Below are 244,744 nucleotides of genomic sequence, written 5' to 3' on the forward strand. Positions count from 1 at the left end.
ATATAGTTCACCCAACAGGGGGACAAAGGGCCTCAGGAGTAAGGAGAAATGAACCCGGCAACATTGGATTGCAGGGTGTAAGTGAGCTCTTTAAGTCTAAAGAGCTCATCAGGGGGAATTGTGGGATTATGATATTATTTTATGCCATGTTAGACCCCTAATTAAAGATTGTGAATTATTATGTAGTTTCAGTTTGCATTATGCTCCTGAACTAGAAGAAGGTGATAATTATTACATTTGGTAAACTGATTTGCATTACATTAGACTGTTGATTTATTGTGAATGAATGATATTGTTTTATGATGCATTATACTGCTGAGTTATAAGAAATATTGTTCACAGAAAGTCATCGCCTTATTTGTCTGATTAGAAGAGAACAGAGCATACTGCCCCACCTCACCAGGAGCAGATAAACAGGGAGCCAAGGTCGTAGCTTAGGCGCTGTGTGAGAAAGAATGTGAATGTTTAGGCTTTTATGATTAGGTGGGGGCCATTAGAGGCTATAAGAGTTTGATCAAGGCTCCACCATTTTGAGATCTGATGCTGTCTGCTGTATGGTGTCCATCTCCCACGCGTGTGTTCATTAAATCATCGTTTGACTTGACCCGGCCGGACCAGTGTGGTTATTTTTGGTTTTCCTCTTGTATCCATTCCCAATATTTGAATCCGTAACACAGGCAACATGCTTGCTTTTCAAAATGATGGCCATTTCACATGTTATAGCAACAAGGGAGCTTAAGTGATTTTTTTTTAAATTTGATCATTTGAATTTATTTATTTAAAAGGGACAGTGCAGTTTAACATAGTTCAAGTGCAAGACATGAAACTGATGTACCGCACATAGGTTTATAGCTACTGCTAATTTTCAACAATTGTCCCTTGTTGGCCTTACAATCTAAATAGATACATTTGTAGATATTATGTTTCTGTTGCTAAAAGTCAATTTTTTTTCATTCAATATTCTTGGCAATTCTTATTTTAAACTTAGTAGGATTTCAGAAATGTACAGTAAACCTATCCCACTAAACCTTAAACAAATGTTTGATTCAGTGTCCTGTGTAGTGGACAGCAAGACTCCCACATTTTCAACCTGTGTCCACACTTCAGCAAGCAGAGGGCTGAGTGATGTAGAGTTTTTTAAATTCTGGATTTCACTCAGTCAGACTTGCATATAGGATGAGATGGAGGAGTGCAGGGAGGTGAGAGTCAGAGGGCACACCAGCTTCTGAGGAGCCTGAGAAGGAAGCCACTGTCACTTATGGACAAGCGTGTAACCAAAGGTGTTTTTTGGCTCTACCCGTTCTTTCTTTATGGATTCAATTTCAACTCTATTAACACTGGGTTGAAAGACTAACAATAAACATTGATCAACTGATGTAATCAGTGATGTAATCAGTGATGTAATCAGATCACTGATGTAATCAGTGATCAGAAAGCCAGGTTCTTGAAAGTGTCAAAGCACACAAACCACAGGGAGATGCTCATCTCTGCAGGCAGCCCAAACATTTATAAGCTGCATATCATACATTAATATCTATGACATGACTTGAATCTGGATATATTCAGTACTATTTATAGCGATTTCAATGCGTATAGACAGATTGTTTAAGACTGTTACTTTCCAGCACTGCCCAGATGACTTCAATGTGTGATCAGACGATAGAAGGCCAGTGCAGATGTTTCCTACAGCACTTACGCAATACCTATTAACCATAATAGGCTTCAGCTGTGGTCTCTTTGCTCCAGCACAGACCACTCAAACACTGGGATGCCCTTCTCTGAACTTCACCTTCCTTTTTTAAATCAAGTATTTATCTTCATCTAACAGTTCAGAGATCCACATGAAAAAAAAAACAAAACAAAATGAGGGACAGAAGAAAATAAACAACATTTTTGAAAAAAGGTTTTGCTGGAACATGTTTCTTTCAACCACATATAGTAGCCACGGTAATCTTTCAGGATTTGTGGAGGGAGAAATCAAGTCAAACAGTTCTGAAGCAAACTGATGTATTCTGAGAGAATTAAAAGACATTATAACAAGTTAAATGTAACATTTTTATTGTTACTATCAGGAGAGTGTTGTGAGATTTGTTGTTTGAAGACAAAAAGTAACCTTTTTGATTGATTAGGTAATGTTACTAGGTTTAAGAATGTAAAGGCTCAGTTTAGGAAAAGCACCCGTGAAGCTTCACTGCAGCACATGTAAAAACCTCCCAACACAAATAACACCAGTTGTGTTCCCAGTCTGAGATTTATTCTTTGATATTAAACTGCTACATGAATAAAATGCAACACCTCAATGCGAGATTCAGATTTAGAAAAATAAAAGATTTAAAATGATGAGAGAAAGATGGAAAATATAAAGGAAACATTTTAAGAAACATAATAAGTAACTCTGAGTTAATCATGCATCCCTAGTTGCACAGTAAGATGTGCTGTATTTCCATGATGACTTCAGGTGCGCTGAGGTTGCAGCACAAGTTTCTTTCTCAGGGTGAATCTCACTTCAGGCATCTGCTTGTCCAACGAGGAGGTCTCGCTATGTGCTACATCATCGTTCACGTAGTGGAGGATGGAGACGATGTCCTCGCCCCTAAGAGCATTTATAGAGATACAAAAACATGTTGATATCACTGTCAGGGTCAGTGTACACATGTGTTTGGTGATTTTAAAACAATTACCTGGGACAGCGCTCCTTCAGCTGCTCACAAAGAGACTGAACGAACCAGCTTCCATTGACTATATGTCTAAATGAAACATGATCTTCAACAGTGGCCATGGCAACCAGAACATCAGCTTCCTCAGGGATGGTCAATGGTGAAGTATCATCATCAGTCTCCATCAACTGCACTCCACGCTGTTTGTTACTTCCTTGGCAGGCCTGGATCAGGAACACTTTGGGCTTACCAGTGAGGACAGACTGGTCACACCCCCTGAACTTTCGGGTAATTTCTTTAATGGGGAAGGGGTCCCTGTCAGTTCCCAAAACAACACCCTTTTTTCTGTGACTCAGAATAGAGCAGATGAAAGCATCACCGTGCTCAAGAACCTGCTGAGGATCAACAAAGCTGCTGCCATCCCACTCTTTAAAGTTGAACTTCTGCAGCTGAGACATGTCTGCCAGGGAAGCAACAAACGTCAGTGCCTGATCCATCTGATCCTTGGTCAGGTCTTTACACATCAGCACTCTGAAGCCCAGCCAGCTGAACACCTCTGCCAAGCTTTCTGCAAAAAATGTAATTAGAGAAAAATATTTAAGCACCAGATACTAACAAGAAAGAATAAAAAATCTGCCCCTGAAACTTACGGGCGTCTTTATCTGATCCTCTTCTTGGTGAACCATCCAAGAAGTTCTTATTGTTTATGATCACGCAGAGGCCGACGGGCCGGCTAATGATTTGATAAACATCCTAAAGAGTGGACACCAAGATTTTATATGTGTTACTACAGGCTGCGTAACCACAGAATTTCATCTACATATCTGTCTCAAGCGATGTCACAAGTGTAGGAGGCTGTTTCTGCATCAGCATCTCACCTTTGACATATTCCCATCTTGTGGCAGAACATCTGAGGGAAGAACAATAAAACTGAGTTAAACAACCAAACACAACAGGAGACACAGCGTTTCTATACAGTGTTACGTGTGTGTTACCGTGCTGACATGAAGACACTTGGACAGGCTTGGATAAAAGGGGGGTGTAAGTCAGTTGTAAACTCGCCAGCTGAGGGAAAGTTTCTTTAATGGCGCCATCGGTTTGCAGGAGGTTCAGGAAGTCTTTGCATTTATCTTCTCCTTTATTCATGATCGTATCCACGAGCTCACTGACGTGTGTCTCCACGTTTGCGTTGTTGATGCTTTTAAGATTGTTGTACTCCCGCTGAGTGATCAGCTTATTCTCATAAACTTTGTTGAGAATTAGCCCGCGGTCTCCGGACAGAATCCCATGAATGGCTTTTTTATTGCTCCTCATTGCATTTTGGGCCGACATGCTGAATCTGCGCAAAGGAAAGAGTCAGAGGTGATCCTAAACACTACTGTCTATGAGAAGGAAGTAGTTTACTACAGCTTACTATCGTAACAATAGCTGCACATTATATTACATAAAACGTAATTCTCTTACGGTCAGTTGGAACTTCTGCTGTCCTTGAAAACGAAACCTCATTCCTTCTCTCAAATAACATCCAGCACGAAACTATCCCGCGTGTCGCTACCCGATCCGTACCGGAAACCCGATCGGTACCGCGCATGCGCGAAAGGTGTCTACTTCCGGTCGTAGCGTTTTACGATAGTTACGGGTCAGAGTATTGGTTAAGATGTTAAGAATAATAAGTATATCTTAAAATGTTTGCAATAATGAAGCATTTCAGTACAATGTAGACAAAAACGAAAAATAAAAAGATAGTTACGGATCGGGACTCCCCGATCCTTACTGCGCATGTGCAAAGTCGGACCGTACAAATCGGGTCTACCCGATCCGTACCGCGCATGTGCAGATGTTTTCTTCTTCTTCTGTTCGTTTAATGGCAGTGTACTCCCCAGTGTACGAGGATACTGCCACCTTCTGACCGAGCGGATGAACCCTATTGTAAACTGAATTGGCGTCATTACAAACGTGTGTTAAATTTGATTCAGTGATAGTCGAGTGTGTTTATGCTTGTCTGTGTGGAGAGGATTGACTGGAATAGTGATGATGATGTCCGCTATCACTGTCAATTGTCAGTAAACACTTCATCTGGCTGATGAATCTTCACGTGACACATTGCTAAGTCTGTATTATTAACTCTGTAATTAGGCGCCATTCTTCTTATTTTACGGCGCTGTTGTTCAATCGGGGACGCTCTCTGTTGAGGAGAAAAGCATGAATTTGTTTGTATACGGATTATCCATTGTTTAAATGTCCCGGGGAGTCGAGAAGGAGGCAGAGCTGTTGAGAAATGCTAGGAGCTAACTGGGCGCTAACTTTTTTTTTTTTTTTTTTTTTTTTTTTTTTTAATAAACTTTATTTATCACATTTTAGACATACAGTCGAGTAAAACAGGGATCACATAAAAGATGACATTGTAGTAGTACAATGAGGAAGAGAGAGAGTGACAAGGACAGTGAGACAAAAGTGAGTACAAAAAAATAAAATAAATTAAGGGGAACATAAATAAACAAAAGTTTGCAAGAGCCAAAATCAAGTTAGCAGTTTCAATCGGTTATAGATGTTAACAGTCTTGAGAGCCTTAGTGTTTTTTGATGAGGAGATTGTCCTTATATATTGTACAAGTTCCATTTTTAATACAAGAAGTTCAGGCTTTCTGCTGAGGACTTTGCTTTTGTGTATATGAAATTTTGCCAAAAATAAAACCAAATTTATAAAGAAGAAAGCATCATTGTCCTTGGCTAACTGGGCGCTAACCGTATCGTTCAAATATATTGAATGTCGCAATGTTGGCAAAGAGAGGAAGTGACGTAAGATTTGCGCATGCGGGGTACCGATCGGGTTTCCGGTACGGATCGGGTAGTGACACCGCGTTCTGAGAACAAACTTGGAAGTGACTCTCAGATCCTCCAATAGGGCTTTGGAGTTGACGTCACGCCGCAATGCATTATGGGAGCGCAGCGCCATTTTCGGGGTCTACGAATTAAAACAAACACACTGTTGGAACGACGACTACAAGAAAGATGCTTAAAAGCAGCTCAAAAGAGAATGGACTGTATAGAGACCGATTGCGTCCAGAGGCGAAGCGGCGGTACTTGCAGAAAATAGCGTGCATTGGAAATGTGGACCCGTATGAAACACGGCTGTGGAGTAGAAACCCTGAAGACCAACCGCTATTGACGTAGCCTGACATATTTTCGTACCTTGTCTGTGGAGTCAGCGCGTACAAGTCGTCATTCAAACAAAGGTAAGTCAGCTCGAGTACTGCGTGTGAAATGCGTTTGATTTCCCTGCAAACATTCAGATTAGTGCAGCATAAATTCATTCATGAGGGGAAATTACAGTGAGAACATGTGGAGGCTGTTAGAGGGATAACATAGTGAGTTCAGTGCACTGATGTGACATTGTCCTGAAGGATTTAGTTATTCTTTATGGTTAAAGAAATTGCACTAATTTATTCATATTTATTATAAATAATTCTAATTATACATCTTGCTTCCATATTTGTATCTTGTGTCACTAAAAATACATTTTATTTTAGTTTTATACATTGATTAATGACCTGCATAATCTCCTTATCATATTAAGGGATTCATAATTGTCACTTTATGCTTTCTCCATCTCTAAAGTGATGACATCCTTGCATTACATACTTTAGGTTCATTTTCTGCAGGCAGGTTTCTGACAGAGAACAGGCAGATTAACACTATAACATGCAGCCTTCTATAGATGGACACATAAAGAAATGAAACATGTATGTGCTAACTTTCTAAAAACTTTGTTACATTTATGATAAAGTAGATTAAACACATTTATGTCAGCCTTGGCTCATAGTTCTTGTCTTTAAATGAACTTTGTGTGTGTTTCAGGTCCTGCACTCTCAAAGACTGAATGAACGAGCATTACAGCCATGGGTCACTGTGAGCATCACAGGGAAGGTTGAAGCCGCCCACTGCACCTGTAAGGCCGGAGTCGTGGAGACCTGCACCCACGTCACTGCTCTTCTGTGTAATGTAGAAGCAACAGTGTTGATCTGTGGCACAGGACTGTTACAGATGAACCTGCATGCTGGGTTTTGCTGGGTAATGTGACCAAGATACAGTCAGAGGTTGGCCGTAAGATAGACTTCTCCTCTTCAGCTGCCCAAAAAAAGGCTCTTGATCAAAACATAAACAGACCATCCGTAGTGACAGGGAAAAGGAGCCGTCCTCAAAAAAGAAAAATCCCACCTGCTACTGTGGAGGAGTTGTCACTGCTGGAGGATACTTGGGATACTTTGCTGGAGCACAGTAAAGCTGTGGGTTGTGGGAATGACCCATAATGTTTTATCTAGGGGTCTAGATTTATGCCTGTAGTGCACTGCCATGTAAATAATTTGCATTTACTGAATATGTACTCACTGAGTACCACTGTTCAAAAATTGAATAAAGAAACAAACTAATTTCTGCCTCTTTTTTTTTATTATTATGAAAACCACTTTATAGAACATCACATCCGTTACAATGTAGAATCCAGTCATTTATAGTTTACAAATGACAAAATGTTTACACAAAATCATGACAGTGTTTACGTGATATCAACCACTACTAACATTACTTTATTTACTGTATCTTTTGGAAAAAATACAGCAATTTTAACAGCACAATACTTAAGAATATTTAACAGGAGCAGGTTTCATATTTTCCTGGTTTTATTATCACACTGTTCACCAAAATGCAGCAAACCTTCACCATCTTATCCAGAAGGGTCACCTCTTCACCCTCACATGGAAGAAGTAATCTGATTGGCAGGGTGGTATGTTTGAAGCAGGTCCCTTGTGTAGCGCTGGAACCCAGTCACGATGTGTTTCATCCATTTCATAGGCTGGTTTGCTGCAATAATGCCAAATAATTAGCAACTCTATAAATAGAAGGTGGTTCTACAAAATCACTCAGTAGGATGTTTGTTCTAATTTGCTATGAGCTCAGAGTGCATCGAAAATAAAACTAATAGGCTATGAAGAGTGATATGAACATATTTAGAACTTACCGGAATAAAACTGTCTGGAGCACCAACAGATATTTGGAGATGGAAGAGAACTGGATATCAGCTCATCTCACAGCTGCTATCCAGGCTACACACCTTCGTTTGCTAACATTGATACATGAGCTGCCTCGTGTTGCTTCCAGGTTGGGAAAGAATGAAAAGATAAACCATTTTCAAGCTTATTCTCTTGCCGGTCGTGCGATCGAACATTGCAGCCGACCACACAGCAAATATGAACCGTGGCTGTTGCGTGTGCCTTCGCTCCCTTTTCACTTGCGCTAGACCCCGAAAATGGCGGATCGAGCCAAAATCCTTTCCACGCCCACCCCGTGACATCACGCTCCAAAGCGACTACACGCTATACAATAGCGCCCTCTACTTCTGGACAGCAGGAATAACAGGTTTACAGCCTTTGGTGTCGCACTGAGAAGAAGCTGTGCTCCAGCACCCCCGGTCGCAGCAGAGAGTATTCCCCACAAATTCACACTGAATTTATCCGTGTGTGTGTGTGTGTGCGTGCGTGTGTGCGTGTGTGTGCACACCCATGTACAATTGTACATTGTAAATCATGATTAAAAGACATAAAAGCTGCATTTTAAGAAAGAAATTTAAGGAGCGCATTGTATTTACCATGATAATTTATTTGGTGAAGGCAGACCTTTTGTATATGTGTAAAATAAACCACATATCTGCCAACCTCCTGTCTCAGGCTCAGGTGTTCCACTCCCATTGCCCCATTCCCACACACTGATATCTGAGGATGGAGGTTAGTTATTTTATGTCACAAAACAAGTGGAATTGTGTAAGGAAAAAAAAAACTTTCCTTTTTGCTAAGGCATATAGGATTCCCATGATGCACTGAGTATTTCTTCCTCAGTTACATTTCTCACTCACTGTGTGTTAATAGACCTCTGCATTGAATCCTACTTGTTATTAACCTCTGTCTCTCTTCCACAGCATGTCTTTTATCCTGTCTTCCTTCCCTCACCCCAACCGGTCGCAGCAGATGGCCGCCCCTCCCTGAGCCTGGTTCTGCCAGAGGTTTCTTCCTGTTAAAAGGGAGTTTTTCGCTTCAAACTGTGGCCAAAGTGCTTGCTCATAGGGGGTCATAGATTGTTGGGTTTTTCTCTGAATGTATCATTGTAGGGTCAACTTTACAATAGAAAGCGCCTTGAGGCGACTAATGTTGTGATTTGGTGCTATATGAATAAAATTGAATTGAATAGAACAAACAGCAGCCCGATTTCAGACAGAGCTGTCATTAAACAGAAGCTATGAACACAACTCTCTTGAGTGGACAATTGAAGAAGTTTGTTTCAAGTTTTAGATTTAGGTTGCTCTTCATTTTGTTTTGATGCCACCAAAGAAGACTGTGTTGAAAAGCTTTCAGTAATGAACCGTTTTTCAGTACAAGCTTAAATGCTTCAAAAAGCTTCATTTAGCCAGCAGAAACACAAAGTCCATTGAGCCAAAATGGAAGGAAACACATGGGCAGACAAAAAGTACAACACAACAGAAAGCTAGGACAAACCCAGACTTTATATACAGACAGACGGAGCATTAATAGAGAATGAGTCACATCTGGGGAAAAATAAGAAACAGGTGAAAATAATCAGATAACTAAACAGGGGAAGCAAAAACGCACAAGAGACAGACTAGAAAAATAAAACATTATGGCGACTAAATAAGATATGGATGAAACACGGGGAACGTAAAATAAACTTAACCAAGGAACAGAATACAATCAAACTAGAATTATGAACAGAACACAGACTACAGGTAAAAAGGCCTGATGATATAGACATAATGAAACCAGCCATACTATAAAAATAAAAATTGCATAATTACAACAGACTAAGGGTCAAAGAAAAATCTAAAAATAACAGAAATTGAGCGCAGGAAAAAACAAAAACAAAACACACACACACACATATACACACACACACACACACACACACACACACACACACACACACACACCAAAAACAAAATCAGTATATATAGTATATAGTATATAGTAACAAAATAAAAATAAAACAAATGCCGTTGTAACTGAACTAACTCCATAAAGGTTTAGTTTCACTAAACTAAAGAAAACAAGAAAACACCTGCAAATATTTTCTAAAATGTAGTGGTTTTTTTTTGTTTTTAATTTAAAATATTGTACAACAAGACGAAGCTGCAAACGTGAGCGCAATTCTTTTTTCTCAACTGAAGCCTTTAATCGAAAAATCAAATAAACAAATTGGCACTCTCTTTTGGCCAGACACGTGACAGCTCTTCTGCTATCATTTTGTTCACATTTAAAATAAAAATGCAGACATAAGTGTACACATTAGTTTTTGAATGCTAGTGAAAAGGGTTTTCTTTTTGTTTGTACTCTCTTGAGAATAATCTTCTCCTCAAAATGCAACATTTGTACTTGCAAAAATTATTTACGTGCGCTTAGAATAGAGGCACAAAAATAACGTCATAGGTTAAAAATGATCTATAAGTCACTTCTAAATGTTAATGTTTGGTTTATTTCGGTGTTTCATTGGTTCCTGACTAAATCGGTTTGGCTTCATAATTGGACCGTTTAATTTAATATTGAAGCCTTACTCTGAGAGCTGTCAATTTTGAATTTCACCCGTCATATCCCCCCGATGTAAAATCTTCTGTTCTTATTTAAACGGCTGACTATGAATTGAATTTAACATTAAAAATATTTTAATACAAGAGGAAACATTTTCACCGGGAGCAAAAATATTATGTTAATAAGTGGACATCCTGAAGATTGTATTTTAAATATTGTTCAGTTCTCTTCCAAACCCCAGCAGCTGTGTGCTGTAAGTTTTGAGTGTCTATTAAAATGAAAATAAAAGTATTCTAACATCTCACCTGTTTGTCTTTATTCAGGCATACATGTGTAGTATGTTTATTAATAGAGAGATTAAGCTTGTGTTTCTGTCATGTAGTGGTTTTGCTTAACCGTATGAAGCTCATTAGACATTATGAAACAGATGATATGTAAAAGCGAATTTTGCCAAAGTGCTTAAGATACTTTTTAATTATTTTTTTCTTAAAAAAAATCTACTACATCATGTGCATTTTTTTTCATTTCATGTGTAATTTCCATTGCAAATATTAATCACAGTTACATTAAGAAGGCAACGCAGTAAAAACTCCGGAACGGAGATGTCATCACGTACACTGCCGTCCTCGGGAGGACTCCCGTGTGAATCGACAAAGTTCGGACTGGCGAGAGAATCGAGAAACTGGCATTATTTGTTGTATTTCGTCACTGGGAGCCTCCAAACATAAAAACTTGAGCCTAAACAGAAACACGTGAAAGGCAGTCCTGCTCGTGTATTCATCACCAGGAGATATTACAGACATGAAAGGCAAAATCGTGTGCCATAGCCAGGGGTTAAAGTGCGCCCGTGTTTTTTATTTATTTATTATTGCAATGGTGGCTGATAATGAAGTCGTCAGCAAAGAACAAGTGACTTTTAACGAACGTAGCACATAAAGATCGTTGAATGTAGTACAGCTTACATGTGTGTTTATCAGTTAGCCATCTTAACTATATTCCTGGACAGCATTATTCTTCGACAGTATTCCACAGTGGTGCAGTTTGGTATGTAGCGCAGTGAGTTTTAGGACTCAGTAATGCAGTGCAACGTTGTTATTGTTAAGTGTGATTCATCAATTAGCTGTCAATCACTTGAGTTGACCTCATTTAAATCGGTAATAAAATATAAATATTATACATATAAGAAACCCCAAAGAATAAATTCGAAACCCAATTGGTTAAGAAAGAACAAGCCCCGCCTTCCCCTGCTTGTTCAGACAGCTAGGATTGTATTTTACACTGACCTAGATCAGTATAAGTATCATACAATGTAAACGAAGCACTGAAACTTGCACATATTTTTATAGATGCATTGAAGCTAATCGGGATATTTACTGTCAATCTGTGGCTGCGATTAATCACTTTACTGGAAACTTTTTTAAGTAGTAACTCATTACTTCATCACAGAGGCTAATATTTCTGTCCTAAAATCGTTTAAATAGTAACAGCCTTATTGTAATATAAGCTAACCTTTACACGTAACGTTAAACTAGCACCATAAAGACAGTAAAACACGTAATAATATCTACAAATGCATCTTAAAGCTGTTATATTAGCACTCGTTGTCAGTGGCGGAGGGGGGGGGGGGGGGGGGTGGCTTACTGGGCTTAAGCCCGGGTTGTTTTTTCTGAAGCCCGGGGTCTTTTGGAGTGTAATTTTTTCATAGTTAGATGCCTTGCTGACAACTGTATAAAACAAAAACTACACACAATACTCGAAGCACATAGTGCACACTGTGGGAATTTACGACTGTGCATAAATCCCCCCTAATATTGGTATGATCCGAGCTCAGGCACTAAGCGGGGCGGGGACAGCTGCTGCCTGTTGGAGAAACGGAGCGAGGCAGACAGAGGAGAACTGAAGTTCGACCAGGTACCAAAGCAAATCATTCGTACTGTACAAATAATTTAAATATGACGGTGTATCACGAAAGATTGATAACAAACTGATCACTTGACCCATATTACGTTACTTGCTCTTCAAGTGAATCAACAAATGGCGAAATGAAAAGCCGAACAACAACAATGCTGTTTCTTTAGAGAGTCTTAGCTTACGTGTGTTTATTTCATATTTTCAGTTGTTTCCCTCCACGGCTAAATAAATCGGTTTCAGTAATGCACTGATATACAAGAATGGACATAAGGGGCTTCTTTCAAAGAAAAAACTCTGGTAGTATTTTATATATTGTGCTTTGTATGTTGTTCAGTATATTTCTATGCAAAACAAGAGGAACTTCAATACACAGCAGTATATTCACAGTTTAAACCAGATATTTATATACACTTTACGGAAAACACAAGAACATTTTTTTACTGTACAACATCAAGTTAGAGTAAACTTGTTTTGTTTTGGATAAATAAATATTGAAATATCTTTTGAATGAGTTAAATGTCAGAATAAAGAGAGACAGAGCTGTCTTTTTTTTATCACTTTCATCAAATTTAGGAGTACATGTACACTAAGTTTATTGTTAATTGCTAAGAAAACTGCAGACGATTCCATTCTGAGCTGAAGAAGCTTCTGATAGGTTAGCAGAGTCCATGTGAGTAAATTGGTGACACACCTGTGGATGCATATAAGGCAAAACACAGAGCCTGTTTCTTTAAAATGGGAAAATCAAGAGATGTCAACCAAAACACCTGGAAAAGAATTGTGGAGCTCCATAAGTGTGGCTCAGTTTTGAATACAATTTGGTGCCATTTGCAATTAAGAAATACAGACAGTTTCTCTCTTTACTCTTAAAGTTAACAAATATGTTTTTTATATTTATCAATCTAAAAAAATTAAACATTTAGTCTGATTTGATGTTACAATTAAAAAAGTGTTTTTATCTGAAGAGTTTGTAAATATCTGGTTTCAACTGTATATTTGATGATTGTCAGCACAAAGAGGGAGAGAGAGGAACAGAGAGGGAGAGAGAGGAGAATGAGGACAGAACAGAGATGGAACAAGAGCAGGTGAGACACACATGTTAGTCAAATGGTTGTTTACCAAAAGTATCACCGTATCATAGGTACTCATGTATCTCCCCATATGGAAAAGAAATAGTAAAAACTTATATGATTTACTCATGAAAGTGGCCACTTTCTCATTACTTTCATATATTGTTTTAGTAAGAATCCAAAACATACAAGTTTCATTATATAATTCTTCAAGGGATCTTATATCTGTTTTCACTCTTGTATGCTTTTCATACAAGTTTCACACAAAACAGATACAAACTTTATAAGATTTATATATATCTTTTCCATATGGGTCGTACCTAGTGTTTCTTTGTTATTTTTCAAATTCTATATTTATTAAGTTCTGCAGGCTTGTTTGCACAACAAGGCTAAATAATTATAGAAACTTTTCTCAATCTAAATAGTGGACTTTGGTAGAATTAAAAAATTAGTGTAGTGCAGGTCTATGATGATTTTTAGTGCTACTGTCATCTAGTTCTGATTCTTGTTCTGTCTTGGTTAAGTCCTCAGTAGTCCTGATTTTGAACTCTTGTAGTCCAGTTTTAATTCCGGATCAGTTCTGGGTCTGGTTGAATTGGGGTTTAGTCCCTGTGTCTTGATACAGCCCTGATTTTGTTCTGCCTCGCTGCTTAATTAAAAAACTAGTTTAAGGTGTCCTGCATATGTGATATATTTTTTTCCTATATGAAGTCATTCCTTTTTGAACAAAACCCAAAACAGAGCCTATTAATCTTTCAGTCATTTCTGCCCCCCCCCCCCCCCCCCCCCCCCCGCCCAAAAAAAAAAAAAAAAAAAAAAACCCACATGCATACTACCCTTTAGGGCTAAGCCCCGGGTGTTTCAAATGTCTGGCTCCGCCTCTGCTCGTTGTATTACTAACATAACCACATTCACTGTAACGGCTGATATGTAAAGCTAGCTCATACTCACGTAATATAACGTTTGTGGTTTTATTTTGGTAACTTCCTGCATGACCGGAAGTGAACGATGTAACGGTAACCAACTTGATGTACAAAAAAGACGGAAGAAAACGGAAACTAATGCTAACGGAGAAAAGGAAGAGAAAAACATGGTTAAATTGTACAAAATTAATGGTTCTAGATACAGTTGACAGGGGAACAAGGTTTGTAATGTATATGACTTAATTTGAGCAATCTGAAATGCATAATATGTATTATATAGTTTAATGGTTAACGGTTAGACCTGCATAATGAGCGGTTAAAATGGTGTTACATAAATAACATGGTAATTGTTTTATTTGTTTGTCTAGCTCTTACGTTGGTTCGTTGTCTGATACACGGCAAGGAATAATAAAGGTCATTCAACAACCATCAGTTCTGGCCTTCTCAGTTCAACTGGATGCTATATTAACATTATTGACACTCGCTGACTTTCCATAGTCGTTGATAAGCGAAGCAGACTCTGACCCTGCGTCGCATATTTGATGAGGAGTGAGAACGTGTTGCAATGTATATATGTAGGTGTGGTTTGGCTCTAGAAGAAATGTGAGGCCCTTTCTCAATTCTCAAGTACGCCGCCGAGAACGCACGGGAGTACGGACTCGCGATTTGTACAATTGGAACACCAGCGTACTTGATGACGTCACAGGTCCGGAGTTTTTACTGCCGTCCCCTCATAATTTAACTGTGAGTAATATGTTATGAAGCTTAACTTTAATCACAGCCAAACCGGTTTACTCAGGAACAAATAAAACACTGAAATAAACCAAACATTAACATTTAGAAGTGATCTAAGTGACTTATATATCATGTTTAACCTCAGTAGTGAAATCTCTATTAATAAAAATAGTGTACATGTACATACGTGTACATACCTTAATAAAAACAAGCAGGTGAGATGTTAGAACGCTTTTATTTTTATTTTAGTGGACACTCAATACAATAGACAGCTACTGGGGTTTGTTTAACCTGAGTAGTCAAAGGAGCTTGCAAAGAAAAGCGTCTGGACTTCTTTAAGTTACTTGAAGACGTTTCACCTCTCATCCGAGAAGCTTCTTCAGTTCTAAGGTCAAATGGTGGAGAGTCCCAGATATAAACCTAGTGGGAGTATCCCCCCACACAGGGACAAAAGGACCCCCTGATGATCCTCTAATCGCCTGAGCCAAGGTGTGGAACTGGGTGTGGGTCCCAATCAGCCAGAGTTTCGGGTGAGTTCATTGTGAAACCTGGCCCCACCTTATCATGCGAATTCCTGAGGTCAGATGGCCCAGGATGTGAGTGGGTGTTAAGGCGTCTGGGAAGGCACTTCCCAAGCGCATGGCACAACACAGAAGAGCCACCTCCACAGGACAAGACTCAGCTGTCCATCTGCATCTTAAGGATAAAGGACACTCTTTTGAGGATGCCAATGTTCACATTTTGGACAGAGAGGACAGATGGTTTGAAAGAGGAGTGAAAGAAGCCATCTATGTCCACTGTGAGCGACCATCTTTGAACAGAGGCGGTGGTTTACGACACCAACTCACTGCCATCTATAATCCAGTTTTGAGATCCCTTCCCTGAAGAAGCTTCTCGGATGAGAGGTGAAACGTCTTCAAGTAACTTAAAGAAGTCCAGACGCTTTTCTTTGCAAGCTCCTTTGACCACGATGACCTGGATGACTGAGAACCTTCACAGACATTTAACCTGAGTAGCGAAAAGACCGCGGGGGGGGTGAAAACGATGTGCCGGGAGTCCGCTGTTCTCGCCGGCTGTAATAATCCTCGGCCTTTGCTGTGTCCCAATTCAGGGTCTTCACGCTTGAAGTACGCATTTCAAGTGCGATTATGTCACCGCCACGCGACGACGGCTGTCCCAATTCAAAGTGTACTATATATATATATATATATATATATATATATATATATATATATATATATATATATATATATATATATATATATATATATATATCATAATAATCTGGAAATAATATAATATTGGCCATATTATATTTACATTACCACAGTGAGATGATTTTAGTCTCATGAACAACATTAGCTAATTGTTATTTACTAACTACTCTTCAAATGACTGTTCAGTACAGAAATGAAGCCCAACAATCATGTTTTACAGTCCCGTGGCCTCAGCCTCAGATACTCAACTAATCAAAGTGATGTCATGACAAAACATTTTTCTCCTTCATTTCTGTCAAACAATGCTGTATGTAACGTTTCTCGCGGTTAGTATCATGGTTGCTAGGCAACCTGAACAGCGCAACGAAGGGCTAGACCGTCCCATTTCACAAGCCTCTCACTTCCGCACTTCTCGTACTCATAGTACGCGCCGTACGTAGTACGCGTAGTGCACGTACTTCAAGCGTCCAGACCCTGAATTGGGACACAGCGCCTGTGTTTCACTTGTGATTACACTTCAGCGGAAGTATCAACAGTGCATGCATTAACCTGGACGTGGACAACAGCAGAGGTGGGCAGTAAAGACAGATATTTTGTTACTGTGCTAAGTACAGTTTTAAATTTACATCTACTTCACTTGAGTAGTTTTTTTCCTTTTCATTTTCAAAACAGGCTCGTTACTTTCGGTTTGACGTTTTTGAATGGAGTCATTACTTCGTCGCTGCGAGAAACACATGAAAGGCAGTCCTGCTCGTGTATTAATCACCAGATGTGATATAAAAAGAGATTAAAGAGGCAAACACATGTGCCATAGTTAGGGGTTTAAATGGGCCTTTTTATTTATTTATCATTAGCAAGGAACAAGTGACTTTTAATGAACGCAGCTCATAAACTTTATGGACAGGATTATACTTCTACTTTTTAATGACACCACCCTCTACTGGTGCAGTTTGATATATAACATTACAGGAGGCAACAATTATTAGTATTACTTGTGGCTGGAACGACTTCGGGTGTCCATAAGTTATGTTTGCGGTACTTCATCATCTAGCTAACCCCACTGACGACCAGCGAGCATAAAGGGAGTGAGGTTTTTTTTTTGGAGTGTCAGGTAATTTCAAATGCAACATTTCTATCAGCTCAACAAACATCAGCAAACACACAAACTGTCTGTGTGCAGTTTCTTTTCAGTGTTGCTAGCTAAAGGCCCAGCTGAGAAGAAGGAGAGACCAGTTTTCAAATGAAACAAGTACCGTTTACTTTCTAGGGTACGTGTTATGGAGGGACTAAGTAGGGGTAGGTTTTGATTATTGATTTTCCAATTAAAATCGATTCTAGATTGAGTAACACGATATCGATTCATTCAAATCCTGAATCCTGATTTTTAAATATAACTTTATTTTGCCCAAAACGCCAGAATTTCAGGTTAAACCTCACAAAATTTCAATAAACACCAAACAGCTAAAACAGTAAATGAAAGCAGGCACACGAATTCTGCACAAAAACGTGAGATCAGTGAGATGTCGGCTTTCTCACTCGACAGCATGTCGGCGACGCCGTCGGGGATGAAGACCGAGAGCTCACAGATTCTGACGCGTAGGCGCGTCCGCGCTTTGTGTTTACGCCCTTTTGGCTCTAGATTTTAAAGAAGCGGGTTTTGTCTCTCTCCAACCAAAACTGACTGAACCAGCAGCAAAAGAAGATCCACATTTTGCTTCACATAAACATCGTCCTCTCTTACTTTTGCTGTTTTGCTACCACCACGATAAAATTACACTTCAAGTACATCTCTCTCTCTCTCTCACTCTCCCTCTGTACTTTAAGAACACTTTCCCATCTAAAAATCTCTGTTTTCTGCATTGTTCGTTTGCTTATTACACACCGTCATGAACAGGCCGTTGTTGATTTTTGTTTTTAATTTAACTGACTTCCAACAAGAAAGTCTCATTTCGGCTGTTCAAGACAGAAGAAATTTAAACTGTTTTAATGTGAAATTGCAAAAAGCTTAGCTGTGTCTCTAAACCTGTGTAACTTTGCTCTGCTTCACTTCAGCAGCGTCAGGTGTTGTTTATATGTTGATTCATGGTTTTCTTTAGTTTTCGTTCTACTGCAGAATATTTTTAAGTTTGTTATCTGCTATAAAATCACAGGCCAGGAAAATCTCTTTCATGTTTTTGTGTTTTATCCTCAGTTACTTTCACACAAAGGCATCTGCTGTGATGCTTAAACCTCTGATGAAGTCTCACAACTGTCAGCTTTCTTTTTATAGATATGAAAATATGGATATGTACTGATAAATGATCAGAATTATAATATTTATGACTTTCTGAGGCAAAATTTCCCCGATTCAAATCGAATCCATCCATCCATCCATCTTCATCCGCTTTATCCGGGGCCGGGTCGCGGGGGCAGCAGCCTAAGCAAAGAGGCCCAGACCTCCCTCTCCCCAGCCACCTCCTCCAGCTCATCCGGGGGAACACCAAGGCGTTCCCAGGCCAGCCGAGAGATATAATCTCTCCAGCGGGTCCTGGGTCTGCCCCGGGGCCTCCTCCCGGTGGGACATGCCTGGAACACCTCACCCAGGAGGCGCCCAGGGGGCATCCTTACCAGATGCCCAAACCACCTCAGCTGGCTCCTTTCGATGTGGAGCAGCAGCGGCTCTACTCTGAGCCCCTCCCGGATGGCCGAACTTCTCACCCTATCTCTAAGGGAGATGCCAGCCACCCTTCGGAGGAAGCTCATTTCCGCCGCTTGTATCCGCGATCTCGTCCTTTCGGTCACTACCCACAGCTCGTGGCCATAGGTGAGGGTAGGGACGTAGATCGACCGGTAAATTGAGAGCTTCGCTTTTACACTCAGCTCCCTCTTCACCACGACGGACCGGTGCAGCATCTGCATTACTGCAGCTGCAGCCCCAATCCGTCTGTCGATCTCCGGCTCCCTTCTCCCATCACTCGCGAACAAGACCCCGAGATACTTGAACTCCTCCACTTGGGGCAGGACCTCATCCCCGACCCGGAGTGGGCACTCCACCCTTTTCCGGCTGAGAACCATGGCCTCAGATTTGGAGGTGCTGATCCTCATTCCCGCTGCGTCACACTCGGCTGCGAACCGCTCCAGTGCGAGCTGGAGGCCCTCACCCGATGAAGCCAACAGAACCACATCATCCGCAAAGATCAGAGATGAGATCCTGAGGCCACCAAAGCGAAAGCCCTCCGCCACTTGGCTGCGCCTAGAAATCCTGTCCATAAAAATTATGAACAGAACCGGTGACAAAGGGCAGCCCTGGCGGAGCCCATCACCCACCGGGAACGAGTCCGACTTATTGCCGGCAATGCGAACCAAGCTCTTGCAACGGTTGTATAGGGATCGAATGGCCCGTAGCAATGGGCCAGACACCCCATACTCCCGCAACACCTCCCACAGGACACCCCGAGGGACACGGTCGAATGCCTTCTCCAAGTCCACAAAACACATGTAGACTGGTTGGGCAAACTCCCATGCACCCTCAAGTATCCTCGAGAGGATGAAGAGCTGGTCCAGTGTTCCGCGACCAGGACGAAAACCGCATTGTTCCTCCTGCATCAGAGGTTCGACTAGCGGACGAACTCTCCTTTCCAGCACCCTGGCATAGACTTTCCCAGGGAGGCTGAGGAGTGTGATCCCCCTGTAGTTGGAACAAAAGATGGGGACCACCACCCCGGTCTGCCAATCCACGGGTACTGCCCCTGATCTCCACGCAACATTGCAGAGGCGTGTCAGCCAGGACAGCCCTACAACGTCCAGAGCCTTCAGGAACTCGGGGCGGACCTCATCAACACCAGGGGCTCTGCCACCAAGGAGTTGTTTAACTGCCTCAGTGACCTCGCCCCCAGAAATTGGCGGGTCATTCCCCTCATCCCCAGACTCTGCTTCCTCCTTGGAAGACGCGTCAGTGGGATTAAGGAGGTCCTCGAAGTATTCCTTCCACCGCCTGACAATTTTCTCAGTCGACGTCAGCAGCGCTCCGCCAGCACTATACACAGTGCAGGTAGAGCACCGCTTTCCCCTCCTGAGACGCCTGACGGTTTGCCAGAACCTCTTCGAGGCAGTCCGAAAGTCTTTTTCCATGGCCTCTCCGAACTCCTCCCACACCCGAGTTTTTGCTTCAGTCACTGCCCGAGCCGCATTCCGCTTGGCCTGTCGATACCTGTCGGCTGCCTCCGGAGTCCCACAGGCTAACCAAGCCCGATAGGACTCCTTCTTCAGCCTGGTGGCTCCCTTCACCTCTGGTGTCCACCATTTGGTTCGGGGATTACCACCACAGCAGGCACCAACCACCTTGCGGCCGCAGCTCAATGCAGCAGCTTCGGCAATGGAGGCGCTGAACATGGTCCATTCGGACTCGATGTCCCCCGCCTCCCTCGGAATGCTGTTGAAGCTCTGCCGGAGGTGTGCGTTGAAGATCTCGCGGACTGGGGCCTCTGCTAGTCGTTCCCAGCACACCCTCACTACGCGTTTAGGTGCACCAGGTCTGTCCAGCGTCCTCCCCCGCCACCTGATCCAACTCACCACCAGGTGGTGATCAGTTGACAGCTCAGCCCCTCTCTTTACCCGAGTGTCCAGAACATATGGTCGCAGGTCTGGTGATACGATTACAAAATCGATCATCGACCTGCGGCCTAGAGCGTCCTGGTGCCACGTGCACTTATGGACACTCTTATGTTCGAACAAGGTGTTCGTTATGGCCAAACTGTGATTAGCACAGAAGTCCAATAACAAAGCACCGCTCGGGTTCAGATCAGGGAGGCCGTTCCTCCCAATCACGCCCCTCCAGGTCTCGCTGTCGTTACCCACGTGAGCATTGAAGTCTCCCAGCAGGACAACAGAGTCTCCAGGTGGAGCACCTTCCAGCACCCCCCCCAGGGACTCTAAGAAGGCTGGGTACTCCGAACCGCCACTCGGCGCATAAGCGCAGATGACAGTCAGGACCCGTTCCCCGACCCTAAGGCGCAGGGAACAAACCCTCTCGTCCACCGGGAAAAACCCCAACGTACCGGCAGCAAGCCGAGGGGATATTAGAATACCCACCCCAGCCCGCCGCCTCTCACCAGGGGCAACTCCAGACTGAGACAGAGTCCAGCCCCTCTCCAGGAGACTGGTTCCAGAGCCCAAGCCGTGCGTAGAGGTGAGCCCGACTATATCTAGCCGGTACCTCTCAACCTCACGCACTAACTCAGGCTCCTTCCCCACCAGAGAGGTGACATTCCATGTCCCTATTGCCAGTCTTGGCAGCCGGGGGTCAGTCCGCCAGGGCCTCCGCTCCTGGCCGCCACCCGACACACAATGCACCCGACCCCTATGGCGCCTCCTGCGGGTGGTGGGCCTGCGGGAGGATGGGCCCATGTCTCCTCTTCGGGCTGTGGACTAAGGCCCGGCCACCAGACGCTCGCCCTCGGGCACCCTCCCCGGGCCTGGCTCAGGGGCGGGGCCCCGGTAACCCTATCCCGGGCAGGGTAAACTGTTCCCTCTGTGTTTTTTTCATAGGGGTCTTCTGAATCGCTCTTTGTCTGGTCCCTCACCCAGGACCAATTTGCCATGGGAGACCCTACCAGGGGGCAAAAGCCCCCAGACAACATAGCCCCTGGGATCCCTGGGACACACAAACCCCTCCACCACGATAAGGTTGCGATTCACGGAGGAGTCAAATCGAATCGATTCTAGAAATCAGTGACGATACCCAGCCCTAGGACTAAGGTGCAAGTACCCCTTATGTGCATTTTGCAGGCAATTACATGGTAGCACCCGCAGCTAAGGCACAAGTAGCCTGTAATTATGTGTAATTTCTGTAATAAGTCAGTTTTTTGCAGGATTCTATAAAATAATTACACTGTTAGATCCCAAGTACCCTGTGATTACGTGTAATTTCATGTATACGTGTTGTGCCAAAAGTGACGTGAGTTATTTAGTTGATGATATTTTCCTCTAACCCAGGGGTCTCAAACTAGCCACCCGTATATTGACGTGAAAAAAAATATGATGGAGTTTGGCCCTTGAAGTTTTTTTTGTTAGAGAGGATTTGTTTGTTGTTGTGTGCAATGTTAAAACAAGTTCTTTAAAAAGCAAAAAATAATTAAATTATTTAATGAGCCGCCATGTGTGTGGCCAGAACATTTAAGTTTGAGACCCCTGCTCTAACCCATTCACAACTGGTCTAGTTATGGGAAATAAAACTGGTTATAAATACCAAGGCTGTAAACACGTTTATTCCTACTATAGTGTTTGACATTTTAACATTCTGTCTGTGAGGACTGAGTTACATTTGCAATTACCAGCCAAAATGGCAAAACAATGTTTTGTTCAAAAACAAAAATAAACAAATATCTTCAATGAAATCCTCTGATCACACTTTTCTGCTGTCACACAGAGTCACCTTCTGCTCATCCACTTGAATAAGTGCCTTTTGTTCCAGCCTGTTAAGATCATTTAGGAAACAAGCCTGTATTAACTGGTGATAGTTACAGCTTGACTCATGCAGGTGCCTGCTAGGGAAATGATCTACTTCGTGGTAGGTCTGGATGTGTGCTTTATAGAATGGGGACAAACGTGCAGATGGGGACATGCAGCCTGAGGAAATATATCCCCTTTTACATTTGGGTAGGATGGAGAAAACCAGGGTGACTTCTGAGAGGTTATTAGTTATTCTCTCAAATATTATCTTTGAAAAAGGAAAAAAAACAACAAAAACAAACAAAAAAATCCTCATAAACTTGATTGTAGGACAGAGTAGTTATACACTACAGGTCCAGCCTGCTTCCTCTTTGATAGGTACTGATGGTGCACAAAACAGCTATATAAGCAAAATATATTTGTTATCAGTAGTATTATTATTTTGTCTGTCACTTAACATTTTAGACAGAGAAGATCTGAATTATTTGGTTAACGGACTGTTATACATTTCATACAGCTACATTTTGAATGGAAATTACAACCATGTCTGAGTTTTCATTATTACGGCATCAACATTTATGTCTAAACAAATTTTTCCCAACAAGTTGTTGTAATACACATTTTAGGCTAAGTAGTCTTCCACAGGGCACACATGAAATTATCATTCAGGCACAATCACGTTTCTTGCAAAATGATCGCTTTGTTTCCAGCCATTATTAATTACTGCAGCAAGTACAGTAGCTTACAGAAGAATGAAAGTATTTGCTTTGAGGAGTTGTATATTCTTTTGCAGAACATAATGCAATGAAGCAGGGCCGCTGAATCATCTGTGCGCACACTCTCAAGGACACCAAAAGAGGTAACATGCAATAACTATTACATTTAAAATGAAGACTTTGTAAGTTAACAAAACCTGTGTGCTGCTGTTAGTTACAGTTGTGATATTTAAACTGTGTAAATGTCTGTAATGCAGACTCAGCATGTCTGCCAAAGACATTGTGAGGAGAAATAAAACAGCCATCCAAACGATTCTGTCTGGAGACTACAGGCTGATCCTCAACAAAGTTTATGAGAAGGAGCTGATCACTGAACAGGAGTACAACAACCTCAAAAGTATCAGCGGAAAAGATGTGGAGGGACATGTTGTTGAGCTCGTGATTAAGATCATGAGTAAAGGAGACGATACCTGCGGAGCTTTTCTGAACCTCCTGCAAACTGATGAAAACATTAAAAGTACTTTCCCTCAACTGAATGACACCCTGTTTGTACCTAAGCCTGACCAAGCTTCTTTACTTCAGCAAGGTAATTACACACACAGAGAAATGTTGTGTCTGAGATCATATTCTAGTTGGATGTGTAACTCTGTTTCTCTCTATGTTCTGTCACAAGACGGCTCCAGTCAAATGGAGGTGAGGTCCTACTTCTGGAAAGGCAGAGCAGCTCAAATAAGTTACAACATTTGTGTCAGAGAGATAATGTGCTGTTTAATCAATTTCCTTCACATAATATTGCAAGCTGTATGACATAGGGTCATCTCAAAGACTGTTGCTACATTCATATAGCCTATGGTACTTAGTGTTTGTATCTATCAGTCCATCCAGGCCTGTGCTGGTGGGAGCAGGTCTGTGATACAAAGCTTGTACTCAACTCTAGAAGACGAGCTGGACTCTACTGAGGTGGCAGCACTTTGCTTCCTGTGTCGTGATGTTGTTAGTAGAAGTCATCTGAAAGGGGTCAGTGCTGCATGTTCTATACTGTTATCCTTCCACTTGTTTTACTGACATGTTTATGGATGCGTCACTTGTAGGACTGACAGTATGATAGATTGCTTAGATATGTTCATATTCACTGATAGACTTTCTAATGACCCCCCCCCCCCCCCCCCCACCCCACAGATCACTAATATCAAAGACCTGTTCTCAAGCTTAGAGGAAAAAGGTCTCCTGCAGAACAATTGTTTGCTTTCTCAGCTTCTCTCAACTATTGATTGAGTAGACCTCGTCAGGTCCCTGGGCATAGATAGCAAACGATCAAAGGACACAGATGGGAGTCCTGTTCTGTCACAGTACAGGTGAACGCAGTCCCACATTGACTTTAATATGACAACATGCATATAGTAATAATTAGTACTTAAATGCTATCAGTTTGAATTACAAAATCTTTTGCCTGTTTGGCTTTCTCTCCACATTTTTATTTTTTCTTCTTTTTTCTCCACTGTTAGGGTGATGCTGTACAAAATATGTGATGCTATGAATAACGACAATATCGCAATCATGAAGTTTCTACTGAGATCAAAGCTGCTGAAAAGCACACTGGATCAATGCAAAGTGAGATAACATTTGCACACCTTTCCAGCTATTTAAAAATCAACTCACCATATCTACATCTACAGGATGTAGACATTAAGAAACAACTGCATCTGGGCTTCAGATTTTAAATCCTGTGGTGATTTTCTTTTTAACAAAACATTTATTTCTCAATAAATGAACATCAGTACATCACAAGAAGAAAAAAAATTGTCACAGAAACACAGGGCTGAAATATAATTGACCATATATAACAAAACACACTCTTTTCTTATAGCACCACTGAGAAGAAAAATCAGTTAAATTATTTGTCAATGGATACAATGGAAATTCAGTTTTAACCTCCTAAGATCCGAAATCTTTCATGGCATGAAATTTTTAATTTCTCTTTGCTATTTGAGCTGATTGGGAACAGATGAATGTAAAAACAAAGAATTTACAGATTTTTATTTTTTTCCTGATTTTTGTTTCTGAGAAAAGTGAGATCCACATATTGGGACATTTTAAATTTAAAAGAACAGTGGCAGTATAATGTCCTCGTGTGGATATCAGGCCCTCGTAGAACTTGTCGACATCTATATTTAACCAGCTAAATGAAAGTTGTATCAACCCTTTTCCCTGCAATATTATTAATCTTAATTTTTCTTCTTTTATATATAGAAAGTTTTGCTTGACCCACCACAAAATTTAACAGCTTCCATCATAACCAGCCTCTTTTTTGTATAGCTGGCGCCAAACAGAAATGCCAATGAAGACAAAGCCTCTCCACATTTTTCAAAGACATGTGTTAACATAATGAACAGTGGTTCATTTCTATGTTTCTCTTGATCATAGACTGGATGTAAAAAAATAAACAAAACATATATAAAGCTAACTTCTGGATCTGAAATGTGAAAGCATTTAAGAAGTGCTTTAAACATATTATTCTAAGTGCATCCATCCCTAAATCTAAACTAAAAACTGAAGGTCACAGAGAATTTCAGTCTATGATCTGTGCACCCAGCTGACTTGTTTTATTACAGAGCTGAAGATTTGTGTCTTTAAACTGGCATTTGAGCAGCATTTTGCTGTGAAGCAGTTGATAGATTTATAGTGTAGCTGCAGAGCCTCTGTGAACTAAAACCATCTTTGCTGTTAATTCCAGACAGTGCTGGAGGTGATTGCTGAGATGGAAAAGAAAGATTTAATATCAGACACAAATGTCAGTGTGTTGCATGAAATACTCCAAGAGATTGATCCTGAGCTGGCAATGATTGTAGAGAACTACGTTCAAGGTATGAGAGACATTTTTCACTTTACCACAGAAAAACATTTAGATGTAAACAGTGTGTTTCTGTGAACATCATCAAATGATTGTACTCGTTACAGGAGTCCCCCAGCAGCAGCAGATGTTACCTCCTCATGTCAGTATTGACAAGTGTATCTGTCTGTGTGTTTCTGAACATTTAATTCTGTGCGTCAGTTTGCTGATCACTGTGATGTTTATTCCCACAAAGGTTTTTTGACACAAATGAATCCCATCTTCCTCTGTCTGTAACTGAAACTCAGTGCAGTTGTAAGTATCTCTGTTCAGAAAAATTTGTAATTATTTTTTAGGAATTCCTACAGTCACTCTGGTTTTTATTATTTTGTCATAATAAAACTGGGCATGTAAATATATTGTTCTTTTGTCTCTAAGGCAGAGGAGAGATTATTTACACTGATGCACGATCACAGCCCACCTCTCTTCCTGATCAGGTAGTTCGTTCAGACTTTTATGCTTTCATTCATTCTTTTGTCGGAACACTAAAATTTATATTAATGTAAAAACATAATAATTCACATTTGCTTTGTTTGTGTCCTGTAGTCAGAATACTACACTTTGACTCATAAGTCTCATGGTTTATGTGTGATCATCAGTAATGAGACCTTCACTACTGAAACATGTCTATGTCATCGAAGGGGAACTCAGAAGGATGCAGGTAGAGTTCTTACCTTCAAACCATATCATGATCCGATTTATGTATGACTGTTTTAACTAGAAGCACTGAGACCTGCACCAGTTACTGCACATACAGATCAGATATTCTTTGGTTTTGTAATCTACTGCTATACCTTCATTTGTTTCTTTTCTATGTGGCACAGATGCTCTGAACACAGTGTTCACAAGCTTAGGCTTTAAAGTGCTGATACACAACAACCTGACTGCAGCACAAATACGAAATGAATTAAGAATGTACAGCAAGAAGAATTTTGTGAATGATAATGCCTTGGTAAGTAGATTCATACATCTTTGGAATTGTATCCTCAACCACCATTCTATATTCTTAATTTATTTTATAAATCCCTGGATTTGCATGTCCCAGTGATCCCAGAAGCTATGTTGCCAAGGACTTTTTGTAACCTGGTAAGGTTTTGCATGGCAAATTGGCCCTGGGTGAGGGACCAGACAGAGCAATTCAAAAACCCCTATAAGCAGAATATCCAGGGCACAGTTTCCCAGCATAGGGTTACCGGGATCTACCCAGGAGCCAGGCCTGGGGAGGGTGCCCAACAGTGAGTGTCTGGTGGGCAGGCCTTAGTCTATGTGGGCTGGCTGGGACAGCCCGAAAAAGGGACATGGGCCCACCCTCCTGTAGGCCCAACACCCACAGGAGGTGCCATAGGGGTCAGGTGTATTGTGTGCTGGTTGGCAGCCAGGGGCGGAAACCCTGGTGGACAGACCCTTGGCTACCGAGACTAGCGAATAGGATATGGAATATATTGCGTGAAGTCGAGATGTACCGGCTAGATCAGGCTCTGGAACCAGTCTCCTGGAGAGTTGCTGGACTCTGTCTCAGTCTGGTGTTGGTGTAAACCGATCACCACCTGGTGGTGATTCTGACCAGGTGGTGGGAGAGGAGGCTGGATAGACCTGGCAAGCCTAAACATATAGTGAGGGTGCACTGGGAACACCTGGCAGAGGCCACGGTCCGGCTGAGCTTCGACCCATCCCAAGGGAGACTGGGGACATTAAGTCCGAATGGACCACCTCCATTGCTGAAGCTGCTGCACTGAGCTGTAGCTTAAAGGTGGTTAGGGCCTTTTGTGGTGGTAACACCTGAACCAGATGTTAAGACACTAGAGGTTAAGAGAACCATCAGTCCAAGACTGATGGTTCTCTTAAAGCTGTAGCGCCCAGATTACTTACAGCTACTTCGGTGCAACTGATATAAGATGCGGTAAGCTGAAGACAGCTTCAACCGTCTGTTTGCTGAAAAATAGTAACGCAACCGCACCGCATTTTTTTGTTAGTAATGGTAACGGCGTTGTAACGATAGAAATAGTAATTAGTCAGATTACTTATTACTGAAAAAAGTAACGCTGTTAGTAACGCAGTTATTCCCATCACTGGTAATATGCATTTTATATATGGTTAGAAAGTTTCACACAGTTTTTTCATTTTAAATAATCACATTTTTACATGTTTAAATTTACACAAAATTTCAGAAATCTGCACTGTCATCAGTGTTGGGAAGGTTACTTTTAAAATGTGTTCCACTACAGATTACAGAATACATGCCCCAAAATCTATTTTGCAATGTATTTTATTACTCAGTGAGAGTAATGTATTCTGAACACTTTGGATTACTTAATATACTGTCATGCTTTTTACAACTTCATGAATGTACTATTGCTGTGTGATTTATTACTATTACTGAAGGTTACTCACCATACCAATACCAACTAGATTTTTTAAATCTTAATATAAAATGAGTAACAGTAGGGTGGACATTAGGTAATGTTGCACCTTTTGCAGTGATCTCATATAGAAAGCTACTCCTGTATCAGTAATACGTTTTCTTTTTGTCTCCTTTCTGAACTGCACATGATTATTTGCAGCTAGCAGGTTGTTAATGCAGCCTTCATTAATAGTAATAAATCACACAGCAGTAGTACATCAAAGATACTGAATTGGATATAACCCAGGTAGCTACCACAACTTAAACAAAGCAGTTGCAGTAGGCTAATGTTAGTTTTGAAAAAAAGATTTACTTCCAGCTGAGAGCAGCTTGTTTGCTGGCAAACAGTTTGCATTGCATGGTCAGATTTTGCTCATCCCTTTGTTCTTTAAATGTGAAGTGGTGTCCGATTTTCCAAGTAAGAAATGCATTCCTGTCCATGCACTGCTGGCTCTGGCTCCACTGTGTAAATGACACCATCAGCATTAACAGGACGCTTACATTAGACCAGAGGTCTCAAACTTAAATGAGCTGTGGGCCACTGCTGGCACTGTCATCTCATTGGAGGGCCACTTCAGTGTTCAAGTAGTAGAAAATACACAAATAAACAAAAAAACACAAAATACTTCTGAAAATGTAGTGTTTTGTTTGTTTGTTTGTTTTTATTTCAAATATTGCATAATAAGACAAAACTGCAAACGTGAACCCAATTTTTTCACAGTCTTAACTGAAGCTTTTTATTGAACTACCAAATAAACAAATTGGTACTCTCTTTTGGCCAAACATGTGGCAGCACTTCTGCTGTCATTTTGCTCGTATTTAACAAAATAAAAATGCAGACACAAGTGTACACATTAGTTTTTGGTTGCTAGTGAAAATTGTTTTATTTATTTATTTTGTACTCTCTTATACCTCGGCCAGGTCCGCGGCTCCGAACCATAGTAAAGGGACCTCTGGCTAATATGTTGGGTTCCGTGTCGGGCTCATAGCTGGGAACTAGCTTTACTGTCTGGGTCAAATTTGCTAGCGAGAGACAGAGAGAGGCATTGAAAGGCTGATCCAATGGAAATGATTGTTTTGGAGGCGGCAAACACAGTGTGCAGTCGAGTCATGACCTCTTACAACTGGACTCGTCAGGCACTCTGCACTGGCTGCAGTGGTTATTATTATATTTACATGCTTACATCTCCCGTTTCTAGTCGATAGCAACTCATACTTTTTGACTTTCCTTTTTCTCTCTTCCTCGTGCTCACAAACACACATAACACCAGGGGCAGTCCCACACATTCTCCCTGCAACACGAACTACACTGCCCATTAGGCTACATTCTTTAGGGCTATGCCTGTAACACTCTGCTCATATTGCCTTCATATTAAATAATTTTTTGCATATTAATCTTTAAAAAATATTTCTTCATGTCATTATGCGGGCCGCAAGATTGAGACCCAGGCATTAGAGCCTCTTATTGCACATTGGATTTCCACCGGCGTGGAATTACCAAAAAATAAAGAGGGGATAGCTTACAATATGAAACAGGAAAAGACCACCGTGTTATCCATCTGTTTTTACAAAGTAACTGTATTCTGATTATTACCTTTTTAAATGGTAACTTTAACGGAAAACAGTTACACTTCTTTTGTATTTTAAATATGTAATGCCGGTACATGTATGCAGTACTCCCCAACACTGACTGTCATGAACAAATTTTTCACCAAAAAATTTAAACCTAATTTTTCATGATTTATTTGGTTAACAGATTACTCAAGTAATCAATGAAATAATCGATAGATTAGTTGATTACAAAAATAATTGATAGCTGCATCCCTAACTCATTGCATACGTCAGGCTAGGGTTGGGTCCAGGGCAACTGTCAGTTGTGAATTAGTTAATTTGGTATCATTTACCAACATTCATACTACCTTTATACTGATCAGAGGTTGATAAGCAGCCCTGATAGTTCATGTAACATCTGCCTATATACTGCACAATGTCCTTCTTCTTCACTTAATCCTTGCTTTTGGCTTCGTTCACTTCCCCTTCTTCATTTCTAAAGTCAACCTTCAGAGTACCATTTAAATCTACCTAGCTACATTCCCCCCCTGACACCACCTTGCAGTATCCTCTCTCTTTACGATTCTGCATAAGATGTAGTTTGATGTAGTTCACCTTTGTGAACCTTTCTCCACTCTTATAATTCACTTCTACCTTCTTCTTAAAGTATGTGGTCACCACAGCTATTTTTATCCTTTTCACAAAATCCACTACCATGTGTCCTTTTGCATTTTTTGTTCTTAACACCACATCTATTCAATATGCCTCTGATTTAAGGTGGTATGCGTGCTTTCGCATGGAGAAAAGGGGTGTGTCTTTGGCACAGACGGGGAAAAGGTGTTTCTGAAAGATCTGATGCTCCCCTTTACAAGTGGAAGAGTCCCTACCTTGTCAGGGAAGCCCAAACTCTTCTTCATTGAAGCAAGTCAGGGTGATGAATACCAGAAAGGATACTATCCCTGCAGCAGAGAGGACGAGAACCAAAACAAAGGAGCACTGCAATCAGACGCCTCAGTCCCTGATAAGGCAGTGCTAGTGCCTGAACTAGCAGACTTTCTGATCGGCATGGCCACATTGCAGGACTTCGGATCATTTCGAAACACAGTCACGGGATCTATCTACATCCAGGAGCTGTGCAAGCAGCTGACAATAGCAGCAAGAAGGTGAGTTGAAGTGATTAGTTTCTTTATGGCAGACCATACTACTCTCATATGGGAAGGTCATAGTGCAGTAGTTTCCAACAAAGTAGAATTTTTTTAATGTAATTTCTGTTACATACAGTTCGGTCCATAGAATTATGGACAAAGACACAAATGTAGTAGTTTTTCCTCTGTAGAGCGCCTCAATACATTTTCACACAATCAGACCTTGTGCTTTCATTCAAGGGGTTTTACAAAAAGCACAGTCTTAACTGTTTTAAAATTACACCCATTTTTTGAGGCTGAAAAGTCATCAGGGAAGACAAATCAAATGCATCAAATCTCTGTACATTTCTGTCTTCCTGCTTTTGGTGCTTTCAAACATGGTGTTGGCATGAGCTGCGTGTTTTGTTAAAATGATCCAAGATGTATCCTTTTTGTTTCACGTGTGTTCCTTCCAGACAGGAGATGGATGATATCCTCACTGTCCTGACACGTGTGAACAGGGAGGTCAGCAAAGGAGAGTATTTATCCCACAAACAAATGCCACAGCCCAACTACACTCTCACCAAGAAGCTCGTCCTCAAATTTGTATGACCCGACTGTGACCAAATACAACACTGCATGTCTACACAATTCCCGGATTCACATTACAGTTTACACTGTGTGTGTTTGGTTTGATAAATGTGATTTTTGTAATTATGAACTGAATAAAAATTATCCACAGTGGCAAATGAAATGGTACATTTTTGTCATTTCTTAAATATAAATAGGAATTTTTTATTTGGTGTTTTCCAAACTCTAGAAAAGTGTTTTTCACCTAAGAATCATAAAATCAAATCTTACACTCTTACACCACTTCTTAATATTTGAGCAACTGCCAAACATAAACATTACAGGTAAAGGAGCTGCCGAGGTGTAATAGGTTATATAAGGTACTGGTTAAAATGCTGCTTCAAACCAGACAGCATTACATCATATAGACCAGTGTTGTACCTCTCTCTTGACCTCTGTATACAGTGACAACCACAGGTGAATGAGACAGGTTGCATAAAGCACTTTGAGCCCTCAAAGAAGAAAAAAACATTATATAAGAATCACACACCAAAAGTTTTACATTTGGATCCGTCACTACATAAGAGCTGGACTGATTTCATTGCAGGTCTTGTGTTATCTGGCATGCCTCAACCCATTCTTCCCGTTTCCTTTTAAGAATGGCTTGTTGACAGCCACCCTTCCACGAAGACCTTGTCTGATGAGACTTAAGTGAGCAGTAGCTGGATAAACTGAAGGGCCAGATCTCTCAGGTGCTAGATTTTCTTCATATTTATTAGGGACATGGATTTCATGTACTGTTCACCTGCTGTAGATAGTTTTCTGTCCACTATCTTTATAGGGACTGACAGTTTGCATCCGATAAATTTGAAGAAATGTGTTTTTAGAAAGTGCCTAAAGATAAAGGAAAAACATCCTCAGATCAGATAAAAGAATTGAACTAAAAATGATTGAAGAAGCAGCCAATGATTATTGTTTAAGACCGCTTTGAAAAAAGAAGAAGCAAATTCTGGATACTGTCCCTTCAGCTTGGGGCCTGAAGAGGATGGGAGGGAGACACAATTCTTCTTGGAAGGAAATGCAGACCCGGGGAGAGAGTTTGAGACAGTGCCTTCAGAAGCAGACTTTCTGATCGGCATGGCCACCGTGGAGGATTTCGTGACGTTTCAAAACAGAGTCACAGGATGTATCTACACCCAGGAGCTGTGCAAGCAGCTGACAAGATCAGCAGAAAGGTGAGAGAAATAGGATACAATGCTACTTTGGAAGAAAACAGTAATATGTAGGTCTGCTTTTGGTGATGTAAGATGTGCTTATGTAAAACATCAGAAAGGTCAATGTTTCAAATATTCCAAAAATTCAAGTTGTCTTTTTTTAGTGTGTTTCTGATGTTTTCCTTGCAGTCAGGAGATGGATGATATCCTCACTGTCCTGACACGTGTGAACAGGGAGGTCAGCAAAAGAGAGTTTTTCATCCACAAATACAAACAAATGCCAGAGCCCAGATTCACTCTCACCAAGAAGCTCGTCCTCAAACCTGTCACCCGCCTGTGACCAAAAATAAGTCCCAGATTCACATAGACTTGATGAGCCTGGTTTACAGTGTGTATGTATGAATGAATTTCTATTTTGATCTCATCTCAAGAATCAAATAAAATATCATAGTATATAAAATGTGGTTATAAAATCTAGCTTCTGAAATTGTTTGTCACAGTCTGGCTGGCAGACCGTGGAGGTGTAGGGAAGGAGGACCCAGGCGCGGTGCTCTGTGTCTAAACAGTGCATTTATTTACAGTGTATGGAACTAAACAACAATAAATCCCCGTGCTTTCCCCAGACTCCCGTGTCGTGTCTTCTCCCAGTGTTTGTGCTCTCCGCTCCAGTGTCTCAGCACTCCCCGTGCTGCTGCTGTCTGGCACTCCACACCTCTCCTGGGAACACAATAGAAGCAGCCGTCAGGACACATACAACCGCGGGCGCGCACACACACACACACACACACACACACACACACACACACACACACACACACACACACACACACACACACACTAACCAAGCTCAACTGGGTGACTAACGTGGAGTCTCACGCAATGATCCCGCGTCGTGGGGGAGCTCCAAGACTCTCCTAAGTAGCTCCCCCGACGAGGCCTGATCAGCAGGTGTGTGGCTTCGGGTGTGGCCAGTCCGCCAGCAGGGCCACACCCACTAGGCCTGAAGGCGCCCGCAAACCGGCGCTCGCCAAAACACATATACACACACACACACACCCGCAAACAGGGAGAAGGACAGCAATACCAAATATACATACAATAATAATATAATTCATAACTGGTCAGGGACCCTGGGTCGTCTTTTTTTCTGCCACATAATTATACGCTACTGAATTATGATTAAGTGGTGGTCATTTGTTTTACAAACCGTTCCTCCACATTTAAAAACTGATTAATAATGCCATTTAATGTGTACATGTCATTGAATTTGGGCACTGAGGTGATTACTAAAATGTATATTATTGTGTTTTTATTGGTGTTTACATATAGGCAGAAGTGCCTGTGTCCTGTATTTAAAGTTGGGGAGACATCATACTTTTGGTGCTGCTGGTCTAATAAAATCAGAGTAGTAGTACTTTTCAGAGTAGTCTACATCACCTGAGCGGGAACCAGACTCCTTCACCTTCTATATGCTCTGGTTTCAGACTTTCAAGCATCCAACCCACAACTTGTTATGACTAATTACAGATATATGTTAAGTACAATTTCAAAAGAAATTACATAAGAGTAGTAGAAATATGGTGACAATTATTATAAGCAAATTACTTTCTTTTGGGACATGAATTCAATAAATAAAAAGGAAAATTTCACTGTCGTATATATTGTTTTCAACCCTTTATTTGTAGAAACGTGTGATATTTTGTTAGGTCCTGTGTATGATATACAACAAATGAACTTGTATACTTAATGACTCAAAACAAAAAGAAATATAATAATAGACAATTATAAAAAATTATATATTTTTTAAAAGGAATGACTGGTGTTGTTTTTCTTTATAGTTTAATTCTAAATTTTGGTTTTGGTGTTTAATTATTCCAAATTCCTCAGCCCTTTTTTATTCAAGTATACAGTGACTGTCTCACAGCTGGCCTTTTAATGGGAAATTAAACTGGCTATAAATCCCTAAAGCTGTAAACATGTTTATTCTTTTAGAATAGAATAGAATAGAATAGAATAGAATAGAATAGAATTCAACTTTATTATCATTGCACATGTCACAAGTACAAGGCAACGAAATGCAGTGTGCATCCATCCAGAAAGTGCTTTAGCAATAATATAGATATATTACAGAATATTGATCTATTATAGGTATTTTACAATGTACACGGTGTGAAGGTATATTATGAATATGATATAACTATAAGTATGTACAGGCTGTAGTGAGTGTACAAGCTATGTACAGGATATGAACAGGATATTAATATTGTTAAAACTATGAAAACTATATATAGTTTGCAGTATAGTGTTTTTGTAGTGTTGGGCATTTTAACATGAGTCTGTGAGGCCTGAAATGAGCTTCACCCTGAGGAAGAAATTTGTGCTGCCACCTGGGTGCAACAGAATCACCACAAATCACCATCTAAATCACCGCAGCACACCTTACTCCATAATTAAGAATAGATGATTAATTCAGGGTTTCATACCATATTTCTTGCAATATTTTCTGTCCGTTTTTATCATTCTAAATCTTTTATTTTTCTAAATTTTAAAGTTACATGGAGTCAATTCTAAGTCAGTCAAAACAGTTTAAGCTGACTTATACTTGCTTTATTCTTATTAAACTACTTTAAAACTAAATGTAAAATTATGTTAATATTCCCACATGAGGAGAATAAGACCCGAAGGTGCATCTTGCTTTGAGTCATTTTAATTTTTGTAACCTTTGGATTCATGTGTGATTGACTTCATTTTCAGGTTTAGTGTCTGATTACTTTAAATGGAACATAAATGTAGCGGGAGTATTTTCGTGTGTTTAGAAGTTCTGTTTTTTTGAATTAATGGCCAAAGGACATTCAGTAATCCTACAAACGTCACTACTGTTTAGTTTTCTGTTTTCATTTATGTCTGAAGTGATAGCAGAGCTTTACATTTTCATTTTTCAGAAATCCCTCAGTCAGAACATGGTATATTATGTTTAAATGGAAACTAATACTGTGCTAACTTAAGCCTGTTAAACGTCATAATTCCTGTTTTCATGGATGCCTTAGTGTTAAACTTAATTGTTACAACTGGTAGAGCAGCTACATCGATCATTTTATGAAAGATGAAACAATTTAGACAGTTTGTAACTCTCAGTGACGCTGCAGGGTTAGTTTGACTTTGAGAACTGAAGAGGAGTTTGGACCCAGAAGCCGCTATGTCACGGCCGGGTGTGCCGTGTGTTTTTGGAACAGGACCCAAAAGCAGATGCTGACAGAGGAGTTGCAGGTTTTAACAAAAAGCAAGCCTTCATTGCGGCCGATAACATTAGCAACATAAAACTATGAATAAACTGTGAAAAAACTATAACCAAACTGTGAAACCTATGACAACTATGGAAGACTATGACTACTGTGGAGAGATTAACAGATGAACTGACAATGGCTGTGTCCAAATTCAGGGGAAGAATGCTCAGAAGGATCGGTAGGATCCTTCGACGGCCGGTGTCCGGGTAGGACGTGTTGGATTATAATATTATTTTATGCCATGTTAGACCCCTAATTAAAGATTGTGAATTATTATGTAGTTTTAGTTTGTATTGTGCTCTTGAATTAGAAGAAGGTGATAATTATTACATTTGGTAAACTGATTTGCATTATATTAGACTGCTGATTTATTGTGAATGAATGATATTGTTTTATGATGCATTATACTGCTGAGTTATAAGAAATACTGTTTGCAGAAAGTCATCGTCTCATTTGTCTGATTAGAAGAGAACAGAGCATACTGCCCCATTTCATCAGGAGCAGATAAACAGGGAGCCAAGGTCGTAGCTTAGGCGCTGTGTGAGAAAGAATGTTTAGGCCCTGATGATTAGGTGGGGGCCACTAGAGGCTATAAGAGTTTGATCAAGGCTCCACCATTTTGAGATCTGATGCTGTCTGTGTATGGTGTCCATCTCCCACGCGTGTGTTCATTAAATCATCGTTTGACTTGACCCGGCCGGACCAGTGTTGTTATTTTGGTTTTCCTCTTGTATCCATTCCCAATATTTGAATCCGTAACAGTTTTGGGGGCTCGTCCTGTGGTATTGGGATGGACGTTTTGGAGGTTTGGACGGTCCGAGGTGGTTGAACGGGCAGGCACGAGCCAGTGGTCTGACGTGAGTGGGCAAGCCGGCACATTTAAAGGTGAGGCACAACCTGTTGAATGTAAATCCAAACTGTGCCAAATTGGTCTGTATAAATTAAAAGTCTACTCACTGAAATTACTGGTGAAGGCCTGTTTTGATTTTGATGAAAAATCTCATGAGTTTTGAAACTTGAAATAAGCTTATAAGTTACAATACTGAGTTAGAGGCTCAAGATAAAGGAAAATAATACTGAGTTAGAGGCTCAGGTAAAGAAAATAATACTGAGTTAGAGGCTCAGGTAGTTTGATAGGGAATTGGTCAGTTTGTGAGTTAGAGGCTCCATTGGTTTAAAAGATTGCATCTGTGTTGGCTATGTTGAGAGTTAGAGGCTCCATTGTCCATAACGTTGCATCTGCCTCAGTCATACTCTTGTTTTTTGGGTGTTGTCTGTTGTTTAAAAGTATTATAAATTTTGTTAGAACGTTGGTTAGAGGCCACTAAGAGGCGCATAGCCCGGAGGTTACGCTCCCTCCTGGCCGCGGACGCGCGACCTTGACCTGTCGGCGAACAGGGTTAGTTCAGTTGGCTTGACTGTGGGGTACAGGGCATCCTGGAACAAGCTAGGAGTTAGAGGCTCCTTATCTGCGCTTTTTTGGACACTTTAAATTGAGTTAGGGACTTTAGAGATGAGGCCAGATACAGTGCTTTTCTTTGGCTCTCGGAGGAGGCGGACGCACTTTTTCTCCTCTCCCTTATCTTCCCTGCTGATGTCCTTGTCTAGTCTCGTGGTTTTTTTGTATTTTCCCTGGAACATTCTCTCACAGTCTGTTCTCTAAAACCTAAAAGAGGAATTATGGATTGAATCAACTGGTCTCTGAATGCAATTGACACCCCTTTCAACGAGAAGTTTGGGCTTGGGTGAGCCTGAGTGCTGAAGATATCTACCTATTTGGAACCATGGTAACAGGGTTCTGGCGGATCGGAGCTGGCTTGGCCCTGACTTATCGAAGAATTAAGAAAGCGGAACTGGCTGTTCAAACCCACACAAGGCTGCCCGCTGGGATTGGAACAATGGGAGAGGTGTGAGTTTCTCAAAATGGGCTCATTGAGTCAGCACGGATAAGATCTTGGAGAGGCTACGGCTGCTGTGAATACTCAGAATAAGATCTCTGACTGCAGACTGGATACATCTCGGAAGGGCTAGCCCGGAATAACATCTCTGGGCGCAAAATTGGATGACATCTCGGGGAGGCACACTGCCGTGAGTTCTCTGAAATCGGCTCCTTGAGCACAAGAAATGACAACATCACAGAACGCAAGTATGGCGAAGCTCGCGGCTCTCCAACGGGAGATTAAGAGACCAGTGTTGGACTGTAGAACTGCTTTGAAATTCATATGAGCTGTTCGCACTAAAGTAAAAAATAACATCACTTCATGTGGATACCCTCTCGGCGCCAGCTACAAGGCCGGAGCTGAACAAAACACCCTGATAACGACTGTGTTTAGTCTGTTCCTTCCCATTCCATGCAAGGCCACCTGGGTTGGCTGGAAGACTGTTTACTTAGCCTGGCAGGGCGAAGGACACTGTCTCAGCTGAACTATGGAAACGCACACACATACATATACTGATACTGATAAGCACTCACCGACGCATCACCCTCCCTACCCCGGATCCAACGCCACCTCCAACGCTTACCTCCCCTCTGATGTGGACATTGGGTCAGTTGGAGGCGCAGTCGAAAGATTGCAGCGGTCCCAGATCAGATGTACACACTGGAACTCTTTCCCATGTTGCTTGTCTGTGTTTATTGTGCTATGGTGTGTTGATATCTGTGCATTCCTGTATTATCCTTCTGTGTTACACATTTCGATGTTTTTTTCCTCGCTACCTAGCCTGACCTGTCTTCCCAATGTGATGTTTGTGTATTGTATGTACGGTCGGCAAGGTCTGTCATCTCGGTTGTGGGCAAAAGACCTGCAACTGACAAATAAAGGCTATCTCATCTCATCTCATCTCATCTCAGTTAGAGGCTGATACTGGTTAATTGATTAGAAAAAGTTGGACTTTCTTCGGTTGGACCCATTATCTTAAATTTGTCAAAATTGTGTAGGCGCTAAAACTTTCAGGCCTGAGAGTGATTGTAAATATAAGACGTCTTTGTAATATAATAGAGAGTTGAGTGTAAAACGAGGCTGTGTGTGACGATAGCGCGCTGCAGCGCTGCGAGCTATTTTGTGTGAACATGCAAATGAGGTGGCTGCTGTGAAGCCCACAGAGGACTTCCTGTTTAGCGTGTTATTGAGTTTTATAATTATGATTTGCAAACAATGAAACATGCCTGTAATTAAGACGCTGATTTTGCTGATTATAATATTACAAATAAAGTTTTGAATGACTACGGTGAATGTTTGATGTTTGGCTGAGTTTTGATATGGGAGAGACGGCTTCGCAGCTGCTGGGGGTAAGTGACCGGAAACTTGCATGCCCATAAAAGGCAACTGCCTGACTGTGTGAACTATGCACCAAGAGAGAGAGTAAAATCTAGGCAGATGAACCAAATGGATGTTTTAAGAAAAATAGTAAATGAATGTTTTAGTCTCTTAATACAGGTGGATTTCTCTCAACTTGGAAACCTGAGTACAGCAGCAAAAGGATAGATTAATAAAATTGGGACGACACACATGCCAAGCTCTGGCTCAAAATTTTACAGCTTGACCTCTCACTTTGTCCCCACCCGAAAAAGAAGCTAAAAGGACATCTTCTCCTCCAGTTATCGGTTACCATCACTGGAAATGTTCAGGCAAGTTTTTCACTGAATTGTTTTTGGCACCATGTGTCCCTGAATCTCACAAGCAAGCTCTAATTCCTGGCTGAAGACATGGAATGCTGTTATTTAAGGTGGGAAATCAAAATTTGGGAAACAAAATTAAAAACATACACAATTAGAGAAATGCCTTGTTGGAGAAAAAGTTAAAATAACCCACAAACGCACATACACGCAATGAAGAAACAGCTTACATTCATGAACATGTGAAGATTTTCCAGCAAGTTTAAAGCAGCGAAACTTAACATACACCTGATGTTAAATGATAAAGTTTATCCACTACTAACAATTAAACTCTCTGGGTTGCAGGACAACAACTTGACTTCAAAAAGACAGACACTGGTAAATCACAAACCAGTGATGAAACAACAAATTTAGTGGTTAAAAGAGTCAAATTGTGACATGTTTTCCTGTGATTGATTAATACAAGTGATTACTGAATGAAATAAAATTCCTTTTTTGAATTATTAAACATGATCTTAAGAATTTTAACGTGTACTTGTGTTGTCCTGTCAACTTGGTGGGTTATGAGTTGATTATATAGTGAGAAAAAACAAAAAAAAGGGGGGGAGAAGGCTGACACAGGGCCTGGCCCCTCTCTGAATAACATAGCCAAAACAACATTATTTTCAAACAACATCATTTTCCTGTTCGTCTGTTTTTGTTTTTGTTTTTGTTTTTTCTCTTTATGCTTAATTACAGGCTGCTTTGTCGGCCCGGAAAGCCGAGGCTGACCTGGACTCCTGCTCTCCCCTCTACCATCTTGGCTCTCCCTTCTACCATCTTTGATGTGACCCTGACTAAATGCTACAGCAGCTGGACTCACAACAACAGCCTGAGAATGTCAACAGTGCTGCAGGAAAGAGATCTCATGCAGCGGAGACGGAGAACGTTAAATCCAAGGCCCGTTTCACTACACGGGGGAGATTTCCAGACAGCTTCAGCTGACAGAGCTGTGACGAGACGCCTATTAAGCCCGGATGAAAAGTGAGGCCGAGCAAAAGAATGCTGACCTTAACAACTCTGCATTAAAACTGTGCAGGACAGTGACGGACCAACACGGATGATCGGGCAGCAAAAAGGGCGTGCCAGAGACACGAGGAGTAACTGAGGTCAGAAGGCACCTCAGATTGGACAAAAGCAGCAGAAGAACATAAGCTGAAGGCACAGGTGTCGGGGCTCGGTCAGGAGCTGACCTCTGAGAAGAGCCGAACAGCAGAGCTGCAGAAGGCCGTGGAGCAAAGCAAGGAAAACATCAATAAACTTCAATCTGACGTGTACGGAAAAGACTCTGAGGTTTCTGCCCTCAGTGAGAGCTCAAGACATCAGAGCAGAAACTGAGCATGCCTCAGGAGGAGCTGGCTGCTAATCGAACCCATCAGTCAGGCTTGGAGTCCCAGATACAGGACTTAAAATCAGGCCGGAGCTTGCTGGAGCAGGAGGTTGTCAAACCTGACGAGAAGCTCCAACAGCAGGAGCAAACCCTGAAGGACCTACAGAAGCAAAAAGGGTCAAGTTAAGGAGGAGCTGGACAAGGAGAAGATGCAGGACACTGGAGAAAAGGACTGCCTCAATTGGGGTCCAGAACCAGTATGGAGAGAACTTTGGGCAGCAGCACCAATGGACCCAAACGGACTGAAAAGGGGGAGGGCAGGACCCCAGAGCGCGCTTCAGGCCGTGGTTTACCCAGAACACCAGAACAGGAAAGTGATGAACACAAACACACACACAAACACACACATTTACATACACTGACTCACACACATATGAACACATATGCACTCGTTGATTGACTGAGAAATGACACACACACACGCACACAAATTGAAATGCTGATTCAATTCACTGAGAAGTGTTCCACACACACACACATACACACATACACATGTTTGTGCAATGAAGACTGATACACACACGCTGCTGCAATGAAGAATGCTTTACTAACAAATGCTATGCTGATACGCAAAATGCTGCACACAAATGTCCAAATACAGAATCTGTTACAATAACAAGAAGCCATTGATTGTTAATTGGTTAAATGCAATTCATGTCACCCAGAGGGCATTTGTGCAGATTTAGGGGACAGGGTCTAGAGCAGTTTGGTTATGAAAACAATGTCTGTGAGTGATGTCTGTTTATGGCTCAAGGCCTCGACTGAATTGTTTACTGTGCTTCGCACAGCCTGATAAGGAGCAGTGGTACAGAGTGAAAATGATGAATTAACGGTGTGAGCCTTATTTCGGAGCGCCACATTTTTGTGATTGAGATTTAATTGAAGGAGGAACACACTGAAAAAAAAAATAAATAAATAAAAGAAAAGAAAAAAAGAAAAGGGGGCCAGCCCTTGGATTTACGTAAGCATCCCACGTGTATTTAACACAATTGCCTCAGACTTTAAAGATCTGTACAAAATTCAACAGGAAATCATAGCTTCCCTGTATTTCCTACATTGTTGGCATGCTGGTGAGTGCTGTTGCTCCACAGTAAGAAGGTTCTGGGGTGCAAGTCCACAGTCTGGCTAGTTTGCAGTGGTTTCTCTCTGGGTATTCTGGTTTCCTGCCACAGTGAAAAGTCATGAAGCTATTAGAGCTAGGTTAATTGATGATTCTAAATTATCCGTGAATGTAAGTGTAAATGGTTGTTTGTTTCTAGGTGATAGACTGGTGACCGGTTCGGGGTGCACCCTGCCTCGTAACCTATCACTTTAGAGGTATTTCCCAGCCCTCGTGCAATTAGGATAAAGATAGGAGGATGGTAGTTGTTGTAGACCCATTCAATTTTTATGGTAATCAGAATTTAGACTTTGTTGAACCGTAGGCAATATGAAGACAACATGTAGTATTTAAGGGACCAAGTAGAATTTGGATAAAAGTTATTGAATAGTGTTGAAATAAAATGACAGAATTGTGAAGGATTAAAATATTCCAGGAGCTTAACTTACTCCATCTGAACATGTCTTAATCGTGTAATATGAACTCAAAATGCATAGGTTAACTGAATATGAAAAGGTTGTGTTGATTTAACTCAGTTGTTTAAGTTTCTACCAAAGCAAAACATTTGTGTGCAACTAGTGTCCACTATTGACTGAAATAAGTCCAACATGTTTTTTGTCAGTGCAAAAGAAGTTACGGTACCTGTATGCTTACACAATATTGTCCTGGGACGGAGGAAAACTTTCTGGTGAAGTTTTGGTTGATTTTGGGTTTTGCTTAACACTAGGTTGATTTTATCAGTGAGGTTTGGATTGTTTTCTTTCTCTAAGAGAGAGAAAGATGGTTTTATGCTTGGACATGTTTCCAACGGGCCCCAGTATTTGTTATTATATGAGTATTTTATTGGTTACGTTTGTCTTTGCTTTTGTTACAGTGCACTGAAATAAGAACATCTGAGAGGAGTGATCCACCGGTGGTGATATTTTGGTATTTTGTGAGTTCCTGATTTAACAAATCAGCTCTTTAATCCAGGCCTGAGAGATTGAACTTTAAAGCGCTATAAACATTCTTACTGAAAACAGTTGCAAAGTATTTTTCTCCATGATTATAATGGGCTCTGGAGAAATTCACTTATATGGGACATTGATCACATGAGAAGTCCTGAACCTAAAAGGATTGCAGCGAGTCAATCCAGTCCAAAAAAAAAAAAACAAGGAACTGTTTTCCTTTAAAATGATGACGTCATCTTGCTGGTGATGGAGGCTTGATTAGGTTGCGCGTGAGACTCCATTATCAGCAATATCTGGTATGAATGTGTGTGAATGTATGCATGTGACTGGACTGTGATGGACTGATGACTAAAAGTTTTAACTGACTTGATACTGAGACAAAAACGGTACCGACTTTAGGATTAGTACATGTCTACAAACAATTCACCCAGCCTGTAAAAGAAGGGTGGATGTTTTGTCTCGCTTTGTTTTGTTTTTGCAGGAGTAGAAGGACAGAGACTAGGGGGGGAGGCTGTAGCTTCACATGAGTGTGAACTGCAGACTTAACCCTTTGGTTGCTAATTTTGAGCTACTGATGTTTCCATCAAGAAAATTGGGTTTTATTAGCTGTGTTTCGATTAATGCAGCACATTATATTGTTGGGAATGTTAAATGCTAAAGTGAAGAGAAGCTTTGATTTCACTCATGACTGAACATGTTATTATTAACCATAGCGGGCCACTGTAAAAAGTCAATCAATTTTGATAGAAAAAGCAAGAAAAAACTCTATTGATACAGGGGAATGATAGACTGTCACTTTCAAAATAGAGATATGTAATGACAAACGTTGGTCAAAGTCATTTAGGTTCTCCATTGAAATAGTCAATAATTTAGAAAAGTAACATAGAACCGACAGGGGCATGTGCTGAGATGTGGTGCTGCACAAGAACAAGAGCAAAATAAAGAAAAATTATTGTGTTTAGCTTTGATAAATTCAAATTAAAACGTACCATTACACTCAGAGGATCAATATGAAATTGAATATATGCTAATTTTGTATGAAGTACATGACTGATAGCTGTTCTGTCCTGAGCTTTTGTTTTTACAGCGCCCACTTGACCACACCAACAGTTTCTCGCCACCAAAACGGGGTACTTGCAAAGAATAGGGAGGAATATCATCAGAAGTGGGAAAGGTAAGCCCCGATGGGGGTGATAATGTAACACACCCAAAGAAAGATTTTAGGTCTGACCAACCGTCTCAGTCGTGGGCAAAACGATGACAGTCAATAAAATTCTAAAAGATAATTTAGTGACAAAAAATATCAAGAGATAAAAGATAAAACAGTCCAGTGTCCCATTCATGAATCAAATAAAAACACACAGTCCCAAGGCCAGAGCCAGCTATGCCACACGGCCAGTTGCACTCCACATGTTGCCTTTAACAGGGGTAGAAGTTGTCCTTGGAGACCCACCACCCTGCAAGCATATAGCCAGTGATCACTCCAACCTGTGCAACTATGCTGCCTTTAGGCTGTGGCATATAATAGGCCCTGGCCTGCACAGAGAGACAAAATGACACCTTCAGTATAAAATTCATAGCGCAAAACCCATCCATCCCAAACATATCAGATTATCACATTACATACATGCACAGAGAGACAAAATGACACAGCAGTGTTTGTAGTGTGGGCTATAAGTAGACCAGTGTATCAGTGCAATCAAGTACACCTGCCTCTAATTAGTCCAACCCCATTCCAGCCATTGGCTCACCAAAAATGTGACACACACACAAAAAACCACTCCCAACCCAGTGCAACTTCACACAATAATATGGAGCTGAATTAACACAGGCACACTGGTCTACCATGTTACAATAACACCATTAATTTCACGTATGGTCAAATTCTTAAGATTTGACCCCAAACATGAAAAATTCTTCAAACATTTAGAGACAGAGTGGAGTTCTAGATAAACATAATGCAACAAATCACATAAGGATGGAGCGCTGGAATCAATAAGATGATGAAAAACACGCAGGAAAAATGTTGATCATGTTGAGTATGTTTATTCCAGTGTGCAGAGATTGGCTAATCTGACCAGGAAATGTTATAAATGGATTGTCGGAACAATCAGCGTTAAAATCACCTTTGACAATCCAGACTAAGATGGCGTTGGACATCTTCAGGGCGGAAAAGGGTTGGTGTGACCAAGGTGTGGTTTGGCTTGTTGTATGTATATTTCATAATGATACAGCTCTGGATGGACCAGTTACCAGGGCATGGAAGGAGGACAGACTTATTAAATGAGGAGAAGGAATTTTCTGGGATTGGAGATCCTGTGGGTGAGTGGTTGACTAAAAGCATGCATAAAATAAAAGCTATTTTTTGTTATTGATTGGTAATAGATTGATAATTGGCCACATTCACAGTTGTATTGACTTGTAGTGGATGTAGTCTACTTCATGTTTAAGCACTCTAATTAACAGATTGAAAATAGTGACATTAAAGGAAGAATATGCAGCACCACCCTGTCAGATGCCAGTGCCGGTGGGGCTCAGTGATGAATCAGGTGAGCTTCATGGCTGAATTAAAACATAGATGCCCCTGCTGTGGTCAGTAAGGGATAAAAAGGGTGTGTTTTACTGTTATTTTAGCATCAGCATTATTGTTACATTAGAATCATATAACAAACATTGCATTGAACATTTATTGAAGCTATTGACATATTAACATTTGTATTACAGTGATTGTTATAACCCCATGTTAATCTTCTATCTACAGGTGTCAAAAGTAGTCAACAAGTTCATGTTGAAGTGAAGTTCATAATAATACAGGTTTTGTTTGTAGACAATTGTGAAGACGCAGGCTCTGGGCGGAGCCAGGAGTTGAACAGATCTAACATGACAATTAAATTGATTTCATTCCCTAACACAGGATAACAAGACTGGAGCAACGACATTGGATAGGAGAAAGTCTGATACTTTCTAAGATATGAGGTCACTAACCTTTTTTTTAAATTTTCTAGCTTAATTGAATGGACACATGTTAGAATTAGAAATGGCTAATTTGTTTTTTATGTCTTTTATTAGAATGAGTGGTTTTAATCATTTTTATATATATCTTGCAAATGTGCTTATAATGAGTTGGCACTCGGTCTTTTGAAGGTCATAAGCTTCGTTCGGCGATAGTCCGGACTGATAAAGTGTAGGAAATGCCTTGAGTGCAGCAGGCTAAATGCAAACACGCTTACACACACATACACTAAATTAGGATAAGTCCTTGGGACATTCTGAATGTTCTAAACAAATTCTGAATCACCAAAAGATCAGTAGACAGCAACATTAGATTGTTAGAGCTAGGAAGAGAGGTGTTTTGGTTTTCTGTCTCTTACAGAGAAAGGAACAGACACCAGACGAGGTCACAGATATACGAGGATCCTTGGCAGCAGAGACAGTTACGGTGACTGCTGAAACATCAACTGGGTTCAAGTGTCATGGCATTTTGGGCTCCAGTTAGTCACCTAAAAAGGATGGATCAAATAAACACAGCGATAACCACGAAGGGGTTGACGGAAATCCAGGAACACCACACCAACGACGTTCGAGAGGCTGTTGGTCATAAGGAGAACACCTTTCTGTTCCTTTTCCTGGGGAACACAGCTGTGATCCCAGAATACACAGATCATTGTTTGAAATCGGGGCAGAATAATCCCCTGATCTGTGCAACGACTGAAGGGTTGTCTAACCCCTGAGGTCGAAGGAAACGAGAGCAGAGGATCACCCGACTGGAAGACACTGGTGCCTACAGCAATAAAATAAAGGTTAAAAGCTCCTCGGACAGAGGTTCTAGTCTGAGTACGTTTGGAGGGTATAAGGTAGCACCGAAATAAAGCTGTGGGAGAACTGGGGAGTGATGGGAGTATCATCTGTACCTACTGTTGTTGTTGTAATAATAGTTTTTCTTGCATCTGAACTGCGTAAACACAGAGGTCGTGTCACATATGGTTCACCCAACAGGGGGACAAAGGGCCTCAGGAGTAAGGAGAAATGAACCCGGCAACATTGGATTGCAGGGTGTAAGTGAGCTCTTTAAGTCTAAAGAGCTCATCAGGGGGAATTGTGGGATTATGATATTATTTTATGCCATGTTAGACCCCTAATTAAAGATTGTGAATTATTATGTAGTTTCAGTTTGCATTATGCTCCTGAACTAGAAGAAGGTGATAATTATTACATTTGGTAAACTGATTTGCATTACATTAGACTGTTGATTTATTGTGAATGAATGATATTGTTTTATGATGCATTATACTGCTGAGTTATAAGAAATATTGTTCACAGAAAGTCATCGCCTTATTTGTCTGATTAGAAGAGAACAGAGCATACTGCCCCACCTCACCAGGAGCAGATAAACAGGGAGCCAAGGTCGTAGCTTAGGCGCTGTGTGAGAAAGAATGTGAATGTTTAGGCTTTTATGATTAGGTGGGGGCCATTAGAGGCTATAAGAGTTTGATCAAGGCTCCACCATTTTGAGATCTGATGCTGTCTGCTGTATGGTGTCCATCTCCCACGCGTGTGTTCATTAAATCATCGTTTGACTTGACCCGGCCGGACCAGTGTGGTTATTTTGGGTTTTCCTCTTGTATCCATTCCCAATATTTGAATCCGTAACACAGGCAACATGCTTGCTTTTCAAAATGATGGCCATTTCACATGTTATAGCAACAAGGGAGCTTAAGTGATTTTTTTTTTAATTTGATCATTTGAATTTATTTATTTAAAAGGGACAGTGCAGTTTAACATAGTTCAAGTGCAAGACATGAAACTGATGTACCGCACATAGGTTTATAGCTACTGCTAATTTTCAACAATTGTCCCTTGTTGGCCTTACAATCTAAATAGATACATTTGTAGATATTATGTTTCTGTTGCTAAAAGTCAATTTTTTTTCATTCAATATTCTTGGCAATTCTTATTTTAAACTTAGTAGGATTTCAGAAATGTACAGTAAACCTATCCCACTAAACCTTAAACAAATGTTTGATTCAGTGTCCTTTGTAGTGGACAGCAAGACTCCCACATTTTCAACCTGTGTCCACACTTCAGGAAGCAGAGGGCTGAGTGATGTAGAGTTTTTTAAATTCTGGATTTCACTCAGTCAGACTTGCATATAGGATGAGATGGAGGAGTGCAGGGAGGTGAGAGTCAGAGGGCACACCAGCTTCTGAGGAGCCTGAGAAGGAAGCCACTGTCACTTATGGACAAGCGTGTAACCAAAGGTGTTTTTTGGCTCTACCCGTTCTTTCTTTATGGATTCAATTTCAACCCTATTAACACTGGGTTGAAAGACTAACAATAAACATTGATCAACTGATGTAATCAGTGATGTAATCAGTGATGTAATCAGATCACTGATGTAATCAGTGATCAGAAAGCCAGGTTCTTGAAAGTGTCAAAGCACACAAACCACAGGGAGATGCTCATCTCTGCAGGCAGCCCAAACATTTATAAGCTGCATATCATACGTTAATATCTATGACATGACTTGAATCTGGATATATTCAGTACTATTTATAGCGATTTCAATGCGTATAGACAGATTGTTTAAGACTGTTACTTTCCAGCACTGCCCAGATGACTTCAATGTGTGATCAGACGATAGAAGGCCAGTGCAGATGTTTCCTACAGCACTTACGCAATACCTATTAACCATAATAGGCTTCAGCTGTGGTCTCTTTGCTCCAGCACAGACCACTCAAACACTGGGATGTCCTTCTCTGAACTTCACCTTCCTTTTTTAAATCAAGTATTTATCTTCATCTAACAGTTCAGAGATCCACATGAAAAAAAAAACAAAACAAAATGAGGGACAGAAGAAAATAAACAACATTTTTGAAAAAAGGTTTTGCTGGAACATGTTTCTTTCAACCACATATAGTAGCCATGGTAATCTTTCAGGATTTGTGGAGGGAGAAATCAAGTCAAACAGTTCTGAAGCAAACTGATGTATTCTGAGAGAATTAAAAGACATTATAACAAGTTAAATGTAACATTTTTATTGTTACTATCAGGAGAGTGTTGTGAGATTTGTTGTTTGAAGAAAAAAAGTAACCTTTTTGATTGATTAGGTAATGTTACTAGGTTTAAGAATGTAAAGGCTCAGTTTAGGAAAAGCACCCGTGAAGCTTCACTGCAGCACATGTAAAAACCTCCCAACACAAATAACACCAGTTGTGTTCCCAGTCTGAGATTTATTCTTTGATATTAAACTGCTACATGAATAAAATGCAACACCTCAATGCGAGATTCAGATTTAGAAAAATAAAAGATTTAAAATGATGAGAGAAAGATGGAAAATATAAAGGAAACATTTTAAGAAACATAATAAGTAACTCTGAGTTAATCATGCATCCCTAGTTGCACAGTAAGATGTGCTGTATTTCCATGATGACTTCAGGTGCGCTGAGGTGGCAGCACAAGTTTCTTTCTCAGGGTGAATCTCACTTCAGGCATCTGCTTGTCCAACGAGGAGGTCTCGCTATGTGCTACATCATCGTTCACGTAGTGGAGGATGGAGACGATGTCCTCGCCCCTAAGAGCATTTATAGAGATACAAAAACATGTTGATATCACTGTCAGGGTCAGTGTACACATGTGTTTGGTGATTTTAAAACAATTACCTGGGACAGCGCTCCTTCAGCTGCTCACAAAGAGACTGAATGAACCAGCTTCCATTGACTATATGTCTAAATGAAACATGATCTTCAACAGTGGCCATGGCAACCAGAACATCAGCTTCCTCAGGGATGGTCAATGGTGAAGTATCATCATCAGTCTCCATCAACTGCACTCCACGCTGTTTGTTACTTCCTTGGCAGGCCTGGATCAGGAACACTTTGGGCTTACCAGTGAGGACAGACTGGTCACACCCCCTGAACTTTCGGGTAATTTCTTTAATGGGGAAGGGGTCCCTGTCAGTTCCCAAAACAACACCCTTTTTTCTGTGACTCAGAATAGAGCAGATGAAAGCATCACCGTGCTCAAGAACCTGCTGAGGATCAACAAAGCTGCTGCCATCCCACTCTTTAAAGTTGAACTTCTGCAGCTGAGACATGTCTGCCAGGGAAGCAACAAACGTCAGTGCCTGATCCATCTGATCCTTGGTCAGGTCTTTACACATCAGCACTCTGAAGCCCAGCCAGCTGAACACCTCTGCCAAGCTTTCTGCAAAAAATGTAATTAGAGAAAAATATTTAAGCACCAGATACTAACAAGAAAGAATAAAAAATCTGCCCCTGAAACTTACGGGCGTCTTTATCTGATCCTCTTCTTGGTGAACCATCCAAGAAGTTCTTATTGTTTATGATCACGCAGAGGCCGACGGGCCGGCTAATGATTTGATAAACATCCTAAAGAGTGGACACCAAGATTTTATATGTGTTACTACAGGCTGCGTAACCACAGAATTTCATCTACATATCTGTCTCAAGCGATGTCACAAGTGTAGGAGGCTGTTTCTGCATCAGCATCTCACCTTTGACATATTCCCATCTTGTGGCAGAACATCTGAGGGAAGAACAATAAAACTGAGTTAAACAACCAAACACAACAGGAGACACAGCGTTTCTATACAGTGTTACGTGTGTGTTACCGTGCTGACATGAAGACACTTGGACAGGCTTGGATAAAAGGGGGGTGTAAGTCAGTTGTAAACTCGCCAGCTGAGGGAAAGTTTCTTTAATGGCGCCATCGGTTTGCAGGAGGTTCAGGAAGTCTTTGCATCTTTCTTCTCCTTTATTCATGATCGTATCCACGAGCTCAATGACGTGTGTCTCCACGTTTGCGTTGTTGATGCTTTTAAGATTGTTGTACTCCCGCTGAGTGATCAGCTTATTCTTATAAACTTTCTTGAGAATTAGCTCGCGGTTTCTGGACAGAATATCTTGAATGTCTGTTTTATTGCTCCTCATTGCATCTTTGGCCGACATGCTGAATCTGCGCAAAGGAAAGAGTCAGAGGTGATCCTAAACACTACTGTCTATGAGAAGGAAGTAGTTTACTACAGCTTACTATCGTAACAATAGCTGCACATTATATTACATAAAACGTAATTCTCTTACGGTCAGTTGGAACTTCTGCTGTCCTTGAAAACGAAACCTCGTTCCTTCTCTCAAATAACATCCAGCACGAAACTATCCCACGTGTCGCTACCCGATCCGTACCGGAAACCCGATCGGTACCCCGCATGCGCGAAAGGTGTCTACTTCCGGTCGTAGCGTTTTACGATAGTTACGGGTCAGAGTATCGGTTAAGATGTTAAGAATAATAAGTATATCTTAAAATGTTTGCAATAATGAAGCATTTCAGTACAATGTAGACAAAAACGAAAAATAAAAAGATAGTTACGGATCGGGACTCCCGGATCCTTACTGCGCATGTGCAAAGTCGGACCGTACAAATCGGGTCTACCCGATCCGTACCGCGCATGTGCAGATGTTTTCTTCTTCTTCTGTTCGTTTAATGGCAGTGTACTCCCCAGTGTACGAGGATACTGCCACCTTCTGACCGAGCGGATGAACCCTATTGTAAACTGAATTGGCGTCATTACAAACGTGCGTTAAATTTGATTCAGTGATAGTCGAGTGTGTTTATGCTTGTCTGTGTGGAGAGGATTGACTGGAATAGTGATGATGATGTCCGCTATCACTGTCAATTGTCAGTAAACACTTCATCTGGCTGATGAATCTTCACGTGACACATTGCTAAGTCTGTATTATTAACTCTGTAATTAGGCGCCATTCTTCTTATTTTACGGCGCTGTTGTTCAATCGGGGACGCTCTCTGTTGAGGAGAAAAGCATGAATTTGTTTGTATACGGATTATCCATTGTTTAAATGTCCCGGGGAGTCGAAAAGGAGGCAGAGCTGTTGAGAAATGCTAGGAGCTAACTGGGCGCTAACCGTATCGTTCAAATATATTGAATGTCGCAATGTTGGCAAAGAGAGGAAGTGACGTAAGATTTGCGCATGCGGGGTACCGATCGGGTTTCCGGTACGGATCGGGTAGCGACAGGTGTCACTACCCGATCCGTACCGGAAACCCGATCGGTACCCCGCATGCGCGAATGGTGTCTACTTCCGGTCGTAGCGTTTTACGATAGTTATGGGTCAGAGTATCTGTTAAAATGTTAAGAATATTAAATATATCTTAAAATGTTTGCAATAATGAAGCATTTCAGTACAATGTAGACAAAAACAAAAACTAAAAAGACAGTTACGGATCGGAACTCCCCGATCCTTACTGCGCATGTGCAAAGTCGGACCGTACAACTCGGGTCTACCCGATCCGTACCGCGCATGTGCAGGGGTTTTCTTCTTCTTCTGTTCTTTTAATGGCAGTTTACTCCCCAGTGGACGAGGATACTGCCACCTGCTGACTGAGCAAATGAACCCTATTGTAAACTGAATTGGCGTCATTACAAACGTGTGTTAAATTTGATTTAGTGATCATCAAGTGTGTTTATGCTTGTCTGTGTGGAGAGGATTGACTGGAATAGTGATGATGATGTCCGCTATCACTGTCAATTGTCAGTAAACACTTAATCTGGCTGCTGAATCTTCACGTGACACATTGCTAAGTCAATATTATTAAGTCTGTAATTAGGCGCCATTCTTCTTATTTTACGGCGCTGTTGTTCAATCGGGGAACGCTCTCTGTTGAGGAGAAAAGCATGAATTTGTTTGTATACGGATTCTCCATTGTTTAAATGTCCCGGGCAGTCGAAAAGGAGGCAGAGCTGTTGAGAAATGCTAGGAGCTAACTGGGCGCTAACCGTATCATTCAAATATATTGAATGTCGCAAAGAGAGGAAGTGACGTAAGATTTGCGCATGCGGGGTACCGATCGGGTTTCCGGTACGGATCGGGTAGTGACAACACGGTTAGCGCCCAGTTAGCTCCTAGCATTTCTCAACAGCTCTGCCTCCTTTTCGACTCCCCGGGACATTTAAACAATGGATAATCCGTATACAAACAAATTCATGCTTTTCTCCTCAACAGAGAGCGTCCCCGATTGAACAACAGCGCCGTAAAATAAGAAGAATGGCGCCTAATTACAGAGTTAATAATACAGACTTAGCAATGTGTCACGTGAAGATTCATCAGCCAGATGAAGTGTTTACTGACAATTGACAGTGATAGCGGACATCATCATCACTATTCCAGTCAATCCTCTCCACACAGACAAGCATAAACACACTCGACTATCACTGAATCAAATTTAACACACGTTTGTAATGACGCCAATTCAGTTTACAATAGGGTTCATCCGCTCGGTCAGAAGGTGGCAGTATCCTCGTACACTGGGGAGTACACTGCCATTAAACGAACAGAAGAAGAAGAAAACATCTGCACATGCGCGGTACGGATCGGGTAGACCCGATTTGTACGGTCCGACTTTGCACATGCGCAGTAAGGATCGGGGAGTCCCGATCCGTAACTATCTTTTTATTTTTCGTTTTTGTCTACATTGTACTGAAATGCTTCATTATTGCAAACATTTTAAGATATACTTATTATTCTTAACATCTTAACCGATACTCTGACCCGTAACTATCGTAAAACGCTACGACCGGAAGTAGACACCTTTCGCGCATGCGCGGTACCGATCGGGTTTCCGGTACGGATCGGGTAGCGACACGCGGGATAGTTTCGTGCTGGATGTTATTTGAGAGAAGGAACGAGGTTTCGTTTTCAAGGACAGCAGAAGTTCCAACTGACCGTAAGAGAATTACGTTTTATGTAATATAATGTGCAGCTATTGTTACGATAGTAAGCTGTAGTAAACTACTTCCTTCTCATAGACAGTAGTGTTTAGGATCACCTCTGACTCTTTCCTTTGCGCAGATTCAGCATGTCGGCCCAAAATGCAATGAGGAGCAATAAAAAAGCCATTCATGGGATTCTGTCCGGAGACCGCGGGCTAATTCTCAACAAAGTTTATGAGAATAAGCTGATCACTCAGCGGGAGTACAACAATCTTAAAAGCATCAACAACGCAAACGTGGAGACACACGTCAGTGAGCTCGTGGATACGATCATGAATAAAGGAGAAGATAAATGCAAAGACTTCCTGAACCTCCTGCAAACCGATGGCGCCATTAAAGAAACTTTCCCTCAGCTGGCGAGTTTACAACTGACTTACACCCCCCTTTTATCCAAGCCTGTCCAAGTGTCTTCATGTCAGCACGGTAACACACACGTAACACTGTATAGAAACGCTGTGTCTCCTGTTGTGTTTGGTTGTTTAACTCAGTTTTATTGTTCTTCCCTCAGATGTTCTGCCACAAGATGGAAATATGTCAAAGGTGAGATGCTGATGCAGAAACAGCCTCCTACACTTGTGACATCGCTTGAGACAGATATGTAGATGAAATTCTGTGGTTACGCAGCCTGTAGTAACACATATAAAATCTTGGTGTCCACTCTTTAGGATGTTTATCAAATCATTAGCCGGCCCGTCGGCCTCTGCGTGATCATAAACAATAAGAACTTCTTGGATGGTTCACCAAGAAGAGGATCAGATAAAGACGCCCGTAAGTTTCAGGGGCAGATTTTTTATTCTTTCTTGTTAGTATCTGGTGCTTAAATATTTTTCTCTAATTACATTTTTTGCAGAAAGCTTGGCAGAGGTGTTCAGCTGGCTGGGCTTCAGAGTGCTGATGTGTAAAGACCTGACCAAGGATCAGATGGATCAGGCACTGACGTTTGTTGCTTCCCTGGCAGACATGTCTCAGCTGCAGAAGTTCAACTTTAAAGAGTGGGATGGCAGCAGCTTTGTTGATCCTCAGCAGGTTCTTGAGCACGGTGATGCTTTCATCTGCTCTATTCTGAGTCACAGAAAAAAGGGTGTTGTTTTGGGAACTGACAGGGACCCCTTCCCCATTAAAGAAATTACCCGAAAGTTCAGGGGGTGTGACCAGTCTGTCCTCACTGGTAAGCCCAAAGTGTTCCTGATCCAGGCCTGCCAAGGAAGTAACAAACAGCGTGGAGTGCAGTTGATGGAGACTGATGATGATACTTCACCATTGACCATCCCTGAGGAAGCTGATGTTCTGGTTGCCATGGCCACTGTTGAAGATCATGTTTCATTTAGACATATAGTCAATGGAAGCTGGTTCATTCAGTCTCTTTGTGAGCAGCTGAAGGAGCGCTGTCCCAGGTAATTGTTTTAAAATCACCAAACACATGTGTACACTGACCCTGACAGTGATATCAACATGTTTTTGTATCTCTATAAATGCTCTTAGGGGCGAGGACATCGTCTCCATCCTCCACTACGTGAACGATGATGTAGCACATAGCGAGACCTCCTCGTTGGACAAGCAGATGCCTGAAGTGAGATTCACCCTGAGAAAGAAACTTGTGCTGCCACCTCAGCGCACCTGAAGTCATCATGGAAATACAGCACATCTTACTGTGCAACTAGGGATGCATGATTAACTCAGAGTTACTTATTATGTTTCTTAAAATGTTTCCTTTATATTTTCCATCTTTCTCTCATCATTTTAAATCTTTTATTTTTCTAAATCTGAATCTCGCATTGAGGTGTTGCATTTTATTCATGTAGCAGTTTAATATCAAAGAATAAATCTCAGACTGGGAACACAACTGGTGTTATTTGTGTTGGGAGGTTTTTACATGTGCTGCAGTGAAGCTTCACGGGTGCTTTTCCTAAACTGAGCCTTTACATTCTTAAACCTAGTAACATTACCTAATCAATCAAAAAGGTTACTTTTTTTCTTCAAACAACAAATCTCACAACACTCTCCTGATAGTAACAATAAAAATGTTACATTTAACTTGTTATAATGTCTTTTAATTCTCTCAGAATACATCAGTTTGCTTCAGAACTGTTTGACTTGATTTCTCTCTCCACAAATCCTGAAAGATTACCATGGCTACTATATGTGGTTGAAAGAAACATGTTCCAGCAAAACCTTTTTTCAAAAATGTTGTTTATTTTCTTCTGTCCCTCATTTTGTTTTGTTTTTTTTTTCATGTGGATCTCTGAACTGTTAGATGAAGATAAATACTTGATTTAAAAAAGGAAGGTGAAGTTCAGAGAAGGACATCCCAGTGTTTGAGTGGTCTGTGCTGGAGCAAAGAGACCACAGCTGAAGCCTATTATGGTTAATAGGTATTGCGTAAGTGCTGTAGGAAACATCTGCACTGGCCTTCTATCGTCTGATCACACATTGAAGTCATCTGGGCAGTGCTGGAAAGTAACAGTCTTAAACAATCTGTCTATACGCATTGAAATCGCTATAAATAGTACTGAATATATCCAGATTCAAGTCATGTCATAGATATTAACGTATGATATGCAGCTTATAAATGTTTGGGCTGCCTGCAGAGATGAGCATCTCCCTGTGGTTTGTGTGCTTTGACACTTTCAAGAACCTGGCTTTCTGATCACTGATTACATCAGTGATCTGATTACATCACTGATTACATCACTGATTACATCAGTTGATCAATGTTTATTGTTAGTCTTTCAACCCAGTGTTAATAGGGTTGAAATTGAATCCATAAAGAAAGAACGGGTAGAGCCAAAAAACACCTTTGGTTACACGCTTGTCCATAAGTGACAGTGGCTTCCTTCTCAGGCTCCTCAGAAGCTGGTGTGCCCTCTGACTCTCACCTCCCTGCACTCCTCCATCTCATCCTATATGCAAGTCTGACTGAGTGAAATCCAGAATTTAAAAAACTCTACATCACTCAGCCCTCTGCTTCCTGAAGTGTGGACACAGGTTGAAAATGTGGGAGTCTTGCTGTCCACTACAAAGGACACTGAATCAAACATTTGTTTAAGGTTTAGTGGGATAGGTTTACTGTACATTTCTGAAATCCTACTAAGTTTAAAATAAGAATTGCCAAGAATATTGAATGAAAAAAAATTGACTTTTAGCAACAGAAACATAATATCTACAAATGTATCTATTTAGATTGTAAGGCCAACAAGGGACAATTGTTGAAAATTAGCAGTAGCTATAAACCTATGTGCGGTACATCAGTTTCATGTCTTGCACTTGAACTATGTTAAACTGCACTGTCCCTTTTAAATAAATAAATTCAAATGATCAAATTAAAAAAAAAATCACTTAAGCTCCCTTGTTGCTATAACATGTGAAATGGCCATCATTTTGAAAAGCAAGCATGTTGCCTGTGTTACGGATTCAAATATTGGGAATGGATACAAGAGGAAAACCAAAAATAACCACACTGGTCCGGCCGGGTCAAGTCAAACGATGATTTAATGAACACACGCGTGGGAGATGGACACCATACAGCAGACAGCATCAGATCTCAAAATGGTGGAGCCTTGATCAAACTCTTATAGCCTCTAATGGCCCCCACCTAATCATAAAAGCCTAAACATTCACATTCTTTCTCACACAGCGCCTAAGCTACGACCTCGGCTCCCTGTTTATCTGCTCCTGGTGAGGTGGGGCAGTATGCTCTGTTCTCTTCTAATCAGACAAATAAGGCGATGACTTTCTGTGAACAGTATTTCTTATAACTCAGCAGTATAATGCATCATAAAACAATATCATTCATTCACAATAAATCAACAGTCTAATGTAATGCAAATCAGTTTACCAAATGTAATAGTTATCACCTTCTTCTAGTTCAGGAGCATAATGCAAACTGAAACTACATAATAATTCACAATCTTTAATTAGGGGTCTAACATGGCATAAAATAATATCATAATCCCACAATTCCCCCTGATGAGCTCTTTAGACTTAAAGAGCTCACTTACACCCTGCAATCCAATGTTGCCGGGTTCATTTCTCCTTACTCCTGAGGCCCTTTGTCCCCCTGTTGGGTGAACCATATGTGACATGACCTCTGTGTTTACGCAGTTCAGATGCAAGAAAAACTTTTATTACAACAACAACAGTAGGTACAGATGATACTCCCATCACTCCCCAGTTCTCCCACAGCTTTATTTCGGTGCTACCTTATACCCTCCAAACGTACTCAGACTAGAACCTCTGTCCGAGGAGCTTTTAACCTTTATTTTATTGCTGTAGGCACCAGTGTCTTCCAGTCGGGTGATCCTCTGCTCTTGTTTCCTTCAACCTCAGGGGTTAGACAACCCTTCAGTCGTTGCACAGATCAGGGGATTATTCTGCCCCGATTTCAAACAATGATCTGTGTATTCTGGGATCACAGCTGTGTTCCCCAGGAAAAGGAACAGAAAGGTGTTCTCCTTATGACCAACAGCCTCTCGAACGTCGTTGGTGTGGTGTTCCTGGATTTCCGTCAACCCCTTCGTGGTTATCGCTGTGTTTATTTGATCCATCCTTTTTAGGTGACTAACTGGAGCCCAAAATGCCATGACACTTGAACCCAGTTGATGTTTCAGCAGTCACCGTGTCTGTCTCTGCTGCCAAGGATCCTCGTATATCTGTGACCTCATCTGGTGTCTGTTCCTTTCTCTGTAAGAGACAGAAAACCAAAACACCTCTCTTCCTAGCTCTAACAATCTAATGTTGCTGTCTACTGATCTTTTGGTGATTCAGAATTTGTTTAAAATATTCAGAATGTCCCAAGGACTTATCCTAATTTAGTGTATGTGTGTGTAAGCGTGTTTGCATTTAGCCTGCTGCACTCAAGGCATTTCCTACACTTTATCAGTCCGGACTATCGCCGAACGAAGCTTATGACCTTCAAAAGACCGAGTGCCAACTCATTATAAGCACATTTGCAAGATATATATAAAAATGATTAAAACCACTCATTCTAATAAAAGACATAAAAAACAAATTAGCCATTTCTAATTCTAACATGTGTCCATTCAATTAAGCTAGAAAATTAAAAAAAAAGGTTAGTGACCTCATATCTTAGAAAGTATCAGACTTTCTCCTATCCAATGTCGTTGCTCCAGTCTTGTTATCCTGTGTTAGGGAATGAAATCAATTTAATTGTCATGTTAGATCTGTTCAACTCCTGGCTCCGCCCAGAGCCTGCGTCTTCACAATTGTCTACAAACAAAACCTGTATTATTATGAACTTCACTTCAACATGAACTTGTTGACCACTTTTGACACCTGTAGATAGAAGATTAACATGGGGTTATAACAATCACTGTAATACAAATGTTAATATGTCAATAGCTTTAATAAATGTTCAATGCAATGTTTGTTATATGATTCTAATGTAACAATAATGCTGATGCTAAAATAACAGTAAAACACACCCTTTTTATCCCTTACTGACCACAGCAGGGGCCTCTATGTTTTAATTCAGCCATGAAGCTCACCTGATTCATCACTGAGCCCCACCGGCACTGGCATCTGACAGGGTGGTGCTGCATATTCTTCCTTTAATGTCACTATTTTCAATCTGTTAATTAGAGTGCTTAAACATGAAGTAGACTACATCCACTACAAGTCAATACAACTGTGAATGTGGCCAATTATCAATCTATTACCAATCAATAACAAAAAATAGCTTTTATTTTATGCATGCTTTTAGTCAACCACTCACCCACAGGATCTCCAATCCCAGAAAATTCCTTCTCCTCATTTAATAAGTCTGTCCTCCTTCCATGCCCTGGTAACTGGTCCATCCAGAGCTGTATCATTATGAAATATACATACAACAAGCCAAACCACACCTTGGTCACACCAACCCTTTTCCGCCCTGAAGATGTCCAACGCCATCTTAGTCTGGACTGTCAAAGGTGATTTTAACGCTGATTGTTCCGACAATCCATTTATAACATTTCCTGGTCAGATTAGCCAATCTCTGCACACTGGAATAAACATACTCAACATGATCAACATTTTTCCTGCGTGTTTTTCATCATCTTATTGATTCCAGCGCTCCATCCTTATGTGATTTGCTACATTATGTTTATCTAGAACTCCACTCTGTCTCTAAATGTGTGTAGAATTTTTCATGTTTGGGGTCAAATCTTAAGAATTTGACCATACGTGAAATTAATGGTGTTATTGTAACATGGTAGACCAGTGTGCCTGTGTTAATTCAGCTCCATATTATTGTGTGAAGTTGCACTGGGTTGGGAGTGTTTTTTTGTGTGTGTGTCACATTTTTGGTGAGCCAATGGCTGGAATGGGGTTGGACTAATTAGAGGCAGGTGTACTTGATTGCACTGATACACTGGTCTACTTATAGCCCACACTACAAACACTGCTGTGTCATTTTGTCTCTCTGTGCATGTATGTAATGTGATAATCTGATATGTTTGGGATGGATGGGTTTTGCGCTATGAATTTTATACTGAAGGTGTCATTTTGTCTCTCTGTGCAGGCCAGGGCCTATTATATGCCACAGCCTAAAGGCAGCATAGTTGCACAGGTTGGAGTGATCACTGGCTATATGCTTGCAGGGTAGTGGGTCTCCAAGGATAACTTCTACCCCTGTTAAAGGCAACATGTGGAGTGCAACTGGCCGTGTGGCATAGCTGGCTCTGGCCTTGGGACTGTGTGTTTTTATTTGATTCATGAATGGGACACTGGACTGTTTTATCTTTTATCTCTTGATATTTTTTGTCACTAAATTATCTTTTAGAATTTTATTGACTGTCATCGTTTTGCCCACGACTGAGATGGTTGGTCAGACCTAAAATCTTTCTTTGGGTGTGTTACATTATCACCCCCATCGGGGCTTACCTTTCCCACTTCTGATGATATTCCTCCCTATTCTTTGCAAGTACCCCGTTTTGGTGGCGAGAAACTGTTGGTGTGGTCAAGTGGGCGCTGTAAAAACAAAAGCTCAGGACAGAACAGCTATCAGTCATGTACTTCATACAAAATTAGCATATATTCAATTTCATATTGATCCTCTGAGTGTAATGGTACATTTTAATTTGAATTTATCAAAGCTAAACACAATAATTTTTCTTTATTTTGCTCTTGTTCTTGTGCAGCACCACATCTCAGCACATGCCCCTGTCGGTTCTATGTTACTTTTCTAAATTATTGACTATTTCAATGGAGAACCTAAATGACTTTGACCAACATTTGTCATTACATATCTCTATTTTGAAAGTGACAGTCTATCATTCCCCTGTATCAATAGAGTTTTTTCTTGCTTTTTCTATCAAAATTGATTGACTTTTTACAGTGGCCCGCTATGGTTAATAATAACATGTTCAGTCATGAGTGAAATCAAAGCTTCTCTTCACTTTAGCATTTAACATTCCCAACAATATAATGTGCTGCATTAATCGAAACACAGCTAATAAAACCCAATTTTCTTGATGGAAACATCAGTAGCTCAAAATTAGCAACCAAAGGGTTAAGTCTGCAGTTCACACTCATGTGAAGCTACAGCCTCCCCCCCTAGTCTCTGTCCTCCTACTCCTGCAAAAACAAAACAAAGCGAGACAAAACATCCACCCTTCTTTTACAGGCTGGGTGAATTGTTTGTAGACATGTACTAATCCTAAAGTCGGTACCGTTTTTGTCTCAGTATCAAGTCAGTTAAAACTTTTAGTCGTCAGTCCATCACAGTCCAGTCACATGCATACATTCACACACATTCATACCAGATATTGCTGATAATGGAGTCTCACGCGCAACCTAATCAAGCCTCCATCACCAGCAAGATGACGTCATCATTTTAAAGGAAAACAGTTCCTTGTTTTTTTTTTTTGGACTGGATTGACTCGCTGCAATCCTTTTAGGTTCAGGACTTCTCATGTGATCAATGTCCCATATAAGTGAATTTCTCCAGAGCCCATTATAATCATGGAGAAAAATACTTTGCAACTGTTTTCAGTAAGAATGTTTTATAGCGCTTTAAAGTTCAATCTCTCAGGCCTGGATTAAAGAGCTGATTTGTTAAATCAGGAACTCCCAAAATACCAAAATATCACCACCGGTGGATCACTCCTCTCAGATGTTCTTATTTCAGTGCACTGTAACAAAAGCAAAGACAAACGTAACCAATAAAATACTCATATAATAACTAGGGATGGGTACCGGTATCCGGTGCCATCATGGCACCGGTTCTGACATAAACGGTAGTAACCAGACCGAAAAGCAGCGCGCATTTCGGTGCTTTATTTCGGTGCTTTTTTTTCCTGAGCTGTGATACACTTTCTTCTTCCTTACATTTCTATTGGCGGTTGGCAAACAACTGAAAGGTGCATTACCGCCACCAACTGGTATGGAATGATACACTTTAGATTCTAGCCAATGGACTATGTGCACGTTAGCATATGCTACTTCCGGTGCGGAAACTCCTGTGGGGAGCTTTCTTTCCGGTGTCCTATTCGCGCCTTGTTTAAGCTCCAAAACAAGTTAACCAAATGAATGAATTAAGCGGCGATTTACATTTCTCTAGATGTCTTGGTCATTTACCTAATATAACTGTAAATGATGTTCATCGACTTGTCGATATTTTTTCCCCTGCGCCTCAGAACAAAAGAGAAAAGGGATTAAAATTTTATATTTGTCAGTATCTGTATAATTTTGAAGGTAAGTCACAACATATCCTTCAGAAATACTAATATGTAGAGACCCTTAACAGCAATCATTCATTTATTTATTTTTATATAGGGCTTTTTTACGGTTTGTTGACATGCTGTGTATGTGTGTATTTAACTGTGCTTGCTAATATCGACATAATGGGGGAAACATCTGGCTTTCACTATTGTTCACCCGTAGTTTGCATGCTGAACATTTGCCTGTTTAAATCATAAGAACTGTCACTATACAGAGATGTGCTTCCGAGTGTGGACGATGTGTCTTCTCATTTTGTAATGCAGTTATGCTTGCATTGAGTGATGTAAACAACCAATCGATCTACACTCATCAAACATAAAAACTTATCATTAGATTTTTTTTATGAGAATGTCTGCTTCAAGGGTCTATATATGTTTCTATGCTTATACTTACCAACTAACACGTTATTCTATTACTAACTTTACTGAAATTGTTGTTTTTCTACAGTGTCTGACAAAGAGCAGGGCTCAGGAGAGGTGGTGGTCAGGGCAGAGTGCTTCAGGTCTATGAGGAAAACAGAGAAATCTCACAAACTCAGCGTATGATCATGAAAAAGAGGCAGTGTGAAATTGTGTTTAGTGTATATAGTGCATAATGTATCATAGGATCATGTCAGGCTGTCATATCAGGGAGGTGTTCAGAAATAAATGCATCGGGCAAACATGGATAATACTTTCTAAGGATATTAATTGATGACATTAAATACATTGAAATATTGTACTTTGTAGGTGGTCCTAAAAGATTTGCTGCCTGTGCAACTGCTGCACTTCTCCTGCACGTGCAAGGCTGGAAAAGCTCTGTGCAACCATTGTGTTGCTCTTCTGTTTCAATCTGCACACTATTCGCAGTTGAAAGTCCAAGTCGTTCCCCCAATATTGAGCTGCACTGAAGGTGAACAACAGTGGCATAAGCCCAGAGTTATGGTGAGTGCAATCATCGCAATATTTTTAATGTAACTTTATATTTTATAATTATTTTTTTCCATATTGTAATAGGGGATAAAGCCTGGCCCTGTTGAGAAGATGGCTGTGCTCTCAGCCAAACCCAAAACAAGAAAGACCACAGAGGGAGTGCGGTAAGTGCTTGCTACTGATGAGGTTTCAGATATCATCACAACATTCGTTAGGGAAATACTATTTAATACAGAATGGGGGGCAACTAATTATTGTTAAAAAGCAGATTCTAGTGTTAATATGGTGAGTTTTAGGGCCTAGCAACTAATAAAAATGACTTGTTTCAGCATTTATAAATTTAAAGTTTTGATCTGCCATGGCAAATGTAATGAATAAGAAAGTTGACTTCTTGTCCCCCAGTAGCACTATGACATCATGGTATTCTGTCTGAAGTCTAATCTGAAAACTGAAAATCTGTTTAAAATTATTATGCTTTTTTGTTACATATCATTCAGGAGGTGTTTTTCGAATTTCACACCTCTAATCATTAGTCATAATGTTCATTTGTAAAATGTGTGTGTGTGTATGTACATATATATATATGTGTGTATATATATATATATATATATATATATATATATATATATATATATATATATATATATATATATATATATATATATAGCTATTATTGTACCTGTAATTGTAGTAGATTTCCCTTAAATTTAAAATGTTTGTGTGTGTGTGTGTGTGTTTTCTGTAACATCCAGGAGCAAACTGTACAAAGGCCTTTACGGGGACCTTCCTGACCTCTCGGTTCTGCGGGTATCTGAAGTGTACCAAACCTTCTCTGATGCTGACCGGCCTATGATTTGTACCATGGGAATAAGTGACGATATCCCACTTGTGGAGTCACGTTTTGGCAAGGTGCAACAAGGAAGTCCACTTTCTTATCAGCAACCATCCAAAGAGAAAGCGCAGACTCTTCATAATGCTCCACCTCCACCATCATTGCCACTGCAGGACTACAGACTGAAACCATCAGAGTGCATGTTTGTCTGTTCCAGGAAGCAACAGCTGCACATGAAAAGTCTGGAGGTGACGCTGGAAATGTCCCAGAGCATAGAATGTGCTACGCGAGAGCAGAGTGAGTGTGACGATTGGTATAATGTACGGAGACCACGAGTGACTGCATCTCGTTTTAGAGAGATCTGTCATGTGAGCAAATCCTCTGAAGAGCTGCTGGCTGAACGCATCTTAAAAGGTACTCACCAGACAGGCCCTATGAAGAGGGGTTTAGAGTTAGAGGCAGATGCGATCTGGGAATACTGTCAGATAAAACGAGTGAACCACTACAAATGTGGATTTGTGGTGCACCCAGATGCGTCATGGATTGGTGCATCACCCGATGGTATCATTTTCGACCCCTTGGAGCAACCTCCGTTTGGCCTAGTAGAAATGAAATGTCCAAACATTAAAAGTTATGTAGATGCACCTTACCTCAAGGTCAGCAGAGGGACATTGCAGCTTAAACCAACACATGCCTATTATTGGCAAGTTCAGGGCCAGCTGCTAACTACAGGTATGAGTTGGTGCGATTTTGTAGTCTCCACTCAAGAAGATGTCTTCATACAAAGAATACAGAGGGATGAGGGTTTGATGGAGACAATGAAGCCTAAGATAGATATGTTCTATTTTCACGTGTACATGGACAAATACCTTGCAGTGTCATAAATGGGCAGCTTGTCATTCCTGACTTTAATGTCATAAACTTACATGGTGGGCAAGGGCCATTGTATTATTTGCTTGTTTTGTTTTGATCAAAATAGAAATCTGTTAATAAAAGTAGGTTTGGTGAAGAGTTCACACAGACGAGTTTTGTGTTATTAATATCAGCAGTGTTTGTGTTCAAAACACGGGTTTTTTTTGGTAGAAAAGAATTTGATATCCTTACTGTTGTAAAACTCAAAGTATGTTAAATAAAGTTGATAATTTGAAATCTGTGTTTTTTATTTTCAGAATTCCAGAGAAACAGTATTTAGTATCTTTATAAAATCTATTGCAATCAATAAGAAGCACACAGAACAGTGCAATAGACAATGCGGTTAAAGTAAGGCAGTTTTATTTGCAGAGTAACAGTAAAACATCAAGTGATTTATTATTTAACTTTATCCAGGAAAGGGGGTGTGTTAGCTGTTGATCAATTTTACTTAAGTAACAAAATTTGCTACTTAAATTCTTGGAAAGTAACTAAATACATGAATTTAAAATAATAACAATATTCTAAAGATATTCAAAGTATTCAGAATACAGTATTCTGACTAGACAATGTAATGGAATGTGCTTTTAATCAACCACCCATTTTTTGACCAGTGGTCCGTATTGATAATTTGTGAGGAGACATGCAACAGTAAAAATTTGGTTTATACTCCCAGAAATGGAGAGAGGGATGACAGTGTCAAAAAGTTTGTTTTCTTTAACCCTCCTGATGAGCCTCTCCACGTGGACCCTCAGACGTGCAATGGACTGGGTTCTAAGGACATCCAACTCTGACATTTGAGCTTGCTTGGACAAAAAGGCTGGGCGATGGACTTTCCCAGGCACCAGCTCATCTACCAGAAACCCTTTGTCCACCATTATATCCATCTCAGGTGTCAGGAGGGAGGTGATGCCAGAGTGACGGAAAATCTCCTTGTCACTGATGGAGCCTTCAAAAAGTGCTGAGACAAATGTCAATGCTCCATTGGGGGACATGCCAATAAGCGCTTTGAAAGTGGAGTGCGACTTGTAAGTTGAAAATACCTCGCTCTGGAGCAGAAGGGAGGAGGGTGTTTGGCATCTCATTTCAGTACAGTCCAGAATGACATGGGTATTTTTATAAGTCCCACTAAAATCCGTGGAGCAGTTTGCTCTCACTCTGCCAGGTGCCATCCAGATGGAGACAGATCCAAGCAAAGTGTACAAAAAGTTGGACCATGACACAAGTATTCTACTCACTGTAGCTCTGTGGATGTTAAACTTGTGACAAAGCTCCCTTTGTGTACAGCCGGTTGCCAGATAATTAAGGAACAAGAAGAGCTCATCAATTGGCAACAATTTCTGGAAGAGAAAAAAAATTGCTGCAGTCACAAAAATGTGCAACACACACAGATCAAGCAGGTAGTAATTGTGTAGAACTTACAGTTGGTCTGTTTACAGGGATCTCTGTGGATGTGCTGGTGGAAAGGCTCTTCTGACCACTGGTGACCCTCACCATCCTGCTTGTTGCCTCTTGGATTAGATTCCAAAAGGCCATCAAATGCTCATATGACGGAAATCTGCATTTAAATGGTGGATGTTAACATAGTTTTTTTATCTGCAGCTATTGCTAAATTTCAGATGACATTACAACTTTCTATTGGTAAATTTAATACAGATCAGAGGTAAGTTACATTAATATTTTTAAAGTGATGAGGCTAGAAACGAAAACCAACTCCAGCCTTGTGTTAAAATGCACTTTTGTGTGGTAATATTATTAAGGTCATGGGTCACTAGTTGAAAACTTCAGGATTTCTTACCTTGTATAGTACCGAATGTCCTCAGGTGATGTGGCAAATCGCTGCAGTCCAAATCCCTGCGTCAAATGATACGACTCAAGCTGCCGTCTAAGCTCCTCAATCTCCCGTGACATAGTTTCATATTTAATGCGGTCTACCACAATCAAAGGACTTGCTGCATAGTCGTGGTCGTCAATCAGGGGAATGGAGGCAGGAGCAGACTCAGTACAACCAGTAATGGGCATATCAGACACATCGTTTTCATCCTCTGTGTTGTAATCTACGGTTGCCATAGCCACGGTATCAGCATGTCGAGGTCGGCGCTCCCAAACTCCGGGTCGCTCCGTCTTTTTTGAAAAATTATTCCAGTGGAATAAGGAGGGAACAGCTTTCGGCTGAAGACAACGCTTACCAGAGGAAGACACGAAAATCTCTCCTGTCTCAAAATGCCGACTACACACTCTAGACCTGGTTGTAACTGTGAAGCCGTCCCTTCTGATTTTTATCAGCCATTGTGCTCGCAATTCAGAATCTGTGGGAAAGGAGTGGAAACTTAACATCTTGTTAAACCTCCCTCCAGCAGTACACAGCGGGACACAGCAATGGTGACCGGTCCCACCTTCTGCTCTTTGTAATTTGAAGCGATCTTTCCGTTTCTGTTTGTTAGACATCATTTTGAAGTCCATCTCCGCAGTAGCGATTGACGGCGAAATAAAGCTACCGGAAATATACAACCCCACATCCGGTCTCAAACCAGGAAGTTAGCATTTTCTCGTGCACAGAGTCCATCAATTTACGTTTCGAGGATAGTAGGCGGGTCCAGGTACGTACGTTCTTTTAGAGCAGAGCTACAGATTAAAAATGCCCAAGGCAAAGCGGTCAAAAGTCTGGCTGTACTTCACAGCAAAAGATGCAAACTCAGCAGCTGCAACAAGTGCTTTAAGCTGATACTGTGATGCTGTCAAAGGAGGTCACACTTTACGATGAACCTAGCCCTGCCAGTGTAGCAGAAATGATGATGATGATGATGATGCAGCAGCAGCCGTTCTTCTCTGCGTGAGTAGCTTAATGTTGTTCGTGTGTAATTTACGTTGAGTAAGCTAACCGCGTTATTAAATTAATGCATGTAAGGTGAACTAGCAAACACCATCATAGCTACATGCGGCTGTCTTCTTGTTTGATGGCAGATACTCCCTTCACCCTGGCCAAAAAGGCTAAAATGACCGAAGAAAAAGTGGAAAACAGCTAAACATGAGAGGTTTTTGGACAAAGTTTGTGTTTTTTCCATTGTTTAAGCTGCTTCCAGCCCAGAGTGATACCATATATGCCCTATACCTGCAGAAAAGACTAACATTGTTATCTTTTTACAAAAAAAAACAGCTGAACATGAGAGGTTTTCGGACCAATTTTGTGTTTTCCATTCTTTAAGCACCGGTTTGAGCACCGTATAAGCACCGGCACCGTTTCAAAAGTACCGGTTTGGCACCGGTATCAGATAAAACCTAAACGATACCCATCCCTAATAATAACAAATACTGGGGCCCGTTGGAAACATGTCCAAGCATAAAACCATCTTTCTCTCTCTTAGAGAAAGAAAACAATCCAAACCTCACTGATAAAATCAACCTAGTGTTAAGCAAAACCCAAAATCAACCAAAACTTCACCAGAAAGTTTTCCTCCGTCCCAGGACAATATTGTGTTTGCATACAGGTACCGTAACTTCTTTTGCACTGACAAAAAACATGTTGGACTTATTTGATTCAATAGTGGACACTAGTTGCACACAAATGTTTTGCTTTGGTAGAAACTTAAACAACTGAGTTAAATCAACACAACCTTTTCATATTCAGTTAACCTGTGCATTTTGAGTTCATATTACACGATTAAGACATGTTCAGATGGAGTAAGTTAAGCTCCTGGAATATTTTAATCCTTCACAATTCTGTCATTTTATTTCAACACTATTCAATAACTTTTATCCAAATTCTACTTGGTCCCTTAAATACTACATGTTGTCTTCATATTGCCTACGGTTCAACAAAGTCTAAATTCTGATTACCATAAAAATTGAATGGGTCTACAACAACTACCATCCTCCTATCTTTATCCTAATTGCACGAGGGCTGGGAAATACCTCTAAAGTGATAGGTTACGAGGCAGGGTGCACCCCGAACAGGTCACCAGTCTATCACCTAGAAACAAACAACCATTTACACTTACATTCACGGATAATTTAGAATCATCAATTAACCTAGCTCTAATAGCTTCATGACTTTTCACTGTGGCAGGAAACCAGAATACCCATACAGAAACCACTGCAAACTAGCCAGACTGTGGACTTGCACCCCAGAACCTTCTTACTGTGGAGCAACAGCACTCACCAGCATGCCAACAATGTAGGAAATACAGGGAAGCTATGATTTCCTGTTGAATTTTGTACAGATCTTTAAAGTCTGAGGCAATTGTGTTAAATACACGTGGGATGCTTACGTAAATCCAAGGGCTGGCCCCCTTTTCTTCTTTTTTTTTTTTTTTTTCAGTGTGTTCCTCCTTCAATTAAATCTCAATCACAAAAATGTGGCGCTCCGAAATAAGGCTCACACCGTTAATTCATAATTTTCACTCTGTACCACTGCTCCTTATCAGGCTGTGCGAAGCACAGTAAACAATTCAGTCGAGGCCTTGAGCCATAAACAGACATCACTCACAGACATTGTTTTCATAACCAAACTGCTCTAGACCCTGTCCCCTAAATCTACACAAATGCCCTCTGGGTGACATGAAATGCATTTAACCAATTAACAATCAATGGCTTCTTGTTGTTGTAACAGATTCTGTATTTGGACATTTGTGTGCAGCATTTTGCGTATCAGCATAGCATTTGTTAGTAAAGCATTCTTCATTGCAGCAGCGTGTGTGTATCACTCTTCATTGCACAAACATGTGTATGTGTGTATGTGTGTGTGTGTGGAACACTTCTCAGTGAATTGAATCAGCATTTCAATTTGTGTGCGTGTGTGTGTGTCATTTCTCAGTCAATCAACGAGTGCATATGTGTTCATATGTGTGTGAGTCAGTGTATGTAAATGTGTGTGTTTGTGTGTGTGTTTGTGTTCATCACTTTCCTGTTCTGGTGTTCTGGGTAAACCACGGCCTGAAGCGCGCTCTGGGGTCCTGCCCTCCCCCTTTTCAGTCCGTTTGGGTCCATTGGTGCTGCTGCCCAAAGTTCTCTCCATACTGGTTCTGGCCCCAATTGAGGCAGTCCTTTTCTCCAGTGTCCTGCATCTTCTCCTTGTCCAGCTCCTCCTTAACTTGACCCTTTTTGCTTCTGTAGGTCCTTCAGGGTTTGCTCCTGCTGTTGGAGCTTCTCGTCAGGTTTGACAACCTCCTGCTCCAGCAAGCTCCGGCCTGATTTAAAGTCCTGTATCTGGGACTCCAAGCCTGACTGATGGGTTCGATTAGCAGCCAGCTCCTCCTGAGCCATGCTCAGTTTCTGCTCTGATGTCTTGAGCTCTCACTGAGGGCAGAAACCTCAGAGTCTTTTCCGTACACGTCAGATTGAAGTTTATTGATGTTTTCCTTGCTTTGCTCCACGGCCTTCTGCAGCTCTGCTGTTCGGCTCTTCTCAGAGGTCAGCTCCTGACCGAGCCCTGACACCTGTGCCTTCAGCTTATGTTCTTCTGCTGCTTTTGTCCAATCTGAGGTGCCTTCTGACCTCAGTTACTCCTCGTGTCTCTGGCACGCCCTTTTTGCTGCCCGATCCTCCGTGTTGGTCCGTCACTGTCCTGCACAGTTTTAATGCAGAGTTGTTAAGGTCAGCATTCTTTTGCTCGGCCTCACTTTTCATCCGGGCTTAATAGGCGTCTCGTCACAGCTCTGTCAGCTGAAGCTGTCTGGAAATCTCCCCCGTGTAGTGAAACGGGCCTTGGATTTAACGTTCTCCGTCTCCGCTGCATGAGATCTCTTTCCTGCAGCACTGTTGACATTCTCAGGCTGTTGTTGTGAGTCCAGCTGCTGTAGCATTTGGTCAGGGTCACATCAAAGATGGTAGAAGGGAGAGCCAAGATGGTAGAGGGGAGAGCAGGAGTCCAGGTCAGCCTCGGCTTTCCGGGCCGACAAAGCAGCCTGTAATTAAGCATAAAGAGAAAAAACAAAAACAAAAACAAAAACAGACGAACAGGAAAATGATGTTGTTTGAAAATAATGTTGTTTTGGCTATGTTATTCAGAGAGGGGCCAGGCCCTGTGTCAGCCTTCTCCCCCCCTTTTTTTTGTTTTTTCTCACTATATAATCAACTCATAACCCACCAAGTTGACAGGACAACACAAGTACACGTTAAAATTCTTAAGATCATGTTTAATAATTCAAAAAAGGAATTTTATTTCATTCAGTAATCACTTGTATTAATCAATCACAGGAAAACATGTCACAATTTGACTCTTTTAACCACTAAATTTGTTGTTTCATCACTGGTTTGTGATTTACCAGTGTCTGTCTTTTTGAAGTCAAGTTGTTGTCCTGCAACCCAGAGAGTTTAATTGTTAGTAGTGGATAGACTTTATCATTTAACATCAGGTGTATGTTAAGTTTCGCTGCTTTAAACTTGCTGGAAAATCTTCACATGTTCATGAATGTAAGCTGTTTCTTCATTGCGTGTGTGTGCGTTTGTGGGTTATTTTAACTTTTTCTCCAACAAGGCATTTCTCTAGCACTTGCCTTTCTCATACATTTCTCTGGTTGTGTGTGTATTTAATTTTGTTTCCCAAATTTTGATTTCCCACCTTAAATAACAGCATTCCATGTCTTCAGCCAGGAATTAGAGCTTGCTTGTGAGATTCAGGGACACATGGTGCCAAAAACAATTCAGTGAAAAACTTGCCTGAACATTTCCAGTGATGGTAACCGATAACTGGAGGAGAAGATGTCCTTTTAGCTTCTTTTTCGGGTGGGGACAAAGTGAGAGGTCAAGCTGTAAAATTTTGAGCCAGAGCTTGGCATGTGTGTCGTCCCAATTTTATTAATCTATCCTTTTGCTGCTGTACTCAGGTTTCCAGGTTGAGAGAAATCCACCTGTATTAAGAGACTAAAACATTCATTTACTATTTTTCTTAAAACATCCATTTGGTTCATCCACCTAGATTTTACTCTCTCTCTTGGTGCATAGTTCACACAGTCAGGCAGTTGCCTTTTATGGGCATGCAAGTTTCCGGTCACTTACCCCCAGCAGCTGCGAAGCCGTCTCTCCCATATCAAAACTCAGCCAAACATCAAACATTCACCGTAGTCATTCAAAACTTTATTTGTAATATTATAATCAGCAAAATCAGCGTTTTAATTACAGGCATGTTTCATTGTTTGCAAATCATAATTATAAAACTCAATAACACGCTAAACAGGAAGTCCTCTGTGGGCTTCACAGCAGCCACCTCATTTGCATGTTCACACAAAATAGCTCGCAGCGCTGCAGCGCGCTATCGTCACACACAGCCTCGTTTCACACTCAACTCTCTATGTTATTTTACAAAGACGTCTTATATTTACAATCATTCTCAGGCCTGAAAGTTTTAGCGCCTACACAATTTTGACAAATTTAAGATAACGGGTCCAACCGAAGAAAGTCCAACTTTTTTGTAATCAATTAACCAGTATCAGCCTCTAACTGTATCTGGCCTCATCTCTAAAGTCCCTAACTCAATTTAAAGTGTCCAAAAAAGCGCAGATAAGGAGCCTCTAACTCCTAGCTTGTTCCAGGATGCCCTGTACCCCACAGTCAAGCCAACTGAACTAACCCTGTTCGCCGACAGGTCAAGGTCGCGCGTCCGCGGCCAGGAGGGAGCGTAACCTCCGGGCTATGCGCCTCTTAGTGGCCTCTAACCACCGTTCTAACAAAATTTATAATACTTTTAAACAACAGACAACACCCAAAAAACAAGAGTATGACTGAGGCAGATGCAACGTTATGGACAATGGAGCCTCTAACTCTCAACATGGCCAACACAGATGCAATCTTTTAAACCAATGGAGCCTCTAACTCACAAACTGACCAATTCCCTATGAAACTACCTGAGCCTCTAACTCAGTATTATTTTCTTTACCTGAGCCTCTAACTCAGTATTATTTTACTTTATCTTGAGCCTCTAACTCAGTATTATTTTCCTTTACCTTGAGCCTCTAACTCAGTATTATTTTACTTTATCTTGAGCCTCTAACTCAGTATTATTTTACTTTATCTTGAGCCTCTAACTCAGTATTATTTTCCTTTATCTTGAGCCTCTAACTCAGTATTATTTTCCTTTACCTGAGCCTCTAACTCAGTATTATTTTACTTTATCTTGAGCCTCTAACTCAGTATTATTTTCCTTTACCTTGAGCCTCTAACTCAGTATTATTTTCCTTTATCTTGAGCCTCTAACTCAGTATTATTTTACTTTATCTTGAGCCTCTAACTCAGTATTATTTTACTTTATCTTGAGCCTCTAACTCAGTATTATTTTCCTTTATCTTGAGCCTCTAACTCAGTATTATTTTCCTTTACCTGAGCCTCTAACTCAGTATTATTTTACTTTATCTTGAGCCTCTAACTCAGTATTATTTCCCTTTATCTTGAGCCTCTAACTCAGTATTGTAACTTATAAGCTTATTTCAAGTTTCAAAACTCATGAGATTTTTCATCAAAATCAAAACAGGCCTTCACCAGTAATTTCAGTGAGTAGACTTTTAATTTATACAGACCAATTTGGCACAGTTTGGATTTACATTCAACAGGTTGTGCCTCACCTTTAAATGTGCCGGCTTGCCCACTCACGTCAGACCACTGGCTCGTGCCTGCCCGTTCAACCACCTCGGACCGTCCAAACCTCCAAAACTTCCATCCCAATACCACAGGACGAGCCCCCAAAACTGTTACGGATTCAAATATTGGGAATGGATACAAGAGGAAAACCAAAATAACAACACTGGTCCGGCCGGGTCAAGTCAAACGATGATTTAATGAACACACGCGTGGGAGATGGACACCATACACAGACAGCATCAGATCTCAAAATGGTGGAGCCTTGATCAAACTCTTATAGCCTCTAGTGGCCCCCACCTAATCATCAGGGCCTAAACATTCTTTCTCACACAGCGCCTAAGCTACGACCTTGGCTCCCTGTTTATCTGCTCCTGATGAAATGGGGCAGTATGCTCTGTTCTCTTCTAATCAGACAAATGAGACGATGACTTTCTGTGAACAGTATTTCTTATAACTCAGCAGTATAATGCATCATAAAACAATATCATTCATTCACAATAAATCAGCAGTCTAATATAATGCAAATCAGTTTACCAAATGTAATAATTATCACCTTCTTCTAATTCAAGAGCACAATACAAACTAAAACTACATAATAATTCACAATCTTTAATTAGGGGTCTAACATGGCATAAAATAATATTATAATCCAACACGTCCTACCCGGACACCGGCCGTCGAAGGATCCTACCGATCCTTCTGAGCATTCTTCCCCTGAATTTGGACACAGCCATTGTCAGGTCATCTGTTAATCTCTCCACAGTAGTCATAGTCTTCCATAGTTGTCATAGGTTTCACAGTTTGGTTATAGTTTTTTCACAGTTTATTCATAGTTTTATGTTGCTAATGTTATCGGCCGCAATGAAGGCTTGCTTTTTGTTAAAACCTGCAACTCCTCTGTCAGCATCTGCTTTTGGGTCCTGTTCCAGAAACACACGGCACACCCGGCCGTGACATAGCGGCTTCTGGGTCCAAACTCCTCTTCAGTTCTCAAAGTCAAACTAACCCTGCAGCGTCACTGAGAGTTACAAACTGTCTAAATTGTTTCATCTTTCATAAAATGATCGATGTAGCTGCTCTACCAGGTGTAACAATTAAGTTTAACACTAAGGCATCCATGAAAACAGGAATTATGACGTTTAACAGGCTTAAGTTAGCACAGTATTAGTTTCCATTTAAACATAATATACCATGTTCTGACTGAGGGATTTCTGAAAAATGAAAATGTAAAGCTCCGCTATCACTTCAGACATAAATGAAAACAGAAAACTAAACAGTAGTGACGTTTGTAGGATTACTGAATGTCCTTTGGCCATTAATTTTTTAAAAAACAGAACTTCTAAACACACGAAAATATTCCCGCTACATTTATGTTCCATTTAAAGTAATCAGACACTAAACCTGAAAATGAAGTCAATCACACATGAATCCAAAGGTTACAAAAATTAAAATGTCTCAAAGCAAGATGCACCTTCGGGTCTTATTCTCCTCATGTGGGAATATTAACATAATTTTACATTTAGTTTTAAAGTAGTTTAATAAGAATAAAGCAAGTATAAGTCAGCTTAAACTGTTTTGACTGACTTAGAATTGACTCCATGTAACTTTAAAATTTAGAAAAATAAAAGATTTAGAATGATAAAAACGGACAGAAAATATTGCAAGAAATATGGTATGAAACCCTGAATTAATCATCTATTCTTAATTATGGAGTAAGGTGTGCTGCGGTGATTTAGATGGTGATTTGTGGTGATTCTGTTGCACCCAGGTGGCAGCACAAATTTCTTCCTCAGGGTAAAGCTCATTTCAGGCCTCACAGACTCATGTTAAAATGCCCAACACTACAAAAACACTATACTGCAAACTATATATAGTTTTCATAGTTTTAACCATATTTATATCCTGTTCATAGCCTGTACATAGCTTGTACACTCACTACAGCCTGTACATACTTATAGTTATATCATATTCATAATATACCTTCACACCGTGTACATTGTAAAATACCTATAATAGATCAATATTCTGTAATATATCTATATTATTGCTAAAGCACTTTCTGGATGGATGCACACTGCATTTCGTTGCCTTGTACTTGTGACATGTGCAATGATAATAAAGTTGAATTCTATTCTATTCTATTCTAAAAGAATAAACATGTTTACAGCTTTAGGGATTTATAGCCAGTTTAATTTCCCATTAAAAGGCCAGCTGTGAGACAGTCACTGTATACTTGAATAAAAAAGGGCTGAGGAATTTGGAATAATTAAACACCAAAACCAAAATTTAGAATTAAACTATAAAGAAAAACAACACCAGTCATTCCTTTTAAAAAATATATAATTTTTTATAATTGTCTATTATCATATTTCTTTTTGTTTTGAGTCATTAAGTATACAAGTTCATTTGTTGTATATCATACACAGGACCTAACAAAATATCACACGTTTCTACAAATAAAGGGTTGAAAACAATATATACGACAGTGAAATTTTCCTTTTTATTTATTGAATTCATGTCCCAAAAGAAAGTAATTTGCTTATAATAATTGTCACCATATTTCTACTACTCTTATGTAATTTCTTTTGAAATTGTACTTAACATATATCTGTAATTAGTCATAACAAGTTGTGGGTTGGATGCTTGAAAGTCTGAAACCAGAGCATATAGAAGGTGAAGGAATCTGGTTCCCGCTCAGGTGATGTAGACTACTCTGAAAAGTACTACTACTCTGATTTTATTAGACCAGCAGCACCAAAAGTATGATGTCTCCCCAACTTTAAATATAGGACACAGGCACTTCTGCCTATATGTAAACACCAATGAAAACACAATAATATACATTTTAGTAATCACCTCAGTGCCCAAATTCAATGACATGTACACATTAAATGGCATTATTAATCAGTTTTTAAATGTGGAGGAACGGTTTGTAAAACAAATGACCACCACTTAATCACAATTCAGTAGCGTATAATTATGTGGCAGAAAAAAAGACGACCCAGGGTCCCTGACCAGTTATGAATTATATTATTATTGTATGTATATTTGGTATTGCTGTCCTTCTCCCTGTTTGCGGGTGTGTGTGTGTGTGTGTATATGTGTTTTGGCGAGCGCCGGTTTGCGGGCGCCTTCAGGCCTAGTGGGTGTGGCCCTGCTGGCGGACTGGCCACACCCGAAGCCACACACCTGCTGATCAGGCCTCGTCGGGGGAGCTACTTAGGAGAGTCTTGGAGCTCCCCCACGACGCGGGATCATTGCGTGAGACTCCACGTTAGTCAGCCAGTTGAGCTTGGTTAGTGTGTGTGTGTGTGTGTGTGTGTGTGTGTGTGTGTGTGTGTGTGTGTGTGTGTGTGTGTGTGCGCGCCCGCGGTTGTATGTGTCCTGACGGCTGCTTCTATTGTGTTCCCAGGAGAGGTGTGGAGTGCCAGACAGCAGCAGCACGGGGAGTGCTGAGACACTGGAGCGGAGAGCACAAACACTGGGAGAAGACACGACACGGGAGTCTGGGGAAAGCACGGGGATTTATTGTTGTTTAGTTCCATACACTGTAAATAAATGCACTGTTTAGACACAGAGCACCGCGCCTGGGTCCTCCTTCCCTACACCTCCACGGTCTGCCAGCCAGACTGTGACAAACAATTTCAGAAGCTAGATTTTATAACCACATTTTATATACTATGATATTTTATTTGATTCTTGAGATGAGATCAAAATAGAAATTCATTCATACATACACACTGTAAACCAGGCTCATCAAGTCTATGTGAATCTGGGACTTATTTTTGGTCACAGGCGGGTGACAGGTTTGAGGACGAGCTTCTTGGTGAGAGTGAATCTGGGCTCTGGCATTTGTTTGTATTTGTGGATGAAAAACTCTCTTTTGCTGACCTCCCTGTTCACACGTGTCAGGACAGTGAGGATATCATCCATCTCCTGACTGCAAGGAAAACATCAGAAACACACTAAAAAAAGACAACTTGAATTTTTGGAATATTTGAAACATTGACCTTTCTGATGTTTTACATAAGCACATCTTACATCACCAAAAGCAGACCTACATATTACTGTTTTCTTCCAAAGTAGCATTGTATCCTATTTCTCTCACCTTTCTGCTGATCTTGTCAGCTGCTTGCACAGCTCCTGGGTGTAGATACATCCTGTGACTCTGTTTTGAAACGTCACGAAATCCTCCACGGTGGCCATGCCTATCAGAAAGTCTGATTCTGAAGGCACTGTCTCAAACTCTCTCCCCGGGTCTGCATTTCCTTCCAAGAAGAATTGTGTCTCCCTCCCATCCTCTTCAGGCCCCAAGCTGAAGGGACAGTATCCAGAATTTGCTTCTTCTTTTTTCAAAGCGGTCTTAAACAATAATCATTGGCTGCTTCTTCAATCATTTTTAGTTCAATTCTTTTATCTGATCTGAGGATGTTTTTCCTTTATCTTTAGGCACTTTCTAAAAACACATTTCTTCAAATTTATCGGATGTAAACTGTCAGTCCCTATAAAGATAGTGGACAGAAAACTATCTACAGCAGGTGAACAGTACATGAAATCCATGTCCCTAATAAATATGAAGAAAATCTAGCACCTGAGAGATCTGGCCCTTCAGTTTATCCAGCTACTGCTCACTTAAGTCTCATCAGACAAGGTCTTCGTGGAAGGGTGGCTGTCAACAAGCCATTCTTAAAAGGAAACGGGAAGAATGGGTTGAGGCATGCCAGATAACACAAGACCTGCAATGAAATCAGTCCAGGTCTTATGCAGTGACGGATCCAAATGTAAAACTTTTGGTGTGTGATTCTTATATAATGTTTTTTTCTTCTTTGAGGGCTCAAAGTGCTTTATGCAACCTGTCTCATTCACCTGTGGTTGTCACTGTATACAGAGGTCAAGAGAGAGGTACAACACTGGTCTATATGATGTATCGCTGTCTGGTTTGAAGCAGCATTTTAACCAGTACCTTATATAACCTATTACACCTCGGCAGCTCCTTTACCTGTAATGTTTATTTTTGGCAGTTGCTCAAATATTAAGAAGTGGTGTAAGAGTGTAAGATTTGATTTTATGATTCTTAGGTGAAAAACACTTTTCTAGAGTTTGGAAAACACCAAATAAAAAATTCCTATTTATATTTAAGAAATGACAAAAATGTACCATTTCATTTGCCACTGTGGATAATTTTTATTCAGTTCATAATTACAAAAATCACATTTATCAAACCAAACACACACAGTGTAAACTGTAATGTGAATCCGGGAATTGTGTAGACATGCAGTGTTGTATTTGGTCACAGTCGGGTCATACAAATTTGAGGACGAGCTTCTTGGTGAGAGTGTAGTTGGGCTGTGGCATTTGTTTGTGGGATAAATACTCTCCTTTGCTGACCTCCCTGTTCACACGTGTCAGGACAGTGAGGATATCATCCATCTCCTGTCTGGAAGGAACACACGTGAAACAAAAAGGATACATCTTGGATAATTTTAACAAAACACGCAGCTCATGCCAACACCATGTTTGAAAGCACCAAAAGCAGGAAGACAGAAATGTACAGAGATTTGATGCATTTGATTTGTCTTCCCTGATGACTTTTGAGCCTCAGAAAATGGGTGTAATTTTAAAACAGTTAAGACTGTGCTTTTTGTAAAACCCCTTGAATGAAAGCACAAGGTCTGATTGTGTGAAAATGTATTGAGGCGCTCTACAGAGGAAAAACTACTACATTTGTGTCTTTGTCCAAAGTTCTATGGACCGAACTGTATGTAACAGAAATTACATTTAAAAAATCTACTTTGTTGGAAACTACTGCACTATGACCTTCCCATATGAGAGTAGTATGGTCTGCCATAAAGAAACTAATCACTTCAACTCACCTTCTTGCTGCTATTGTCAGCTGCTTGCACAGCTCCTGGATGTAGATAGATCCCGTGACTGTGTTTCGAAATGATCCGAAGTCCTGCAATGTGGCCATGCCGATCAGAAAGTCTGCTAGTTCAGGCACTCGCACTGCCTTATCAGGGATTGAGGCGTCTGATTGCAGTGCTCCTTTGTTTTGGTTCTCGTCCTCTCTGCTGCTGGGATAGTATCCTTTCTGGTATTCATCACCCTGACTTGCTTCAATGAAGAAGAGTTTGGGCTTCCCTGCCAAGGTAGGGACTCTTCCACTTGTAAAGGGGAGCATCAGATCTTTCAGGAACACCTTTTCCCCGTCTGTGCCAAAGACACACCCCTTTTCTCCATGCGAAAGCACGCATACCACCTTAAATCAGAGGCATATTGAATAGATGTGGTGTTAAGAACAAAAAATGCAGAAGGACACATGGTAGTGGATTTTGTGAAAAGGATAAAAATAGCTGTGGTGACCACATACTTTAAGAAGAAGGTAGAAGTGAATTATAAGAGTGGAGAAAGGTTCACAAAGGTGAACTACATCAAACTACATCTTATACAGAATCGTAAAGAGAGAGGATACTGCAAGGTGGTGTCAGGGGGGGAATGTAGCTAGGTAGATTTAAATGGTACTCTGAAGGTTGACTTTAGAAATGAAGAAGGGGAAGTGAACGAAGCCAAAAGCAAGGATTAAGTGAAGAAGAAGGACATTGTGCAGTATATAGGCAGATGTTACATGAACTATCTGGGCTGCTTATCAACCTCTGATCAGTATAAAGGTAGTATGAATGTTGGTAAATGATACCAAATTAACTAATTCACAACTGACAGTTGCCCTGGACCCAACCCTAGCCTGACGTATGCAATGAGTTAGGGATGCAGCTATCAATTATTTTTGTAATCAACTAATCTATCGATTATTTCATTGATTACTCGAGTAATCTGTTAACCAAATAAATCATGAAAAATTAGGTTTAAATTTTTGGTGAAAAATTTGTTCATGACAGTCAGTGTTGGGGAGTACTGCATACATGTACCGGCATTACATATTTAAAATACAAAAGAAGTGTAACTGTTTTCCGTTAAAGTTACCATTTAAAAAGGTAATAATCAGAATACAGTTACTTTGTAAAAACAGATGGATAACACGGTGGTCTTTTCCTGTTTCATATTGTAAGCTATCCCCTCTTTATTTTTTGGTAATTCCATGCCGGTGGAAACCCAACGTGCAATAAGAGGCTCTAATGCCTGGGTCTCAATCTTGCGGCCCGCATAATGACATGAAGAAATATTTTTTAAAGATTAATATGCAAAAAATTATTTAATATGAAGGCAATATGAGCAGAGTGTTACAGGCATAGCCCTAAAGAATGTAGCCTAATGGGCAGTGTAGTTCGTGTTGCAGGGAGAATGTGTGGGACTGCCCCTGGTGTTATGTGTGTTTGTGAGCACGAGGAAGAGAGAAAAAGGAAAGTCAAAAAGTATGAGTTGCTATCGACTAGAAACGGGAGATGTAAGCATGTAAATATAATAATAACCACTGCAGCCAGTGCAGAGTGCCTGACGAGTCCAGTTGTAAGAGGTCATGACTCGACTGCACACTGTGTTTGCCGCCTCCAAAACAATCATTTCCATTGGAGCAACATTTCAATGCCTCTCTCTGTCTCTCGCTAGCAAATTTGACCCAGACATTAAAACTAGTTCCCAGCTATGACCCGACACGGAACCCAACATATTAGCCAGAGGTCCCTTTACTATGGTTCGGAGCCGCGGACCTGGCCGAGGTATAAGAGAGTACAAAATAAATAAATAAAACAATTTTCACTAGCAACCAAAAACTAATGTGTACACTTGTGTCTGCATTTTTATTTTGTTAAATACGAGTAAAATGACAGCAGAAGTGCTGCCACAAGTTTGGCCAAAAGAGAGTACCAATTTGTTTATTTGGTAGTTCAATAAAAAGCTTCAGTTAAGACTGTGAAAAAATTGGGTTCACGTTTGCAGTTTTGTCTTATTATGCAATATTTGAAATAAAAACAAACAAACAAACAAAACACTACATTTTCAGAAGTATTTTGGTTTTTTTTGTTTATTTGTGTATTTTCTACTACTTGAACACTGAAGTGGCCCTCCAATGAGATGACAGTGCCAGCAGTGGCCCACAGCTCATTTAAGTTTGAGACCTCTGGTCTAATGTAAGCGTCCTGTTAATGTTGATGGTGTCATTTACACAGTGGAGCCAGAGCCAGCAGTGCATGGACAGGAATGCATTTCTTACTTGGAAATTCGGACACCACTTCACATTTAAAGAACAAAGGGATGAGCAAAATCTGACCATGCAATGCAAACTGTTTGCCAGCAAACAAGCTGCTCTCAGCTGGAAGTAAATCTTTTTTTCAAAACTAACATTAGCCTACTGCAACTGCTTTGTTTAAGTTGTGGTAGCTACCTGGGTTATATCCAATTCAGTATCTTTGATGTACTACTGCTGTGTGATTTATTACTATTAATGAAGGCTGCATTAACAACCTGCTAGCTGCAAATAATCATGTGCAGTTCAGAAAGGAGACAAAAAGAAAATGTATTACTGATACAGGAGTAGCTTTCTATATGAGATCACTGCAAAAGGTGCAACATTACCTAATGTCCACCCTACTGTTACTCATTTTATATTAAGATTTAAAAAATCTAGTTGGTATTGGTATGGTGAGTAACCTTCAGTAATAGTAATAAATCACACAGCAATAGTACATTCATGAAGTTGTAAAAAGCATGACAGTATATTAAGTAATCCAAAGTGTTCAGAATACATTACTCTCACTGAGTATTAAAATACATTGCAAAATAGATTTTGGGGCATGTATTCTGTAATCTGTAGTGGAACACATTTTAAAAGTAACCTTCCCAACACTGATGACAGTGCAGATTTCTGAAATTTTGTGTAAATTTAAACATGTAAAAATGTGATTATTTAAAATGAAAAAACTGTGTGAAACTTTCTAACCATATATAAAATGCATATTACCAGTGATGGGAATAACTGCGTTACTAACAGCGTTACTTTTTTCAGTAATAAGTAATCTGACTAATTACTATTTCTATCGTTACAACGCCGTTACCATTACTAACAAAAAAATGCGGTGCGGTTGCGTTACTATTTTTCAGCAAACAGACGGTTGAAGCTGTCTTCAGCTTACCGCATCTTATATCAGTTGCACCGAAGTAGCTGTAAGTAATCTGGGCGCTACAGCTTTAAGAGAACCATCAGTCTTGGACTGATGGTTCTCTTAACCTCTAGTGTCTTAACTAGGGATGGGTATCGTTTAGGTTTTATCCGATACCGGTGCCAAACCGGTACTTTTGAAACGGTGCCGGTGCTTAAACGGTGCTCAAACCGGTGCTTAAAGAATGGAGAACACAAAATTGGTCCAAAAACCTCTCATGTTTAGCTGTTTTTTTGTAAAAAGAAAACAATGTTAGCCTTTTCTGCAGCTATGGGGCATATATGGTATCACTCTTGGCTGGAAGCAGCTTAAACAATGGAAAAAACACAAACTTTGTCCAAAAACCTCTCATGTTTAGCTGTTTTCCACTTTTTCTTTGGTCATTTTAACCTTTTTGGCCAGGGTGAAGGGAGTATCTGCCATCAAACAAGAAGACAGCCGCATGTAACTACAACGGTGTTTGCTAGTTCACCTTACATACATTAATGTAATAACGTGGTTAGCCTACTCAACGTAAATTACAAACGCACAACATTAAGCTACTCACGCAGAGAAGAACGGCTGCTGCTGCCATCATCCGTCATCATTTCTGCTACACTGGCAGGGCTACGGGTCCGATAACAGGCACCACACGCGTAGTAGATGTGCTCGGTGTGAGGTCTCGCAGCAAGCTATCAAATACGGCGCATTTCTCGGCTTTTAAAAAAACCGCTATGCGTCGCCAGGTGTTTCATCGGATTTGAGGTGTTACCTCCTTTGACAGTGTCACAGTATCAGCTTAAAGCACTTGTTGCAGCTGCTGAGTTTGCATATTTTGCTGTGAAGTACAGCCAGACTTTTGACCGCTTCGCTTCGGGCATTTTTAATCTGTAGCTCTGCTCTAAAAGAACGTATGCACCTGGCCCCGCCTACTATCCTCGGAAATGTAAAATGATTGGCTAGAATGTAAAGTGTATCACAGCTCAGGAAAAAAAAAAGCACCGAAATAAAGCACCGAAATGTGCGCTGCTTTTCGGTCTGGTTACTACCGTTTATGTCAGAACCGGTGCCATCATGGCACCGGACACCGGTACCCATCCCTAGTCTTAACATCTGGTTCAGGCCCTAACTACCTTTAAGCTACAGCTCAGTGCAGCAGCTTCAGCAATGGAGGTGGTCCATTCGGACTTAATGTCCCCAGTCTCCCTTGGGATGGGTCGAAGCTCAGCCGGACCGTGGCCTCTGCCAGGTGTTCCCAGTGCACCCTCACTATATGTTTAGGCTTGCCAGGTCTATCCAGCCTCCTCTCCCACCACCTGGTCAGAATCACCACCAGGTGGTGATTGGTTTACACCAACACCAGACTGAGACAGAGTGCAGCAACTCTCCAGGAGACTGGTTCCAGAGCCCGATCTAGCCGGTACATCTCGACTTCACGCAATATATTCCATATCCTATTCGCTAGTCTCGGTAGCCAAGGGTCTGTCCACCAGGGTTTCCGCCCCTGGCTGCCAACCAGCACACAATGCACCTGACCCCTATGGCACCTCCTGTGGGTGTTGGGCCTACAGGAGGGTGGGCCCATGTCCCTTTTTCGGGCTGTCCCAGGCAGCCCACATAGACTAAGGCCTGCCCACCAGACACTCACTGTTGGGCACCCTCCCCAGGCCTGGCTCCTGGGTAGATCCCAGTAACCCTATGCTGGGAAACTGTGCCCTGGATATTCTGCTTATAGGGGTTTTTGAATTGCTCTGTCTGGTCCCTCACCCAGGGCCAATTTGCCATGCAAAACCTTACCAGGTTACAAAAAGTCCTTGGCAACATAGCCTCTGGGATCACTGGGACATGCAAATCCAGGGATTTATAAAATAAATTAAGAATATAGAATGGTGGTTGAGGATACAATTCCAAAGATGTATGAATCTACTTACCAAGGCATTATCATTCACAAAATTCTTCTTGCTGTACATTCTTAATTCATTTCGTATTTGTGCTGCAGTCAGGTTGTTGTGTATCAGCACTTTAAAGCCTAAGCTTGTGAACACTGTGTTCAGAGCATCTGTGCCACATAGAAAACAAACAAATGAAGGTATAGCAGTAGATTACAAAACCAAAGAATATCTGATCTGTATGTGTAGTAATTGGTGCAGGTCTCAGTGCTTCTAGTTAAAACAGTCATACATAAATCGGATCATGATATGGTTTGAAGGTAAGAACTCTACCTGCATCCTTCTGAGTTCCCCTTCGATGACATAGACATGTTTCAGTAGTGAAGATCTCATTATTGATGATCACACATAAACCATGAGACTTATGAGTCAAAGTGTAGTATTCTGACTACAGGACACAAACAAAGCAAATGTGAATTATTATGTTTTTACATTAATATAAATTTTAGTGTTCCGACAAAAGAATGAATGAAAGCATAAAAGTCTGAACGAACTACCTGATCAGGAAGAGAGGTGGGCTGTGATCGTGCATCAGTGTAAATAATCTCTCCTCTGCCTTAGAGACAAAAGAACAATATATTTACATGCCCAGTATTATTATGACAAAATAATAAAAACCAGAGTGACTGTAGGAATTCCTAAAAAATAATTACAAATTTTTCTGAACAGAGATACTTACAACTGCACTGAGTTTCAGTTACAGACAGAGGAAGATGGGATTCATTTGTGTCAAAAAACCTCTGTGGGAATAAACATCACAGTGATCAGCAAACTGACGCACAGAATTAAATGTTCAGAAACACACAGACAGATACACTTGTCAATACTGACATGAGGAGGTAACATCTGCTGCTGCTGGGGGACTCCTGTAACGAGTACAATCATTTGATGATGTTCACAGAAACACACTGTTTACATCTAAATGTTTTTCTGTGGTAACATGAAAAATGTCTCTCATACCTTGAACGTAGTTCTCTACAACCATTGCCAGCTCAGGATCAATCTCTTGGAGTATTTCATGCAACACACTGACATTTGTGTCTGATATTAAATCTTTCTTTTCCATCTCAGCAATCACCTCCAGCACTGTCTGGAATTAACAGCAAAGATGGTTTTAGTTCACAGAGGCTCTGCAGCTACACTATAAATCTATCAACTGCTTCACAGCAAAATGCTGCTCAAATGCCAGTTTAAAGACACAAATCTTCAGCTTCAGCTCAGAAATTAAAAATTCATGCCATGAAAGAGTTCGGGTCTTAGGAGGTTAAAACTGAATTTCCATTGTATCCATTGACAAATAATTTAACTGATTTTTCTTCTCAGTGGTGCTTTAAGAAAAGAGTGTGTTTTGTTATATATGGTCAATTATATTTCAGCCCTGTGTTTCTGTGACAATTTTTTTTCTTCTTGTGATGTACTGATGTTCATTTATTGAGAAATAAATGTTTTGTTAAAAAGAAAATCACCACAGGATTTAGTTTCATTAGAAAGTCTATCAGTGAATATGAACATATCTAAGCAATCTATCATACTGTCAGTCCTACAAGTGACGCATCCATAAACATGTCAGTAAAACAAGTGGAAGGATAACAGTATAGAACATGCAGCACTGACCCCTTTCAGATGACTTCTACTAACAACATCACGACACAGGAAGCAAAGTGCTGCCACCTCAGTAGAATCCAGCTCGTCTTCTAGAGTTGAGTACAAGCTTTGTATCACAGACCTGCTCCCACCAGCACAGGCCTGGATGGACTGATAGATACAAACACTAAGTACCATAGGCTATATGAATGTAGCAACAGTCTTTGAGATGACCCTATGTCATACATCTTGCAATATTATGTGAAGGAAATTGATTAAACAGCACATTATCTCTCTGACACAAATGTTGTAACTTATTTGAGCTGCTCTGCCTTTCCAGAAGTAGGACCTCACCTCCATTTGACTGGAGCCGTCTTGTGACAGAACATAGAGAGAAACAGAGTTACACATCCAACTAGAATATGATCTCAGACACAACATTTCTCTGTGTGTGTAATTACCTTGCTGAAGTAAAGAAGCTTGGTCAGGCTTAGGTACAAACAGGGTGTCATTCAGTTGAGGGAAAGTACTTTTAATGTTTTCATCAGTTTGCAGGAGGTTCAGAAAAGCTCCGCAGGTATCGTCTCCTTTACTCATGATCTTAATCACGAGCTCAACAACATGTCCCTCCACATCTTTTCCGCTGATACTTTTGAGGTTGTTGTACTCCTGTTCAGTGATCAGCTCCTTCTCATAAACTTTGTTGAGGATCAGCCTGTAGTCTCCAGACAGAATCGTTTGGATGGCTGTTTTATTTCTCCTCACAATGTCTTTGGCAGACATGCTGAGTCTGCATTACAGACATTTACACAGTTTAAATATCACAACTGTAACTAACAGCAGCACACAGGTTTTGTTAACTTACAAAGTCTTCATTTTAAATGTAATAGTTATTGCATGTTACCTCTTTTGGTGTCCTTGAGAGTGTGCGCACAGATGATTCAGCGGCCCTGCTTCATTGCATTATGTTCTGCAAAAGAATATGCAACTCCTCAAAGCAAATACTTTCATTCTTCTGTAAGCTACTGTACTTGCTGCAGTAATTAATAATGGCTGGAAACAAAGCGATCATTTTGCAAGAAACGTGATTGTGCCTGAATGATAATTTCATGTGTGCCCTGTGGAAGACTACTTAGCCTAAAATGTGTATTACAACAACTTGTTGGGAAAAATTTGTTTAGACATAAATGTTGATGCCATAATAATGAAAACTCAGACATGGTTGTAATTTCCATTCAAAATGTAGCTGTATGAAATGTATAACAGTCCGTTAACCAAATAATTCAGATCTTCTCTGTCTAAAATGTTAAGTGACAGACAAAATAATAATACTACTGATAACAAATATATTTTGCTTATATAGCTGTTTTGTGCACCATCAGTACCTATCAAAGAGGAAGCAGGCTGGACCTGTAGTGTATAACTACTCTGTCCTACAATCAAGTTTATGAGGATTTTTTTGTTTGTTTTTGTTGTTTTTTTCCTTTTTCAAAGATAATATTTGAGAGAATAACTAATAACCTCTCAGAAGTCACCCTGGTTTTCTCCGTCCTACACAAATGTAAAAGGGGATATATTTCCTCAGGCTGCATGTCCCCATCTGCCATGTTTGTCCCCATTCTATCAGAGTGATCAGAGGATTTCATTGAAGATATTTGTTTATTTTTGTTTTTGAACAAAACATTGTTTTACCATTTTGGCTGGTAATTGCTGTCCTCACAGACAGAATGTTAAAATGTCAAACACTATAGTAGGAATAAATGTTGTTTACAGCCTTGGTATTTATAACCAGTTTCATTTCCCATAACTAGGCCAGTTGTGAATGGGTTAGAGCAGGGGTCTCAAACTTAAATGAGCTGGCCACACACATGGCGGCTCATTAAATAATTTAATTATTTTTTGCTTTTTAAAGAACTTGTTTTAACATTGCACTCAACAACAATCAAATCCTCTCTAACAAAAAAAAGTGACTTCAAGGGCCAAACTCCATCATATGTTTTTTCACGTCAATATACGGGTGGCTAGTTTGAGACCCCTGGGTTAGAGGAAAATATCATCAACTAAATAACTCAAGAAACCTTTGGCACAACACGTATACATGAAGTTACACGTAATCACAGGGTACTTGGGATCTAACAGTGTAATTATTTTATAGAATCCTGCAAAAAACTGACTTATTACGGAAATTACACATAATTACAGGCTACTTGTGCCTTAGCTGCGGGTGCTACCGTGTAATTGCCTGCAAAATGCATGTAAGGGGTACTTGCACCTTAGTCCTAGGGCTGGGTATCGTCACTGATTTCTAGAATCGATTCGATTTGAATCGGGGAAATTTTGCCTCAGAAAGTCATAAATATTATAATTCTGATCATTTATCAGTACATATCCATATTTTCATATCTATAAAAAGAAAGCTGACAGTTGTGAGACTTCATCAGAGGTTTAAGCATCACAGCAGATGCCTTTGTGTGAAAGTAACTGAGGATAAAACACAGAAAAACATGAAGGAGATTTTCCTGGCCTGTGATTTTATAGCAGATAACAAACAAATATTCTGCAGTAGAACGAAAACTAAAGAAAACCATGAATTAACATATAAACAACAGCTACATGAAGTGTAATTTAATCGTGGTGGAAGCAAAACAGCAAAAGTAAGAGGGGACGATGTTTATGTGAAGCAAAATGTGGATCTTCTTTTGCTGCTGGTTCGGTCAGTTTTGGTTGGAGAGAGACAAAACCCGCTTCTTTAAAATCTAGAGCCAAAAGGGCGTAAACACAACGCGCGGAAGCGCCGACGCGTCAGAAACGGCGTGTCCGTGCTGTCGAGTGAGAAAGCCGACATCTCACTGATCTCACGTCTTTGTGCAGAATCCGTGTACCTGCTCTCATTTACTGTTTTAGCTGTTTGGTGGTTATCGAAATTTTGTGAATGAATCGATATTGTGTTATTCAATCTAGACTCGATTTTATTTGGAAAATCAATAATCAAAACCTACCCCTACTTAGTCCCTTCATAACACGACCCGTGCCCTGTAGAAAGTAAACGGTATTTGTTTCATTGTTTCATTTGAAAACTGTTCTCTCTCTGTAAAATACAGCAGCTGGGCCTTTAGCTAGCAACACTGAAAAGAAACTGCACACAGACAGTTTGTGTGTTCGCTGATGTTTGTTGAGCTGATAGAAATGTTGCATTTGAAATTACCTGACACTCCAAAAAAAAAACCTCACTCCCTTTATGCTCGCTGGTCGTCAGTGGGGTTAGCTAGATGCTGAAGTACCGCAAACATAACTTATGGACACCCGAAGTCATTCCAGCCACAAGTAATACTAATAATTGTTGTGTCCTGTAATGTTATATATCAAACTGCACCAGTAGAGGGTGGTGTCATTAAAAAGTAGAAGTATGATCCTGTCCATAAAGTTTATGAGCTGCGTTCATTAAAAGTCACTTGTTCCTTGCTGATGATAAATAAATAAAAAGGCCCACTTAAGGTTGTATGATACACTGATCTAGGGTCAGTGTAAAATACAATCCTTGCTGTCTGTACAAAGTCTGCCTCATTTAATCCCACATGACAAACCTCAGGATGAAAATTTATTGAGCCTCTTTCCTGCTGGCACACCTGAGAGTCAGCTGGAAACTTACAGTAACGTGGATATCATGCAAAGACTGACAGACTCTGTAATACTGTAAATCATAGGTGTCAAACTCTGGCCCGCAGCCTAAATTTGGCCCGCAGCCTAATTACATTTGGCCCTTGAAGCCATACCAAATTACTATTAGAGCTGGCCTACTGGTATTATACAGCTAATATATATATTGTTTAGTATTAAGCTTTGCTTGTTCCATATTCAGTTTTCCAGCAAAACTTATTTGAGTCCATAAGAAAAGATTCATCCTTATGTCTGGAGGAAGATTTTTTTTTTCAATAAATATTAATGTTAGCCCGCGACTTTGTTCCAGTTTTGAATTTTGGCCCACTGTGTATTTGAGTTTGACACCCCTGCTGTAAATGATCAGTGACTCAGGTTAACACTAAACTTTAAACAGTACCTCTCTCTGTGTGTGTCTGTGTGTGTGTTTGTGTATGTGTGTGTGTGTGTGTATGTGTGTGCTGAACATCAAGAATCAGTCAGGATGGAGTCAGGCTGCATCGGAGCACGTAAATAGCAGGGGAAGGCGGGGCTTGTTCTTTCTTAACCAATTGTGTTTCGAATTTATTCTTTGGGGATTCTTATATGTATAATATTTATATTTTATTATCGATTTAAATGAGGTCAATTCAAGTGATTGACAGCTAATTGATGAATCACACTTAACAATAACAACGTTGCACTGCATTACTGAGTCCTAAAACTCACTGCGCTACATACCAAACTGCACCACTGTGGAATACTGTCGAAGAATAATGCTGTCCAGGAATATAGTTAAGATGGCTAACTGATGAACACACATGTAAGCTGTACTACATTCAACGATCTTTATGTGCTACGTTCGTTAAAAGTCACTTGTTCTTTGCTGACGACTTCATTATCAGCCACCATTGCAATAATAAATAAATAAAAACACGGGCGCACTTTAACCCCTGGCTATGGCACACGATTTTGCCTTTCATGTCTTTAATATCTCCTGGTGATAAATACACGAGCAGGACTGCCTTTCACGTGTTTCTGTTTAGGCTCAAGTTTTTATGTTTGGAGGCTCCCAGTGACGAAATACAACAAATAATGCCAGTTTCTCGATTCTCTCGCCAGACACGGGAGTCCTGACTTCCCGAGGACCGCAGTGTACGTGATGACATCACGAGTTTTAACTGCGTTGCCTTCTTAATGTAACTGTGATTAATATTTGCAATGGAAATTACACATGAAATGAAAAAAATGCACATGATGTAGTAGATTTTTTTTAAGAAAAAAATAATTAAAAAGTATCTTAAGCACTTTGGCAAAATTCGCTTTTACATATCATCTGTTTCATAATGTCTAATAAGCTTCATACGGTTAAGCAAAACCACTACATGACAGAAACACAAGCTTAATCTCTCTATTAATAAACATAGTACACATGTATGCCTGAATAAAGACAAACAGGTGAGATGTTAGAATGCTTTTATTTTCATTTTAATAGACACTCAAAACTTACAGCACACAGCTGCTGGGGTTTGGAAGAGAACTGAACAATATTTAAAATACAATCTTCAGGATGTCCACTTATTAACATAATATTTTTGCTCCCGGTGAAAATGTTTCCTCTTGTATTAAAATATTTTTAATGTTAAATTCAATTCATAGTCAGCCGTTTAAATAAGAACAGAAGATTTTACATCGGGGGGATATGACGGGTGAAATTCAAAATGTACTGACAGCTCTCAGAGTAAGGCTTCAATATTAAATTAAACGGTCCAATTATGAAGCCAAACCGATTTAGTCAGGAACCAATGAAACACCGAAATAAACCAAACATTAACATTTAGAAGTGACTTATAGATCATGTTTAACCTATGGCGTTATTTTTGTGCCTCTATTCTAAGCGCACGTAAATAATTTTTGCAAGTACAAATGTTGCATTTTGAGGAGAAGATTATTCTCAAGAGAGTACAAACAAAAAGAAAACCCTTTTCACTAGCATTCAAAAACTAATGTGTACACTTATGTCTGCATTTTTATTTTAAATGTGAACAAAATGATAGCAGAAGAGCTGTCACGTGTCTGGCCAAAAGAGAGTGCCAATTTGTTTATTTGATTGTTCGATTAAAGGCTTCAGTTGAGAAAAAAGAATTGCGTTCACGTTTGCAGCTTCGTCTTGTTGTACAATATTTTAAATTAAAAAAAAAAAAAACCCCACTACATTTTAGAAAATATTTGCAGGTGTTTTCTTGTTTTCTTTAGTTTAGTGAAACTAAACCTTTATGGAGTTAGTTCAGTTACAACGGCATTTGTTTTATTTTTATTTTGTTACTATATACTATATATACTGATTTTGTTTTTGGTGTGTGTGTGTGTGTGTGTGTGTGTGTGTGTTTTGTTTTTGTTTTTTCCTGCGCTCAATTTCTGTTATTTTTAGGTTTTTCTTTGACCCTTAGTCTGTTGTAATTATGCAATTTTTATTTTTATAGTATGGCTGGTTTCATTATGTCTATATCATCAGGCCTTTTTACCTGTAGTCTGTGTTCTGTTCATAATTCTAGTTTGATTGTATTCTGTTCCTTGGTTAAGTTTATTTTACGTTCCCGTGTTTCATCCATATCTTATTTAGTCGCCATTTCCTGTTTTATTTTTCTAGTCTGTCTCTTGTGCGTTTTTGCTTCCCCTGTTTAGTTATCTGATTATTTTCACCTGTTTCTTATTTTTCCCCAGATGTGACTCATTCTCTATTAATGCTCCGTCTGTCTGTATATAAAGTCTCCTTTGTCCTAGCTTTCTGTTGTGTTGTACTTTTTGTCTGCCCGTGTGTTTCCTTCCATTTTGGCTCAATGGACTTTGTGTTTCTGCTGGCTAAATGAAGCTTTCTGAAGCATTTAAGCTTGTACTGAAAAACGGTTCATTACTGAAAGCTTTTCAACACAGTTTTCTTTGGTGGCATCAAAACAAAATGAAGAGCAACCTAAATCTAAAACTTGAAACAAACTTCTTCAATTGTCCACTCAAGAGAGCTGTGTTCATAGCTTCTGTTTAATGACAGCTCTGTCTGAAATCGGGCTGCTGTTTGTTCTATTCAATTCAATTTTATTCATATAGCACCAAATCACAACATCAGTCGCCTCAAGGCGCTTCATATTGTAAGGTTGACCCTACAATGATTCAGAGAAAAACCCAACAATCATATGACTAGGGGTGGGTTTTGATAATCGATTTATCAATTAAAATCGATTCTGGCTTGGATAACGTAAAATCGATTAATTAAAATCCTGAATCGATTTTTTAATATAAATTAATTTTTCCCGAAATGCCAGAATCTCTGGTTAATCCTCACAAAAGCTAAAACAGTAAATGAGAGCAGGTACACGGATTCTGCACAAAGACGTGAACACAAAGCGCAGACTGCCGACGGATCGGAATCAGTGAGATGTCGCTTTTCTCACCCGACAGCACGGACACGGTCAGGGCTGAAAGCCGACAGCTCGCTGATTCTGATGTTTTGGCAGGTCCGCGCTTTATCTTTACGCCCTTTTTGCGCTGATTCTAAAGCTGTTAGTTTTATCTCTCTCCAAACAATATTGACCGAACAAGCAGCAAAAGAAGATCCAAACTAAGCTTCACATAAACATCGTCATGAATTCCCTCTGACTTTTGCTGTTTTGCTTCCACCACGATAAAATCACACTTCATGCACAGCTCTCTCTCTCGCTCTCTCTGTATAGAACAGTTTCCCATCTAAAAATCTGTTTTCTGCATTATTCGCTTGCTTGTTACGCACAAGTCCACCGTTGTTTACAGCGCTGTTTTTCTCCTTTTACTTACTTCCTAAAAGAAAACCTCATTTCTGCCGTTCAATAGGCTACTGAACAAATGTGTCACGGTTGTTAAAGAGTGGACTCAGGCGCGGAGCTCAGAAATAATGACAGTGCATTTATTTACAGTGATGCAAGGTGACAACAGTTCAAATGTGCAACGATGGTGATAGTGCGTCCCTCCGTCCGTGTAAGCCCGTGCGTGGTAGTGAGTGCCCGTCTCTCCTCCAAGTGCTTCCTTTGTGTCCGTAAATCCTCCGTCAATCCCTGGGTGAACACACACACACAACAGCAAAATGAGTACGAGGATCAGACAGTACTTCAATAACGTTAGCGACTCGAAAACACTACCAGGCTTAGTGCAATACTCCAGCGCTGTCTGTCGCTCAGCCACACCATTAAGTAGCCCTGCTGAAGATGGTAGTTGATGGGCAGCAGCTGGTGGATTGACTGCAGGTGCGGCAGCTCCGGGTGACAGCACTTCCAGCACACTTGTGTATGTGTGTCTCTCCTATCGCCCTGTCTTCCCCTCAGGCTCCGCTGTGTGTTAGGAGGTAACCTAGCAACAGGCTACCTCCGGGGGTCGGAGGTAGCCTGTTGCTACCTCCGGGGGTCGGAGGTAGCCTGTTGCTAGGTTACCTCCTAACACACAGCGGAGCCTGAGGGGAAGACAGGGCGATAGGAGAGACACACATACACACACACACACACACACAAATATACACACACACACTGGCAGGTCGACCGGTCAGGGCGCCGTCAGATCCTGACAAAATGTAAACTTTTTAAAATTATGCAAAATGCAAAACGCTTAGCCATGTCTCTAATAAAACCTCTGTAACTTCAGAGGTAATGTTTATATGTTGATTAATGGTTTTCTTTCGTTTTTGATGTACTGCAGAATATTTTTATATATTATATGCATTATACTCAATGCATCATGGGAATATGCCTTAGCAAAAATGAAAGATTTTTTTTCCTTACAATTCCACTTGTTTTGTGACATAAAATAACTAACCTCCATCCTCAGATATCAGTGTGTGGGAATGGGGCAATGAGAGTGGAACACCTTAGCCTGAGACAGGAGGTTGGCAGATATGTGGTTTATTTTACACATATACAAAGGGTCTGCCTTCACAAAATAAACTATTATGGTAAATACAATGCGCTCCATAAATTTCGGCGTGCACACACACGCACGCACGCACACACACACGGATAAATTCAGTGTGAAATTCACTGTGAGATCTTTACAAAATATGTTATGTTTGTGTAATAATACTGTGCGTTTTTGCAGCAGGGTGGGGGATTTGTGGGGAATACTCTCTGCTGCGACAGGGGGTGCTGGAGCACAGCTTCTTCTCAGTGCGACACCAAAGGCTGTAAACCTGTTATTCCTGCTGTCCAGAAGTAGAGGGCGCTATTGTATAGCGTGTAGTCGTTATTGGAGGATCTGAGAGTCACTTCCGAGTTTGTTCTCAGAACGCGGGATAGTTTCGTGCTGGATGTTATTTGAAAGAAGGAACGAAGTTTCGTTTTCAAGGACAGCAGAAGTTCCAACTGGCCGTAAGAGAATTACGTTTTATGTAATATAATGTGCAGCTATTATTACGATAGTAAGCTGTAGTAAACCACTTCCTTCTCATAGACAGTAGTGTTTAGGATCACCTCTGACTCTTTCCTTTGCGCAGATTAAGCATGTCGGCCCAAAATGCAATGAGGAGCAATAAAACAGCCATTCATGAGATTCTGTCCGGAGACCGCGGGCTAATTCTCAACAAAGTTTATGAGAATAAGCTGATCACTCGGCGGGAGTACAACAATCTTAAAAGCATCAACAACGCAAACGTGGAGACACACGTCAGTGAGCTCGTGGATACGATCATGAATAAAGGAGAAGAAAGATGCAAAGACTTCCTGAACCTCCTGCAAACCGATGGCGCCATTAAAGAAACTTTCCCTCAGCTGGCGAGTTTACAACTGAGTTACACCCCCCTTTTATCCAAGCCTGTCCAAGTGTCTTCATGTCAGCACGGTAACACACACGTAACACTGTATAGAAACGCTGTGTCTCCTGTTGTGTTTGGTTGTTTAACTCAGTTTTATTGTTCTTCCCTCAGATGTTCTGCCACAAGATGGGAATATGTCAAAGGTGAGATGCTGATGCAGAAACAGCCTCCTGCACTTGTGACATCGCTTGAGACAGATATGTAGATGAAATTCTGTGGTTACGCAGCCTGTAGTAACACATGTAAAATCTTGGTGTCCACTCTTTAGGATGTTTATCAAATCAGTAGCCGGCCCGTCGGCCTCTGCGTGATCATAAACAATGAGAACTTCTTGGATGGTTCACAGAGAAGAGGGACAGATAAAGACGCCCGTAAGTTTCAGGGGTGTTTTTTTGTTTGTTTGGTTTGTTTTTTGTGTGTGTGTGTGTGTGGGGGGGGGGGGGGGGGGGGTTGTTTTTTGTTAGTATCTTTTTGCTTAAATATTTTTCTCTGAATTTTTTGCAGAAAGTTTGGCAGAGGTGTTCAGCTGGCTGGGCTTCAGAGTGCTGATGTGTAAAGACCTGACCAAGGATCAGATGGATCAGGCACTGACGTTTGTTGCTTCCCTGGCAGACATGTCTCAGCTGCAGAAGTTCAACTTTAAAGAGTGGGATGGCAGCAGCTTTGTTGATCCTCAGCAGGTTCTTGAGCACGGTGATGCTTTCATCTGCTCTATTCTGAGTCACGGAAAAAAGGGTAACGTTTTGGGAACTGACAGGGACCCCTTCCTCATTAAAGAAATTACCAGAAAGTTCAGGGGGTGTGACCAGTCTGTCCTCACTGGTAAGCCCAAAGTGTTCCTGATCCAGGCCTGCCAAGGAAGTAACATGCAGCGTGGAGTGCAGATGAACAATATGGAGATTGATGATGATACTTCACCATTGACCATCCCTGAGGAAGCTGATGTTCTGGTTGCCATGGCCACTGTTGAAGATCATGTTTCATTTAGACATATAGTCAATGGAAGCTGGTTCATTCAGTCTCTTTGTGAGCAGCTGAAGGAGCGCTGTCCCAGGTAATCGTTTTAAAATCACCAAACACATGTGTACACTGACCCTGACAGTGATATCAACATGTTTTTGTATCTCTATAAATGCTCTTAGGGGCGAGGACATCGTCTCCATCCTCCACTACGTGAACGATGATGTAGCACATAGCGAGACCTCCTCGTTGGACAAGCAGATGCCTGAAGTGAGATTCACCCTGAGAAAGAAACTTGTGCTGCAACCTCAGCGCACCTGAAGTCATCATGGAAATACAGCACATCTTACTGTGCAACTAGGGATGCATGATTAACTCAGAGTTACTTATTATGTTTCTTAAAATGTTTCCTTTATATTTTCCATCTTTCTCTCATCATTTTAAATCTTTTATTTTTCTAAATCTGAATCTCGCATTGAGGTGTTGCATTTTATTCATGTAGCAGTTTAATATCAAAGAATAAATCTCAGACTGGGAACACAACTGGTGTTATTTGTGTTGGGAGGTTTTTACGTGTGCTGCAGTAAAGCTTCACGGGTGCTTTTCCTAAACTGAGCTTTTACATTCTTAAACCTAGTAACATTACCTAATCAATCAAAAAGGTTACTTTTTTTCTTCAAACAACAAATCTCACAACACTCTCCTGATAGTAACAATAAAAATGTTACATTTAACTTGTTATAATGTCTTTTAATTCTCTCAGAATACATCAGTTTGCTTCAGAACTGTTTGACTTGATTTCTCCCTCCACAAATCCTGAAAGATTACCATGGCTACTATATGTGGTTGAAAGAAACATGTTCCAGCAAAACCTTTTTTCAAAAATGTTGTTTATTTTCTTCTGTCCCTCATTTTGTTTTGTTTTTTTCATGTGGATCTCTGAACTGTTAGATGAAGATAAATACTTGATTTAAAAAAGGAAGGTGAAGTTTAGAGAAGGACATCTCAGTGTTTGAGTGGTCTGTGCTGGAGCAAAGAGACCACAGCTGAAGCCTATTATGGTTAATAGGTATTGCGTAAGTGCTGTAGGAAACATCTGCACTGGCCTTCTATCGTCTGATCACACATTGAAGTCATCTGGGCAGTGCTGGAAAGTAACAGTCTTAAACAATCTGTCTATACGCATTGAAATCGCTATAAATAGTACTGAATATATCCAGATTCAAGTCATGTCATAGATATTAACGTATGATATGCAGCTTATAAATGTTTGGGCTGCCTGCAGAGATGAGCATCTCCCTGTGGTTTGTGTGCTTTGACACTTTCAAGAACCTGGCTGTCTGATCACTGATGTAATCAGTGATCCTCCAGTCATGGTGGTTATAGACAGAATTGCCCTGTTTTAATGTTTATTGTTAGTCTTTCAACCCAGTGTTAATAGGGTTGAAATTGAATCCATAAAGAAAGAACGGGTAGAGCCAAAAAACACCTTTGGTTACACGCTTGTCCATAAGTGACAGTGGCTTCCTTCTCAGGCTCCTCAGAAGCTGGTATGCCCTCTGACTCTCACCTCCCTGCACTCCTCCATCTCATCCTATATGCTAGTCTGACTGAGTGAAATCCAGAATTTAAAAAACTCTACATCACTCAGCCCTCTGCTTCCTGAAGTGTGGACACAGGTTGAAAATGTGGGAGTCTTGCTGTCCACTACAAAGGACACTGAATCAAACATTTGTTTAAGGTTTAGTGGGATAGGTTTACTGTACATTTCTGAAATCCTACTAAGTTCAAAATAAGAATTGCCAAGAATATTGAATGAAAAAAAATTGACTTTTAGCAACAGAAACATAATATCTACAAATGTATCTATTTAGATTGTAAGGCCAACAAGGGACAATTGTTGAAAATTAGCAGTAGCTATAAACCTATGTGCGGTACATCAGTTTCATGTCTTGCACTTGAACTATGTTAAACTGCACTGTCCCTTTTAAATAAATAAATTCAAATGATCAAATTAAAAAAAAAATCACTTAAGCTCCCTTGTTGCTATAACATGTGAAATGGCCATCATTTTGAAAAGCAAGCATGTTGCCTGCTAGACTGACCCCCACAAATGTGTCCCAGGATGTCCTCCTGACAGTACAGTAGGACTTTTGTTTTTAAGATCGTTCTGTCTAGCAGCTTTTGCAATCAGAATTATGATCTGAATTCACTGTTATATATTGTATTGCATAATTTTTTGCTTGATGTAAAGATCTCAGACTTAGGTAAATTAATTCACAAAAATGAATTGCTGGTTTTTTAGGAGGAATAGTAATCAGTGTTCTTTGTTTTGTTTTTTATTAGCTTATGTACATATATATTATAATAGCGCCTCTATTTTTGTATAATTCCTTCCTCTAGATTTGGTGGTGAATAGTCAGCCTACAATGCCCACATATAATGGTCTTTACGGTACTGCAGCGTCGTTGCCATGCCAACAGAGATTTGGTCGTCAGCTTCCCTTCCGTAGCAGAAAAATGCTAAGCAGGAAAAGTGTGGGATAAGTCTGCTTTGCATAAAATTTCACAGACAGACTGTCTGTCGAGGCAGGCGAGTGTCCTGTGAAGTTGCTCCCACACACTTTTCAGGCTGTTTTAAAGATGGAAGCCACGCTGGGTGAACAGACTGCTGTGGGTTTTTCAGCGGGGACTGAAGGACCTGAAGACCGTCAGGAGCTGGAAGCCTCTGACGAAGCTGTCACGTTCATGTCCGGCATCGGTGAGTTCGCATCCAATTTAGGCTGATATGGTCGGTAGGAAACAGCTGAGTCCAAAACTACCTGAAAAGCAAAAAACCGTAAAATCATTACAGATATTTGAATCTGTCCACTTTGGCTTTACCTTCTGTGTCCCTTCGCTTCTCAGAGCCTGCCGAGCTGCAGAAGTGTGTGTTTGCAGACTCGCTGGTGACTGTATCAGAGGGGGGGAGAGAGCTGGGGGAGTTCAGTGTGACGGTGGAGTTTGCCCAGAGAGAGCAGCCATGCATGATGCTTCATGCTCAGAGCCACGGAGCCATTGACGACTGCCCCTGTGGGACAGCAGTGACAGGTGAGAGCAGGCAGAGGATGCTAGGACAAACTGATCTTTGCTGTTTCCTGTTGTTAGTATTTCTCTTCATACCCTTTACTCTGTTTAAGCCTACCTAACAACTGACCTGGAGGTGCTAGAGGAAGATCACCATGAATATGTCAAGGTGAGTCGCTGAATCCTTTCCGGGCTGTTTCTTTTTACATTCACTCAGCTCAGCAGATGCATTAAGTGGAAATATTGCACCTTTGATGTGCTTCTATACTTCTCTCCTCAGCTCGAGGGCCATAGTGTGGACAAGAGGTGTCACATGGTGCAGCGTGATGGGCTGATGGTGATCCATAAGGTTACGACTGTGGGAGAGGTCAGATAACCACTGCTTTATGGGTCAACTCACTAATATATTAATGAAACAGTACCACAGTCATTCAAAGCAACGTCCACGCTCTCTTTGCAAGAGTTAGTCCAGTATTTACAAAATCCTTACTTACTGTTGTGCATTTACTGCATGTTGTCATTTGTGTGTGTGTGTGTGTGTGTGTGTGTGTGTGTGTACAGGAGGTGACAGAAGGGAGCATGTCCTACCCCATGTCTGTCCTGAGAGGGCTGGTAACTGAGGGCTCCAGCTTGCTGCTGATGCGCCTGATCGCTCTGAGGAGGAAAATCCCAGAAAACATGACATTTGTTTCCTTAGACCCAGGATTACACATAATTAACACCTCTTTTGTAAGTCTTTATGCCTGTGTAAGACATCCTGGTCCATCAGTAACTTGCTTGAGTACTGAGCTCTGATTGTGGTCTCTTTTGTGCTCAGAGAGAGCTGAGTCAGAGGCAGCTAGAGGTCGGGGCTGAGCTCCTGGATGTATTTGGGGTAGAGAGGATTATTCAGTCCACGGAGGGCAACTCCAGTACCTGGCAGTGCTACTTCCTGGATGATGGGTAAGCTCAATATATGTACCTCTCCATCATCCCACACTTGTTGGACTGTGTTACTGCCTCCCTCTGTGCACCAGACAGACTGCAGCTGCCCACTGTTTCATGTTTATATTACCTACTGCTGATAGGAGGTCACTAATGTAGACTAAACAACAAAGCATTTTAATCACACAATAGCACTACTTATTGAATGCTTCCCTTAATCACAAGGGATCCATTAGTTAGGAGGTTAAAAGGAGAGGACCGTTATCAGCATGGGCAACCAGTATGAATGAACCATCAGTGATTCCCCAGTGGTTGGGTTTATTTAACTTGTAGAAAAAGGTAGTTTAAATTACACAAAAGATTGCCACACATGGACTAGCGATCTCTTAAAAAGACCAAACAAGGTTAGATTTCAAGTCACTGACTTAAAGCTAAATAAGTAGATTAAGCTAACTCACCTTAGCTGCTCCCAGTCCAGAAGCAAACAGAGTGAGGTGGAAGGGAGTGCAGTCATTATATACTCTGTGCCAGGTAAGTTCAGGTATGGAACAAAGGAGCCCACTAGTGATAAGAAAACTCCAACAGTAAGTGAGGTTGGAGAGGTGTGGATGAAACAGGGAAAGGGGTAAATAAAAGAAGAATTTCTACTATTTCCCACATGTTTGATTTGGCATCCTCCTGGCACAACTCTGCTTGTGATTTATGTCACCTCCTGGTCTTAAACTAGAGATCTTTCACATGTTAGCCAAAAATATTAACCACTGCTAATGGAGCCATTGATGCTTCTTTGTGGGTCCAAACTATAACATTAGCTATAGTAGAATAGTTAATTGCTTTGTGTCCTTGACATCTTAGGAACTATTCAGTTTCTAAAAATGATCATTTTGAAGGGAAAGGTTCCCATAAAGTGTAGATATACCTACGGAATAGGACACATCTGATTTTTGTATGCGAAAGAATATTGGTGATACATGAGGACTTTCTGGTTTAACTCAAGCGGTTTCTGAATAACAAGTAAGTGCTATTATTGCTGTTATGTGTTACACTAGTGCTTTCAATTTGACTCGTTATATTCTCTGATCAGGCATCTGGTGACCAGAGTTCAGGTGGGGTCACCAGTCACCATGAGACTTCTAGAGTTGCCATCAAAGGCAGAAAAAGGTTACACACATCCCCCACACACATATTCACACATTAGAGGTATGATTCCAATGAAAGATTCAGTGATATTTGTGTATTTGTAATTTTACAGTAGATTTCAAGAAGATCCCCCTTGTGTGGGAGGAAGACATGCAGATGCGTTCTAAGTTCCTGGACAGAAAGGTAGCCGGTCATGTGCAACAGGAGATTAATACTAGACTTCCATTACTCTACTGACCATCTGAGCAGAAAATGAATGTGTGTTTATGTCTTGTTTTGGCAGGAAGAGCTAAAGGCCGACCACTTCTCATACTTGAGACAGCATCCAGAGATTCGAGCACTAATATCTGACTTCCTGCAGTTGCTGTTATTGAGGAAACCAGATGACGTCTTTCTGTTTGCCAGAGAGTACTTCACCCCTTTTGCCTCCAATCATCCTGCAGACGCAGACCAGGAAGCCCAGTCCCTCTAGTCACATCATCACATGCTCACAAACTGTCTCTTTATAAGCTTCATATATGTTTGTTCATGAGAATAATCTTCACTGACATTTTGAAAGTTATTTTGTTTTTTATTCCGAGTGACTGACTATTAGTTGTATCTGTGGACATTTGGTGGAGAGGAACACAAACGATCAAAACTAACTTTGTGATCTTTCCAGTAAGAGAGATAAATAAAGTTTGGGTGTTTTTCAGTTTCAGTAGTTTGGGTTTCTTGTACACGTTTGGGCAAAGCCCTCTGCCGATAAATATGTACGTGTTTAAGAAAAAAAAACAAAAACATGTGAGTTTTCAAAATAAAGGTTTACAATGCTAAACAAACGGATTTTATTATGAAAGACGTGCCAGTATGTACTGTAGTTGAGCTTAGTAAACTCATGTAGGCAAGTGTGAAGCGAAAAATATATTGGTCGGCTCACTAACGCCATAGTTTGTGTGTGAATGTGGCCTATGTGGCCTTTTATTTTTTTAAATTTTCTACCCAGCACTCGACACTCAACTTCAACTTCCTATACCGTGACGTCACACCCAGTTACGCGAGGCGCTTGCTCTGAAAACGAAAGAATTTGCGGCTCTAACAGAAAGTGGAAATAAAAGCAACTGAAACATATTTCAGCATATTTTTCGCTCCCAAAAAGTAATTTTTTATTTGTTTTAAAGGGTTATTTTCCTCGCATTTAACAAGAGGCGCCGTTTTCGCTAAGGAGCTGGAAACTAACAGCGAGAGACAGCGGCGGTAAGTTTCAGCGTCGTAATTTAGTTCACCTGACGTAAACTCTGGGCCACGTTATGTAACATTGACTTAAAACTTTTTAATGTTCGTTTTTGTCAAGAGAAACAAAACTGGCGGCGGGGTGGGTAGTGTTAGTGACGTCACCCTGTCGTATCACGTAGATGTCTTTTCATGGGACTACACGGGATTACTAGAAACGCATTGAGAGGCCAAAGTAACATGAAATAAAGTAAACAGTGAAGGACTGAAAGACACCGCGTCACGTATAAGCTGCCATACAAATACACAATTTAAAAACAGGCTTTCATAGGAAGTTGTAAATAACATTTAAATGTTGCAGGTGTCAGAGATGATGTGGCCTAACATCCAAAGCTCTGTGCCATTTAATAATGATCAATATAACAGTTCGCTGTTGAAAGGTCAGCGATGGAAGACAAAGTTCTCTATGTAGTCGTCTTACTGTGTTTCCCTTAGCGGTGCATCTACGTAGGGCAGTAATGGCATCTTATCGTGTATGGTGTGGTATTATTATTATTGTTGTCGTTATTTTAACATTCTAGTCATGATCTTTAGTCATTAAATTGCTTGTTTGCAACGCATGAAGTTTTTGAATACTTCAGTTTTTGCTCCATCAAAACATGCACACTTGTTTTCTGTTAGCAATAAAAGCTGCAGATCGTTGTGAGCTGAGGACCAGGCTGTGATGGACAGGCTGACTTTGTCCCACATAGACGAGGGCCTGGGCTCTTCTGAAGTGGCAGAACTTTGCTTCTTATGCCGTGATGTAGTCACCAGGAGACGCCTGGAGAACGTGAGCACTGCATATTTTGTAATGTGTTTACACTTGTTTTGTTAGCATGTTTGTGGAAAATTGTTTTAAATAACACGTTGACAGTATGACGCCCTAGGATATTCATGTTCAAGAGCGGGTTTTTTCCCCCTACAGATTAAGGATGCAAAAGACCTGTTCTTGAGATTAGAGGAAAAAGGTCTGCTGCAAAACGATGCCTTCCTCAGGCAGCTACTCGACACCATCCATCGAGCAGATCTCCTCAGGGTCCTGGAGACAGACAGCAGACCGCCAGAGGAAACAGATGCTAGTCCTGTCCTGTCAGACTACAGGTAAAAGCTTTTGGTTTTTATCTTAATAGTACAGCATGCAGCATAGGAATAGTAATATATCAAAAGTTTTTCTCTGACCATTAGGAAGACCCTGTATTCTATATACAATAACTTCACTACAGAGAACTTTGAAAAACTGAAGTTTCTACTGACTAACAAGCTGGGCAGGAGACAAATGGAATTGTCCAAGGTGAGAACACACCAATCCACCTTTTCATTTCTGCTTTTGAGTGAGAAGCTTTTTACTGAACATCAAAGTCTAGCTGTACAGTTGACATTTAGATTGTTTTCACTGTGATCAGCATGTAACGACTTTTCCTTTCAATCTGTATGCACAGTAAAGAACACACTTCCACTACTAAGAGTAGTTAACTGGTAATTTTACTTTGAAATGTTCTGTCAAATAGACTACCAGCCTCTGAATGCAGTTTATTATTTTGTGCTTTTTACATCATCAGTGCAAAGTTGAGATCAGTGATATCATAAAAGCATGCAGTTTACTGAAAGTCTGTTGGTTGGCTTAAACTAATCGATTCTCAAGAGTTTTCTTCTAAAGAGGAAAAAAAAGTAAAAGCAGGAAAACTGGATTTGTTTATTTTTGCATGCAGCTAGAGTGCAACCAATGCGGATTTCTTTCCAGACACATGAAACATAAACAGATTTCCATACTATTTATTAAATGTAGTTATTTACAGTCCTTGCTAAAATCAGATTAATTTTTTTATTGTCATAAGAGGTCATGGATTACTTGTTTAGACTCTGCCCAACTTTGTTTGGATCAGCTGGTTGTTGTGTTTGCAGCTTTCACAACATGTGTGTAACTAACATATAACTAGAGTACCTTCTGCAGAATGAACTATACAACATCAGCAACCGTTATATGGTGAAGGGTGTTTCTTCTGTTTATTTTTTTATATAAATGCATAAATGCTGAAATGAATATATCAGCAAACACATGATATCCCTCTAACTATTATGATGTTGTACAGGGGTGTCAAACATAAAGCCTGAGGTCCAGAATCAGTCTGAGAAAAGACTCCAATCCTGCCCATTAGGCAGCTTTAGAAAATGTGAAGCAAGGCCTAAATTCTTTTTAACTATAATTCAATATATTTTTCAGCTTTTCCTACCCATACACATCTCTCTGGTGACCATCCCTAGTACACCACATTAATTACGTTATTTAAAAAAACAGAAAAGTTCCTGTTTTTTCAATGTTAAATATGGAAGGTTTTTGGATATTGCTTTCTTGTGTGTCCACACAAAAAAAGCACATTTCTTGTTTCCTATTTACAGGCCAGTCAGGGCAACGAGGCAACGAACTACCAGAATTTTCTCTGAAAATTGACACATTTATTTTTTAGAATTTAAACCCAAACATTCATGGTGAAAGATTACCACAGCAGCATTTCTGTGTCGTGTAGAAAAACTGAGATATGCTGTTGAAATTAGTTAAATGTCTTTTCACTGACAGAAAGGTGTGTTTCACTGGTCAGGCCCATTTGAAATCAAAATGAGTTTGACATCCTTACTATGTGAAACTAACAAGGAACAATTAATTTTGTAATTGAAGATATTTTTTTTTGGTGGTGTCAATTTACTGTCTATTTCCATCTATTTACACCTCTTTTGTTTAACTGTTATTCATCATTATTTGGAATTTGTTTTTTAATTTTCCTGTTATTATATAATTATCCTTCTTCTTTATTTTGCTATAGGTTAGTGATAATTTATTCATATTTAAAAACTTACAATTCCCTTTAAATTGTATTGAAACGCTGCTTCACTTTTTTATCCCAGAACAACATACATTTATATACATACCGTTTGAACAGTTTAGGTTTGAGCACTGAACCTTGAGGAGTCCCACAAGTAACTTTGTGAATTCAGCATAGATTATTTGTAAATAATAATGTCTATTACTTTGGTTGAATTTCTGTAATATGGAATCTCACTGTTTTGTATTTTCCTTAAATTCAATTAAAATCTCCACCAAGTATTATTTTCTGTGCTTTGCATTTGATGCAAATGGAAACCGAGTTGTGGATTTGATGGCACCAGAGATGATGACTGTCCCACAAACAGCCTCTGTGAACTAAAAACTTTCTCTCTTTTCATTCCAGACACCGCTGGACGTGTTTGCAGAAATGGAAAAATCTGCTTTACTATCAGAGACAGATGTTAGCTTGCTACATGAAGCACTGCAAGAGTGTGATCAACAACTGGCAATTACTTTAGAGAAGTACACACAAGGTATAGGATCCACTTCCATATACCTGCACATGTACATATACATACATGTGGAAATTGAATATGTTGGTAACACCAATCAAACGATTGTGATCGTTACAGGAGGCGGTCAGCCACGGCAGCAGTTCACGTTACCCCCTGATGTCAGCATGGATATTGAGGTATATGTGTGTCTGTAAATGTGTGTTTCTGAGCAGTTAATGTTGCAGTTTGTCAGTTTGCTGACTGCTTTGTTTTATTCCCACAGAGGACCCATGAGCCACTGTCTATAACTGAAACTCAGCACAACTGTAAGTGTCTCTATTAAAATGTATTTGTGATTATTATTTGTTAAACCTTCTGTTGTCACACTTATGTTTTTTGTTATTTTTATCATACTCGTGATTGATATACATGTTTACATTGTTGTAATGTTTTTTTTAGATCAAAGAGAGAGTATTAACACTGATGCACAACTAGAAACAAATTCCACCTCTCTTCCTGATCAGGTAATCCATTCACAGGCTCTCATGCTTTCATTCATTCTTTTGTCACATCAGTAACATTTACGATCGGCCTGTTTGCTGTGTTTGTGTCCTGTAGTCAGAATACTACACACTGACTCATAACCCACGTGGTTGGTGCGTGGTCTTCAACAATGAGATCTTCACAGGAACACATCTGAAGGATCGAAAAGGAACTCAGAAGGATGCAGGTACAGTTCTTGACTTCAAACAGTCACATGACCTGATTTATGTATGACTGTTTTATCTGGAAGCTCCTGAGCCCTGTAACAATTAATGCATATATACGTATGCCATGACCATGTAATGTACTTATAATCCTTCTTTTGCTTCTTTTCTGTCTGACACAGATACTCTGAAAGAAGTGTTCACTCACTTTGGTTTTAAAGTGAAGATGCACGATAACTGTACTGCAGAGCAGATGAAGAAGAAAATAAATGATCTTGGCAGGATTAATTTTACAAATCATGATGCCTTGGTGCGTAGTCACACATCTTTAGAGTTGTAGTACGTCATGCATTTTATACATTTACACTTATTTTTATTATTTTAATTTTTTTCTTTTTTAAATAAGAGATATCTGAGAAGAAGCAGCAGGCTCTGAGGCTAAATGTAACCTGCAAATACTTTACCATAAAACCATAACTTATTAATATTACATTTACATTTTTTTCTTTAGTTAATGAGCCAGCTACTGTTTCATATTTACTGTGCAGATATGCGGTATCTGTCTTCTCAAAATGGTCTTAGCTGGGATCAGCACATTTCTGAAAATGTCACCATTTAGTGCATGTCTCTGTGATTGTAACAGCAGTTACATCGACAATGTGTAGTAGTAGTGTTAGTATAAATAATAAAACATATATCTACCTCTGATTTAAGGTGGTGTGCGTTCTATCACATGGAGAAAAGGGGTGTGTCTTTGGCGCTGATGGGGAAAGGGTGTTCCTGAAAGAGCTGACGGACCCCTTTACAAGTGGAAGAGCCTCAACCTTGTCAGGGAAGCCCAAACTCTTCTTCATTCAAGCCTGTCAGGGTGAAGAATACCAGAAAGGATACTATCCCAGCAGCAGAGAGGACGAGAACCAAAACAAAGGAGTACTGCAATCAGACGCCTCAATCCCTGATGAGGCAGTGCTAGTGCCTGAACTAGCAGACTTTCTGATCGGCATGGCCACTGTGGAGGAATTCAAATCATTTCGAAACACAGTCACGGGATCTATCTACATCCAGGAGCTGTGCAAGCAGCTGACAGTAGCAGCAAGAAGGTGAGTTGAAGTGATTAGTTTCTTTTTGGCAGACCATACTACTGTCATATGGGAAGGTCATAGTGCAGTAGTTTCCAACAAAGTAGATTTTTTTAATGTAATTTCTGTTACATACAGTTTGGTCCATAGAATTATGGACAAAGACACAAATGTAGTAGTTTTTCCTCTGTAGAGCGCCTCAATACATTTTCACACAATCAGACCTTGTGCTTTCATTCAAGGGGTTTTACAAAAAGCACAGTCTTAACTGTTTTAAAATTACACCCATTTTCTGAGGCTCAAAAGTCATCAGGGAAGACAAATCAAATGCATCAAATCTCTATACATTTCTGTCTTCCTGCTTTTGGTGCTTTCAAACATGGTGTTGGCATGAGCTGCGTGTTTTGTTAAAATTATCCAAGATGTATCCTTTTTGTTTCACGTGTGTTCCTTCCAGACAGGAGATGGATGATATCCTCACTGTCCTGACACGTGTGAACAGGGAGGTCAGCAAAGGAGAGTATTTATCCCACAAACAAATGCCACAGCCCAACTACACTCTCACCAAGAAGCTCGTCCTCAAATTTGTATGACCCGACTGTGACCAAATACAACACTGCATGTCTACACAATTCCCGGATTCACATTACAGTTTACACTGTGTGTGTGTTTGGTTTGATAAATGTGATTTTTGTAATTATGAACTGAATAAAAATTATCCACAGTGGCAAATGAAATGGTACATTTTTGTCATTTCTTAAATATAAATAGGAATTTTTTATTTGGTGTTTTCCAAACTCTAGAAAAGTGTTTTTCACCTAAGAATCATGAAATCAAATCTTACACTCTTACACCACTTCTTAATATTTGAGCAACTGCCAAAAATAAACATTACAGGTAAAGGAGCTGCCGAGGTGTAATAGGTTATATAAGGTACTGGTTAAAATGCTGCTTCAAACCAGACAGCGATACATCATATAGACCAGTGTTGTACCTCTCTCTTGACCTCTGTACACAGTGACAACCACAGGGGAATGAGACAGGTTGCATAAAGCACTTTGAGCCCTCAAAGAAGAAAAAAACATTATATAAGAAACACACACCAAAAGTTTTACATTTGGATCCGTCACTGCATAAGACCTGGACTGATTTCATTGCAGGTCTTGTGTTATCTGGCATGCCTCAACCCATTCTTCCCGTTTCCTTTTAAGAATGGCTTGTTGACAGCCACCCTTCCACGAAGACCTTGTCTGATGAGACTTAAGTGAACAGTAGCTGGATAAACTGAAGGGCCAGATCTCTCAGGTGCTAGATTTTCTTCATATTTATTAGGGACATGGATTTCATATACTGTTCACCTGCTGTAGATAGTTTTGTCCACTATCTTTATAGGGACTGACAGTTTACATCTGATAAATTTGAAGAAATGTGTTTTTAGAAAGTGCCTAAAGATAAAGGAAAAACATCCTCAGATCAGATAAAAGAATTGGACTAAAAATGATTGAAGAAGCAGCCAATGATTATTGTTTAAGACCGCTTTGAAAAAAGAAGAAGCAAATTCTGGTTCCTTGGAAGCAAAACATAAAGAAATGAAGAGTGACTAGAGAATTTTTACAGTACTCTATAATACTTAAACACGCATATATTTTTCCTGTCAAATCATGAATGAGCTTATCTGCAGCCTATAAAACGTGTTTTCACATCATAACGCTGGCCTTCATCAGCCTGAGAGAAGTTCAGCACACTTAATGAGCTTGTTTACTACAGAGTCCAAATAACAGCTCATATCAGGTGAAAGGAGTCAAAACTCTGCAAAGTGTGGAAGACTCGCGCGCCAGCAGCAGAGGGCACTTTAGGAGAGCGCGTGCATTCAGTAACGTGACACCACCAGTGCTGAAAATGAGTCAGCGCCTTTCGGGCCTCGCTGTCCGCGATGTGGGTGTGGGTGTGTGTGAGAGAGATTCCTCCGGACCACACCCTGCTTCCAGTTCCAGGAAAAAATAACTTTTCACAGCTGCCCACTTCTGCCAGTGCTTCTCTGAATAACAACATCGAGAACATAAAACAACCCCACACTAAAACTTGGAGTACAGCATTAAAGACAGTTTAAGGCTTTGTGAGTGACAGCGGGAGGATATCGCTCTTCTTCTCTCTGGGACTGAGAGCCACCGACGAGGTTGACGTCTCGTAATTTGGTAAGATGTTATATTCTTCCCATTCTGTCAGAAACACCGCTCATGGTGAAGGTGGTGGTGTTTTTGTTCTGGCTGAGCCCGCTCACACACCTGGGAAAGCTTTTTTGGGGGGAGTTAGCGGAGGTTTGGTAACTGGGTGGAGTGGGTCTGTGTGTAGACGCTTTTAGGATAGCCATCTTTCTTTTTCAGTTCAGTCGACAAAACTGAAATGTTAAACACGAGACACAGCTCAGATGCTGAGTTTTCTTCTTTTTCCTTTTGAATGTTACATCGTTGCTTATTTTTTGCTGTCAGAGATGAGTTACAGGGCGGGTAGCGGGGAAGACGGCTGTTAGCAATAACGTTAATGAGCGCGCCCTTATTAAAGGCAACGGAGCTTTTGATGATTTCAATTCGCTGATGTGCTGTCGAGGCGTGTGAGACTTCGTGTCAGTTGTTAGTCAGTGTGGCAGTCTACACACACACTTGTGCACAGTCTGTTATAGTTAAATAATAAGTGGCTGACGTTCAACAGGACTATACCCGATAAATATTGTTTTGGGAGTCGGTCGGGCTTAAGCCTGAGTTTTGCTTTGCGGAAGTTGACCGTAAACATGTAAACATAACAGGCTAAATTGAAAAATGCCCAACACAGTTGCCCAAATGTATGATGACATCTCCGTGTGTCTGGTTTCATCTGACCAGCCTTTACACAGTGTTAGTCATCTACTGTTGTGGGGGGTCAAAAGGGAGCAACCAAATGTTATATTTAATTTTAGGTTTAGTGGCAAATGTGTTATAAGAACCAGGAAACTCATAACAGGCTTTATCTAGCCTAAGCTAGATTGCAAATCCCCTCCCTGGTGTCTGGTGTTTGATCAGCTTTTGATATGACAAAGAAAACCTCAAATGCAGCATAAATTCAGATAGGATAAGTAACTGGATGTTGGTTCTACCACAAAATAGGAACACCAAAATGAAAGCAATACTCAATAATACTGAACAACAGCATTCCCATTTTCTGACATCCTCGATTAATTATTTTTGTACAATTCATTTTAATAATCTGCTGATGTTTTACTGTACATGGAGAGAATGATGAAGCAGAAGTATGCAAAAAATCTGTTTATCTGATAATAAAAAAAACAGGATAAAATAACAAACAGGTTTTAAGTTAGCATTCAGGTTAAAGTTCACTGCTGTGTACAATGTAAAATGTCATGATTGGGCAGGAAAGCATGTGCGAGAATGTAAAGGACAAAGTCTGTTGCAGGCGTATTGGATTAGAAAGAGTCAGCAGCATTAAAAAAACTGCATGACTTCTTGCCCAGGCAGAAATAATGAAGCTCAACAAAAAGGAGTGATTAAAAGCTTTGCCAAACCGGTTCTCAGTGTTCTTGTGTGGTGCTTCTGTAACTGTGTTCATCCGCATGACAGGCTTCACGTAACAAAAGCATTTCTGAGTCACAGAGCTTTGCTCTGAGTGACGTGTTTGTGCCACGCCAGATGAATGTAAACAGACTAGTTATGTTAGTGTGTTCAGACGACATACGTTACAGTAATAACCACAACCACATGATGACCTGAGGTTGAAGGGAGGATGAAATACACTGAATATGAGTGTATTTTTCGTAAATATTAGAGCTACACCCTCCTGTTCAAACACACATATGAATCTGCTGCCTTCTCATGTCTCAGTGACTTATGAAGCAATCAGCTTTGTCCTCATTCCACAAAGATCAGCTGAAGCACTTTTTCCATTGATTGTTTTCTGTCCTGTTGCTTGGTGCTTAGTATGTGAGGTAATGGCAACAAGAGGTGGAGCCAGCTCTTGAATTCCTTTACTGCGTATATTTCCCTAAAAGTCCCACTGAAAATGCAGCACCTTCAGAATAACTGGGCAAACTGTATTGTGCTTAGAAACACGTCAGCCTTTTAAGATAGCAGTTTGGTGTCTGTTGTAAAATCAGCAGAAGTAAATTGCCCTTTTAATTCTTTATGTTTCACACTGAAAAAGCAGGTACACAGCAAGAACCCAGTGTACTGACCATCTCAGTTCTTTCAGCAGCATGGAATACTTGGGCCTCATGTTGTTGCATGATGTTAGCGCGCATGTGGTTATTATTAGAAATTTCCCTTTGGGGCCCGTGTGGTGGTTCCTGGGTATGTGGTGGGTTTTGTGAACCAGTGTTGAGCAAATCCTTCTACTCCGTGAACCCGATACACACCCAAGTGTGTACAGTAAGGTGCATGGTAATTACTCTGGCAGGAGCCCAAATCCAGCTATTACCCAGACCTTAATGTGTACGCACACAAACAGTGGCTCCATGCAGAGCCCTAAAGCTAAATGGAGCTCTGTTGTTGTCGCCAAAGGCACAACTCTGCATTTTCAGGCGGGAGGGCGGCGTGGACACCTAAGTTTGCTAATGTCATAACGCAAAAAAAAGTGATCCTGACAGTGATCCTGAACACACTGCCAGTGCAGTAGAACCATACCTGGATAGAAAAACGCACAGTGGGACATTGTCAGAGTGTGGACCTCAACAGTATTGAAGTAATGTAAAATTACAAGAAGGCTGCCTTAGAGAATTCAGGTTGTGTTGAAGAATAAAGGTGGTCATAAATCAGGTAAAAACCGTATCGGCCTTATATACCATGTATGTTTGCCCATGTTTCAATAAATTGCTGTACCTATTTCCCTTTTTCTTGACTTTTTCAATGTGCATTATAAATCTTTTACTGACGATGACAGTGTACAGCAAAACCTTAAAGAGCACATGTTGGTGATGCTTCCGACTGTCTTACCTCTGCTCCCTGTAGTCCCTGCATGTTGTGAACTGTATTTCCTCCCCTCCCTTCCGCACAGGCATCATGTCACACTACCCTCCAGGGTACGACGAATCTCATGGCCCAATGTATGGACCTCAGGGTGGGAACTACCCACCACCCCCTCCATATGGATTCCCTTCATATGGTGGTTCACAGCCAGGCTATCCCTCTGCTCCATACCCTTCTGGTCCAAATGCCCCTCTGTACCCAGGCCAGCCAGCTGGCTACCCTCCAGGCCCTTATCCAGGGCAGCCACAGCCTGCTGGACATCCAGGATCTCGCTACCCGAATCCTCCTCCCATGCCTCCTGTCGTTCCACCTACAATACCATCAGATGTCCTGAGCTCTGGTAAGACTCTGGCTTGTAACGTGTATCCTCTAATGACATTATCTTTTTAATAAAAGGAGAAAGCATCCTGCTACTGTGTGCTCACACAACACCTAACAATGATATCATTCCAGTATTGAACTAGAGCCATTAGTCAGCTAGTGCATGATGTAGGTTAAGGAATATTACAACAAAATCCACCTATAGGAGTTCTTAGTCTCATAGAGTTATACATTAGAGCTTCTTTGTTTCATTTTTACACTTGTGAGTGGACTATCAAGTGAATTTTCATAAATAAAACAAAATATGCATCTTTTAATTGTAATAAAGTTTACCTAATGAATAATGCTTCTTGTTGCTCTTTGTAGTCAGTGATCGCTTTTCTTTCTACTGATGATACAGGTGATGAGTTTGCAGCAAGTGGCAGCGATTGGGACAGTCTGAGCATTCGGCATACCTTCATCAGAAAGGTAAAGCGCCACAATCTGCATGAAATTACCTATTTTACTGTCCTGTGCAATAATTCCTACACTTTTAAGTTACTTTCAGAATCATTTAAGACTCATTACAACACCCGCACCCAAGAGAAAAGGGCAGATTGACAGCACCAATTATGACATGTCATTGCAGGCTAAACAAAGTGAAAAGTGCTCATTAGGAAAGATCTTGCCTAGGCCAAGATGGTACACTTTCCTTACCTAGAGCTATCTTATCTGTGTAAAGTTGTATTGTCAGGAAAATTACCTGTATATTTGAAAAAATCCACATCATTTCCTGGTCAACAGTCAAATTTTGGCAGAATGTATTCAATTCAATTCATTTTTATTTATATGCCAAATTACAACAACAGGTGCCTCAAGGCGCTACAAAGAATGTATTTCTTTATACAAAATGGCAAATTTTCTTTGAGATGTGTTCAGCAACACTGGCCAGAGTGATTTTGAAGTGTTTTGAATGGTTGGATGAGCTTTGACTCGTGATGAGGTTTTCTAATGGACTAGTACATGGGACTATATAACACATACACAGCAGCAGACCAGAAAAAGATCAATATATCCAGCTTTGTTTACTGAGACAGAAACGTAGCCTCATCGCAGATGCAGAATTTTCCAAATAAAGAACTCTAGTAGTCTCAGAGGACAAGCATCAGTCTCTAAACTACTTCTGTGGAGGGGAAACAAGACCAAGCACAGGCGGTTGGCTAAGACATGCAGCATTTAATAGAGTATGATGGTGAGAGGTTCTGTTTATTGTTAGATCCAAATTTGACATTTGTGACACTGACTGAAAGGTCAATGACAGAGCATAAACTGGGGAGAGGATGAGTTATTCTAATAATAACTTTATTTGTATGGCCTTTTTAAAGGTACACAGTGCTTCACAGTTTGTACTGTAAGCACATTAGATAATAAGTGTAAATAATTATACATCTGTGTTCTATACATACTATATAACAGGAGACGGCCTTTTGCTATATAAGGATACACAGGAGCTATGACAGCTTTACAAGAGAATTAACCTGTGTGTGTGTTTTAGTCTCAGCTTCTCTGGTCAGTGCTTTGGTTGCTTGCCGGTCCACAAGTGTGTGCTAGTCTACACGAGTCCCTGCCTTGAAAACTGATAGCCCTTAAACTGTTTAGAAACAGATGAAAGTGGGTGTAAATATTAGAAGGCAGAGTGCAGCCTTGATTTGATTCTGGTATTTTAAGGATTTCACTTTTGTGCCTTCTTCATCTGTAACAGTAGGGCAGTTAAACAAAGACGCAGCGAAACAGAAAGCATAGGAGAACAGCCAAACTAAGTTTACTTGGCACTGAACTTGAGAGCTGTCACTGAGTGTTGTTTTGTTGGGTTTCCTGTACACAACCTTTCTGGCTCAAAGTTAAATGGATAGTGTGTGAACGTGCGACACATTTGTTTTGGTTTGCAAGCACAGGGTTGTTTTCACTAATGTTGTCTTCCAGTCTTTACCGACTGCTGTATGAATCCTGGGTTCACTTAAGTCCGGTTGGCAGTGGGACAACAAGCACAAACACTGGTAAATCTGTAAAGAACTGCTTGAAGAAAAAGACCAGGGAGTGTCTTAAGACTTTTAAATATGCGTGGTCACCAGATCTCGTCTCCTATGAGTTTTTGTAATGCATTTGTAACTGGATAGCTATGAATGGCTGTGTTGACTTTACTCTTGGCACTGACGGTTTTGCCACTTCAAAAGGTGGAGTGTCAAATCTCTTCCCCCAACGTGCTTTCCCGGACTGGTGTCCTCGTTTGCTACATCCTGATTCCATCATAGTCTTTTTGTTTTGTATAGTTTTTATTGTTGACAAGCTCCAACCTGCTCAGTGTTGACATGATTTATTTTAAATTAAAACAACAAAAGCACATAAAATAAATAATTATATGTTACATTGTAGCTTAAAAGATTCCACCAAGATTCCACCATATTTTCATAACTACATACTGCTAGTTTTTTTTTTTTTTTTTTTGTATCATACGCAAATGAGCACAAAGATATGTGAGACACAAACTGGACCAATCCAATAGCTTCTGTATTCAGAGTATAAAATAATGTGATCATTTTTTTCTTTTTAAGGTGTATTTGCTCTTGGCGTGTCAGCTCCTGGTCACCACAGCCATTGTGGCTATATTCACGTTTGTGTGAGTATACAGATTGTGTTCTTTCTCAGGCGTGTGAGCATTTCCTGGTGTTAACTGGGCCTCTCTTTGTTACAGCCAACCTGTCAAATCTTTTGTAAGGCAGAACTCAGCTGTGTACTGGGCATCATAGTAAGTCTCCCTCTGTGGTAACTTCATTGGATTTGAAGTAATGTGCTGACTCATGGATAAGAACTGTAACTTTGTGATTCATTTCTACATTTTAGTGCGGTGTATTTCATCACCCACATCGTGCTGGTCTGCTGCAAGGGCCCCCGGTGAGTGTGATTGCCTGCTTTTATTATGTTTTAAGAGGAAATACTTGTACTTGAACAGTTTTAAACCAACGTTGTACTGAAAGCCAACTTATTTTGCAGGAGGAAGTTCCCATGGAACATGATTCTGCCTCGGCCTCTTTGTAAGTGTGACTTGTGGTTGTGGTCATTACCAGCAGTTTCCTGGACTTGGATCAAGTCATACTGAAAACCTTTTTGTCTTTGTCAGCGAGACATTCCATCCAATGACAGCCTTATCACAGTACTCGAAATGTAATTTTGATATCAGAGCCAAGCAGTGAGTCACCACATTTGTTTGCATTTTACCTGTTGATACGTTTGAGTGTTCAGTTTATCAGCTCGAACAGCAACATGACTGAGCTGTTTTATGATCTGCATTTTGTCACGTAATAAAAGGTTTTGTGGGGTTTTTTTATTCTGTATTCTTATTTCCTGAATTGTCACATGGACTTGTAGGAGTCCCACATGACAGTGGGACTTTTATCACATGACACTGGGACTTTTATCACAGTATTGTGTTGACACTGAGTTAGACCGCATGTCAAGATTATGCTGTTTGTGGTTGGACAAGAAGCTGTTTCATTGTAATTCTATCTGATCTTTATCTTTTTGTGAAACAGACTCTGTCTTTGTCGTATATGGACTGGAACCATATCCAGGTAAAAAAAAAATATATATATATATACAGTCCTTTTTATCTGATAAAAAGATTCTGATGGTTTCCTCACTGCTGACTGTGTGTTGCGCTTTGGTTTTAGTTACTATGACACAAAAGCAGTGTTTCTTGCGCTGGGAATCACAGCTGTCGTCTGCATCGCCGTCACAGTGTTCTGCTTCCAGACGAAGGTAGGGGCGTGCACGTTTCTGCTTATCAGCTTTAAATCTCCACAGTGTGTTTGTTCATGGCCACGGGTTGAGATGCCTGCTGTCAATTTCTCTTTGTAGGTCGACTTCACCAAGTGCCAGGGCCTTTTCTGTGTCCTCGGTATCGTCGTGTTCGTGACTGGCATCATTACAGCCATCGTGCTGTCCTTCAAATACGTGAGTTACTGCTGTTGTGAAGACAGTGACTGTTTCCTGACACCTTCTTGGGTTTTCTTGTTATCTTAATGACTATTTGTTGTTGCAGATATTTGCTTCACATGCTTTATGCGGCTATAGGAGCCATCGTTTTCACTCTGGTAAGTATTTCACTTTAAAGTTACAAAGAAGTGGAAAAGTCACCTTAAATCTAACAGCAGCCCTCATTGTATTTTGTTGATATAGTGCTCAGTTTTTTTGTAACTGTTTGTGTCTTGCAGTTCCTGGCATATCACACTCAGCTACTGATTGGAAACAGAAAGCACTCCATTAGTCCAGAGGAGTACGTGTTCGCCGCACTCTCCATCTACGTCGATATAATCCAGATCTTCCTTTTCCTGTTGCAAATTATTGGTGCTTCCACAAATAAAAATCCGGCGGCACAGTGTAGTGAAATCCTTCCGTGCTTTTGAAAGCTTTACTTTTCCAATAGACATTAAAAGATTTTTAAGACCATGGTGCTCTTCAGGGAAAATGTCTAAGGGCTTGAATATGAGATTTTACATTGTAGATTAAACATAAACTGCTGCTCAAATGTTTGGGGTCACGCTGATACACTCTTTTCCTGAAAGGAAGAACTTGTGTTTTCATCTAATAACAAATTAAATTGATCAGAAATGATCTGATAACTTTAATGACAGTTAATTGTAATGTCCAAATATGTGAGATTATGTAAATTAATGGTGTGGGATTTCATAAGAAACACAGGAGTCAATTTCAGCATTATCCCTCCTGTATTGCTGAGGTGTATTGTGTTACTAATGCAGGTTTATCACGGGACCAGGCTTATTTATCCCTAGACAAAAAACCTTTCCAAACACAGCTGAAAGCTGATAAAAGAGCGTTCTAGTATAGTTACAGTATAATCTAGTATAATCACACGAAATGCTTCAGTCAGCTAGGTAAATGATTAGCTTCTTTAATCTGTTCTCAGCTCTGTTACATGGTCAGTCTTTTTACATGAAAAAACTTGCAGTTAAGTAACATGGTGTGCCATGAAAGAGGGCTTCTGCGTGTTTATGATGTAATTTTCCATCATATATATTGTATTGGAGTTCCCATCTACTGTGTTATCCATGTGGAGGTGATAAGCATGCTAGTCTGCAGTAAGCTAATGTTTAAATGTTCAGTTAACTGGATGACTTACAATAATAACATTTATTTTCTTGTTCTGTGATCCAGCCCATGACCAGCTGATCAGAGCTGTGGTAAAAATTAATGATTTGTTTTTGGTTATTCGTTGGATTTTTTTCATCCCTGAACAGAAAAGTCAAGGCGTGGACTGAACCATTGTTTCAGAGAGCTGTACTAAGGAGACCTTTAAAAAACGTTATGACTAATTTAGGGCTGTCAATGTTAACGCCAGCTTTATCTGTCATCATGATTAACGCAATTTAAAATTTTCAACACAATTATACCATCTGGAGCGGCAGAATGGACAAACTTTGTGCAAACTGCCAATTGCCTTGATGCATGCAGTGATTTTTGAGTCATTTTCGCTCCAAATGGGTTAATTGCACTGAAAATTTTGATCGTGTTCATCATGACGAAGATTAATCCACGATAATGTTGACAGCCCTAGAATAATTCCATTTATCTTTGTTTGTAAATATCTCTGATCATGCCTTGTTAAGTGTTTTTTTTTTTTTTTCGGGGTTTTTATTTTTCTGCAAAGTAAAGATATTTTAAAGTGATGCCCCCCAAAATCTGAGCGTTAGTTTACATCGCCCAAAAATGCACTTTGTATGAAATCTTATTTGTTTTTATATACTTTAACAGCTTATCAGTGGTTATGACGAATACTATTATCTAACTATCTACAGGACACTTGAATCCCATCTGCAACATTTTATTCCATATTACTGGACTTAATGCAGAAAGTGTCCTGATCTCTCTTCTGTGTATGAACATGTACAGCTACAAATGAATTCTCCAATGTGTCTAAATGCTACAAGAACAAGGCAAATGCTAAAGTGAACTTTCTGAGATTATGAAGTACAGTAGGGGTGGGCATGCCACAACATTTGATCTCCAGTACTCAAGTATGAGAAGAGTCAGTTTTTTGGACACGTCCACCCTGAAGCACAGCTCGGCGCCACTAATGGCAGCCACGGCTCTGCTATAGGTTACTTTATTTGAATTGTACTCCTTTATATCACTTCAGTGCCTTCACCGTGTCAATGTCTGTTATTTTAATTTTTTAACTTTACAGAATACAAGGTTATAATATGTTTTATAGAGTTGTTATATGTGTGCCTGTAAATATAGTTGTGTTAGTCAGATGTGGGTCAGACAGCGAGGGCCGGCAGGGTGGGATTTTTCCACACAGGACAGCATTATCGGTGCCATGTTGTTAAAGTACTGGAACATTTCTGAACTCCAGTCTTTCATTGACAAGTTTATAAAAGCCTCGAGTCAAATCAACAGAGGCAGACATGTTTACTGTACACCACGGATGGTTAGTGTGGAAGAGGGGGTTGTAAATATATCAGTGCTTACAGAAAATCTATTTGCTTATCATTATAAATAAAGTTTTCTTTTAGTCTTAATGCGATTGTACCAGTGATGATTTTATTCAAATATACATTTACCTCTGACATGGGTGAACTTTACATCAGTGTTCTGATCAGTCTTTAATCCAAGAGTCTCTGTGTGGGATACTGTGCATACGATGCAAATAACAGCTGCAACATAAATTACTGGTTGAGTTTAACATCCACTGCATGATGGCGGTAGCGACTCCCTTCGTATTCGCCTTCATTTGATCTTTTCATCCTCTGTCTGATCTTTAACTGTTTCAGTCTGTTTTTGTCCACTTGTCTCTTAGCCAGGAAGAAGCTGATTATTCCTGTAGGGAGACCGATGATCCTGCACAGAGAGGAAAGAGACAAAATATTTATACAGTACTGATGCTCTGTCACACTAGAGAATAACAGGTCAGCAAGTTTCTACGCAGCCAGGGAAAACTGGTGGTTCCCCAGTGACTGCGCTGAACGACAAATTGCACCTTATATCTTGCTCTTAAAAAAAAAAAAGTATTAGTAGCCTGTGTGGATGATATTCATCCAAGTTGTATTTTGGATAGTGAATCTCTCTTTTGGAAAATTGTGCAAAGTTTTCTCTTTTAGCCATAGTAGCGTTATATGGAAGAACAATTGTTTCACTGTTATTGTCTGCCAAGTGTGTGTTTCTGGGACTTGATGAGGACACATCAGTAACATTAACATGCAGGCAACACAGGAAGGTGACCCAAAACATTACATTAAAATTACCTTGGAAAGAAAAGCATCTGGACTTCTTTAAGTTTCTTGAAGACGTTTCACCTCTCATCCGAAGCTTCTTCTGTTCTAAGAGTAATTGGTGGAGATTCACAGATTTTAAGCCCTATGGGAGTGTCCCTAAGAGGGACATGGATCCCCTATTGATCCTCCATCTAATCCCATGAGCCAAGGTGTGAAAATGGGTGTGGGTCACAATGAGCCCATTGCGAAACCTAGCCCTTCCCTATCACATGATTTACTGAGGTCAAATGGCCCAGATGTGAGTGGGCGTTAGGGCGTCTGGGAAGGGATCTCAAAACTGGATTACAGATGCAGACAGTTGGTGTCGTAAGCCACCACCTCTATTCAAAGATGGTTGTTCACAGTGGACATAGATGGCTTCTAACACTCCTCTTTCAAACCATCTGTCTTCTTTGTCCAAAATGTGAACATTGGCATCCTTGTTTTCACAGGATGAGAGGTGAAACATCTTCAAAATATGAAGAAGAAGAAGTCCAGACGCTTTTCTTTCCAAGCTCTTTAGACTACGATGACCTGGATGACTGAAAACCTTCACAGACATTACAGTTACCTAATAGATATGAACTTAAAGACACAGGAAGTTTTTAGTAAGTGCTCTAATAATATTTGCTCTAAAAATTTACTCTAATTGCCAGCCACCTCTTTTATGGCCAAATATAATTGGCCAGTGGACTCAAAATTGGTTTCATGGACAACATGAGCTAAGCCTTAACTTAACTGCATTCTTTGGGTGTCTTCCCAGTGTTGACAAATGTCCAGCTGGTATAACCACATTTCCTCAGGGACTTAAAGGCCAGATTAGGTATTGCATAGAAAAGCAAGATCAGTTTGAAAGGTGGCAATTCAAGCAGAAATACTAACTGATATTCACTGAGAACTATTCAAGTACTTTAAAAACACTTTTTCAACCCCCATCAACAGCTCACTTTCAACTCTTCACTGTCACACAGTTACTGTAAACTTTTGCAGTTAGCACTAGAGCGCGTTTTCGTTGAGAAAACAGAACAAAACCGAGAGTTTTCGAAGAAAAGTGAAATGTTCTGCCTTTGTCAAGCAGCTGACTTGAACAAGCAACCAAGCATGCACTACAATCAGAAGAACTGCAGTAAAGGCCAATCACCCATGCTCTAGCTGTAGGCTTCAGGCAGTCAAACAAACAATCAAAAATAAACATTTTTATTATCATGCTAGCCCAGTTATATTTGAGCCTCTGGAAACGAGGACTGCATAAAAAGCGTGTCATTTCTAATCTTTTTAATCGTTCTTTGACACACCTCTGACTTGATTTGTCAGTGCTGTAGCTTCTATATATTTCTCGCGGGTTTTGGTCAAAAGAGAGAAATTACCAGGCAAAGCCGATTTTCACCATAGGGTTCTTGGCTTTTCTCTTGGGGATGTATTCAGGACCCTCTGGTTCCTCTACCTCCTCCTGGGCTTGCCTCTGTCGGTATTCTGGGTCTGCTCGCTCCTCTGCGTCTCCATCCTGGAGCAGGCAGCAGGGGAGACGTGCAGCCGCAGGCTCGGACACACGGCCCGGCTTTGACTGCTCTGTCTGAGCACCCACCGGCCGGAGAAAAGGTACTACCTGTTGACACAAATTACACCAGCACTTTAAAAATCTTACTTCATTTGCGACCACGTCGATATGAATTCTTCTTAAAGTGCTAAACTAAAGCATATAAAAGGTTATTTACAAAAAATAACTATTAAAATAAACAACTTATAATATTTCTTAATTGTGACCTTTTTTATAACAATAAAGCCAATAATTAAACCTTTCAGTGTTGTCCGGACTGTATTCAGTGTGGACGCCGCCATGTTTGTTGCGTAATTGCAACGGGCATGCGCAGTCGCAACAACGGGAGCTGCTGCCACCTAGTGGTACTCATTTAGATTTTATTATTTTAATGCCGCAGGCAACAACACAGAGGCACATGAAGCAAATTTGTGTTTTTCAACATTTTATTTATTGTTCCAACATTTCATTCACAAAATCATAATTATAATACAAAAACACTTTAAACCATGGACGTAAACCATGCTTTATGCTTATAATATACAGTTATTCAAAGTCAACAATAAACTAAGTCAAAGAGAAGTGAATAAACAGCTGGAGAAGAGGGCAGCATATTTACATCTGTTTGTTTTTTTATCTTTTTAAATCTAAAGAATGTTTAGATAAATCCTCGTATCTTTGTACAGCAGCAAACATCTCCAATGCCACCATTATGAGCATTAAACACACTATGAACAATAACTCTGTTTGCCACAAAGAAGCAGGGATCAATTTGAGGACAGGAGTTTAGTCTTCCAGGATGTAGTTGGGGTTTACAACCAGAACAGATTCCTCTTCTGTGCTCACAGACTCTGAGCCCTTCAGTCCGGCCTGAGACAGCTGGATGAGGATGTGATCCTTGAGGAAGAGATTTGTGTGGGAGATCATAAATGAACGTGTCTGCACTTAGAAAATCGCTGACTCATTATCTTTTCACATTTTAAGATGGTAGACTTACATAGTGCACCAGCCTGTGGATGACCTTCTCTATCAGCCCCTTCCTATTGATGAGCTCCTCCTCAAGTCGATCTCTGACTCGATCTCCTTCAGATACCAGTTGACCACTGCACTTTTCTTCAGATCCTCCTCTTCCTCAGCTGCAACACAGATTAGCAAGAAAAATGTGAGAAGAAAAAGAAAAAGGAACAGTGACAGAGCAGACAAGGAAATGAGGTGGAAAACAGACTGGAGAGGAACATCTCTTACCATCCTCTGCTCTGCGCAGATGCAGGACGAGCAGGTTGGAGATGCGTTTGTACTCGGCGAAAGACAGACGAAGAGATGGTTTGGACTGGCTCCCAGGCTCGCCGTGGCCATTGACACCGTCAGCGTGTCCATTAATTCCATTAGTAAGGCCAATGACACCATCCACGTTTCCATTTACTCCATTGGGGACGTTACCTGCAAAGATGCAGAGAAGAGTTTACGTTAAATAACAGCGGTGATGCATGGTGTCATTTCACATCTTCTCTATATTGATAGTACCTTCTTCCTGCTGCTCCTCCTCTTCCTCCATTTCATCCTCCTGTTCCAGGTTGATGTCTGGCGTCTCCACTCTGATGATAGATTTGTTCAGAAGACGGAACGCTTCCTTCACGTGTTTGGGCTGAACCTAGAAGCATGGGATGAAAGGGCAAGAGTTAATTCACAGTTTGGCCTTTTATTTTGAAAGGATGTATTTTTGTTCCCTCAATTTGGTAAAGTGATACTCAGGTGGTTTTGCAGTATTAATTTTATCAAGCACACTCAGTATCGAGTGTTGCATGAATGAAGCTTGTATGTCTTCGCACGTACCTCATCACAGCAGTGCATACGTGCCATGGCCTCTGAGAGGCGGATCATGCTCTCCAGCTGTCGCACAGTTATCCTCCAGGCAGATTTGGACACGCCCCCTGAGCCGTCACGCTGGCGGAGACGCTTGTACTGCTCGACGATGAACTCTTCTGATTCGCTGGAGATCTAGGAGGTCCAAAAGTTAATATAAAGGAAATGTGTTAAACAGTAAAACTGGGTCGCTGGTGGCGGCGTGTGGGGACCCAGCACACCCACCTTGGGTTTGAACTGCCTGGCGAAGAGCAGGTATCTGCGGATCTCATCCAGGGAGTACAGTCTGTCCACCGACTCCTCCACACGGGAGTGCAGATCCACGATGCGCTGGCGATGGCGTAGTCCGTCACCTATGACAGGTGCAAATCGTTAGCTGCAGTATTCAACTAAGTTACCATATTAAAAAAAATGGACAAAATAAAAGACATGAATAGAAACAACCAGTAAGCACAGGATGCTCAGACTCCGCTCATTTGCATGTACCTCATTGCACTCGTCCACCAGGATGAAGAAGAGATCAAAGCGGCTCATAATGGGAGCGGTCAGGTTGACGTTCTGCTTCAGACTCTTGCTGCGGTCGTAGCGTCCGCTGACGGGGTTAGCAGCGGCCAGGATGGATGTGCGAGCGTTCAGGGTAGCCTGAGGAGAGAAGCGGAGGAACAGTCTGGTTATTCTACTGCAGAGACAAGCGATTGAATATGATAGCAGTGTAACTTCCATTTGTGCTGCATAAACGCGAGTGTTTAAAGCGTAAAGCTTTGAAAGCGTCACCTTGACTCCGGCTTTGGTGATGCTGATGGTCTGCTGCTCCATGGCTTCATGGATGGCCACCTGGTCTTTGAGGTCCATCTTATCAAACTCATCAATACAGCAAACACCCTGAAATCAAACCAGTTAACAAGTTTTACTTCCACTAATTACATAAAGAAACTTTTTTTTTGTTTTTTTAAACATATAACAATACATCGTTCACTGTTCTTCAGAACTCATGACACTCACGTTGTCGGCGAGCATCAGAGCTCCAGCCTCGATGACAAACTCATGCGACTCCTCGTCTCGGACCACGGCCGCCGTCAGACCTGCGGCGGTGCTGGCCTTGCCGCTGGTGTACACCGCTCTGGGACTGAACTCCTCCACGTGCCTACACAGGCACACACACTCAAATCAACAAATGTCTACAGCAAAGAGAGCACTGAAAAGTATTTGTGCCAAAACAAAGAAAAGTTTTATGCAAAGCTAATCAATGAAGGTGGAAACTGTGGAACATACTTGAGAACTGGCTCTTGGCAGTGCTCGGATCTCCCACAATGCACGTTGATGTCTCCTCTGAGCGAGGTCCCTTCCATGGTCGTCTTGGGAACGCCTCCAAAGAGCATCAGCAGGATGCCGCGCTTCACCTCATCGTTACCTGCACCATCACGTTAACGTTTAACTCACAAGTCACAGCTTTGATAAAGAACTACGAGAGCGTCCTCCATTGGAGAAAAAGGCTAGACGGGGGGGGTTCGATCACTGACCGTGGATGGTGGGGAAGAGGCTGGTGCACAGGTTGTGGTACAGGTTCTTGTCCTGGCTCATCTCAAAAACCTTCTCCCACTCCTTCTCTGTCATCTGGCTCTTAATGCTTTCAGCCGTCTGCTCCTCCTCCCGCAGCTCTTTACCGCCAAACTGTGATAAAGACGGCACACATTTGTAATCACACAGCAAGATTTGTAGCTGTTTGCATTTTTAGACGAGCGCTTCTTACCCGTGGGTTGGTGGGTGCCACGTTGCAGGCCAGGAAGGCCAGCCTGTATGACAGCTCTCTGACTCCGAGAGCTTTCATCCTCTCAGACCATCAGACTCAAAGCCCTGAGGACCTCCGGCTACACGGGTACTGGTCTCTGCTCGCACACCTGGAGTAACATCCATACAGTCATGAGAACCAAAACAAAACACCACAAGACATATTTTGGCCATAAATGGTTAAAAATTTTAAAAAGTACCAGGTGTGCTGAGCTGTGAGACATCCGGCACGACAATCAGGGTCCCAGTGAAGTCACAACGGTCTCCAGCCTGAGCCGTCTCCACAGCCTCTGCCCTCAGGATGATCTCAAGAGAGCGTGGGATCGAACCGCGGGGAGCTCCGCCTGCGTTCCTGGATACGCACCTGGATACACAAACAGGGTACACAGGGTCAAAATCAGACTCAGTCATCCATGCAGACAGACAGGCACACATCCTTTATCACAGTTACCTTCTGAAAGTCATGAACTTGGATTTGTGCGTGTCGAGGTGGAAGCGGGAGCGGTTGTTGCACACGGGGTTCCTGCAGATGGTCGGAGGAGAGTATTTGAACTGCTGAGAGACATCTTTGATCACTGCCTGGCAGTCCATGCACAGGAAGGTACCGCTCACCTGCACCAAAGGAAGCAGGATGGGTTTAATGACAAAAGACGAGCGTAACGCAACTGATCTTTGTGTCTTCTTCACTGATATAAACATCTCACCAGCTCAGGATGGACTGGGTGCGTTCTCACCACCTGACCGCTGATTCTCACCAGGCTGCCAATACGCATGGAGGACAACTCACGGATCCTATTTATTTATTTATTTAACACAGGAAAAGGATCAGATTTGGCATTTCATTCCCATTAACATTTACCAGTGAGAGATGCATCATTCCTGCTTTATGCACCACAACTTAAACACCATTTTGTTCCAATGATTCAAGCCAAGTGGACATTCCTACAACTATCTTTGCACTAAAGCAATCTAGCTGCATAAATGGCAGCTCAGACCAGATAAATGGAGATGTACACGGTGGTTTGGTTAACAGTGTCTTACTTGTGTCTGGTGGGCAGATCCTCGATAGCGACGTAGAACTCTTTGTTGAGGGGGACTTCCCGTGATCCCGAGCAAAGTTGCGCACTGCTCTGCAGAGGTAGGGATACACTCTGGAAACAGACAATCCTTCAGGTTATCCCACAGCACTGAACTGATGGTTTGAAATGCAGCAGAGCACTCTCCCACCTCAGTATTTAGATGAGCTATGATATGATGACTTGGTGGGCTTGCTCACCTGTAGTACTCCTCCTGGATGGTGGTAGCCAGTTCCTGGTTGAAACCCTCCAAGTCGTGAAGCTCACCAGTAGGGTGTTCCTCTCAGGCCTGATCAGCTCCTCGGCCTCCCGGACATACTTCACCTCCCCATCCCCGCTCTGAAATCTGCAGGGTGACGCAGGAAGCGAGAGAGATTAAGAAAAGCGTGAAGACACCAATAGCAGCCGATCAAAGTAGCACTCGATCCTTATAATTGCTGATTAAAAGAGCGATGTCAAGCCAAGCACGTTTCGGCCGACAACAATACGACACGGTCGCTGCTGCCTCACTTACTCCTCTAAGAAAGCCTGGAATAACTTCTGGCACTTCTCGGCCAGCTCGTCCTTCACCATCGCCCCGGCAGTCTCCGCGGTGGCTGTGGCGACATCCATGCTGCAAGTCTGTCAAACTGCGACAACAAAAAGAATACAAAAACAAGTTTGCAAAACACAGACACGAGCTGCTCCTCTCTGACACACAGCACGCTCAGCTCCGGACAACAGAGAGCCCGGTTTCGCGCGAAAAGCGAGACCACGTGATGTTTGGCGCGCCGCTTTCGACCAATCTGCGACGTTATGGAAATATCTCTGAGCTCGTAGCCAATTCGAAGCGGAAACGTAAATTGACGCGGAGTCCTGCTGCCCGTTTTCCCGCGGTACGCTTCCTGTGCTGCTGTAGACGGGGAGAGACCGAGCTGTTATCTCAGTGTGCGCGTGTCTTTGTCGAGCACGCGCGTTATACAGATAGGCTAAAATGAAGAGTGAGCTGACTGACAGCGTCACAGTGAACTAGCACTTGAGCCATTTCCGGCCAAAATATTTAGGCAATTTAAATGTATGTCGTCATCATTACATCATCTTCTTCTTCTTCTTCCTTCTTTCTTCCTCATTGGATCATCCAGCTTCATCTATGAATCTTCTCTGTTTTCCTTCTGCTTGCCTCCTCCATATTTAGCATCCTTTGCCCAGTATATCTGCTCTCCCTCCTCTGCACATGTGCAAAATAAGTCTTGCTCTCTTTGTCTCCAAACCGATCAACCCGCCCTGCCTCTCTGATATACTCATTCCTGATCGTGTCCATTCTGGTCACTCCCAGTGAAAATCCCAACATCCAGCTCAAATTGTCACAGTGTAACCTGCACTTGATATTCCATGGAAACTCCTGCCTGACCTCATGAAAACAAGAGGGGGATCAGAGCCAATCCCTGATGTAATCTCACCCCCACCACACCTTGAACACATCTGTCACTCTCACCCCTCTCTTGCTGTCCTGATACATGTCTTGCACCACCCTCACATATTTCTCTGCCACAACCTCATGCTGTACCACGGTATCTCTCTCACCACCCTATCAAATGCTTTCTCTAGACCCACGTAGTCACAGTGCAACTCCTTTTGACCTTTCTGCACTTCTCCATGAACACTCTCCAAGAAAACATCACATCTGTAGTGCTATGAAACCATAGTCCTGCTCACTATCACATTTTCTTCTTAGCATAGCTTCAGCAACTCTTACCATATCCTCTTAGTATGGCTCATCAACTTTATCCCTCTGTAGTTACAACAGCTCTGCATATCACCACTGTTCTTGAAAACTGGTGCTAGTATTCTTCTTCCTCAGACATCTTGCTTTCCAGAATTGTGTTAAACAATCTTGTTAATGCATCCACTGCCCTTTCTCCTAGTCATCCCCATACCTCCACAGGTATGTCCACTCACCCTTCTTCATAGCTACTTTCACTTCTTCCTTACTAATCCTCTGCACTTTCCTCTCATTTCCTCATCAGCCCCTCAAAGTACTCCTTCCACCTTATCAGGACATTTTCTTCACTCGCTAATACATTTCCATCTCTATCTTTAACCACCGTAACCTGTTGCAAATCCTTCCCAGCGCAATCTCTCTGCCAAGCCAACACGTTTTTTTTCCTCCTTTCCTAGTACAACTCACTGTAAGCCTTTTCCTTTGAGTAGAAGCTACTCCCAGCCGCTCCCTTATTTTTAATTTTGCGGTTTTACAATGGATGCTCAACCTCAAAGGGGATTTGGGTTTGAGTAAATGTACTTTGATTTAAAAACTGAAAGCATTTTACTGCTGCACATCTGCGGTGAAGCTGTTTTAACTGCTTTATACAAGCCTACATGTCATTTGTCTCTTCCACTAGTGGTTTCCAACCAAAGAAACAGGCTGCTCCAGAGGTCACCAGCTAGAAGTGAGAATTTGTTAGATGGGAGTAAAAGACTGAATTAAAAAAAAAAAAAACCCAGATCAACTTATTTGATGCAGTAGCGAATGTTTTTCTGTGTTTGTGCCTCAAAGGTTTAGATGAAAAACTCATCGCACAGCCTCACACATTGTGTGCATTTTTGTTTGAAATATGTGTGTGCAGTGTGCTTTATGTTGTAAGCATTTTGTGTGTTGTGCAGTAAATATTATTTTGTAAAGTACTGCTCATGTTTGTGAGGTGAAGGGAGTAAAGTTACAAGTATATCGTCAAAGCTGTGCACAAGGACACAAGTATTTGGATTCAACTTGTAAATGTACCACGTGACCACTGGGGGCAGTGAACACTCACGTTTCTGCATATTTTATTTTACATGTCAGCTCAGCCAGTGTCAGCGCCTACTAGGTATCTATGTGTTGCAGGGTGATGCTATCCATGGTATGGTGCAGGTTTATATTGCATCATTTCTAAAAGGAAAGTAGTACTACAGTCACTGCAGACAGTAAAATAATACAATTTTTCCAAAATTGTTTATCTTATTTATAGTTTTGCGCGGGGACTAGAAAGACACAACTTCAGCTGAATGGTTAATTTTGCACTATGTGTCTGTGTATACTTGTTCCACTCTATTGTTGTAGTTGTGTCAAAACAGTGCAGCTATGGGACAGCAGGCACTGGTGGAAGGTTGGAGTACAAGTTTGTAACTAAAGGTGCAACAGAGTAATAAAGTTACAACAGTAAAATGAGGTGGAACAGAAACCACCGAAGGATCATGTCCATGTTGTAGAGAGCATTACAGTCCCTGCTTCTTTGTTTTATCACGGTGGCTCCTCGTCGAGACGGGAAAGAACAGCTATTGTGACCTTGTATTCACATCAGTTACAGCAGAATTAAAAAAGTAGAAAAAAGTAGACCAAATGAACCCAACACCATACAGGCACACCTGAGGAGTCCCCACAGACAGTCATCTTGACCCGTGACGTTTTCTCATTTTAATTTCTTTAGACAGTGGGGACAACCTGAGGGTTTTCTGAAAGAAAAACTCACTGAAATGTAGCTTTTTTAATATATATATATATATATATATATATATATATATATATATATATATATATATATATTTGTGGTTGCGTAACACACATTTATACTGGGCATGTTTTGGAATGACTCTGAGAGACCGGCAGAGGAAGTTATTTGTTAACAGAACAATTCACTGGGGGAACAGTAGAGCCAGCAATTCTCGGAACCGAGTGGACATGATTATGTTCTGCAACAGTTAGCTGATAATAAGTGACATGCAGATGTGGCAAAATACAGACATTCTGTACTTAAGTAGAAGTGCAGATTCAAAACTACTCCAGTAAAAGTTGAAGTCCTGGTTTGAATTCTTTACTCAAGTAAAAGTGAAAAAGTACAGACTCTTAAATGTACTCACAGTAAGAAAGTGAAAAGTAGCTCCTTGAAGAACATCTCTACCACCTATTTTGTGCAACACTAACTGAACCTTGTGTTATATTATTGTAACTATAAAATAATATTAGTAGATGTGAATATAAACTTTATTCCAGTCTAAAGTTGAATTCTAATAAAGGTACTCAGCTTGAATCAGGTAAGAGGAACACGAGCAGAGAAAAAGAAAGAAAATGAAACAGCTCTATTTTCTGTTGCTAATTGTAGAGGGTGAAGTTGCCTCTAAACCTTCAGCATGTGGGGAACCCTAAAATCAGTTGGCTCAGTGTGGGAAAAGCATCATAGATCACAATAATTTCTATTGGGAGCTCCAGTAGATTTTCTTAGTGTAAAGGCTTTGTGGATGTACGTATCAGAATACAGCCGGATGTCAGCAGATGTTTTATGAGTTGTCTTGGCTGATTTCCATCCTCGACACTGACTTTTTTCTAGAAGGTATAAAATTGGTATGAAGGTGAAATTCGCTGAATGAATCTCAGCATCATCAGCTTAACTTCAGATTCATCTCTGCTACACTTTATGTAACCTAACTCTGACCATGAAACCACAGCCACTGTGCACCAGTCACACACAGTTCTTTACTTTAAACCCCTCACAGCAAACTAACCTGTTTATTCTGCAGAGGATTTTCATGCAACCTTTAAATAACACAGCGAGTGTACCTCCGTTTGTTTAGCAGCAGGTTTCACAATATGAAAAAACGTAATGTCACGTGTACAGACCAGATATCTGATTTAAAAACACGAGGACTTACATATAAGCTTTAAATTTCCGGTTTATCAAACACCACTGATCAGTCCTTATCTTTAACACCTCTTCTTCCTCTCGTGTCCTCTTTCTTATCTTTCTCCATCTCTGAGTGAAGTTAGCTCTCTGTGTTTTCTCTCCCTGTGAAATACAGCAGCTGGACCTTTAGCTTGCAACACAGTGTGAGACAAACTGCACACAAACAGTTTGTGTGTTTGTTAAGCTGATAGAAACATCACTCCCTTCACGCTCGCTCGTCTTTAGGGCTCGCTAGATGCTGAAGTACTGCAAAACCACTGGCCCACTGTAACCCCTGACTACGGCACATGGTTTTGCCTCCTTCATCTCCTTTTATGCTACATCCCCTGCTGATTAATACAAGAACAGGACTGCCTTTCATGTGGTATTGGTTTGATGTTTGATGGCACGCAGTAACATGAAAAAATAACTTCCCTCAAATGCCTTAAACCAGGAGTATCGAACTTCAGGCCTCGAGGGCCGATGTCCTGCAGGTTTTAGATATTACCCTGGGTCAACACACCTTAATCAAATGATTAGTTCATTACCAGGCCTCTGGAGAACCTCGGGACATGTTGAGGAGGTCATTTAGCCATTTAAATCAGCTGTGTTGGATAAAGGACGTATCTAAAACCCCGGACATCAGCCTCGAGGCCTGGAGTTCGACACCCCTGCCTTAAACCACACATGTCAAACTCCTGTCCTCAAGGGCCTGTAAAACAACAGAAACTACAGATCGTACACATAAAAATACCCATAAGACAAACTATAAAACATTATTATGTATTTCTTAAGGTGTCTTTCAATAGGGCTGGATCACCCAGGGGACACAAACTCCATCCTGAGACAAACTCAGTCCAGCGTCAGGGTAAACATTCATTTCTGCTCTATTATTCTATTAATTTCTATTTCAGTTCGCACATTATTCTCACGTCTCCACCTGCTGAAGTCAATACAAACATCAGCCAGCGGGCTATTGGTTTCACCTGTCACATTGTATTAATCCACCAGGAAAAAGGCAGGAAGTCATTGTGATCCATTTGGATGCAACCCAGCCTTCTTCTCTCTTTATTTCTCCTTTTGTCTTGACCTCTGTTTTTCCCACGATTGTTCAGCCGCAGGAAACCCAGTCGTGTTTGAATATGAGGGAACCTGACCATCTGTAGACGATCACACCCCCACCCACACACCCACACACACACACACGCATCAAATTCACACGTACTCAGGCATATCCACCACAACAAAAGGGCTCTGATGTTTGATGTAAAACAGTTTTCACATGATGTTTGAATTTGTATTTGAAAATTAAATGACAAAACTACTAATACTAATATTATTACGTTACATCATTGGGTTTATGACATCATTACTACTAATGATTTCTTATAATCAGACCCACACACAGGCTGCACTGCCTGTAGTACACATCTTTGTGGTACACTAAAACTTGCTGGTGCATGGAGATGAAAAACATGCAGTGTGTATAGATCTTTTGGTAACTGGTGAGAAATAGTACAATGGGGGCAAAATACAATCAGGATATGAAAGAGGAGCGGGAAAAGATAGTTTAGAAAAGACTTGTTTCCTGGTTTATTTGTACTCAGCTGCTGACACATTTTCATTGTTTCGCTCGTGTCCTTCTGTGCCCTAGATGAAAAATTACGGTATCTCACATTCATACAGTTACAGCTGTTCTTATGTGCTTTGTGACTGGACACCTACTTTTACTCCCAGCCTTAGTACATCGGTTGTGTGAAACATAAAGATAAGCAGTAGGAGACATGTTCAGGACAAAGAGTGGTCTGTAGATCTGTAGATTTCTTGAACACTACTGTGAGTTCACTGTACTCATCTGACCTACATTGTGACTAGATCTCAATTCAGTACGGCACATCTGGATTGTAATGGAACGGGAGATTCATATCATGGATGTTCAGCCAACAAATCTGCAGCAAAATCTCTGGGGAATGTTTCCCAGCCCTTTGCTGGATCTGTGCCATGTAGAATTGAGGCAGTTCTAAAAGTAAATCCCAATACAATCAAGTGTCCAAAAAATGTATCCAAGCAGTTGTGTCCTGGTGACTATTCAAATTCATTTAGATACCACTGTGGGATAACTGCAAGTATCCAAAGGCATTTCAACATAGATGCAAAGCTGCAAGACTTTTTTCTAGAAAGAGGTTTGTACGTTAACCAAACAATGTAAATAAAGTTTTATTAATGACCGTAATAAGTCAAGCCTGTAACGTAACATTTGAACTTTTTCATTTTGATATTTCAAATTGTATTTGAAAAGTCAAACAAACACAGCTAGCATGCTAGAGCTCGCTTTGGTTTTTTAGCAAACATGCTAGTGAGCTATTGTAAACAAGCAGTTAAAGTTCTCTTCTTGTGCTAACCGCTTTAACGCTGGTTTGAGCGCGGAGTCAAGGAGCCCATTTATGTGAAAAGGGAAAGACCATCTGTGAATCGAGGAGGGGGCCTAAGGGTACATCTTTTGCCATCGTACAATGCTGTGATTGCAGCCATTCCCAAACTCTCTGTGAATGGGACTCATGGCCATTAATCAGTGGTCTTTGATCAGTGGGTTTTGGTCAGTGGGTTTTGGTCAGTGGTTGTTGATCAATGGTCATGAGAATTTGCATAATTATGATTAAGGAACTGACCTTCCAGCCCATTGTTCCTCAGTGGGCTGGTTTCAGTCATTATGCAAACGTACTGTTTATAAGATTGGGGAAACCTGCAGTCAGCTGAGACTGAAGAAGTCACTTGGATGAGTGACGAAACGTTTCTCCCAGAAAACGCTACGTCCAGATGAACAGAATCAACTTTTTGGAGGGTAACTGCTTTAATGCTAGTCCGTACTTAAATACTAATGTTAGCATATTATCGTGCTCACAATAACAGTGCTAGGATGTTTAGCTCATGTTAGCCATATTTAATTAAGATAAAACAAGATTAAATGTAAGTTAAAAATGAACCTAGACATGATAATTATATAACAGCGAGGTTTGAAACGTAATTAAAGAATTAAGCAATTAGCATGTTAGCATAATAGAATTTGGTATTTATACTAGACAGAGTGGTGTAAAAGACAGAAGAATCTTTTATAGACCTGCTGTCTGTGACTGGAAAGAAAGTATCTATGAGGATATTAGAATTAAAAGGCTGTAGGTGAAGATTGAGGGGCCCATTAAAGTGATTCATCTTCTGGTGACCATGAATATCTGTACAAATCTGCAGTTAACAGATTAACAGTCTGCGCTACAGTGACGCTGCCTACTTTTATAAGAAGGAACAAACCCAAGGTTCTGGAGCACTAAAATACACAAACATAAAAAAGAAAAATAAATGAAACCATCCTATAATGATGTCTCAATGTGGTATTTATTTCTTCCACACATACAAATAACTTAACACCTTTATACCTGGTTATGTGTGAAGCTGGTTCAGGTCTTTGAAATCCTTCAGTGTGAATGATTTAGTTTATAAGTGCTCTGTGTTGATGAGTGGAGAACTGCTCCACTGTTTGATTGTTTAAGCTGCTTGTTTTTCCTAAAATGAGCCACAGGAAGTCTTTCCTGTTTTGAATACACTATGAATAGAAGTGAATTGTGTGTATGTGTGGCGCATGTCGGTGTGTGTGTGTGTGTGAATGTGTGAGCGTTTGAATGTGTTAGGGGCGAGGAGGAAGCAGCGTATATAAAAAGGTACCAAAAAGGTCTTCTTTAGGTTTGCAAACATACAGGTATACACTTGGATCAAATAATAGGACGCAGTAATCACCTGATTTACACCTCGAGATGCTCAAAATGCCACACAGTTAATTTGATCGCGGCGCCGTATTTTTCCTTTCTGTCTCTCTCACAACTCTCCTCCTCATCCTCTCTTCATCTTCACTCCAGGAAACAGGACACAACAAACTTCCAGCTTCTGTTTCTCTCACTTCCAAGTGGAAGTAGAAATGTGGGAAGCACTTTTGTGTGCATTAAGGTACTGGAAAAATGGACCTCCTGACCCTCTCGTGCTCCCTTCTTTCTCATGTAACTGCAAACTGTTTATATCATCAACATAAATCTTAACCTGCTCCCCCAAAAGGCTGACGCAAAACCATTCACACACATCCAATATTTATATCTGTCTCACACACACGCACGTACATGTGACTCAGATACACCTGGCAGACAGATGGTGCATCTTACAAAACGCAGTTTCATTTTTCAAAATAAATTGTCTGTGTCCATTCTCCGCATCAGTGGATTCAGATGGCGCACAGCTAAATGACAATGAATTAAATATGGTGATGCAAGCTGCCGGTTAATCAGATAATAACCATGCAACCCACCTACTGATTTTCTTTTTTTTTTTTGCTTAAACTCTGCAACCGAGAAACACCCTATTATAAACAGGATTCCCAGAACAAACTCGTGATTTTAAGCTCTGACACAACAGAAGTTATCATCTGGTAATTAAGACCAAAGACATTTGATTGAGGCTTGTTATTCCTATTCCACCTTTCCTGTCCCTTTTCCGTGTGGGGTTTTATGATAAAGCTCTATTGCTATCGTCCCCTCATCTCATTAGCTAGCTTGGCTCCAATTTTCTTTTTTAGGAGTTTTCATGATTTGTATCTTACCCACTGAGAATAGGAGCTGAGGGTGGAACAAGCTGTGGTTGAGAGATTGTGTAAACCAGAAACTCACACAGTTTCACACAGGAAGACAGAAAAAAAGAAAGAAAAGCCACTTTCACAAAGTATTTTGTATATTTTATTACAAACATCTACAATAGTCAAAAGCACACACAAACACACACACATAACAACATCAAACTATTTACAAAAGATACCCTCAAATGAGGGAGAAGATCAGTCATGAGCCAGCAGACTGCTTCTTACTCTCTCTTATATACATTTATACATATATACAGTACACACACACATCAACAACAGATGCAAACACTAGCTGGAGTGTAAACTGGAGGATTCAGACTCTGTAGTTGTTGAGGTCCCGGGGCGTCTTCGTGGTAAAACCTTCAGACTGGATGCCCGGTTCAGAGTGAGAGCTCTGCGGGCCGAATTCTTGAACCCGGCCCCGAGGAAGGCGTACAGCAGTGGGTTCAGGCAACAGTGAGCGAACGCCATGGGCTCAGCCACCGACAACCCACACGCCTAAAGCAGCTTCCAGCCTGCAGCTGCGGGGCAGGACTTCCCAACCGCAGCAGGTGCGGTCCACAGAAATGCCCGCTCCATAAGGGGCCAACACACGAAGAAGCAGAGCACCAGCGCGATGGTAGTCCTGACCGCCCGTCGCTTCTGCCTCTGGCCCCCCAGTGGGCCACGGGTCAGCCTGGTTGACAATGACGCAGTAACACACCAGGAGCACCAGTCCAGGGATCAACAGACCCACCAGGACGAGCTGGAGGTGGAAGACTGCAACCCAGAGAGGAGCATTTTCTTCTCTGGGTAGAATCTCTGGCACAGAGTTTGACCCCTCTCCTCCTTCCTGATGGCGGGCAAATATCAAATCTGGCACTGCCAGCAGGCCAGCGGGCAACCAGGCACCTGCAGGAGGAAGAAGATTAAAAAAGACAAGTGAGGGACTGTGTGGAGAAAAGAAGACTAACAGCAGAAAAAGCAAGCCTTTTGATACTCACCTACATACACCAGTTTGTGAAGCCAGCAGCTGCCTCAGCCCACTAGTGTTGGTGTCCGTGGCTCGGACCACCGAAAGGTAGCGGTCCAGGCTGATGAATGCCACGGATGAGCACGCTTGCCGTACAGGTTGACTGTGTAGATGGACATGCACTCCCCTGATGCAGGTGGCAGCTCCGAAACGCCAGTCAGCCAAGGCTGCATCCACGCCCAGAACGGCAGAGCCAAACGAAGAGGAGATCCGCAGCAGAGAGATTGCAGGCGGTACCAGTCTGTGAGGCTGCATTTCGACTGGAGACACAAAAAATCTGATCACTTTCATGCTCTCCCCCGCACCCAGCAATGCTTCGAAGTCAAAAGCAGTTTCCCATCCCCTCACCTGCGTTTGGCAGCCTAGGACTTACGACACCAAGCCGTTTCCAGTGATGCCCAGAATGAAGATAAGGGCATAAATGACAGGCAAGAGACTTGCTGAAGCTCAGTAGTTGTCATGTGCTCCACACCACAGGGCTCCTCCAGATCCACTCCAAGTTCCCAGAGCCAGAGCCAGAGCCGGTGTCATTGTAGTAATCCTCAAAGACGATATGCTAGAGACAGATGATAAATGATGAGATAGAGAGAAGGCAATCAGATATTTGTGAACACATTTAAAGTTTCTGTGCATGATTAGATCACACCTCCCTACCTCATAGTAGGACATGGTGGAGACGGCTGCACTCCTTCGTTGAGTGAAGCTGAGATTTCTGTCCACAGCGGTTAAATAGCTGTTTACATGCTCCTCCCCCACACTCCAACACATCTGTGTTCCTGCTGAAACGTTTTTCCTGTCTTTCGAGGTGTCAGTGTGCTGTATCTATCACAGGATACCGCAGTGTGTGCGCGCACTGTGAATTGTTTTAGCCCTGAGACCTCTGGTTTGTGATAATCAGGTCCTATTGGCCATAGGAAAGGATGTTGATGAGAATCGGACAATAAATAACGTGTCAGTGTTTGTGTGTCTGCGTGCAACAGTAACACTCTAAGCTCCATTCTTAGTTAAATCAGGGCAAGCAGCAGGAGTGTCTCCACAGACTGTGAATATACTTGTCCTGTTTGCATCACTGTCTCATATAATGCATGCAAGGAGCGTGCACACTGAGGGCCGATTGATTCAGAAGATGACTATCGTTAAGTTCACCAGACAGTCTGCCTCTGATCTTTGAATGTCAATGAAGCGAGAGGTGAGGAACACATCCCTCTGGAGTCTCTACTATAAACAGCCATTATTTTAATTTTTTATTTTAAGGTATTTAGTTTGTTTTTTTGTTTGAATCCACAAGAAAAGAGAAAAAAAATACAGAATTAAAGCAAACTCACAATCAGAATGTGTCAATGCTTTAAAACACTTTCAATCAGCCCTGTATAGCTCCTTGGAAGGGGAAGCTGTCAAACAGGTTAACTCACTGATGATATAGTTGCTAAACAGAGTAGGACTATTCCAGTTTTTAGAAAGTATGCAATCTTTACAAAGTATTACAGTCTTTTGATGATGGCTTGATTACTGCATAGTTATTTGGTCTGCTGCTTCAGGAAAGACCTGGTTATGCTCCAGCTCAGAACGGAGTTGTGTGGATGGTGCGGGTTGCCGGCGTGCCAGGCTGTCATGGATGCAGGTGGAGGACAGGCTGGCATGTAATCTTGTCTTAATATAAGAAACATTTGTGTACTGTGTACTTTCTCTCACCCCAACCGGTTGCAGCAGATGGCCCCGCCCCTCCCTGAGCCTGGTTCTGCCGGAGGTTTCTTCCTGTTAAAAGGGAGTTTTTCCTTCCCACTGTCGCCAAAGTGCTTGCTCATAGGGGGTCATATGATTGTTGGGTTTTTCTCTGTATCTATGAAGCGCCTTGGGGCAACTTTTGTTGTGATTTGGCGCTATATAAATAAAATTGAATTGAATTGAATTACTGAGAAGGCCTAAATACTTATATTCACAGTTAACATGAGAGGCTGTGTCACACATGCTTTCATGGGACGTTTTGCTTATCTTTGCCTAAAATAAACGTGTTAAAGAAAACCAGCATTTTAGCAGGTTATGTCACTTCCCATCTTTATTCAGTATTTAAGTAAGTATTTAAAGTAGTATTTAAATATTTAAAAGCAATTAGAAACAGCAGCTTTAAGGATGGAAATACTTTTGGCCTATATTGGCTTATTTATCTGTGATGACTGATGATGATTGTATAATGCTGGCTTAAGTGTGGCTTAGTTGTCCCTGCATTCATTAACTGACTGTGTCGGTAATAGTTTGTTAACTGTTTTTTTTGTTTAAATGCTTGTTGTACAACCTTTTGATTGTTCGTGCAGCTAAAACACTCATCCTTTCCTATATTAATAATATTATTACAGCATGATCAGACTTAACGCTTTAAAACCATTACAGAACCACAGAAAAGGCCTTGTTGCAGTCATCACTGTTTTGTTGTATAGAAGCATATTTTATTAAATACATGAATATCTAACTTATAACATTTTATACAATGTGGCTCCTCCAGCATTGAGTTTATCAGAGTAAACAGAAAAGAGGAAGAAGAAGAGTCTTTTTTTCTTTGAAGGCAACAGTGGTGCTCTAGAAACATTATTATCAGAGAGCAGAACACATACAACACTTTAAATGTCAATTAAAAAAATGGCTGATAATCTAATAATACACAATGAGATGCTTTTACCCTCCTGCTTGTTTGTTTTCATCTTTATGTTGATAATGTGAAATGTTTTTAGGTTGCTTTTAAAAATCTGACCAGAGACTATGGATGAAAGTCAGCCCGTGACTAACTGCAGTGCATTCACAGTAATGTATATTTTCATTCACACATTTTCATCGTGTTGTTTCCTTCGGTTTATTTGTCAGTTGTCCGGACTTTCACAGGGAAGAATAGCTGTGGCTGTGGATCGAAGTAAAAAAATATTGTACCTCAAAGATCTAATTAGTACATTCATGGTAGCTTTTTAAAATAGTTTATTAATGACTCACCTCAATATCTCTTAACTACTGAGGAGGCACATTTCCTGACGTGCTGACAAGCCCCCAGCAGCTCTGACTGCTCTCCTAATACATTAATCCTCTAAGTAAACAGTAAGGCTACCCCAACATAAACAGACTAAAAGAAATCTGTTAAAACTGTGAAGACCGCATACCCTGGTCCCTTATCTGCCTCTTACCTCCCCACCCTTCCTCCGCCAACCATTCACTGTATCAGCACAAACATCTAAAAAAAAACAACACTGTTGTTCAAAACTCTTCCTTTTTAAAGTGCTGACGGATGTAAGAAGTTTTAGTTTTGCTTAATCTTTATAAGACTTTCTTTTTTTTTTACCCCCCCCCCCCGAGCCTTAAATCAATCAATCAATAAATAAAGATGGTTAGTTTTATATCTACACACCAACATAAAATAAAATGTGCAGGAAATCTCTTTAGATTTAGTCTGTGTTCACTCTGTCACATCTGCCAACACAAACTATGGAGGCTTATCGGCGTAACTGTGATTCCCCAGCCTGAAGTGTTTTTTATTTATTTATTTTTTGTAATGTAATAAAAAATTGTCAGACCCTACATACTGTAATAATCAAAAAGAAAGTTGAGATAAACCACCACTAAAACTAATACAAAGTTAAATGAAACAAGCATTTAACTGAGGTCACTGTTGCCTGAAAAATTATCTTTTGATTAGTTCCAAAACTTAACAAAATAAAAATAAATGCAGATCTACTGTATGATATGACTCGTTGGCACTTCTGCTCATAGCAACAGGTGGCTGCACTGACCTGCAGTAACTGCGACTGTGATCCTGCAGTGTAAACACTTGAACAGCTGATGATTCACACAGGTGAAAATGATGGTATCAGGTTAAAGTTGCTTTACTCTGAGCTGCAGGACCGACCCTGCTTATTGTGCATGCCGGCTCTCTGGGATGCTTCATGATCATTAATGTTATTGATTACACCTGTACCTGTCCTGCTGTGCAGAGTGAGACTGGCCTAAGCGAGTCCAGTGCCAACCGCTTGTATTTATGTCACATACCACATTACCCATGCTCCCCATGAGCACTAACCCTGTATCTATGTGCTTTTTGTACATTTGTGTTTATTTTGTGTTACTACACACAGAGCTGTAGAGTCAGTCTGTGAATGCTGGTTATGAAATGAAGTGGCGCCACCATGTGGCCTGTTAGAATAAGCATCTGCAAACAGCCTGCTACGTGGGCTCCATCTCCACTGCGTTGAGAAAAAGAATGGATGGATTTACCTTTCTTCCCTAAAGTAATTGGGACTTCAGTGTACTTGAAGAAGTAAATGTCTGCCCGAGTTTGTCACACATTCCCAAATAAATCAAAGGCACACCTAACTTTCCATCATACCTGTGTACACCACTATCATACTCCTCATCTCCACCGCCTTATTACACACCTTCAAACGGAAGTGCCTCTGTTTCAGATCCAGCACTCTATTGAGGGTTAGGGTTTCTCTCAGAAAGGCTGTTTGGTTTGAAAGTGCCTCTTGAGCCTGCCTGGCAACATTTTACCATAAGACAACTTTAAGTGACTGATGATGGACGAGGCCGTTCACATTCCCAAAGCCAAAAGACAGGTAGGCCTGGTGATATCCTGTTTAGACAGTGGGTTGCCTGCATTGGCAATTAATTGTGTATTTCCCTCTTATAAGCTCTGATGCATCAACCTCTCAATTTTTGCAATGGTGCAGATGGGTTTCCTTTAATGTAAGTTTGTAGTTTGTACAAAGTACAAACACAGTGAGTCAACATGACAGCATTTAGGAATAACTAGTATACACCATGGCATATAAAATAATAATTATAGCTCACTGATTTTCTTTTTTGACTGTTTTGTTTCGTGACTAATAGGAAAGATATAGTTTCAAATATTTTGCCACCTTTTTTTGTTTGTCTTTGGATGCATTTGTGAAAAAATAATGTCCAACAACAGCCCACTTGGACACTGAAGCTGTGAAATCCCTCTATCCTCCCATTATCACCTAGTTGTGGACACCACACTTGGGAGTGAGGACTGATATCTTCACATTATATAACGAGTCAAAGCTCTGATGCTGTGCAACTTCAGCATCCCTGAAATGCAGCTCACTGAAGAAGCTGGAGTGCTAGCAGGAAGTGGTGTACATGCTGTGGACATTATGAACAGTGACCAGCTTGCTGCAAACGCAAATGAAAATAAGTAAGTGTTTGCATACAGGTGAAAGGTACTTGATTTTGTGAAGAGCTGTAAATGCACGAGTGTTTTTGAATGCGAGTGAGTGAACTTATGTCGGTATTTTAAAAAAAAAGGCATGCCATAAGATCAACATAAACATTTATTCACAGCTGTCCAGTTGTAAGGAACATTAAATAAATATTATTTTTAATTTTAAAGGATCACAAACAAAACATGCACAGAACTGCGACGGCACTTTGTCAAGTAACTCTAGGCATAGGCCACCGAATAGGTAACAATACTGAAGACCAGCAGAACATCACGACTAAAAGCGATTAGCACTCGCATCCTGCCTCCTCACTAGTGTGTTTCTCTTACAATCACGCTGCTCTTGCTCCGTAGCTCAGCCAGCAAGTTTCTGAATCTACCCGTCTGCTTTGGTGTTCTCTTGCTTGGTGTGGTGGCTTCCTGTGTCACAGACGAGGGAATCGCCTCAGCAGTCACACCTCTGTTCCCCTGACTGCTGCTTTTTCGGCGGCTGTTTGGCTCTACACAGGTCATCTTGATGGGAGTGTTGGTGTGGAGACGCTGCTGCTTAGCGACACGAGTACCCTGCGAACCGTCTCTCTGTCTCTTCCTCCTGTTCTTATTCTTCTTACTCTCCTTTTTCGCTTTCACACATCGTCTGAGGTTCCTAAGCCCAAAAACACAGCACATACAAGTCATTTTAGATGAGAACAGCTACAGTCATAAGAAATTCATGCAGGCAAACACGTTACCTGTGGAGGAAAGTGTGCGGCCTTGAACAGGCGGCAGATTCTTCCACACGCTGCTCACTTTGTTTCTCACAGGCCTTCTTTATCTTCTTTATGTGGCTCAAAAGCTCCCTGACAGAGCAGACAGGCAGCAGTACAATCAGCTTAAATATGATGGTAATTTGTCAAACACACTCATACATACAGTGTACACTCAGCCTTACCCTCTTGCATTAGGCCACCTTTGGGATGTCCGCTTTTTGATAAGGACCCACTGGTCACATGTCGGGGACATAGGATCTAAACAAGAATCAAAATCAAAGTGTTACAGAACTGTGCTTACCTGTTTGTTGTTAATATAGATGGCAAAAGAGGACGGCTATTAATTTGGTACTGTAAGTTAAACCATATGTAAGCATTTCATCCACTTCATGCAACAAACAATACATAATTGTATACTGGTTACTGAAATGTGTAGTTATACTTTTAGATTTCTTTTTATGCAGGGCTAATACAAGCAGTGCAAGTGTGCTATAGAAAATATTTCTCAAGTATTATTAACAATTGTTCATCTTTCCTTTGGAAGAGTAGCTATAGCATGAACTTCTTCCCAAAGACATTATATTTTCATGCTGCCATTAGTGTGCTCACCATTGTCCAGCAGTTTGTTTATGATTGGTGTTTTTATCTTCTTTGCTTTCTGGTAGAGCTTCTGACAGGCCAAGCACAGGTTCTGGGAAGGCCTCGCTTTTCTGTAGGTGGAGTGATAAAAAGAGGGACCAGACGCTGTGCTGCTGCAAACAGAGACTCGGTCTTCATCCGAGTCGTCCAGTTCTTTATCAGCTATCTCTACCACCTTTCCCCCATCTTCTTCACCAACTCGCTTCTCTTCCTGATTGGCAATGATGTCGAGGAGGTCGCACCCTGTTCCCTCACCTGCGATACAGAGGCTGTCACCAGTACTGCCTTTCCCCCTCCGCCTTTGACCTCTCAGCTGACGCTGGATAACTTCTTCCTCTGGAGCGGGGCTTGTCTTGGTGTTCTTCTTGGAGGCCCCAGGCTGTCTGTCGGAGCGTTGGGGACACATGGATCCTTTCCACTTCACAGAATATCTTATGGACCTGCTAACAAGAGCAACAGTGACTCCTCCTGCAATATTTTACAAATAAACTGAGTCTAGATGAAAATATTTTTTATCGTCTTACCTGTAATATTCTACCTTGAAAAACAGTAAATGAGTGAATAGGCCTAACTCATCTGCATCGAACCTGCAAAATCAAAAACAGCACATCACTTTGACAGGATTGACAACAACATGGCATGTGTGTTTGCGCCTGCATTTGTCCAATGCCACGACCTTTGAACTCTGAATGAGAGATATGTTTTAAGTTCATACACTAATCTCCTTAGAACTGCACTTTGTCTTTACATTTATGTTGAAATGATTTCACCTTTCATACAGGTTTACTGTGTCAGGCAAATATATATAGGCACACATTTAATGTAATCTGGAAATAAAACCACCAGTTATGACTCAGGTTCACTGTGCTCTGCCTGTGGCTGTAAACCAATGTCTGAAAACACCCAGCTACAAAATCTGCATTCAAAACTTAACTGCTTAGCTAACGTTAGCATCCCGGCTAAGCTAACCGGGCTCAAAGCTAAAGCTCACACAGAGGGCGGATGGACATCACTGAAAGCACCGGGCATTGAAGCCAGGACATGACTTACTTCATCTCTGCTCCTTCGCGGTTAACGCACTCTAACGTGTAAAACTTTTATTAAGTTAATTTTGACTGAAGCTGAAACACAGCGCCGTGCTTACTTGTTCACATTCTGGCTCGTGCCTTGGTGAGCTCGCGGACGTGAGCCTGTTTGTCGATGGGCTCGAGGACAAATCACTTCAAGATGCGCGAAGATAGAACAAAATTCCCTGTCCCATGATCCTCAAAGCTCCTAGTAGCTCTCTCTGGTTTCCTTCTCCTTCTGTTTGTTCGTTTGGGGGGTGGGGGAATGTCGCGTTACTGCCGCCAACTGGACAAGTTTCAGAAATGTAAACCATTGTCAAATCCTTATACAATATTCCTGTCAAAAACTGTGTTAGATACCTTGGTATCCATGTCTGTAAGAATGACACACAGCGTCAACAACTTAACTTTTCTCCCAGGATGGAAAAAACTAAAACTATTCTGAACTTATGGCTCCAAAGAGACCTATCAATTTTTGGTAGAATCCTTTTGACTTAAATTGAAGGTGTTTCCAGATTTGTGTATCCAGCCATGTTGGAGGTTTACAGTTCATATTGTCCTGTAATTACAGTATATCAAAGTTACCGGTTAAAATGTCTGCATTTTATCAACAGGCATTGTTGGCTTGGAAATTATGTTATTCACATAACTTTTCTCCACATAGATCTGTTATCTGGAATAACGAATGTATTACTAAGAGGAACAAATCACTATATTTGCAGAATTGGATTGATAAAAATATAATCTATTTAAAAGACTTATTTGACTCTGAAGGCCAGCTACTTAATTACAATGACTTTATTACAGAAAAAACATTTCCTATCAAATTTAAAGATTTTAGCTCTGTAATAAAATCCGTTCCCAGCGGACTGACTGAGTTGATGAAAAGCTACAAAAAACAGAACACACCACATGCATCCGTTAACACTCTTTATATAAATGGTATTGATTTCTTAAGCAAGAAATGCACCAATAAACATATTTGAATGTTTGTATAATGCGAAGAAAATAACTCCAAGAGGGCTTGGCTTGTTCCTTTTAGATTTTGTATTACAAACAAAGTTTGAATTACATTTGAAAATATTACATAACATATATCCATCCAATACATACATTTCAAGATTCTGTGACATTGATAGAAAATGTACCTTTTGTAAAACTGAACTTGAAAGTGTTACTCATTTGTTTTATGGCTGTTCATATAGTGCTACATTTTGGAGAGAGCTTGAAAATTATATACTGTGCAAAACAACATACGAAATCAAAATTGAAGGGAAGAACATTATCACTTATTTTGAAACTAAAGGAAAAAAAAAGTGCCATTGTCAATCTTTATATTTTATTAGGGAAATTCCATATACATAAATGTAAATTTCAAAACTCAACCCCATCATTTAATTTGTTTTTGATTGAAATTGAATATTACTTGAACTCTCTTAAATTAACTTCCAATAAAAAAGGTTTATCATTGATTGAAATTCACGAATGAGCGGTCACAACTTTCAAGTACAAAGTTGTTACGTTCCCCCTTTTTTCCCTATATTTATTTATCCTTCTTATTTCATTGTACTGTATATTGTTACTCTTATTTGCCCTGTATGTCTACTGTACAAACTGAACTGGAATGACTGACTGTTCGCTTTATAATTTCAAATAAAGTTTGGAAAAAAAAAAGAAATGTAAACCATTTTTCCTACCATGAACTGCCTTCAAATAAAAACGGTTAAAGTTCAGGTTTTGACTCTATATGTATGCTGACTATTGTGAGCTTTAATAATGTATTAATTTGAAGTGAAATTGCTAGCAGAAATATTAACACTGGAGGTTATATAATGTAATACCAGTCATCAAATATGTTACAGATTAAATTATGTGCCAAACATGACTCTTAACCAGCAATGTAAATGATTCATCTAAACATTTTGCAATGTAAACCATTGGCCAAATGTACAATGGTGGCTGACCACCCTGCACATTCTCCAAAAAGTTGATTCTGTTCATCTGGACGTAGCGTTTTGTGGTAGAAACGTTTCGTCACTCATCCAAGTGACTTCTTCAGTCTCAGCTGACTGCAGGTTTCCCCAATCTTATAAACAGTACATTTGCATAATGACTGAAACCAGCCCACTGAAGGATCAATGGGCTGGGAGGTTATGAATGATATTATTGCAGTTAGACCTCAGTGCAGCATTCAGTGCTGCTGACCACAATATTTTATTACAGAGATTAGAGCATGCTGTAGGTGTTAAAGGTACTGTGCTGCAGTGGTTTGAGTTATATTGTATTTGTCCATAAACCCAGATAACACACACCAATTAGTTAAACTGCAGGAATGTCTTAAAGACATAAAGACCTGGATGGCCGCTAACTTTCTGCTTCTTAATTCAGATCAAACTGAGGTTATTGTACTCGGCCCTGGAAATCTTAGAAATATGGTATCTAACCAGATTCTTACTCTGGATGGCATTACCTTGGCCTCCAGTAACACTGCGAGGAACCTTGGAGTAATTTTTGACCAGGACATGTCCTTCAACACACATATTAAACAAATATGTAAGACTGCTTTCTTCCATTTGCGCAACATCTCTAAAGTTAGAAATATCCTGTCTCTTGCTACTATTCTGTGCCTCCCTCATACATCCAGAACGGAATTAAACATTTTCCTCCTCACATACAAGATGTTGAATAATCAGGCTCTGTCTTACTTCCAGGCTGGACTACTGTAATTCATTATTATCAGGATGTCCTAAAAACTGCCTGAAAAGCCTTCAGTTAATCCAAAATGCTGCAGTGAGCCTACTGACGGGGACTAGAGAGAGCAGATTTTGCCCACACTGGCTTCTCTTCCTTTTTGATAAAGCCCACAGGGCTGTGTTAGATGACCTTGAATTCTCCGTCAGTTACCCTGCAATAGGCCTATATTTATACACCACTCTGTATTTAACCATTAATCTGTGTCTTTGGTCCCGTCTCCGCCCCCTCAGCCCCTCAGCGGTCGGTCAGATTGAGCCTGGTTCTGGTGTTTCTGTTAACAGTGAGTTTTTCCGTTGTACTCTTGCCACGTGTGTGCTCATAGGGACTTTTCTGATTATTGTGGGGTCTTATTAATACAAAGTTTTCTGAGGCAACTATATACATAAATGTAATGAGACCCAGTGAGAACGCGTGGTTAAACTGAACAGCGACAGTAAAGATGGTGGTAACCTATGTTTTTAACTGTTGTTTAAAAAACTTTTTTTTACTTTATTTTAAGGAAAATGTGAAAATGTTGATATGGTCTGACTGTATACATCTACGTGTTAATGTCCAGCACAGTGTAACAGTTACCCTCCAATGGCCACAACTAACGGCGTGAGCATGTCGCGCGCTCCCTGTACGCACGAGCACTGGGAACAACTACCCGTTGCCATAGCACCGCAGTAGGAAACCCACAACAGCAGGCGCACTGCAGCGATGTCTGCCACGGGGGGGAAAGAGGGAGGAAAGCGGCGATGTTCCCTGCTCCTGAGACCGTACGTTAAGTGTACTCTTTTCACTGCAGCTGTCTGCACGTACACGCAGCCACGGTCACTTGTTGTTTTGCTGCCTTCCAGCTCCTCTCGTACCGCCTCAGTCTCACACGGAGGCCCACGCGGAGCTCACCAGCGTTCCAGACAAACCACGAGTGTGCTGGGCTGTCACAGCAGACGGAGCCTCGGGGGCAGCAAAGTCCTGGAGAAGAACGTGGCTCAGACTCCCAGACAGGCTGTTCGGGTACCTGAACATCACACCTGTCCTCACAGTCTGTGGGTCCTCTGAACAGTTTGTAAACGAGAATACCAGTCACAGACTCGGTACTAGATTCAGATTAGACGCAGTTTCTCATCAGTTTCACAGAGTAAAGACCCGCGTGTGACTGTGTTTAATGCATATATATACTGAAAGTTTAAAGAAGTAGGCTTACATCAAACTCAGGCTGTAGTCACAGTTTTATTTTGCAACCCAGACAAAAACACAAGACTTTATTTTGTGGATTTGTTTTCATGACTGATTATTCTGATGCCTCTAAAATTAATTACATTCAACTACCACTCACCAATTTTTCAAAGCAGTTACCTGAGTGCTTTGTGAAAAAGGCAATAAAAGGAGAGATGCAGGTAGTGGAGTTAAATACCATGATGTAGCGAACATGTAGTGATGTAGAAGTACCTCCAGTGTGCCCTTGGGTGCACTACCAAGTTAGCTGTAGCTGGCTTCTGTGTTTCTTGCAGGTGTTTGATGAAGTAAACAATGATGTCACTCCTCAGCCGCTGTACCAGGCTGATCCAGGAGCAGTGCAGCCCATGCTGTTTGTGGATGAAATCTCTGTGGGCTCAGCATCAGACCAGCCAACAGCCACGGGCAGCTTCACTCTGCCTTTCTCCAGGTACCAGAGTCTGAGGTGATGCAGCTGGAGCTGCTCTGTGAGGCTTGAATGTGTGGAGTGCAAATGTTAAAGCATTGCTTGAATTTGAATATGAGTTTTCTCTGCAGGCCTTTCCATGTATTATCTTTTCTAGTAGCCAAGTTCTCATCGGTACGTCGTTGTTCCGCCATACCTCACGTGGCTCTTATTAAGCTCGGTGACGTCCACGCCGGTGTGGCTTGTCCCTCGCTCGTGTTCTGAGGTTGGGCAGCATTGTGGTTGTAACCTGGGGACCCTTGAACCCTGACCTATCCTCTTTTCTTTTAAAATCTTTGATATGTGAACGTGATTGAATCAGTCGGGGAACTCCCAGTGATGCAGGTTTGGGTGGAAACCATTACATTACATTTAAGCTCAGTAATTATAAAACAGTAGAAGTTTGAATCAACCAGGGCTGCTGAAGCACAGCTTCTTACTAACTTGTGCCACCAGTTAAGCAGGTCCATGGTGCAGGGAGACAGCCAAGCACTTCCTGGAGAGAGCCAGGACAAACTGTCTAAAGTGACTGCAGGTTACACGCTTCACCCTGTAAAAATGTGCTCGCAATGTTTCCAGGTCAGTATTTGGCAGCAGCAGAATATCCAGCCAGTCCACCACAGAGTCTGTGGATGACGAGGACATGTTTTCTAAACGTGACATTCCCATCAGTTTTCCAGGTGTGTTTTTGAGTACAGTGTGCATTGTTTTTTTAAATGCACGCTGTATGTTTTCCCTTTAGCCTTTTGATTACTGCGTTCATGGTGTTTGAGCTTGTGTGGTGGTTAATGAGCACAGTTAATGCAAACTAAATGTTTTTTTAAATCTCCACATATTACTGTGACTAAAGCTCTCAGTTCTCGGTCACACCTACAACGTATCTTTGTGGTGTTTATAAGAGTTTGTTCATATATTTTCTTGCTAGATGTGAAGGTAAAAAAGGACACGGAGAAAGAACAGGTGACAGAGGACATGTTGAAGGACATCACGGAGGTCTTTATCTCTGAGACAGACACCTTTTCACTGCTGGACATGCCCAGCACCTTTGTGTGTGTGGATGCTGATGAGGCAGAAGCTACCATGTGGGTGAAGTGTTTCCCATATCTGACTGGTTGAGACGCTTACATATGCACCTGAAATGTGCTACTGGCACGTTGTGATTTTACCTCGTTTTCACAGAGCAAGAAACCATCAGTACGAGGAGGTCTGCAGGAACAGAGTGAGCAAACATGTGGAGCAATCAGTGCAGACGCTGACCGCAACAACAAAAAACAAGCATGTCCAGAGTAACGGGCTGATGGTGGTGGATGCAGGTGAAGCTGTTATTCTAACGCTGACTTTTATAAAAGTTTTAAACACAACCAGGTCAGTGTACCTAAACATGAAGCTGGACTAACTTGATTTTTGGCAGCTTTATTTAGAACATGGCCTTCTTTCATCTCAAACTGTGCTTTTGGACTCAGTCTATTTAAAGTGTGATGAATATTTGGTTCCCAAACTTTGGTGTGTGGAAGTGCATCGCTGTCTTAGATGTGTAGTGTTCACAGTGTGTTTGTTTTAGCTCACTATGTTTATATCAGAGTAGTTCATTGTTATCTCTTCTCCATTTGAACTATTTATCTGCCATTTTTAGCCAAATGGTCTGGCTAAAAATGGCTAGCTAGAACATTAAGCTAGCCTCTTTCCCAACAATTTATGAACCGCAGATTAGCATTTACCTTTTTATCCGCATTAGTGTCTATTTATCTGATGCTGAAGGTGCTGCAGAGGTTTTGGTCTGCATTGACCTGATAGCTTAATGCAGTTGCTGCAGATTAGTCGGCTGCAGCTATCTGATTATCCACTCATGTCCCAAAGGCTTCCTTGTGACTGTGGAGACCACTGAAGTACACTCAATTCATTGGTATGATCAGGAAATTCTTTTCAGATTATTTGCAGTTATCAGAGGATGGGTAGGCTGTGGTCAGCAACAATATTCAGCTAAGCATTGAAATGATGCTTGGTGCGAAGGAGGCCCAAAGTGTGCTGGGAAATGATCCCCCACACCATCACACACCCACCACCAGCTTCACCTGTTGGTATCAGGCAGGATGGAGCTGTGCTTTCATATATGTTTACACCAAATTCTGACCCTACCCCACCCTTCTTTTTAGCTCTTTACACACTCTCAATAGTAGAACCCACCATTCACTATATCCTTATATTGTTCTACTTTCTACTTTAGTTTTACTTTCAGCAGTTCACTTCATCCATAAAACAGAGGATGGAGTGTTGAGCTTTTATAAATGCACAGTGTTTTCAGATGTTTGCATGTCCACAGCCACAAATGTTACCGTCTGCGACATGTATGAGCCTTTAAGTGATGCTGAGCAGGAGGAAACAGCAGGTATCTGTAACCCAGTGAAGACTGACCACTCAGAGGGTGTGATGGACTCCAGCAGAGGTGCAGACAGGAGTGTGTCAGTGGGCAGCACAGCCACTACAGGTAACAGCATCCACTGTTTCAATGTGCTTCATTCAAACAGGGCTCAGGGTTCGTCATCATTCAGAAGTTTTAACAGTTTCATTCTTTTTACAGTACAGAAACTGTTTTCTTGTATTTGTCTTCAGTCAGTGCCTCTGGTTCACTGAAAGAAGTGGAAGTGAAAGCTTTAAACGCTGAGACGCAGTGGAAGCTCATCATGCTGTCAGACAAGTTTCAGCTTTGCTTACAAACAGTGGAGAGAAGCATCCTGCAGAACAGCTTCCACCCTCAGCTGGCTGCTTACAGGCAGCTGCCTGTGCTGGGAGGTAGTGCTCACAGCACCGTCACAGCACCGTCACAGCACCGTCACAGCACCGTCACAGCATCCTCACAGCACCGTCACAGCGCCGTCATACCATCGTCACAGCACCATCACAGCACCGTCACAGCACCGTCATACCATCGTCACAGCACCGTCACACCACCGTCACAGCACCGTCACAGCACCGTCACAGTATTCTCACATCATCCTCACAGCACCGTCACAGCACCGTCATACCATCGTCACAGCGCCATCACAGCACCGTCATACCATCGTCACAGTATTCTCACATCATCCTCACAGCACCGTCACAGCACCGTCATACCATCGTCACAGCACCGTCACAGCACCATCACAGCACCGTCACAGCACCATCACAGCACCGTCACAGCACCGTCACAGCACGTCACAGCACCGTCACAGCACCGTCACAGCACCATCACCATCACAGCACCGTCACAGCACCGTCACAGCACCGTCACCATCACAGCACCGTCACAGCACCGTCACAGCACCGTCACAGCACCGTCACACCATCGTCACAGCACCGTCACAGCACCGTCACAGCACCGTCACACCATCGTCACACCATCGTCACAGCACTGTCACAGCGACGTCACAGCACCGTGGTAACATTACTACTAGATGAAGCGTTAAGATTATAATGAGTGAAATCATTTTTTCAGACCCAGAGTGTCCAGTGAAGAATGAGATGGTGGAGCAGAGGACGGGGGGCACGGACGGCGGTCTGTCTCTGCAGTGTCTCTGGGTTTTCAGCTGTGAGCTCAGCAGAGGACGCAGCGTGAGCTGCATGACCTGGAACAGAAAGAATCCGGTAACAGAACAAAGATCAACTCCGACTCACAGAAACTGATTCAAGAGCAAAGGGCTTGAAGTTAGTGTACATTTCTGTGCAACACAAGTCTTTTGTCCTTGTGTCATTCATGTGTGTCACTAATGTTGCTGGACTGTTTCTCAGTCTAACGGTGAAGTCAGAGTGAGCTGGGTTATAAAAATAATCTTTAAATACACAATTCAAAGGTAGTATAACCAAGTACAGTTAGCTAACTTTCAGACACACCTGCAGTGTGGAGAGAAGGCCGTACCTTTGCTCAGTTAAATGCTGAAGGAGCCTGGCTAATATTGGGTCTGTCTCTTCTGATAATATTGTATTGAAGCATGCTGATCACTTGAAAGAACTGAACATGATTTATTGAGATAGAGAAATGAATGTATTTGCCGATTAGACTGTGGTGACCCATCAAAGCAGTGCCAGGGTTTAGGACAGGACCCCCCACAGCTGAGACTCTGGTGGTGATGATGATGAAGACGGCTCTGGCTGAGGGTGGGGAGGTGGAGGGTTGCACAAAGGAGAATCTGAAAGGAAGAATGACAGAGAGCACACATGTAAACCGTGCAAAGTGGAAGCTGATTGGTTCAAAGAAAGACAGCGTGGGAAAGCGGCAGTCGTGTAGGAAGCAGACTAACACCCAGGAAAGCAGGCAGACGACTGATCACAGATCCTCCTCGTGTCGCTGTCTTCTAGGACCTCCTGGCTGTGGGTCATGGCGAGTTTGACTCTGGGAACCAGAAACCAGGTCTGGTGAGCTGCTGGTCCATCAAAAACCTCAAGGTATGACTTTGCTTTGGACTGGATTTAGTCAGCTCCCCTCATCATCATCGTCGCACGGATTGTTGAGTGAGGATGTTCTTCCTCCTGCAGTGGCCGGAGCACGTTATCCACTGTGACAGCGCCGTGACCGCTCTGGATTTCTCTGCTAACAGCCCCAGTCAGCTGGCTGTGGGCACACATGACGGCAGCATAACAATCCACAGTGTGCACAGTCAGGACAACAGGTCACATGGTGTCAGCAGCCGGTGAGGGGCGTGTGCAGTGGACAGTGCAGGTCTTTTACTACACACTGAAAGTAAACTATGTTACTGCTCTGTCTTTGTTTCATGTGCTCTGTGTAGGGAGAGTCCCAACAGACACCTGGGGCCAGTGTGGCAGCTCAGGTGGACCCAACAACAAGTGAGCTCGACGGGGGAAGAGAAGGTGGAGGCCCTCCTCTCTGTGGGTGCAGACGGCAGAATCAGCAAGTGGTTTTTCTTCAAAGATGGCCTCGACTGCATAGGTACTCAGCAGCCGGCTCAGTGCAGTCAGCTGAGACAGCATACAGGTCATTGTTGTCTCTCAGGATAGTTCCAGCCTTGGAGAACTTCACCTCTCTCTTTGGCCTTTAAGATTTTAGAAGAAATTCAGGAAAAATGTCCTTTTCTAAGTGAATCTTGGCAGTAATGTTAAACTCTAATGGGTGAGTATTTTGTCAAAGGTGTGCAGAGGAGAAGCAGAGCTTTTATTTCAATGGTCACAGGAAATGAAAAGTCCAATCTGACAGAAATACTCAACAGATGCTGTGCTAACTCCATAGATACTCTAAGCTAAGAAAAAGTACACAAAATCCAACAACAACCATGGACTAGAACATGAAGACATGCCTGGCACCACAGAGACGAACACAGTGCAACTCAGACTGACTGTTGCTCTGTGGTGGCTTCTGCATGCTCTTGCTCACAGACAAACAGACAACATGCAATGATCAAATAACTCCTTCTCTGCTCTCACCTTGGTGTCAGGTAAATGATATAAAATGATCCGTTTCTTGCCGTAGACTTGATGAAGCTAAGGCGGATTAAAAATACAGAGAAACAGACTGGAGGGAAGAGGACCGAGATGATGACAGAAACTGTCCTGACAGCACTGACTCCTGGGCTCTGCTTCGACTTTCATCCCACAGTAAGTTACTGTTGGGTCTTAAAGAGATAGACCCCGCTGACTCAGGGACCAATCACCAATCAAAGCAAGACGACCACAGCGCTCTTTTTCTTTTACTTGCTGCAAGGGGAGTCGTCAGGGTCTGAGATGAGATGAGATGAGATGAGATGAGATGAGATGAGATGAGATGAGATAGCTTTATTAGTCCCACAAGGGGAAATTTCATGTCTCATGTTTCCCCTCACAGTCCTTTTATTGACAACATCTCGTTAGTCATGTGACAGATAAGGCACTCACACGTGAACATGTGATATGTGACATTGTCTGCTACATCACATATCACTGTGACCTTTCACCAAGATCTCCAGTCACCCCACATATGGCGTAACCTTTTAGCATTCTTGCTAAACATCTAATCATCTTGGCCTTCCTGCACAATGACGACCATATTGATCCACAGTTCTCTAACAGAGATTCATGAAATCCCTGAGATGTGACCAATGTATCCCACTGTGTTCCACTGTTCCTGCAGGACTCCAGTATCTACCTGACTGGGACATGGGAAGGTCTCATCCACCAGTGCTCCTGCTCCAACAGTCAGCAGTTCCTAGAAACCTACAGGAAACACTTTGTAAGTTCTTCAGAGTAAACGCTGCCAAAGACTTCTGGAAAAAACATCTGTTTATCCCCCAAAAGCCTTTTTATTCCAAACTGAAACTCCAACTGCAGTATAACGGCTCTGTAGGGACACTGCTCATTTGTCAGTTAACTTCATTTAAAGGAAAACAACAGATAAAGGAAACTGACACCTACCGGTCTGTCTCTGTAAGTCCTCCTGGACTGACTCAGCCATACTGGGATCAGGGGTTTGGTTTTGGACTGGTTTGTAGTCACCTTCATAAATGGTATCAGTCTAATTTTAGGCTTAGGTAAAGTTTTGGACCTGATTTCAGAGTGGATGTGGTTTGATGTGAATTGGGTTGAGACTGGTTCATGTCTCATTGTGGTTTTAGAGTTTCTTTCTGAGGTTTATTGTTTAGATTTTGTGTCAGCATATTCCTTTATTCTTCAGTCAATTATGCTGCACACACAACTTGGAGTTATTTTCACCGATTCTTTGATTTGCAGCATATTTTAAACTTTACAGATTCTTCTCTGTGTGAATGTGATGTTAAGCCTTAAAACTTACTAAGTATTCTTGGTATGTGAAGGCAGCGCTACATTGTTACAGTAATGTATAAATGTTGTCCACATACCAAGAATCCTGATTCAGTCAATGAAATGAATTTCACTTAGATCTGTAAATAAAACACAAACTGCTTTGGAAATGAAAATGTGATATTGAGCCATTTGAGCAGGAGAACATATACACACACATATGCTGCGATCTTTGTAGAAAGATTCTGAGTAAGTGAAGTCTGGCAAAATAATAACTTCACTGTTTGTTACAAACTGCTGTTCTTATGGTGCTGAATCTTCTTCGTGGGTGTGTGATATACACTCAGACACCTCTTCTTCTTCTTCGTCAGTGTCCTGTAAACTGTGTTGCGTGGTCCCCTTTCAACCCCGATGTGTTCCTGAGTTGCTCATCTGATTGGACCATCCAGCTGTGGAAGCAGCACCACTTGAAGCCTGTGTTGGGTTTAACCTCTGCCCAGAAGGCCGTCTACGACATCAAATGGTCCCCAAAGTGGCCTACTGTGTTTGGAGCTGTCACCGAAGGGCAGCTAGAAATCTGGGACCTGAGTTCGAGCATGTGAGTACCTGTGGGTGGCACTGTCACTCGGTGTTCCTGTTCCAACACACAGTGGTGTGTTTGTGTAGCTTATCTGCTAGTTGAAAACCTTTAGATAACTTCTTATTTCATAGCAGTAATGATACATGTAATCAATGTAGCCTATTTGCAGCTCTGAGGGCCAGGATCACTGATTCACCCGTAGCTAGCCAGGCCCCTGTAGCTGCTGTAGCCGAAGATAGCGTAGGCCCCGCTAGCTGTTCCCCGGCAGACCCCAAGCAGCTGGGGAAAGAGGGCGGCTGGGTGACGGTGAGGAGGAAGCGTAGTCTTAAACAGAAGCCCCAGGTACACCACCAACCATGTGTCTAACTGTTTTTCCCCACTCGGTGACACACCCGCCGGGGGTCAAACTCTGGTAATTGGCGATTCTGTTCTCAGACATGTGAAACATTCTGGAGAAAACCTGGTCTTGTTAGGAGAGACGGCATCCATCCCACTTTGGATGGAGCAGCTCTCATTTCTAGAAATATGGACAAATTTAAAAAAGATGACTATCCAGAGTTGGGACCAGGAAGCAGAGTTGCAGTCTTACACGCCTCTCTGCAGCTTCTCGCCTCCTGCTACCCCCCCCCAAAAAAAACAAAAAACAAAACCCATCTCCATAGAGACTGTGTCAGCTCCCAAAAAGACCAAAAACAAAATAAAAACCAGCAACAAACAACTTAAACATAAACAATTACAAAGAAAGAACAATACAGTATCCACATCTGTAGGCAGCAATTTTTCACACCAGCCTATTAATCAACCAAAGACCCAGACAGACTTTTAATTCATTTGAAAGTCTGGTGCTTAGCCTCGTCCACCCCAGCTGTAAAACTGAGGAACCAGTCTTACTTGAAAACTAAGGTCTCTAATCAGAAGTACCTGACCCCGTGGTATAATTCTCAAACACGTACCTTAAAGCAGATGACTCGTAAGCTGGAGAGGAAATGGCGTGTCACAAATTTAGAGGATCATCATTTAGCCTGGAGAAATAGTTTGTGCTTTATAAGAAAGCCCTCCGCAAAGCCAGAACAGCTTACTACTCATCACTGATTAAAGAAAATAAGAACAACCCCAGGTTTCTCTTCAGCACTGTAGCCAGGCTGACAAAAAGTCAGAGCTCTTTTGAGCCAACCATCCCTTTAACGTTAACTAGTGATGACTTCATGAACTTCTTCACAAATAAAATTTTTATCATTAGAGAAAAAATTACCAATAATCATCCCACAGATGTAATATTATCTACAGCTACTCTTAGTACCATTGATGTTAAGTTAGACTCCTTTTCTCCAATCGATCTTTCTGAGTTAACTTCAATAATTACTTCCTCCAAACCATCAACGTGTCTTTTAGACCCCATTCCTACAAAACTGCTCAAAGAAGTCCTGCCATTGATTAATTAGATTGAAGCAATCTTAATTGCTTCAATCTTAAATATGATCAACCTATCTCTAATAATCGCCTATGTACCACAGGCCTTCAAGCTGGCTGCAGTTAAACCTTTACTCAAAAAGCATCTCTAGACCCAGCTGTCTTAGCTAATTATAGGCCAATCTCCAACCTTCCTTTCATATCAAAAATCCTTGAAAGAGTAGTTGTCAAACAGCTAACAGATCATCTGCAGAGGAATGGTTTATTTGAAGAGTTTCAGTCAGGTTTCAGAGTTCATCACAGCACAGAAACAGCTTTAGTGAAGGTTACAAATGATCTTCTTATGGCCTCTGACAGTGGACTCATCTCTGTGCTTGTCCTGCTAGACCTCAGTGCAGCGTTCGATACTGTCGACAATAACATCCTATTAGAGCGATTAGAACATGCTGTAGGTATTACAGGTATTGCACTGCAGTGGTTTGTATCATATCTATCTAATAGACTCCAATTTGTGCATGTAAATGGAGAGTCCTCTTCACACACTGAGGTTAATTATGGAGTTCCACAGGGTTCAGTGCTAGGACCAATTCTGTTTACATTATACACATCATTTTCACTGAAAAACTAGTTCATGCATGTATTATTCTCAACTATTGTGATTCGTTACCATCAGGTTCTTTTAAAAACTCACTGAAAAGCCTTCAGCTAATCCATAATGCTGCAGCAAGAGTCCTGACAGGGACTAGAAAGAGAGAGCAGATTTCTCCTGTTTTGGCTTCCCTTCATTGGCTTCCTGTTAAATCCAGAATTCAATTCAAAATCCTGCTCCTCACATACAAGGTCTTAAATAATCAGGCCCCATCTTATCTTAATGACCTTGTAGTACCATATCACCCTATTAGAGCACTTCGCTCTCGCACTGCAGGCCTACTTGTTGTTCCTAGAGTATTTAAAAGTAGAATGGGAGGCAGAGCCTTCAGTTTTCAGGCCCCTCTTCTGTGGAACCAGCTTCCAGTTTGGATTCAGGAGACAGACACTATCTCTACTTTTAAGATTAGGCTTAAAACTTTCCTTTTTGCTAAAGCATATAGTTAGGGCTGGACCAGGTGACCCTGAATCCTCCCTTAGTTATGCTGCAATAGGTGTAGACTGCTGGGCGATTCCCATGATGCACTGGGTGTTTCTTCTTCACTCACTATGTGTTAATAGACCTCTCTGCATTGAATCACACTTGTTATTAATCTCTGTCTCTCTTCCACAGCATGTCTTTATGCTGTCTTCCTTCTCTTTACAGTATAAAGCACTTTGAGGCGACTGTTGTTGTGATTTGACGATAAATAAGATTGAACTGAATGTGAGTCAGACTCAGAAGGAGACTCCACCTGTGCTGCTCTCTGTATCACCTGTGTCTTGTCCATATATTCACCTCTTTCCTCCAGTCTGGACCCCGTCATTGTGCAGCCTGCAGCCCCTGGTGTGAGGATGACGTCCTTGCTGTTTTCCTCTCAGGCTGACTGTGTTGTGGTAGGAGACAGTGATGGTCATGTGACTGTCTACCAGCTGAAGAATCTCAGTGTAGGAGAGCAGAGCCAGGTAACATTAAGCTGATAGAAAGGACGGGCTGATTGTAGTAGTGGGAAAGAAGCAGTAAGGGAGACGTCTCATTTCATGTGCTGTCTGCCTGGTGTGTGTTCGATAGCAGAGACAATGACGTGGTTTTAAATTTTGTTCTGGATGTTTTCTTCCAGGTGGATGTTCTGGAAGACCTCATCTGCTCTGCAGCATCTAGATAACTTTATGAAACAAACACATGTATGTCCAGTCAGCCTGAGGTTGGTGACAGAGTCGTCTGTAGAAATCTACATATGACACAAAGATAGCCACAGTCCTGTTTCCATTGGCTGCTGCTTCATGAGCAGCTGTAGAGGTAGACTAGCTTACAGATAAGACAGAAGAATCAACAGCTAGAAACATGTTCGTATGGCTGTTTATAGGTGAGACACCTGACCAGTGTTGGTCAAGTTACTTGAAAAAAGTAATCAGTAACTAATAACTGATTACTTATTTTCAAAAGTAATTAGTTACTTTACTGATTACTTATTTTCAAAAGTATTTAGTTACTTAGTTACATTTTAAAACATGATTTATCCCCTAAATAGGTGACAAAGCAATAGATCTTTTAGCCCAATTCTTTTTCTGCATAATCCATCATATAAAATGTAATCAAATGGAAAAGTCTCTTTTTAAAACTTGTTTTATTAGTTTTAATCTTTTAACTTTATGCATCAAACAAACATTAAATTATATGCAACATTCTCTGACTGGAAGAAATTTGTTGAACATTTAAACCTATTTTCTGCACATTCCAGCACATAAAATAAAATTGTTTTTTGCGTTTACACTCAGTCTTTCAAATAGATGCAAGTGAAACACAGCAGAAAAAATAAAATCAAATCAAAGACTAGCGGTCCTGTTGCTCTATTTTCACCTGTATAGCAGGAGTGGGGCAGGCGGAGGTTTGCCCTGGTGCAGGTGTGCCGCAGCGGTCAGTGGAAGGATACGCCAGTTTCTCTGTCAGTGTCACATTCCCGTGGCAGCGCACTGTCGGTGCTTGCTTGGACGTTTAGGGGTTTTTTCACTATAAAAAGAAGTTTTCTTCCCACGCAGTGAGCAGAGGACGCTAATGTTTTTGTCACTTTTTACAGAATCAAACTCAAAGTAAGGTCAGTACTTCCACACTTTAAACGCTGCCACACTCGTTATATTATCCATTTTTGATCTGCACACAGCTGTTGCCACGAACGTCGCACTCGCTTACGTCACTGTCACGAGACACTCTCGCAAAAAAAAAAAAATCACGGTTTTAGTAACGCAGCGTGCTAACGGGAAATTAACAGTAATTTAATTACCTTTTTGCAATAGTAATCCCTTACTTTACTCGTTACTTGAAGAAAGTAATCAGATTAAAAGTAATCCCATCTCTGCACCTGACAGTACAATAAGTGTCCCAACCAGACAATGATTTGGATACTATAGAGGACCTGTAAGTGCCAGACGTCTGCTTTATATTTTTATTTACGATTGAGTTCATGTTTGTTTTATAATTCATAGATTCATTGCATAAGTCATCTTTTCAAGATTAATAAATGTGAAAATATATGTGTTTACATAAAGTAATTTTAAGTCACTGTTTTGGGATTGGAACCTAAAAGGTGGTACCTCTCACTTTAAGTATGTAAGTGCAATAGTAGCATGAAACCCTGTGTGAGAGGGAAGGGGAGGAGCATGGACAGAGAGGTTAGGAGTCTCACGGTTTTCTGACCGTGTGCACAGGTAGTTTTGGATAACTGCTATTTTTTGGAACTTTCATGCTTATTTTGGAAGGAGTTCATTGTTACATCTTCAGTTTGTAATAAATAAACAGTCTTCAAATCATAATGCAACTGGAAGCATTTCTTTTGGAAACCAGGAACACGCGTCAGCCATAGACTCCCTTTTTTGAACTTGGTTTATTGGAAATTACCCTACAGGACCTATTTAACTTAACTACAGTAAGGTCTACATACAGCCAGGATTTTAATTTAAGAGGCCCTATTATGCTTTTCCTTTTTTTTTGGTAATATACGTACAGTACTGTTTCAGACGTGTAGTGTTTCATATACGTAGGTCAGTGTATGTGCAGGTAATCCATGTAACTCAGTTCCTTATACTTTTGACTCAGTACAGTGTCAACAGAGGGAATTCCCTTATAGAGTTGCCTCAGTTATTTCTGATGTTTTGGTCATTAAATTCCCAAAATCATACCAAGCACATGGAATCCACAGTCTCAGCATCCCACAGCAGTTTGTGTCAGGTGACTTTCAGTGAAGGTTATGAAACAATGACAGTGTGATGATAACAAAGAGAAGCATGAGTCATTATCTCGTCATTACTTGGACTTGATTTTAGCACTTCACACTACCGTTAGCCATCATCTCAAACTATGTGTCACCACTAGGGCTGCTCAATTAATCAAATTTTAATCATGATTACGATCTGGGCTTTCAACGATCATTAAAAATGACTGAGCCGATTATTAGCCCCTCCCTCGTGCTTTACTCTCGCGCTGCTCCGTGTGGCAAATCGAGCGCACCTCTCTGCATTTTGAACACGTGTCACAACAATTAAGAGCAGCGGTCCCCAACCTTTTTTGCGCCACGGACCGGTTTATGCCCGACAATATTTTCATGGACTGGCCTTTAAGGTGTCGCGGATAAATACAACAAAATAAAACTAGTACCGGTACCGAAAAAAGAAAATTTATTCTTAACACACGTGAAAAGACCCTGGAAAACCGAGTTAACGCTAAAAACGATAACAAAATAACGCTGAAAACCGATAAAAACCCTGAAAACTATACATTTCACACCTGAGCCTCAACTCTCGCGGCCCGGTACCAAACGACTCACGGACCGGTACCTGTCCGAGGCCCGGGGGTTGGGGACCGCTGATTAAGAGGACCCGAGGGAAGCTCGGAAAGCTAAGCAGAAGTTATTTGGAGAGGAGAGTGACTGCTGTTGGTTGAAAAGAGAGGTAAAAAAAAACTTCAGTGGTGTGGAAACATTATGGGTTCGCAGAGTCAGACGTGGATCAAGTAGACATAGTGTGTAAACTTTGCTACAGTGTCGTAGCTACACCACAGAGCAACACTGCAAAGTTCACTAAACATAGATGTTTACATTTTTCATTTATTTTTTATATTGCAAACATTTGCACTGTTATCAGTATTTGCACACTATTTTATATTATTTTTTGACAATCTTTAAAGTCATTATTCAATACATTGTTATTGTTAAATAAATATCGTCAAATAATCGAGATCTCAATTTCAGTGAAAATAATCGTGATTATCATTTTTGCCATAATCGAGCAGTCCTAGTCACCACTGACTGGTTTTCCTTCTTTGGAGTAAACTACCAATCAGACAGCACATCTGAGCTGCTGTCACACAGTCTGAAACACATTCAGATACAGAAAAGTATGACAGCAACAACACGCTCAAAGCTGAACATCATTTGCATATTAAGAATTTTACTGCAAGAAAAAAATAGTGCAAAGCTGAACATAGTGAATTTGCTTTATGTATGATTTCCTTCAAAATATTTGTCTTTTGCCAAAGTACTGTTGACAAGTTCAGTGCATGAATATGAATGACTTTCATGTTAGAACCTGTGAAATAAAGTGTGTGTGCCGTGTTCAGTCTGATACGTTTGACATGTATGAAACATCAGAATCTCTGTCTTCATTTAATTGATTTCCTGTAATGACTCTTTGTGTCTTTTATTGCTAGCATGTGTGCTCAGAGGTTTTCAAAGTGCATTATAAGCATGTCGTGGCTTTGTGTCCCTCGCTCTGCATTAGTAGAACATTAAAAGACCAACAAATATAAGTTTGTCATACTTTATCGATGAAATAGTCTTGGAAAATATAAATAACATCTATAGCAGAAACAGTGTATCACTCTTGGTCTTGCAAGACAATTTTGTGTCCATTTGTTAATTCTTGAACAATGTGCACCAATCTCTTACAAAAGATGTGGTTTGCTATGGTTCTCTAACCCAATCAGGTTACTAAAGTACTGAAAATGAGGAGACAACATTACAACAACTTGCCAAATAAGCTAGGTCCATCATGTGCAGCCAAGAAACCTGTGACCTGCCAAAGTTTAAGGCGTGGATTTTGGTACGACGTTTAAAGGTCTGTGTTTCCGCAACCAAGACGTTGCTTCAGGCCGTCTACATCCTGTGGTTCTGAACTTCGGATGGACAAATGGCAGCAGCCGTTTATCAGAAGCACCCAAACTGTTCTTGGCGATGGTCTGACTCAGTCCTCGGGCCACAACCTTTTATTCCCTGTTAGCGTTGTTTGGTCTTTGCACCTGCACGTGTCCTTTGCTTCCAGCAAAATGATTGTGACAACGGGACATTCAGCATCTAGCAGATGTTATATATGCAATATGCAGCAGCAGTTTTTTACAGTTACCTGCCTGCTATACCCAAGAGACGTGATGATTTATGGTGTCAGTCCTTTTATCACAGAATGGGCCACGTGACCAGTTAAAGTGGTGACAAACTGCTGGCTCTGTCTGTCAAAATGAAAAGTAGTTATTGGGGCTAAAAAAGGATTTACAGCCTATTAAACGTGCAAGAGAGCTGATCCAGTTTCCAGCGAGTCCATCATCAGCTGGGCTGATTCATAACCAGAACGTCCCAAGTGTGAAGTCAGTGAATCAGTGCTGGCCTGGTGCTGAATAAAGTGAGGCTGAAGGGACTGTGGAGACATCAGCACATCACATTTTATATTGATTTTATTATAATGTTCTTCTAATAAGGAACAAAAGCACAGACACCAACCTCCTGATCTGCGGAGCAGTGGTGGTAGAGGAACTTGGTCTCAGCTTTTTAGTAGAAGAGGGGGTGAGGGAAAGGTGGGCTTTGGAGGGCTTCGGGGGAGGGAGGATGGAGCAGTGTGAAGTCTTGGACAGGTTTAACCTGACACAGAAAACAAGAACACGTCATATTTGTGTGTGTATGTGATCCAAGAGCAAATACTAACCTTGATCCTTCACAAAAACAAGCACAACGAACAATTTCTCTAAAAATTCTTCTGATGATGTCTACGCTCACTGCAGGAATCAACATCTGCACATACACTCTGTACAAGAGACAGACAAAATACAAATACGCTTCGACGTGTTGGAGGTACCTCGATTTAACCTCCGTGGAAGTAGCCCAGTTCTTGGTTGTGTCAGATTAGCAGTTTAGTGATGTTAGTTTACAGGAGAAGCCGGAAGCACGCTGTGAGTTTGGTTCGTGGTCGTCCTTCACTTTTGTTTCTTTTTGCCGCAGCTCCCATATCCCCGATTTGTAACTATTTACTTTTTATAAAATGTTTCTTGAACTATGGCAGCATCTTATATGTCTTCTATATTTGGGCCGTGGATTCAGGGACCAAAACAAAAACTGTAATGAGCAGAGGTATTATCTACTGATTGTGTGTCTGGCGGCAGCCAAGGGTGGAGAGCAGAGGCAGCGGGCAAGCCAATCGAAACGCAGCTCAGGCCGCGGCTGCAGCAAAAACTTGGCCGTAGGAGGAGCGATTCTGGCAAACCGTCAGGAGGGGGAAGTGGTGCTCTACCAACACGGTGTACAGTAAAGATGGAGGCCTGCTGACTCCAACTGAGGACACTGTCAGGCAGTAGAAGGAATACTCTGACAACCCCCATAACCTTAATCTCACTCATAATTAACTAAAGTATCCAAAAGACAAAAACTTCTCTTGTTGCATTTAGGTTTCAGTTTAACCAAAGAACAAAAAAGGATACATGAACTCGAGCAGGTTATACACAACATTTACGCTGCACAGATGAGAACACAGCACGATTTCATTCAGTCCAGTCTGTCTGTCAGACAGCGTGTAAACAAAGTGTGCGTTCTTTGTAGCATTCGACAACAGAGTCACTTATGTACTTGTTTTCTGACATCCACAAAAACATATTGGTGTCTATTATATCTCCTTGTTAATAGAAACTTTGTTTCCAGCGTTTGAGCTAATTCTCAACGTGTCTCTTGCACTGACCACAATAACCATTTATCATAAATTAAATTACAGCAATTGGTACCTTGAGCAGGATGATGCTGATCTCGGTGGGCGTTTTGCCTTCAGTGCTCTCAGTTTGTCTCCCTGTGTCAGACTGACTTCTTTGCAGTTATTCTGCACAGACACAGAAAGAAAGACACAATTAGCAGCATGAAAACACAACATTGTGATCATAACTCAGTAGCCTGTTTGAATTCTGCAGTAACCATTAAAAAAGGTCATGTTGATGCTATGAAGTCACACCGCTGACCTCATCCAAGCTATATGACTTGCAGAGCGCGGTGTTGATTGACAGGTCATCCATGCTGGAAAGCAGCGAGGACACTGCCTCCTGTTTCCCTCCCTGCACAGAGTCAGAGGGTGAAGCTGCTGTTGCTGCAGCTGTTGTTGCAGCTGCTGCTGCCGACTCAGTCTCTGTTGGACCAGCTTCTGTTTAGACCGATGCACGTCACCCTGAACCCACAAACTGTGCTGCTTCCTGCACACAAACATCAAACACACGCCACAAACTAACTGTGATATCATGTTTAGCAGGTATAACATTCAACATCCTAGTTTAGCGTGTAAGTAGACACACAAAGCTAGTAGCCATTAGCAACAGAGCACTACTGTGGCGTAAGGAGGAAGTGTGCGTCCAGAGCTGAGGAGAGAAACCAGCTGCAGCTGAACACTGTGACTGCAGTCTGCAGCAGTAACACAGTTTTCAGGCTTTTTTTTTAAATTACATTTGATTCATCATCCACCAGTTTCCCACTGCTGCAGTCACCACCACCACCAGCTGCACATGGGCACCCTGGGGAATGCCCCACCCTGACCTCCACCTTTTGCTTCTCTTCTAACTTTTACTACATTTCCAGCATGCTCCAACCATGTCCTCAGCATGGAGAAACATCTTGTGTGGTAACAGCAATAGATGCCACAGCCTAAGGACAGACGGGCCTTGTTTGTCCAGCACATCTCACAGATGCTCGATGAGATTGAGATCTGCCGAAGTTGAAGGCCAAGGTGACACCTCAAACCCTTCCTGATCTACTTGTGCTTTGTGTGAAGACTCCAGCGACACTTGAAGTATTAGGGAACAGCTGTACTCAGTGACCAACGTCTTTTGGGTCATTGCAAAATGTCAAACAGTTTGTGTTTAAATAAAAAAAACTGGAAACAGAAAAGATCCAAGTGGACCAATCACACCTTCACAGGTAAACGCAATGACCCTGATGAAGGCCACTAACACGTTATTGTTCCCCAATACTCTGTCACTGGAGTCTTCACCTCATCAGATCTTTGTCTGCACCTTGGAGGTGAAGTTGCCGTCTGCTTGTGTTTTCTGACAGGGCACATTATCCTAATGAAGTGTTGCAGACGTGTCTGTGTGCACATCATTTGGAAATCATTACTCCTGTACTTTCATGAACAGCACTAAAGGTTAATGATTGTCTCCCACTGATACCTTTGCCCTCCAAGGTGCTCAGGAACTTGTACTCGTGCACCATAGAGAGCATCCTGACGGGAAACATCTTAACCTGGTTCGGGAACAGCACCATGCAGGACAGACGAGCTCTACAGAGGGTTGTGCGATCAGCTGAGCGCACCATCCGCTCCGAGCTCCCTGACCTGCACTCAATCTACAGCAGGCGGTGCTGGACCAAGGCCAGGAAGATCGTGAAGGACCTCAGCCATCCCAACAACGGACTGTTCTCTCTGTTGAGGTCAGGAAAGCGATTCCGCTCCCTGAAGACCAACACAGAGAGACTGAGGAGGAGCTTCTTCCCGCAGGCGATACGGTCTCTCAATCACACCGCCACATAGTACTGACCCACACATATAGTTCTTACACACACACTGGACATTCTGGACATTGTTTTCACTTCATCACTTATATCACTTTAAGCATATTTGCACTGCACAAGTCACTTACAAATGTGGATTGCACAACACTGGACATTATATTCTTCATTTCCATTTAATACTTGTACAGCTGCTGTTATTGTGTATATATATATTTATATTTCTTCATACATTCTTATATATTTCTATACTGTGTATTGTGTATTTTGTTGTACAGTTATTTTATTTTCAACTTTAATTTATATATTTTATCTTATTCTTTCCCAGTTAAATTTACCCTTCATTCTAATTTGTGTTGTACAGTTATTTTATTTTTAACTTTAATTTTTATATTTTATTTTATTCCTTCCTAGTTAAATTTACCCTTTTTAATTTTCATATTTATTTCCTATCTTATTCATAGCCTTTTCTTTTTTTCTTTAGGTCACGAGCAGTTGTCCAAGCATTTCACTGCATATCGTACTGTGTATGACTGTGTATGTGACAAATAAAATTTGAATTTGAGTCACGGAAATTGGACTGTTTGGTTTGAGCGGTCACAGCTGAGGCACAAACTCACTCTTCTAAGACGTTTTGCTGTGGACCGATGATAGATCCAGGTCTACAGATTCTGATCCAAGCAATCGCCTCGGCTGCAGTAAACCGGAAGTGCTTCATCAGGTAGCAGCCAATCAGAGTCCCCGTGCGGCCTAACCCAGCTCTAAATGGATGGAGTGTTTAAAGAGACAAAGTTAAGATAAAATAAATAAATGACATCAATTAAACATACATAAACACTTGCAGTCCTACCTTTACAGTGCACTGCCACTGCCCCGTCTGTACTTTCACACACATGCAGAAAGCGTCTAATGATGAGGTCAGAGGGCGTGGTCCCATCAAGAAAGAAGAGGTCGTGGTGCTCAAATCCTGCATCCTCAAACCGCCTGCCATCATACAACTTCCTGTTCAGACGAACCACGGTCGTTACGTCATTTTGGCAAAAGTATGAGAAGTATGCATCGGGTGTGTGAAGGGGATAACCTGGAGACAGAATCAACAACAACTGAGTTCCATCATATGTTTCAATCAGCGAGGGTCTGTTTTTAATGCAAGTACTGTCTCTTAATGCAAACGTAAAATAAGATTCAATGACATAGTGTCAACTGATTTATATTGTAAGGTAAAGACGTTAAATACAGAGAAAACCCCAACAATCAAACGGCCCCAAGCACCTGCTGACAGTGGGGAAGAAAAACTCCCTTTTAACAAGAACCAGGCTAAGGGAGGGGGAGCAATTTGCCACATGTGGTCGGGGTGAGGGGAGGACAACAAGACAAGAGATGGACTGGAAGAGAGCCAGAGGTGAATAATAACTACGTGCAAAGTGGTGTAAATACACAAAGTAAAAAGAGCTGAGTGATGAAGAAGCATGAGTGCATCATGGGAAACCCCGAGCCACTGCAGGGTTCAGGCTCATCTAATCCAGCCGTAACAACATGACAACTCACACATGACAGAGCTAAGCAGGAAACAATACACGCCATCAGAAGACAGCAGGGTAAGGTTAGCTCTTCTCAGCTGTTTTAGGACGTGCAGGCACTGAGGGGCTGCAGCGGCCTTCTGTCAGGCCAAGCAACATGAGCACTGATGTTGGTTTGGAGGCATGCTTTTAGCTTTTAGCTTTGAGATTCTGACTCACCATTTTTTATCTTACCACGAGAATGAGAGCTACTGAACACCAGAATTTTTCCCGGAACGATCCAGTTCATATCTCCATTTTCAACTCGCTAAAAGCACAAAAAGAAAGGAAAGAAAGGCATGATAGAGGTTACCGACATATCAGTTAAAAACGTTGGATCCAGAACACCTTAATTATACCACCACTGCAGTACTGAACACATAGGGTCTGTTTTGGGGGGCTTTTACCTTTCATTGGAAATCAGTTTTGTTGCAGTGGACACAGGTGAGCTGACTTTTACTTCACTGAGGTGGTACTCACTGACTGGACGGGGTGAGTTATGGATCAATCTAACTGAGAAACTGAGGAAATACAGCGTGCACCAAGGCAGGCCTGGACATGCACCGTATGAGCCCTTGGTTGGCCCTGACTGTGTTACTAACAGCACTGCAAATAAATTGGATGAATAACAACCGTACGTTATTTATTTCTTACTGTATCCTGGTCCTGTTTTCATTGATATAGACCTGTAGAACAGTCAGCACTCTGCAGTCTGTTACCTCGTAATGTTCATATTCTTCTGCACTGAAATCCTGGAAACCATGTTGTAATGCCTGCAGAGGAAAAGAGCAGAAACAGATTTTCACAACAAAAGCACTCAGAGCATACAACTCTGCAGTGGTTTCACAGATTCAGTTCAATTCAGTTTTTTTTAGCACCAAATCACAACAAAGGTCACCTAAGGGCAGTTAATATTGTATGGTAAAGACCCTACAGTTATACAGAGGAAACACAATCAGACCACCCCCTATGAGCAGGCACACTGGTGACAGTGGGAAGGAAAAACTCGTTTTTAACAGAAACACATGTTCACCAGAACCAGGCTCGGGGAGGGGCGGCAATCTGACTGACTGCTGAGGGGCTGAGGGGACGGAGACAGGACCAAAGACACACTGTGAAGACAGTGTGAGATTAATAACAAGTATGATTCAGTGCAGAGAAGTGAGTGAAGAAGAAACACCCAGTGCATCATGGGAATCGCCCAGCAGTCTACACCTATTGCAGCATAACTAAGGGAGGATTCAGGGTCACCTGGTGAATTAACTGAAGGCTTTTCAGGGAGTTTTTAAGACATCCTGATAATAATGAATTGCAGTAGTCCAGCCTGGAAGTAATAAATGCATGAACCAGTTTTTCAGCGTCACTCTGAGACAGGATATTTCTAATTTTAGAGATGTTGCACAAATGGAAGAACACAGTCTTACATATTTGTTTAATATGTGCGTTGAAGGACATATCCTGGTCAAAAATGACTCCAAGGTTCCTCAAAGCGTTAATGGAGGCCAAGGTAATGCCATCCAGAGTAAGAATCTGGTTAGATACCATATTTCTAAGATTTTCAGGGCCGAGTACAATAACCTCAGTTTTATCTGAATTAAGAAGCAGAAAGTTAGCGGCCATCCAAGTCTTTATGTCTTTAAGACATTCCTGCAGTTTAACTAATTGGTGTGTGTTATCTGGCTTCATGGACAGATAGAGCTGGGTGTCATCTGCATAGCAGTGAAAATGTATGCTATGTCTTCTAATGATACTGCCTAGGGGAAGCATGTATAATGTAAACAGAATTGGTCCTAGCACTGAACCCTGTGGAACTCCATAATTGACCTCAGTGTGTGAAGAGGACTCTCCATTTACATGCACAAATTGGAGTCTATTAGATAGATATGATACAAACCACTGCAGCACAGTACCTGTAATACCTACAGCATGTTCTAATCGCTCTAATAGGATATTATGGTCAACAGTATCGAATGCTGCACTGAGGTCTAACAGGACAAGCACAGAGATGAGTCCACTGTCAGAGGCCATAAGAAGATCATTTGTAACCTTCACTAAAGCTGTTTCTGTGCTGTGATGAGCTCTGAAACCTGACTGAAACTCTTCCAATAAGCCATTCCTCTGCAGATGATCTGTTAGCTGTTTGACAACTACTCTTTCAAGGATTTTTGATATGAAAGGAAGGTTGGAGATTGGCCTATAATTAGCTAAGACTGCTGGGTCTAGAGATGCTTTTTGAATAAAGGTTTAACTACAGCCAGCTTGAAGGCCTGTGGTACATAGCCGATTATTAGAGATAGGTTGATCATATTTAAGATTGAAGCATTAATTAATGGCAGGACTTCTTTGAGCAGTTTTGTAGGAATGGGGTCTAAAAGACACGTTGATGCACTGACTATTTCTTCTTTAGTCATTTGTTTTCAATTCCTGTGTGTTTGTACATCACTGAAGTATTTAATCATTAGTAATTATTAAACTCCTTTGTAGTTCTTTCTGCTCTCTTCTCTTACCCCTCACTGCTAACCTGTCACAGTGAATTGCTGCCTCCTTAAACCTGGTTCTGTTGGAGGTTTCGTCCTGTTGAAAGGGAGTTTTTCCTTCCCACTGTTGCCAAGTGTATACTTCTAGTGCTGTAGGGTCTTTACCTTATAAGTTAAAGTACCTTGGAGTAACTGTTGCTTAGAATTAGTGCTATAAATAAAACTGAATTCAATTACTGTTGTTACAGAATAAGAGGGGAACAATGTCAAATGTGGCTCAAACAGGGATTTTTGCGTTAAAATGAGGTATGACCAAAATGAAAATTAATCAGCGTCATTTAAATTTTACTAAAATCATCTGTGTTAGACGTCGTTGCTACCTTGTGGATTCCTTGTAAGCAGTCTAGGACGGTGAGGTTAAATGAGCACTCTCCGACCGCTGCGTCTCTGTGGCACACACACACACACACACACACACACACACACACACACACACACACACACACACACACACACAGTGAAAGGAATACAGTAATAGTAGTGTGGTTATAGACAAAAGCTTTTACAATAGGATAGGGTTCAGATCATATCTGTTCACATATGGTCTCAGACTTGTTTGCACTGTAAATAAACATAAACCATCACTAAGAGTGTAAAAACTAAGCAGCACCTGTTTAGCTGAGCTGAGCTCAGGACTGGGAATGGGGGGAAACACGTTCTTAGCTCAGTCTAGATGAAGGAAATCAACCCACTGGCACCGCTAAAGCTCACTAAGAGCTCATAAACTGTTAACAATTCATTCAAATTTCTGAATTCAGTTTTATTTATATAGTGCCAAATCACAACAGCAGTAAAAACCCTACAATAATACGGGAAAATGTTCCCATCCCAAACTTAAAAGTGTGGGTTTGGTGAGGTTTCCTGACTTCCTGGAACGTTCATGCCAAGGTCGCCAAATAATTTCCAGCTAGGTGGAGTTTCTTCTTGTTACCCCTGCTTCCAGTCTTTATGCTAAGCTAAGCTAAGCTAGATTTAACAGACAGAGAAGAATAGTGTCTCAGTAAATGTAATGACAACAGCCCCAGCATGAAGTGCTGTTTCATAGAAAGCAGCAGCCTGTACCTAAACGGCATGTAGCCTGTGTTGTTTCCTGCTATCAGAGTCCTGTAGGCATCTTCTGGGCTTCTCTTCAAATACTGAACCTACAGGGCAGAGGTTAAACTACTGTAGGATTATGATATTATTTTATGCCATGTTAGACCCCTAATTAAAGATTGTGAATTATTACGTAGTTTTAGTTTGCATTATGCTCCTGAATTAGAAGAAGGTGATAACTATTACATTTGGTCAACTGATTTGCATTATATTAGACTGCTGATTTATTGTGAATGAATGATATTGTTTATGATGCATTATACTGCTGAGTTATAAGAAATACTGTTCACAGAAAGTCATCGCCTTATTTGTCTGGTTAGAAGAGAACAGAGCAGACTGCCCCATCTCATCAGGAGCAGATAAACAGGGAGCCAAGGTCGTAGCTTAGGCGCTGTGTGTGAGAAAGAATGTGAATGTTTAGGCTTTTATGATTAGGTGGGGGCCACTAGAGGCTATAAGAGTTTGATCAAGGCTCCACCATTTTGAGATTTGATGCTGTCTGCTGTATGGTGTCCATCTCCCACGCGTGTGTTCATTAAATCATCGTTTGACTTGACCCGGCCGGACCAGTGTGGTTATTTTGGGTTTTCCTCTTGTATCCATCCCCAATATTTGAATCCGTAACACTACATAACTAATAATGGACAGACAGACGGGCAATCAGATGATCTGTACAGCATGGGCAGGTTGAGGGGCCCAAAGTCTGCATCAAGGGTGTAGATTTGGTTTTGGCATTGGTGGGGACGGATGATTCAGCCACTGAACCCTGCCCTGTTTCTTTTTTTTCCTTTTTGTTTTTGCTTCTCGATAAAAAAAAAAAGAAGTAAATATACTTGCCTATGTATGCTACTCTACATGCTTTTAAACCATTTAAAATTTCAATTCATAGTTTTATATGTGAATTATATAATGTTAAATTACTATTAAACAAATGACTGACTAAAGTATTTTAGACTTTAGTTTACTTCAGCCATATTCCATATAAATCAGGTATCATACAAACATAAAAATAGGTTCAAATACAGTCATGACAATAAAAGAATATGACTTTAAGGACTTAACAACATTAGTTCAGTTATAGTACACCAACATTTGTTACACATTAGCACTAAGGGAACACTGAATGACCTGCTGGATTTTGTCCATAAAACTACTCGTCTAAGATTACCACAGAGTAAAAGATCTCTCAGCAACATTATGCAACATTTTAGGCACTATTGCCCCGATCAACTCAGTGAGCTGGGATTTTTATTCTAAACATGAGCTACTGTTACAGCAACAGACATGGACTACATGCCCCACACAACAACTCAATGTCCTCTATGTGAAGCAGCCAAACACATGCCTTCTCCTCTCGTTAACTGAGATAAACTGCTGGCATATTGGTTTTACATCTATACTGTCCAGTCTCTCCTGGTGGACATACAGCAGCATTGTTTAATCTCATTCGAGTCACTGTTAACCTTACCCATGTTTTTAGTCTTCTGAGATCACTGAAGCTTCTTTCATCCTCAGTACATGCGTTTTATCCTCAGATTAAAATTATTATTGTGTGCTTGATGTGCCTCACCTTTGGCCCTGGCTCTTCCCCTCTGACCGCACTAGGACATATTGCCACCTGATAAAATAACACATTGATTCGTGCCATATAAAAAGTGAGACGTGTCAATTCAGATTCTTTGTCAAACACACACTAATGAATCAATTTACATCAGCAGCCTAACAATTGTCATGATAATAAATACTAGTTAAACTACAGCACCAAATCATCAGTCAGTCACCTGTGACCTCACCTCTTCACCTCTGAGCTACAACATGGCAGAGCTGCCTCTGTCACCTGATCAATAACAGTGAGACATTCCACATACATGCAGTCACACATGTGCTTCAAATACAGTCATGAACCAACAAGTTTTCATCCAATTTCACCTGTGATCTTGTGTCACCATTACTCTCTGAACTTTGTGTTGGTTCTTCTGTCACCTGACAAATAGGACATACATGATAATAAGAATAAAATGTGGAGCTGCTTCAGTGTTTCTGTCACTTTGTGCAGATCTTGACTCATCAGTAATGTTTGTAGGGTCAGTGCATTTTTAAAACAAGTTGTGCAAACTGCACTACAAGGTGGAATATTTGCAAAATCATGACTACCTGATGACATTTTGTCTCAAAAATTAACCCTATGAATATGTCAGTGCCATTAGGATGAAATGATTGTGTCACCAACATTTTAACATTAGACATATAATTTTAACAACCTCTGTAAACTAATATCCTGGCTGCTCGAGGCTGCCGTTTTCTCTGACAGTTTCAATCAAAATTAGAAATGCTGCTCTGAGACTGAGAGAACTAATAGTGCTGCCTGCTGTGCAGTTAGTTTCCAAAACAGGACAGAGAGCCCAGTAATCGAACCGGCGACCTTCCGGTTACAGATGCGCTTCCCAACCCCCCCCCCACGGTCACCCTGGATGAGGTCCCTTTGCATTTGTGTCTGTTTACAAATTGAAAACGATGCAGGTAGTTGACCCTGGTTTCGGGGAGGGCAGGAAAGACATATTGTGATAACGCTGCCCTTTGAAACTGCATTAAAGCCACAGTACACTCTTTGATGATTGCTTTAGATTAGCAGGGCTGCTCCTCTCACCTAGATTCCCAACAGGATGGACTTTGAACACACACAAATCCAATCTGCTAATTCACTGAGGAATTTAAACAATGTATTCAGAGGAGCCTGCAGAGAGAAGAGCCTGATTTACAGCTGCAAGACCTAAAGCTCAGGGAAGGGGGTGTTTCCTTTGTCATTCCCCCAAAACTTTCTCTGTGCTCAATTCAATTAGCGGTTGGTACACTGACGAGAGAACAATGAGGACAGCAGGAGTCTTTGTGTTTTTGCTGCTTAACGTGGTCATGGAAATAACTGGTGCTGTGGATAATACAAAGGGATCTAGTTCAGAAAAGTCCAGTCCCAAAAACAAGCTGAAGACAGAAGAGGCTGAACTTCCTCACACCAAGCCTGCAAGTTTTTCACAGTTTTTAGGCAAACTGCTCGTGGTGCCCATGGATGGGAGTCACTGGGTAGGTCTTAAAGCCATTGCCCAGGAAATGGGTCGCCGTGGACACAGAGTTACGGTGGTGATGCCAGAGACCACCGTACGAATGGGTCCGGGGAAACACTATGACACTTTGACCTATCCTGTACCTTATGACAAGGCTTACATCGACTCTGTGATGTCCACACACAAAGACATCATGAAAAGATCTGCACAGCCTTTCATGGAGAAGATCAAGAAACGGTTCACACAGGCCCAGGCCATTTCTGATTTTCTGCACATCACTGCAGAGACGTTGCTCTTCAATGCCAGTCTCATATCACACTTGTCCCAGCAGGTGAGTACAAATACAGAAAAGGAAAACAACTTTGGTATCAGCTGCAAAACCAACATTGGAGCTTAAGCTTTGCAAATTGTACATGGAGGGTCTTTTGCTTATGCTGTGTAAGAGTGTTGGGATGGAGGTTCTCTTCTACAAGTTGGCAGTCTAAATTCTCATCATGTTGTACATCTATTAATGTAACTGTAGTGGTCGACTGTGTATATTTCATAAAATTTTAATTGTATATTATTATTAATAGACCCATGGAAAATAAAAAAAAAAATAAAAAAAACATGCCACGCAGCCCACCCTGACACTAAGGTTTTACACATCAGGACATTAAAAGCTGTATAGGCTTTATCAGGTCTCAAAATCGGGCCACTACAACTTCACATGAACTATAAAACATATTACACCATGTCATTGTTTATTTAAGACCTTTAAAACCTCTTAAGGACCAGATGATGTTTATTATGTCCTAATATGTGAAACCAAAGATAGGAAAACAGGTGCACTTTCTTTTTACCATATCTGTATGTGAACAGTGGTGGATGCTCATATTAAACTTAAAAGCTCAGGTCAGTACATGTGCAAGTAAACTGTAGACATCTAAATGCTCTGTTTCTGCAAGTGTTTTTTCTTCTCTTGACTTTGGATGAAGTCAGTGAGAGAAGATATGCCAAACATAAATGTACAACGCTGGCTGGCGTAGCATGCACCTGGTGTTCAAATCTTCTGGTTATGAGCAACAGCCAATGAGAAAAAAAAGTTTACTTAAAGGGGGAGGGGCTATAAAAAAAAAGCTTCTGCTAGACTGATGATGAACTAGGGAGCTGCACAAAGGTCCAATAAAGGATAAAAACTGAACTGTGAATCATGCAATGCTGTCCTACTTTCAAATGAGCATCATAGGTCCAGTTTAACCACTTTATACCTTTGTACCTACAATCTGTAAAATCCTCCATGTGTGAACCATGTATGCAAGAGACTGTAGTGCTGAAACACAGTGGAAAACTGACTCCTCTCTGCTTTTACACCTTCTTCCTGTTTCACTTTATAGGACTTTGATGCCGTCTTGACAGATCCCATGGTTCCCACGGGCTCGTTAATAGCTCGGAAATTAGGTGAGCTCCTCTGCACTCGGGTTATCTGTTTGCTTGTACACCTGCACATTTTCTCACCTATCATTACTCAATCACTTCCAGGTCTCCCTACTGTCAATCTGCTGAGAGGAATACCATGTCACTTGGACATGAAGTCTGCTGGCTGTCCTTCTCCGCCCTCATACGTTCCTCGCTTTTTCACTGGATACACGGATAAAATGAGTTTCAAGGAGAGACTTATCAACACTTTGGTGAGCCAGGCAGAAGTTAGCACATTCAAGCCTTAAAGCACAGCTTTTCCAGGAATGTTATTTGCATCTTCTTTCAGACAATGTATGGTCACGAACAAAACACTGGTGGTTTGTGACCATATTGCTCGGGAAATATGTGCTGTACCTTCAAATTATCTTTCCTAAATGACTCTTCATACTTTATACTCACCTCATTTGTGGTCATTAGAGTATTATTTATTCCTTACAACTAGTGTCGGTCAAGTTACTTGAAAATAATAATTAGTTACTAATTACTGATCACTTCTCCAAGAAGGTAATCCCATTACTTTACTGATTTGTTATTTTCAAAAGTAATGAGTTACTTTAGTACTTCTTTTAGTTACTTTTAAAAACACGATACACAACAATACATTATAAAGCCTATGAGCCCCGTTCGATTTTTTCTGAATATTTCATTTTATAAAATTGAATCAAATGAAAAAGTCTCTTTTAAAACTTGTTTTATTCATTTTAATTTTTTAACTTTATGCACATTGCACCAAGCAAAAATTAAATTATGTGCAAGAGTGTTTGACTTGAAGAAAAGTGTTTAACTTTTAAACCTATTTTCTGCATATTCCAGCATGTAAAGTTTTAGTAACGCGGTAACACAGCGTGCTTATGGGAAAGTAAAAGTAATCTACTTGCTTTTTTTTGCAATCGTACTGCTTTAATTTACTCAATACTTGAAAAAAGTCATCGGATTACAGTAACGCGTTACCGTCAACGCTTTACTGCCCATCTCTGCTTACAATGAGGTTAATTTGGGACAAACTAGCATGTCAGTGTTATTAGTATTACAGTATGTCTTGGATTTATGTCTTCAGTTTTGGTGCTGTATTATTGTCCTGTAATGCCTCTGACCCACAGGTGGCATTGGTGGAGCCGCTGTTTTGCAGACTGCTGTATTGGCGCTTTGACCACATAACCCGTGACTTCCTTGGAGAGAACGTGGGCGTGGCTGAAGTGCTTTCAGACTCTGATATCTGGCTGCTGAGGTAACACATGCAACGTCTGTGTATTGTTGACATTTGCTGCCTGTGTGAGTGTAAAAAACCAAAAAACTGTTGCTGTATTTAAACAGGAATGACTTCACGCTGGATTTCCCACGCCCACTCATGCCCAATATTGTACTGGTTGGTGGAATCAATTGCAATGTGAAACATCCTCTGCCCCCAGTAAGACTTTATGAGTTTTAGACTCTAAATGCATTTATGAACATTCTGGTTGACACCACTTACCGTAAGACTGTAAGACCAATCAGGTAAGAGTGATAAATGCAAAGTGCTTAAGCAAGTTTGTGTTTTGTCAGGATCTAGATTCCTGGGTGTCTGGAGAGCACGGGTTTGTAGTGTTCACTCTGGGCTCCATGGTGTCAGATCTGCCAGAGGAAATCACCTCTGTCTTTCTGGAGGCCTTCAGACAGATTCCACAGAAGGTATATCAGCATACAGCTTATCTTGTGTTATAAATAAATACAGCTAATCTTAATCTACAATAAAACTATGACAGGTCATATGGAGATACACTGGAAAGGTTCCTGACAATGTCCCGGAAAATGTGAAGATGATGAAATGGGTCCCGCAGAATGACCTGCTAGGTGTGTGTCTGCAGCAGCACATCCTGAAATGTGAAGCACGCTGATGTGTCACATATCAAAATATCTGATATTTCTGCATGTTTTGTGTCTTAGCTCACCCGGGAGCCCATGCATTCATCACTCACGCTGGCTCACATGGTCTGTTTGAGGGACTGTGTCACGCCGTTCCCATGCTGATGGTGCCGCTGAACGGGGACCAGCCGGACAACGCTGCGAGGATGGCCAGCAGAGGTGTAGGAATCGTGTTGAACATTTTAGACATTAATACAGAAACTCTTCTGAAGGGACTGAAGGAGGTCATCAATGACAGCAGGTGAGGGAGTCAGCAGACAGCTCACAATGTCACGTTTGCAGATCTAAATGATTGTCATTCAACCAAAACTTTCCACTTTGGTCTACAAAATTTTTTTTTTTTTTCAAACTAGCACGTCTTTAGCAAGCAGGTGACAGTCATGGGTGTTCTTTACGGAACATGAGGGGTTTCTATTTGCAGGACCACTGTGCACACCACAAACATCTGAAGGAAACTGAATGCAAAACTTTTCCAGGTGCCTGTGAATCATGTGGTTTTTAGACTCAGTGAGACTTTCTGACCTTAACCCAACGTACTTGCCCTCTCATTTCACAAATGACTATTCTTTGTGTAGTGATGATTGCAGCTACATGAGGTTGACTCCTTGGTGGTCACGCACACCAAAGAGTGTAACACTGGCTCTGAATTTCCTGTATTAGCACAGTCTGACTTTTATCATTTTTTCCAGCCTTAGCATCAGAAACTCTTTTACTGATGTCCTCAGAAATGTCCTTTATTTGTGCCTCAGTGTATTTCTGAGTGAATATCAGATCCCTGTGCTTTAAACTAGAACAGGGTGCAGGCTTTTACTTTCCCCCTCACAGGTATGCAATGAGTGACTTTTTCTTAAGTAAATAAAAGGTTCAATTGGGTCCACATCACATTATCTAATTTTAGGACTTGTGTTAAACTTGATGGTGGTCACATTAATTGCAAAAAATAAAAAACTCTAACAAACCTTCACTGTACCATCTGTTCTTGAAAGAACTTTACATATGATTTAACTCAGCTGACTGTCATTTAAAAAAAAAAAACCTGCCCATTTATCTGTGTTTTCAGGTATAAAGAGAATGTGAAGAAGCTGTCAGATCTTCATAATGATCGTCCGTCGGACCCGCTTGAGCTTTCAGTGTATTGGACAGAATTTGTGATGCGGCATAAAGGGGCGAAGCATCTCAAATCGGCTCTCCATGAACTCTACTGGTTCCAGTACTTCAGCCTGGATGTAATAGTGCTGCTAACTACTGTGGTGCTTGTTTTTGTAATGCTGACAGCAAAATGTATGAAGCTGTGCTTCCGTAAACTGAGACGAAAGTGGAAGCAGGAGTAAGGACAGTTTTTTTACTGGAAGTACTGTGATGTTGTAATTGTATTCTCATCACGGTTTTGATAAAACATCAGTATCAATAAAACCTTAATGCAAAATGTTGATTACATTCTAACTGAATACACTTAAGAAGCCTTGTGTGATCACAAAGATATTTAATCTAGAGAAAACACAGAATATAATTAGATTCCATTACATATGCTCTGGGGTTGAGGGGCAATGATGAACATTAGTGGCCACCCTTCTTTGGAGGGAACATGGTGTACTCTATAGCCAGAGCTACAGTAAAGGCAGCAAAACCCCACTTGAATCCTCTCAGCAGAACTTCTGACAGAGTCACAGCACGAGCGAAGCCGCCTGAATACCTCCACGCCTCGTTGCTGCAGAAAAAGGGAAAGTGACAGGAAAGAAAGACGGGCAGAAGTGTCAGATCACACAGAATATAAGGAGATGTCAGAAATATATCATACGTGGGCAAAAATACTGACCGTGCCCATGGGTCCTTCAGACCCCGTGCAGCCAGCCTCTGCTGTGTGAACTCCAGCGGCGTTCCCTGTGTCTTCCACTGTCGCCAATCTGGCATGGAGAGCTTGCTGTGGCCGTGGTCACCTCCCATACTGGAAACATAAGCAAACAGGCCATTTTTTAAACCTTCACCTTACTGACAGACTTTGTTTTGCTTCTTGTGTCATCTGTGTTTTACTTAATGAAACACGCTCACTTTCAGTAGGTTCAGCAAATGGCAGCAGCTCGCTTAATACAAACATGTTCAAACAGAGGAACTTTTATTTTAAAACAACAGGACGAAGTTCATTGTGACCAAATCTGCAACTTATTTCTGGTATCTGGGTGTAATCATGCAAATGGCTAATGTATTCAAAGGATGATTACATGAAAGCCACAAATAAGCTTAAGGAAATGAGTCCTGTCATTCTCTGTGAAACTGTACAGTAACTTTTTCTGTCTGTGACAGGTGAACACACCTGTCAGGAATAAAAATCCACTTAACCTAATTTTTTGTTATTGGTTTTTTAATCACTGTTGTATACATAAAATTTTACATAAAATCTCATACTATAAGGCTCACTGTGTGCCTGTGGCAGTGTTACTTTCCCTATGCTGTTTATTTATTGTAGACTTTACTATTTTTATTATATAACCTGCTGCTGTAACACAAACATGTCCCCTGTGGGATCAATAAAATATCTGTCTATCCATCGCCTTTGGGGTGCTTAGCTGTAGTTAAAAAGTTAGTCATAAAATTTAAGCTTTATTTACATTGCACACTAAAATTATTATGCACTATCGACTTATTTAACAAAGGAAACAAAAGCGCGAGAATCATCAGGATAAAATCTAGTGACTGTAACGACTATCGAGTAAATTCCGAATTATTAAAGATGTGTTTAAGTGCCGTGTCTTTATTCTGTCCCACAAGCCATATTTGCTGCTAGGCGAAACGACACAAACACAAAAATGTTAACCTCGCTATTCACACTTCCTCGAACAAAGTTATCAGCGATTAACTCCCTTTAAATAGTCAACATTATTACTGTGTAGCCTGTCTGGTTAAACCCACCGACCTATTAGAGGATAATATGTCAATTAAACGTCAACTTCACACATACAAGGAGGCTAGCATTACGTTAGCAATGCATTTCTGTTTGCAATTCTTCTAACATTTATTTTCAAACGCCTCTTCCCTGGTGAAAATATTGCTTTCCTATCGCCTGGTGTGAGAAAGAAACACAAACGACTGTAATACAGAAACACCGAAGATTTCAAAGAGGAATAAATCCGGTACCTGAACAATTGTTGTGACCTCTGCTGCTGGGATAATTGTTACGACAGTTGATGCAGGAATACGGCAAATTATGGCACGGCATTAGGGACAAAACTCCATAACGCTTTTTTCACTTTTAAAGAACACGCTGTGTTTTTTTTAGTTCGGTGCCCGTGATCAACAAAATAACGTTATTTAATTATAAAGATATGATTGATTTTCAACATCAAACACAGAACAACTACATAAATTCACAATGTAAATATATTTACGCCTAATGACACTTATTATTATTAACATGCGGTGTTACCATGCTGAAACAATTACTATCGTCTGAATGTCTTTTTGTATTCCTGGCAGCCAGCTGCAAGATAGACATTTCATTTGCAAATGATTAGATGGTCTGAAACCACAGGAGAAAAAATGTCTGTACACACAAAGGGCAAAACTGTGAGAGCCGTTTGTAATCATATACATGCTATCTATATAGCGAGGATCACATTCTTTGGTTTCTCAAGTGCATTTAACACAATTAATCAAGAACAGATGCAGGAAACGTTTGATACCACATGCTGTAACCTTCTATAATACAAAATGTCTACCAGGTAGAAAATCAATTTCCATATATTATCATTATTAGTAGTAATATCATTTCATATTCCTGTCAACTGCTGTAAGAAAAGAATTTCCTAAATATGGCATAAAATATTTTTCCTCCCATCTGTTCAATATATGATCAGACATCTTTTTAGACTTTTTTATGAGATAATTAGTTCAAAACAGACACAGAGATGTTAAATGAAAAAAGAAAATTATATTGTTCTGTTTTACAGTTTTATTAAATTTTACTCACAGACTTGTTGACAAGAGAATTGGAGAGAAAAATGATATGTACATTTCAAAAGTTTGCATGTTACAAATGTTTACCTCTGGACACTTCTCGTACTATTAATTACATACAATTATGTGCAAATTCTTAACAATCAGTCACACACTACATATACAGACTTTCTGTATATGGGGATTTTGTGCTCTTGCACGTCCCATGAGTGAATCAGAGTTTGCTTTTTGGGTTGACCAGTTCATTCAGAGCATCCAGGTTCTCCCCCTCTGGAGCTTCAGGCCATGCACTGTGGTCTGGAGACAAACACAAGAATTTAGCTCCTCGTACTAAATCTAATATATACTGGGAAGACTACAGTGCAGTTGTGTTAGAGAGCTGTACGTACTCGGTATCTCCCACATGGACTTATACAAACTTTGTCCTGCATCGACCTTCAACGTGGCTCCAGAAATGTAGGAAGCAGCAGGAGAGAGCAGGAAACACACTGCAGATGAGACCTGGACAAAGACGGCAATTCAAAAATTGTTCAGTACAGTTGTGCTTTAACCTTTCTCCTTCTATTGTATGGCTTCACAACTACTTCTTTATATCCTCTAATGCTGTTTATGGAGCACTGTGAGACCTTTGTGGCCTGGCTTCATTCTTTTTTTTAACAACACCAAGGGGAGTTTTCAGGAGACTCTTTTTTCCTCTAACAAAGCTGGGAACTGGGTTGCAAACCTCTTCAGGCACTCCCAGCCTCTTCGCAGGAGTGAATGGAACGGACATCTTGAAAAGATGTGGTCCGTACTCTTTATAGTTCTCCATCGCTGTTTTGGAAAAGATTGTACCCTGCAGCCAAACAGAGAGATGAAAATCATACGAATCTTGAAAAACTGAAACAAAACTGATTACGTGCTGAGCTGTACGCACAGGTGCAAGAGCGTTGATTCGGACCCCCGAGGCTGCCCACTCGATGGCGAGACTCTTAGTTAAGTTATCCACCGCTGCCCTCGCTGCTCCTGTGTGGCTGTCGGGGAGGAGGAGACACACCACGCAGCAGGCAATTTAAAAAAAAAACCAACTATGTGACTTTGCACATTCGTGTGTATATAATGAGGGAAACTGTTCTTACGCCATGCCCGGAAAGCCGTTCCACATGTTGGCGATGATGCTGACGATGGCGCCTCCGTGCTCCTTCATCCATGCTGTGTAGACTGGAGGGGAGAACAACAACGGTCACGCTGAGAGACCAAACCACAAACCAAAAGCCTGTGTTATCTGTGCCCGGCTCACCCTCCTTGCAGCAGTGGAAGGTTCCTGTCAGGTTGGTGTCTACCACAGCCTTCCAGCCCTTAGAGGACATGTCTTCTGCAGGGCTTCTGAACTGACCTCCTCCGTTGTTCACCAGAAAGTCTATGCGGCCATATCGCTTCAGCACTGATGACACAAGAGCCTTCACCTTCAAATGACAGAAAGACAAAAAGAAAATCAGCCACTTAACGCACTGAAACGAGCAGCAGATGCAGAGCTGCTCACCTCCTCCTCGCTGCGGATGTTACAGGGCAGAGCAGTGACACTTGCAGGACTGGAGGGAGGGATTTTCTGTCTCATCTCCTGAGCTGCTGCCTCCAGCCTGTCAGCCTTTCTGCTGGAGATCACCACACTGCAGCCTGAAGACCAACAAGTGAGTCACGAAATACAATTACAGCACTTTCCGAAATAAAGCTTCGAGTCAATTTACTGTGAAACAACACTGACAGCCACCAGATGTTTGGTGTTTCCAGCTGTTAGCGAACACTCACAGCCACACTTTCACAGTGTCCCTGCGCGTACTTGACCGCGGTCACTGGTGCGACTCTTACAGACTTGTTTGTAACTGTGTCGAAGTTCACTTGCTGTCACTCAGCTGCTCCTCACTTCAGACTCTTTGCGCTACAACAACTATTAGAACTCACTCACCCAGCTCCAGCAGCTCCGCAGAGATAGCTTTACCGATCCCGGTGCCCCCACCCGTCACTATTGCAACTTTATGGTTGAACAAGCCTGGTCGGAAAACACTGGAAGCCGCCATGCTTGTTTCTGGTAGGGATGTGACGTTCTGTATGGAGGGTTCAAAGCTTGTGTCGAGTAATTTAGGGGGCGTTTCCGCGATGCGCGTATCGAGGCTTGCTTCATTTATGGGAGGAGCTGAAAATGATGACGTCCGAAGCCTCGCTGCCCGGCTGTACCACGTGACTGGTTCACGAAGTGGTTCGAACTTTGCCGCGAGCTATGACAGCGATATGAACCCCTCAGACGCCATTCACAATGTAGGTGTTTGATGGAGAGTTGCGGTTAGTGAGAGTTTGGAGACAGTTTGGAGGTTTATGAGAGTGAGGAGAGAAAGTCAGGAGAGAATGGAGCCAGCTAAGAAGAGGAGGATGTCCTCCCCTGTGTGGGAACATTTTGATTTTATTCCTCCCAACAAGTTATGTAAATTTCTACAGAAGATGTATTTTCATAATACTGATGGTGCAATAAAACTTATGTTAAGCTGTCTGTACTTTTGTACAAGGTGAAGTGTTTGCTATGTGCCAGGGAGCTGGGATATAACAACAACACCTCATCCATGCTTAGGCACTACAGAGCTTTGCATGAGAATAAGGGGAACACCGATTGTGGAGCAAGACCAGGTGAGCCATCAAATGTCATGATAATATAGCATGCAGTAATGTTACTAAATGATATAACAATATTATACAACTGTAATAAGTTATGTGTGTGATATTTATATTTGTGCTTTGTTTTTGTTGTCTTTCCTCAGGAGAACAATCTCAAATAGATAAAACCTGGTTAGCATGGTGATTGAGGACTCCCAGCCATTTAGCATTGTGGAGGACAAAGGATTTAAAAGATTTGTTAAATCATTAAATCCTAGCTATGTTCTCCCCACTAAAAAGGCCATAAAAGCAGTGGAAATTTAGTGTTTACAGAATAAAATGTGGGCAGGACTGAGGCTCAAAGCCTCAGTGTGTAGCTGTCCATACCTCAACGTTACAAAAGCACAACCACTGTCCACACCCCAACCACACCTCACCTCACAGTAAATGATCATTTCCATTTTAAGCATTTCCAAATAATCATTTTCCATACTGCCAGTATAAATATACACAGTATACTGCATCACTACAATATACATGTTTTACACACTCCTTTTGTTGTTGATATTTACAGGCTGTGTGCAAAATGCCACACTTCAAATTCATGCCAACTAATATTTTTACGTCCAGTAGGTGTCCTACTAGAGCAAATGAAGCTTCAAGACGCTTTGCGCTGGGGTGAACCAATTGGATGAAAAGCTTCAGTGCTTCATGAAGCTTCATCTGCCCATCACTAGTTTCTGAGCCCCGCTGAGGAAAACCGAGGGAGCGTAGCACCAGCAGCGCCCTCTTCTGGATGTGATTTTAATAGATTTCATTCTTTGGAGCTAGTTCAAGGACTGGGGCCCTTGAAGTCCAGGGTCGGATGAAGACAACCCAGTATCAACAAATTCTTCAGGATAATGTTCAAGCATCACTCACAGAGTTGAAGTTTGTGGAATATTGATTCCTAATATTAAATGGTCAGAGGGCAAATACTGATGATTTGTTGAATCATCAGTATTTGATTTTTTACATTTTATTAAAAGAAACTGTCAGAGTTATTATACATTACAATGCATGCTCTGTGTGTGTTTGTATTTGTTGTGTTTTTGTTTTGTCTTCGATTGACTTTTTTTACTCATTATGTGTTTACCACGGCACAGTAGTTAACTTTTTTTTTTCTCTCTTCTACAGTGTGTCTTTTGTCCCATCTCCCTCCCCACCACCTCCAATCAGTCACTGCAGACGGCTGCGCCTCCCTGAACATGGATCTGCCAGAGGTTTCTTCCCATTAAAAGTGAGTTTTTTCTTCCCACCACGTGCCACGTGCTTGCTCAGAGGGGGTTATCTGATTGTTGGGGATTTCTTTGTTATTCTAGTCTTTATTTAACAATTTAAAGTGTAAACTGCTTTTGTGATTTGGTGCCACATACAGTCATATGAAAGCATTTGGGAACCTTTCTTCTGGATGGAATTATGTTTATTTCTTCCTTACAAAATCTCTCCACTTCATTTAAATCTGATGTCAGCCAGGTATTGACAGCCTGCTTCAAATCATCCCACCGATTTTCTATTACATTTCAGGTCAGAAGACAGTGATGACCATTCCACAACATTGTACTTCTCCCTCTGCATGATGCCTTTGTAGATTTCCAACTGTGTTTTGGGTCATTGTCTTGTTGGAATGTCCAACACCACAAACTTCAACTCTGTGAGTGATGCTTGAACATTATCCTGAAGAATTTGTTGATACTGGGTTGTCTTCATCCGACCCTGGACTTCAAGGGCCCCAGTCCTTGAACTAGCTCCAAAGAATGATGGAGCCTCCACCAAATTTGACAGTGGGTAGCAGACGTTTTTCTTGGAATGCAGTGTTTCCTTCCACTATGCAAAGTGCTTTTTGTTATGACCAAAACACTCAATTATTATTTCATCAGTCCAAAGCTCTTTCTTCCTAAATGAATCTGGCTTATCTAAATGAGCTTTTGCATACAAGCCCCCCCTGACAATCTTTGTTTTCAGATCCTTTGACGATCCCATGCTGTCACTCTTCAGAGGAGAGGCAAAGAGAAGCACAACTTGTCATGTCCCACCTTAAATACCTTTTCTTATGATTGGACACACCTGTATTTAAAGTTTAAGACTTAACAAGCTAATTTTGGCGTGTACCCAATTTTTTGCACAGCAGGTTTTTACATTAAATTTCATACAAGTAAATACTGCTTCACTAAAAATCTTTGTATGGAAAACACAGCAGTACTCAGATATTCCTAGAAAATAAAAGACATACCACTGTTATCTTTTTTGGTGAAAACAGAGTGAATTATTATAATGCTGAGAGGGGTTACCAAATGTTTTCCTATGAGTGTAAATAATATTTAATTAATTTAAATAATTGTTTCTGAGCTTCATGGAAAAGTTTGGATACTGAAAAAAATACTTTTTCATAAAACACTGCAGTTGAAAAATATTGTAATAACGCTGCTCTTTGAAACTGCATTAAAGCTACAGCACATTCTCTGTAACGGTTGCTTTAGCAGGGTTATGCTCCTCTCACCTTGGTACACTGACTAAGAACTATGAGAACAGCAGGAGTCTTTGTGCTTTTGTTGCTTAATGTGGTCATGGAAATAAGAGGTGCTGCAGATAGAGAAAAGTCAAGTCCTGACAACAAACTGAAGACAGAAGAGGCTGAACTTCCTCACACCAAGCCTGCAAGTTTTTCACATTTTTTAGGCAAACTGCTCGTGGTGCCCATAGATGGAAGTCCCTGGATAGGTCTTAAAGCCATTGCCCAGGAAATGGGTCGCCGTGGACACAGTTACGGTGGTGATGCCAGAGACCACCATACGAATGGGTCCGGGGAAACATTATGAGACTTTGACCTATCCTGTACCTTATGACAAGGCTTACATCGACTCTGTGATGTCCACACACAAAGACATCATGAAAAGATCTGCACAGCCTTTCATGGAGAAGATCAAGAAACGGTTCACACAGGTCCAGGCCATTTCTGATTTTCTGCACATCACTGCAGAGAAGTTGCTCTTCAATGCCAGTCTCATATCACACTTGGCCCAGCAGGTGAGTACAAATACAGAAGAGTGTTGTGTTTGTATATAACACTGGAAACGATGGCTCGTTTTTAGGCACACTTTAATGTTACCGAAAAACGCTCACATCGCACTCTTCCACTTCTTCTCTCTCCTCCTCATTTACCTGTTTCACAGCAGCGCCACATGGCCTGAACGAGTAACAGCACCCATAGAAGCACATAACCTTCAGATTCAGTCTACACAAGCCTGTAATTACGACATCTCCCCTTTTACCCGAAAAGCAATTCTCAGCTAAAGTAAAGTGCAGGTATTAATCAAACATTAAACAACATGTTTACTTTTAAGGGTGTCTAAGCAACACTTCAGGCTTCAGTTTTATATTTCTGGCAACTTAAGGAAAAAATAAAGCATGGTGTCTGAGATGATCCACGCAGATCAAACAGGCCAAGTATCTGCTTTTAGCTTAGCTTATCCAACTTTTAGTCTGGAGCCATTTTTCAGTAGCTAAATGTGATTTACCTTTGTTTGTGTGTGTGTGTGTGTGTGTGTGTGTGTGTGTGTGTGTGTGTGTTTGGTTTGTTTTTTTAAAACACCAAACACTGTGGCCCGTGGCGGTCCTAGCCTGTTTGGCGCCTCCGGACCAGTGTTGCCAACTCCTCAGTAAGGAAAATCGCTATTGGTTGTCCTAAAAGTCGCTAGAAGTGCTAAATGACGTCATCACCTAATTTGCAGAATTGGTCATGCTAATGTAATTGTAACCTACGTTGTTGGAGAGAGAAATAACATCGTGGAAGAGACATAAAGTGAGTAAAAAACTAAATGCAGTTAGAATTTATTTAGAACTACAAATTAAATTTCTTTTAGCAATTATTGTTTTTTTTAATGTCACAATTCCAACCCTGCTCCTTTATCTGGGCTTGGACCGGCAATAGTGACCCGAAATAGGCACTCTGGTGGAGTTACTTTGTGTGTGTGTGTTTATAAGTAGTTTTAAACCTTGTGATCCACAAAACAGCAACAACAGTAAAATTGTAAAAGAAGAACTGACTGCGTTACAGCACCCGCTGCTTGTTAAGAGTAAAAGCCATATGCGCTTTCACGTCTTTTTTTAGCCGTCTTTTTTTTTTTAGGGGGTCTGAAAACTCGCTAAATATAGCGACAAAGTCGCTAAGTTGGCAACACTGCTCCGGACGAACACTCCCTCTGGTTTTTGATACAGGTGACACGGGCGGTTGCCCGGGGCGCATAGCTGGACTGGCCATTGGGCATACCGGGCATTTGCCCGGTGGGCCGATGGTAATTTTTTGTTTTAAATGGGCCGATGTTTTGTTGTTGTTGTCTTTTTTTCTGTAACAGTGTAAACAGTGAAAGGTGGCGGATTGGACAGATGCTGGCAGACGTGTAAAAATAACTCAATTGTTTGTTAGTGGCTATGGTGGAGCTTTCACAGATTCAGTAAAATTAGTAAGTGGTGGAGGCCAGCAGGTGGATGGGGGAAAGGGGAGGCGGAGGTGGAGAGACCCAAGGCGGCTGCCGGTCCGACTGTCAGGTGAAATGAGCTTCAGGTAAGAAGTTATGACCTGCAGTCTATCTGGGTCAGATATAAACCAAGTTTTGGTGTAGTTTATTTTCGTTGTGCTAACTTTTTACAGTCAGTTACAATAACTCGTACTGTGTACTAGCTAGCATGACAGAGTTTCTATACAGTTGGGTGGGTGCTATGATGTTACTGGTGAACTTTATTTTATTCATATGGTTAGTTAGTAGAGTTGTCTACCATCCTGTAAAAAACGGAATCATCTGGTATTCAGAGTTAATATTAAGCATTTCGCATTGAGCTGAAAATAAACGCGATTTGTCCTGTACTTCAGCTACAATAAAAAAAAGACAAAAAGCTGGAGTTATTCTGTCTTTACGCTGTCAGCTGCCTCTTCTTCTCTCATTCTCCCCCCTCCCTCTCCTGCTGCTACTTCAATGTGAAACTGATCAATGATCAGCTGATCAGTGTTTCTGCCGCCTCTCACCCGTCTCTCTTGCTTGTTTATCTCCCGCTTTGCGCCAGAAAGAGGAAACTAGCGGAGGCCGCGTTAAACAGCAGAAGCGCCTTTAAACTTGATAAGCTGTTGTTAGAATTTATTTAATATTACTTTCTAGTATCAGCTGATGTTTGTTGGAGCCGTAAAAGCTGCTGGTCATGATATCGGTTTGGTTATCTGGTGAGAGGGAAACATGAAGAAGAAACCAGGAGATGTCCTTACTGAATCATCAGAGCTGAACAGGTGATGGAGAAACAGGTTTACCTTTTAGGTGACATGAATGAGTTGAAGGAAAGCTATGAACTGTTTCTGAGAGACAACTTACACCAGGATCCTTTTCTATGTAGCTGACAGCTGGTAACTGTGCAGGGGCGGGTCTAGCAAAGTTTTGCCATGGGGCCAGGTAGAGCATTAAAGGGAAAGGAGGGCACAAAGAAATACTTTTCTTTCTTATTCTCATTTAAAATTTCTAGCTTTTAACAAATAATTATCCGAATCTTACAACCAAAGTTTTCATCTGATGTCAAATGTATAGAAATCCATTATTGTACATAGTAAGTTTTTTTCAGGGTCCCAACATAATTCCTTCAGAAGAAAGTACTGTAGATGATGCCAGTATTTTCCCACATTTTCTAGATACTGTACTAGTACTTTGTGTAAAATGCCATCAAAAAGTCAGTTAAGTTTTATTCTTTCTCACCTGTCTTTCTGTCTCCTTTCACTTTGTGGCGGGGCGTGGCCTGCGGTGCCGTGCAGAGGAGGCGGGCGCACCTGTACGGCATCCGCAATCACGCCCCGCCGACTTAAATATCGTACTGGGTCCTGTGGTGGGGGTGTGTGTGTGAGGTGTTGTAAATAAAATGACACAAAACGCTGATCCCTGGACCCGCCGTGCCTTATTCCTGCCACAGTGGTGCCGAAACCCAGGAGGCGGCATGGCAGGTCCTTACCGGGGCCATGGAACGGAGGAGCTGGCCCAGATGGTGGCCGAATTAGCGGCCACCCAGCGGGAGCAGGTGGCGGAGGTGCGTCGCCAACAGGACGAGCTGCAGAAGGAGAGCGAACGCCACCTGGGGAAGATGGCGGAGCTGGCAGCGCTGCTCCAGGCCTGGGCGACCTCGACGCCGCCACCCCCACCGGGGTATACTGACGGTGGTAAAGCGGTGGAGGCACCTCGGCAGCCGGAGGTGGTGGACGAGTCACGCGGGGGTCCGAGCCTGCCGGAGGAGGAGGAACAGCCGGGTGAAGGGCTGCTCCTGCCGGGAGCGGTGGAGGAGCCGCTCCAATCGGAGGCGGAGGACGAGGCGGGCGAGGGTCTGCGCCGGCTGGAGGGAGAGGAGCCACGCGAGGGGCTGCTTGAGGCGGCGGCGGCGGCACCGGAGGCGGCGCCCGAGGAGCCGCTCCAGCCGGGAGAGACGGCACCGGAGGAGCCGCTCCAGCCGGGAGAGACGGCGCCGGAGGAGCCGCTCCAGCCGGGAGAGACGGCACCGGAGGAGCCGCTCCAGCCGGGAGAGACGGCACCGGAGGAGCCGCTCCAGCCGGGAGAGACGGCACCGGAGGAGCCGCTCCAGCCGGGAGAGACGACACCGGAGGCGGCGCCCGAGGAGCCGCTCCCACCGGGCGGGGCGGAGAAGCCGCGGGATAAGTCGGAGGGGCCTGTGCTAGGGGAGTCCGCGCCACCGAAGCCCGAGGTCGGCGGGGTGAGCAGAGCGGCCTCACCTCCACCAGAGGCCGGTGCCTGCCGGACAACTGCCCAGCCGCCTGCGAGCCGGGGCGCACGTCCGTGCCGACCGCGCTGCGTCCACCTGCCACGCGGCCGACCTCCGGACCAGCTTCGCCGACGCTGCTGGGTTCGCGGGCGGCCACCTGAGCTCACAACTCCCCGTCGCTTGGCCAGGGCCCGGGGGCGCCGACGGTCCGGGCTGATCCCCTCTCCTGCTCGCGGTGGGGGGAGTAGGTTCGGCCGGATGATTCCCGGCCTCAGTCGGGCGATGGGGGTGTGTGGCGGGGCGTGGCCTGCGCTGCCGTGCAGAGGAGGCGGGCGCACCTGTACGGCATCCGCAATCACGCCCCGCCGACTTAAATATCGTACTGGGTCCTGTGGTGGGGGTGTGTGTGTGAGGTGTTGTAAATAAAATGACACAAAACGCTGATCCCTGGACCCGCCGTGCCTTATTCCTGCCACACACTTTTAAAAGGTTGCCATGTTAGAAAACATATTTTGCCCTGCCATGCTGTTTATTGATGTGGTAAATAAATAGTTTATGAAAATATCACTAAATCTGTCATTTATTATTTTTAATATTCAGTAATGGTCATGTTTTACCTCTACTCTGCTCTGTCTTAATTTCAGGTTTCCACCATATGTTGTAGATAGTTCAGGAAGTTAACTCAACCAAGCAGTCTTTGGGTTTCGGCTAAGTACTGTTTAGAATACCAGTATAGGGAGCCTCCAGCCTCCAGTCCCTCCTGCTCAGACTATGAAAACTTCCAGATGGTTCCCACTCTGGAGACCTCCTACCTTGCGCGGGCTGCAAAGAACGAGTTCCTCAACTTGGTGCCTGATATTGAAGAAATGCGACCAGGGTGAGTAATGCCATATTAACCTAAATACTGTCACTAAGACATGTGTCTCACAGACCAAATGTAAGTCGACACTCATGTTCTCTAGTTCAAGCAGAAATGATGTCGATTGATTCAAATTCCTGAGCCTGGATGATTTCAGCTGGAAACAAACCAACTCTGCTTCTTCCTCAGAAAAACAAGCGCTCTCTTAAAAAATAAATAAATGAATAAAATCACTTCTTTTCAGATCTGTTGTGTCCAAGAAGGGTTTTCTAAGCTTCATGGAGCCTCGCTCTAACTCATGGGTGAAGCATTTTGTGGTTGTTCGCCGGCCCTACGTCTTCATCTACAACAGCGACCAGGACCCCGTGGAGCGAGGCGTCCTCAACCTCTCCACAGCACAGGTGGAATACAGCGAAGACCAGCAGGCCATGCTTAAGGTTTGAGGCAGGATAGAGAAAGGCTGGATGTAACACGCTTGTCTTTAATGAGAATTCATTCAAATTGTTTTGGTGCACGTTGGCCAGTTTTGGACACATTGATTGATGAAATGGCAAATGGACTGGGATTTATCATTTGAATGAACATAAATATAATGTGATGTTTTCGTTTCAGACGCCCAACACATTTGCAGTGTGCACAAAACATGGAGGCATCCTCCTGCAGGCCAACAACGAGAATGACATGAACGACTGGCTGTCCGCCTTTAATCTTCTGCTAGCAGGAACAATAAGGTACACACACACAGACACACACGCACCTCTCACACCACAGTCAAACGTACAGCTTCTGCACCCTTCAAAAAAATCCCCTGCTCCTCACAACGTAAAACTCTCCCCACAGATCTAAGTTGGCAAGGAAGAACTGAGCGGGCGGAGCGGTACGCGGGAAAACCACCGCTTCCATCCTTTATGAAAAGCCTTTGAAAATACCAAGTGTTAAAACGTATTAATCATTGTGATTCTTGATGGTTTTCTCTTGTAAGTAGACTTGTGGCTTAAGTCTCTTTTCATGTGACTCAAACGTTTAAGTTCCACAGAACTTTTGCCTCCCTGCTTCCCTCCAGCAACCCCGCTGCCAACTTAGCTTTCCTCCTCTCTATTCCCTCTCCTCAGCTTTTTGTGTTTTTGTTTCGATGACAATGTTTGGGTCTAATTTTGTTCCGCTTGGTTGTCATTCCCAAACTCCCCTAACTAAGTAGCATGTTGTAGTAGTCTACTTGTGTGTGCACGACTCTTTAGAAACGTTCCGTTTGCCAATCATCTGTACAAAAAAATGTCTCTATCAGTTTTATTTGTCTCCTGAAATGAGTTTCATTCTATTTTGGGGGTTTTTGCTGTTGGTTTTTTATTAAATTAACATGCTCGCATGATACCTGCAGCAGTCCTCAGGAGAAAACCAGGTTTGCTCAGTTTCAAACAAAAAACAAAAATGAACCAAATCAACCAGCTTACATTTGAAACCATGAAGGAAAAATCTACAGATATCTCCAAGTGACGTGTTAGTTTACGCTCTGCTACCTAAACTATAGCTGCTAATAGATTTATAGGGTATTTTTCTTCTCGCAGTGAATTTGCATCAGGCTGAACCGTCTCTGAAACAAAAACTCAAAGTGGGAATGAACTTTGACAGGAGGGCCACACCCAATTTCCTCTGTCATCCACGTCATACTTAGATCCTCCTCAATCTGTGTACATACGCCGCCTCTAAACCCCCGATAGTGCCAGTCAGTTAGTGAGTCAGTAAAATACTGACTCACTAACAGGGTTACAAGGAGATGAGGAGGAGGACTAGGAGGATGAAAACGAACTAAGGAGAGAACTTGATTTGTACATGCAGTCTGTTCTGGGATGAGTGTGGTAGTTAACCCTCATTTAACACATCCCTCTCTGCTCCTCTAGCTCGCTCTATCTCACTGAGAATCAGAAAGCCTTGACATTTACTGCTATTAACTTTACACTCTTGTTGTAAAGACGCAAAGAAAACACAGTGAAAAGGTTAGAAGGACGTAAGGAAAAAGAATGAATGAATGGTTTAATAGAAGGAAAGAAGTTAAAGGGACTACATATTCAAAGGTCTTATTTCTGATACTACCCCATGAAAATATTTGCTATTTTAGTGTGAACTAAGAGAGGGTTTGAATGTAAGAGAGAGGAGGAAAAAGGAAAAGGAGACCTAAAATGTAACGCCCTGCACCTCGACTGAGGAGGTGAGTTACATTAGTGCTTCCTCTTTATTAGAAAGCGGTTTAAGTGAATTAGAAGTCTGTTGTTTTTTTGGAGGAGATCTACTCATTAGTCATGCTAGACATCCATCTGAACTCTATCAAAACAAAGGTGTATTTTAACTCATTTTTATTTTTTCTAATATCAGAGGTCTAGCTGGTGAGATCTAAAACGACAGCAGACTTATTGTGTCTTTCTTCACCTCATCACTTTTTTCTGTGTGTGTTTTTCTGTTGATGCCTTTCAAACAAAACTAGCCATGATATTTTCCACCTTCCCCCTCTCACAATTAATATCAGTTAACCAAGCCCCCTTTCAGATTTGTTCACCAAATGAAAAGAAAAAAAAAACGTCATTAACGCTGTTTATTATTTGTCAGACCGGTTTTATTTTCATACTTTGTAAATATCTATGTTGTATGGAGCTTGAACTAAAATGTAAATATGTTTACTGTATTTGTAATAATTATAATCCATTCGCTGTACAGCATAGATGTGTCATGCAGATATCCTAATTCTGTGTATGGTAATCTTGCACCATTGAACTGTTAGTGAATGACGCAACAATAAAAGTGGGAAAATTGCATTAGCAGATCAAGTGCTGCCTGCTTATTTCCTGCTTTATGTGAGCTTCTGCTGTAGTTTATTATGTGCTTTAGTCCCAAGAAACCACCCTTTTACTGTGGCGCACAATAAGATCTTCTGATGTTTGGTGTCATCTTCCTGTGATCTCCTGTGAACAGGTGGATTAATTCATTTCAAGTTTATGTATGTAGCACCAAATCACAGCAGGGGCTGACGACTGTAAAGACTCTAGAATAATTATGGAGGCACAACATTTAAAGCTCCCATCCTTCCATCCCACAGACCTAAAAGTTAGTTATATGATAAACAGCCCCGTGTTTGTTTTCTTGATTTGTAAAATGCAAAGTGGTGACGTCCTCATATGGAGACAGTTTTTTTAATAGGCCAAAACAAGTCATTGTTTACAAAAATGTACATTTTATTGGGCAAAATGAGGTAAACAGTGAAGAAAAGTATGAGAAAACGGAGCATAGGATCTCCGGAGACTGTGGCAACTAGAATTATTGTATACATGTGTGTGTGTGTTAAGGACTGACACAGACAAAGAATGAATCAGACAATGAAGCAATGTCCTTTTTAAATGTTTATTTATAAACAGGATAAAACCATTCAAGTATTGAGTCATGAATAAAACATCAACCTCTGATCTGCTAATTGGGAAACAGAGGATGTCAGTGTATTTTTCAGTGCTAGTCCAAATTGAGTGAGATGACTTTACATTTGAATAGATTCAATTACAAGTTATATTTGGTTTTAATTGAATGAGTTCAATTTGATTTAAATCAAGCCAATTCACAACATATAAACTTGAAATATATGATAAAGGTTGTGCAATAATACAGAGAAAGCCCCAACAATCAAATGACCCCCTATGAGCAAGAACTTGGCAACAGTGGGAAGCAAAAACTCCATTTTTGGCAGAACCAGAATCAGGGAGGGGCCATCTGCCTTGGGGTAAGAAAATGAAAACTAAACTATAGGAAGACAAAGAGGAAAGATGTTCATGATATATATGAAACTTTCCGCTAGCCTTGACTAAAATATTGTTTTTGACAGGAAAGTATTGTTTCATTCATGTTTATTCCACGAGGTGGACAGCAGGAATAAAACAAACCAGATACTAAGAAATAAAGTATACAATGAAATTTTCTCGATATGCTAAAATTCCCACTGAGACTGGATAAGATTATTCTAAAACTGGTCAAAATACAATTCTCTTCATGCACAGAAATCCCACCCAGTCCCGCAACCCAGGACGAATATTCCTTGTGTGTTCTTGAGCTGGACAGAAATTCCTCTTGCTGAGCGGGGTCCACGCCAGCCTCGTGTCAGGCAGACGAGGAGCCTCCTGTCCCAGTCTCATCCGTCCACTGGGCCCATCACATCCCAGCCCAGTTCGCATTCTGCATTGGAGTCCGTCGCTCGATACCACCGCGGCTCCGATCACGTCATCACCTGTAAGTAAAAACAAATAGGAGCCAGAACCATCATCCCGGAAGCTGCCCTGGCTTATAGCCATGGCGACCCTCTCCCAACACGGCTGCACCCAGTGAACAACAGTGAGACGCTACTGACAAATGCAGGCAGTGGTATACATCTGCCCTGATGTCAATCACACACGTTGTCTCCTACTGTCGCCGTTCCTGCTGTCGGGACTGGGTCACCACATCACGCTGACCGGTCTCCAGACAAGGCGTCGCACCCCCCACGATCACACAGCAGCTCCCTCTTTTCCACCTGGCCTTCATGCGTTCCTCTTCCAATCTAGGGCCTGTCTCCTTCCAGTGCTCAGCTTGCTTCCTTTTAATACGACCTTTAAACAGCTGAAAGGACACCTCTGGACACACCCATGCCTTAACATGTGATCACTATCAGCTAATTTTTCCCATGCCCAGCTAATCCACAGTGGATTAAAACAACGTAAAATGACACACTAAAAAAATGCGATACAAACAGAATAAAATCATGCAAATAAAAACTACACTCACAAATAGATACTAAAATCAGAAGAAAACCAAGATAAACGATGAATACAAAATTTCTACTGTGTGCAACTATTTCAGTCTTTGATTATTTTTCATTTCTTACAATCAGAATTCTCCAATAGATTTGTAGAAGAAAATTATTTTCTTTCAGGCATCACCAACTGAACCTGTTATGTTAACGTCTCAAGCTCCAGCCTAACCTCATTGAATTTTGCTTAGCAAAGTACTTTTCAACTCTAATAATTAGTAAGATTATGTTTCTATCATCTGTTGGTCGTCTGACCTGATAAACTTCAATGAACATTATGACACAGGAGTAATTGTCTCTAAAAATGGGCTCCTGCACGCTTGCAGACATTTTTCCATCACAACTTATGGATGATGAAGGATTTAATTAAAAGCTGTGAAACATTACTGATAAACTTCATGTGATGTTACATTAAAGCCAATTTTATATTAAAATCAGGGACTTTTCTAACTGACCTCTGACCTTTGAGCAGTAGTGTGTACTGTATGCTTGTATGTAACTGTATCTGACCTGGATTTTATCACCAGTTTCAAATAAGAATCTACTTTAAAGTCTGTCTTTCAATACAAAATAAGTTAAACTTTATCAAGGCTGATGGTAAACTGTCCCTAACAAGTCCACTTTACTGCGTGCTCATTGACTTTCTCCTATCAGAGCTGTTTAACAAGCCCACTTTATACATGCTTATTAATCTATCACGCTTATCAGTGGCTCATGGTTGCTTAAAGCCTATGTCTGAACTTGACCACAGAGGCAGAGCATCATTCAATCTTGGCAGCAGCTCCAGGATGACAAACTCCACTTTCTCTGCATCAAGACAGCTCATAACTTTTTAACAGTCTCTCCTGATAGTCTCATATCATCTGCTCTAATCAATAACCATACACTATCATTACAATGTAGACAACAGCCCAAAAGTCTGAGGTGAATTAGAAATGTCTTGTTTTCAGAATAGACTGAAATTAGGTTTCAGATTGAATCACAGCAATTTAAAAAAAAAAAAAGTCATATAAATGCTTAATATTAACACTGATCACAAATCATGAATGATTTTTAATAGAATATCTACAGAGGTGTTCAGAGACCCATTTTCAGCAATAATCCCTCCTGTGTTCAGTGGTACATTGTCTTATCTAATGCAAGCTTAACACATTAAAGCCTAACTTATCACTCAAAACAGCTTTTTAAAGATTTTTGCACAAACTGAAACTATTGTGGTGATTAAAGAAACAATAAATGTGTCTGGATCATCCCAGTGTTTGTTTTTAACCTCATGAAACCAAGTTTCCATTTTCCTCTAAAGGGGCTGCAACACCCAGCTGCACAAAACCTTCACGTTTTTTAACAGTTTCACTCTTTGAATATTTTTCATTTCTTACAATCAGAATTCTCCAATAGATTTGTAGAAGAAAATTATTTTCTTTCAGGCATCACCAACTGAACCTGTTATGTTAACGTCTCAAGCTCCAGCCTAACCTCATTGAATTTTGCTTAGCAAAGTACTTTTCAACTCTAATAATTAGTAAGATTATATTTCTTATCCCTCCCTCATCTGAACCCGAGCGGTGCTTTGTTATTGGACTTCTGTGCTAATCACAGTTTGGCCATAACGAACACCTTGTTCGAACATAAGAGTGTCCATAAGTGCACGTGGTACCAGGACGCTCTAGGCCGTAGGTCGATGATCGATTTTGTAATCGTATCACCAGACCTGCGACCATATGTCCTGGACACTCGGGTAAAGAGAGGGGCTGAGCTGTCAACTGATCACCACCTGGTGGTGAGTTGGATCAGGTGGCGGGGGAGGACACTGGACAGACCTGGTGCACCTAAACGCGTAGTGAGGGTGTGCTGGGAACGTCTAGCAGAGGCCCCAGTCTGCGAGATCTTCAACGCACACCTCCGGCAGAGCTTCAACAGCATTCCGAGGGAGGCGGGGGACATTGAGTCCGAATGGACCATGTTCAGCGTCTCCATTGCCAAAGCTGCTGCATTGAGCTGCGGCCGCAAGGTGGTTGGTGCCTGCCGTGGTGGTAATCCCCGAACCAAATGGTGGACACCAGAGGTGAAGGGAACCACCAGGCTGAAGAAGGAGTCCTATTGGGCTTGGTTAGCCTGTGGGACTCTGGAGGCAGCCGACAGGTATCGACAGGCCAAGCGGAATGCGGCTCGGGCAGTGGCTGAAGCAAAACCTCGGGTGTGGGAGGAGTTCGGAGAGGCCATGGAAAAAGACTTTCGGACTGCCTCGAAGAGGTTCTGGCAAACCGTCAGGCGTCTCAGGAGGGGAAAGCGGTGCTCTACCTGCACTGTGTATAGTGCTGGCGGAGCGCTGCTGACGTCGACTGAGAAAATTGTCAGGCGGTGGAAGGAATACTTCGAGGACCTCCTTAATCCCACTGACGCGTCTTCCGAGGAGGAAGCAGAGTCTGGGGATGAGGGGAATGACCCGCCAATTTCCGGGGGCGAGGTCACTGAGGCAGTTAAACAACTCCTTGGTGGCAGAGCCCCTGGTGTTGATGAGGTCCGCCCCGAGTTCCTGAAGGCTCTGGACGTTGTAGGGCTGTCCTGGTTGACACGCCTCTGCAATGTTGCTTGGAGATCAGGGGCAGTACCCGTGGACTGGCAGACCGGGGTGGTGGTCCCCATCTTTAAGAAGGGGGACCGGAGGGTGTGTTCCAACTACAGGGGGATCACACTCCTCAGCCTCCCCGGGAAAGTCTATGCCAGGGTGCTGGAAAGGAGAGTTCGTCCGCTAGTCGAACCTCGGATACAGGAAGAACAATGCGGTTTTCGTCCTGGTCGCGGAACACTGGACCAGCTCTTCATCCTCTCGAGGATACTTGAGGGTGCATGGGAGTTTGCCCAACCAGTCTACATGTGTTTTGTGGACTTGGAGAAGGCATTCGACCGTGTCCCTCGGGGTGTCCTGTGGGAGGTGTTGCGGGAGTATGGGGTGTCTGGCCCATTGCTACGGGCCATTCGATCCCTATACAACCGTTGCAAGAGCTTGGTTCGCATTGCCGGCAATAAGTCGGACTCGTTCCCAGTGGGTGATGGGCTCCGCCAGGGCTGCCCTTTGTCACCGGTTCTGTTCATAATTTTTATGGACAGGATTTCTAGGCGCAGCCAAGTGGCGGAGGGCTTTCGCTTTGGTGGCCTCAGAATCTCATCTCTGATCTTTGCGGATGATGTGGTTCTGTTGGCTTCATCGGGTGAGGGCCTCCAGCTCGCACTGGAGCGGTTCGCAGCCGAGTGTGAAGCAGCGGGAATGAGAATCAGCACCTCCAAATCTGAGGCCATGGTTCTCAGCCGGAAAAGGGTGGAGTGCCCACTCCGGGTCGGGGATGAGTTCCTGCCCCAAGTGGAGGAGTTCAAGTATCTCGGGGTCTTGTTCGCGAGTGATGGGAGAAGGGAGCTGGAGATCGACAGACGGATTGGGGCTGCAGCTGCAGTAATGCGGACGTTGCACCGGTCCGTCGTGGTGAAGAGGGAGCTGAGTGTAAAAGCGAAGCTCTCAATTTACCGGTCGATCTACGTCCCTACCCTCACCTATGGCCACGAGCTGTGGGTAGTGACCGAAAGAACGAGATCGTGGATACAAGCGGCGGAAATGAGCTTCCTCCGAAGGGTGGCTGGCCTCTCCCTTAGAGATAGGGTGAGAGGTTCGGCCATCCGGGAGGGGCTCAGAGTAGAGCCGCTGCTGCTCCACATCGAAAGGAGCCAGCTGAGGTGGTTTGGGCATCTGACAAGGATGCCTCCTGGGCGCCTCCTGGGTGAGGTGTTCCAGGCATGTCCCACCGGGAGGAGGCCCCGGGGCAGACCCAGGACACGCTGGAGAGATTATATCTCTCGGCTGGCCTGGGAACGCCTTGGCGTTCCCCCGAATAAGCTGGAGGAGGTGGCTGGGGAGAGGGAGGTCTGGGCCTCTTTGCTTAGGCTGCTGCCCCCGCGACCCGGCCTCGGATAAAGCGGATGAAGATGGATGGATGGATGGATGGATATTTCTTATTATCTGTTGGTCGTCTGACCTGATAAACTTCAATGAACATTATGACACAGGAGTGATTGTCTCTAAAAATGGGCTCCTGCACGCTTGCAGACATTTTTCCATCACAACTTATGGATGATGAAGGATTTGATTAAAAGCTGTGAAACATTACTGATAAACTTCATGTGATGTTACATTAAAGCCAATTTTCTATTAAAATCAGGGACTTTTCTAACTGACCTCTGACCTTTGAGCAGTAGTGTGTACTGTATGCTTGTATGTAACTGTATCTGACCTGGATTTTATCACCAGTTTCAAATAAGAATCTTCTTTAAAGTCTGTCTTTCAATACAAAATAAGTTAAACTTTATCAAGGCTGATGGTAAACTGTCCCTAACAAGTCCACTTTATTGCGTGCTCATTGACTTTCTCCTATCAGAGCTGTTTAACAAGCCCACTTTATACATGCTTATTAATCTATCACGCTTATCAGTGGCTCATGGTTGCTTAAAGCCTATGTCTGAACTTGACCACAGAGGCAGAGCATCATTCAATCTTGGCAGCAGCTCCAGGATGACAAACTCCACTTTCTCTGCATCAAGACAGCTCATAACATTTTAACAGTCTCTCCTGATAGTCTCATATCATCTGCTCTAATCAATAACCATACACTATCATTACAATGTAGACTACAGCTCAAAAGTCTGAGGTGAATTAGAAATGTCTTGTTTTCAGAATAGACTCAAATTAGGTTTCAGATTGAATCACAGCAATTTATCAAAATAATCATATTAATGCTTAATATTAACACTGATCACAAATCATAAATGATTTTTAATAGAATATCTACAGAGGTGTTCAGAGACCCATTTTCAGCAATAATCCGTCCTGTGTTCAGTGGTACATTGTCTTATCTAATGCAAGTTTAACACATTAAAGCCTAACTTATCACTCAAAACAGCTTTTTAAAGATTTTTGCACAAACTGAAACTATTGTGGTGATTAAAGAAACAATAAAACACTTAAGTTGGCTTTATTAAACGTTAGATCTTTAGCTGGGAAAACATTTTTAATTAATGATTTAATCACTGAGCACAGCCTTGATTTTATGTTTTTAACTGAAACTTGGTTGGACCAAAGTAACAGTGGAGCTTTTCTCATCGAGACGACTCCTCCTAACTACAGTTTTATCAGTGAGGCCAGGGTGAGCAGGAGAGGAGGAAGGGTTGCTGTCTTATTTAATGAATCATTTCAATGTAAGCAGCTATCTCCTGGAAGTTTTCAGTCTTTTGAATATGTGGCTTTACAGCTGAAGGCCCCATCCAAAGTTGTGTTTCTTAATGTTTACAGGCCTCCCAAATACTGCACAGACTTTTTTAATGATCTCAGTGAACTGCTGTCTGTGATCTGTGTTGATTTCGACTGTGTAATTATTGTTGGGGATTTTAACATCCATGTGGACAACCCTCAGGACAAAGGGACTAAAGACCTGATTAACACTCTGGGCAACTTTGGGCTGACTCAGCATGTAACAGAGGCCACACATAATAGAGGACACACTCTTGACCTACTGATCTCCAAGGGCCTGAGCATTTCAAAGGTTACTGTGTCTGATGTGGGCCTGTCTGATCATTACTGTGTTTTCTTTGAAAGCAAAATCTCAGCCCACACAAATATATCAACAGCAGTGATCACAAAACGGTGTATAACTGAACACAGTAGTGCGATTTTTAACCAGGTCTTCCCATTAACACCTGACCTGTCCAGAGGGTCAGTCAATGAGCTCGTCAATAGCTTCAATGCTAACATGTTAAATGTAATGGATACAATTGCTCCCATTAAGGTGAAGGTTATCTCTGGAAGGAAAAAGTCTCCATGGAGAAACTCCACACTGGTGAAAAATGAAAAAAGAGAGTGTAGGAAAGCTGAACGCAGATGGAGAAAAACAAACCTCCAGGTTCATTATGACATCTATAAAGAGAAACTTCACAATTATAATTTACAACTGAGGAGTGCAAGAAGGTCCTACTTCTCTGACATCATCACTAAAAACAGCCATAATGCTCGGGTCTTATTTTCTACAGTTGACAGGCTAACAAACCCTCCTGTATCAGTGGCAGCTGAACTTCATTCAACCATGGCCTGCAATGACTTCGCCAAATTCTTCACAGAAAAAATCCAAAAGATTAGACAAACAATTGGTACATCAACAGCAGATCCAGAATATTTACTGTGTCCACCGAAAAACTGTTTAAACACCATGAAACAGTTTCACCCTATTAACAGCAAAGACCTGGAGCACATCTTAGGTCAACTGAACTCCTCCTCTTGATGTTTAGATGTCCTGCCAACAAGTTTTTTCAAAAAGTTCTCAAAGACTTTGGAGTCAGACCTGTTACTGATCGTCAACTTTTCTTTAATGTCAGGTGTGTTTCCAGAATCACTAAAAACTGCTGTAATTAAACCTATACTGAAAAAGGACAATCTTGACAAGACACAAATGAACAACTACAGGCCGATCTCAAATCTCCCATTTTTAAGTAAGATCATTGAAAAAGCAGTTTCTCAACAGCTCAATTACTTCTTAAAACAGAATAACTGCTATGATGCCTTCCAGTCAGGTTTTAGACAGAACCACATTACTGAAACCGCTCTGACCAAAGTGTTCAATGACATATGTCTGAATACAGACAGTGGAAAAATGTCAGTCTTAGTTTTACTGTATCTCAGTGCAGCATTTGATACAGCTGACCACAACATATTACTCAAACGACTGGAGAACTGGACAGGTCTTTCAGGAACTGTACTAAACTGGTTCAAAACATACTTAGAAAACAGGAAATACTTTGTATCAATAGGTAACTTCACATCTGAGCAGACAAGTATCACATGTGGAGTTCCCCAAGGTTCCATCTTGGGACCCCTTCTGTTTAACATTTACATGCTCCCACTGGCACAGATTATAAAGAACAACAAAATAAACTATCATAGCTATGCAGATGACACGCAAATATATATCACAATGTCACCAGGAGACCAAGGCCCTGTACAGGCTCTTGGTAAATGCATTGAGGAAATTAATGACTGGTTGTGCCACAATTTTCTCCAGCTAAACAAAAACAAAACTGAGGTAATAGTCTTTGGAGCCAAAGAAAAACGATTACAGGTCACCAGAGAACTTCAATCTATACATCTAAAAACCACAAAGCAGGTGAGAAATTTGGGTGTAGTGATGGATGCAGACCTAAACTTAGAAAAACACATTAAGACAATAACAAAATCAGCTTACTATCACCTCAAGAATATTTCAAGGATAAAAGATCTGATGTCTCAACAGGACCTGGAAAAACTAGTCCATGCATTCATCTTTAGTAGGCTTGACTACTGTAACAGCATCTTTACAGGTCTACCTAAAAAAATCAGTCAGACAACTACAGCTCATTCAGAACTCTGCTGCTCGAGTCCTCACTAAGACCAAAAAGTGGACCACATCAGTCCAGCTCTGAGGTCTTTACACTGGCTGCCTGTCCGTCAGAGGAGACTTTAAACTTCTGATGCTGGTCTATAAAGCTCTGAATGGTTTAGGACCAAAATACATCAGTGACTTTCAGACCCAGTATGAACCTTCCAGATCCCTCAGGTCATCTGGATCCGGTCTTTTATCAGTTCCCAGAGTCAGAACCAGACACGGAGAAGCTGCATTCAGTTTTTATGCTCCTTATATCTGGAACAAACTCCCAGAAAGCCTCAGATCAGCTGAAACACTCAGTTTATTTAAATCCAGGTTGAAGACTCACCTGTTCTCAGCTGCATTTGAATAAAGCACCAAATCCACACTTTTAAGCTTAAATTTCAAAACTTACATTTAACTACTGATTTTATCTACTGTTCTGATTTTATCTGTTTTGATTTTTTATACTGTTTTGTTTGCTTGTTTGTTTGTTTATTAGTTAGTTAGTTAGTTTGTTTGCTTGTTTTAATCAATTTTAAATCATGCTTTTTATTTGTTTTTGTTTCTAATGTCTCTGTAAAGCACTTAGAATCACCTTGTTGTTGAATTGTGCTATAAAAATAAACTTGCCTTGCCTTGCCTATCTAATGCAAGCTTAACACGTTAAAGCCTAACTTATCACTCAAAACAGCTTTTTAAATATTTTTGCACAAACTGAAACTATTGTGGTGATTAAAGAAACAATAAATGTGTCTGGATCATCCCAGTGTTTGTTTTTAACATCATGAAACCAAGTTTCCATTTTCCTCTAAAGGGGCTGCAACACCCAGCTGCACAAAACCTTCACTTTTTTTTAACAGTTTCACTCTTTGAATATTTTTCATTTCTTACAATCAGAATTCTCCAATAGATTTGTAGAAGAAAATTATTTTCTTTCAGGCATCACCAACTGAACCTGTTATGTTAACGTCTCAAGCTCCAGCCTAACCTCATTGAATTTTGCTTAGCAAAGTACTTTTCAACTCTAATAATTAGTAAGATTATATTTCTTATCATCTGTTGGTCGTCTGACCTGATAAACTTCAATGAACATTATGACACAGGAGTGATTGTCTCTAAAAATGGGCTCCTGCACGCTTGCAGACATTTTTCCATCACAACTTATGGATGATGAAGGATTTAATTAAAGCTGTGAAACATTACTGATAAACTTCATGTGATGTTACATTAAAGCCAATTTTCTATTAAAATGAGGGACTTTTCTAACTGACCTCTGACCTTTGAGCAGTAGTGTGTACTGTATGTTTGTATGTAACTGTATCTGACCTGGATTTTATCACCAGTTTCAAATAAGAATCTTCTTTAAAGTCTGTCTTTCAATACAAAATAAGTTAAACTTTATCAAGGCTGATGGTAAACTGGCCCTAACAAGTCCACTTTATTGCGTGCTCATTGACTTTCTCCTATCAGAGCTGTTTAACAAGCCCACTTTATACATGCTTATTAATCTATCACGCTTATCAGTGGCTCATGGTTGCTTAAAGCCTATGTCTGAACTTGACCACAGAGGCAGAGCATCATTCAATCTTGGCAGCAGCTCCAGGATAACAAACTCCACTTTCTCTGCATCAAGACAGCTCATAACTTTTTAACAGTCTCTCCTGATAGTCTCATATCATCTGCTCTAATCAATAACCATACACTATCATTACAATGTAGACAACAGCTCAAAAGTCTGAGGTGAATTAGAAATGTCTTGTTTTCAGAATAGACTCAAATTAGGTTTCAGATTGAATCACAGCAATTTATCAAAATAATCATATAAATGCTTAATATTAACACTGATCACAAATCATGAATGATTTTTAATAGAATATCTACAGAGGTGTTCAGAGACCCATTTTCAGCAATAATCCCTCCTATGTTCAGTGGTACATTGTCTTATCTAATGCAAGTTTAACACATTATCCCTCCCTGATCTGAACCCGAGCGGTGCTTTGTTATTGGACTTCTGTGCTAATCACAGTTTGGCCATAACGAACACCTTGTTCGAACATAAGAGTGTCCATAAGTGCACGTGGCACCAGGACGCTCTAGGCCGTAGGTCGATGATCGATTTTGTAATCGTATCACCAGACCTGCGACCATATGTCCTGGACACTCGGGTAAAGAGAGGGGCTGAGCTGTCAACTGATCACCACCTGGTGGTGAGTTGGATCAGGTGGCGGGGGAGGACACTGGACAGACCTGGTGCACCTAAACGCGTAGTGAGGGTGTGCTGGGAATGACTAGCAGAGGCCCCAGTCTGCGAGATCTTCAACGCACACCTCCGGCAGAGCTTCAACAGCATTCCGAGGGAGGCGGGGGACATTGAGTCCGAATGGACCATGTTCAGCGTCTCCATTGCCAAAGCTGCTGCATTGAGCTGCGGCCGCAAGGTGGTTGGTGCCTGCCATGGTGGTAATCCCCGAACCAAATGGTGGACACCAGAGGTGAAGGGAGCCACCAGGCTGAAGAAGGAGTCCTATCGGGCTTGGTCAGCTTGTGGGACTCCGGAGGCAGCTGACAGGTATCAACAAGCCAAGCGGAATGCGGCTCGGGCAGTGGCTGAAGCAAAACCTCGGGTGTGGGAGGAGTTCGGAGAGGCCATGGAAAAAGACTTTCAGACTGCCTCGAAGAGGTTCTGGCAAACCGTCAGGCGTCTCAGGAGGGGAAAGCGGTGCTCTACCTGCACTGTGTATAGTGCTGGCGGAGCGCTGCTGACGTCGACTGAGAAAATTGTCAGGCGGTGGAAGGAATACTTCGAGGACCTCCTTAATCCCACTGACGCGTCTTCCGAGGAGGAAGCAGAGTCTGGGGATGAGGGGAATGACCCGCCAATTTCCGGGGGCGAGGTCACTGAGGCAGTTAAACAACTCCTTGGTGGCAGAGCCCCTGGTGTTGATGAGGTCCGCCCTGAGTTCCTGAAGGCTCTGGACGTTGTAGGGCTGTCCTGGTTGACACGCCTCTGCAATGTTGCGTGGAGATCAGGGGCAGTACCCGTGGACTGGCAGACCGGGGTGGTGGTCCCCATCTTTAAGAAGGGGGACCGGAGGGTGTGTTCCAACTACAGGGGGATCACACTCCTCAGCCTCCCCGGGAAAGTCTATGCCAGGGTGCTGGAAAGGAGAGTTCGTCCGCTAGTCGAACCTCGGATACAGGAAGAACAATGCGGTTTTCGTCCTGGTCGCGGAACACTGGACCAGCTCTTCATCCTCTCGAGGATACTTGAGGGTGCATGGGAGTTTGCCCAACCAGTCTACATGTGTTTTGTGGACTTGGAGAAGGCATTCGACCGTGTCCCTCGGGGTGTCCTGTGGGAGGTGTTGCGGGAGTATGGGGTGTCTGGCCCATTGCTACGGGCCATTCGATCCCTATACAACCGTTGCAAGAGCTTGGTTCGCATTGCCGGCAATAAGTCGGACTCGTTCCCAGTGGGTGATGGGCTCCGCCAGGGCTGCCCTTTGTCACCGGTTCTGTTCATAATTTTTATGGACAGGATTTCTAGGCGCAGCCAAGTGGCGGAGGGCTTTCGCTTTGGTGGCCTCAGAATCTCATCTCTGATCTTTGCGGATGATGTGGTTCTGTTGGCTTCATCGGGTGAGGGCCTCCAGCTCGCACTGGAGCGGTTCGCAGCCGAGTGTGAAGCAGCGGGAATGAGAATCAGCACCTCCAAATCTGAGGCCATGGTTCTCAGCCGGAAAAGGGTGGAGTGCCCACTCCGGGTCGGGGATGAGTTCCTGCCCCAAGTGGAGGAGTTCAAGTATCTCGGGGTCTTGTTCGCGAGTGATGGGAGAAGGGAGCCGGAGATCGACAGACGGATTGGGGCTGCAGCTGCAGTAATGTGGACGCTGCACCGGTCCGTCGTGGTGAAGAGGGAGCTGAGTGTAAAAGCGAAGCTCTCAATTTACCGGTCGATCTACGTCCCTACCCTCACCTATGGCCACGAGCTGTGGGTAGTGACCGAAAGAACGAGATCGCGGATACAAGCGGCGGAAATGAGCTTCCTCCGAAGGGTGGCTGGCCTCTCCCTTAGAGATAGGGTGAGAGGTTCGGCCATCCGGGAGGGGCTCAGAGTAGAGCCGCTGCTGCTCCACATCGAAAGGAGCCAGCTGAGGTGGTTTGGGCATCTGACAAGGATGCCTCCTGGGCGCCTCCTGGGTGAGGTGTTCCAGGCATGTCCCACCGGGAGGAGGCCCCGGGGCAGACCCAGGACACACTGGAGAGATTATATCTCTCGGCTGGCCTGGGAACGCCTTGGTGTTCCCCCGGATAAGCTGGAGGAGGTGGCTGGGGAGAGGGAGGTCTGGGCCTCTTTGCTTAGGCTGCTGCCCCCGCGACCCGGCCTCGGATAAAGCGGATGAAGATGGATGGATGGATGGATGGATGGATGGATGGATGGATATTTCTTATTATCTGTTGGTCGTCTGTCCTGATAAACTTCAATGAACATTATGACACAGGAGTGATTGTCTCTAAAAATGGGCTCCTGCACGCTTGCAGACATTTTTCCATCACAACTTATGGATGATGAAGGATTTAATTAAAAGCTGTGAAACACTACTGATAAACTTCATGTGATGTTACATTAAAGCCAATTTTATATTAAAATCAGGGACTTTTCTAACTGACCTCTGACCTTTGAGCAGTAGTGTGTACTGTATGCTTGTATGTAACTGTATCTGACCTGGATTTTATCACCAGTTTCAAATAAGAATCTTCTTTAAAGTCTGTCTTTCAATACAAAATAAGTTAAACTTTATCAAGGCTGATGGTAAACTGTCCCTAACAAGTCCACTTTATTGCGTGCTCATTGACTTTCTCCTATCAGAGCTGTTTAACAAGCCCACTTTATACATGCTTATTAATCTATCACGCTTATCAGTGGCTCATGGTTGCTTAAAGCCTATGTCTGAACTTGACCACAGAGGCAGAGCATCATTCAATCTTGGCAGCAGCTCCAGGATGACAAACTCCACTTTCTCTGCATCAAGACAGCTCATAACTTTTTAACAGTCTCTCCTGATAGTCTCATATCATCTGCTCTAATCAATAACCATAAACTATCATTACAATGTAGACTACAGCTCAAAAGTCTGAGGTGAATTAGAAATGTCTTGTTTTCAGAATAGACTCAAATTAGGTTTCAGATTGAATCACAGCAATTTATGAAAATAATCATATAAATGTTTAATATTAACACTGATCACAAATCATGAATGATTTTTAATAGAATATCTACAGAGGTGTTCAGAGACCCATTTTCAGCAATAATCCGTCCTGTGTTCAGTGGTACATTGTCTTATCTAATGCAAGCTTAACACATTAAAGCCTAACTTATCACTCAAAACAGCTTTTTAAAGATTTTTGCACAAACTGAAACTATTGTGGTGATTAAAGAAACAATAAATGTGTCTGGATCATCCCAGTGTTTGTTTTTAACCTCATGAAACCAAGTTTCCATTGTCCTCTAAAGGGGCTGCAACACCCAGCTGCACAAAACCTTCACTTTTTTTTAACAGTTTCACTCTTTGAATATTTTTCATTTCTTACAATCAGAATTCTCCAATAGATTTGTAGAAGAAAATTATTTTCTTTCATGCATCACCAACTGAACCTGTTATGTTAACGTCTCAAGCTCCAGCCTAACCTCATTGAATTTTGCTTAGCAAAGTACTTTTCAACTCTAATAATTAGTAAGATTATATTTCTTATCATCTGTTGGTCGTCTGACCTGATAAACTTCAATGAACATTATGACACAGGAGTGATTGTCTCTAAAAATGGGCTCCTGCACGCTTGCAGACATTTTTCCAACTTATGGATGATGAAGGATTTGATAAAAAGCTGTGAAACATTACTGATAAACTGCATGTGATGTTACATTAAAGCCAATTTTCTATTAAAATCAGGGACTTTTCTAACTGACCTCTGACCTTTGAGCAGTAGTGTGTACTGTATGTTTGTATGTAACTGTATCTGACCTGGATTTTATCACCAGTTTCAAATAAGAATCTTCTTTAAAGTCTGTCTTTCAATACAAAATAAGTTAAACTTTATCAAGGCTGATGGTAAACTGTCCCTAACAAGTCCACTTTATTGCGTGCTCATTGACTTTCTCCTATCAGAGCTGTTTAACAAGCCCACTTTATACATGCTTATTAATCTATCACGCTTATCAGTGGCTCATGGTTGCTTAAAGCCTATGTCTGAACTTGACCACAGAGGCAGAGCATCATTCAATCTTGGCAGCAGCTCCAGGATGACAAACTCCACTTTCTCTGCATCAAGACAGCTCATAACTTTTTAACAGTCTCTCCTGATAGTCTCATATCATCTGCTCTAATCAATAACCATACACTATCATTACAATGTAGACTACAGCTCAAAAGTCTGAGGTGAATTAGAAATGTCTTGTTTTCAGAATAGACTCAAATTAGGTTTCAGATTGAATCACAGCAATTTATCAAAATAATCATATAAATGCTTAATATTAACACTGATCACAAATCATGAATGATTTTTAATAGAATATCTACAGAGGTGTTCAGAGACCCATTTTCAGCAATAATCCCTCCTGTGTTCAGTGGTACATTGTCTTATCTAATGCAAGCTTAACACATTAAAGCCTAACTTATCACTCAAAACAGCTTTTTAAAGATTTTTGCACAAACTGAAACTATTGTGGTGATTAAAGAAACAATAAATGTGTCTGGATCATCCCAGTGTTTGTTTTTAACATCATGAAACCAAGTTTCCATTTTCCTCTAAAGGGGCTGCAACACCCAGCTGCACAAAACCTTCACGTTTTTTAACAGTTTCAGTCTTTGAATATTTTTCATTTCTTACAATCAGAATTCTCCAATAGATTTGTAGAAGAAAATTATTTTCTTTCAGGCATCACCAACTGAACCTGTTATGTTAACGTCTCAAGCTCCAGCCTAACCTCATTGAATTTTGCTTAGCAAAGTACTTTTCAACTCTAATAATTAGTAAGATTATATTTCTTATCATCTGTTGGTCGTCTGACCTGATAAACTTCAATGAACATTATGACACAGGAGTGATTGTCTCTAAAAATGGGCTCCTGCACGCTTGCAGACATTTTTCCATCACAACTTATTTATGATGAATGATTTGATTAAAGCTGTGAAACATTACTGATAAACTTCATGTGATATTACATTAAAGCCAATTTTCTATTAAAATCAGGGACTTTTCTAACTGACCTCTGACCTTTGAGCAGTAGTTTGTACTGTATGCTTGTATGTAACTGTATCTGACCTGGATTTTATCACCAGTTTCAAATAAGAATCTTCTTTAAAGTCTGTCTTTCAATACAAATGAAGTTAAACTTTATCAAGGCTGATGGTAAACTGTCCCTAACAAGTCCACTTTATTGCGTGCTCATTGACTTTCTCCTATCAGAGCTGTTTAACAAGCCCACTTTATACATGCTTATTAATCTATCACGCTTATCAGTGGCTCATGGTTGCTTAAAGCCTATGTCTGAACTTGACCACAGAGGCAGAGCATCATTCAATCTTGGCAGCAGCTCCAGGATGACAAACTCCACTTTCTCTGCATCAAGACAGCTCATAACTTTTAACAGTCTCTCCTGATGGTCTCATATCATCTGCTCTAATCAATAACCATACACTATCATTACAATGTAGACTACAGCTCAAAAGTCTGAGGTGAATTAGAAATGTCTTGTTTTCAGAATAGACTCAAATTAGGTTTCAGATTGAATCACAGCAATTTTTCAAAATAATCATATAAATGCTTAATATTAACACTGATCACAAATCATGAATGATTTTTAATAGAATATCTACAGAGGTGTTCAGAGACCCATTTTCAGCAATAATCCCTCCTGTGTTCAGTGGTACATTGTCTTATATAATGCAAGTTTAACACATTAAAGCCTAACTTATCACTCAAAACAGCTTTTTAAAGATTTTTGCACAAACTGAAACTATTGTGGTGATTAAAGAAACAATAAAACACTTAAGTTGGCTTCATTAAACGTTAGGTCTTTAGCTGGGAAAACATTTTTAATTAATGATTTAATCACTGAGCACAGCCTTGATTTTATGTTTTTAACTGAAACTTGGTTGGACCAAAGTAACAGTGGAGCTGTTCTCATCGAGACGACCCCTCCTAACTACAGTTTTATCAGTGAGGCCAGGGTGAGCAGGAGAGGAGGAAGGGTTGCTGTCTTATTTAATGAATCATTTCAATGTAAGCAGCTATCTCCTGGAAGTTTTCAGTCTTTTGAATATGTGGCTTTACAGCTGAAGGCCCCATCCAAAGTTGTGTTTCTTAATCTTTACAGGCCTCCCAAATACTGCACAGACTTTTTTAATGACCTCAGTGAACTGCTGTCTGTGATCTGTGTTGATTTCGACTGTGTAATTATTGTTGGGGATTTTAACATCCATGTGGACAACCCTCAGGACAAAGGGACTAAAGACCTGAGTAACACTCTGGGCAACTTTGGGCTGACTCAGCATGTAACAGAGGCCACACATAATAGAGGACACACTCTTGACCTACTGATCTCCAAGGGCCTGAGCATTTCAAAGGTTACTGTGTCTGATGTGGGACTGTCTGATCATTACTGTGTTTTCTTTGAAAGCAAAATCTCAGCCCACACAAATATATCAACAGCAGTGATCACAAAACGGTGTATAACTGAACACAGTAGTGCGATTTTTAACCAGGTCTTCCCATTAACACCTGACCTGTCCAGAGGGTCAGTCAATGAGCTCGTCAATAGCTTCAATGCTAACATGTTAAATGTAATGGATACAATTGCTCCCATTAAGGTGAAGGTTATCTCTGGAAGGAAAAAGTCTCCATGGAGAAACTCCACACTCGTAAAAAAAATGAAAAAAGAGAGTGTAGGAAAGCTGAGCGCAGATGGAGAAAAACAAACCTCCAGGTTCATTATGACATCTATAAAGAGAAACTTCACAATTATAATTTACAACTGAGGAGTGCAAGAAGGTCCTACTTCTCTGACATCATCACTAAAAACAGCCATAATGCTCGGGTCTTATTTTCTACAGTTGACAGGCTAACAAACCCTCCTGTGTCAGTGGCAGCTGAACTTCATTCAACCATGGCCTGCAATGACTTTGCCAAATTCTTCACAGAAAAAATCCAAAAGATTAGACAAACAATTGGTACATCAACAGCAGATCCAGAATATGTACTGTGTCCACCGAAAAACTGTTTAAACACCATGAAACAGTTTCACCCTATTAACAGCAAAGACCTGGAGGACATCTTAGGTCAACTGAACTCCTCCTCTTGCTGTTTAGATGTCCTGCCAACAAGTTTTTTCAAAAAGGTCTCAAAGACTTTGGAGTCAGACCTGTTACAGATCGTCAACCTTTCTTTAATGTCAGGTGTGTTTCCAGAATCACTAAAAACTGCTGTAATAAAACCTATACTGAAAAAGGACAATCTTGACAAGACACAAATTAACAACTACAGGCCGATCTCAAATCTCCCATTTTTAAGTAAGATCATTGAAAAAGCAGTTTCTCAACAGCGCAATTACTTCTTAAAACAGAATAACTGCTATGATGCCTTCCAGTCAGGTTTTAGACAGAACCACAGCACTGAAACCGCTCTGACCAAAGTGTTCAATGACATATGTCTGAATACAGACAGTGGAAAAATGTCAGTCTTAGTTTTACTGTATCTCAGTGCAGCATTTGATACAGCTGACCACAACATATTACTCAAACGACTGGAGAACTGGACAGGTCTTTCAGGAACTGTACTAAACTGGTTCAAAACATACTTAGAAAACAGGAAATACTTTGTATCAATAGGTAACTTCATATCTGAGCAGACAAGTATCACGTGGAGTTCCCCAAGGTTCCATCTTGGGACCCCTTCTGTTTAACATTTACATGCTCCCACTGGCACAGATTATAAAGAACAACAAAATAAACTATCATAGCTATGCAGATGACACGCAAATATATATATCACAATGTCACCAGGAGACCAAGGCCCTGTACAGGCTCTTGGTAAATGCATTGAGGAAATTAATGACTGGTTGTGCCACAATTTTCTCCAGCTAAACAAAAACAAAACTGAGGTAATAGTCTTTGGCGCCAAAGAAAAACGATTGCTGGTCACCAGAGAACTTCAATCTATACATCTAAAAACCACAAAGCAGGTGAGAAATTTGGGTGTAGTGATGGATGTAGACCTAAACTTAGAAAAACACATTAAGACAATAACAAAATCAGCTTACTATCACCTCAAGAATATTTCAAGGATAAAAGATCTGATGTCTCAACAGGACCTGGAAAAACTAGTCCATGCATTCATCTTTAGTAGGCTCGATTACTGTAACAGCATCTTTACAGGTCTACCTAAAAAATCAGTCAGACAACTACAGCTCATTCAGAACTCTGCTGCTCGGGTCCTCACTAAGGCCAAAAAAGTGGACCACATCAGTCCAGCTCTGAGGTCTTTACACTGGCTGCCTGTCCGTCAGAGGAGACTTTAAACTTCTGATGCTGGTCTATAAAGCTCTGAATGGTTTAGGACCAAAATACATCAGTGACTTTCTGACCCAGTATGAACCTTCCAGATCCCTCAGGTCATCTGGATCCGGTCTTTTATCAGTTCCCAGAGTCAGAACCAGACACGGAGAAGCTGCATTCAGTTTTTATGCTCCTTATATCTGGAACAAACTCCCAGAAAGCCTCAGATCAGCTGAAACACTCAGTTTATTTAAATCCAGGTTGAAGACTCACCTGTTCTCAGCTGCATTTGAATAAAGCACCAAATCCACACTTTTAAGCTTAAATTTCAAAACTTACATTTAACTACTGATTTTATCTACTGTTCTGATTTTATCTATTTTGATTTTATATACTGTTTTGTTTGCTTGTTTGTTTGTTTATTAGTTAGTTAGTTTGTTTGCTTGTTTTAATCAATTTTAAATCATGCTTTTTATTTGTTTTTGTTTCTAATGTCTCTGTAAAGCACTTTGAATCACCTTGTTGTTGAATTGTGCTATACAAATAAACTTGCCTTGCCTTGCCTTGCCTTGCCTATCTAATGCAAGCTTAACACATTAAAGCCTAACTTATCACTCAAAACAGCTTTTTAAAGATTTTTGCACAAACTGAAACTATTGTGGTGATTAAAGAAACAATAAATGTGTCTGGATCATCCCAGTGTTTGTTTTTAAGCTCATGAAACCAAGTTTCCATTTTCCTCTAAAGGGGCTGCAACACCCAGCTGCACAAAACCTTCACGTTTTTTAACAGTTTCACTCTTTGAATATTTTTCATTTCTTACAATCAGAATTCTCCAATAGATTTGTAGAAGAAAATTATTTTCTTTCAGGCATCACCAACTGAACCTGTTATGTTAACGTCTCAAGCTCCAGCCTAACCTCATTGAATTTTGCTTAGCAAAGTACTTTTCAACTCTAATAATTAGTAAGATTATATTTCTTATCATCTGTTGGTCGTCTGACCTGATAAACTTCAATCAACATTATAACACAGGAGTGATTGTCTCTAAAAATGGGCTCCTGCACGCTTGTAGACATTTTTCCAACTTATGGATGATGAAGGATTTGATAAAAAGCTGTAAAACATTACTGATAAACTTCATGTGTTGTTACATTAAAGCCAATTTTCTATTAAAATCAGGGACTTTTCTAACTGACCTCTGACCTTTGAGCAGTAGTGTGTACTGTATGCTTGTATGTAACTGTATCTGACCTGGATTTTATCACCAGTTTCAAATAAGAATCTTCTTTAAAGTCTGTTTTTTTATATACAAAATAAGTTAAACTTTATCAAGGCTGATGGTAAACTGTCCCTAACAAGTCCACTTTATTGCGTGCTCATTGACTTTCTCCTATCAGAGCTGTTTAACAAGCCCACTTTATACATGCTTATTAATCTATCACGCTTATCAGTGGCTCATGGTTGCTTAAAGCCTATGTCTGAACTTGACCACAGAGGCAGAGCATCATTCAATCTTGGCAGCAGCTCCAGGATGACAAACTCCACTTTCTCTGCATCAAGACAGCTCATAACTTTTTAACAGTGTCTCCTGATGGTCTCATATCATCTGCTCTAATCAATAACCATACACTATTATTACAATGTAGACTACAGCTCAAAAGTCTGAGGTGAATTAGAAATGTCTTGTTTTCAGAATAGACTCAAATTAGGTTTCAGATTGAATCACAGCAATTTATCAAAATAATCATATAAATGCTTAATATTAACACTGATCACAAATCATGAATGATTTTTAATAGAATATCTACAGAGGTGTTCAGAGACCCATTTTCAGCAATAATCCCTCCTGTGTTCAGTAGTGATGGGATTTCCGGCTCTTTTTAGAGATCCGGCTCTTTCGGCTCTGAACCGGTTCTTCAGGTTGTTTTGTTGCTGTAATTATTTAATCATTAACAATAATATAAAATTATGCAGAAAAGGAATTACTAATGTAAAAGAAAGTGGTTTTATTTATATATGTTTATATATAGCCCCTAGAGACAAAGCACGTACAAACTCCAAAACACATTTCTAGCGTTTACTGAACTTCCAAAACAGAGCTACCCAGATCACTTAAATTACACAATTGAAAGCATGTGTGTATCGTTTGTGTATTTATAGACAAGCAAAAAAAAAAGTTCATTTACCTGTTACAACCACACACCAAGTCCGGTTGCTGGTACTTCCTGGCTTGTGTAGCCACTAGGTAACAAAAGCTCAACACTGCGCCCTGCATCCTGGAGCACTTCTGTTGTCTTTTGTACGTGTTTTGGAGTTTGTACGTGTTTTGGAGTTTGTACGTGTTTTGGAGTTTGTACGTGTTTTGGAGTTTGTACGTGCTTTGTCTCTAGGGGCCACCGTAAATATACTTTATTTATTCACTCCACATAAAATGTAATAAATAAATCATATAATACAAAAAACAACTATTTACATTTTAAACTTTTAACTATTTAAATTTTCAGCTTTTTCCTTTTAAACAAATTTAACGTGAAACAACACAAAACACTGCAAACCACAACACAATTAAATATAAATTAAAATATTAAAACAAAAAGAAGATGCATATTCTCTGTCATATGGGCCTGCATGATTTCTGAATCCTTTATCATCTGCAACTGAAACTAGTGGATGATTACTATACCTTTCTAATGTGACGTTGTTGTCCCTCGCTCTCTTTCTCTCTGGCTCTGTTCCTGTGCTGCTGCGAGTGTAACTAATGCCCCTCCCCCCTCTGCCCAGCGCAAACTACAGTCCGCGCGCGGAGTTTAGCAGAAAAAAGGGCGAGAGAGAGGGTGAGAGATAGAAAAAAAAAAACCCTCACGGCTCCCAATAAAGAGCCGGCTCGCGTCGTTCACTTCAAAGACCCGGCTCTAAGAGCCATTTCGTTCGCGAACGACCCATCACTAGTGTTCAGTGTTTCATTGTCTTATCTAATGCAAGCTTAACACATTAAAGCCTAACTTATCACTCAAAACAGCTTTTTAAAGATTTTTGCACAAACTGAAACTATTGTGGTGATTAAAGAAACAATAAATGTGTCTGGATCATCCCAGTGTTTGTTTTTAACCCCATGAAACCAAGTTTCCATTTTCCTCTAAAGGGGCTGCAACACCCAGCTGCACAAAACCTTCACGTTTTTTAACAGTTTCACTCTTTGAATATTTTTCATTTCTTACAATCAGAATTCTCCAATAGATTTGTAGAAGAAAATTATTTTCTTTCATGCATCACCAACTGAACCTGTTATGTTAACGTCTCAAGCTCCAGCCTAACCTCATTGAATTTTGCTTAGCAAAGTACTTTTCAACTCTAATAATTAGTAAGATTATATTTCTTATCATCTGTTGGTCGTCTGACCTGATAAACTTCAATGAACATTATGACACAGGAGTGATTGTCTCTAAAAATGGGCTCCTGCACGCTTGCAGACATTTTTCCATCACAACTTATGGATGATGAAGGATTTAATTAAAAGCTGTGAAACATTACTGATAAACTTCATGTGATGTTACATTAAAGCCAATTTTCTATTAAAATCAGGGACTTTTCTAACTGACCTCTGACCTTTGAGCAGTAGTGTGTACTGTATGCTTGTATGTAACTGTATCTGACCTGGATTTTATCACCAGTTTCAAATAAGAATCTTCTTTAAAGTCTGTCTTTCAATACAAATGAAGTTCAACTTTATCAAGGCTGATGGTAAACTGTCCCTAACAAGTCCACTTTATTGCGTGCTCATTGACTTTCTCCTATCAGAGCTGTTTAACAAGCCCACTTTATACATGCTTATTAATCTATCACGCTTATCAGTGGCTCATGGTTGCTTAAAGCCTATGTCTGAACTTGACCACAGAGGCAGAGCATCATTCAATCTTGGCAGCAGCTCCAGGATGACAAACTCCACTTTCTCTGCATCAAGACAGCTCATAACTTTTTAACAGTCTCTCCTGATAGTCTCATATCATCTGCTCTAATCAATAACCATACACTATCATTACAATGTAGACTACAGCTCAAAAGTCTGAGGTGAATTAGAAATGTCTTGTTTTCAGAATAGACTCAAATTTGGTTTCAGATTGAATCACAGCAATTTTTCAAAATAATCATATAAATGCTTAATATTAACACTGATCACAAATCATGAATGATTTTTAATAGAATATCTACAGAGGTGTTCAGACACCCATTTTCAGCAATAGTCCCTCCTGTGTTCAGTGGTACATTGTCTTATCTAATGCAAGCTTAACACATTAAAGCCTAACTTATCACTCAAAACAGCTTTTTAAAGATTTTTGCACAAACTGAAACTATTGTGGTGATTAAAGAAACAATAAATGTGTCTGGATCATCCCAGTGTTTGTTTTTAACCTCATGAAACCAAGTTTCCATTTTCCTCTAAAGGGGCTGCAACACCCAGCTGCACAAAACCTTCACTTTTTTTAACAGTTTTACTCTTTGATTATTTTTCATTTCTTACAATCAGAATTCTCCAATAGATTTGTAGAAGAAAATTATTTTCTTTCAGGCATCACCAACTGAACCTGTTATGTTAACGTCTCAAGCTCCAGCCTAACCTCATTGAATTTTGCTTAGCAAAGTACTTTTCAACTCTAATAATTAGTAAGATTATATTTCTTATCATCTGTTGGTCGTCTGACCTGATAAACTTCAATGAACATTATGACACAGGAGTGATTGTCTCTAAAAATGGGCTCCTGCACGCTTGCAGACATTTTTCCATCACAACTTATGGATGATGAAGGATTTGATTAAAGCTATGAAACATTACTGATAAACTTCATGTGTTGTTACATTAAAGCCAATTTTCTATTAAAATCAGGGACTTTTCTAACTGACCTCTGACCTTTGAGCAGTAGTGTGTACTGTATGCTTGTATGTAACTGTATCTGACCTGGATTTTATCACCAGTTTCAAATAAGAATCTTCTTTAAAGTCTGTCTTTCAATACAAAATAAGTTAAACTTTTTCAAGGCTGATGGTAAACTGTCCCTAACAAGTCCACTTTATTGTGTGCTCATTGACTTTCTCCTATCAGAGCTGTTTAACAAGCCCACTTTATACATGCTTATTAATCTATCACGCTTATCAGTGGCTCATGGTTGCTTAAAGCCTATGTCTGAACTTGACCACAGAGGCAGAGCATCATTCAATCTTGGCAGCAGCTCCAGGATGACAAACTCCACTTTCTCTGCATCAAGACAGCTCATAACTTTTTAACAGTCTCTCCTGATAGTCTCATATCATCTGCTCTAATCAATAACCATACACTATCATTACAATGTAGACTACAGCTCAAAAGTCTGAGGTGAATTAGAAATGTCTTGTTTTCAGAATAGACTCAAATTTGGTTTCAGATTGAATCACAGCAATTTTTAAAAAATAATCATATAAATGCTTAATATTAACACTGATCACAAATCATGAATGATTTTTAATAGAATATCTACAGAGGTGTTCAGAGACCCATTTTCAGCAATAATCCCTCCTGTGTTCAGTAGTGATGGGATTTCCGGCTCTTTTTAGAGATCCGGCTCTTTCGGCTCCGAACCGGTTCTTCAGGTTGTTTTGTTGCTTTAATTATTTAATCATTAACAATAATATAAAATTATGCAGAAAAGGAATTACTAATGTAAAAAAAAAAGTGGTTTTATTTATATATGTTTATATATAGCCCCTAGAGACAAAGCACGTACAAACTCCAAAACACATTTCTAGCGTTTACTGAACTTCCAAAACAGAGCTACCCAGATCACTTAAATTACACAATTGAAAGCATGTGTGTATTGTTTGTGTATTTATAGGCAAGCACTCATATTTATTCAAATAATTAAAAAAAAAAAAGAGTTCATTTACCTGTTACAACCACACACCAAGTCCGGTTGTTGATACTTCCTGGCTTGTGTAGCCACTAGGTAACAAAAGCTCAACACTGCGCCCTGCATCCTGGAGCACTTCTGTTGTCTTTTGTACGTGATTCTGAGTTTGTACGTGTTTTGGAGTTTGTACGTGTTTTGGAGTTTGTACGTGCTTTGTCTCCAAGGGCCACCGTAAATATACTTTATTTATTCACTCCACATAAAATGTAATAAATAAATCATATAATACAAAAAACAACTATTTACATTTTAAACTTTTAACTATTTAAATTTTCAGCTTTTTCCTTTTAAACAAATTTAACGTGAAACAACACAAAACACTGCAAACCACAACACAATTAAATATAAATTAAAATATTAAAACAAAAAGAAGATGCACATTCTCTGTCATATGGGCCTGCATGATTTCTGAATCCTTTATCATCTGCAACTGAAACTAGCGGATGATTACTATACCTTTCTAATGTGACGTTGTTGCCCCTGGCTCTCTTTCTCTCTGGCTCTGTTCCTGTGCTACTGCGAGTGTAACTAACGCCCCTCCCCCCTCTGCCCAGCGCAAACGGCTCCCAATAAAGAGCCGTCTAGCGTCGTTCACTTCAAAGACCCGGCTCTAAGAGCCATTTCGTTCGCGAACGACCCATCACTAGTGTTCAGTGGTACATTGTCTTATCTAATGCAAGCTTAACACATTAAAGCCTAACTTATCACTCAAAACAGCTTTTTAAAGATTTTTGCACAAACTGAAACTATTGTGGTGATTAAAGAAACAATAAATGTGTCTGGATCATCCCAGTGTTTGTTTTTAACCTCATGAAACCAAGTTTCCATTTTCCTCTAAAGGGGCTGCAACACCCAGCTGCACAAAACCTTCACTTTTTTTAACAGTTTTACTCTTTGATTATTTTTCATTTCTTACAATCAGAATTCTCCAATAGATTTGTAGAAGAAAATTATTTTCTTTCAGGCATCACCAACTGAACCTGTTATGTTAACGTCTCAAGCTCCAGCCTAACCTCATTGAATTTTGCTTAGCAAAGTACTTTTCAACTCTAATAATTAGTAAGATTATATTTCTTATCATCTGTTGGTCGTCTGACCTGATAGACTTCAATGAACATTATGACACAGGAGTGATTGTCTCTAAAAATGGGCTCCTGCACGCTTGCAGACATTTTTCCATCACAACTTATGGATGATGAATGATTTGATTAAAGCTGTGAAACATTACTGATAAACTGCATGTGATGTTACATTAAGCCAATTTTCTATTAAAATCAGGGACTTTTCTAACTGACCTCTGACCTTTGAGCAGTAGTGTGTACTGTATGCTTGTATGTAACTGTATCTGACCTGGATTTTATCACCAGTTTCAAATAAGAATCTTCTTTAAAGTCTGTCTTTCAATACAAAATAAGTTAAACTTTATCAAGGCTGGTGGTAAACTGTCCCTAACAAGTCCACTTTATTGCGTGCTCATTGACTTTCTCCTATCAGAGCTGTTTAACAAGCCCACTTTATACATGCTTATTAATCTATCACGCTTATCAGTGGCTCATGGTTGCTTAAAGCCTATGTCTGAACTTGACCACAGAGGCAGAGCATCATTCAATCTTGGCAGCAGCTCCAGGATGACAAACTCCACTTTCTCTGCATCAAGACAGCTCATAACTTTTTAACAGTCTCTCCTGATAGTCTCATATCATCTGCTCTAATCAATAACCATACACTATCATTACAATGTAGACTACAGCTCAAAAGTCTGAGGTGAATTAGAAATGTCTTGTTTTCAGAATAGACTCAAATTTGGTTTCAGATTGAATCACAGCAATTTATCAAAATAATCATATAAATGCTTAATATTAACACTGATCACAAATCATGAATGATTTTTAATAGAATATCTACAGAGGTGTTCAGAGACCCATTTTCAGCAATAATCCGTCCTGTGTTCAGTGGTACATTGTCTTATCTAATGCAAGCTTAACACATTAAAGCCTAACCTATCACTCAAAACAGCTTTTTAAAGATTTTTGCACAAACTGAAACTATTGTGGTGATTAAAGAAACAATAAATGTGTCTGGATCATCCCAGTGTTTGTTTTTAACCTCATGAAACCAAGTTTCCATTTTCCTCTAAAGGGGCTGCATCACCCAGCTGCACAAAACCTTCACGTTTTTTAACAGTTTCACTCTTTGAATATTCTTCATTTCTTACAATCAGAATTCTCCAATAGATTTGTAGAAGAAAATTATTTTCTTTCAGGCATCACCAACTGAACCTGTTATGTTAACGTCTCAAGCTCCAGCCTAACCTCATTGAATTTTGCTTAGCAAAGTACTTTTCAACTCTAATAATTAGTAAGATTATATTTCTTATCATCTGTTGGTCGTCTGACCTGATAAACTTCAATGAACATTATGACACAGGAGTGATTGTCTCTAAAAATGGGCTCCTGCACGCTTGCAGACATTTTTCCAACTTATGGATGATGAAGGATTTGATTAAAAGCTGTGAAACATTACTGATAAACTTCATGTGATGTTACATTAAAGCCAATTTTCTATTAAAATCAGGGACTTTTCTAACTGACCTCTGACCTTTGAGCAGTAGTGTGTACTGTATGCTTGTATGTAACTGTATCTGACCTGGATTTTATCACCAGTTTCAAATAAGAATCTACTTTAAAGTCTGTTTTTTTATATACAAAATAAGTTAAACTTTATCAAGGCTGATGGTAAACTGTCCCTAACAAGTCCACTTTATTGCGTGCTCATTGACTTTCTCCTATCAGAGCTGTTTAACAAGCCCACTTTATACATGCTTATTAATCTATCACGCTTATCAGTGGCTCATGGTTGCTTAAAGCCTATGTCTGAACTTGACCACAGAGGCAGAGCATCATTCAATCTTGGCAGCAGCTCCAGGATGACAAACTCCACTTTCTCTGCATCAAGACAGCTCATAACTTTTTAACAGTCTCTCCTGATAGTCTCATATCATCTGCTCTAATCAATAACCATACACTATCATTACAATGTAGACTACAGCTCAAAAGTCTGAGGTGAATTAGAAATGTCTTGTTTTCAGAATAGACTCAAATTAGGTTTCAGATTGAATCACAGCAATTTATCAAAATAATCATATAAATGCTTAATATTAACACTGATCACAAATCATGAATGATTTTTAATAGAATATCTACAGAGGTGTTCAGAGACCCATTTTCAGCAATAATCCCTCCTGTGTTCAGTGGTACATTGTCTTATCTAATGCAAGCTTAACACATTAAAGCCTAACTTATCACTCAAAACAGCTTTTTAAAGATTTTTGCACAAACTGAAACTATTGTGGTGATTAAAGAAACAGTAAATGTGTCTGGATCATCCCAGTGTTTGTTTTTAACATCATGAAACCAAGTTTCCATTTTCCTCTAAGGGGGCTGCAACACCCAGCTGCACAAAACCTTCACGTTTTTTTAACAGTTTCACTCTTTGAATATTTTTCATTTCTTACAATCAGAATTCTCCAATAGATTTGTAGAAGAAAATTATTTTCTTTCAGGCATCACCAACTGAACCTGTTATGTTAACGTCTCAAGCTCCAGCCTAACCTCATTGAATTTTGCTTAGCAAAGTACTTTTCAACTCTAATAATTAGTAAGATTATGTTTCTTATCATCTGTTGGTCGTCTGACCTGATAAACTTCAATGAACATTATGACACAGGAGTGATTGTCTCTAAAAATGGGCTCCTGCACGCTTGCAGACATTTTTCCATCACAACTTATGGATGATGAAGGATTTGATTAAAGCTGTGAAACATTACTGATAAACTGCATGTGATGTTACATTAAAGCCAATTTTCTCTTAAAATCAGGGACTTTTCTAACTGACCTCTGACCTTTGAGCAGTAGTGTGTACTGTATGCTTGTATGTAACTGTATCTGACCTGGATTTTATCACCAGTTTCAAATAAGAATCTTCTTTAAAGTCTGTCTTTCAATACAAAATAAGTTAAACTTTATCAAGGCTGATGGTAAACTGTCCCTAACAAGTCCACTTTATTGCGTGCTCATTGACTTTCTCCTATCAGAGCTGTTTAACAAGCCCACTTTATACATGCTTATTAATCTATCACGCTTATCAGTGGCTCATGGTTGCTTAAAGCCTATGTCTGAACTTGACCACAGAGGCAGAGCATCATTCAATCTTGGCAGCAGCTCCAGGATGACAAACTCCACTTTCTCTGCATCAAGACAGCTCATAACTTTTTAACAGTCTCTCCTGATAGTCTCATATCATCTGCTCTAATCAATAACCATACACTATCATTACAATGTAGACTACAGCTCAAAAGTCTGAGGTGAATTAGAAATGTCTTGTTTTCAGAATAGACTCAAATTTGGTTTCAGATTGAATCACAGCAATTTATCAAAATAATCATATAAATGCTTAATATTAACACTGATCACAAATCATGAATGATTTTTAATAGAATATCTACAGAGGTGTTCAGAGACCCATTTTCAGCAATAATCCCTCCTGTGTTCAGTGGTACATTGTCTTATCTAATGCAAGCTTAACACATTAAAGCCTAACTTATCACTCAAAACAGCTTTTTAAAGATTTTTGCACAAACTGAAACTATTGTGGTGATTAAAGAAACAATAAATGTGTCTGGATCATCCCAGTGTTTGTTTTTAACCTCATGAAACCAAGTTTCCATTTTCCTCTAAAGGGGCTGCAACACCCAGCTGCACAAAACCTTCACGTTTTTTAACAGTTTCACTCTTTGAATATTTTTCATTTCTTACAATCAGAATTCTCCAATAGATTTGTAGAAGAAAATTATTTTCTTTCATACATCACCAACTGAACCTTTTATGTTAACGTCTCAAGCTCCAGCCTAACCTCATTGAATTTTGCTTAGCAAAGTACTTTTCAACTCTAATAATTAGTAAGATTATATTTCTTATCATCTGTTGGTCGTCTGACCTGATAAACTTCAATGAACATTATGACACAGGAGTGATTGTCTCTAAAAATGGGCTCCTGCACGCTTGCAGACATTTTTCCATCACAACTTATGGATGATGAAGGATTTGATTAAAGCTGTGAAACATTACTGATAAACTTCATGTGATGTTACATTAAAGCCAATTTTCTATTAAAATCAGGGACTTTTCTAACTGACCTCTGACCTTTGAGCAGTAGTGTGTACTGTATGCTTGTATGTAACTGTATCTGACCTGGATTTTATCACCAGTTTCAAATAAGAATCTTCTTTAAAGTCTGTCTTTCAATACAAAATAAGTTAAACTTTATCAAGGCTGATGGTAAACTGTCCCTAACAAGTCCACTTTATTGCGTGCTCATTGACTTTCTCCTATCAGAGCTGTTTAACAAGCCCACTTTATACATGCTTATTAATCTATCACGCTTATCAGTGGCTCATGGTTGCTTAAAGCCTATGTCTGAACTTGACCACAGAGGCAGAGCATCATTCAATCTTGGCAGCAGCTCCAGGATGACAAACTCCACTTTCTCTGCATCAAGACAGCTCATAACTTTTTAACAGTCTCTCCTGATAGTCTCATATCATCTGATCTAATCAATAACCATACACTATCATTACAATGTAGACTACAGCTCAAAAGTCTGAGGTGAATTAGAAATGTCTTGTTTTCAGAATCGACTCAAATGTGGTTTCAGATTGAATCACAGCAATTTATCAAAAATAATCATATAAATGCTTAATATTAACACTGATCACAAATCATGAATGATTTTTAATAGAATATCTACAGAGGTGTTCAGAGACCCATTTTCAGCAATAATCTTGGCAGCAACTCCAGGATGACAAACTCCACTTTCTCTGCATCAAGACAGCTCATAACTTTTTAACAGTGTCTCTCTGTCCTCATATTTCTATACATTCTTCTCTAATAGATAATTATATGCTATCATTGTAATCAATCTACACTACAGCTCAAAAGTTTGAAGTCAATTTTCACCTGGTTTTTAATCATGTGATTGGTCCACACATCAGTGTCTAAAAAAACGCTCATTTTTATCTGTGTCTATCATCAAAATTTGAGTTGATTGCAATCTCTCCCTAACAAGTTCACTTTATTGCGTGCTCATCAATCTCCTCTACAGCTCAGCTAACTGAAGTCAGTTAGAAACGTCTTTTTATCTAAAAAAAAAAACAAGATTCTTTTTTGTAAATTGGTTTTGAATGCAAATAAATATAATTGCTTAAAACTTGCATTGATCACCAATTATTATTAATGTTTGATAAAATATTTGCTGGTGTGTGGATTACAACAATAATAGCGAGTGTGCAGATTATATTACCTTCCCTCAGTTTATCACATTAAATCTCATCTTACTAGTGACCCAGCAGTTTTTCCAAATACAGCTGCACTAACCAACATCATTTTTTCAAGTAATATAAAAATCATTTTTATATATTACCTTTTTAAACATTCCAGTTTTTTCTTTCTAATGTCATTAAATCAAGTTTGCACATTTGTATAACAACATTTGGACCTCCAGATCTTTTTAGCTTTCAGTTTTTTCTCAGTGTCACACATGGATTAGTTTTCGTCTCTTTCAATAGGAAAGTCAAATTTTCAGACCTTAAAGCAATCTTTGTTTCTTTCAATCATTCTAATATTTTTAATCTCCTGTAATATAATTGCAGTTAACCAGAGCTTAGCTACTCTGATCTACAGTGATTTTGGGGGTTTGATTTTGTTTTTCACAGGTGCAGAGCCTTTTTCTACAAAATTCCGAATAAACTGCATTTTTTAAAAGTACCATTAACCATGTAGACTGACAAGTAACTAACCATGTAACACAGTGATCAGTAGAGAAGAAAGAAAATAACCCATTTCAACATTTCTAATTCAGAGCAAAATTATTGATCTGATTAAGGAAACAGTAAATTTGGCCACATTATTGTCCTGATCCTCCAGTTTTCCCTTTCCAATGTGACTAAATAAAATTCAACTGTTTTTTTTAAATAAAAGCAGATGCACATCCATATATTTCTTACAGTAAGAATCCTCCAACAACCTTTCAAAAGAAACATTTTTTGTCTTTCCTCAATTTTGAGAGTAACTGAAGCCACAAACTTGAAGCTCGAGACCCCAAACTAACCAAATTTAATGTTTCCTTAATCAGCACAGTAATTTTTAACTCTTTGTGTGTTATGTTTACTCACAGTTTTGATGCTTGCTTCTTCGACTTGATCCACGATTAGCTCTTCACCATCGCTCTGCTGTTTTCTCTCTCCTCATGCTTCTCCTTCATGCGTCCTGTCCTCAAATATAATCCAACCTGCCTCCTTGTTTCCTCCTTGACTTGTATTAGCAAAATTTCCAGTTAAATTAAGAGAAATCCAGAAAAGTTTTCCTGCTTCAAAAGCTCTTAGCTGTCTTCTTGTCCTCCTTTAAATGTGCATTTTTCTACATTTGTATTTATTTGACTTCATATTGCCATGACAACATAGCACAGAGCATCATGGTAGATTAAGGCAGGGGGTTCTGTCCTCTGCAGAAATGCTGGTGTTCCATAGTGATGTAAAAGTATGTTAATAATCTTTAAACAGACACTCACTGATCCTGTAAGAGCAGGAATTTAACTGCAAACCCTCACAGTCCCCATCAGCATAGCTGGACTGGCCATCGGGCATACCGGGCATTTGGCCCGATGGTAATTTTTTGTTTTAAATGGGCCGATGTTTTGTTGTTGTTGTTGTCTTTTTTTTGTAACCGTGTAAACAGTGAAAGGTGGGGATTGGACAGGTGCTGGCAGACGTGTAAAAATAACTCAATTGTTTGGTAGTGGCTATGGTGGAGCTTTCACAGATTCAGTAAAATTAGCAAGTGGTGGAGGCCAGCAGGTGGATGGGGGAAAGGGGAGGCGGAGAGACCCAAGGCAGCCGCTGGTCCAACTGTCAGGTGAAATGAGCTTCAAGTAAGAAGTTATGACCTGCAGTCTATCTGGGTCAGATATAAGCCAAGTTTTGGTGTAGTTTATTTTCGTTGTGCTAACTTTTTACAGTCAGTTACAATCATTTGTACTGTGTACTAGCTAGCATGACGGAGTTTCTATACAGTTAGGTGGGTGCTATGATGTTACTGGTGAACTTTATTTTATTCATATGGTTAGTTAGTAGAGTTGCCTACCATCCTGTAAAAAACGGGTATGGGGCGCCGTTTGTAAAGTGAAACATGCTGAAATTAACGGCAACATTTTTCCACATTTAGCTCAAAACAAGTCCTTTTTTACAACATTTAGTAAAATATTTGTAACTTTTCATATTTAAAACAGAATTTTAAATGTTAAATATAAAGTTAAATATTCATTCTAAATGTTAAATGTTAAATCTAAATATTATATTTAAATCTAAATCTAAATGTTAAATGTTAAATCTAAATATTATATTTAAATCTAAATGTTAAATGTTAAATCTAAATATTATATTTAAATCTAAATCTAAATGTTAAATGTTAAATCTAAATATTATATTTAAATCTAAATCTAAATGTTAAATGTTAAATCTAAATATTATATTTAAATCTAAATGTTAAATGTTAAATCTAAATATTATATTTAAATCTAAATCTAAATGTTAAATGTTAAATCTATATATTATATTTAAATCTAAATCTAAATGTTAAATCTAAATGCTAAATGTTAAATCTAAATGTTTAGGCTAACATGCAAATTTATTGCACGGATCAGCGGAAATACCAAAATAAAAGCTTTCCGAAAACCACTGGTGCAAAAGTGTGACGGTAGTGGTTGTAATGATAACAGCAAATCCTTATTTGCCTAGTATCATGTTTTATGTTGTTAATACTCCTAGACTGTAGGGGGAGCTAGAAAGCCAGAGGAAGTTACCTCGGAGTAGACTGTGATGGCGAAGCTTTGTTTACATGTGAACCACAGTTCGATAAAATACCTTCTCTTCAAGTAATGGTGTCATTCTTAAGAACCCACAACAACATAAAGAAACAAGACATGGTGTCAGAAAATGGACTTGAAGAAAGGTAACGGACTAAAATATAGCAGTACCGACGGATCAGCTTAGCAGTGAACGTAGTGTAGCTAACTCGCCGAGGGAGAGAAAAGAGACCTAGCGACGTAAGCATGGACGGCTTACACCCACCACCGATTCTTCAGTTGACTGGAAATGTGGCTGAAAATTGGAGAAGATTTAAGCAACGTTTCACGTTGTACCTATCAGCAATTGGACTTGACGAGGCAAGTGATAAAAAGTAAGCGTCAGTGTTTTTGCATATAGTGGGTGATGAGGCACTGGAAGTCTATAATAACTTCACGTTTACTGATGGTGACGGAATGAAGCTGAATAAAATAATGGAGAAGTTTGAGGCTTACTGCATACCTAAGAGAAATGTGACATTTAAGAGGCACAGATTCTTCACATGTGTACAGAAGACAGGGGAGACAATAGATCAGTATGTCACAGAGCTGCAGAACAGGAGTAAAACGTGAATTTGGAGGACTGACAGACTCTTTGATAAAAGACAGACTTGTGTGCGGCATTCCAGACAACACCAGTCATTCATCCATGTCGCAAAGTACCATTTGCTCTACAAAAGCCACTGAAAGCCGAGTTGGACAGGATGGAAAACCTGGAAGTGATTGAAAAGATAGATGAACCAACGGAGTGGGGAGTTCTCTTGTTATTGTAGAGAAAAAGACTGGAAAGCTCAGAGTTTGCATGGATCCTAGAGATCTGAATAGAGCAATAAAGAGAGAACATTTCAAACTACCTACAAGAGAAGAGATAATGTCACAGTTTGCAAAAGCGAAGTACTTTAGCAAGCTAGACGCTTCATCAGGATTTTGGCAACTGAAGCTGGATGAAGCAAGTTCAAAACTGTGCATGTTCAACAGCCCATTTGGCAGGTACAGATTCCGGCGACTGCCGTTTGGCATTGCTTCAGCACCTGAGGTGTATCACAAGACCATACACATGATCTATGAACACCTGGAAGGAGTCGACATGTCAATGGATGACATCATTGTGTGGGGTAGCACAAAAGCTGAACATGACATGAGACTGAGAAATGTTCTTGAAGCAACCAGAAAAGCCAATCTGAAGCTGAACAAAGAGAAATGTCAGCTTGGGGCGCAGGAACTGACATTCGTTGGAGATATCCTGAGCAGTGAAGGCATCAGACCAGATCCTCAAAAGGTGTCTGCAATTGAAAACATGCCGAGGCCGCAATGCAAGAAAGATGTGCAGAGATTTAATGGCATGATAAACTACATGGGAAAATTCATACCCAATCTCTCTGAAAAAATGGCGTCACTGAGACAGCTAACTGAAAAGAGAATTGAATGGGAGTGGAATCATGAACATGAGAAAGCATGGCGTGACTTGAAAGATCTGCTTACAAAGGAACCAGTTCTGAAGTTTTATGATCCAATGAGACCTATTAAGATCTCATCAGATGCATCACAGAGTGGACTTGGAGCTGTTCTTCTGCAGAAGTATGATGGAACGTTAAAAGCACTGCGCAAAACCATCATAGCTGGATGGCCCAGCTGTAAGCAAAACTGCTCACCTGTTATTCAAGAATATTGGAACTGCAGAGCAGAACTGTCTGTAGTGGATGATGTGGTGTTCAAGGGAAGTAAAATTGTCATCCCAAAGAGCCTGCGAGGAGCGATGCTCAAAAAGATACACGCAGGGCATCTAGGCATGGAAAAATGTAAAAGGAGAGCACGTGAGGTGATGTACTGGCCACGGATTAATCAGGATGTGACAAATGAAGTGTCGAACTGTTCAACATGTCTGACATATCAAGCAAGCAATCCTGCCGAGCCACTAAAGCCGCACCCAGTGCCAGACCGACCATATCAGAAAGTGGGGGCTGACCTTTTTGTGTCTGGAGGAAAGGACTATATTGTGGTCACAGACTACTACTCTTTGTATCCGGAAGTATGTAGACTGCAAACAACAACAGCAGAGGCTGTAATCACCTCTATGAAAGCTGTATTTGCACGACACGGTGTGCCAAGTGAAGTGTTCACAGACAATGGACCACAATTCTCCAATATTAGGTTTGGACAGTTTGCCAAAGAATGGGACTTTGTTCACACAACATCAAGCCCACACTACCCACAATCTAATGGACTAGTGGAAAAGTCCGTCCAAACAGTGAAGAGGCTGATGAGTAAGGCGAGAGACAGTGGTGCTGACTTCTACCAAAGCCTGCTAGTATACCGCACAACGCCACTTGAGTGTGGTATGTCACCAGCACAGCTTCTTATGGGACGACGCCTGAGATCAAACTTGCCCATTCAGGATAATCTGCTTAAAACAAAAGAAGGAAACAGCGTGAAGAAGTTTAAGGAGCAACAAAAAGCAAAGCAGAAGTTTTATTATGACAGAGGAACAAAAAACTTACCTGAACTGCATGCTGGGGATCAAGTGAGATTCAAGGACAATACCAACACATGGGCACAGAAAGCGACTGTTTTAAAGAAAGATCAACCACAATCATACATCGTTCAGACAGAAGATGGAGCTATGCTGAGAAGAAATCGCCGAGATCTTCTTAAGGGACCAGTAGTAGTGGAGCAGAGGTTGGAGGCTGCTGAACAACCCCAACACACGCATGAGACACTATCACCTGAAACACCTACACATACACAAGAACAAACACTGAGAAGATCTGTAAGACAAGTAAAGCCACCTATGAGACTGATTGAACAGATGTAATGTGTTGACATGTTGTTTGGAAGATGATGTCATTGTATATATGCAAGTTTCAGTATGTTTGGTTAATAGTGTTGAATGGACCATAATTGTTGAAAACTAGTTGTCTTGTTAACGTTACTTTGACAAAGCCTGGTTTAACAAGTAAAAAACAAATAGAGACTGTTTATGTTTGTGAAAGTAGGTATGTTATTTTATTGTTAAAAAAAAAAGGGAAGATGTAATGATAACAGCAAATCCTTATTTGCCTAGTATCATGTTTTATCCCCCTACAGTCTAGGAGTTAATACTCCTAGACTGTAGGGGGAGCTAGAGAGCCAGAGGAAGTTACCTCGGAGTAGACTGTGATGGCGAAGCTTTGTTTACATGTGAACCACAGTTCGATAAAATACCTTCTCTTCAAGTAATGGTGTCATTCTTAAGAACCCACAACAACATAAAGAAACAAGACAGTGGTCAGACACGTTCTCACTCCCTAAGCGTAATAATTTTAATTTTAATTTAATAATTGTCAACATTTTATGCTTTCGGGTACCCAACACGTTCCTAAATGACGGCATCGGAAAAAGGAGAGCACATGAGAACCGTTTGGACTCAATCTACACATGTTCGTTCATTTTCTAAAAATCGCTTTGGAAAACACTATTTTATGTCATTTAACTGCCAGTAAAGGTTAGGAATAAGGTTAGGTTTGGGGCTGGAACGTCTATTATGGCGGGACCGTCATTCCACTGGAATTCAGCCATAACCCGGAGCCGACCATGAGAAAGCACGTCCGGCGATTTAGCTGAAAACATCGGAAGATCAGTTTTGTCGGCTATCCAAAGGTTCAGCAGTAGTGCACTCTTAGCAGCTGCAGTCTCCACTTCACAATCGCTGCAGCACATGTCCAGCAAAATCGCTGGACATGCTCGTAGGCAAGAAGTGAAGCAGCACATGGCGGGAAGCAGGCACGTGCAGAGGGGGAGGCTAGAGGGGCTTGAGCACCCGCCCCTTTCCTGATGGGTGCCCAAAGTGCCCTTTTGTTGAGGCAACTTTTTCAAAAAAATTATTATTATTTTTTTAATGTGTGTGTGCGTGCGGAGTCCTGTCTGTGCCCCTCAACAATAATATTTAACTATTAATCACAGTTAAATAAAATAAAAGGATCTGGCTTGCATCAGTCACATGATCACATTTAACCAATGAGCGCCCTTGACGGCAGAACGCGCTGGTTACGAGCCGGGAACGAGCTCACAAAGAGCACGCGCATTTTTTGCGGTCCAGAGCTGTAGGAGAAACACAAGTTAACTCAGAGACACAGACTGATGCGACAAAACCAGTAAGTAGGTGTACAGCGTACACCGTAGTGTGTAGCACACAAGAGTATTAGCTTATTATGTACACGTTGGTAAGTTGTCTTGTTGCAACTGACGAACTGAAACAAACGAGCGTGCTGTGTGTGCAACAGCGTGACAAACATTACCTGTCCTTTTATTAACTGCACATGTAGTGCTGGTCATAGCTGCTGGCTACCTGTGTAAGGCTGTCATGGGTCTGTAGCTCTGTCACCGTTTTAGGGAACATATTTAGTTTTAAAGTAAGTTTCCGGGCTTTTCCTGCCTTTCTGGAAGGATTATATTTCACTACAAAACGATCTAATATGCATGTCCACATAATTATGCATTATTATAATTATAATATATTAAAAAACACACGCTGTATTTTAAAGAACATACATTAAGAAGCAGATTATATTAGATTTATATTTTAAATAAGACAAAATTTGGATTTTACAGCAGTAGAATTATTGTATCTCTACAGTTTAAAAAAGCTTTCCCCCTGCACAGAGTGGATAGTGAAACAAATGGAATCATCATAATGACATTATTTCATATTTATTACTTCCCCCTCCTCATTGCTTTATTATTGTAGCTCTAGTAATAAATAATAATGTAAGGATTCTGGATCAGCACCGTGATGCCCATAGTATATACAGTATTCTGAAGAAGGTCTAAAATGTCACTGTGTGTGCGTGCATGTGTGTGTTTTATTTAGATGGATTAAAAAAATATATTACTCATGATATCACATTGTCCAGACATGCCTGGTAAGGACATGAGGCGGGAACAGTAGGCGCTGTGTGAGGCTACTAAAGGCAGTGGTATAACATTTTTCTGTCATCATTTTATTATAGATTAAGTGTTAGGTGTGGATAATTAGATTATAGTTTATTGCAATTGCAAGTTGTGCCTTGTTCTCAGATAGACAGCACGTGGAGAGTGATATATGAAAAGATGGGATGGAAGGAAGAAGCAAAGAGTGATTCACAGGCAGAGCCTAAATTATTTCTCACAGTTTTTTTGTTGCCTTATGGTTCCAAGCGCTGTCACCAATCTTTGCATTTTGTTATTATCTCATGACACTTGTTTAATCAGCTACCATCTCTCCTATGGACTTTTTAATGTCTACAGTCTCAGATCAACACAGCCCTGCCCTTCCCATATTAGATTCTTGATGAATGTGTGTTGTTGTTATTCAGCCTGGTTCAATGTGCCCCTTTTTAACTTTGAGCACCCGCCCCTTTAAACCTCTCTGCACGGCCCTGGCGGGAAGAAGTGAGGGGGAGAGCAGACACAATTTTGCACCGGAGGTTTTCGGGAAGCTTTTATTTTGGTATTTCCGTTGATGCGTACAATAAATTTGCATGTTAGCCTAAATATTTAGTTTTCTGTAACATTTACATTTAACATTTAGATTTAAATATAATATTTAGATTTAACATTTAGATTTAACTTTTAACATTTAGATTTAAATATAATATTTAGATTTAATATTTAACATTTAGATTTAACATTTAGATTTAATATTTAACATTTGATGAAAAGTTACAAATATTTTACTAAATGTTGTAAAAAATTACTCGAAAAAACATGTTTTAGGTAAGGTTTTGAGCTAAATGTGGAAAAATGTTGCCTTTAATTTCAGCATGTTTCACTTTACAAACGGCGCCCCATATTTGTAGACCTGTTGACAGGGAAAGAACTGCGAGTGCGACTGCCTTTAGAAGAATTGGACATACTGCTGGAAAACTGAGCACACTCTTAATTCAAGTGTGTGTTCAAATTGTCAAATTTGATGGGAAGAAAAGGATAAGCACAAAGGCAAACTCGACACATATACAGCTGCAGTAATTTGAGCAAAGAGCTGGGTTTTGGTTTTTTGGGGGGGTTTTTGTATAAAGTGACACAAAATGCTTTAATTGCCACAACAAACCACGAAAACTGTATTCCCTTTTACTTGATATTGTCAATAAATACAAGATTGATCTATGTGACATGCCTTAAAAAAACGAGTAAAATTGACAGTGTTTATTAAGAACTCCACTAACCCAAAAGCTATAAAAACTATTGGTGTTTGTGGAAAAAATTAAGATCTTTCAATCACTTTATTCTTTGGCTTGATCAGTTACTTTCCCCCTAGCATATTTATATTGTTGATTCTGAATACTGTTCTTGTATTTGTTTATCTATGCATACAATTCTTTTGTAAGTACAACACCATTATTGTGGTACTGTTTAATTAAATTTTGTATTGTACTGATGTTTAAATAAAGGTTTGAGAAAAAAACAGTTTTCTTCTGCCATGCGCACCCGAGTTACGAGCTTAACGCGGGCGTTTGCGCATGCGCGAATTCTCGTGCATTCGAACGACTTACCTCATAGAAGGTTTTGATGTGTTACGTCAAAGAAGTCCTTTAATGTGGTTTTCCTTTGATCCGGGAAAGTCCTTAAATAGGAGCCAAGCTAAGTCAAAAAGTTATCACTACCAGAGACCCCCTCGACAGTAGTTACATGTCAAACTTACCACGCTCTTTCAATTCAGAAAGTTTAGCATTTCAGGAAGATTTTAACAGAGAGAATCCGTGTGAAATAACAATGTCTGCAACACAGGATTATAATACTCAAACCCCACTAGTCGTATCACCAGATGAGCTGTCACCGATTATCGATAACGCCTTCAACAAACTCGATGATGTACAGTGGACTTTAATAGAAAATGGAGCTTGGGATTCTGATATTCAAGCAGTTTTGGCTGATATGATTTCTGAAATCATACAGATCACCTCAGCCAACATTTTGAGACGTGCTCTTCCCGTCATTCAGAGCGATGCATCTGCAGAAATAGAAACAAATCCATCATTTGGTGACTCCATCTCAATCACTATTGCAAACCTGCTCAATATCCCAAAGCAGATATGTGGCAGTGCTAAAAAGCTGACAAAGATGGTTGAGGAGGAGATTTCAAATAAGGTCAAATATATAGTCGCCCTGGTCAGAGAGCACTTATATTTACCATCAGACCCCGCTGTTTACGTCAGTGGGGCAATTCGGAATATTAGAAAACTGCGTGTCATGGTTTCTCATGCTCTCTCATGCTTGAAAAGATATGCAAGTAAACTGAAATGCCCGTGCATGGAAAAGGAAAGTGATTCAAGTAAGTCTGAGTCCAGCAAAGATAGCATTGAGTCCAGCATCTCAGTCAAATCAGCCACCCAGGAGGTTAGTGAGATTCTGACCAAATGGTGTCAAGATTCAGATTTTACAGATGATGAATTATCGGATGATGACAGCGATATGGAAATTGAGCCACCCGCTAAAATAGAGCAACTTTCAGAAAAGAAAGAAAGTTCAGAAAGTGGGGAATGTGCAGAAGCTGAAAGGCAGGCAGAAAGTATTCCACCTGAGACCCCAGTAGAAAAAATTGCAGCTGACATTGTCAATATTATACTTGACAATCTCCAGTGCACTGACACTGATTATTCGTGTCACAGTGAGAAATGTACCTCACCCAAATCTGGATTCAACGGGGGAATCATCTTTGATAAAGTGAGAGAGTTTTTTACCTCACGTGCTCGTTCCGCACCGCAAAAATCACGCAAACTGCATTTTTCCAAGATTGCAGGAAAACATTTTAAAAAGATGAAAGGGGAGCTGAAAACAACAGTGAAGAAGAGCAAAGACTATTTTATTAGTCTGTCAAAGGTAACCCACTCCCCTGAAACTGAGAGAATGGGTTCCCACGACAGTATGAGTGCCAGCCTCCCAGGTTCAGCATGCGAAACTCCTCGTTCAAATTCTAGCATGTCTGTCCGTGCCCCTTCTAGAAGCTCATCTACTCTGGGAAACATGATAAAATCTGCTACTCCAACTAGCTTTAATGTCATCAAATCTGAAATTAGTGACATATACAGCGAGTTCACAAAAGAGAAAGAACATGACATTATCCAAGAAAGGCTCGAAAACATTAAAATAAGCAAGAAAGTGAAGAATTTCTCGAGAGAATTGACAGAGAAACTGTACGACCATTTAATGATAAGTCGTATATACCAAATTCCCACAACTGTTATGGGTAGAAGTCTATCAGACTCCGTCATCTCCAAGACACCACAGCAAGTAGCTGAATCGAGAGTTTTCTTTTCTCCTGAAGTCCTCTATGTAATCATAGAAGACGCAGTTGGAAAGGTTTTGCAAAAGATTCTGCTTTTGGTTGATGATGAAACAATAGATGAAATTGTTCAGAGCGAAAAAGTGTCTGATGCTGTTGGAGAGATCCAAAAGGTCATTGCAAAGGGACAGAAACGGGCAAGAGACACAGAATCAGACTATTCTCAGAAAAGTGTCAGAGAATCTAAAAAACCCTGTCCTTCTAGACCAGCGTCTCTGGAAAAGCAGGTCAAGTCACCAGAGAAACGCTCAACATCCTCTTGTTCAAGTTCAACACCAGTTCTCGAGAGGATGGAGGAGGAAATGTCTGGAAAGTCAGAGGACAGATTCTCAGAGGACATACCCTCGGAAAAGTCTGAGGAGAAATTCTTTGAAAAGCCTGAGGAGCAAACCTCAGAAAAGTTAGAGGAAAAACTGTCTGAAATGTCTAAAGAGAAACCCTCAGAAAAGTTGGAGAAAAAGCTCTCAGAAGTGTCAGTGTCATCTCAGGCAGCATCCGAGAACCTTGCCATGTGTCTTATAGCTAGACTCGTGGCTCAGTACAAAAAGAGCCTAAAAAAGCCGCTTTCATTACCTAACAAAACTTTAGGAGACATCATTGAACATCTCAACAACTTGGTGCAACCTGAAATCAGCATTGAGGAGTCTATAACAAATCTGGACAAGAATGTGAGTCAATTGACCAAAAAAATGTTTAAAGGACTCGTCAAGGAGTTTGGCTCCACAGAACAGGTCATGAATGCTGCTTTTGCAAGTGATAGTTCATTTGATGAGGCTATTTTGAAGCATTTGAAAATCAATTTGGGTGTCCTCACAAGTCCTCCAAAAAAGTCCAGAATTGCCAGGTTCTTTGCAGCAGTGGGAAGAGCTATTATGTATCCCTTCAGATGCTGTTTTAAGGGCAGCGATGACTAAAGACCTTGACTTTTCCACTGCCTTGCTTCAAATCAAAGTTCCTAAAAGTCTTTACAGTTTTCCTAAAAAACTATTATATCTTCACTGTGTCTCCTTTGTGTTTTCCATCGTACCCAGCCAGCCGCAGCAGATGGCTGCCCCTACATGAGTCTGGTTCTGCTGGAGGTTTCTGCTTTTTAGAGCAGTTTTTCCTCCCCACTGTCGCCAAGTGCTTGCTCATAGGGAATCATTTGATTGCTGGAATTTCTAAAGATGGTGTTTTGAACTGTAAGGTGGAGGTCCTACAGGCCCTCCACCTTACAGTTCAAAACACCTTCGGGAGACTTCTTAGTTAATTGGCACTAAAATCAAATAAAAAAAACAAAACAAATTAAAAACAAGTTGACTTTTGTTGTCTTTTCTTGATGTCAACCACAAATTAAAAAAGTGTAGCATATGTGTACTCTGGTCATCAGTACTTGTATTTTAATGTATTACAATATAATTTGATATAGTGATCATTCTGTGACAAAACCAAACCTTCTGCTCAACTGTTCACAATAGAAAAGTTTAACGTTTATAATGATTGCTGTAAATTTAACTTCATATATCAGATACTTTCCTGTTTTCAAATATTGGTTTAATGTTAAGAGATATATTCTAAAACACTTCTTCAGCTGAGAATCAGAGAGGAGAAACACACAGTTTTACTTGTTGCTTAGCAAGGGCAGCTCTGAGCTCTCGCACGAGAGTGAGGGCTCAGGGACTCGCAGCTCTGAGACTGCCCTGGTCTTTATTTTATACATCAGTGGGTGTTTGTTCCTTACATTGGAATGTGGATGTGTACATGTACGTGTGTGTGTGTGCGTGTGTGTGTGTGTGTGTGTGTGAGATCAGGGTTTGTATATGGAGGCAGTGCAGCTGTTCCCTGATCACCTGCAGGAGTTTGTAGACCTGTTGACAGAGAAAGAACTGCAAGTGCGACTGCCTTTAGAAGAATTGGACATACTGCTGGAAAACTGAGCACACACACAATCTTAATTCAAGTGTGTGTTCAAATTGTCAAATTTGATGGGAAGAAAAGGATAAGCACAAAGGCAAACGCGACACATATACAGCTGCAGTAATTTGAGCAAAGAGCTGGGTTTTGTTTTGTTTTTTTGTATAAAGTGACACAAAATGCTTTAATTGCCACAACAGTTGTAGGGACCCACCAGTTGTAGCATGGGAGGTAGCCCAATAGCTGTAATGTAGTTCCGCAACTACAGTTTTTCAGGGTCGCTGAGTAGCTTGTGCTGTCTGAATAGAGTCTTTCAGTACCCTGTTAAGGTGTTCCACACCTCCGTTCACCCGAGGATGGTACACACTTGTCGTCATGTGATTAATGCAACGTTCAGTCAGAAAATAAGTAAAGGCAGTGGATGTGAACTGTGGACCATTAATGGTGGTAATGGTGCAGGGGTTTCCTTCACAGGCAAAAACAGAAGTAAGGAATGCAAGCAGTTGCAGTTGTGGCATTTGGGGTGAATGCAACTTCAGGCCACTTACTAAAATAGTCAGTAACAAACCTGCAGTCATAGGTCCCGTGTTCAAATGGACCAACAATGTCGACCACAACATGTTTAAATGGACCTTCTGGAAACTTGAGTTGCAGTGGAGCAGGTGAAACAGTAGCCATTTTATAACAAGCCTGGCAGGACATGCAGAATTGTGTGGACAGTTTCATCTATGTGTGGCCAACAGCGCAGTTCTCTAAGGCGTCGTTTAGTGCGAACTATGCTTTCATGTTCTTCTAGGCTCTTGACTTCGTGACTCTGCTGCCAGTTCATTTCGCAAGAGGAAGTAAGGTTTGACTTCATCTAGAAGGGACTTTTTCACTTTCGAAAGAACAGTCAGTCTCAGTTTTGTTAATTTGGGGCAATCCTCACATTCTGCTTTAAAATCAAAAAGTGGAAGTGATGTTAAGAGAGGAGAGATTTCAGCTAGCTCTGTGATGAAATCCTGTTCAGCATCTTCAGCTGTGGTGTGCAGGGGAACACGTGACAGGCTGTTTGCCATGATATTCTGGCTTCCAGGACGATACTCCATGTTGTACTGGAAAAACATCAGTCTAGTTGACCAATGTGCAATCCTCCTGCCAGCTCTGTTCATCTCTTTAGTACTTAGCAGAGTGGTGAGAGCTTGATGATCTGTTCTTAGGGTAAATCGGTGTCCCCATATCTACGTCTTTCATCTTTTAACTGCCCATACTCAGGCGAGGGCCTCTTTTTCTATTGTTGAATATTTCCTCTCAGCTGGAGACACCGTGCGGGAACCAAAAGCAATGATGCGCTCCATCATGTTGGCAGCTTTGGGTTGTAGATTGCAAGTGATGGGCTTTTCAGGAGCATTTCTTTCAGCTTATTTAAGCTTTCATTTGCTGCATCGGTCCATTATAGTTTAGCTATGTTATTTGTTCAAAGTAGCTGTCGCAGTGGCTCTACTACTGTTGAATAGTTTGGTAGAAATTTGCTGAACCATGAAGTTAAGCCTGCACCTTTGGTGCAGAAGCTTCAGAGATGCCAGTCAGGTGGTCTGGGTGAGGGCACAAGCCCTCCTTTGAAATGACATGTCCCAGGAACAGAATATGTATCTGCCCGAATGAACTTTTACTGGATCTGCAGTGATCTGCAGACCAACATTGGTTAGACGCTGGAGAACAGCCTGTAGATGTTCATCGTGTTCTTCCTTGGAATGCCCGTACACTATAATGTCATCCAAGTAGTTCTGCACTCCTGGTAGATGTTTCAGAGCTGTGTGCATCATCTTCTCGAAGGCAGAGGGTGCTGAAGCAAGTCCGTAACACTGCGACTGTCAGGGTGAAGAGGCAGTTGATAAGCTCAGGTTAAACATTCTGGCTATAGTGTGTAGCACCAGCCAGTTTTGTGGACAAATCCTCCATATGAGGAAGTGAATGACCGTCCATTATTTCACTTTTATTAGGGTTCTCGCAGATCCATGCCAGGTCCTCTTTTTTGTATGTAAATTTCTCATCTATATTGTTAATCTTAAGTGCTTTAATCAGGTCAAGCTCCAACAAAGTGGTGGCCTTCCAAAATCTGATTCACATCCAACTCCCTGCATTGATGACATAGTTGAGCACCTTGGGAAGGCAAGATATCTAACAATAATAGACCTCTGCAAGGGTTATTGGCAGGTACCACTGACTGGGCACTCAAAAGAGCTGATTGCTTTCCGGACCCCGCAGGACTTGTTCCAGTTTAAAGTCGTGCCTTTTGGACTGCATGGTGCCCCAGCAACGTTCCATACACTGATGGATCAGGTACTGTCTGACATATCTGATTTTGCTGCAGTTTACCTTGATGAAATAGTCATGCTATTCCTTTAAGTATTATCTTCATGGATGGGAGTTCATATTGGAAACGGACCACAAGACTCTTCAATGGATAGAGAAGATGAAGGATCACGGGATGGTACCTTGGAATCTAGCCATTTGAATTCACCATCAACCACATCCCCTGCAAGGATAACTGCTCTGGATTTCTGTTTTCTAAGTTATCTTAGTAGCAGCTGCTCAAAGTCCCTTTTGTTGATGAGCTAAGAAGTTGAAAAGGGGCAAAGCAAGACTATATGGAGGTTATACCACAACTGCGGATCATTGCGGGGTGGAATTGAACTTTAGTTTCCGTTAGTTTCTTGCGTGTTCTACCTCTTGTGGGCTCGTTAGCCACTATTTAAGTTTCCCCTTTGTCTCATTTAAGTAGGTCCGTTTGTTTGAGTTGGTAGTAGTGTTTGCTGCCTGCTCTTGACTGTGTGTGTGTGTGTGTGTGTGTGTGTGTGTGTGTGTGTGTGTGTGTGTGTGTGTGTGTG

The 244,744-nt window shown here is 41.0% G+C and overlaps 19 protein-coding genes, 2 long non-coding RNA genes and 4 pseudogenes across 31 annotated transcripts; 12 read left to right on the forward strand and 13 right to left on the reverse strand.

Annotated features, from left to right (window-relative positions):
* Nucleotides 1-2,232: 2,232 nt before the first annotated feature.
* On the reverse strand, nt 2,233-4,234 carry LOC146498243 (caspase-8-like). Of its 2 annotated transcripts, XM_085141953.1 has the most exons (6): nt 4,122-4,234; nt 3,653-3,996; nt 3,536-3,567; nt 3,308-3,410; nt 2,682-3,225; nt 2,233-2,593 (listed from the first exon to the last, which is right to left on the reverse strand). In XM_085141953.1, the coding sequence occupies exons 2-6, from the start codon at nt 3,987-3,989 to the stop codon at nt 2,455-2,457; spliced, it is 1,155 nt and encodes a 384-aa protein (XP_084998079.1). In that variant the 5' UTR covers nt 3,990-3,996; nt 4,122-4,234; the 3' UTR covers nt 2,233-2,454. The 2 variants fall into 2 exon arrangements, with proteins under 2 accessions (XP_084998079.1, XP_084998080.1); XM_085141954.1 differs by lacking the exon at nt 4,122-4,234 and having other exon boundaries at nt 3,653-4,111.
* Nucleotides 4,235-5,532: 1,298 nt separating this feature from the next.
* LOC146498244 (uncharacterized) lies at nt 5,533-7,086 on the forward strand. Its single transcript, XR_014870955.1, has 2 exons — nt 5,533-5,892; nt 6,515-7,086. It is a non-coding gene; the product is annotated as an uncharacterized LOC146498244 (long non-coding RNA).
* On the reverse strand, nt 6,966-8,143 carry LOC146498245 (uncharacterized). The gene is made up of 2 exons (XR_014870956.1): nt 7,697-8,143; nt 6,966-7,542 (listed from the first exon to the last, which is right to left on the reverse strand). It is a non-coding gene; the product is annotated as an uncharacterized LOC146498245 (long non-coding RNA).
* A 3,723-nt stretch (nt 8,144-11,866) lies between these two features.
* Nucleotides 11,867-31,835, forward strand: LOC146498246 (caspase-8-like; annotated as a pseudogene). The gene is made up of 13 exons (XR_014870954.1): nt 11,867-13,241; nt 23,324-23,389; nt 23,504-23,939; nt 24,123-24,263; nt 24,426-24,601; nt 24,752-24,857; nt 25,981-26,110; nt 26,205-26,391; nt 26,515-26,573; nt 26,683-26,797; nt 26,961-27,088; nt 30,866-31,251; nt 31,689-31,835. The product of XR_014870954.1 is annotated as a caspase-8-like (transcript).
* Nucleotides 31,836-31,951: 116 nt separating this feature from the next.
* On the forward strand, nt 31,952-35,574 carry LOC146498247 (caspase-8-like). Its single transcript, XM_085141959.1, has 2 exons — nt 31,952-33,017; nt 33,186-35,574. The coding sequence occupies exons 1-2, from the start codon at nt 32,920-32,922 to the stop codon at nt 33,334-33,336; spliced, it is 249 nt and encodes an 82-aa protein (XP_084998085.1). The 5' UTR covers nt 31,952-32,919; the 3' UTR covers nt 33,337-35,574.
* Nucleotides 35,575-42,759: 7,185 nt separating this feature from the next.
* Nucleotides 42,760-51,929, reverse strand: LOC146498248 (caspase-8-like). Its single transcript, XM_085141951.1, has 6 exons — nt 51,474-51,929; nt 51,005-51,348; nt 50,888-50,919; nt 50,660-50,762; nt 50,034-50,577; nt 42,760-49,945 (listed from the first exon to the last, which is right to left on the reverse strand). Exons 2-6 carry the CDS (start codon nt 51,339-51,341, stop codon nt 49,807-49,809), a joined length of 1,155 nt encoding a protein of 384 aa, XP_084998077.1. The 5' UTR covers nt 51,342-51,348; nt 51,474-51,929; the 3' UTR covers nt 42,760-49,806.
* Nucleotides 51,930-54,001: 2,072 nt separating this feature from the next.
* On the forward strand, nt 54,002-63,441 carry LOC146498249 (caspase-8-like). Its single transcript, XM_085141952.1, has 6 exons — nt 54,002-54,132; nt 54,258-54,601; nt 54,687-54,718; nt 54,844-54,946; nt 55,029-55,572; nt 55,661-63,441. The coding sequence occupies exons 2-6, from the start codon at nt 54,265-54,267 to the stop codon at nt 55,797-55,799; spliced, it is 1,155 nt and encodes a 384-aa protein (XP_084998078.1). The 5' UTR covers nt 54,002-54,132; nt 54,258-54,264; the 3' UTR covers nt 55,800-63,441.
* Nucleotides 62,973-65,089, forward strand: LOC146498250 (uncharacterized; annotated as a pseudogene).
* Nucleotides 65,090-65,476: 387 nt separating this feature from the next.
* LOC146498251 (uncharacterized) lies at nt 65,477-74,666 on the reverse strand. Its single transcript, XM_085141947.1, has 3 exons — nt 67,347-74,666; nt 66,971-67,106; nt 65,477-66,888 (listed from the first exon to the last, which is right to left on the reverse strand). Exons 1-3 carry the CDS (start codon nt 68,009-68,011, stop codon nt 66,136-66,138), a joined length of 1,554 nt encoding a protein of 517 aa, XP_084998073.1. The 5' UTR covers nt 68,012-74,666; the 3' UTR covers nt 65,477-66,135.
* A 1,836-nt stretch (nt 74,667-76,502) lies between these two features.
* Nucleotides 76,503-79,292, reverse strand: LOC146498252 (caspase-8-like). Its single transcript, XM_085141961.1, has 2 exons — nt 78,228-79,292; nt 76,503-78,059 (listed from the first exon to the last, which is right to left on the reverse strand). Exons 1-2 carry the CDS (start codon nt 78,323-78,325, stop codon nt 77,909-77,911), a joined length of 249 nt encoding a protein of 82 aa, XP_084998087.1. The 5' UTR covers nt 78,326-79,292; the 3' UTR covers nt 76,503-77,908.
* Nucleotides 79,293-79,409: 117 nt separating this feature from the next.
* Nucleotides 79,410-86,315, reverse strand: LOC146498253 (caspase-8-like). The gene is made up of 8 exons (XM_085141958.1): nt 86,121-86,315; nt 85,992-86,026; nt 85,840-85,900; nt 85,658-85,716; nt 85,434-85,548; nt 85,143-85,270; nt 79,993-80,378; nt 79,410-79,556 (listed from the first exon to the last, which is right to left on the reverse strand). The coding sequence occupies exons 1-8, from the start codon at nt 86,224-86,226 to the stop codon at nt 79,421-79,423; spliced, it is 1,026 nt and encodes a 341-aa protein (XP_084998084.1). The 5' UTR covers nt 86,227-86,315; the 3' UTR covers nt 79,410-79,420.
* A 9,137-nt stretch (nt 86,316-95,452) lies between these two features.
* LOC146498254 (caspase-8-like) lies at nt 95,453-97,710 on the forward strand. 2 transcript variants are annotated; one of them, XM_085141949.1, is made up of 6 exons: nt 95,453-95,764; nt 95,890-96,233; nt 96,319-96,350; nt 96,476-96,578; nt 96,712-97,261; nt 97,350-97,710. In XM_085141949.1, exons 2-6 carry the CDS (start codon nt 95,897-95,899, stop codon nt 97,486-97,488), a joined length of 1,161 nt encoding a protein of 386 aa, XP_084998075.1. In that variant the 5' UTR covers nt 95,453-95,764; nt 95,890-95,896; the 3' UTR covers nt 97,489-97,710. The 2 variants fall into 2 exon arrangements, with proteins under 2 accessions (XP_084998075.1, XP_084998076.1); XM_085141950.1 differs by lacking the exon at nt 95,453-95,764 and having other exon boundaries at nt 95,771-96,233.
* Nucleotides 97,711-99,676: 1,966 nt separating this feature from the next.
* On the forward strand, nt 99,677-103,065 carry catip (ciliogenesis associated TTC17 interacting protein). 2 transcript variants are annotated; one of them, XM_085141957.1, is made up of 9 exons: nt 99,677-99,927; nt 100,074-100,256; nt 100,346-100,401; nt 100,513-100,599; nt 100,794-100,961; nt 101,050-101,174; nt 102,241-102,317; nt 102,412-102,479; nt 102,580-103,065. In XM_085141957.1, exons 1-9 carry the CDS (start codon nt 99,810-99,812, stop codon nt 102,766-102,768), a joined length of 1,071 nt encoding a protein of 356 aa, XP_084998083.1. In that variant the 5' UTR covers nt 99,677-99,809; the 3' UTR covers nt 102,769-103,065. The 2 variants fall into 2 exon arrangements, with proteins under 2 accessions (XP_084998083.1, XP_084998081.1); XM_085141955.1 differs by having other exon boundaries at nt 99,678-99,927; nt 102,409-102,479; nt 102,580-103,064.
* A 1,133-nt stretch (nt 103,066-104,198) lies between these two features.
* On the forward strand, nt 104,199-109,388 carry casp8 (caspase 8, apoptosis-related cysteine peptidase). Its single transcript, XM_085141948.1, has 11 exons — nt 104,199-104,340; nt 104,476-104,651; nt 104,736-104,841; nt 106,775-106,904; nt 107,004-107,062; nt 107,149-107,191; nt 107,325-107,389; nt 107,484-107,595; nt 107,755-107,882; nt 108,287-108,672; nt 109,109-109,388. Exons 1-11 carry the CDS (start codon nt 104,233-104,235, stop codon nt 109,242-109,244), a joined length of 1,449 nt encoding a protein of 482 aa, XP_084998074.1. The 5' UTR covers nt 104,199-104,232; the 3' UTR covers nt 109,245-109,388.
* Nucleotides 109,389-110,536: 1,148 nt separating this feature from the next.
* On the forward strand, nt 110,537-120,562 carry LOC146498257 (protein lifeguard 3-like). Its single transcript, XM_085141963.1, is given in 14 exon segments — nt 110,537-110,846; nt 113,692-114,003; nt 114,385-114,452; nt 116,576-116,640; nt 116,716-116,769; nt 116,865-116,915; nt 117,015-117,042; nt 117,044-117,055; nt 117,554-117,574; nt 117,576-117,592; nt 117,692-117,779; nt 117,879-117,983; nt 118,070-118,114; nt 118,235-120,562. Coding segments are annotated over 13 exon segments (1,053 nt in total). The 5' UTR covers nt 110,537-110,846; nt 113,692-113,696; the 3' UTR covers nt 118,427-120,562.
* LOC146498258 (uncharacterized) lies at nt 119,650-123,133 on the reverse strand. Its single transcript, XM_085140302.1, is given in 4 exon segments — nt 119,650-120,881; nt 122,662-122,756; nt 122,759-122,896; nt 123,110-123,133. Coding segments are annotated over 4 exon segments (429 nt in total). The 3' UTR covers nt 119,650-120,709.
* Nucleotides 123,134-123,453: 320 nt separating this feature from the next.
* On the reverse strand, nt 123,454-129,112 carry mcm6 (minichromosome maintenance complex component 6). The gene is given in 23 exon segments (XM_085141962.1): nt 123,454-123,728; nt 123,829-123,893; nt 123,896-123,967; nt 124,077-124,482; nt 124,665-124,829; nt 124,920-125,026; nt 125,029-125,047; nt 125,181-125,336; nt 125,469-125,576; nt 125,697-125,838; nt 125,963-126,010; nt 126,012-126,105; nt 126,215-126,365; nt 126,445-126,521; nt 126,524-126,592; nt 126,683-126,846; nt 126,934-127,094; nt 127,187-127,274; nt 127,524-127,581; nt 127,584-127,633; nt 127,759-127,816; nt 127,819-127,904; nt 128,073-129,112. Coding segments are annotated over 23 exon segments (2,553 nt in total). The 5' UTR covers nt 128,171-129,112; the 3' UTR covers nt 123,454-123,617.
* A 5,355-nt stretch (nt 129,113-134,467) lies between these two features.
* Nucleotides 134,468-143,124, reverse strand: LOC146498260 (C-X-C chemokine receptor type 4-like; annotated as a pseudogene). The gene is made up of 5 exons (XR_014870927.1): nt 141,692-143,124; nt 138,576-138,633; nt 138,270-138,477; nt 137,893-138,181; nt 134,468-137,800 (listed from the first exon to the last, which is right to left on the reverse strand). The product of XR_014870927.1 is annotated as a C-X-C chemokine receptor type 4-like (transcript).
* A 114-nt stretch (nt 143,125-143,238) lies between these two features.
* LOC146498261 (uncharacterized) lies at nt 143,239-145,879 on the reverse strand. Of its 4 annotated transcripts, none has more exons than XM_085141787.1 (6): nt 145,672-145,879; nt 145,052-145,114; nt 144,498-144,970; nt 144,071-144,146; nt 143,871-143,978; nt 143,239-143,785 (listed from the first exon to the last, which is right to left on the reverse strand). In XM_085141787.1, the coding sequence occupies exons 3-6, from the start codon at nt 144,931-144,933 to the stop codon at nt 143,452-143,454; spliced, it is 954 nt and encodes a 317-aa protein (XP_084997913.1). In that variant the 5' UTR covers nt 144,934-144,970; nt 145,052-145,114; nt 145,672-145,879; the 3' UTR covers nt 143,239-143,451. The 4 variants fall into 4 exon arrangements, with proteins under 4 accessions (XP_084997913.1, XP_084997912.1, XP_084997910.1 ...); XM_085141786.1 differs by having other exon boundaries at nt 144,498-144,967; nt 145,672-145,878; XM_085141784.1 differs by having other exon boundaries at nt 144,498-144,967; nt 145,578-145,687.
* A 2,998-nt stretch (nt 145,880-148,877) lies between these two features.
* On the forward strand, nt 148,878-163,568 carry dnai4 (dynein axonemal intermediate chain 4). The gene is made up of 17 exons (XM_085141945.1): nt 148,878-149,106; nt 149,188-149,347; nt 149,845-149,999; nt 150,594-150,694; nt 150,940-151,096; nt 151,194-151,327; nt 152,335-152,499; nt 152,625-152,804; nt 153,487-153,635; nt 154,347-154,433; nt 154,524-154,678; nt 154,775-154,935; nt 155,473-155,597; nt 156,109-156,207; nt 157,106-157,332; nt 160,164-160,317; nt 160,473-163,568. The coding sequence occupies exons 1-17, from the start codon at nt 149,048-149,050 to the stop codon at nt 160,515-160,517; spliced, it is 2,313 nt and encodes a 770-aa protein (XP_084998071.1). The 5' UTR covers nt 148,878-149,047; the 3' UTR covers nt 160,518-163,568.
* A 69-nt stretch (nt 163,569-163,637) lies between these two features.
* On the reverse strand, nt 163,638-174,809 carry LOC146498263 (dual specificity protein phosphatase CDC14AB-like; annotated as a pseudogene). Its single transcript, XR_014870602.1, has 11 exons — nt 174,801-174,809; nt 173,305-173,384; nt 172,563-172,629; nt 170,425-170,478; nt 169,901-169,973; nt 168,997-169,227; nt 168,767-168,905; nt 166,613-166,840; nt 166,385-166,476; nt 165,117-165,254; nt 163,638-165,033 (listed from the first exon to the last, which is right to left on the reverse strand). The product of XR_014870602.1 is annotated as a dual specificity protein phosphatase CDC14AB-like (transcript).
* A 1,175-nt stretch (nt 174,810-175,984) lies between these two features.
* Nucleotides 175,985-182,100, forward strand: LOC146498264 (UDP-glucuronosyltransferase 1A1-like). Its single transcript, XM_085141655.1, has 9 exons — nt 175,985-176,727; nt 177,773-177,836; nt 177,918-178,066; nt 178,958-179,085; nt 179,172-179,265; nt 179,400-179,525; nt 179,600-179,687; nt 179,781-180,000; nt 180,820-182,100. Exons 1-9 carry the CDS (start codon nt 176,203-176,205, stop codon nt 181,088-181,090), a joined length of 1,665 nt encoding a protein of 554 aa, XP_084997781.1. The 5' UTR covers nt 175,985-176,202; the 3' UTR covers nt 181,091-182,100.
* ndufb3 (NADH:ubiquinone oxidoreductase subunit B3) lies at nt 181,223-183,016 on the reverse strand. Its single transcript, XM_085141657.1, has 3 exons — nt 182,892-183,016; nt 181,576-181,704; nt 181,223-181,467 (listed from the first exon to the last, which is right to left on the reverse strand). The coding sequence occupies exons 2-3, from the start codon at nt 181,701-181,703 to the stop codon at nt 181,317-181,319; spliced, it is 279 nt and encodes a 92-aa protein (XP_084997783.1). The 5' UTR covers nt 181,704; nt 182,892-183,016; the 3' UTR covers nt 181,223-181,316.
* Nucleotides 183,017-183,682: 666 nt separating this feature from the next.
* On the reverse strand, nt 183,683-185,873 carry LOC146498266 (peroxisomal trans-2-enoyl-CoA reductase-like). Its single transcript, XM_085141656.1, has 8 exons — nt 185,656-185,873; nt 185,233-185,366; nt 184,990-185,155; nt 184,829-184,910; nt 184,627-184,723; nt 184,435-184,545; nt 184,100-184,211; nt 183,683-184,007 (listed from the first exon to the last, which is right to left on the reverse strand). Exons 1-8 carry the CDS (start codon nt 185,765-185,767, stop codon nt 183,925-183,927), a joined length of 897 nt encoding a protein of 298 aa, XP_084997782.1. The 5' UTR covers nt 185,768-185,873; the 3' UTR covers nt 183,683-183,924.
* Nucleotides 185,874-193,729: 7,856 nt separating this feature from the next.
* Nucleotides 193,730-194,838, forward strand: LOC146498267 (kinesin-like protein KIF1B). 2 transcript variants are annotated; one of them, XM_085140188.1, is made up of 3 exons: nt 193,730-193,995; nt 194,222-194,414; nt 194,590-194,838. In XM_085140188.1, exons 1-3 carry the CDS (start codon nt 193,904-193,906, stop codon nt 194,821-194,823), a joined length of 519 nt encoding a protein of 172 aa, XP_084996314.1. In that variant the 5' UTR covers nt 193,730-193,903; the 3' UTR covers nt 194,824-194,838. The 2 variants fall into 2 exon arrangements, with proteins under 2 accessions (XP_084996314.1, XP_084996315.1); XM_085140189.1 differs by having other exon boundaries at nt 193,731-193,995; nt 194,222-194,378.
* Nucleotides 194,839-244,744: the final 49,906 nt, after the last annotated feature.

The sequence above is a fragment of the Neolamprologus multifasciatus genome, chromosome 18, assembly GCF_963576455.1.
Source record: "Neolamprologus multifasciatus chromosome 18, fNeoMul1.2, whole genome shotgun sequence".
NCBI lineage: Eukaryota > Metazoa > Chordata > Actinopteri > Cichliformes > Cichlidae > Neolamprologus > Neolamprologus multifasciatus.

What these genes read in the sequence shown, in the direction of transcription:
- ndufb3 (XM_085141657.1), bottom strand. Translation starts at nt 181,703, where the DNA reads ATGGGAGGTGACCACGGCCACAGCAAGCTCTCCATGCCAGATTGGCGA. An exon ending in CTGAAGGACCCATGGGCACG is followed by an intron (nt 181,468 to 181,575) that starts GTCAGTATTTTT and finishes CTTTTTCTGCAG; the next exon opens with CAACGAGGCGTGGAGGTATT.
- LOC146498266 (XM_085141656.1), bottom strand. Translation starts at nt 185,767, where the DNA reads ATGGCGGCTTCCAGTGTTTTCCGACCAGGCTTGTTCAACCATAAAGTT. An exon ending in TGCGGAGCTGCTGGAGCTGG is followed by an intron (nt 185,367 to 185,655) that starts GTGAGTGAGTTC and finishes GTTGGTCTTCAG; the next exon opens with GCTGCAGTGTGGTGATCTCC. An exon ending in GTCCATGTGGGAGATACCGA is followed by an intron (nt 184,008 to 184,099) that starts GTACGTACAGCT and finishes GTTTGTCTCCAG; the next exon opens with ACCACAGTGCATGGCCTGAA.
- LOC146498261 (XM_085141783.1), bottom strand. An exon ending in AAACAAACTGCTGGACAATG is followed by an intron (nt 144,147 to 144,497) that starts GTGAGCACACTA and finishes ATTCTTGTTTAG; the next exon opens with ATCCTATGTCCCCGACATGT. An exon ending in AGGTGGCCTAATGCAAGAGG is followed by an intron (nt 143,979 to 144,070) that starts GTAAGGCTGAGT and finishes CTGCTCTGTCAG; the next exon opens with GGAGCTTTTGAGCCACATAA.
- LOC146498267 (XM_085140188.1), top strand. Translation starts at nt 193,904, where the DNA reads ATGGTTCCCACTCTGGAGACCTCCTACCTTGCGCGGGCTGCAAAGAAC. An exon ending in ATTGAAGAAATGCGACCAGG is followed by an intron (nt 193,996 to 194,221) that starts GTGAGTAATGCC and finishes ACTTCTTTTCAG; the next exon opens with ATCTGTTGTGTCCAAGAAGG. An exon ending in ACCAGCAGGCCATGCTTAAG is followed by an intron (nt 194,415 to 194,589) that starts GTTTGAGGCAGG and finishes TTTTCGTTTCAG; the next exon opens with ACGCCCAACACATTTGCAGT.
- LOC146498248 (XM_085141951.1), bottom strand. Translation starts at nt 51,341, where the DNA reads ATGTCGGCCAAAGATGCAATGAGGAGCAATAAAACAGACATTCAAGAT. An exon ending in AAGATGGGAATATGTCAAAG is followed by an intron (nt 50,763 to 50,887) that starts GTGAGATGCTGA and finishes TCCACTCTTTAG; the next exon opens with GATGTTTATCAAATCATTAG. An exon ending in CTGAAGGAGCGCTGTCCCAG is followed by an intron (nt 49,946 to 50,033) that starts GTAATTGTTTTA and finishes AAATGCTCTTAG; the next exon opens with GGGCGAGGACATCGTCTCCA.
- LOC146498249 (XM_085141952.1), top strand. Translation starts at nt 54,265, where the DNA reads ATGTCGGCCCAAAATGCAATGAGGAGCAATAAAAAAGCCATTCATGGG. An exon ending in AGTGTCTTCATGTCAGCACG is followed by an intron (nt 54,602 to 54,686) that starts GTAACACACACG and finishes TTCTTCCCTCAG; the next exon opens with ATGTTCTGCCACAAGATGGA. An exon ending in AGGATCAGATAAAGACGCCC is followed by an intron (nt 54,947 to 55,028) that starts GTAAGTTTCAGG and finishes CATTTTTTGCAG; the next exon opens with AAAGCTTGGCAGAGGTGTTC.
- LOC146498253 (XM_085141958.1), bottom strand. Translation starts at nt 86,226, where the DNA reads ATGGAAAAGAAAGATTTAATATCAGACACAAATGTCAGTGTGTTGCAT. An exon ending in AGCAGATGTTACCTCCTCAT is followed by an intron (nt 85,901 to 85,991) that starts GTCAGTATTGAC and finishes TTATTCCCACAG; the next exon opens with AGGTTTTTTGACACAAATGA. An exon ending in AACTGAAACTCAGTGCAGTT is followed by an intron (nt 85,717 to 85,839) that starts GTAAGTATCTCT and finishes TTTGTCTCTAAG; the next exon opens with GCAGAGGAGAGATTATTTAC.
- LOC146498247 (XM_085141959.1), top strand. Translation starts at nt 32,920, where the DNA reads ATGGCCACCGTGGAGGATTTCGTGACGTTTCAAAACAGAGTCACAGGA. An exon ending in CTGACAAGATCAGCAGAAAG is followed by an intron (nt 33,018 to 33,185) that starts GTGAGAGAAATA and finishes TTTTCCTTGCAG; the next exon opens with TCAGGAGATGGATGATATCC.
- LOC146498252 (XM_085141961.1), bottom strand. Translation starts at nt 78,325, where the DNA reads ATGGCCACCGTGGAGGATTTCGTGACGTTTCAAAACAGAGTCACAGGA. An exon ending in CTGACAAGATCAGCAGAAAG is followed by an intron (nt 78,060 to 78,227) that starts GTGAGAGAAATA and finishes TTTTCCTTGCAG; the next exon opens with TCAGGAGATGGATGATATCC.
- catip (XM_085141955.1), top strand. Translation starts at nt 99,810, where the DNA reads ATGGAAGCCACGCTGGGTGAACAGACTGCTGTGGGTTTTTCAGCGGGG. An exon ending in ATCACCATGAATATGTCAAG is followed by an intron (nt 100,402 to 100,512) that starts GTGAGTCGCTGA and finishes TTCTCTCCTCAG; the next exon opens with CTCGAGGGCCATAGTGTGGA. An exon ending in ACATAATTAACACCTCTTTT is followed by an intron (nt 100,962 to 101,049) that starts GTAAGTCTTTAT and finishes TTTTGTGCTCAG; the next exon opens with AGAGAGCTGAGTCAGAGGCA.
- LOC146498264 (XM_085141655.1), top strand. Translation starts at nt 176,203, where the DNA reads ATGAGGACAGCAGGAGTCTTTGTGTTTTTGCTGCTTAACGTGGTCATG. An exon ending in TCTGATATCTGGCTGCTGAG is followed by an intron (nt 179,086 to 179,171) that starts GTAACACATGCA and finishes GTATTTAAACAG; the next exon opens with GAATGACTTCACGCTGGATT. An exon ending in CCCGCAGAATGACCTGCTAG is followed by an intron (nt 179,688 to 179,780) that starts GTGTGTGTCTGC and finishes TTTGTGTCTTAG; the next exon opens with CTCACCCGGGAGCCCATGCA.
- LOC146498243 (XM_085141953.1), bottom strand. Translation starts at nt 3,989, where the DNA reads ATGTCGGCCCAAAATGCAATGAGGAGCAATAAAAAAGCCATTCATGGG. An exon ending in AGTGTCTTCATGTCAGCACG is followed by an intron (nt 3,568 to 3,652) that starts GTAACACACACG and finishes TTCTTCCCTCAG; the next exon opens with ATGTTCTGCCACAAGATGGG. An exon ending in AAGATGGGAATATGTCAAAG is followed by an intron (nt 3,411 to 3,535) that starts GTGAGATGCTGA and finishes TCCACTCTTTAG; the next exon opens with GATGTTTATCAAATCATTAG.
- dnai4 (XM_085141945.1), top strand. Translation starts at nt 149,048, where the DNA reads ATGTCTGCCACGGGGGGGAAAGAGGGAGGAAAGCGGCGATGTTCCCTG. An exon ending in CATTCCCATCAGTTTTCCAG is followed by an intron (nt 150,695 to 150,939) that starts GTGTGTTTTTGA and finishes TTTTCTTGCTAG; the next exon opens with ATGTGAAGGTAAAAAAGGAC. An exon ending in GGTCCATCAAAAACCTCAAG is followed by an intron (nt 154,434 to 154,523) that starts GTATGACTTTGC and finishes TTCCTCCTGCAG; the next exon opens with TGGCCGGAGCACGTTATCCA.
- LOC146498251 (XM_085141947.1), bottom strand. Translation starts at nt 68,011, where the DNA reads ATGGACTTCAAAATGATGTCTAACAAACAGAAACGGAAAGATCGCTTC. An exon ending in GACATTCGGTACTATACAAG is followed by an intron (nt 67,107 to 67,346) that starts GTAAGAAATCCT and finishes ATTTAAATGCAG; the next exon opens with ATTTCCGTCATATGAGCATT. An exon ending in TCCCTGTAAACAGACCAACT is followed by an intron (nt 66,889 to 66,970) that starts GTAAGTTCTACA and finishes TTTCTCTTCCAG; the next exon opens with AAATTGTTGCCAATTGATGA.
- casp8 (XM_085141948.1), top strand. Translation starts at nt 104,233, where the DNA reads ATGGACAGGCTGACTTTGTCCCACATAGACGAGGGCCTGGGCTCTTCT. An exon ending in TTTAGAGAAGTACACACAAG is followed by an intron (nt 106,905 to 107,003) that starts GTATAGGATCCA and finishes TGATCGTTACAG; the next exon opens with GAGGCGGTCAGCCACGGCAG. An exon ending in AGGAACTCAGAAGGATGCAG is followed by an intron (nt 107,596 to 107,754) that starts GTACAGTTCTTG and finishes TGTCTGACACAG; the next exon opens with ATACTCTGAAAGAAGTGTTC.
- LOC146498254 (XM_085141949.1), top strand. Translation starts at nt 95,897, where the DNA reads ATGTCGGCCCAAAATGCAATGAGGAGCAATAAAACAGCCATTCATGAG. An exon ending in AGTGTCTTCATGTCAGCACG is followed by an intron (nt 96,234 to 96,318) that starts GTAACACACACG and finishes TTCTTCCCTCAG; the next exon opens with ATGTTCTGCCACAAGATGGG. An exon ending in AAGATGGGAATATGTCAAAG is followed by an intron (nt 96,351 to 96,475) that starts GTGAGATGCTGA and finishes TCCACTCTTTAG; the next exon opens with GATGTTTATCAAATCAGTAG.